The 221689-nt window shown below is 39.7% G+C and overlaps 3 protein-coding genes and 1 long non-coding RNA gene across 10 annotated transcripts; 2 read left to right on the forward strand and 2 right to left on the reverse strand.

Moving 5' to 3' along the window:
• The first annotated feature begins 5975 nt into the window (after positions 1-5975).
• On the forward strand, positions 5976-141017 carry ADAM22 (ADAM metallopeptidase domain 22). 3 transcript variants are annotated; one of them, XM_084508040.1, is made up of 33 exons: positions 5976-6048; positions 6141-6301; positions 24853-24929; positions 68935-69001; positions 83741-83823; positions 87319-87382; positions 87911-87980; positions 92523-92593; positions 94209-94283; positions 95250-95321; positions 96329-96495; positions 98522-98606; positions 99068-99158; positions 101319-101370; positions 103283-103382; positions 106843-106914; positions 107421-107513; positions 109616-109696; positions 109985-110035; positions 110307-110370; positions 112014-112119; positions 113218-113334; positions 114054-114222; positions 115624-115732; positions 116768-116858; positions 118090-118107; positions 120950-121057; positions 124027-124127; positions 124685-124751; positions 127959-128069; positions 130232-130318; positions 139162-139285; positions 140345-141017. In XM_084508040.1, exons 1-33 carry the CDS (start codon positions 5991-5993, stop codon positions 140363-140365), a joined length of 2883 nt encoding a protein of 960 aa, XP_084364166.1. In that variant the 5' UTR covers positions 5976-5990; the 3' UTR covers positions 140366-141017. The 3 variants fall into 3 exon arrangements, with proteins under 3 accessions (XP_084364166.1, XP_084364167.1, XP_084364168.1); XM_084508041.1 differs by lacking the exon at positions 127959-128069 and having other exon boundaries at positions 140345-141016; XM_084508042.1 differs by lacking the exons at positions 5976-6048; positions 6141-6301 and adding an exon at positions 11661-11680 and having other exon boundaries at positions 120950-121144; positions 140345-141016.
• An 8273-nt stretch (positions 141018-149290) lies between these two features.
• On the reverse strand, positions 149291-160592 carry SRI (sorcin). Of its 4 annotated transcripts, none has more exons than XM_084508045.1 (8): positions 160457-160587; positions 156265-156348; positions 153131-153200; positions 152409-152452; positions 151269-151416; positions 151003-151116; positions 150303-150361; positions 149291-149649 (listed from the first exon to the last, which is right to left on the reverse strand). In XM_084508045.1, the coding sequence occupies exons 4-8, from the start codon at positions 152424-152426 to the stop codon at positions 149623-149625; spliced, it is 366 nt and encodes a 121-aa protein (XP_084364171.1). In that variant the 5' UTR covers positions 152427-152452; positions 153131-153200; positions 156265-156348; positions 160457-160587; the 3' UTR covers positions 149291-149622. The 4 variants fall into 4 exon arrangements, with proteins under 4 accessions (XP_084364171.1, XP_084364170.1, XP_084364173.1 ...); XM_084508044.1 differs by lacking the exon at positions 160457-160587 and adding an exon at positions 156872-157011; XM_084508047.1 differs by lacking the exon at positions 153131-153200 and having other exon boundaries at positions 160457-160592.
• A 4151-nt stretch (positions 160593-164743) lies between these two features.
• On the forward strand, positions 164744-169700 carry LOC311432291. Its single transcript, XR_014689952.1, has 3 exons — positions 164744-164786; positions 166661-166688; positions 169498-169700. It is a non-coding gene; the product is annotated as an uncharacterized lncRNA (long non-coding RNA).
• A 12914-nt stretch (positions 169701-182614) lies between these two features.
• STEAP4 (STEAP4 metalloreductase) lies at positions 182615-203868 on the reverse strand. 2 transcript variants are annotated; one of them, XR_014689162.1, is made up of 6 exons: positions 203637-203868; positions 188051-188506; positions 185680-186207; positions 184900-185064; positions 183078-183879; positions 182615-182863 (listed from the first exon to the last, which is right to left on the reverse strand). XR_014689162.1 is itself a non-coding variant. In XM_084508043.1 (5 exons), exons 1-5 carry the CDS (start codon positions 203790-203792, stop codon positions 183610-183612), a joined length of 1575 nt encoding a protein of 524 aa, XP_084364169.1. In that variant the 5' UTR covers positions 203793-203868; the 3' UTR covers positions 182615-183609. The 2 variants fall into 2 exon arrangements, 1 of the variants encoding a protein (XP_084364169.1); XM_084508043.1 differs by having other exon boundaries at positions 182615-183879.
• Positions 203869-221689: the final 17821 nt, after the last annotated feature.

Consider the following 221689-nt stretch of genomic DNA (forward strand, 5'->3'; position numbering starts at 1 on the left):
CATGTATTGTATTCTTTAGCTACTCTGCCATAATTTATTTTTAAACTAAAACTACACATATTGTATATTTCAGGCAGTGGAAAGCAGTAGACGTGTGGCTTAATTTTTCTTTTTTAAAAACAACAGAAGCATCAAAAAGCAGCAGTAAAAACATCCAATAGCTTTCTGATTGTTTCTGATTGTTTTGGGCCCTTGGTTTGACTTTTCTTTCAGAATAGCCAGCCTGCCTGACTAGCCTACTAGAAAGCAGAGGGAAAGACATAAGTGAAAACTGGGGAAACTTTTTTAATACTTTGAATCTTTACCAGAGCTGATCTCTCAGGATTTCCAGATCAGTGCAAGGCATGAATATTGAATTACAGTGGGGGTGATCATGAAGCTTTACAAATGTGAACCTTTGAAGCCTCAAGGTTAGTATGGTCTAAGATATAAACCAGCAGAAATTACTCTCATTAATTTTTGCATAAAAGCTCAAAAACAGGTAATTTACCCATTTAATATTCTCAAACTTACTCTCTGTGTTCTTAGGGTTAGTGTGTTCAGCAGTTGCTTACAGTTGCTTGCCCCCTGGTACACGACATTTGTGATGAGAAGTCTGTAAAGCTTTGCAGTGTGCAGGGAGGGCTGAGGAAAACAACGTAAAAATACTTTCCTTTTAAAAAGCATCTAAATCTAAAGTTTTATGTTTAAAGTAGCTGCTTAGGGCAGTCATTTGACTGTTCATACAACTGCCTGTACAGTTGGGTGAGAACTGCTTCTGGTCTCACAAGCTTACTGGTCAGTTCTGGCTTGATTCATTGTTTCTTCTCATCTAGATTCACAAAAGATTCAAGCACATCAAAGAGATTCAGCATGTTGTGTCTGATTTTCATGCGTTCATCTTTTAAGTATTTTTTCCCCTTAAATTTAAGAAGAATTATATTACAATTTGAAAAAATAATGAAATACTGAAAGCTAGTTACTGGAATGTTTGTCTCAGACTTCCAAGTCTGAAGAGAAATGTATATTTTTCAAAATGTGTGGCAGGGCTTCTGAGAAATGTCAAAACACTACAGGTACACTTAAGTCACTAGAATAAAGGTTCAACGTTAGAAGTATGTTTTATCTGTAAGTACATCTTTGTAATTATTATGCACATAATTACAGTTTGGGTTCTTTCTTAATAGCTATACCAATTTCTAATGTCACTTCATTTTTGGATAGTCTGTCTTGCTATCTGTGAATGTGAGAAGCTGAGGTAGGTAATTTTTATATTCTATTCAAAAACAACTGTTAATATTCTAAATGAGTGTCAAGTTGGCGACTTTAATGTGTCCTTTTCATAGGTGTGGCAAGCACATTTCTGGGGAAGATTTTAGCATAATCTTTGAAACTTTAAAACAATGTATGCATGTGCACAGGGTTACTAAAAGCTTGCACGAACAATACGCTGGTTTGATACATCAGTGTAAGGATGAGTGGTGACTGATCTGTTGTCTGGTACCTACTTTTTGTTTCATTACTGAGAGAGAAATCTTTTCCATTAAAAACTTAAAATGGAAACTGTAGCTACACAATGTAAAATTGGGATGATAAGACCAAATGATATGTAGGTGCTGAAAGCTGCTTTTATAAATCATTAGAAGGAAAGTGCTGTTTTACTTTCCTTACATCTGATTTGGTATCTTTGCAGTGGATGTCCAACTACTGCCTATGACCACTCCACGGTATGTGGTCATTAGCAACAAAAATATTTATTTTCAGGTAAAAAAAGTGATTGAGAGGACAGAGTTCCCAAGGATCCGGACTACGTGTGTTTGTCTGTGTGCATATGAATGCACATAGAGTTGATCACAGGACTATGGGGTGAGAGTACGGGTTGATGACTGCAAAACCACACACCTATGTGGTGTTCTGCAATAACTTCTGAGTTGTACACATTCAGGTAAGCCCCTAGAGGGCTGTGTTCTTAAATGGAGCTCAGTAATGTGCTACAAGGATTCAGGTTCTGTTGGTTTCCATTTTTTATTCTTTCTTTTCAAAATAACTTTTTTTTTTTTTTTTCTTCAGTACTATTCTAACATCTTCCACCAGGAGTGGGGTTCCTGGCTCCCATGACTGTTGGCAAAGCATCTTACTGCTCTTGACCATGACTGGGGAGCAGAACTTGAGCAAGTTGAAGGCCATCTGTCCTAAGCTTAGGCAAAAGTAACTGATTTTCAAGAGCAGCTTGCCAAAACATGTCTATGCTGGCTGGAACAAAGTGGTCAGGAGGATGCTATGTGTGGTTCACACCCAGCACCAGGCTTTTTCAGGTAACTAGAGATTACAAAGTCAGGACTGACAGGCTGTCCTTGTCTAAGTTTGAGGCCAAAGTCCAGCATGGTAGAGACATCTCCCCCATCTTCCTTGTGCCATTCTAAGGCCATGCTGATGAAACTGTTGGCTACAGACCTTGGGAAGGAAGGCCATCATGTAAAAGGGGAGCCACTGTCAACATCCCCTCTTGTTACTGTGTTTCCAAAGGTGGTAGCAGGATCTTCAAGCAGCAGATCTATGCTCAACACCAAACCGCAGAGGGCTTGAAACAAAGTGGCAGCTGGGTGTCTGGAAAGCCAGCCTTCTGCTCCTGAGTGGGGTTGAAGTTAGTATATGTTTAATTAACTGTTGCACAGCACCAGCTTGCTTTCCCTACACCACCTGTATGTCATTTCTTTGTGTTCCTGTCCGTCGCCATCCTGAGCAACCTTTCTGGTGTCCCTGGCTTCCTCTGAACCTTGCACCATCCTTCCCGGGGAAGGGCTGGTTGGGTGCTCCAGATGAGGCTGTGCCATCAGTTAAACTTCAAAAGGGATTCTGTGTGATTTGCTCTATATTTAGCTTGCAATTGCATACGCTTCCTGCTTTGAAGTAATGTCCATGCTCTGAACTAAATAACCACTAGAGCCAAACGGTCTAACGTGCGTTAGTCCAAAACACCCCTGCTGCAAATGCATGATCGTGCACAGTCCCAGTGCACAGATGGGTGTAATTGGACACGTGGCTGCTACACGGCAGCACTGAGAGGTTCAATACCATGTATTCCGAATGCAAGTGAGCTATTCACGTGGAAGCATTTAGGGCAGCGTGCTTATGGTAACAGCTAGCCAGATGCATGGGGACGATCACAAAGTATTCAAAGAATTGTGTTGTATTAGGAAAAAAAGCCTTAGGTGTTTGTTTTTGTATATATGTATAAACTTAATCACAATTGAATATTGACTGCTGAGAACATGTTCCTTAAAATGTGCCCTAGATTTCAGTTATAATCTGAGTGCATCTCATTTACTGTGGAAAGGAGAGAAGTAACACTTAGATGTTAAATTCAATTGTTAAATTATGACACACAATTAATTATGGCTCAAAAATAGTCTTTAGAATATGTACAGTAAATCAAAAGCTGAACATTTACCTATAATTCACTTTTATTTTAAACACTTTTTCTGCTTTCTCCCTGTCTCCCTTTGAAACATTGCTGTGTTTTTCAAGCCTCATTCTTCTGCAGTTGTGCTATAGACAGCCAGATAGAACATGCACGCTGGGTCTGGCAAGTGGTGAAGACACATCTTAATGTAGGGTAGAGCTGTTATTGCTCTTTTAAAAAAGAGTTGGCATGGATTTCTAGTGTAATAAAATTCCATAGAATGTTAACTGGTAAGATGGTGAAAACTGGAAAATGGCTTTCATTTGTGAATAACCATTCCTGTGCTGGAAGAAGAAAAGTGTCTGCACCCCACTCAAAGAGCTGGTAGCTGAGAGGTGGACTGCCTGCCACAGTCCTGGGCAACCTCAAGGAGCTTCCAGAAAGGTAGGAAGAAGTGCAGAATAATGTTCTCTGCCTCGAAGCCAGTGAAAAAAAAAATAAATCAATAAATGAAAATATTATTTCTCATAAGGGTTAGGTATATTAAACCATCAATTTCTAATCACCCATTTCTAATCAGTTGTGTACAAAAAGAGGGGGGGACATCTGCCATGCAGATGAGGATTTCCTTCAACACAATTTAGATCTTTCAATGTAATATGGGAAATCTCCACTAGCCATTTATTTGAGCCTTCTCTTTTGAGTTAATCTTTGGTATTTATCCTGGGAGTGTTTTCTTGGCCAAAATGGTACAGAGACGTAAACAACAGAGGTTTGCAGGGAGAGGGCCATAAATTTTTTCAGATCTGCTTTGGTTAATCATATATGCTTCTAGCATCCATACTTTTAAAATGCATTTACCCTTATATTGGTTGCATTTCTAAAACAATTCTAAAATTTGTTCTTAAAATTAGTGAAAGGTTAGACTGAGATAGGGTTGTCATTACTGAAAAAAAGAGTTTTATTTGTGAAGCTGCTTCCCATCCCCTTAACCTACAGACCAGAAAAAAAACCCGCAGTCACTACCTTGAAGCAACCGTGCCTGGGCTGGTGTTGCCCTGGTAAACTTTCCCTGTGTGCCATCTAGGGATTTACAACTTTATATATATATATTTATATTGTAACATCATATTATAGTAACAAAATTCCTCCCTCTAAAGAACAAGTTTTCATTTTCTTTACCCACCCCACCCTCGGTCCTTTTGATACCCTGCAGCAGAGTTTCGTAAGCTAATTGTGTGCTGTTTGAACAAGTATGTGAGGACTTAATGGATACTTTGAGGTAATATTTTGTTTTTCCTCGACTCTATGACTACAGTGTAAGCACGTCAGCACAAAACTTTATGGCTGGTGGCTGCTCAAAGCTGCTACGTCTTTCCAGACGCAGTGTTGTGCCCTGTTGTATCTCTCTTACAGGCAGGAGGTGACCTCTACAAGCTAGAGGTGTTTTTCTATTGGGGAAACAAGTTGTGAGGCAGTGACTTTACTTCTTCTCAGTAAATGCTTCCTTGAATGAGACAGCCTGTGGCAGGAGGATGGGACCTCCAGCCAAACCAGGCAGGGAGCACTGACCCTCTCCAAGGGAACACTCCTGGGAGTGAGACCAGAGGTGTCAAAGCCTGACCTAGTGCTGCTGTGCAAAACGGATTGAGTATGAGGAAAAGGAACTTATTTTTTATCGCCTCCCAGAGCATAGTGAGCAGTAGCTTTCGCAGCACCAGTTGCTGTGGTTCCAGCTCCATGACAACCCTACAGCTCCCACACAGCCATGCCTTGGGCACCGTGGCCCCGTGCTCTCTGCTGGCCAGCCCTGTGCTGTGCCCACTGCCCTATTTCTGTGCCATTTTGATTGTCAGGCATTGCCAGCCTTTTTCCACTCAGGAAAACGGTGCAAGGAGGGCTACCCTAAGGCAATTCCTACTCAGTTAGCTATGTTAAGGGTAGGGGAGGTGTGTGGTGGTGCCCAGCGGTCTGGTTTCTTCCCAGTAGGTGGGAGCATAGAATTGGGGTGCAGATGGAGTGAGGAGACCCCTTGGGTGTGGGGGAGCTGTCTCTGAGGGGACTCTGTGAGGCTTTGGGCTCTTGAGAGCAGGCTGCATCCTGAAGGAGATCCCCGCGTTGGGGTCCCTCCGACCTCTGTCAGCGTTAGCCCGGCGGGGTGGGCAGAAGGGAAATTTAAGGAGGAAAAATGGAAAATTAAGGAGGAAAAATGGAAATTTAAGGAGGAAAAATAGGTCATAGGGAAGGAAAGGGAGGTTTACGCCGGGAAGGTGTGCTCGAGTGAGGAGGTGAGAAAGGGGCGGGGGGCACCGGCAGCTCCGCGGTCCCTCAGCGGGGCCTCCCCGGGGCCGGGGGCTGCCGGCGTGGATCCCCCCTCCCCTATCGCTCCCCTCCGCAGCGCCTCCATTTCCCAGCGCTTCCCTCAGCGGAGCGGGCTGCGGGGAGCAGCCTCGCCGCTTTCCCTTCCTTTCCCTTCCCTTCCCTCCGCCGGGGGCTCGGCGGGGCGGAGCTCGGCAGCCCCGGTTCCCCCCCCTCCACCCTCCGCGGTCCCCTCCCGGCCCGGTGCAGGCGCGGCAGCCGGCGACACCCGGCGGCGAGGAGCGGCGCCATGCGGGCCGCCGCCTGCCTGCTCTCCCTGGCGCTCTGCGCCCTGCCCGCCGCCCCAGGTGAGCAGGGGGGACCCCGGGGGCGGGCGGGCGGGCAGGAGGGGGGGGTGCCGAGCCCGTAACCCTGACCGCTGCTGCCTCTCCCTGCTCAGCAGGCTCCGGGCCGGCGGCTGCGGGGCGGCGGCGGGGCGAGAACCGCTTCGCCGAGCGCCAGAGCATCAGGCCCCTGCGGCTGCTCGCCGGAGAGGGCGGCGGCGGGGCGCGGAGGCCGGCGCTGAGTACGCGGGTGCGGAGCGGCGCGGTGCGGAGCCAGGTAGGAGCCAGCCGCCGGGATGCTGATCCCAGAGCCCGGAGGGATGAGCGGTCCCCGGGTGTTGTTTTAAGCCGTCCCCTTCCCCTCGGGCCGGAGGAAAGTTGCGGCCCCTTTGCGGCAGCGGAGCGGGGATGCTGCGGGCGGGCAGCGGGCGGGCGGCGAGCAGCAGCCACCTGGGTGCGGGTTGGGGATGGGAAGGGGAGCCCCCGAAACGCCGGAGGTGAACTCAGTGCAGGGATCTGCCTCGCGTGTTGCCACCCAGACGGGGAACGATTTGAGATTTCAGCCTCACACAGGCCAGCCGCTGCGGGTTTTATTGCATTAAATGCGGCGGTTTTAGTCCCGGTCGCCGAGCATCGTGTTTGAGGTGCTCCGTGAACGCTGAGTCTACAGGGAAAAACGTTGAGCGCATTCTGTTATGGATGAAGCCCAGAAAAACCCTGTGCGTTTAAGGTAACTGCTGATATGCAGGATGAGTAGCAGGCCTCTGTTCCCTCCCTGGCTCCTGTCAATTTTAGAAACAAAAATAGCTGAAAAAATGCTCTCAGATTTATTTATTTATTTATTTATTTATCCTTAAAGCATAAGCACAGACAGCTTTTAATTTTTATGTAGTTAAATAACAAAGTCTCATCCTAGCCTATTTATTTGCCTCCCGATGTTACTGCCTGTGTGTAGAGATTTTGCAGACACGATGGCCATATTTGCAGCACAGTAAGGTAGGATTCTCAAAGTTCCAAAATGTCTGCTTTATTTCAAAAGGGAAAATTATCCTCTCAGCGTTTTGGGATGCCTTGAAGACCCTTGGACGTTCACAAATTCAAATGCAGTGTGGCATGTCTGCTAGAGGGGCTACGGTTGGATCAAGTAGCAGGAGCCACGTACTGGTCCCACAGACCAAACTGTTAATTTATGGGTGTCATTTGCTTGGATGTCTCAAACTTTATTCACCAAGCCTTAGGCTCATAAATTTTTTTTCAAGTCATCCATGTTTCATTAAGTCATTAGCCAGCAGTAGCATTACTCCCACCAGAAAACAACTACATTTAGTGGGCTAAAAATGGTTAAATGCATCGGTTTCACACCAGTCTCCAGGCTAAATTGAAGTTAAACATGTGAAGCTCAGTGTCCAGCCACAACTTTTCCTCCGGATCAAGAAGTTTCCCTCTGCTACTTAAAACACTCTTAGCCTCTCCCATGGTGTCTAATGTCTGTGACCCCACTGAAGGATGCAGTAGCTGGCAGGGATGTGAAGGAAGAAAATTATGAAGCGGAAGCTGGCCAGAACAAGTGGAGCAGCACCGGTTTGCTGTGCTTCTCGCACAGGGCACGGTTACATCTTAATTGCAGGATGCTGCATCCCTCGCCCGGAGATCTGAGTCAGCTTGGCAGCAATGGACAGCAGTATGGCTGCACGAGCTTCAACGGAGCTCTTGTAGAAGGTGTTTTTGCAGTAGTGCTGTTAGCTGTTGCAGTTGAGTAATTTAATATCCTGGCTCTTAAAATCTAGCATCCCATAAGGGTGTTTTTACCCTTACCTCTGCCAGAATGCATATCAAAGCTGCAGACTAACTGAGCTAACGTTTGCTTTTGGGTGGCTGGTACAAGTCACACAAAGCAAAAAGATAAAGAGTGCTGGATTTTACTTGCAGGTGAAAAAACACCCTTGCCTGCACAGTGGTGTTAGCAGGCTAAGGTCAGTGACACGGTGAGGGACTCTCAGCCAGTACATTTTCCATGTGCATTAGTTTGTTTTGTGTTTAATTAGGCTTTGACTACCTCCAGACCCCATTCCATCCATTGCTAGTAGTCTTTGGACAGATGCATATCAAAGTTAGACAAACTGGTCTCAAACCAAGAGTTAAAGCAGAAGCTGATGACCTTGTGGCTTAGTTTAAGAAGGATGCATCTTGGAGGAGGTTAAAACATTTGGGCAGGACCTGGGATGGCTGAAGGACAAGCAGCTGTGTCTAGAAAAGCAGATACCTGATGGGATGGTGCAGTCAGAGGACCAGACAGAAACTAGCTGTTGAATTAATGTAAAACAATGTAATTGTGTTATGAATTGGATAAAGATAAAAGGAGAGAGAGATTAGTTAAGCTGGAGAGAGGGAAGTTGCATTAAATCGGATTGGATCCCTTTAATTCTTGGATGAAAGCTTTAGCTTCAGAAAGGGCAGAAGTTGTACAAGAGGGATGCGAGCCTGGGTCTGGGATTGAACAAAGGGAAATTAGGATGGTGGCTCAGGGGAAGGCAGAAGCAAGGGGATGAAAGAAGAGAACCAAGCCGATACTTTATGGATATTTCCAGAGTTTCTGTTTATGGAGAGAGAGATTTGGTAAGTCCCGGTTTTACTGTCTTGGTGTTACTGCAGCATGACCCCCTTCACTAGCTGAATTAACCAGTCACTTATGAAGAGAGAGATCAGCAAACACGAACCAGTGACACTGCATATTCACCACCTTCTTTGGAGTGGGAGGGAAGGGAATACCACAGCCTGCCTGGAGCTGGGGGAAGGGATAGGAGCAGGCAGGAGGGTTTCCACTTGGCAGGGAATCTGAGGGTACCTCCTGTAGCCACTTGACGTTCAAGAGGCAGTGGGAAAGCAGGAGGGGAATACAAGGTTTGTGCAAACTTCTCCCCAGCTTTCTGAACCAGAGGGCAGAAGCAGCAGCAGGTTCCTTGCCCGTGGACAAGCTTTGCTTGATGGGCTTTGGAAGATTTTTCCCTTCCCTTGGCATTTTTTGCAGGTTTGTCTGTGCAGCTAGTTAGAATTACTCCTTTTGTAAGCTAACATCATGCAGATGGCTGTTTCTGGCACATTGTTTAGCAGGACCCTACGCTCTGCTTTACACCTATACTGCATCAGACTGTGATCTGCCTTGCTCCTGAGAGCTAAGCGGGGCAGGGAATGGACCCCACTTATACTGAGGCAGTCTGGAAAATGGTTTGGTAGGTGAACACAGGATCCCCTGCTCTGCCTAAGCCCCCATCAGGAAGGGCTGTGCTGCAGAGTGGCAAAGCTTGCTTTGAGTTATGCAGTGTTTTTGCCAGGACTGATCCTTAGTGCTTTGGTCCTTCATTTGTGCTTGGTCTTTCATAGATCACTATCTTCTTGTTGGATTCAGGCTGCCTTTCTTGAGGGCCTTTTCTGGTCTTAAAGCGTTCTTTTTTTTTTTTTTTTTTTTTCTAAATGGAGGTGGTAACATTTCCCTGAGGAGGTGGTAACATTCCCCAATGAAACTGGTCTCCATATGCCTGTCTGAAGCTGCATACTCTGTTCTTGGTGGAGTAGCTACACACCAGAGGCCTGTGTGGTCCTTCAGAGGGACCTGGATAGGTTGGAGAGTTGGGTGGAGAGGAGCCTCATGAGGTTCAACAAGGGCAAGTGCAAGGTCCTGCACCTGGGGAGGAACAACCCCAGGCATGTGTACAGGTTGGGGGCTGACCTGTTGGAGAGCAGCTCTGCAGAGAAGAGACCTGGAGGTCCTGGTGGACAATAAGTTAACCATGAGCCAGCAAGTAGGGAAGGGAAGTAATGTTGGAAGGGAAGTAATGCTTGGCAGATTTCTAAAAATCTGTTTTTTTTTTTTTTTTTTTTTTTTTTTTTCCCAACATTTGTTGAGGTATTTCTCTAGTGACCTTTTTTGTTTTGTTTGTTTGTTTTGGGTTTTCTGGTCCATTGCCATCACTGTATCTATTGAGTGACTTCTCAACATGCATGCTTTTTTATTCAAGAAAACGGTTTATGTAGTCAACCTAGAAACCCAGAATACAATTGTTTAAGAAACAAAATCAGCATGCTTACAGTCATAGTTGTCCAAGATTGCCAGACCTCAGAGCACAATGCAAGGGAAATGTTGTAGGCTATTATATATTCCTGTCATTGACATTTGAACACATGCTGTATAGTGAGCATTGGAGTATCCACCAGACTTTGGGATCTTGCTTTTAATTCTACCATGGAATAGTGTCACTACAATACATTCCTGTATTTCAATTCCTCTCTTCCCCAAAGGGGGCCTATTAGCAGCTGCACAGCACTTAATCTAAAGAGTAATCAAGGTAAAATATATCTGAGAATGTGGGAATATTGATGTTATCATTAAAGCACTCCAGGATCATAGCAATGAACATGTACTTTTCTGTTGGATAAATAAGCCTATTAGAAAATAAATGTCCTGTATAGCATGGGCATTCAGTGAAGGCTAAGCCTAGATTCTTGTCTTTAAGACAAGGAAAGTTCATATAATAGAAAATATGAGGAACCCTTTAATTGTGTGGCTTGACCAATATTTTGGTAGTGTTAAGAAGCACAGTTTCTTAATTCTTTCTTTTAGCTGGCAGTGTGTAGGCATGTTCTTCATTGAATTGTGGGTGTAAGTAAGCATTCCTCCCCATTGCTTGCATTTGTTCTTCTACCTGTAAGGGAGAGCAAAACAAAACACCAGGTCTGCTGTTACAAACGTGAGTTTGCCCTCTACATCAGCACTCTCTTTAGAGGGCCATTTTCTGTGGATCAAATGTTCCGGTTGTGAAGATGCAATTCATTTTCCAGCTGGAGATTAGACTGCCAGACAGCTACACTGCCTTCAGCCAACAGACGCCTTCTCTCAACCCTAAGGCTGACTTAATAGTCAGCCTTATGGCTCCTGGCTGGAGACTGCAGCCTCCCTGTGACCATGCCACAACGTTGGCTCTGGGAAGGTCTCTGCATGTGCCTTGCAATCGATAGTACACCAGTAAGCTCCTCCTGCACTTAACTGGGTAACTGGTTTTGTCTGATCCTTGTCTCTTGTGGTGCTCCCTACCTGGTGTTTCCATCACGCATGGGATGTGGTACTGGCCCTTGGACTGAGGAGAAGGTTACTTCCAGTGTTTGGAGCAGAGTTTGGGATCAGCCAAGTGGAGAAGATGGCCACTCACTGCCAGCAGAGAAGGTCCCAGTCCTCCTCGCAGCCAGCACTTTGTGGCCGCAATAACGGGTCTGCATGCACAGACTGAGGGACAGCTTTGTTCATCTTGGGGCTTGCACGGCACTCACCTCTTTCTGATATATCTAGGTGTTGATAGGGAAATTTGGAAGATTTTCTATTATTTTCAGTGGGAACAAGGCCCTGACTCAGTGACCTGCTATGGGTATAGATTAACTCACCTTTGTTGGCTATGCAAAACATTCATAGTAGGGCAACTTCTGTTTCTCAGCCTGTTTTTTGCTTGCTTGTTGCCAGTTGTCATGAAGGTACACTGAAATCCTTCGGAGTGAGTAAAAGGCCTGACTTGCAGCCTGGCACGAAGAAGCCACAGGACTGGATTGTGCCTTGGGACAGAGCTGAGCATGGTTTGTGGTCCAGAGTGAGTCAGTAGTTTGCAGCAAGGTATTTATTTGTCTTCCGCTGTCTGCATTTCTGGATTGTTTGAGACCAAATTACACAATTCCATAAATTGATTGGGAAGCATGGCTTACAAATTTCTTAAATAACTTCTTACCACTAATAATCAATTGCAGAGAAGCTCTGCTCTGTCATGCTGAGCTCAGGTGGCTCTGCTTACCCTTTGAATTAAAATCTTTCATCGTTTTTTTAGGTGTTGCCCAGTCTTTGCTACTGGCTTCTCTGACTTGTTGGCCTTTCACTTTACTCTTGGAACATGATATTCCTATTCTTTGCAGGTGCTCCTGAAACTGCTAACTTTATTTGAAACATTCTTGCTTTCTGTTCCAGTGCTGTCAACTTCTGTTGATATTACAATTTCCTGTGTTTGGTAGCTCAAACAATTAGTAATCTGTGGTTAAAAATGAGTTCTGACTGCTGAGGGGTTTCTAAAACAACTCTGGATTTTAGGACTGATGGATGATGACTGTTGGAAAGAGAACTGTCATGAGAAATTGCCCAATTTTAAAAATTATTTTCTGCTCACTTAATCAAATGACTGCTGTCTCTTGAAGAAACTTAGGCACAATTTTCAATCAACCTACCACAAAACCAAAGGGAGAGGAGGATAAACTGGGACAGAGGCTGTAGTGAGCAAAAAGAACATACATTTGGTTTGCTGCCAGATCTGGTTTTCTTCATGCCTCTGCTTCTTCTCCCACTTCCCTTAAGGTTTATAAGGCATTTGGCAAAATGTGTGTAATAAATACTTCATTGTGTCTTCAAAATGTGCAGTTCTGCAATATTTGTGTAAGAATAAGATACTTCACCAACCTAGCAATAATCTGTTTTCATGAATATGTGAATAACAGTTAAAGTACCAATACTCTTAATGCAGGTCCTGCTTTCATGAAGAGGAAAAAAACTGCTGAAAGGCAATTTTTGATATAGATTGTCGCATGCTGCAAGGGCATTGAAAGTGCCCTTTGATTTCTGTTGTAAGAGGGACTTTTAGTTTGACTTTTTGATAAAATGTACATATTTATAGCAGGTGTTTTGGCATTTTATAAGCAAAGAATATTTCACATTTCTAAATCATTCCTCTTTGCAAGCTCATTTCAGTAAAGTCCATACTTGATAATGAGATTTCTTATGACAATGAATGAATATGCCCAAAATGCATTCAGCAAAAAACCTTCTGTTAGCTGCTGTTTCAGTGTTTGTGTTGCAGAAACACTATATCAGGACTCAGATTTTGAGGGGTGATTAAAAAACATAAGTATCTTCGAACAGCCTAATGTGGGGAAAAGGGCAGCAGGGGAAATATTTGTTTTGTGGCATTGCCTTTTGTTTGTACAATAGCAGAGCTGAGAAGAGAGATTCCAAAAGCTTAATCTCATAAAACAGGCTTATATACAGTCACGAAGGATCTTAAACGCTCAGATGTAACAATCCTTATAGAAAGTATTTTTCCCCAAATTTGCTTGTTGCCATGATCAACGTAATAGCTACATGCTTAAGATCAGAGTATGACAGAGCAATCCTTTCCAGCTCAGGTGATCAATATCTGTATTTACCCCTGATCTATGTCAGTGCACCTGAGTGCAGGGTCAGGCTGAATATTCTTTCTCCCACTGTTTCACTGAGGGCACCTGTTCTGGGACCCTTGCAATTAATGATCTCCTATAATGTATTCACGATGCAGAAGAGTGTTGCATCCAAACAGCATCAGGATGAATATTGCTGAGGAGGAACTACATAGGAAGTTAACATTCACTCTAAACTGTTAGGCACAAGAGCATTATGGATATATATATATATATGTGTATATATATATATATATATGTGTATAACACTGTCATGGCAGGTGTCATTTTATATTTTGCTACTTCAGGTCTCCTTTGAAGTCTTCTCAGCAACTATCCAGGCCTTTAAGGGACTCAAGACTAATGACATTTCTTGGGCCTGTTAAAACACTGTTTCAATTACCCTGTCAAACACTGCTTAAAGTTCAGTTGAACTCTATAAAACCTTCACGAGTTTCTAAAGTTCAGCTTTCTAAAGTGTGGGCTCCTTTGGCTAGTGCTGTCTCAGTGCTGGACCCCCTCTGATCAGCCCCACTGAGGTGTGTGATCCTTCCGCTTTCTGCAGCCACCACCTGCCAGGTTTCTCTCTCTGGACGATAGGGATCTTTGGCTCCCATGGATCCAAGCTGCTGCTTCTCTTTGGTAGATTGCCCTCCTCCTTCAGGGGAGGGAGCTCACAGAGTTGTGATCGGATGCTCTGGTGTCCAGCCCATGCCCACGTCTGTTCACTGGGCCTGGATAATGATGGATGTGGAGGCTGAAGGCCAGTGCCAGAAGAGGGCCGAGCCCACCCGTCTTTGACACAAGACTATGGGATCTTCCTGCTCCACTTGTCCCTCTTATTTTTCTACTGATATGTTTTAGGTTTTTGTTCCTTAGACATCCTCTACAAGTATTGTATTTTCTAGTAACAGTACAGTTATTTGTGTTTGTATTAACCAAAACAGTTGTCTTTTGCATCTCCAGAAATAACTATGACCCCCATCCCGGCTCTCTTCTCTACTCCTTTAAATTCTTTTAAACTGCTTTAAGTTTGTGATGATTGTCTGTGGAAAACTTAAAGACAAGGAAGCCTTCTGAGCTTTTTTTTTCTCCCACAAATTTTATTGAGTGAATGTTGAGCAGCAAAGGTTGCTGAAGAGCTACATGTGAGTGTTGAGCATATGGACAACCTGTGGGGTGCAATTCCATGAGTGGGGTTGGCTGGTTGGCTAAGTTCAAGTGGAAAGTTAATGTCACCTGAGACTAAAGACTTGACAAAGGTTATGTAGAAAACAAACAAATTGACAAATGATGTAAAGACATTTAACCATTGAGTCAGTAAGAGTTCAACTTCAAACCTGGATTCAGTTAAAGAAAGGTTAAGAGCACAGCTTTGCTGCTGGGCATTTGCCATTTGACAGTGAAATTTGGTGATTCCTCTGGTAATCTGACCTGCTCTCATTTGTCTGCCGACACATGCGGATGAGACTCGCTGTAAGGGAGACAATAAGGATACACTGATAAAGATAGCTCATTAGTTGGTGTTGTCTTTTCAAATCTTGTACAAAAAATTCCCCCCCCCCCCCCCCTTTTTTTTTTTTTTTTTTTTGGTAATTGAAATAAATGTGCCCAGACCAGAAAACTGTAGCAAGTGACCATGCTTTAGAAAAAGCTTATTTTCAGAGTGTAATATTAAAATAAGGTTTAGAAAAAAGAAAAAAAAAAAAAAGTGTGGGTAAATGCTTTTTAATGGTACCTTGATAATAAAAGTTGGATGTATGTGGGTGTGTAGGTTATAGCCCTGAATTACAGCTCAAAAGTTGCCCAGAAGAACAGCAGTATATAAGAACACATTCTGTTCCAGAAATGTCTCTCTCCTTAGGGTATTTCAGCCCCTCAAAGTCTATGAGAATGAAAAAAATCCATCAGCTATTTCAGAAAATGTATACAGTGAAAATGTTGATTCATTGTGATCTCGTAGGCTGTATCAAGAGGAAAATGAGTTTGAATTGTGCTTTTCTGGCATTTTTCAACTTTAAACAGGACTTTGATACTTGAATGTAGAGGGTGAGTCATATTTAAAAATTATTATCCATGGAGTTGAGCAATATATTGGTATGCCTAGAGTCTGCAAGTTTAATCAAGCTCTTCTTAGCTTACTGTGCTGACAAAATGTTGGTAAACTTTCTGCTGTTGCCAGAGAACTGTTTATGTGAAAAGTTTTTTGGCCATGTTCGTAGGCACAAGGTGTCGAAGAGTGCTTGTTACTCACAGTGGGAAGACCTAATCTATTGGTAATCTTGCTTCTGTTTACAAACTAAATGTAAGACCAATTGAAAATGTTTGGAATATGTGACTGTGTTGCTGAATAATATTTTGGTGTACAAAGAAGCAAAGTTATCTTGCGTTATTTTCATTACTTTTGAGTGCTATATGTGTAATGCAAAGGCAGCATTAATGGAGTGTTTCTGCAACTTTGTCTTTCATCTGGTAATGAAACTCTGTTCCTTCATTTCTGAAGTCTACAAGAGTCGCTAAAAAGGGTGTCTTCTTCTCAACATTTTTGATTCCTTCTAGAACTTGGAAAACTAGAAATTACCTCAAAGCACCATCTGCTTCAGTGAACGAAAAGTCCAAATGCCTTCACTCCTTCAGCCAGTTAGATTCATTGAACTTTCCTTCTTGCCTAAATGGTGTCCTTGAGACAATGCAGCCCTTTCTACAGCTGAATGACAGCTGAATGACACAGTGATTCAGATGGGTTCATCCTCAAGTGTTCCCTTTGGCGCATGCGTTGCATCCCTTGTTTTGTATTCTCTCCCTCTGCAGATTCATTGTGCTTAATTTGTTTACCTCTCAGGCTGCAGCTGTGCATGAGTAGCTGCTCATTTGAGGTCTGTCCACTTGAAACTGCCAGATGTCCATAGGAGAGGGTCTTGTAGGGAAATTTCATGTAAGAAAGATTTTCCTTGTCTGAGTCCTTTCCCTCTGACCTCATACTTCTTCATGTGGAAATAGGTTCACCATCTAGATACACGATCTAGATACACGATGCCTGTAGCATCTCTTTGTTTTGCTTTTCATTTTACCTATGAGTCTCCAAAATCTACAATTGCTGTGGAGAGCAATGAAGACTGCAGAGTCCTCATGTTGCAGGATGAGTCTCTATTTGCTCTCTGTCCGTCTTGGTGTAGAATTGTGATCTTCCATGGTCATCAAAGTTTTGTATGAATTATGGCAGGAAAACATTTTGAACTTTGAGTTTTTGTTCACAACTTTCATTTGTTTCCTACTTGCAATCCAGTACTTTATTAATCATCCTCATAATAACCTATTTTATCATGCTTTTCCTAGCCACTAATCTTTGATGAAGAACCTTAAACACATGAGGTTAATAGTCACTGATTTTCCACTTTTGCCCCAACTTATTTAAGACCTCTGGCACATTAATTAAATGTGACTTTATACAAGAATTTTTGTTGCTTCCCTTTAAGAAAAATAAAACTAAAAGAGTATGCCTTCCCAAATGTTCTTGCAGTTCTTCCTTTCACTGAGATATGAAGGCTTTCACAACAACAGAAGTTATATTAATTAGTCTCATAGGAAATCAAAGGTTATAAGTAAAATTATCTTAAAGTCAAATTAATGTAATCATAAAACATAGTGGATATAAGATCCATCTCCATGTTGTTTTCTGGGGCCTGAAAATAGTGTTAGATTGCCTTTTGGGAAGCAGAATCTTGCTCATTCACTTACTTAAATTTGTCCTTTTAGATCTGTAAGATCAAATGGTACATTGTGCTAGATTTGCTAGCAGTGACAACCCAGTAGTTTTCTTGTCTTCATTGCCTGATTATTCAACCTTGGGTGAGCAAGGAAGAGAAGTTTTCAGGAGAAAAACATTTATTTATTTATTTATTTATTTATTTATTTATTTATTTTTTATTGTGTTGTAAGTCAGTTTGTTGTAACTGTTCAAAGATGCCTATGTTTCTGGAATGCCAGGTGAATGTATAGGATGAGATGCATGAGCAGGTATAGCTGAGTGAGTCCAGCAGAGCTCAGCATTGCATATCTGCAGGACTTCTAAAGGATGCCTTCAGCTGCCCAGGTGTTGGATTTGCAGGAATGGTATCTGCGTGATAAATTGCACAGGCTTGTGTTAAGGACTGCTTCTTTTTGGTGCTGCTCCCCTCATCCATCTCACTAGGGATTTTACTGTAGTATGTGCAGACAGCCTCTGACTGCAAAACTGCAAATAAATAATAAAAGAAATTTATTTTTCTTTTTTACTACTGAGAAGAATAATTACTGGCATTTTAGAAATACAAGTAGTCCTTGCTTCTGACTCTGATCTCATTGAGCTGGGGATGTTCAGCCTGAAAAAGAGAAGGCTCCGGGGTGACCTTGTTCTAGACTGTCAATACTTAAAGAGGGGTTATAAAAGAGATGAAGAGCAACATTTTCGTTGGTCAGATAATGGTAGCACAAGGAGAAGTGGTTTTAAACTAAAATAGGGAAGATTTAGATTAGAGGTTACGAGGAAATTCTCAACAATGAGCATAGTGAGGCAGTGGCACAGGCTGCCCAGAGAAGCTGTGGATGCCCCATCCCTGGAGGTGTTCAAGGCCAGGCTGGATGGGGCTTTGGGCAACCTGGTCTGGTGGGAGGTGTCCCTGCCCATGGCAGGGGGTTGGAACTGGGTGATCTTTAAGGTCCCTGCCAACCCAAACCATTCTATAATATGATATGTTGTTTATGTGGAGAAAAGCTATTTTAGGTCATGTATACATCTTTGCTGGGATCTTCCTCTGGTGAGAGCTGGCAAAACGCCACTGACACGAACTGGAGGATGGCACTGTGCTCTGGCAGTGGGGTTTAACTCTCCCTCTGCCTCTCCCTCATTTGGCACAGAGAACATTTGGCACAGATGGGATCCAGGGTTCAGAAATGAACATGGACCTCCACAAAGCTTTTTATTTTTTATGTTTTATTTCTAGCTTTTCCTCAGAATAAATTACTTATTTATTAATTGTACCCCAAAGAGGCAGCTGTAAAAGGCTTTTCATCAAACCATGATGCTGTTCTGATGCTGTTCTGCAGTTTCTTCATGAAATAACTTCAAAAACTTCAGTCATTTATTTGTTTAGTTTTTATTAAAGAAAACCACATAAATATTTAGATTTATACCATGGATAAAAAGAGTGAGCATACATAAAGAATGACAAATAATGGTGATTAATATAGTAAATGATTGCCTATAAATATTTTGAGAAAGCTGAGGAAAGTAAACCAGAAATGTTGCAGTTCTTTAATATGCTGTGATATGTGAATCCAGTTCAGTGACCCTTTCAATTAAAATTACATATTCACAAATGGTAGCAGAGAGGGTCTAAGATTTATTTTTATTTTTTTTTGTCCAATGTATTTTTAAAAAGTGATTCCTTGGATCTGAAACATTTATTTTTTACTTGACCTAGGCTTATTTTTGATTTTTCCCTGAGTAATTTTTTCCTTCCTCCTGGTGCAAGTAGAAAATTAAGTTTTTGAACAAACTTATTATTTTCTGTGCACCAACAATATACTGTGTAACTCTGGATTTTTTACAACACAACTGAGGCTGAAAAATATTCATTTATACATGTACATGTGTTAATTAGCCCTATATAGCATACATGTAGTTGTAATAACTGTTTTCAAAGCCAATTATCACTTTTTAGGTAAATCTATGTTAAAAGATCACTATATTTTTCACTTAATTTCAATCATATATTTCTTTTGATTTCCCATGGACCTACTCGTGTCCTTACTTGAATTTAAGAAACAGACATTTCACACACACTTAAAGGATTGTTAACAAGCTGAGATTTTTCTTCTCCTATTAGATGGAGGAAGGCAAATTAAATTAACATCTAAGGGAGCTATTATTTTGCAAATACTGTCTGCTATAAAACCTCATTGTTCTTACAAGCTCTGGAGTACAGGTTTTAGCTTTTGCCTTGCTATAGCATTCTATATTACTTTCTCTTGATTCTCTTGATGCTTTTCTTTTGAGTGTACAAATTTGATCAGAATCTTTTAATTACTAACTGCAGTGCTATAGATAGTAGTAAATACAAAATTCCTTACATGAAAGGACAAGCATATAAATTGTTTATCCTCTCTTTCAAATAAAAAGAACACTCTTCTCTTTTGGTGGAAATTATTGTTATCTCTTCCAGCAAAACTTAAAAAAAAAATCTGTGCTTTATGCAGGATACTTCAGAAATAAGAAGGATATAATATCAGGAATTGCACATTTTATCACAATATATTTTTAATTCTTTTTCCTCCTTTTAATGGAGAAAAACATTAGTCATTATGTTACCATGCCAGTTTCAACATCCAAGTAATTATAATGAATGTGAGAACATTTCTAAAATATTTCCTTTCAAAATTCCTGTTAATTTGATTGTTCAAAAAGTGCGTAGCTTGTAAACACTTCACTGATGATTAAAATATTTGCTGTATTTGAAATAAAAGTCTTCCAAACATTTTAGTTTGATAGTTACCTATGGAGCTCTACTGCAGTGAGGATCACCACTGACCCTCAATGAGGTAGAATCACAGAATAATCAAAGTTGGAAAAGACCTCCAAGATCATCTGGTCCAACCATCACCCTACTACCAACGTCACCCACTAAACCATGTCCCTAAGCACCACGTCCAACCTTTCCTTGAACACCCCCAGGGATGGTGACACCACCACCTCCCTGGGCATCCCATCCCAATGCCTGTCTGCTCTATCTGAGCAGAAATGTCTCCTCATTTCCAACCTAAATCTTCCCTGGCACAACTTGAGCCATTCCCCCTAGTCCTATCATTAGTTACCTGTGAGAAGAGGCCTACCCCCAGCTCCCCAAAGCTTCCTTTCAGGTAGTTGTAGAGAGCAATAAGGTCTCCCCTGAGCCTCCTCTTCTCCAGACTAAACAACCCCAGTTCCCTCAGCTGCTCCTCACAAGACTTGTGCTCCAGGCCCTTCACCAGCTTTGTAGCCCTTCTCTGGACACGCTCCAGGGCCTTTTTGTAGTGAGGGGCCCAAAACTGAACAAAGTGCTCCAGGTGAAACTTTGCTTACTTTAGTTGCAGTTTGTGTATGTACGTTTCCTCTGGAGATGCTCATTCTTCAGGGCCAGTTTCTGCAGAAAGCTGATAAACAACAAGGTTACTGGAGGGACTATGTTAGAAATTGTCATTATTTTGTTGTGTTGCTTTGGAGCAATAAACATTCCTACATGGGACTGATTGCCCATCTCTTCTACTACTACAGTGATCCCTAAAGCACAGAGTATGTGATTTAAAATAATTGGAATCACATCCCTCTTGGTTTGGCAGTAAGGCTTGCGTGCCACTTTTATTTTTTTAGTGTTCAAGCTTTTAATATTTGTTGGAGATAATGTATCTTTGTGCTTAGTTATTTGAAATAATCGTTTCCACTCCATTTACTTTTGATTTCTTTTGGACTTTTATGGAAATTCTTAAGCTTTGCGATCTTTGACAGAGCTAGCTCTCACATAGTTGAATTAGATGCATACATGTAAGATGCTTCGTGTTTTCTGTAGGGGACCTTGTGGGGTGTTACACTTTATGTACAACTCAAAATTGCATCTGAAAATACTGCAACTATTTTGAGAGTAGTTATTGATATTTTCCTTCTTCAGTTGCATGACATTAATGCTTTAGGACTTTTTGATTGTTTTGGGTGCACAGACACTGCACTTTTCCATTTTATTGTTGGATTCTTCTTTCCTGGCTCTTGTTCATATTCTGCATTTAGTGCATCTCTCCAAGTCTCCAAGAACTCCCCTTAAATGACTAGGTTGTCAGATGCTGATGTGTCACATCCATGGATGTTGAAAAGCCTTGAATTTTCTGAGGAAGTTCCGTGGTTTGAAAACTGAATGAAATAATTGTCTTGCTTCAGTGGTTTAGAGAAGCCTTTGAAGGTATCTTTCTCATTATTCTGCTCAAATGAGGTGACAGAGACAGCATAAATGTACCCTAATATTCTTTCTTTGGGTTCTTTTATTCACATATTTGTGAACCAAAGATTCCCTTCCAGCTGGCCATTTAACCTATTCACTGAGCAGGTGTATAGATGTACTTAAAAATATTGTAGCATCATGATGTTTTAAAGTCCATTTATATATTTTGTACCTCTTAACCAGATATTCAGAAGAACTGTTATCCTAGAAAATGTACTGGCTATTACTCGTAAGGTGCAGTTTTTTGTTATGCTGAATGCAGTCTGTTAGCTGTCATTGAATGAGGGAAATCCGTCTTCCTCTTCATTTGCTGGCTGCATGTCCCCTCCAGCTTCTTTCCATCATGTCTAGGCACGATATGACTTTATATTTTATTTGGATCAGCTTATTTGTCCTGCAGAAAACTGATCTCCTCCAAGTAACGATTAATTTTTTGACACTGATCGGACTTTCTGGGCAATCACAAGCCAAAAAGGGGGAGCGGAGGGGATCAGGATTTCAGTTGTAGCCCGAAGCATGCAGGATTGGAGCCAGGTTTGAAGGGTTCTTTGAATCTGTAGACTGCAGTTTCTGGAAAGGGCTGAATTTGTTTCGGTATCCAAAATGTGCATCTTTGCATCTCAGTAGGTTTGAGATACACTTGAGTTGTGCTTGATTGCATGTGATTGTAAACTTCATGGTGAGTTTCTTGGGTTTGCACCACTTGTTTTGGGGGTAGCTACATCTGTGTAATGTTTTTCAGCCTAATTTATTAATAGACATTTTATCCCATAAATCCACATTAACGGCTTCTGTCAGGGAATAGCTGTGGTCCAGGGTCACCCCAGAAATACATTAGCCTTGTAATTATTTGTCTTAGAGACATGTTCAGAGGAGGAAACTTCCCAGAACAAATCAATACGATGCAGTATACCTAGCAGTGTAAAAACAAACAAACAAATAGAAAAGCCATCAACCATCAAAAATCCCTATGCTCTTACAGCTATATTCTTATTACTGTGAAATTAGTGTATGCAGATACACTTTTTATGACAAAGGCTACACTTACCACATGTAGATTTAGAAATATTAGTTATGCTTTTTCTATTCTCTCTTCCGTTTTGGTACAAGCATATGGTCATATAGATTTGGTTATACTGCATACGTATATCTAATGATGGCACATGTAGCTATGATGTTAGCAAACAGAAATAATAAAGTTCTGTGGAATGTTCTTTGCATTTAATAAGGTAACGATGAAAAGCGAGCAGCTGTGCTGGCATTATTCCTTTGACCAGAAGGTGGTTGTTGCTGTGCAGATAGGTAAATGAAGGTTACCTAAGGTTGGCAAGCATGCTGCAGTGGAACATGTGAATAACTAAACTGGTATTGGCCCCTGCTGTGTTACACAGTCCTCGGCCTGTCATATCCTGTTTATGAGCAGCAGCCTAAAAATTCAAATCTAGCAAGAGAAGGAGGAATTTGAAAACCATATTCAAAGCAAATTCTGCTGCCTGAGAGTTGGAAGAGAAATGCCAATGCTAACGTGACAGTCTGTTGACAGTTCTTTTTGCTGTGTTTGTGGTTAAGCCAGCTGTGGCAGGCCAGGGGCAGCAAAGTGATGGTCCTAATGGGAAGCCTGTATGTGCTGAGGGTGTCTACCACAGCCCCATAGCTGCCTCATGGGTCATTTGGGACTAGCTTGAATCCCTTACTTCTAATTAAGAGATTGAAAAACCAGTGATGTGAAGAAATTACTCCCCCTTCCTTTTTTTTTTTTTTTTTTTTTTTTTTTTTTTTTTCCCCAATAGAAATTAAACTTAATATTGATTGCAATTCATTGCTGAAATTAGCTACTTGGATAAGGTAAGCTATGTGTTACTATATTCGGTTACTTGGTCAAAGATTGCACATTTATTCAAAAGAGATGCTCTTAAATCACCCAGGAATTACAAGAACTGCTTAGTGAAGTACTGTGTCCTGTGTTACAAAGCAGGTTAGATCAAATAGGGATAGCTGAAATTATATCCGACTGAATTTTATCTACTAAGAGGTCTTCTAAGAACCTTTAAAGTTAATACTGCATCCTTCCAACTCATTATTTAAATACTGTGAGTTTTCATGACATAATTTTTTATGCACATTCAGTGCAGTGGCACAGCCACTTTGATGTTTTTATAGATGGCATGCAACCTAAGCATCCTCTAATAAGAAAAGCCTTCTTGACTTTTTTTCTTTTTAGGAATCAACTGTTTGTAAATACATATTCATGGTTGTTATCCTTTTTTCATTATTAGTGCTCATGTTTCTGTATGTAGCAATCATGAGAAAATTCAACTGCAGGGCAACTCAAATATATAATAATAAAAAAGTCATGATTCCCTCAACTTTCCATGCCTTTGTTGCTGTTCTTTTCAAGGGAAGCTGGTATTCTTAAGTCTTCTGGATTTAATGCCTATTGAAAGCCTGCCAGCAGTTTTAGAGAGAGTGAATTTGATGATTCACATTATCCCATCCTGTCCTGTGTTTCCCAGAGTTTTCAACAAATCATTTGTTACAGTTGTACTGTCCTCTGTTGTACTTATTTGGAGAAGTGTGGTAGGGAGTTGTAAGTGTTTTTTCAGTGTTTCTTTTAGATCTCTCTGTCTACATGCTTCAAATCTTAATGGGCAGGTTTCAATGGAAAGAAAATAAAAAACAAAGTTGAAACTGCTCCAAAATGCCTGAAAGTAGCTTTTCGTATTAATTAGTTAAATAACATCACTGGTCAGTTTCTTGGGAGTTTTCAGGTCTAGAAACAAATATTGCATTTGCATGGGATAGCTGAGTGTTTTCTTCCACAACTACTAGAATAAATATTCTCTTTCTGGATGATGGTGAGTTACAAAGTACTCTTAAGTTTGTTGGCTATAGAGTGAATGAAAGCAATTAATTCAGGGGAAATGTACGGCAAAGAGAAAGGAGTAAAGACAGAGATGTTTCTCTAGCACCCAGTTTTGTTTGGTTTTAATGATTGCTCATGAGGTTGGAATTTTGGCAACATTTTGGGGGAGATGGACTAAAGTTGAGTGAGCCAGAGCTCCATAGAAAACACAGTTATCCAGAGTTTATCCCAATGCTATCACCTCTCTATATGGCTCCAGTAGGAGTCTCTCAGAAATATCAGCTTCTTTCAGATAATGTTGGTAAGGCTTGTGCATGCCCTGGCCTGACTGAACTGGTCACATTTCAGCTATCTCCACAGGTCTGTGCCCAGAGCCAGGCTGGTGAATGAGGAGTACCTTTGCCAGAGGCAGTTTGCCATTTGTGTTTGCTCAGGGTTTTACCCAGGGTGGGAGTTCAAAGAAAAGAGACATTTCTTATGGTGTTGGTAGGGGCGTAATTAAGGCAGAGCCTCCTAGGTCACAGGTTGTGGTGTTGGGAATTCTTGAACGAGCCTCAAAGATTCAGCAAACAGATCTTTTATTCACTCTAATAGACTATGATGTCTATTTCAGTGTGGTTTCATTTGGTTAATGGCATGTTGTCGCTTAGTACATCCAAATAAAGTACTGTATGTATGTTTTGTTGTAGCTGAATTCTAATTCCTGTCTTTTCCATTTTGCAGTCTACACACATTGCTCGAGCCAGCTTCCAGGTTGATGCTTTTGGGTCGTCTTTCATCCTGGATGTAACGCTAAACCAGTAAGTGATGACTCTGTCTTACTCTGTGGTTGTTCAAGACCGGTGCCAGTGAAATGTCACTTTTCTATGGAGGCTTTAGAGGCTGTATTATAGCACAGATGCTATATTTAGGTATTGAGTTCATTTGTAGTAGTGTATTTTAAGTTCTTTTATTGTTTTCTCAAGTTCCATTGTAGACTTTGATGTTCCCATTGTTACTAAGTACTAGCTATTTCAGTGTAGCTAACATTTGAGTTGTACAATTTCATTTGCAATCTTTCAATTTATCATAAAGGCAAATTACTGTACTCATGCAGAGCCTCGATGGATATTAAAACATAAAGTTGCTGAAAACTGGTAGCTGTTAGCATTTTAATAACCAAGTGTAAGGTAGTGGAAATAGAGCAATTGTGCTATAGCTAATCCTCAGAAAAGAGCAGGATGGATGGTGGAGAGTGAAGTTTCTCCAGATGCATTTACAGTCTTTTGGGAACAGAGAGTCATTATAAGGCAGTGGCACACTGTGAACTTCAGACTGCGAGGAAAGACTGAACAATAGTGAGCTTAAAATGAAATCTGGTATTTTGCTCTGGACAACGAGTTTTCAAACAGCTGTTTTAAAATAGGACTTGCTTGACTTTCCTTCTCCAAAGCAAAAAGAGAATAAGTAATATAGTAAATGGAAATGCTTGGTTAAGTAATTTACCTCCTTATAATAGCATGTAATGTTGTGTGGTTCAGTGTAAGAGGCAAACTGCTTAATTGCTACAGGTTTCTCTGTTATAAAGATGAACTGTTCAGGCTGCAATAGAAGTCAATTTCATTTCCTTTTCTTTTCACTTGTAAACACATTTTAAACAGTGGCAACCTCTTTATATGCACTGACACAAGTTAAAATCCACATGTGAATTCCTGCTGGTTGCAGAAGGGAGAGGGAATCTATGCACTGTGAGAAGGGGAGGGAAACATGCTGATTTAGAAGTATGGTTTTTACAACAAATTTTAAAAGATTTCTACAAGAAGAATTTCCTGTTGAGGAGGACCAAGTCCACAACAGTGAAGTGTCTGTTGGAAATAGTAATTTTGTTATAAGCGATGTATATTATATGAGAGCAGGTTGCATAATTTTTTATTTTATTTTTTAGTGGCAGGTTAGTGGTGCATTCACAGTTAGTTTCTGAAAGGTCAGCATTTTCCTTTGGGCTGAATTTCAGGTCATCATAATAAAAGTAAATATATTTACTGGTGGTGCATGAAAAGACCAGTTTGGGATGTGATTTTCATGAACTACAACAGTTCCCTCTAGGTGGAGTTTTTGATTACAGACATGTACATGTGTGCATGCATAAACACACAAACGTGTATTTAAAATTTGATTTTTGAGGGGATTCTATTTTTATGTCGTTCTTTTGTCTTCAATGACATTAGACCAGTATTTCTATCAGAGACTGTCAAAACCTGCCCTTAGTGTTCTTGAGTGCCAGAATCCAACTTAAATATGAACTTTCCCTTTGAAACAAGTCTTTTTATAATGTGAAAACAAAATCATTTTGCAAAATTCAAAATCATTTTGCAAAGTGCAAAATGAATACAAGAAGGCTGTAAGGCAATTAAGATGTTTGGCTTCTATCGTGATATTTAAATCATCATTTAGACTACTTCTAAACTAGAAGATCATCTGCAGATCATCAAATAAAAGGAGAGCCAAGAATACCAGAGCAACATTTAAAATATATTCTTAATTATTATTCCTGTGAACAAATCTGCTTTGTTCTGAAGGCTGTATATATTTTTATTTTCTTGTAATTCTTACTTTCTATATTATATTCTGTATTTTCTAAGGGTTCTGAGAGGAAAACACTTTTTTTTTTTTTTTTTTTTTTTTTTTGAGGAATGTTTTTCAAATTTGGCTCATGATAGCTTTATAATTGAAAAGTAGTTGAGTGCTTGAAAGGAGCTAAGTTCAAGATTTTAGTTTTTTCCTCTGGAAAAAATACTGGCTTAGTGTTTATAACAAAACGTCTGCTAATATCAAAACCATGCTGAAGCTGTGATCTGTGGTAAAATTATCTCTTATGCTTAATATACACTTGAGGAAAGTTAAAGGAGATATGGGGGATGAAGAGGGGGAAAAAGTCATTCAAAATACTTGGGTTGTCAGAAAGGAAAGACTTCCCCTGCTTTTGTCAGTCTCCCTTCTTGTAGTTTGCCTGTTTGTCTTGGTGCATGTGGTGGCTCTATGTCTGAATGTGTTTGAGCATCATCTTTAGCTATGGTGTAAATTGTGGACAGTCACAATGAAGTGTTAATTCTTCCATACGGTTCCCTAGATGTTGGTAGGAAAAAAAATCAAAATTAAAATTACAGTAGTAAACAAAGACCTTTTTAATTAAAAAAAAAAAAAATCAGAAACTGAAGTATACCCCTGCTTCTTACTGCCTGTGTGCAAGTAGATTTTCTTAGTTTGGTGTTTTCTTTGTGTGTGTAATTTTCTCTCTTCTCTTCAATTCCATCATTTATATCTGACAATCAGTTTCTCTGTTTCCTCTGCTGTTTCTCTGTTTCCTCTGCCCATGCTTTGCTATACATCCTCCTGCTATGAATCCTTTGGTATTTCAGATTCTATGGTCTTTGTATATTTTCCATCTATTTTCTTACTCAATTCTCTAAAGATTCACACACTGCTTTCTATTCATTCCCCCCACCCTCAACAGTTGTCCCCTCTGCCATTGTCATAGATACCACATAACTTCCTTGTTTTTCTAGCAGCCTTTTCCTTGGCAACTTTTTGTACATTGACAGTTGAGGCTGGCAGAGATTTTTGTGGTCTCCTACTTTTCTCTCTTCCCCTATTGCGTGATACCCTATGCTTTATCTCTTCACGGCACCAGAGGTAATGATAAAATAGAATTTGTGTGTTGGTTGAAGCAACTTTCCTTTCCTTGTCCCTTCCTCTCTCTGTTCTCATGACACTACTCTTTAACAAAAGGCTGATCTAAAGCTGCAGAGACACAGGAGGAGATCAGAAAGCATCACTTATTGTTGACATTTCAGCCAACAGGAAAACTGAGGCCCAGGATGGGAGTGTGCACCAGTCCTGGATGCAAGTAAGAGGAAGGAAAAACAGTTTTCCAAGTGGCATTACAGTGTGCTAGTCTAATTTAACACAGAAATTTGTATGCTTTCTTCTTGGTCATTTTGGATCTCAACCAGTTTTAAATGTGTATTTGTTCACATGGAACTGAAACATTACCTTGAATAGTAATAAAAACTACTACTACTGCTAAAAATCTGATAATCACAGTGTATTTTCCATTTTTGCAGTGGTGGTATTCCACATATATCATTCTTCTTCCTCCCTCCCCCTGAGTTGTGGTAGTGTCTCTATAATAGGCTTTTTCAAGATAGTGTTTCTTTTTCAACTTCTTTTTTGCCTGTTCAGCTGGCTGAAGTATTTACAAAGGAGCTTTCAGATCGAATCAGCTGTATATTTAAAAGGTTCAATCCCTTAGGCAAAGGTTAGGAAAGCCTTAGTTGCACCACATTTTTATGAATCCATTGCCTCAGTGTCCTTATGCATACAGAATTGTGTATAATGGAGCTGTTTTCTGGGGCCATCTTCGTTAATGCTTTCTTCAGCATTAGCGCATCTTGGAGCTGACCGCTGGCCTGTTCAGGCTGGTGCTGCTTGCAGGCTCCCCTCCTGAACACATCCAGATCTGGCCATCAACCCAGAGCTGTGCATGACCTTCATAGCAATGGAGTGTGCTTAGTTATTTATTTTTTAATTCCTTCCCATTGAAGTTTTTAATGCCATGAAGCATGTGTGGCTCAGCAAATGGCTATTCCCTTTTTCACGCAGAATACTACTTCTTAAATGTAGCCACGTGACCATTTCACACCTTGGGTTGTAATTACGTGATCAAACAGCAGAGCTTGACAGAAAATGTAGTGTGTTTCTGAACACCTCAGTGAAACACTTCCAGTGCTGTGAAACACTTGTGTCTGTTGGAGGAGGCCTGGGCCAGGGCGCATCCAGCTACTGATGGAGCAGCAGAGATCTGGTGGCAGAATAGCTCAAAGCAAGCTGTGATCATAGTGCTGGAGTGGAGCAGAGTACTCTACAAGTTTGTTAATCAGCAAAACTTCAGTATCTGTGTTTGGTGGACAGGCTCTGACACAGGGTGACCACACAGAGTTTGCTTTGTGGTAACCATTTCAGTCAAAACATTAGGTCCTGGTCCCTTACTGCTACAGCAGCATCCTTCATTTGAGGGCTCTTTTGTCACACAACTTTTTGAAAGAGTGAACAAGTCAAAAGTGTGAGGTTCTCGTGTTCATGGTGCTGGGAAAGTGCTCTGAAGGACTATGAGCTTGAATAAGGACTGCTCTGCCCTCCCTACTGACTGTAGTTTTGGTGGAGCACACTTACCACCTGCTTTCTCTTCTTGCAATGAGAATGTAATTCTTCTGATCCATGTGTTAGTGGAAAATAATCTCCAAAGAAATAGTTGACTGGACAAGATGAGTTTGGCACCACTACTCTCTGTAGGAAGTGTATGCACTTTTCTTCTCCCAGCATCCCGGTGGAACACCAATAGTCAAGAGTCATGACAATGACATCCAGAAATGACAGATCTCAAATTCAGGAAGTTTACCAAGGCCTGCAAATACTTCATTTTCCATGTGGAAAACAAATGCCTTTTTCTACTAGCTTATCAAAAGCTAGGCAAAACCAAAGAAGCTCATTCAGAAAATACTGGTAGGTATTTCATATATCCTGGTCCTCAGTTAAATTATTTCTGGTTAATGATACTAGAAGGTTCCTGGCACTTCAGGAATTAATTATTCTGCCTTGCCACTGAATGGTTTTTGCAGCTTCTGCTGAGAAGGATGCAGACTTTCCTCATTGCTTGTGTGGAATTTTTATTAGGAATGTCTCTTAGCTGGGGTTTTGTAAACCTTAGAGAATCAGATCAGAAACTTCATAAAAAAATTCCCAATACTGAAGCAAAATAAAAGGCAGCTTGACAGACAAGTGCCAGCTTTTTTCATGAGACAAACTGCTGAAACTTTCTTTGCCTGTAATTTCTCTTGGCAAATGGTCTCTAACACTAATATCAATGTGTCATGTAAGCTGTAAATGAAAAACATATTCCTAAATTTGCTCTAAATTGTAAACATTTGTATGTGTGGAATTCAAAAGGATTAGCTTCCTGACATGATTTTAAAAATTGCAATTAAACTGTTTCTGACTCTTACCATTTCTGGTAAGCCTTTCTCCCAGGTTCCCCCCATGGGTCTTACACTCCTCTGATCATCTGGTGTTCTTGCAGCAAATGCAGGTGGCTGTTTGCGGTAAGTGATGGCTAGATCAAATGTGAGGAGGAGCAGATCTTCTTTTAAGCTGTTTTGGATCTCCCTGAAGTCCAGCCCAACCTCTATTAGATATTTTAATGAATGCCTTTGCTGCGCACAGTCCCAACTCTTCTTACTGGCAGCTGGAATTTACTGGGATCTAGGGAATTTAAGCTATGCTCACTTCTCTTATTTGTGCCCTATGTGTGCCAGCTCAGGAGACTCACTTTGGTGTTATAACCTTTTGCTAATTGATTCTTACTTAAAATAATGCCTTTTTATTGCCATATGAAAGTGCCCTTACAGTGTAACTGTATTATTTAGTATCAATTTATAGGTAGCACAATGTAGACCAGGTTCAGGTCTTTTGAATGAGGTACTGATTGATGTTCTGAAGTATTCCGAAATTATTTGTTTGACGTGATTCAAGTGCACTGTGATCAGAAACCCAGCTACCAAGCAGGATTGTTCTTTCGCAATCCCATTTTGAAAAGTCATTTATCTTTCCCCCAACCTGTAGTGGAAAAATTAGTATGGTCACAATTGCAAACCCAATGTAAGGAACGCTTTCTCCCTGATCTTGTTGCTTAATTTCAAAGGTTGATTTTGTTCCCTGTGAGACTGTTATTCTGCAACTCCATTTGCAATAGCATGTTTTGCTAATGCATACTCTGTATAAATTGGTTTTCAATGACTTATAATTTTCTTTTTCTTTTTTATCTTTAATGAGAAATGTCAGTTCTACAACAAACATTCTAATTTTGTTTGGGCTAAAAGACAAGGAAAGGTGAGAGAAAATTCAAAATGGTTTCTGAGGCTAGGGAGAGTGACTGGGATTATGCAGTTAGATCTGTGTAGCATCTTAATAAAGGATTGCCATCTTTTTGTTGTTGTTGTAGTTCCAGGCATATTTTGAAGAAGTATGGGAATGAATAGTTTGTCAAAATAGAAGTTGTTTTATGAGTATTAATGGTTGTTATTTATTACCCTCAGAGATAAAGGTTTCAATATCATTTTTAGACTGATAAAGCAGTGAGTTTTTCTCCCACCTTGGTATCTATAGCAAACCAGCCTTCTTTTTATTACAGTAAATAGATTGAGCTCCTAGATCTTTGAGAGAAAGTCATCTTTGAAGTCTGTTAATCATTTCCATACCTCTTCCCTGATCTCCAGTTTTTGCTGAGTTGCTGCTCATCTTTGCTGAGTTGTAGACTGCATTTTGTCAGTGTCACATGTAAAGGTAGCCCACGCTTCCCATTTCTATCTGATTTGTACCTCTTTATTTGTATAGCAAACACACAAATTGTTTTTACTTCTCTGCCAAAGTGGGAGGTCCCATTCAGTTGTTTATTTATGTAGTTGCCCAGATTTTCCAACTAGTTTTTTTCTTTCTTTCTTTTTTTTCCTCCTTTTTCTTTTATTATGATTATAAAAAACTTCATGCTTCCAAACATTGAACTTGTTATTTGGTAAATATGGACTATGTTCTTTGATCTTACTGCATCAATACCTTTACTGTTATTGAATTCGTAATCCCGTATAAGAAATTGCTTCTGATAACTCTTATTTTATTTTTCATATTATACATTCATTTTAAATTATAATTTTTTTTTGTTTTGATTATTCCCATCACTGTCAAAATATATGAATATATATACATACATACATATATATATATATGTATATATTTTTTTTCCCTCAGCCTCTACCCCTAGATGTTTGGAGATACATGTATGACATGTGAGCCCACTGCTAATTTGCTTTTTCAGATTACCACAGTAGAAACTGTGTTTAGAAATTGGCACAAAATGATTTTTCCTTGGGTGGATCCTGAATACTGGTTGCACAGGTGTATCAAGGACTTTGGCAATTACACAAGGTATAGCTGTGAAGAACTTGCAATTTTGTAGCTGTATGATTTTCTCTATTTGAGGAGCAATACAGCTGCTGTTTCCTTTTAGTCAGACTTCAAATGTTAGTTTCTTAGAAGCTAATGCAAAGCCACAGTGCAGCCCTCAGGGAAAGGGAGGAAGAGAGAGAACAGCGTGTGCACATGTAACAACGTGCATATATATAGTGCCTGTGTGTGTATGTTGTGCTGAATGAGATGGATGTCCTCTAGTTCACTGATTTAAATTTATCCTGTCATCATGGTGTTATTTGCCAATAATACTCTGAGATCTCTCTCTGAAATAAATACGGATGTTTCCATTGGCCTCGAGGATGTGTAGATGTCCCCATTTTTTTTTTTTTGTTTTTGTAACAAGTGAATATTAGTCTTGAAAACCTAGCTTTGCTACAGAGAAGAAATTTTTGGTAATGATTTTAGTGGAACAGGGATTCCACTGTCAATGTGATGCACCCATCTTTTAGAACAATTCTCTCTTTATTGGTAAATGCTACTGAAATCAACACAAGTTTGCTACTGCTTTCAGTTTCTTTGAGACTTGGAAAGTTAATGCGATGTCTGTGAAATGCTTGCAAGTGCTTATTTGGCATTCTGGTTAATATGAAAACATAAAAATATAAATTGTTTCATTTATCTGTTGCTTCCAAGTGTGTCACTGTAAGGTAGTCTGAAGCACCTGCAAGAGAATTCCCCTGATGTCTCTGAAATACCAGCTCAATGGCTTGTGACTTCTAAGAAAAATAGTGTTTAAAAACATTTCTACATGTACACAAGATCTGTGCATCCCCTCATATGTACTTTCTTAATTCATTATAAAACACTTCTGAAGAGGTCAGCCTTTTTTTTTTTTTTTTTTTTTCCTCTCAATAGATTTGATAAAGAGTATTTTACCGCATTATTGTAATTGAATATATTAGAAACAATATTTATTGGTTTATATTAGTCTTTAAAACATATGGGATTATCAGCACTGAGTACATTGTCTTTCCATGGTGTGATTTTATTATTATTTTGTCACAGAAATAATTATATAAAATATTAGCATATATTTATGTATTACTGTGCATTTGCAAGTGTGTATGTGTGTAGAAAGAAACTGATTGATTATTCTGGAGAGAGGTTATCATTTTATTGTTATAACGTTTTTCTTTCTTGATACTTCTTAGATTACTAGATAATTTAGGAGCTACATATTTTATACACACATACACAGATCTCTTGTATGTACAGATTAATTGTGCTGTATTTAGCATCTTTAAAGTAAAAAGGCTTAAGCTGGGGAACGAATCAAATTGCATGTTTCAGTGTCTATGAATTTATCTTCTAAGTGTTAAGTATCTCCAAGGGGCAGTAACTTTATCAGTCAAACAACCTCTTGCCATTATGAAATCCTGTAAAAGAAAAATTAATTGTATTTTGTATTTAGCTTTTACGAAGCGACTCAGATCGTCTATGTATTTCTGGATTTACTGCTGAAATACGATCATATCGTCATATGTTAATATTAGTTTGAGCACCAGAGTTTTTGCTTGATTTTTTTTTTTTTTTTTCTTATGGTTTAACAGCTAGTATAAGATTTGTGTGTACGAATGCAAGTCTTCTATTTTCACAGCCACATGAGTTGGTCTCATAAATGCTGTTATCTTTCATGTACTATGTCACTTCAATTCTCAGACCATTGTGGCTATAAAGCTGCTACTGTCCTATGTATTGTTATTTATAAATATTGATCAGAGTAAGACATATGAAGACAATAGTAAATATGAAAATGCATGAATTGCAATGTGAATAGCAAGTATTTTCTGTGCTGTCATTTAGAGCATCTCCTTCATGAGTCAGCAGCCTTTCCTGCTGATACGGTTCCCTTCACATGCCTTGCCTTGTGTTGTCCAGTGCTCTGTCCTGCTTTTTCCTTTCTCCTTGAGAACTGCTTTGGCATCGTGACCTTTTGTGTGTGTGCATTAAAAATAGAAACTAATTCAGTAATAGAAACAGTGAAAGCGCTGTGGACCTTTTAGCTTGGGGCTCAAATAATAGCCTCAACTAAGCAGTGAAATGCATTGAAATCCCCGTTTCTAGACAAGGAATTGAGTGATACACAGAGCCAGGAATAAAGATACGGATAATGAAAATTAGAAATTCTTAGGTTTAGGTGGAGTTGAAGGACCTGAATGATACTGTCAGTGTTGCAAAAGCACAACATTTAATTCTGGGATATTTTTACACAAGGAATAAGAAAATCAGCCCTTTTCTACTCAGGACAGTGGTTCTGCTTATGAAATGTGTTTTTAGTTTAAAGACTGAATCAACTGGCAGTATTAAAATGCTATTTTATTAACATGTGGTACATCTTACCAGGCAAATAACAACGCTGGATTTGTGAACGCAAGCTCTACTGGCTTATCAGAGCAATGGATTCTGGTGCTTTCTGTGTGGTGCCTGTTGCAGAGATAAAATGCTACCTATGACGTCTATGGCCATTTGTTTCTGTGTTTCTGTGGAATTTATATCACTTTTTTTTTTTTTTAATCATGTTCTGCTAGCAAGATTCAAACCCAGTGTGCTTACATGGGCTCACACAGTGGCTGGAAACAGGCTCCTTTTGGCAGACTTTCTGTGTGGTGTTTTGTCTTTAATGTAATTGTTTCATTTGGTTGGGACCTGCCTGGGAGTAAAACCTCATTTACAGAGGAGTGTGCCATCTCATTTAACATGGGAAGTTTGTTTCCTTGAAGAAAACAACAAACTAAACAAATTCTGCACCTTCATGGGCACTGCTCTGGTCCTGGGTGCATTAGCGTGAGCAACATGCCCAGCACAACCACCCCTCCCTCAGGGACACTTCCCTCCTCCTTCAAAACATGCACAAAAGGCAGGTTTTGAATCCTGAAGAACCGATTAGCAAGTGCACACCTGGTAGGGAACTGGTGATGTTGCCTGTGGTGCTCTGTAGGTCAGGTTTGGCTTGGCTATGGCCTGACTTTCCCTCAGCTCAAACGCTTGCACTCTTCTGATACTTTCCGGGCCTTCAGACTGTGCAGTCTGGGATTCTGTGTCACTGCCATGCTTCTGTGATGCCTCCCTTTTATTTTTCAGTTATATGATGATCAACTTTTCCTTTTAAATAACCTGATTTGAACAGAACTCGCTATGTCTCTAAAATTCTTCAGACACGTTCTTGCTTCCTATTTAGTTTTACTTCATTGTCCAAGTTCCATTATGAAATAGTTACAGATGAATCCAGCAATGAAAGATACCTTATTTATATTGCTCATCAAATAGGGCAATAAAATTTAGGTTTTACAGAAATAGAGAGCAATTTGCATTGCACAAATATATTAAGAAGCATTTTAATGAAATGAACCATCAGACAATCCTGATAGAAACACTGAGCCATTTGGCTGTTTTATGGTCCACTATTGAGAAATTATTTTAAAATTCCTTTTCGGTTTCAAGTGTTTTGACCAATGAGTGTGGAATCTGGTTATATTACCATAAAATACAAATAAATTAATGTGCACCAGCAAATAACTCTTTATCAATTGACTGAAGGACTGGACACATGGTAATAGTTCTCTTTCTTAAAAAAAAAATAATGTTAGAAAGTATTTATCATGTGTCCTCATTCTGTTCCATTTACTTTATTTCTTCCATCCCAAAGGAAATAAAATGCTGTCATTTGGTGTGATAAACAGCTAGATGAAGGAAGAGAATCAGTTTGTACTTTTATTAAAGATGACCTACAAAATGATATTTCTTCTAAATTGGGCTTTTGCCCTTTTTTGAGATGCAAAAGGTGAATTGAAAGATTTTTTTTTTCTTCTTTCCATTCTTTGAAGAAATAAAAGTACTTAAAATTCAGATTTTTAATAGCCAAATTTATTTTTATTCAGCGTTGCCAACCTCATGTCAAATATCCTTGTTCTTGCTGGAGGCTATTGGGAGGGGTATAAATATACAGGAACAGTTTGGTATAAGTGGAAAACCTGGAGGTGGGTGTCTCAGGGGCTCTCCTTGGGTTCTTGAGTCAGTTCAGAATTGTGTTGCTTTGCCCTGAATTGCCAGCTTCAGTAGAAGCTGCTTCGGAGAAAGAATATATTATGCTCCACAAGAAACATTTTGTAGGTCTGGGATCTGGCTCACATACACATACATCCATCTGTATGGTACAAGGCAATGGTCATTCTCAGCAGAAGCTAATGTTCTCAGCCACATTGGAAATGTGTATGTTTATATAGTTAGGTTTCTTTTGGCAGAAGAATTTTTTTTTTTTAATTCAAAAAAAAAAAAAAAGATTTGCACAATCTGTAGCAAAGAGCTCATTGTACCTGTTTCACCTCTTAGTATAACTTCATGTGCTTATGTGAAACTTCTTTTTAATAGCACCCTTATCCTTCCTAGGTCATTTTTATAATTCATCCCCTAAAGTAAAAGCCCTTCTGAGGACATACTAAAGACTGGCCTAAATACCAAAAACGTGAGATTTGTTACAGAAGAACAAAATGAAAGTATTCATATCCAAAGGGCATGACAGAGATTAAGCCCCTGGTTGCATGTTATCACATAAACTGTAGTGACAGTTCTGAGACTCCAAACCATTGTAAAGATTACTTAATACATCATTTGAAAATCCTCCTGGTCTTTTTGAAGGCTGTGTATTTTTGGTATCCATTATTCTGCCTAAGCCAGGCAGCCAAAAAAGCACATCTTAAAGTTTGACCCTCTACACAGCAGCTCAGTTACAGCAAAGCTGTGCCTTTTCTCATTGTAAATGTGGCACTCATTGTGGCACCCATTCAGCCTCCCTTTCACAGAGACAGCCTTGGCGGCGGCACTAAAATTATAATTGTCTCTCTGCTTATTATTGCTCCTGTAATGAATCACACTTCCCATTTGGTCTGTCAAATTCAGATAGTCAATGAGGTTATGTTGAGAGAAAAGGGGGAAAAAAAAGGTGGAGTTACTCATGTTTTCAGAGCAAGGAGTAAGGAAATATAGATAAATCCTCACTGCCTAAAGAGATTGATATTTCTAAATATCACTGAGGGAACAAAAAGTTTTTTGATATGTTGCCTCAGGTTTTAGCATCACCTCTGTTTTTTACTTAATTATAAGAAACAAATTTCTCCCACTGACTTTGGAGAGAGGAATCCAGCTGAAGACATCAGATTTTCAGTGTGTTTCTGCCTATGCAAAGTAGCCACACAGATCACAGGGGAAACTTCCTAGAAATGAGCCAAGGAATACATTTGGTTTATTGTACTTCGCTCTGGTAGGTTGCACATCAGTAACTAGAAATTGTGAAACATGAAGCTGAAGAGAAACTGCAAAAATCAAGCTGAATATGGTGTTGGAAAGAAGCTGCTAAATCTAGCTAGAGAGATTAATAGTAATAGATTTCCAGTGTTAATGAAAAACGCTGGCTGGAGTTTTTAATTTATATTTTCACAGCCTTCGCTTTGGTACAAAGTGAGAGGGTTTCTTTTGTCTTTCTCATTTTGTAAGAATTGTTAAATCTTATATTACAATGTATTTGCTGGGTGAGCTTGCTGATCTTTAGCCTGTACTAATCCATAATCATTCCTTGATCTTAATTTCTTTTGGTATAAGAGGATGTATTTATTTTTGGTACTTTGCCATAAAATCCCTGCTAATGGATTTCTGGTGTGCTAGAAATTTTGCAATAGGAACAGATACAATGGTGTTCTGATGGCCTGCAAATATACGATGTGCTGCCACTTAAATTAGGCAGCTACGCTGTACTCATGCTTGGCTCTTCCCTTTGTCTGTCTCCGTAGATAGACTGTGGAAACATAAAGGATGCAGTTCATCACTTCTTACTGAATATGTTTATTTTCTGTGTTTGGCAGCATGACCAAGGTAATTTTGCAGCTGAGAATCACACCATACTGGGAGCTGAACTAATGAATTTCTGCTGTTCTCTTGATGACCAGGTTCTTGCATGTGTTTTTGTGAGTTTTGAGCTGTGAAAATCATTTTAGTTCACTTCAGTCCTGCTCCATCTGAACAGCAGAAATGAAGCACTTTAGGCCCAAACATACAGGTTTGCTGGCTGATGCTATTTTTGCACTTACCATTAAATTTTGGTTTAAATTAGCCAGCTAAGATCTTAACCACATTTGAATGTAGATCTACAGACACCGCGTGCTGGATTTCATGTAGTAAGTTGGAGCTTTTCAGTAATAATTCTTTCATTTATCCCACACGTTCACAGTTGGTTGTTTCACAAGTACAAAAGCTTGAACATGACTTGTGGGTTTATTTGAAGGACAAAAGATGAGCCTTTCTTTATGATTAAGTTTCTCATAAATGATGGGACATTTCAGGTTGAGACTGTGTGTGGTTTATCCCCAAAAGACTGTCAGATAAAGCTATTGGTACCGGCTTTCAAGGACAGACTGCAGAAGAGGGTCTGTGGTAGATGCCTGAAAATAAGCAGTTGATGCTGAGGCAGGGAGAGATGATATCACTTTAATCTTTTCCAGTATTGATGCCAACAAAAATATTGTAAGATAAACTTCTGCTGCTAATCATATATCTTTTGGGTTTGGTGCTGTATTATCTCAGTGATCGGGCACTTAATATGGTCTTTCAACTGGTCTCATCCTCCTGAGGGTCTGAAGGGTCTTTCTGAACACAGTACAAAATAGTGCTGGGACATCATTGTCTTCTGCCCTACGTGTGGAGTATTGCACCACCTCAAGCAATTTTTTCTCCTGCCTAGTGATTGGCAAATTGCTTTGGGTTGTTGTTGGGATGAGAAAAGAACATTTGTGCTTGTAAGGAAGGAAAGGAGAGCACGGCTCATATCCGTGCCTTCCTTCTGGAGAAACCAAGCCACTAAACAGGTAGGATCATAGAATCACAGAATATCCTGAGGTGGAAGGGACCTACAAGGATCATTGAGTCCAACTCTTGCACAAAGTTGGTCCTAATGCACAAGACCACCCCAAAATAAATCTGAGAGCATTGTCCAAATACTTCTTGAACTCTGGCAGGACTGGTGCTGTGACCACTGCCCTGGGGAGCCTCTTCCATTGCTCCCTTCTGTCCCACCCCTTGTCCCTGCAGAAGCATAGTTGGGCCAGAATGGGCTGGATAAGACCTCAGAGAATTGTAAAGTGCACAGCACTAAACTAGTGTCCTGTAGACCTCTGTTTTACTTACAGCTAGTGACTTTGGTATTGTGTACATTGAGAATTGGGATATTGCCTGTAACAGTGGTGCGGAAGAAAGCAGGGAAGAAAGCTTACGTTCTATAGCTTTATTTAGTCATTTGAATTGCTGAATCTTTCTGGGATTTACACTTTAAAATGTAATTTCACTTTAAAATGTAATTTGCATTTTTAGAATGTGTTTCAAAAAATCCTCATTCTCTTGTGTACATATAGTAGCATATAGTATAAAAGAGTCTTATCTTAATAATAAAATTGCCAGTAAGCCAGTGCATAAATATCCCAATACCTGTGCGGGGCTGAATGGTGTGTAATAGCTCAAAGGCTTCAGAAAGAGATTTCACTGAGGCTCCCTTGCTAGATGATCTGTTAACTTTGTAAACGTAACTTTTATTTCTTTGTAAACTTACTCAGTCTCTTATCCTGGATTAAAATGTAGTACCAAGAGTTTGTCATTAACTTTCTGAAAAGATTTATCTCATCTTCCTTTTTCCTTAAAATCTCATGTAACCATTCACTGAAATGAAATCTTAATAGAAAGGATGGACAAGGTAGAAAACTTCACTGCATGTCTTCTTAAGCTGTAATGCAAACTAATTTTGAAGAATACCTATATTGACTTTTTGGACTTTGAACAGAAAACGATCTTCAATCAAAGGAAAAAAAATAGAGCAAACTTTAGGTAGTCTATTGGCATATGTTTATCTCTGAATCATTGTGATATTCTTCTTGTTGGTCCATTCTGTAAAGCTGATGGATTAGACCAATATGGTTTGACTACTAGCTGTTTGTATAATTCAGCTGGAAATAGGTAGAGACTGTCAGAGAATCCAAACAAACGTGTTGTCTGAAAGCTCTTCACAAGTAGCACAACGAATTGTATTAGTAACTTCAGTAACTTCTTTATGCTTTTTTAAAATAAATAAATGTGTACACAAACACACATGCACACTTACCTATATGCATATATACAGGTCTATTTGTGCTCTCCCTCTCTCCTTATAGATCTATCTGCATTTAAGACTTTGAGTAATTCTTGCATGGTTACTGCTTCTAGCAGCAGTGTGCAAAGGCTGTTTACAATGGAATCGTCTAAACATTGTCTGAGCGTACAGACATTAGTATGATATAGGTAATGCATATTTCGGACTTGGCTTCTTATATGGAAGATATACTTGACTATCTACATCCTAGAAGATTTTTTTTTTTTCAAATTTTTTCTTACTTTTTCTGTCTCATTCCTCCCCAGACAAGCAGACTGTGCAAGAGAGGCACTTTGCTGGCACTTGAGGCGATTGAGATCTTAACTACTTTTATTTTATTTCTCTTGCAGATAAATTCTAAAGGGTGGCTTTTTTTTTTTTTTTTTTTTTTTTTTTTTTTTTTTTTTAAGCAAATACTCTGCTTTTATTTTGGTTTCAGTTCTTGCACCTTGATAATCATGCAGATAATTCCCAAGGGCAACTCACATTTCTCACGAAAACAAACATGAGAAAAACAAGGCAATTACTGCTTGGTCCTTGCCAAGCCTGTCATAAGAAAATATTTGGCTTTAACTAATTTGGTTTAAGACAATATGGCTGAGATTGTTTAAAAATAATAATAATAAAAATTCTCTCTGCACCTCTTTCTGTCATGGACAAATTAATTTAAAGCAACAACATACAGAGAACATAACAACACTTTACAGCACCAGCAGTATAATAAAAGTATTTAAGCTGACCATCAAAGAGGAAGAAATGTGAACAGAGCAAAGGAAGTCCACCATGGTGCTACTGAATTGACAGCACGGGACACGTGGGTGGCTGGGAATGAGTGAGTAATGAGTATTCTCCATCCTGTTGGCCCACTTGTCCTTCAATATCTCTGCACACAAGTCTCCTTGTGAATTCAGACAGCTAACAGATGTATTAATACTCTAGTGTTGTGTCAGCTGTGTCACTCCAGCAGAAAAAGGAGAAGATGCTAATGGAATTTCACATCGGCTGTAGCAAACTAAATTATGCTCCCACAGTTGGACAACTGCTGCCTTTCAGTTCTGCTTTATCCAAACCTAATAACTGGTTTTCATTTATGCATTTCATATTTTCCATGTTTAGACTTGTGTATAGCATAAAATAAATGTTATATGTCAAATTTTGCCCTTGGATGAGCATTGGTAGTTCTGGTTGACTTCAGCAGGAGCTGCAGGCAAACATCCTAAAAAAAGAATTTGGCCTCAGATCTAAAATCCATTTTTTGCTGCATCCTGTATTCCAGGAATGTGTATCTCCCTGTTTTCCAAGTGCAGCAGTTACCAGCATTGTTAACCGGTCTCTTTCAGTTGTCCTTGGAAAGCCAAACAGAAGGAGCTAAATATTTCACAGGGCTAAGAGGCCAATGTTTGAGCACCACTGAGACCTCAGCCCTTGCTTTCTCAGCCACCACCTAACTAAAGCATTTATGATTTTGTAAGTGTGCATGGAAAATTAACACCCCCACCATCCATAGAGTGATCTGTTCACTCTATCCATCTGTAGAAACTGTTATATCTGTGCTTACTGGGATAGTGTTAATAGTGTGACAGTGTAAGTGTTTTCTGTAATTTTTAAGCAGCATTTTTATGCATTGTTAATGTATTGGAATTATGTAGCCACATTTTCCATGGGGTTTGTGCATGTCGCTAACAACCTCAGCTGTGGATTACTGTTATTACTTAAGGAAGAGGCAGAATACCAAGATGGGGGAGGCAGCTCTCTGTAACAGAGCAGGCAGAGGAGTGTATCAGAAATGAAGAATCCTTTCCCCTCCTTAGCCCATATGGCCAACAAAATTTTCCAACTCACTGCAAAGGAGCCATAAGACAAAGGAATTTAAATTAGCTAGGCAAAGAGTAGTGCAGAGGGGGGGAATAATCAATATACAGAGAACACCTGGAGAAGCTAAAAGCTGCATTAGGTATTTTCCCAACAGATTTCGATGATAATTTCATGCTGTTGTAAAGCAGGATTGCTGGCTTGCTGGTAAACTGGGTACCCTGCTGTCAGTAAACTGAAACTTGTGAAAGCACAGAAACATTTCTTTCTCAAGTCACATTTCCCCATTTAGCAGGAGAATTCCCAGTACCTAACACAGGACTTTGCCACCCCAGCTGGGTTCTCTCAGCAGTTGGCTGCAGAATTTGCTTTTCAGGCATGATGGTTGTTTAGTATGTACAGCAAAATCAAAAACTTTCCAAAAACCCAGTGTTTGGAGCATTGTCCTGGGATGTGAAACACTGATTTGAGTATTTTTTTCTGCAAATCAGCCTAAACAGGGATGTTTAAAACAGGTCTACTACCTGCCTTGTTTCCTTAGGTGTTCATTAGTGCTTTTAGCTTGTGCTGTGAGTTGATGCTGAGTAGATGCTAAAATGAAGTAGAGAAATGCCTCAGTAATCTGTGGCAGCTCTTCAGGGATGAGGCTGGTGTCAATGTCAGTCTGAAGAACAAGGAGGATTCACTAGTATAGTAACAAAGAAAAATTGTATTAAATTGGAGGGTGTGAGTAGATAGACTTCTATTTATGAATTGCAGTGTTTTTTCTTTCTTTGTTCTTCCTTACAGATACCTCAGATAGGCATTGAAATAATTGTCATTTATTCAGTCTCTAACCTTTTTTTAGTAATTTACAAATAGGTGGCCACATTCCTAATTTCTATAATCATTGGATAATAATGTGAATTATTTTAATATAATACCGGGTTTTGTTTTAATGGTATTTGTGAATGTCACGGTTTGTACTTTCCTTGACCCTCGGTATAATCATCAATGAGATATTAATTTGTCTCATGAAAATTTATCTGAAATTTTTCTATGTTAAGAAATGTTTTAAAACAGAAGATTCTTTTTTTTTTTTTTTTTTTTTTTTTTTTTTTTTTTTTTGTGAGGATCCACTGGAGATGTGTCTCTTTAATGCAAGATTGAATAACCTGTTCAATCACCTTTGTATAAAGGTACTTTTCTCCCTTAATACTGATTTAATATCTTTAAGGTTATCATTTCTGTAAACACATAATATTTTGGTATTTAAAAAAAAAGTTCTTGAAGTTTTATAAAAAATTTAAAAGTTTTTTTTTTTTTTTATGCAAAAAACACATGGAATTTAAATATGAAAAAACAGCATTAAAATAATGGCTAACACTTATTTGCCTTGTTGTCTTAGTGTGTTTTGTGGGAATGCACTGTTTCTATCTTCTCTACACAAGAATGTTTTCTCAAGTCTCAGAGCAAAGCAACATTTAATGCTCCTTTTTAGTGTCTCCACTGCAGAGATCATTATCAACACTACCTTATTCTTCAACTTCAGCAACCCCAAAATCAATTTGCAGGTACCGTGTGGTATCTGCTGCACTAAAGGGTTATAGCACTCTGTAGAGATATTACTTCTGTACCACTCTGCTAAAATGCTGCAGATCATATTTCTGTATTTGAAAAGTGGAGATTTCAAGGTGACCTTCTAGGTATATTTATACACAAATATATATATATTTTTTCTGCTCTCTTGTGTACTTGGACACTGTTAAATTTAGAAGCTCCACTGCTTTTTCACTGCGTACTCTTGCACTAGTTTTGCTGCCTCCCACAACTTGGGGACTGCTTCTATATAAAAGGGGATGACTCTATAACAAGTAGATGATTTATCTAACAAATCACCCATCACTTCAGGGTGATAGTCGCCATGCTTGAAAGCTGGTGTTAGGACTCTCTAGGACTCTCCTCAGAACATAAATGTCAAGTCATTATCTTAGCAGCACCCTCAGCAGTATAATTCTAATCACCCTCTCAAATTGTAATTTGACAGTTATTTGTCATATTTATTTGGTTTTGCTGGTATTTCAGGGTTATCCAGCAGGATGCAAATGAGTCCATATTTTGGGATCCCTAGTGTAAAAGCTGCCCTTTCCTCTTCCATGGTGTTTGCCAACCTTTTCATCCTCCTCCTTCAACTCTTTCTCTCTTGTGTGTTAGAAGCTACTGCTGCCAAAATAAGCATGCCAGGTCCTACCCCAAAATGGGCTGCTCTGGGAGTTGGGAGGGAAAGAAGGCAGAGAGCAGAGCCCTCCACCAACCCAGGTCCTGGCATATGAACTTGCTGGCTTATAAAGCACTCTTTTATTCTGGATTTCAGCTCTGTGCATGTGTTTTGCATCAGGCATGGACATCATTGTTTTTTGCTGGGTGCTCACTTTATCTTGCTTAATGAGACTGAGTGGGTAGCCTTGTACTCAACATATTTTACTTGCGGAAGGGAATTTGCAATCAGATTTTTTTTTTTCTTTGTTGACACTCAGAGCTGCAGTGCTTGTTCACTCAGTCACTCTGTGATTTTTCGGCTCAGAAGGTCTTTTGGCTTAACATGAGTGATGCTTCTGCTACTGGCAGTGGGAACCAAAGCTATAACACCCATGCTTGTTTCTCAGGTTTTCTGTCCCTACCTGTGAGTCTTACGTAACAGAAACAGATGAAAGCACCACAGTAATATGTTTACATAAAATCAATAATATCTGACCCATCTGAATGGTGTGGCCACCCTCTCTCTCCCCATTTAAGTTGTGTCCTGGAAATCCATTTTAACTTCACAAGAGAACCAGGGTTGAACTCATTATGTTCTTCGGTGGTGCTGTGGATAACAGGGTGTAGAAACAGGAGACAAGTTTGGGAATATTTTATGTAACCATACCTTTGAAACCCCTGGCTACATCCTGTAGAGACTGGTCTGAATTCAGGGGAAATTAATCTGCTCAAGCACACACATCCTCTTTGCCTTTCTGCTTCAGGCCAGCAAAGCTGCTGGCACAAAATTATGCAATACCCAGCTTGCTTGTCCCAGCCTGATATTTTGGTGTCACATCTCCACTACCATCAGTTTAAACTTTCAGAAATACATTCCAGACTTGGGCTTCGGTATGTGGTAGGTCTTTGCTGTGGCAATGAACCATGGCTGCTTTTACATGAGTTACAGAAACTAATGTAGAGCTAAGCATTTATTAAGAGCCTTAACAGTCAAATTATCTTTTAGCAGTTCGTTTTAAATAATAGTGCAGCTAAAATGGATGCACTGAAATGGTGGCACATCTACGTGTTTCTGAGTTATGTTCACCCATCTGTGGTCACCATGTGTCCTCACTCCATGTCCTGAGGTCCTTGTCAGGCAGTGGACGTTAATGGTGGTGATTTCTTTCTCAGCAGTCTTGGGTCCATGTAGTGTTATTGTTATCTGCCACCTAATCACTGGACAGCTGGCTGTTAGAGCTAAAAACAAGTTAAAATGAGCTCGAGGCCAGCTGCAGCCTGCCATGTGGGGAGGCCTTGCAGGCTGCTTGGTTGTACAGGGCCTGAGGCCTCTTGCTAGCAATGGTCATGCGCTGCCTACATTGCCCATCAGGTACCAGGTGTTGCTGTATACCTGGCAGAAGGACTACCTATGTCATGTTGAATTTTGAGACAGGTAGACAACTTGCCCTATTTTTTACTGGGTAAACTCCCTCTTCCTTTTTTATTTTTTATTTTTCCCTCCTTTCTTCCGTGGGAGCAAACATTCACAGCCATCACGTAATACAGTGTCTAAATGCAGTACCTAGCTAAACTTATGGAAAAATGCTTAGGACTGAAATCAACATATGTATGCTACAGCTAGTTTCTCTTGCAGTGTGAAAAACTCTTCTGGTTCTGATGTATACACTGTCATTACATGAGGATTGCTTTTTCCTTGTGTCGAAGCTCAGCGGCATCCCTTTCATAAACAAGAGGTTGTTAAGTGCTTCCAGGCCTGTGCTCGCCTGGACTTCAGTTTACACATGAAACGAGTCAGGATCATTGCTGATTTTATATTGGTCTTGGATATTTCTAATTCCTTCCTGATGTTATGGGCAGAAGAGTGTAAGGTGTGCACTTAATAGGTGAAAGCAGATCATGGGGGTTGACCACAGAATCTCCAAACCCCAAAGCTGTAGCTATTTATGTCCCAGGACCTACAGCGGTAGTAATTTGCTGTGTGAGCAGTGCATGCAGACTTGCAATATGCACCCTCAGGAATGAGATACATTCAGATACTTTGATGGTGAAAATGGGTGGGCATATGTCAAAGACAGCTACTAAATTGAAATGAAAACGGGAGAAGTCTGTGATGTCTTGCATGCTGAAACAATCTGTAAGGGAAGCGCTGTGGCTTTCAGCTCAGTGCTTTTCCCATTTTCCCTTGGTGGGTTAGAGCTATTTTTAAACTCAGTATCTTTTAAATAATGCATAAGTTAACAATAGAGACTTATAGTACTGGAAAAAAACACGAATGAGCTTAAAACAACCCAGAAAATCCTAACCAGACTGCTTCCAGGAGGGTCTCTGAGAGGAACAGAGCACATTTGTCTGTTCAGTTTCCAGACATCTTTTGTAAAATTCCATTTTTAGAGCGAATCTCCTGTCTTTGAACTGAGATCTTTCATTTACAAAGCACCTTCCCAATCAAAACAACTGAATAAATACTATGATGAAAGAAGTACCTCACTTTGTGGGTTGTGTGTTTTCACACAGCGCAGCCCAATGTAGCTGTGCAAGTACCTTATATCTGTGGATGTCAGGAGAAGGAGGATCAGGAAAACCCTTCTCCTCTGGGAATGGTATGCATGAATGATTCGGTGGAGCTGTGTGAGTGCAACTTGTCCTGCTCTTCCAAACAGCACCAGATACACATGTGCTCAATCACTATCCTGTGAATGGGGAGCCGAGCAGCCACAGCATCTTACCCCAGGAAAGATGGTGCCTGGGGTAGTTAAGTCCAAGGAGCTTGTGCAGAGAGTTTGCAGTGGCCGTGCTGTGTCTGTGGGGCTGGCACACATCCATGGAGAAAGATGAAGGGAAAGTAGTGGCTGGGAATGTCGTCACCGCCAGACCAATTTATCTGGCCCCAGTTGCTTTGAGAAAAAGTGTTTCAGGGACTGAGCTGCTGGCAGATTAATTGTCCTGGCAGCTCACAGATTTGTAACCTTTGTGGTCATGAGGCCAGTGTAAGCAACAGAAGCCTCTGCTTGTGTGTGAACTGTGCCAGGAGGCAGGAACTGCAGAACTGATTTCAGTTCTTCTTAAGTGTTAACCTCAAAGTATTTCTGAGCCTGAGCTGGAGGACTGCAGCCCAGTCTGCCCAGCAGTGACACAAGCAGGGAGTTTAGAGATGGGGCAAGACACTGAAATTAAGAATGTACCAGGGGCTTCTGGTCTGCAGCATTCTTCATGTCATCTAGATCTACTTTTGCTAATGAGATCTCTAACAGGGAGAACGTCTGTTTTCAGTGATCTTTTTGCCTCTGTTTCCTAAAAGGTGTACTGTAATGATCTTATGGGGAAAGGAGAAAGGAGCAGAGTATTTATGGATCTAGCATCAATCTTGTAATTTTATTCCCTTTCACTCATGTCAAATGCCTTTATAGCATCATGTAGACAGTAATAAATATTCAAGTCAGTGGAAAGATATAACACATTTTTTTTTCAAGTACATTTGGAAATAATTTGCACTTTAGTTGTCTGAAAAATTGCAGTTCTGTGCTGGTTTTCAGACACATTAATACTTTCAGAGATATTTTGGATGAAATGGTTAGCTAATTGGACCTGTTTCATGGTAAGAATTCTCTTTTTGTCTCTCTTTCTTTAAATTTCAAGAATCTGTAATATAAAACATATTTACTGTTGGTTGTCCTTGGAAAAGAAAAGTAATTAACAAACGTCTGTCATTGAGTCATGATGACTTACAGGGTTTAGAGAAATTAAAGGTCTACCAGTATGTTAGTTGTAGTTCAGTAATTGATAGAAGTGAGAAAAATAATCACCAACCTGAAATCAACACAGAGAATGCTTTTAAGAATAATATTTGTAACACCTTCTTGTGTCAACATATTTTTTAAAATGGATTTTTGGGCTGATGATTGACAGCAGTGATTATTTTTGATACGTGGTTAATCTGAAAAATGAAACATAAAGTGAAGTGTGTAGCGCATGCATTTTTACAGGATTATTGCTCATGGTTTGCTGTCAAGGGGATAAAGTTTTAGAAAGAATCTGGGGAGAGAGATTGCAGAACATGGTGTTTGGTTTGCATATTAATGATGGTGAATAAGGGCTGGAGTTAAATATCCATGACTCCAGTACAGTGCACCTTGTAGATGTTGTGAAGATTCCATGTGGAGAAGGGATTGATTTGACTTCATCCTGCAAAATATGTAGTACTTTGTTGTTGTAGGATTCCACGTATGCATCTTCTTCAAGTATTTGTCCACATATGCTACTGCATGTGCATGTGCACTTCAAAAAGTCAGTGTAGATGGGTTGTGCCTTTTAAAATCCCACAGGGTGCACATGTGTCTTGTCTTTCCTTATGTTGCAAGCCTAAGGACATAAAAGATGGTGCATGCTTCCCCCTGTGCCTCTCATTCAGTTTTGGCGGATGACCATGTTTCTGGATGCCCATATGGTCTGCAGCTGTTCCAGAGCCTCTTCTTTCCTTCCTGTTTCCCTGCCCCTTTTCTCCTTGCATTGGAGTCTTTCACAGAGTTGCACCATCCTTTTCTCCATCTTCAAGCTTGTTGCTGCTGATGAAGTGGCACTTGGTGGTCTTCTGAACTCCATCCTATGGCCTGGATACAGAAGGGATGCTCCATGTTGGCTTTCCCAGGTTGCCTGGCTTCAAGTGGCATTAACAGTTGTTTAGATGAACTGTATCTCTGGGTCATGGATTGTTTGTAAGATTTTATTCATTTTCTAACCCAGAAATACGCTTTAGACCAAACACCAAGTTAACCCTGAGGACAAATCCTTCCCCTCAGTCTCTAGTCTGAGTGCAGGACTGTGCACTAAAGCTATAATGGAGTGCATCCCTTCATTCTCAGAGAGGTCTTTGTCTGGTGGTTTTTTTTCCCAAGAAAGAAAACCATCCCCAGGATTGCCAGGAAGTCTTCCCTCACTCTCTTTTTGCTTCCCAATCCTTGCGATGTTGCAAGCTCATGGCAGCAGTGTCCATTTTCAGGAAGCTCCCTTCTCAGGACACGGTCTGAAGTTGATATGGATGAAAACTATGTATTTAAGCAGAGAACACTGAGGATGATTTTACGCCCTGCTTAAGCCTGTGTTCCATCCCTAACTAATCTGCTAGGATAAGTTTCGTGTGGCATCTTGCACTTACAGTTCTGGCTTCTTCAGTGGTGCTGTTTGGTTATGATTAGTGAGCTGGGGGGATTTCTTTCATATGTTCTTTCTGTATATGCATAAACATGGTTTAAAAAGTTTTTTTTTTTTTTTTTTTTTTGACTGTAGGTTAAAATATAGCCTGCTATTGGTATATTTATTTATTTTTTTTAAATGGAAAGCTTTCTAGTCTGTGAAGATCTCAGAGGCTCAAATCTACCTCAGAGTCCTAGCCTAGACCTCTGGTCAGGTCATGGCAGAAATCTTCTGTCTGCAGGACAAATGTTTAAAAGTCTCAGTCATTTCCGCTGAATTTCTGTCTCATTGGTTCTGGAGTTTTGTGAACCGTGCTGTGAACTTCTAAAGTAGGCTTGTCAGTGATAACCTGTGTTCTCATCAAAACTAGAATAAATAATTATGTAAAGATATGATGGTTTTCTACTGGAAAAATAATGTGTATGTTTGCCAAAATCTTATCTAACTTATCAGCTTTTCTGGGGAAAAAATAAAAAAGTGTTTGGGATTTCTTTGGCCATAGTTTCTTTTTTCCTTGCTGGATGAAAAACAGTAACGGAAAGGAAAACAAAAACATGTTTTAAAATACTGAAAAAGCTTTTGAAGTCTTGCCTCAAAAATACCAAACCATAATTTAGAACATTTTAAACAATTTCTCAGATTTTAATTCAGCAGCCTAGTATATCTGTGTGCTCACTATTCTTCGGTTGTATTCTTTTTTTGCAAGCTTTCCTTTTCCTTCCTGAAAAACATATTGCATTCTGTGTTTCATTCGTTATCTGGCATGTTGTTACTACTCAGTCACTGACTTTCCTTCAGTCATAGTGTAGGGTTCTTTGATGCACAGATCTGAAAAACTAGAATTTGAGACAAGAGTGTTATTGTTCTTTTGGAAGTGATATTTTGCAAGTCTGGGATAGTAACTCACGATTTTTTTCCGTGTCCTTTTATAAACCCATATCAATAGTACTGCTAAAATACGCATTTGTATCCTGAGTAAATCGCTGGGGCTCAACTGGCCAAGTAGCAAAGAATAATTGCTTATTTTGACTTGTTTTCCGATGCTTTACAACAAGTTGCTCATTCAGGCAAGATGAATAAGATTCTATTTTAATGTGTTTCTCTTATTTAAGTATCTTTGAAGATTAAAAAAGGGATTGCTTGGGGAAGAAAACCCATTCGGAAAAAAATGTTAATATGTTTTCTCATTTGACTAAGGGGTCTGGTATTTGTGTGTTGTATTACTACTAGTGAACTGAACTTGTAGTGGTAAAAGTGTAAAGCATGTGTGCTATTTATGGTCCATGTACAGCACCACAAAGGCGGTGACAAAGGTGGTAGCAAAGCAGAACTTTCTGTGCTTTTGTTGGAAGGTACTTTTTGTGTTTTAAAATACACAGAGAGAAGAAATGAAAAGGACTGGAAAAGACAAAATTATGATATTTAGAAATGCAGTCTGAACAGAATTACAGCAACATACATTGGGCAAAAGTCTTTAAATACTTAGACTGTGTTAAGATCAGGAAGAGGCAGAGCAGAGACCAGGTAGCCTAGGAAGCTTCCTTTGGCTTCAGGGCATATGTGGTTCAGGGGGGTGGTGGAAGAGGAGGAGAGAGTGTGGTGTCTGTCCCCTGGGACACCTACCATGTTTGCCTAGTGCTCACATCCTTTGAAATTTTAGTCTGTCTATACCTCTCGTCACCTTCTAGAGGTGACAGAGTGATCTCTCTACTTTTTTTTTTTTGAATAAATGTCAACTTCCATTTCATTTTCTGTGAATGGAGGATAAAACACATACATGAATTCAGGCACGCACACCTGTCTATTTCTATAGGCGCGTTCTTGTAATGTGAAATTAAGCTGGCATGCATGGTGTCTCATTTCAGGGGGCTTACTTCTTTTGGGGGCTGAGTGCCCTTGACTCCCACTCACTGAAATGGGAATTAGGCACCTTCACTTTGTGCAAATTCAAATTGTGAGGACCGAAGTGTGAACTTTATGTCTGAACAATACCATAATACCAAGTGTAAGAAAACTTTCTCTAGCAGATTACAGTATCTGGAATATCAGTTCCTGCTTTTCAGTTACCTCATTCTAAATTGAAAACGTTTCCTCTGTTCACCTTGTCCTTAATGTGTGCTTCCTGCTGTTATATATTAATTCTGCAAATGCATTATTTAACTAACGAGCATTTTAGGCTGTGAGCTGTTAAAAAGTGAAATAGTTTATCAACGGATGCTTGAGCTAAGGGAGAACACGTTTAATCTTATTTTTAGTTTAAGTAAGTGTTAATTTTCTACTATCTGGAGATATGGATTAAGACAATGTAGAGAACGTATCATGGCATTTCAGGAGTTTGCTAGTGCTTCCGATGCTAAATTGAGTTCTGTTTAATGTGATTTAAAACCAAGCATTTCAATACAAAATACAAAGCCATACATATGTGGGTAGTTTCTATGTTACTCTTCCTGGCTTCCTCAATGAAAAGCTGCAGGGTGTGTTGTACCAAGATGAAACAAGCTTTGCAAATGCTGGAACTTGCCGTGAGAAATTTGTCTGTAGGCCAGAGACTGTGTATCTCCATGAGGAGAAAGTCAGTTGTGTTTAGAAAAGGGCTATGCTCTGTTATTCTTTGCTCTGTTAAACTTTGCTTCCCTTTAAAATATTTCATATGAAAACGTAAGATAGGTCAGTAGATTTTAATGACAGCAGGCACTTCTTGTAAGGCAGAAATGGTCTTTGCTCTGCTATTATAACCCAAAATACTCAGCTGTTGTGCAAAGTCCAAACTTCTCTTGCAATGATGACACAGATGTTGGAAGAGCTGGTTTCCATCTGTTCTGCAGTGTCACCCACCTGCCATTTGGGTTAAACCATTGATTCCCACAAAGTAAGTTTCTATGAAACTCAGGTATCTCTCTGGGGTTCCCATCCACGTATTTGTTCTCCTGTTTTGAATGTTTTAATGCTTACATATCTTTCTCCTCAAATTTCCAAATGAGATAAAAACAAACAAACAAACAAACAAACAAACAAACAAAAAAACCCACAAATATCTCCAAAAAAAACCAATATCTCCATATTGTGTTGTTTAACAGAAATGGATTGATTTTTAAAAGTTTTATGTATTAATACCCTCTGCTTTACTAACAAATACAATAAATACTCAGCAGCTCAAAATATGTTGTGTATAGGTTCTGGAGAGAAAATGGCAATTTGGGAACAAAGTGGAAAGATAATTTACAGCAGGTTCTTTGCTTTAAAACAAAGCCTGTTACATCAAAGCTATACAAACATTTTCCAGCTAGTTTCTTCTTTGCTTTCTTTGCTCCAATGAATCCATTGCACAGCAGAATGGAAATGATGAAGTTGTTGATGCCAACCCCAGAGTCTGAAGGGCAGTGACGAGTGTACACTTAGTACAGAAACAAGCAAATCAGGGCTGTGAATCTGAGTGTACAGGGCTGTGCAGGTCTTTCACAATAAGTGTTTTAAAAAGAAAAATTGTGTAATCTGTTACATGTCTGATTAAAGCTTCAGTTTGGAAAAGTTATATATATACAAATATATATATATACATGAATATATATATATATATTTTGGTAAAAAGACATTTGTTGAAAAACTAGCACTAAGAGAGAACATGTTTGCAGGGTGTCAGAGGTGTCTCAGACATCTTCTATCTGTTGTTATGCTCTCGTTCTCTGGTTGCTGTGGAGCAAAGTTGTGTGCATCTCCACACAACACTGGTCTGTAAGCAAAACAAATGTAAATGGACAAACACATTTATTCCCATTAAGGCTTTCCTTAAATTTAGGGACTTTACTTTTGAATTACCTTTTCTATAAGGCTATAGATGTTTCTAATTTTGCCAGCCAATGTTTGAGGTTGCATCACCTCCCCCCAAACACTGTTAGCTATGTGCACAACCAATTAGCTTGTAAGGAAATCATCACTGCACATGTCTTTATGATTTAAGAAACAGCTGCATTTATTTTTCTAACTTTCCTTTTAATACTCATCTCCTAATATTAAGGTACAATGCTGCAGAATTCAGTCATATCAGCAGTCTTAAGCAGAAGTACTGAAACTATTCCTGTGGAGAAAAAAGAAAAAGAAATAAATAAACAACAAAAAACAACACACATTGCAGGATTGATTAATTACTATTAATTAATTACTAGTATTAATTACTAGTATGTTTGTAAATATGTCTGTCTGGTTTTGTGAGGGAAAAATAGTCTGTATTAGATATCTATGCATGTAACTCTTGTAATGTAAAAACAACCTCCTTGGAGGTTGTTTTGCTTTACATTTAGCTCAGCATTACATGCTACGAGATTGTGTGGAGCTTTTGGATGCGTTCTCCTGTTCTGCAAGCCACATTAGCCTCCCTGATGCTCGCATGTCAAAAGCATTGCACTGCAGAACCTGAGTCTTGAATTCAGATTTTACTGTAAGTAATTCATGTCGTGTTAGAAGGATTATTTTTGGAAACATAAATAATTTAAAGAACTGAGCAAGACTCTAGAAATACGTTGTAAGGAGGATAATAATGGTATCCTTATACATTTCCATGCTAAAGAGCAAAATACAATCTTGAACGTGTGCTCATTAGTGTGAGACACAGGCACAAACAGTGGTGCCATTATCTAAATTAGTGTTTGCAAAACTAAACATGATGTTGCTTAAAAACTGATGAGCGCTGCTGTGAATGAGAGGCTCTTGAACTCTCAGCTGAGGCCCTGGTGTGTCCTCCCGGGGATGTTCCACCACCTGATTTTAGGATGGTGAACACATCTCACAGAGGGGGATCCCATAGGGACCAGCCTCCCAGCTCCCCATGGCTCAGCAGCATGGAGCAGGGAGGGAGATGATGCAGTGGATTTCCTTGTTTCTTTAAAATGTCCATTTATACCTTTGCTCAGCTGTCAAGGTTCCTCAGGGACACCAGGTTAACTCAGGATGAGGCCAAGTGAGGAGGTGGGGTGCCTCCCTGTTTAAAACAGTGTCAGCAAATTACTGAGACGCCAAGCAAAGATGACAGGAGATTTGAAAGTAGTTTTTCTTGTAGAAATGCTTGGTCAAATTCAAACTCATCATTCACTGAAGCAGAACTTTAATTATAAGCAGCTCCACGCTCAGATGCGGATCACAGCTAGAGCCACCTGCATGTGACTGCAGCCCTGGCTGGTTGAATGCCTTTACAGACGCTGGGCTTGCTCTCAGCCACAGACCCCATTAATCAGCCTGCTGTGCTTTGCATCTCATTTCTGGATGCACAACCGGACCCTTGCGTGGGCAGCCTGTGCCACGTTTGGGCAGAAGGACAGGAGTGCAAGGGAGGTGGTGGCACACAGGAGTGATGCTGAGCTCTCTGTTCCCTGTCCCTTTGCCCAACATCAGTGGGCTTTCTGCAGTCAGAGGCCTTGTGAAGAAGTGCTGTGTAGACAGAGCCATTCAGGGTATTTGCGTCAAAGATTGAGGGAATATGCTGTATTGTGTGCTCTTTAGGGTGGGATTTCTGTCCTTTCAAGGCTTCTTACTGTACTGCTATGTAGCACTTAAAAGTGTCTGCAGCTGCTCTGCACTTTTGGACATTCACATTTTATGAACAAGGATCTGGCTATACAGTCATTTTGTGAAAATTAACTCTAAACAGACTTACCTTTTCATCCTAGTTACATTCAGCTGTTCAGAGTGACATGGACGTAGAGCTCTTAGAGGAAAACAAGGCATGTGGCAGAACAGCCAAATATGTCCCTGCTCACTTGTGCACCTGGTAGAGCTGCTTTCATGGTTGTACCTTGTAACTCTTCCTGTAAGATGTGCTTTGCAATGCTGCTGTAGTGCTTTGCTGCACCACATTCAAAACATAACTGCTTGGTGCCAGATAGTTGACAAATTGCAGGAAATACCATTCGTTGAGTCTACCAGAGCTGAGATGGCAGGTGCTCAGCCTGACCTACAGAAAACACGACAATCCTGGAAAAAAGTCCTAGAAAGGGTAAGTAAATTCTGGATGGGGAAAAGATGGAGGTTGTTAGTCCTTTGAAAAGTGACAACTGGAGTTGGCAGGCTTGTGTATGAAGAAACCTTTTTGTCCAGAAGAGGACACTTGTCTCTACCTCATAAAGCTGTTCTGATTTTATGAATGGATATGTAAGGCATGTCCATCTGCAACTCTGAGAGGCCACAGGAAGAGACAAAACATTCATAAGGATTTGCATCATAACAAAAGGAAGACTTTGAGTCTTTGACACCATTAACCCCCTTCAGGGAAGTCAGTGGCAAGTGTTCTGGAGGTGTAAGGGCAATGGTTCAAATTTAAGACTGCTTGGGAAGAATGCTGCTTGGGCCAAAGACCAATCTGCACTGACCCTGCCAGTTTTTCGATCCTAGGATACATCACTTCTGCTGCTCAGGTGGCAGAGTGAGAAGTTGCAGGTGGTTTATTTTTGAGCATGGCTGAATAAAATATGTCAAATTCAGAAAATGTCTGTTAACACGTTAGCCACATCAGTGAGCATGAAGGAGAAAGCAATTTGGTTTGTGATCTGAGTCAAGAGAGCTAGCATGTAGTCTGCTATTTTCTAATTGTATGAATTTAAAACTAGATTTCTCTAAACAGAATTCTGCAGACAAAGCAATGGATTGCTTCTGATTTAGGACAGGATAGAAATGGAAGATGAGAATAAAGGGGAGGAAAAGGAATGATTGAAATAAGGGATGGAAAAAGATGGAGGAGCAAGAGAAGACAAATAAGTAAATTGGATTTATAATGCATAGTGAATTGCTGACAGATGCCTCCCAGGCATGTAGAATATATAAGCTGTATATGCCTATGTAGTTTATACAGGATCTCAGATATGCATATGTATATAAGAAATGGATGGCAGCAGCAGAGCATCAGTCAAATAATTTCTACCAACCTTATAGGAATGAACCAGCTATAAAACTTAATATTTTTTGTTTATAACTTTTTTTTTTTTTTTTTTTTTTTTTTTTTTTTTTTAACTGATCCTTGCACCTTTTTAGGTGGATGTATGCAAGCTGTTAATGATGCTGGTGATTTCATACTGTGGTGTTTGTTTTTTTTTTTACTACTTACAAACCAGCCATGGTTATGGCACATACCAGTGTCACCAGCCTTAATTTAGGATTTGTTTGTCTTTGAGAAAGAGTATGAAGGTGGAGAATTTGGTAAATAGAGGAGTGAAACTGGTGCTGGGGTAGAAGGGATGTGATATGTATCATTAAAAAAGTGTATAATATGTGAACCCTGCAGGTGTTTTGGTGTAGGATTGTCAGTATGAGTTGAGCTGTAGTCTAATCAATGCACCAGTAGGTGAAAAACAGTCAGTGCTGCATTTTCAGAAACAGATCTTCCTGGTGTGTGCACGTGGGGCTGTGGACCAGTCTCTGCAGTGGAGGCAGCTGGCAGAGTGCTGCTGACTGCTGTTGCTCCATGCAGCTGTTGTAGGGTACGCAATGTGATTAGGAACCAGGTATTTAAAAGCAAGCTTGTGCTGATATGTGGAAAACAGCTTGCATCAAATAAGCACTTTTTTTTTTTTTTTTTTTTTTTTTGTCTGAGTTTCATTAAATGTCTTTGGATAGAAATGTAATTTTAAAATATCATATTACTGAATTCATTTTATCCTAAAGGATCAGTGACAGCGATTAAGCATGAAAGAAATGAAACTGCGTCATGCCATGCCCATCTGTCCTGGTATTGGCGATGGGGATGCTGTGAAAGAAAGAGCACATGGGCTTGTCCACTTTCTGGGTCCTTTCCACCACCCCCTCCCAATATTGGTGGCTGTTTGATGAATGATGCCAGGAGGAGAGTCCTGCATATGCCTTTTAGTATCTGTTTCTGAAACTGTTGTCTGTGACTTTCTCTAACTCCTTTTGGGGATAACTTTGAATGCCATCTGCCAGTGCAACCTCCTGTGGAAGCATGATCACAACCTGTTGTGTGATACAGCACCATCAATGATCTGTTTTAAATTGGTCTACTAATTTCTTCAAGTGTTTCCTTATTCTAGTGATGTGAATTAGGTGACTGACATCTTTGAGTTAATTTTCTCTATGGCTCATATAATATTGTCAACCTTTATCTTATTGCCATCACCCTCAGCTCTCTTCTCCAAATTGAAGTGCCTTTTGAGTTTAGAGAGGATGATTTACTTGTAGGTAACAAACAGGGAGGCAAAGTATCCTGCTGGGTCATCAGCAATGCCAGAGTTGTCTGGCAAGCCAGACAAATCCTACTTGGAGCAGCATTAGGAAATGGATTTTTTCTCTCTCTCTAAAGCTAGCTGTCCTCCTGCATTGTACATGCTAAATGAAGATTGATGACTGTAAGCATGGGGAGCTGTGATAATTCCTTGGACGGTGGTTAAGTGATTGGTGTTGTCTCAGGATCTGGCTCCTGAGGGCTCAATAATTAAGGGACTCCTGTTCCTCCATTCTTCATTCATTTTTAAGATGAGTGATGAATTTTATTCTACAAAGTTTTGTGCCATTTGTCATGTGTGGATGTTCTGGGAGATTTTCCTGTTAATGCAGACTGCTTCTCCAAGAGACTGCTTTTGTTGTCTCTCCTCCTATGCATTTAGATTTGTTTTGCATGGTTTCAGACTGAAATTCCATCTCACCCACAAATGCAGTATGAGACCTTTGACTTCTGATCCAGATAATGTTCTGTGCTGTTAAAATACACCTTCTTTATCAAAAGAGAGAGATTACAGTGCTAGAGCAGGTTCCTATAATTTTAGTTTCTTGCTCTTTAATTTGCCTACCATTGTAGATATTTTTTGTAGATATTTTTCACATCAAGAATATTTTTTCCTTAGCCCCTCTACCAGTAACAGGCTTTTTTTCAATGTCTTTTTAGTTTCAAGCCCATTTCCACCTTCTTGAAGTTCTAGCAGGTTATCCCCATCAGAATAAATTTTAGAAACTAGTTTCCAAATTGAAGGTTTTCCATCTTTTCAATTAAAGCTATTTTCAGGGAAGCCCTCTTCTGAGGGTCATTCAGGTTTGTTTTGTTAACAAAAGAAAAAGTAGGGGTAACCATTTTTTTTCTAATCTCCTTTCTGAAGCATCTCAGGTACTTGCACAGTTGATGCATTTATTAGGTTAACAATAAAAACAAACATCTCCATATTTTTTCAATTCAAATATGTGTGCTAATACTTTCTAATTATATGAAAACACAAACTGCTCAGTGGATATTCTTCTTGGTGATTACTACATAAACATTTCTTGGGGCATGAGTGACATTTCAAATTTTAGGATAAAATGCAAATTCTAATAGCAAGTAACCACAAACTTAATTGGTGATTGTCCTAAGCACGTCTGGAAAAAATGGCAGCACAGCAGGGGAATGTTTTGCTGTCATGAAGGATGCACATTTTTGGATGGATGTGTTTTGTGTTATTGCCAAACTATAAATGCAGCCCTGAGAGATGCTGACTCCTTTGCAGGTCTTCCTTGGCATCATGCAGAAGTGGGAAGCAGCAGCAACGCTTGTGCAAAGGTGCAAAGGGTGATGGGCTGGGGAACAGTGGAGGAGTAGGGGCATAGTGAGGGAGAGAGGACCTACATCCTAGAATCCTAGAATCATTGAGGTTGGAAAAGACCTCCAAGATCATCTGGTCCAACCATCCACCTACTACCAACATCACCCACTAAACCACGTCCCCAAGCACCACGTCCAACCTTTCCTTGAACACCCTCAGGGACGGCGACTCCACCATCTCCCTGGGCAACCCATCCCAATGCCTGACTGCTCTATCTGAGAAGAAATGTCTCCTCATATCCAACCTCAACCTCCCTGGCCCAACTTGAGGCCATTCCCTCTAGTCCTGAGATAGGTACGGTGATGAGAAGTTTGGAAGGAGATGACAGGATGGGCAGGAACTTGAGCAGAGCATAGCTTGTCCCCTTTGTAATCCTATTTTATGGAGCTGAATTGTTTTCTCTCTCTCTCTCTCTGTTTTTTTTTTTTTTTTTTTTTTTTTTTTTTTTTTTTTTTTCTGTAATCAGTTGCTATCTGTCTGTTGCCAAAATAAAATAGTCTGTGAATGAAGTAGGGCAACGTGGCACTTTGCTGGAGAGTCCCAGTTTGTCCATCACTAGGTTGGGAAAAGCAGGTGGTGGTGCTTGGGCCCTTTGGCAGGGATTTCCTGCATGGCCCTGGAGAAGTGTCTTCCAAAGTGGTGCCAGCACCTCCCAGTCTACGGACTGTCTGTCGTTCTTCAGGTGCCACTTGAGCAGGACACCTGGGATCAGCTCCAAAGAACACCAAGAGCAGCTGGGTTGTCCAAAATCCAGTGAGTGTCGGGCAGGACATGTTTGAAATGTGTTATGAAGAAAAAAATACTGTATTTCTACAATAAAAGATTCTGCGATGTTTCAAAGTGGGCACCTAAAGCAAACAGATGCTTTGCAACTTTTTAGTGTAGAGGAAAATGCTAGCACCTGATCTCCCCAGGGCAGTATTTAGAGAATTCAGTATTTGTGTTCTGTAAAGACTTTAAGAGAACGTTATAGAAATGCCCATGAGTACAGGAATAATTCAGGTTTTTGCTCCAAGGCAAAATGACATATACAATAACTAAAATTTGAGGGCAAATCTTGAAGAAAGCAACAAATATTTAGTGACTGCCATTAACTAAATGATGCAGGTGTTCTACGCAAAACATATGTGCTTGTGTTTCACAGCACAGAGTCATGTTGGGGCTACACTGAGGTGGCTGATATGTTTTATAACAGCTGAGCATTTAGTTTTGCAGATCTTCTCCTTTAATATAGTGTTTATGTACAGTACACAAATATGAATGAAGACTTGGGTTGAAATGTGCTTGAAATCACAACAGAAATTACCTGGGAAGTGTAATTTTCCATAGAGTATAAACAAAGAGGCATATTAAACATGAGGATTAAACTTCCCTGGTAGATTTGTGTAAAAATGTGTGAAAATGTGTAGCCTGTGCCTCTTGTGTGCTTGCCTCTTCCCTTTATTATGAATTTACAATCTTCTCAAATACTAAAATTAACTATGATTTTCCTGCCTTTAAAGAAATAAGCATATGAGCAGAATGGCATTGAGGAAACTGTCTTTCCTTTGTAGTAGTGGTATGAACACAGTCTAAAAATATCTACTCGTTTTAGTAGGACTCCTGAAATTTCTGTTGGAAAAGAAAAAAATGCAATTGCCTGAAGATATACTGGTGTAAATTATTCATCAGCAAAAGCAGAGTGAGGGCTTATTGACACTTGCATTGCCATCACGACCGTAAGGAAAACTAGGTAAAGAGCAGAGCAAGTGAACCTTAACCTCAACTCTGGTTGTGAAAAGAGAATTTTAAAGCTAGAAAAATCCTATTTTGTCTTTCTGCCTGACAAGTTTATTGCAAGCAGCTGTCATCTACTCTTTATTCTTGTTTAAGTTTCTAGTTTATCATTATGGGATCTTGAGTAGCAGTGTCTCCCCTGAGAGATATGGAGGGGTGCAGCTTCCTTGCTGAGGCAGTGGGTGAAGTCTCCCTGTGCCCTGACAGAGAAGACTATAATCACCTTTCCTTCATCACCAGCAGGCTGAATTAACTGCTGTATTGAATTTGTGTCCCTTGCAGTGCTTGTGCCACAAAACATGTTCAAATACTTTATTTAGTTAAAAATAACTTCATAACATATTTTAGCAATTAAAATAACTTATTTTATCAATTTCAATCATATGTATCAATAAGTACTAATACTGATGCAAGAAATAGTAACATTAATAATTTCATTGCATTTAAAATCCAATTAAAAATGGAATCTGAAATTAATAGTGAATTCAGAGCTGCTCTTAGTGTGTGTTATTATTCTTACTTTGTTGGGGTATGGACCTATATTCAGTTTTCATTAAAAAATAGTGAAAAGAAATGTAGTGAAATATGATGAGTCAGTAAATGATTAATTTGTCAGTAAATTGATTAATTAATAAGTATGTCTCTTCCTAGCTGTAGAACTTAAAGTATAAACTCTTATACTTTTTCCTGGAAAATATAAGCAGTAGCTGTTCATCGTTATGTGCCACATCTTACAGTAAGAAATTTCTCATAAGATTGCCCATTCAATCATTTAGGAGATCAGACTTTGAATTGCACAGGCTGAAAATGATGGGTCAAAAAGTCCATGGCATAGTAACTGCAGATGGACACCACAAAATACATTCTGGCAGTGAGAGCTGGATGCAACAACAGTTCATGTTGATAAGGCTTGTCCAGGATATGTCCATGCCAGCCTGAGCCTTAGAGCCACCACCGTGGCTTTATGAGTTTTCCTCAGTTTTTGTTGGGTCCCTCTCTCCAGCAATAGGAACCATGTGTGTAATAGAAATTGAGTGAAACTCACCAAGAGTGTCTTCAATCTGCTTAAATCTTTTCCCAGTGAGAAACGAAGCCAACCCAGTAAAACAAACCCACGCAGTTCATGAGCCAGGTACCGGGGCTGTAAAGCTTCCTGTCTGATGCTGGAGGTGGAGGCCCTGTGCGGGGCTGCAGCCTTGCTCTGCACTTTGGTGTCTCCAGGAGGATGCCGGGCAGTTAATGTAGTGTCCTGCAGGCAAATTGGCTGTTAATGGATAAAGGGATTAAGTGCATTTTTAAGTCAAATGGAATTAGAGGTCTTAGAGAGAAGTCCCATAAAGGAAGAATTTGAGCAAATGTTATTATTTGGAAGAAACTTCATCAGAGGTTCATGCTTTGCATCATTGTTATTGAAATGTGAAATTAAGCTCCAGGAAAGGATTGAGATTGGTACAACTCAGCATTTGTGTATAATCCCTTGAGGACATTTATAAGTTTGCAATTTCTTTTTAGAGAAAGTCTTTATTAGTCAGTAAGAGTAGAAACGTTACGAAATTACTTCTTTCTCCCTTACTTGTTAGCAGCAAGAACAGAAAAGCACAGTGGGAATATATACATATATGTATTTTTTAAGAGAAGCTTCAGTTTGTGCTGGCATGAACCGGCACTGCTTTTCTCAATTGTTTTTTTTTTTTTTTCCTTTTTTTTTTTTTTTTCCATTCATCACATAGGCAAAGTGAAATCTAAGAGAAGCTAACTAATGTTGATGTACATTTGGCAAATTTAACAGCTACAATGATTACATTAACTACCCACATGAACAGAAATTCAGGAATTCTTTTGAGGGGAAGTTTTTCCCTGTATGAAAATGTTAGAGCCGTGGCTACTGAAGCAGATACATTCGTGCGGTATGGACACAGCTAATGCCCCCTGAAGTGCAGGGGAAGATCATGAATGAGCAGAGAGAAGGTGTTTGGGTCGTCCTGAGGATAAAGGAGAATTAACATGCACTAGCTAGTCAGATACATAAATCTGCCAGCCAACTGGTTTTCTTGAGTTTATCATGCTGTTTTTTTTTTTCCTCTCTCTTTTGTTGTTGTTGTTGTTGTTGTTGTTGTTGTTGTTGTCTCATTGCTGATAGTGAAATTGTATTAGGACCATAGTGTAATGCCAGGTAATGCACCTAGTCCCTCTTACTCTTACTGACTGGCAGGCAGAAACATCCCTTCTGTTCCCTCTCATCTGCTTTTCCACTTTCTTAGTCCTTGTTTCATAATAATAATCAACCTGCCTTCTAAACAATCAACCTGCTCTTCTAAAAAATTACCTTCCATAGTCATTCCTTACATATCTATGAGTCTTGCTGATAAAAGGAGTTTTTCAGCACTTTTCTGAAAGCAACATACTGGGTAGTTTCCCATCTTTTACAACAATATTTTATATAAATGCTAAACTTCCCCTTAGACAACTGAGTTATAATTTAGACCTTTCTAATTTGCTTGGTAAAGGATGTACACAACTCAGGGAAAATATTTCGTTTGAGTGCTCGTTGCTTTTACTGCAGCCCTCTTGAGTAGGAGGCTCCCTTCTGACAGCTTGTCCTGCAACACGGGTTATCACTAATTGTGCAGTTGATATGGTATCTTTCTCTTATCAATGTCTCCATCATTTCCCTGAACCCATTATTTTCTCCTGAATGTCTCCATTTGTCTGTTTACACTTTCCTACCAGAGTTCGACCCATCTAGACCTTTCTGCTGATTTCAGCTAAAACTCTATCTTACTTTTCAGTAATGCATCTCAGCTCTGATCTCTCATTTGATGTCCTTTTCTGACACCATATGTAATCTGAAATTTCAGGTGTACATAACCGAGAGTTGCGGAGACAGAAATCAGAGTGAACAGACAGAAAAAATGATAAAGAATTCCCCAGATGTCTCATAAGACACAGCAGCAGTATCAGATATCACGAAGGCAGTCAATCCTCTCAATTATAACACTGATGTGCCAACAAAGTTGTATTTTAGTATTGTGATTTTTAACTCCCTTTATTTCTACCTTTCTTAAGTTTGTAATTCTTCCTGTGGTCTCTAAAGAGCTCCCCATCATTTCTGCTCTGCCCTTCCTCCCCCATAAATTTTAGGCACTCCATCTTCATAGTCTCTTAATTATGGAGAGTTAATTTTTGTTCAAAAGCTGGCAATTGCCTTTTTCATCCATTCTGTATTCAAATACAAACCTGTTGCCTTTTCCAAAGTCTTTTATGGCCTCTTTCTTCTTCTTTCAAGCTGAACTGCTTTATATTACCCTGCTTTTTCTATTTCTTTAAATACTCACTTTTTTTCTGTCCTCTATTCTCTTGCCACCACATTTTTTTTTCCCCTCTTTTTTTCGTCTGCCTGGAACAGCCTCTTTCTGCTGGCCAACTTCTATATTTCCAAAGTTCATCTGTTTTTCTGGAATTTTGGTCCTGGCTTTGGCTTCGTAAGCCTTGTATCCAAATGTCATAGTTAATTCAAGTTAATTCAAAGTAGAATTTAAGCACGTGTATATGTGTGGTCATGGATAAGGATACTTTCCTTAATTGGGGCCATTCTCTTTAAGAACATCCCCCAGGCTGCCTCCTCTTGTGTACTGTTATTGTGACAATTTTAGAGAGTTGGAAGAGAATGGAGGAGCTTTCTCTTTTTTTTGTTGTTGTTGTTGTTCTGGCCCTCATGCTGTTGGGTCTGTGTGATTGATGTGGTTGTGACTTAGGATGATGCTCCAAAAATGCTGTTGCTGTAAACAAAACTAGTTACACTGCTTGTGTACATTTTTAAAATATCAGAATTCTAAAAGCAGAATTGCTATTATTCTATTATTAGCATAACTGTTTTTTTTTTCCTTGTAAAAGGCACGGATCACATGTGCTTCTTTCCTGTGAAATGTTTTATTTTTAGATCTTAAAATATGCAGGTTTTGCCATTCCTTTTCAAAGAATTTGTCTCAATGCCTCAGTATATGCATCTGAAAATCTCATTCTGTAGTATTTGTAGTATTTTCTTTTGTAGTGTAGATGTTTTTTTCACAATATTCTATGTCCCTAGCATTTCTAAGATTATTATTATTATTTTTTAACATTCTCACATGCAGATTTTCTTTACAATTGATGCAAAAACTAATACCTAAACTGACAGAGATGGCTTTTAGGATAGATTGGCAGGCAAGTTAACCTATTCTGATTTCATCTCTACCATAGGAAAGTGTTGCATGATTCTCTGTTGAAATGCACATTATTTTATTGCTGAATGCTCAATGTCTTATGTTGCTTAAACAATATTCATTGTATTTTAGTCAAGTGTTTACCTATAGCATTTTTGTTTGTTTTGAGGTAGTGGCTTTCACCGAAATTATACAGTTACACACTTCACTGTTACTGGAGACAAAACATTACCACATATGAGGTGATTTCATGAGAGAAGCATATCTTTTGGCATAAATTTCTAAGATTGTGTATAATTATTAGATTGTGTCTTAGTTTGCAATAGCACAGATTGCACTGTTGGATCTGAGAGTGTTGTGTTTTTTTCATGATACTTTCCATGTAGTGAGTCATAATAACAATAAAATAGCATAGCATGGCATAATTTGTGGCTTTTCCTACTAGTAACATATTCCTGCATGTATCCTGTCTGCCATGTTTTTTAGGGTATGTTTTAAAAATATCTTAAAATTCAGACCTGACATCTGTCTGTAAGCTCTGGGCTTTATTCCCCGGATCTGTGCTGATCGGTGACCTGATGGTATTTCCCCTCCAGCCTGGCTCATTTTGGGAACCAAGGCACTCGTGATGAACCTTGAGAAGAGGGAGGCTGCCAGTGGGTCCCCTGCCAGCCTTTTGTCCCTCCTTTTACTTCTGCCCCAAAGTAGGCTGTGCATGAGGATGAAATGGACCTCTTTAGGTATCAAGGTCTTGGCCTACTTTGAAACTAAAGACTGCTTGAATGGCCTGTGTATGTCCATCCAAGGCATGGTGGCTGGGACATGAGCTTTGACTGCTGGTGACCCTGGAGCTGGACACTGGGGGACCCTACACAGACCTGAGGAGAAATGGGACCCTGCTGGGACACAGGCAGAGCAGCCCAGGCCAGAGGGGCCAGCTGTCCTGGCACAGTAGCCTAAGTCAAATGTTGAGGCAGAAGCTTCTCCAGAGCACTTTTCCAGGACTCAAAGACTCTCCAAGTCAGACACAACTTCTGTGTTTAGCTGCCCTCAGTTGCTTCCATTGACTTGTCCATTTCGACCTTGAACCAGTACAGACTTCATGGCTTCCTGTGGCAAGAGGCTCCACTTTGTAACTAGGGACTGTACTTAAAAAGGTCTCCTTTCACTAGGTTTGAACTTGCTGACCTCTTCTGTTGCCTCCTCATTCTTGCATTGCACAAGGCAGAGAACGATCACTGTTTGTTTTTTCATGCTGAACATGATTTCCAGATCTTCAAGAACATAACACATGATCCTCAAGAACATAAAAATATTGATAGCAATATCTTTAAAAATATATATATATTTAACATTCACTTCTGAGAGTGAATGTAATCCAAACGATTGTAATCAGTAACTCAAGCAACAGCATCTCTATGTTCCTCAATAATGGGTCACTCACCAGCAGCTCTTTAGTTTCAATAGAGGTGTATGGGCCTGGCCAGAATTAATGGGGTCTTGGAGGGCAAATCTGGGGGCAGCCATCTGTGCCAGTTCTGCAGTAGCTAAAGGAGTCACTCACCCTTTCTTCCTCCCCTATTTACAGCTGCTCAGATGCTTTCCCTCCCCTGCATAAGCTCTGGAGCTCATCATACTTCTTCACAAGGGACACGAATTACCTAGCGCAGCAAAAACATGGGGTTGTTGAATCCTCCCAAGTGCTCTTTGATGAATGCCAGTACTGACACCAAGAGTATTTTGATGAGTGTTAGTTCTGACACCAAGCACTTTGATGAGTGCTTGTGCTGACACAAGGTGGGTTCAAGGCTTGCTGATGAGGGGGCCTGGGGACTTCCTACTCTCAAGCAGCAGCCAGCTGTGAACTCACCCAACTGTGACTGATGGACCCCACCTCCATGGACAGTTATCCCATGGATGCTCCCATTCAGAACTTTATTAGCATCCCTCTTTTTGTTGCCTCTGTTGCTTGCACTTGGATACGAAGCCTTTATTTTAACAGCCACTCTCCATTTACTCATTGATAGTCTAAGTCCATTTAAGTTTGTGCCAGCCTTTTCTAGAGCTTAATTAGCTACCTTTACACATCAGTTTATAAATCCTGGAGCATTTGGATCCCCTCACAATCCAAGTTTTTGGTAGACTTCAGCAGCTTTCCATTCCCCAGTTACCTCAGGAGCCTCTATTTGCTTCCAGGTAACTGAGCTTTCTGAACAAAGTTGTCCAGGACCTGCCCACAGTATTTGGAAGAATCAGTAATATTAATCTTACCTCGCTTTGACTGGAAATACGTCTTCTTTCATGTATTCTGGGATGACAGTTGTGTTTTTCAGGAAGACATCCTATTGATCTGGCAAATCATTTTGCCAGAGACAAGTGCAGTCACGTCTCTCTTCCTTTATAAACCAGGCCCTCCAAAACAACGTAATATAAATTCCCTCTAGCCCTTAAGTGCATAAATTTGCTGTTTGTTCAATTGAATTTGATCCTACCTCTAATATCCAGTCCCAAACATCATCCAGCTCTTTCCTGTGGGAGTTTTTTTCAGTCATCTTCTTCTTTCCAACTTGGCGTTATCAGCATGTTTCATTAGAGCTCTCTTGATTTTTGTGCCCAGGTTATTATTGTTCTTTTCCCTCCCTCAGCAGATTGGTTCACCCCAGGTGTATTTTTTGTTTGAAAGAGCAACATGCAAATTTGCCTCTTTTGTAGAGAACGTTTGTGCTCATAGCCTCATGTTCCACAGGGATGTGTCCCTATGGGACTATGGGACTTCCCCTCCCCCTACCCCCTGGTGTCATCCTTTCTTTACCACTTTCTATTTTCCAGTTCAGTCACCTCTTATGTGGGAGAATATCAGGTCATTATGTAAACTTCATCTAGGTAAAATCGTGAAGATTCTGAAAGTTTTCAGTGGAATTCTGATGTAGAAGATTTGTTTGCCTAGAAAATAATTTATGAGGGAGAGGATCTGACTGGTGTAGCATGAAGCGTCTTGGTAAATACCATGTGCATTTTGCTTATATACATTTGCCTCAGGTCTAATTATTTTTTTCACTTTATTACTCCAAAGCCTTGTGTACTTTTGTGGCTGGGTTTGTTGTTTCCCAGCTAATTTTCTTCTGGTGTCATGAAAGCCGCAGGGCTCCCTGAGAGAACGGGCCCAAAGGAGCGGGTGCCGTGCAGGACAGCCTGGCACCAGCCGCCCACCTTAGCACTTACCGCTGAGCTCAGCTGGCTGTGAGCCTGTGCTGCTGTGCATCTGCGGCTGGTGGCTTCATCTACCCATTTTGTGTGATCCTGCCTACACTTTTAGGAGGCTTTTTGGTCATTTTATTGTTGGGCTGTTGTGTCCTTGGGAGTCTGCTGGAGGCAGCTGCCATTTTTCCTCAGATGCAGCCTGCTGTAATAGTGACTGCAAATGGTTTCTCGTCCTTCTCTGTTTTTTTTCTTTATCCCTCCCCCATTTAATTTCCTTACTATTCTCTTTAAGCAGCAAGTAGAAAAGTCTCTTGAATTAAAACCATTGTCGGGTGCTGGTTTTGAACATTCCATAAAGGAAAATACCCTCAATTTCCTCGTCCTGCCTACTGGTATTAAAAATCAATGTATACCATGCACTGTGTTACTCCATTGGAGGTGGTTGTTTCCGTGATTTTTAAGAACATTTTAGGAGGAGTATCCTGCAGTTTTTGCCCTTTTCAAATGTAAATGTTTAATCAGTGCTTGCTGAGAGACTGTGCAAGAACACATTCATGAGGTTTATGGTTCTTTTTTCTTATTCTTGCAGTGATCTGCTGTCTTCTGAGTATCTTGAGAGGCATATCGAGCAAGGTGGAAAGGCAGTGGAAGTTAAAGTAAGAATTTCCTTTTAATGCTTTGCCTTTTTTATTTGCTTTGCCCTTGATGTTAATGTAAACTCACTTATTTTCTTAGGAGAGAAAACTGTTTTTTTTTTTTTTTCAGGCATTTTGTTTGCCTCTTCTGAGGCAAGCACATTTCACGTCTTCTAAGTTCTCAGCTTTTTAAAATAAGCAAAAATTAGTACATTAATGTTTATATCAAAATGTTATCCATGAAAAATGAATACGTGGTATTTCTTTTTGCTAGTAAATATACTTTACTTCTGATACCTCTTGAAGAAAATTCCTCTATTTTGTTAACTAACATTTTCTCACTGTACTAATGAAAAACCTGGGTTTGTTGTTTGTAATGAGTTTCTTCATAATTTTGGGACTAGCAAGATTTATCGTGTAGAATTTTCTAATGGCTGCTCACTGTCTGAAATTGTGGGTTTCTTTCTCTGGGCATTTGTGGATGATGGCTACAAAGTCCTGTTGCTTGCAGTTGTCTTCTACATGCTGTCCCACTGCCTTTGCAAGAATGCTTTTGTTATCTGAATACAACATGGGAGAATTTCCCCGAGGATCTTCTAATTGTTATGACAGCACTATGTAGAAGCAAGATATAAAATTGCTGTAGATTACATAAAATGCATATGAAAGTAATACATACTGAGCATAATTAAAGCTCTTTGAATTTGCCTATCAAGCCAATTTAATTTGAAGTTTACATTTTATTTAGAAAACTTTTTTTTTTTTTTTTCACTGACTCTAAGATCAGGTAAGTACCTGAAACGAATTAGCTAACCTTTATAATGAGAAAGCAGAAGTGAAATCAGACAAAATGTCTAAATCCTTTAGACACTGAATATCTGAATATATATTTCCTTTGGTTTGTCCCTTGCTAATGTTTGTAAGCCTGTAATCTGCTTACTTTTTGTCTCTGATAATAGCCTGAATACATTTTCAGACTGAGGCACACACATACATGTTCCATTAATTTACAAAGAATCATTTTTCAGAAAGTTGTGCTCAGCAATCAAGAAGTCTTGACTCACATTCAGAATATGAGTCAAAGCAGAAATAAAGGTAATAGCTGGTATTTATACGAACAGAACAATCCATTTGTCTGCACTAAAGTATATGTGAAAGTTAGCAAAGTTAAACTTTCCAAGTGCCATCACTGAATTAGGACAAATCTGCTTCTGATGATTCAAGCAAGGCAATATTTGAAATCAGTGGCTCCTCTCATTGAAGTACCATTTAGTTGCATGGAGAAGGGATGCAGGGTCAAGCCTTTCAGGGAAAGGTCATAAAAGTTTTCTGGGCAAAGCACCTCCCAGTCTCCGGGGTCCCAGAGATTGTCTCCCCTTCAATTAGCCACTGGGCAGGGTCACCACCTAACTTCAGCTTTTAACCACCTCCCTTAGTGCTACTAAACCTTATTTTAATACATTTAATTAAATGGGGGGTCGGTTTAATTAAAGGGGATCGTTTCCAATTGGTGTCACATTTCCTCCTACCCGTGCTCTGCCTGTGCCTTCTGTGCTGTGGGCAGGGACATGCAAGGGAGCTTTGCTGTTCCCTCACCCATTGCACCACGAGTTCTTCAGACAGTAGTCCAAGAAGGAGGGCATCATTTTTTAAATGTATATATTTTTAATTTTATTTATTTTTTCTCATTTTGCAACAATTGAACATCCTGGATCAGCGGAGAGAAAAGCAGCTGCTGTGTATCAAAATGTCCAGAAGAACCTGCTGGCCATAATCAGTGCCAAATATTCAGAAAAGTGCAGGTATCAGAAGATTTTCACAAGACTGCAGGCTGCTAAGTACATTTTGATGTCAGACACCAAGTGAGACTAAGCTCAGTACCCAATGGCTGTTAAAAAATGAATCTGTCTGCCTCTGACTAGCCGGTACTTTTTAGAGCACCTGTAAGTGCTCTGTTGGTCCTTTGAACAAAGTCAAAAGTCCCAGCAGTTTCTCTTTGGCATTTGAGAAACTGAGCTCTGGTTTTAGATCAAATGTTTTGAAAATCCTCCTGCAAATACAAGGATTTTTCGTGCTCATGATTTAGCACCCTCAATTTCTCTGGCAACTGTTTACAGTAACCAGTAAAACAAACTTTAAATTGGTGCTTATAATACACACCAGGCAAAACATAAGTAATTATTATGCTAAATCTTAGGGATGGTGCAGATTGCTTAGATACTTACTTAAAAATAGCCAGTGAAAGAGTGAAACATAATTAAGTCACAGAAAGAAAAGGCAGTGTGTTTTTCAGCCTATTCTTTAGCAGGAGAAGAGGTATTTCGGAAGGGAGGCAGGTTTCTATCATTGCTTCAAGGGGCTGCTCTTCAGTCTGGGAAATATGGGAAAAGCCAGGAGCTTTGGATGGCTGGGGGAAAGCAGCCGTACGTACATGCAGCACTTTGGGAATGCTACAAGCATGGAGGTGTCCAGGAAGCAGATGCCTGCCTTGTCTCATACGAGATGTAGCATTGACAACTACTTTTACCACTCCTCCCCCTCTCCAACCCTCCAGTAAAAGTTCCTGTGTGGCAGAATGTGTACAGATCTGCCTTTACTTAGGGTGCTTCAGAGGGGAGAGGAGAGCAGAGAAGGAAAGAAACATTCATAAAATTTAAAATGCCGCTTTGAATGAGCAAAGGGATTTTTATAAGGAGGAGAGTTCTCAGTTTAAGGCACCTTTTTATTTACAAGAGAAAGTTGAATTACATTTGATTGCAGCATAACTCGCTAATAAATTGGGTCACTGTGAGGGTGGAACATGTACATGTTTTTGCAGGGTGCCAGTATTTATCAGCTGCAGAAGAGAGGCTTCTCTGAAAGATGTCCTTGTTGATTTGGCACAGTTTGGCAGCACCTGAGACATTCTTATTAAACTAGTAACAAGATGCAGTGCTTAAGAAAAACAAAAGGAGATAGATCTTTGAATTATTTCAGTGTTTCCCCCCTTTTTATTTTAGATCATTTCTCTAGCTTCTTAGGAAAGCAGCAGTATTGTCCTAAATTCCTTTTGGTAGCAAAGAGAATAATCAATTAATAAGAAAGAGAAAAACCTTTCATGCATTGCCTTATTCCTTTTTGTGTCAGTCCAGATCATCCTATGCTCACAGCACATAAATACTCGGCTTGTGTATGCTTTATGTTGCTGCAGTATATCTCTGTGTCCTTTTATCTCTCTCTGTTTTCGGGTTATCATTCTGTCGCTGATGCTGTCAGTGAGATGAAAGGCAAAAACCAGCTATAGTGCTGAGTAACTCACAGTGCTGGATGGTTCCCCCTGAGAAGGAACAACTAGTATCTCTTCTTCAGTGACATTTTCTAAATAAAAAATGTTTCAATTTTTTTCTTTGGAGATTATAACATCGGACAATTCTATAAAAATTCTTGGAAAATTGCTTCCTGAAACAATTAAGCAATGAAAATAATTCAGATCCCAGTAAGAGCACTTGCATGGGTAGAGTTGTAATAGATAAACACCATGTATTTTTGATGACGTTTCAATACAACCACAAGGAACTGTATGTCATAGGTAATCCTAAAATTCATAAATGTGGTGGTATAAACACAGGCTGTGTGTCCCAGGCACAAAATTATAGCAGGTATGCTCAAAGCATGAAGCAACATTGCCTTTTGCTTCTCCTTCACAGCATGTTCATAATCATGATAGTGTCAAACAACTTAAGTGGAGTGATAGTGCCAGGTACTATTTTTCTCTGTGGTAGTCTTGACAAAGAGGCTTTGGACGAACTTGCCTTGTGACTTAGGATTTCAGCATCCTGTTTGGTTGTGCCCATGGTGCTGGGCACTGCCCAATGTTTGGTTCCTGGCACACAGAAGATTCCTGTTCCTGTAGCTATTTTAATGCCTATGAACAAGAGGGGAAAATTATTGCTCTTGGCTGACTTACTGTGATTAAAGTCTCAGCTTCAGTGTGCCATGATATATATTCGGAAGGCTATTTAAATGCAATTTTAAGGAAAACGATCCAGAAGGGAGCAAAACATTAAAATCTGGAAAGGCCAGAGAAGGCTGGGGACAATTGACATGACTTTTTATTTTAAAATTCAAAACTCTTTCCTTCAAACCTGCTCTGATAGAGGTGTTGAGGTGCAGTCCATTGGCCAAGGGCAACATCTGTGCTGTCACATCTCAACACATGTGTTTTGGGAGACCTTATCCTAAATACCGTTCAGACATTTCACTGTATCACTACAGGCACTGCCTGACCATAAGGTCACAATAACAAACTATTGCAAACAGTGCAGCCAGAATATACTACTAGTCTGTGAGCAGGTAAGTTTTATTATTAACTAGTTTGTTTCCAACTTGATAGTAAAGCTCTTCCACCAGCAGTTTCCAGATTTAGTGGCATCCACTGTCTGAGCTCTGCAGAGGAATCTGGTGATTTTTTGCATATGTATAGTGATAACTTTCCATTTCCTAGCCAGAGAGGAAGGAGTTTCAACTCGACAGAAAAGCCTGTATGCTAAACAGGCTTTCCTGGCAGAGATTCCATAATGTTCCTGAAAACCTGAGTGCCAACCCAGCTGATGTGAGAGGAGGGAATATGGTGAGGCTCTGCCCCAGGAGCCTGCAGCCCGGGGCTAGTGGGGAGCTGTGTGCACACCCCGCACTTGCACAACCTGGTGATGCAGCCCTGGGGGAGAAAAGAATCTAAAAAGGAACAAATTGTAAATAATGCAGGAATTATATATGCCTATTTCTGGCAGGGCTTTTTTGGCTGTGTCCAGAGACCAAGGAAGCTGTTAGTAACAGAAAAGTCACTTGATAGAAGATTTTGAATAAAGGTGCCCACAGCATCATCAGAGCTCCTGTCTCCCTCATTCCCTCTACAGAGCTCTGCTTGCCTCATGGCTAATTATTAATAAATCTAGGCCATAGTCTACTTTTTAGTGATAGCAATAAACAAGCCAAAGAGGAGCTGACAGGGAGTCTAGGAGTCTGACACAGTTTAGTAGGGGGTTCCTGCAAGGTCAATCTCTGTACTGCACTCTTTGAAAATTTTCATTAATGATCTAGGTAAAAAAGGTGTGGGCATGTTAATGAAAATTGCTAGCAGTACAATATTGGGAAGCAATACAATGCACAGAAGGATCAGATGGAGAACTTGGCTGTCTTTGACCAAAGGAGTAAGTAAAAATGGGATGAAATTTGATAGAACAAATGGCAACTTCTTTCACTTAGGGACTAATCATAGGATTTTTTTTTGCTTAAGATCTGTAAATAGCAGAGCACAGAATGACTACATAGTTTACAACTTAAAGGATGCTGCCATGGCAAAGTGAACTGTGATCCCAGAAAGTATTACTTTCCTATTACAGAGTCAAATTATTTCCAGTAGATTTTGGATAGAATTAATGCTATCACGTGTGCCATGATGAAGTGCTGACAAACTTTTAAAATGCCTGTGCATTTTCAGTTGCTCTGGACATACTTTTTTCCAGCAGTATCATGCTGCCATAGTGAATCAAGAGGCATTGAGGAGTATCTTACTTTCCTGTTTTAGCATTATTTGAATTATGGAGACAATTCCTCTGGGTTTCAGTAAAATACAGTATCCCCTGTGGGATACCAGGGCAAGATAATCAGTCATCTTATATAATGCATTTGCCTGACCTAATGGTCCTGCAGGCTGGTGCTTTTAATGTACATTGGCATTAACATTTGTCTTATATCTATACATTTATCTCCTTGCTATTACTAGCTCACTTTTTGCTCGTAATACATCCTGCTACTGTGAAGGAGGAAATTAAAAGTAACAGCTTTCAGTATTAGGAGCCTTTCTCAGGCCATGTTTTTAAATATACTACACTGGAATGAATCTCAGATCATGACTCATGTACAATCTTACAGGTTTAATTATATTGTCTTCCTTCCTTTTATGACATAAAAAAATAAATCCAGTGTTTTAAGCTAGTTCTGAAGGGGAAAAAATGTCAGAATGTCAAAGCCTTCAAGAGCTTAAAATGCACATCCTATTGTAGATGCAGGCCCCAGTGATGAGTCCTGGTTCTGCTGAAGTGAAAACCGGGGGGACTTAGTGACCACAACGAAGCACCTCTTGCATGCCCAGAAAGCCAACAGTATCCTGGGCTGCATCAAAAGCAGCGTTGCCAGCAGGTTGAAGGAGGAGATTCTCCCCCTCTGCTCTGCTCTCATGAGACCCCACCTGGAGTGCTGCGTTCATCTCTGGAGCCCCCAGCACAAGGACATCGATGTAATAAAATGAGTCCAGAGGAGGGCTACAAAGATGATCAAGGGGCTGGAGCAGCTCTCCTGTGAAGACAGGCTGAGGGAGCTGGGGTTGTTTAGCCTGGAGAAGAGAAGGCTCTGGGGAGACCTTACAGTGACCTGCCAGTACCTAAAAGGGGCCTACAAGGAAAGCTGGGGAGGGACTCTTTGTCAGGGAGTGTAGGGATAAGATAAGGGATAATGACTTTAAAATAAAAAGGGCAGGTTTAGATTAGATATTAAGAAGAAATTCTTCACTCAGAGGGTGGTGAGGCCCTGGCACAGGCTGCCCAGAGAAGCTGTGGATGCCGCATCCCTGGAGGTGTTGAAGGCCAGGCTGGATGGGGCTTTGGGCAACCTGGTCTGGTGGGAGGTGTCCCTGCGCATGGCAGGGGGTTGGAACTGGATGATCTTTAACATCCCTTCCAACCGAAGCCATTCCGTGATTCTGTGAGTGCTCTCCACTGCGGTTTTCACACACCTTAGAGGGAAGGGAGCAATCCAGTGCTTGAAATCACAGAAAAGTCCTGCCAGACTTTTTGTACCTCAAGATTTATATTTTTTCTAGTTACATCGTATAGCATACATGGGCAGAGTGGCATGAACCAAGTGTTCTGTAAACTCAATCCATGCAAAGACTGAATTTAGCTAATGGAAATTAACTACTGCAATAGCATTAAATAACATTAAATCCTTTTGTAGATGCTCTTCTGAAAAACAACAACAACAACAAAAAACAACAAACATTTCCTTTTTGGGTTTAACTTAATCCCCTTGAGGGAAAATTAAACGGAGCAAACTGAAGCTGCTGTACTTCTGAAAGAGCACTTCCACGCAATACTTCAGTGTGCTTTAGCTTGATGTTTTTACTTACTTGATGTTGACTTCTGCATATAGTCCTATTTAGACACATCTGTTTTTCCCTATAGATACTGAACTGGCACTGTATTATATACTCAAGATTAATGGTTCTAGGCAGTCTCAAGCTCTGTGAATTCTCACTTAAAGATAAGTTTCTGTCGTTCAGGAATAATGAAGGGCCAGTAAGGAAATCTGATTAATATTTTTCTCCATTTTACTCAGTACTTTACCATGTTCTGACTGGTAGGTATCCATGTAGGTGCATACCAGCATCTCATCTTTTCACCTGCTTTGTTGTGTTTATAGTAACCTTGCACATCACATGCATATAATTTGGCTTCAGACGCAGCATTGGCTATTAAACTATTGTGAAAGATTAGTATTGGTGGATTATAAAGATTTTTTGTATAGTACCTTTGAGCATTTGTTCCCTTTTCCCCATGTATAAGAACACATAAATGGGGTAAAGTGGCTGTCATTAAAAGGATTTACATGCTCAGAGGAACTGGGCACTGCTACAAGAACTGACTTAAAGATAACAGAGTAGGGAAGAAGAGGTAACCAACTCTGTTCTCCTTTAGCTCATCTGCATGCAGCAGGTGTTAATTAAAAGCATTTTTTCTTACGCTGAGACAAGGCAAGTCAAGAGGCTGTTTCGCAAGCAGATGCCAAGGCAGCTCCCTGACCAGATGGCGTTGTGCTGACATGAGCTCTCCATCCACACCCTGCAGCTACATTTGTGGAGCATCTTCTCGCATAGCTACTGGGCAGTAAACATGAGCCTCATTTGGCCTCAGAGCTGGGATGTTGGGCTTATAGCGTGTGCCATCTGCTGAGGGCGCCCACCGTGAATCACCAACAGCAGCTGGAGTGAGCTGCCTGCATGTGGTACCCCATCATGTACACGTGTGCGTATGTTCAAGAGTGCTGCCAGCAGTCTTTAGGCATAGGCATTTTGTGGAGAAGCCTTGGAAGCGGTGATGCTTTATCTCTAATTTCAGAATTCAGATTTCTGATTTTCAAAACCAGAAATAGAGTTATAAGCTGATGTCACTGCTACCTTTTGCTTCTGTGTTGTGTGGATACACCTGGTATCTGTTTTCCTACAAAAGGCGGACACCGCTTACATTTTCAGAGCAGTTGGCTTTCCAGAGTCTACAGTGCACTTAGCTGAATCCAGAGACCTACTCTGAGGAAGAACATGCTGCACAACAACACGGCCATGCCAGCAGGCCCAATCCTTTGCTGCAAAACATGACAATTAAAAGAGATTTTTCTCTCCATGCAGTTACACTGCCCATTGGAACAACACAAGCCAATGGACCATGTTGTCTTTCCTTCGTACAGACAGAAACCTACCCATAATGAGTCATTTTTGGTCATAGAGGTCAGTTATAAAGGTGTGCAATTTCTTCTCCTGTTGATGTTTTCCATGCACTTAGTTATTACCGGGTTAAAACTTGTACAAGCATCAATAATTCGTAAATAGATCTAAGTGATGACTAAGGAAGCAGTTTTAAAACTTGTACCCCACAACGGGTAGCTCTTTAAAAAGCTAATCGTTATCTGGCACTTCAGAGAAGAGCACCAGAGTCGTTAGCTGGCCTTTTGGGAGCTTTCTGCTGCAAAGGCAGAGGGAGCTGTGTTAGTAGGATCTGATCTAGACCAGCAGTCTCCTTTCCTTTGGATTAATGGGTATTAAAATAGGAAAATGCTGGAAGGAGGAAGTTATTAATTTTAGGGTCAGTGTCTGAGTGTAGCATGAGTTTTAATGGCAAGCAACTCTTCTAATTGCAGAAAAAAAATGCATACTTTGAAGATCTGATGTCAGGTGTTATTTGAAAGCAGATGAATGAGCATCCTTAATTTTCCTCCCCTGGGAAGGTCACAGTGTCTCTGCAGTGAATAACAAGTGCTGTCAGTGTATGGTCAGCAAGTACTTTCTTCACTGAAACTGCAGACAAGAGTGAACCTCTGCCATCACTGACTGCAGTGGCGGTTCTTCACTTATTTTCATTTTTTTTGTGAATATGTGTTAATGCTTTTTTCAGTCTCTTTGGTGTTTACTCAACAGCTGGTGCCTCTTTTGGAAGGGACAATCTATCTTAAAGGATAAAAACGGGGGCAGACTTTACTTGCATCGTTAACATCTCTGCCTTTCCATGCTTTCAGTATCTTTGCCACTCTAACTCCTCAAACAGACTGCAGGGAAACTCAGACTGACATGGACATAAAGGCTGCAAGCTGGTTGGCAGTGAGCTGTAGCAGTTCACAAGACAATATAACTCTAATTCAGGATTTTCCTGTAATTATCCAATTTAAGCATGAAGATCAAGATTAAGTCATAAACTGACCACTGTCATAATGATTCATTTGTTTTAATTGATCCTGCTATGGGGTCATTCAATTTATTTATTTATTTATTTATTTTGTAGAATTCTATTCCATTTTTAGCTTCCCAAACTGATGCAGTTCTTATTAAATATCTGTATTTTCCATATTGCTCTTGCAAATCACCAATGGACGACCAAGTCCCAAGGGCACTGGCAGAGAATTTGTTTTGCCTCATGCTAACCACAGCATAGAATCATAGAATCATAGAATATCCTGAGTTGGAAGGGACCCTTAAGGATCATCAAGTCCAACTCTTGACACCGCACAGGTCTACCCAAAAGTTCAGACCATGTGCCTAAGTTCACAGTCCAATCTCTTCTTAAATTCAGACAGGCTCGGTGCAGTGACCACTTCCCTGGGGAGCCTGTTCCACCCTCTCAGTGAAGAACCCCCTCCTGAGGTCAAGCCTAAATTTCCCCTGCCTCAGCTTAACCCCGTTCCCGCGGGTCCTGTCACTAGTGTTAATGGAGAAAAGGTCTCCTGCCTCTTGACAACCCCTTACGAGGAAGTTGTAGACTGTGATGAGGTCTCCCCTCAGCCTCCTCTTCTCCAGGCTGAACAGGCCCAGTGACCTCAGCCGTTCCTCGTACGTCTTCCCCTCAAGGCCTTTCACCATCTTCGTAGCCCTCCTCTGGACACTTTCCAACAGTTTCATGTCCTTTTTATACTGTGGTGCCCAGAACTGCACACAGTACTCGAGGTGAGGCTGCACCAGCGCAGAGTAGAGTGGGACAATCACCTCCCTTGACCTACTAGCGATGCCGTGCTTGATGCACCCCAGGACACGATTGGCCCTCCTGGCTGCCAGGGCACATTGCTGGCTCATATTCAACTTGCTGTCTACCACAACCCCCAGATCCCTCTCTTCTAGGCTGCTCTCCAGCGTCTCATCGCCCAGTCTGTACATGCAGCCAGGGTTTCCCCGTCCCAGGTGCAGGACCCGGCACTTGCTCTTATTGAACTTCATGCGGTTGGTGATCGCCCAGCTCTCCAACCTGTCCAGATCCCTCTGTAAGGCCTTTACGCCCTCATTTGAGTCCACAACTCCTCCAAGTTTGGTGTCATCAGCAAACTTGCTCAAAATACCCTCTATAGCATGTAGAATGGCTGCGTGTCCTGTGGAAGCAAAGCACTTGAACTTCTCTCTGCAGTAACGTAAGATGGCTGTTGGGTACCATGTGAGTGTCCAAGTGTGTAGCTAGGAGGAGTGTCACTGGGATGGCATTGTCTCATGGTTAGAAGATACTTAGCCGAATTTTCTCCCAGACCCTATCTGGCCAGTTTCAATTTTAGAGCAGAAAGGGATCTCTGCATCTCTGGCTGACGTATGTCGGAAGAACGGCATTATTTCCTCTTCATCTGAATGCCGAGCCATTTCCTGGTAGCTGACAAAGGCCGGCATGGAGGCCTGATTTGCTGAGATGGGCAATTATTATCTGCTTTTCAGAGAGCAGAAAAGGGCTGTAATAGCAAGAGGAAGCCAATAGCTCTTTCTTCACAAAAAGGCCTCAGTGCCGTTGACTGAGATTTCTTGGTAATGCTGCTAATTTCAGCTATTGGGAGAAGTCTTAATATTCTGGCACCAGAATATTTTTGGGAAAAAATGAAATTGCTAGACTTTTTACAACTCCTATCACACAGCTACAGACATCAATAGGGAAAAGAAACAACCCTGGTCCTTCAGTGCATGTTTCCAAGGTCAGAGCAAAACTGGATATATGTGATGATTTTGTTTAGTTCGTGGTTTTACATCTTATTGCAATTCTTCCTGTACCACAGCATACTTTTTTTTTTTTTTTTTTTTTTTTTTTTTTTACAACATCTGCTGTAAAGGAGCTTTAGTACATGTCAAAAAACAAGAAGATATCAACCTCAGTACTACAGGGAGGCAAAGACAGGAAACTTCCTGTCTGAAATTACATATTCTCCAAAGAAAATATTACCTATAGATTAACAATCTGCAGTTGTCCCAGTTGTCCTGACTCTCACTGCAGAACCAATCCCAAACGCGTCATTGCTGTAAGTGCTTTTCTCTTCACATTTTGTGAACTGTTGAAATGGAATCTCCCCAGACCACAATATACATTTTGCACCCACCCCATCAAATGCCACGTTATCGGTATGTTTTATCCTCTTGAGATGCTGTTAGCAGTGCTAAACAATCACTTTTCCCAGAGCCACCCAGTGTTAGTGCTACCTGCTTTCACAGTATCACCTCTTACTTCTTTGCTGAGATTATGATAATTAGGTGATGTTCTTACACAACCTTAAAACTTCATTTAAAGTATCCTGATAGCAGGCTTTCTTATAGTGAATATATATATATATTAATTTAAAAAATCATTAAATATTTGAAACTAGCTATTTTGTTTTAAGACCCCTTAAATTTTAATAATCAGTTTGAGGTGACTTATCTTAATAGGAACACGTAAGTTATGTGTAAAAATATCCCCCAGATATTAGTGTATAGAAGTAAATGTTTTGCAGTGGTAAGAATGGGCCCTTGAGACTGAGAAGATTGGTTATATTTCTGTCTCTACCACAATTAGCATGCACTTCAATAGATCAGTGAATCGAACTGATTTGATTAAGTAGAATAGAATTTGAGTTGCATTTTTCCTAGGTAAGTATTTAAAGCTGTTTTCCTTATATTTTTCTTTTCAGGATTTGTAAGCATAAAATTTTGTTGATTGATTTATTACGGAATAAGCTAATTTGGAGGTACTACCATGGAGCATTTACTTGATTCTCAATAAGAATATCAAAACACACTTTTCAGCCACAGACTTGGATTCTTAGTACTAAAAAATGTTCGTCCTGGTTACAAATACATGGTTTTGCAAACTAATGGAGCCCGAGATTCTACTTCTGATACATATTAAATACATTTTCTGAGAAGAAACCAATTTGTCTAATTACTTCAAATTCCTTTCACAGTTATAACTCTGGACAACTCCCTAGTTTTACTCAACATTGTTCCCATATTCATGTGCTTATATGAGTTATATCTTTTACAGGAATGTTACTGCAAAAGTTATTTTTAGAGAGCATTTTATTACTCATAAAGCTTCAGCTCATCCATATGGTTTGATTGTTAATTTTGTTACTAACCTGCTGGAATGTCTCTTTTTGTAGTTTTAATTCATGAGTTCTGGAAAGCCCTAAGCAATACTGTGGCCCTGTAGTGGTGGACATCTTATAGACTGAAAAAAAATGAGAGGTCATACGAGGAGAGCTTTAAATAACTAAGATATAGGAAGTAAGTAGGTGTATCAAAGGAGAATGAAATAGGAGAATAAGCCAAAATAAGACAGTCTGTCTGAATCACATGTAACAGGATGTAGGTGGCTCCTTACACAGTGAAGTAACAGGCCTGCCAAATAGTGTCAGACCCTTCATTTGATCAGGTGGTGCACGTAGTTAGGCACTGGGACAGGTTGCCCAGGGAGGTGGCGGAGTCACTGTCCCTGGGGGTGTTCAAGGAAGGGTTGGACATGGTGCTTAGGGACATGGTTTAGTGGGTGACATTGGTGGTAGGGGAATGGTTGGACCAGATGATCCTGAAGGTATTTTCCAACCTTAATGATTCAAGGGTTCAGTGATTCCCTGTTACGCTGCTGGTGCTGCTCACTGCAGCCATGAGCCTCCGAGGTGTGCTGTGCTGCCTGCCTTGGCATCCAACAGCAGCCCAGCACTCCATATCACCCAAGAACAAATGCTCCAGAGAAGATTTTGAGACGGGATGAATGATTTCCAGTGACCCGCTTGGGAGCAGATCTCCTTCCCTGCTGGTGGCCATGCTCTGAGAAGCAGGCTCCTGCATGTGCTCAGGCAGGACCTCAAAACAGAGGCGCCTGTGCTTAGTAATTGCTTTCAGAAATAGTTTGCATGCCTCATAGAAATTAGAATGGCATTTCTTGATCAAAAACCAAAACTACCAACATATTCTACGTGATTTATTTTTTTTGTTGCCTTTTGCCTGATCCTGATTAATTCTTTTCCATAACTGAAAAATAAAATGCAATAGCATTTAACATCAGAGGTCTAAAATGATTATGCTATACATTGTTCAGTCATGCAAGTGACTGCCAGCTTCTGCAAAAGCGGGAATTGTAATGCTTTTCCTTCCCTGCAGTAAATAGATATAAATGTTCACATGGCTGGGCACATTACGTAGGTAGATTATTCATACCTGTGGGATAGCATTTGCTGGTAGGAAATTGAAAGAGTAAAATGTTATTACGAAAGAAGGAAGGAAGGAAGGAAGGAAGGAAGGAAGGAAGGAAGGAAGGAAGGAAGGAAGGAAGGAAGGAAGGAAGGAAGGAAGGAAGGAAGGAAGGAAGGAAGGAAGGAAGGAAGGAAGGAAGGAAGGAAGGAAGGAAGGAAGGAAGGATCAAACAAACAAACAACATTGCATTGAAAGTCTTTACCTTCTAATTAGTTCTCTACTCAACAGAAGTGCAATAACATGACATAACTAATAGTGAAATTTACTTCTGCAAGGTAAAGTGGCAGTGAGAACTGGAGGGAATTTTTATTTGGCATTCAAATATTGACACTGTGCTATACTGAATGCATTGGGTACACAGACAGTAGAACTTACTTCACTATCAGTGTGACTTATGTGAAAATGGGGATATGTTGAGTCAAGTCTCCTGGATTTGACTCAGAAAGTGTACGTTATCTCTGGAAGAGAAGAGGCAAATATAAACTGAAATTTCCATTAGCTTTGGAGCACTGGGGAACGCTTTTGATTTGTTCACTTCTTAATCAAATATTATTATTTGACAAGCATACCTTTCTCCTTAGAAATAGGAAATTGCCAGGCCCTCAGGGCAGAGCTCATCTTATCCAACACAGCCATGTGCAGAACAGGTGTCAAGTCTAAGCCCCTTGTTTCCAGATCCCAGTGAAGAAAGAGGGGCGCTTCTGAAATTATTTGCTTCTGAAATCTGCCTCAGGATACCAGGGATTTTGCACTGAATATATCCACCTCCATTCAGTGGAGAGAGAGTCCAAATGATGATGTTTGACTAGGTACCAAACTCACAGATGGCTGAAAAGAGATGGGATGAACCCCCTTTGAATGGCACTCAATTCTTGGTACTATGTCATGGGGTTGGCCATGCAATTACTGAAAAACAGTGTCGGACAGGACAGAGTGTGATACTGTGGGATTTCCTGTGGATTTACAGTCTCAATTTATGATTTCAGGGAGGAGAACATTGTTATTATCAGGGAAAAATTCGAGGAAATCCAGTATCATTTGTTGCCTTGTCAACATGCCATGGACTACAGTAAGTCTGCTGTTTTGTTTTTACTGAGCTTTACTTAGACTGTTAAGCAAAATAAATCTGTTTATAGAAAAATAAGTGCTATTTATTTATTAACTGGTTTGCAACAACCATTATGAAGCTTAACAACCTTTAGAAAAAAAGTTTTAACTTGAACTTTGTAAAAGCCTTGTTTGTTTTCAGAACTCACTGCCAAAGTGCACAAGTTTCTCTTCTCATTTTTTTTTTTTTTTTTTTAACTAAGAACATGTTATAGTGACTTTGATCAGATATTGCTTTAAAATAATTTACCATAGGGATGCAAGAGTAAAAGTAGTTGAAAATACCCCAATTTATATGAATAAAAAGCACTACCAATATTGGTATGAACCATCTGAAATTTGTCCATGTTGTTTCCTTGTTAGAATGACATATTTTATTTTTCTTTCCCACTCTCTTTACAAAGGAAAATAACAGTGTAGAGTTTCTCTAGTCCCATCCATTTCCTTCACAGCTTGGGTAATACCTTTGTTAAAGTCAAATCTCTGAAAATCTGGAATAAAGGATGAATTGTGCAAATTTGTCTTAAAATACATAATTTTAGTGATAATGTAGTTAAAGCAACTGTCATCTGAAGGTTACTTGGAACTGTGTGTTGATTGTACACCTTTTGAACCTGTCTACTTTTGGCACTATTGAAAGAAGCTAGTGAGGTTTTCAGAGCAGCCAAGTAACTTCAGTGTGTATTTGCTCGTGGAATTACAGGTCCTCAGCACTTTTAATACTAATATTAGCTTGAAAGGTCATGGAAGCAAGAGAGCCTGAGTTTTGCTTTTTTCCAAGGATGCAGGATTTAGCTGATCAAAATCTTCTTCAGCTTATTTTCCGTCTCCAGCTATTCTGTAGTTTTAGTATCAGACACATATGTATTGTGTTTGACTGGTTTCCTTCTTTTCTTTTTATATATTTTATATATTTAAATTTTATACTTTGTCATTCTTGCACTCATTGTCTGACTTAGAGATGTGTTTCTCTCTTTTACAGTCAAGGTTGAACAGCTCAATAAACCTGACCTCAGGTTTGGTAGTGTCAGTGAGCCTAAAAATAGTAGCATCCTAATGCATCCTGAGGGGGGTTAGCTTCGTGGCTTCCATTAGCAGTGATCCATTAGGTCTTGGTCCCTGCCAACTCCTAGGAGAAAATGCAGTAAAGTAAGGAGAGGATGTGCACGTCCTTTCCTGGCCTCCTTTGGCTGGTTGGTTTTTAAGACTGATCCTCCTGCTTCTTGGTATTCTTAAATTGAATAATATTCAAATCAAGCTCTTCTAACATAGTAATATGATGAAACATATTTTTTTCCTGTATAATTCTGCTCTCCCTTGTGAAGTATCTTTTTTTTTTTTTTTTTCTTAAAGTGCAATGAAGTTATGAAGTTTCAGAAGCTTACTATATATCAGGCTGGTAACTCCAGCATCTGCTATGAGAAAGTATTGTTTTCCTGAGCTGTATTAAGCTCACATTCAGTGACACTGCATCTCCACCTTTACAGCTAGCTCCTCCACAGTCGATTTCAAATGCTAAGTAAGTACTGCAACCTCACACTGGCAATCAGAACTGCAACACAGTTTGGAGTTCTCAGTGGCCAGGGAAAGCTGTCTTTTAAAAAGGTCTGCAGGGCAGAAACTCTGCTTTCCCAAATGTTAGGGAGTGCATAATAAAGAACAGATTCCTTTAATAGAATAACAAGCTTCATATTCACATATTCAAAAGGTTCGTGCTAAGTATGAGATCATGCTAAGTATGAGTAAGATGTAGTAGTACCCCTAGATCTTGGCCAGTAATCTTGGCCATGTCTTTTTTTTTCAGACATCTCTGTAGAGATAATGTTGTATTTGTTCAACTAATCATGAATTGTGAGTTCTTCTCTTGGTAATGTCTATGTTGTGGTCTTCCTTTTATTAGTTAAATTAATAGAGCTACTGACTGATGGAGTGCTTAAAATTATGAATTTCTTCTCAATTACTTTGCTAATGAAAAACATCTCTCTACAACCTTAACTCCAAGCTAGCTGGTATATTTCTTTTTCCTGTGGGATAAGCAGTAACCACAGCTTCCTATGAGTTAACACTAAAAACTTTGAATACAAAACACATTGGTTGCTGGGATATAAATAAGCTATAGTCAGGCACAACGCACAGTTCTGCTTCAAGACCAGGCGCAGAAATACCAGGTTGTTCTTTGATTTTGCTGCCCACTGGTGGTAAATGCCTAAACTGCTGTTGTAACTGCAAGTTAGATTTAGGACTACAAATTTGCTTGTCTGAAGACTTTATGTAATCTAAATTTGGGTTTTTGAAGTGTCCCGTGTTTTGCTACTGCTTTCTCTCTAGCACACCAGTGAATGTCTGATACCTTCAAAGAGCATGGGACTCTTGAAGTCACTTGGAAAAGAGCCGTGAATGCTCTGAGCAGGCAAGTCAGATCTGTAGGTCAGACGTAACTATTATTGTTATTGAGTGACTTGATCTGAGGTCAGTGCTGCACATGAAATCATTTACTGATAGCACTTAGTCTTGCAGACTGTGCTTAAGTAAAATTGCAATGAGAAGAAAGGAATTTTGCCTGATTAGCAGCTGAAAGATGTTCCCAAATCTCATATTTTTCCCAGGAAGAAAACTTCAGCAGGTGCTGGAGTATTAATTTTAAAGAAGTGAAGACAGCATTTGTTTCTGGACACTAAGCACAGACAGTTTGAAAGGGGAAACAGCTTTGAATTGTACATGGACTCCTGACCACTTCTGATGTATTCCATAGACTCAGCAACCCAGGCTACATCTGTGAATGTTAAATGGTTAACCCTCTGAATGATGCTAAGACAGACATACTCATCAATGGATGCAATAGTTTACAAGTGTAATATGCTTGTATTTCTTATCATGAGTATCACATAATATCCATATCGATGTAGTACTGTATATAGCCATTAACTTTTTCTAGAAATATGAACCTAAAGTGACACAATTTAAGATGAGAAAGACCATCTGTCGTAACTGTTATTACTGGAATGCCCTAAACAGCCCTTTATGCCCTTTGTTCTTGGTACTATGCATGATTTTTTTTTTTTTAATATATTTTTATTTGTGGGAAAGCTGTGGGCATTTTCCAAAACCTCTGTATGCATATTTCTGAAGACAGATCCTTTATTGCAGGTAGATCAGTCTTGTTTGGGAATGGCTCTGAACTGGATTTTCAACTGTCTACATTAGCCAAACTTCTGTGGTATTTTTGTGTGTTGTAGGGGAGACTTCTAAAAAAAGTAAAGTCTATTTCACTATGGGAGAGAATATCTTTCTTTTTGAAGCAAAGAAACCAAAAAATGACTCAGAATAATGTTCGGTTCCTGAAACCTTTTTTAACTGCTTCAGAAAAATATGTTTTTTAAATATGTGAAGTTCTTAAACTTCAATGTTATACTAATATTTGTTTATTAAATCAGTTTACATTTCCTGCTCTTGACAGTGGGATGTTCTATGATGGAAATCATACATACCTTATTGAGCCAGATGAAAACTACTCTTCGGATGTAAGTAGAACAAGTAGAACTTGTAGTAGTCCTAATGTGTTGTTTGTGGAATACAGATGAGGTTGCAGGGCAGGCTCTGTGGCCAAAGGACGATCCCCTCATTCCCAACTTATTAACCTGGTGTCTGAGCCCTCATCGTCACAGACAGAGGTAGTCCTCCAAAAATTCGGTAGTGGTAATGTATGCTTATGTGTGTTTATGTCTATGGTCCATAACACTTGGAAGTAGAGCACCAGAGGATGAAGGTCCCATGGAGTCAGCAGGAGTGTCCTGTGTCCTGTGAGTGTCCTGTCCTCTTCTCTGGCACTTCCCACTCTGGGTTCAATACATCACTCTCCTCCTGATTTGACCTTGAATCCAGTTCAGCAGCTCTGGGCAGTACAGTGTAGAGAAATGATGCCTTGCAGCTTGCACTTTTCCTCATGTAGGTGTGTTGGATAGCAAGGACCCTTTTAGAACTGTCTTTTTAAGGCTCATGAGGTGGATTAATTATTGAATTTTAATACATGCAATTGTTTACAATTTCAGGATGACTTCCATTTACACTCTGTTTACAAATCCAAGTTGTTTGAGTTTCCTTTGGATGACCTGCCATCTGGTATGATTTTATTTTATTTTTTAATATTTATGGCTGTTCATGTGTTTTAGTCTAAGGCCAGATTTGTTAATCGTATTTGATATCTTCTTGTATTTGGTATCTTCTGACAGTGCATTGCTTATTTGCATATCTCTTCTTTTTCCCTATTAAATGAAAAAAAAAAAAAAAAAGAAATCTGAAACACTGAAAGCACTGGAAAAGGACCTAAAGTGCTAAACAAAAATGAATCCAATGAACCAAACCTCTCCTCGACCTTCACATTATGATGTGTGTTTCTCATCAAAAGTCATAAAAAGTCTGTGGACCACATTATCTGCTAGGAGTGTAGAGAAGAAATGACTGAGGTAGCCTAAAGATGATGAAAATATACCCCACATTGCCAATGGTTGATAACTTTTCATGGCTTTTTCCTATTTTAAGATGCAGAATCACAGAATCACAGAATCACAGAATTTCTAGGTTGGAAGAGACCTCAAGGTCATCGAGTCCAACCTCCAACCTAACGCTAACAGCCCTCCACTAAACCATATCCCTAAGCTGTACATCTAAGCGTCTTTTGAAGACTTCCAGGGATGGTGACTCCACCACTTCCCTGGGCAGCCTGTTCCAATGCCTCACAACCCTTTCTGTAAAGAAGTTCTTCCTAACATCTAGCCTAAAACTCCCCTGGCTCAACTTAAACCCATTCCCCCTCGTCCTGTCACCAGGCACGTGGGAGAACAGGCCAACCCCCACCTCGCTACAGCCTCCCTTGAGGTACCTAAAAAGAGCGATAAGGTCGCCCCTGAGCCTCCTCTTCTCCAGGCTGAACAAGCCCAGCTCCCTCAGCCGCTCCTCGTAGGACTTGTTCTCCAGGCCCCTCACCAGCTTCGTCGCCCTTCTCTGCACCCGCTCAAGCACCTCGATGTCCTTCTTGTAGCGAGGGGCCCAAAACTGAACACAGTACTCGAGGTGCGGCCTCACCAGAGCTGAGTACAGGGGGACGATCACCTCCCTAGCCCATTTTGAAAAGGAATTAATTGCAAGCAGAATCCACTTGTTTCACCTCCACCAAAGTGTCCTGATTTTCAAAAAAACCTGTCAATATAAGGCTTCAGACTTTTTCATAAAATCCAGATATGCTTGTGCAGTTTTGATTTTACTGTAGATACCAAGTAAATAATTACTGGCTTTGCTGTAAAAAGTCCAGCATGTGGTACAATGTAAGATGTTTCTATTAGATTGAATTAAAATCATAAGATTGCAGAATTAATTAGGTTGAAAAGGTTGAAAAGATTTAACTGTGGAAAGCTAGTAGTATTAATTACACAAATATCTATAATGTGAAGAGGTACAAGTTGCTGATCTGCTATCTCTTTATTCCATACATAGAGAAATAAAATTTAACTTACAGTTTGCTCTTCCACATCCCCATACTTGTTTTTGTAAGACTGTTTGGAGGACAGTTTCTGAGGTCTGTTTTGAACATTTGAGTAGATGTAATAGATGATATCCTCTCTAGGAATCCCAACGCTTTCATTTGTCTTTGGTTGCTCAGCTTAAGACTGTCTTTAAGTCACCCACTTTGCATAGCCACAGCTCCAGAGGATGGGAGCTGTTCCCATCACCTGCTTCTTCACTCCTTTCCCCCATGCCCACATGAGCACCAGAGTTTGTCCCCATACCTGCAGCACACCCTGCCAGATCTTCTTCACTCCTAGCATGTGCTGCCCCACCAGGACCACTGTTTGGCACCACCATGTCTGGAGAGTGAGGACTATTATCTTAACTTGTGTTTTATTGTTGTTTTCTATAAAAATATCTGCTATTAATTGCTAATGGTATAGTTGCATTTGATATTTTTTAAGTACTACAGCAGAACCATTATTGTTAGTAGTAAGCACTGTGCTAGGCTATGTCATCAGTATTTCTCATGTTCCTTAATACTCTCCTAATTTATCAATTTGCTCAGCCTAAGCAGCCATTCCTTGATGTCAGGAGTTTCTTCTTATCTTCAAAACAGTCTGTGAATAAGCTAAGATTTCTACTCAGCACTGCATTAAGAATGGATTGGATGTATCGTGAGCTTCAATATTGATGTTAGAAAGGAAAAATCAAGTAATAGGGATTACTCAATATCAGTAATAGTGAAAGCACAAACTGTTATACCACAGTTTGATAGAAATGTGCTTTTTACATTCTTATGCTCCTTGGGAATTAAAAAAAAAAAAAAAAAAAAAAAAAAAAAAAAAAAGGGAAGAAGAAAAGAGGTATTGCAGAAAAGAATAGATTGTACTGTACTTTGCTGTAGCATGTAAAGGTAATGAGGACTTTAAATAAGGAAAGATCATCTGACAACTTTGCATGCTTAGAGCCTTTGAATTCATAATTTAGTAGACTGTAATTTTTCTCCCAATCTGTGTTGAGATATTTAGTGCCCTGGCATTATCTTAGGCAATGCTCTGTTATTGAAGGTGTTGTTTTTCAAATACTGTTGAACGGATGTCCTTTTCTTCTGGGATTACTTGAATTCTACTTATGTTTTTCTTCAAGGTAATATGTCAAAATTTCTGCTAGGCTTTCTCAGCTATCTGCATTTGCTGTGTGATTTTGCTGGTCATGTTCTTTTGCCTGAGGGTCTTTGGCTGGAAATGTACTCTGCATGAATTCATCCAGCTTCTGAATTATAGCATAGTGTTAATGGGTGTTAATGTGTTAACGTTAATGGCTGCATCTTTCCTCTCAAGAGACGGGTGACTTCCGATGGTAGGGAAAATGATCACATCTGCTGGTTGAGTTGTCTGAGATCCCATACACATATTGTAAATTACTATTGTATTGGTTAAGAAGTTGTATTTTTACCAGTTTCATTAATGATGATATAAAATTGAAAACAAAAGGTTGAGAGTCAGTTGTGTAGCACTAGAACACAGACAGAATTAATCAATATATCTAAAGCACAATTGAATCAGAATTTGTTGAAAAAAAAATAGTTTTGTTTTTTCATCATTCTGAGCTCAAGAGACTCCAGGTATATAAGCAATAAACCCTTGGATATCATTTAATTTATTTTAGGTCTTTTTTGTAAAGAAAGTCTTCAAGTGCACCAGTGTAACCATGAAAACATCATTAAGCAAAGGGCCTATGATTGTCCAGGCCTCTTCATAGAAGGGTATCTGCAGACTTCAAACACCAAAAGAAGACTTTGCCAAGACTATAACAGTCAAGCTTTGCTATCATGATTTTTATTATAAGTAAACAGCCACTCCAGGTTAAGATTAGTACATATCCCTGGTATAGTTTTGTCAGATGAGCAACTCAACTTCACATTTTAAGCCTTTGCTGACAGGGTAGCCCTATGAAGTCCCAATCATTATTGTGTTGAATCCTATTATTTGGACCTCCAATAGAAATTGCAGTTAATTTGCTCTAGGATGAGAGGTGGAGCTGTAAGAAACCTCCTGTACTCACTAATGGAACTGAATTATTTAGGATTTTATAACACAATTAAAAGTTGTGTACAAAGGTATGTGAACTGGAAGTCCCTTGTTTTACACAACTCCTATAGTACTGTCTACTTCTCTGCAGGACTGGGAAGTTACCAGGGAATATTGCAGTTTTCAACCCCAACTAGGCTAAAAGAATGTCCAGTGTTAGATAAAATACAAAGGAGGGAAACTAGGCAAAGGAAGAAGTCAGATTACAAAATAAGCAACTGAAAACACTTAATTTCTGTCTCAGATCTTTGAGAGAGTATGTGAATAGTAAACATATTTATACAAGATAAGGATTTATGTGAGATAAGGATTGCTGTTGTACAGGGAAAAGTGAAGGAGAGACTATCAATCTAAAAGCAAAGATGGAAAAATACTTCTTGGACATTTAAAAGGGTGAGATCAAGTGTCATCTTCCTTCTAGATTATAATGTGTCCCTTGCCATAAGTGGCTAGTAATGGATTTGGCAAAAGGGATTTGCCAAAAGAATAATCTACTTGGTGCTTATGATTAGAGGTTTAACAAATTAAAGACACAGTGGGATTAAAAGGGAAGAACATTGTATTGACAAGGAGCATAGCCAAAATCCTGTAACATTTCTCCCAACTTTAACATGTTTTACTTTGTGAATATAATCTTCTTATAGCATTAATTCTGCCTTCCATGCTCTTCTTATTAATTTAGGTAGCTGTTGTGAGAGCTCTGAATGCCTGCTGAATTCCCCAAAATGTGATTCACTCCATGGAAGGGCTGTGCTAATAATATTACAGCCCCAGTATTGGTGAAATACTGGCACAGAACAGCTGCTGTGCTTTCTGAAGCGCAACACCTCCAGATCATCTGTTTCAGCAGACCCAGATTATCACTAGGAGGGTTTTTAAATAAGAACCCTGTTACTGGGAAGCAGTTGTACCATTGCCTCCTTTCTAGCTGGAACCTTGGAAAAAGGAGTTATCGCATCTGATGTGTGGAGGAATGCCATACTACTGTCATGATGCATCAGGGTCACTAACTGTGGGGATGTATTTTTGTAAACATTCAGTGTATTTGCCTGTGTTTTCTGCTTAGAGTTCTGGCAAATGAATGCTACATCGCAGAAGTTTGTTGTAAAGCCAAGACACAAAAGAAGTAGAAGGCAGGTATGTGCCAATATGCTCATTTATAAGTAATATACCATCGAGTTTGTTTGTGTCTACTGGATTAATTCATCCAGATGGAGTTCTGCTGCTGCTTCTGGACTGGTGTGAGGTCTCTATATCCTGATCCAGATGTAAGAAAAGAGGTATCTAATGTTGACAAGGCATTGCTGGTTTCTCTTCGACATTGCCTACCTGAAGAGTTGAGCACTTCTGCTGTCACCTTTGATGAGGTGCCACCAAAGTGTCAGTTTCAAGAGATTCACTGGGTAGCCTGCTGCATGCATGTGTGGCCAAGCACAGCACCCCCATCCCATTATATTTATAAACCCACAAGGCAGTTTCTCCTCTAGGCTCCATTTAATCTGCAGCTGAATCTCAAAATTAGCATTTCTGTCAATGTTATGAAATTGTTAAACACTGTTAAATTGCAAATGAAAAAAATAATATCTAAAATATTTTCTCCCAATTTGGACACAGAAACTCCAAATTTATGAAACATTTACAAATTGTTTTTATGTTGCAGTGATGACAAGTAGCTACTTTATGTCACTTTGATTTAAAATAAATATTCTGAACTAAGATTTCAATCCCCATTTGTCAAAGGGGAGCAGCCGTTAACTTTGTACCTGTGCTCTGCAAAGACAGCAGCAGTTCCTTGTTTTAGGAATAGAGCTGAAATGATGGGACAGGTCAAAATAGGGCTGGGTCAGGGTTCTGAACAGTGCAGGAAAAGATGAAATACTGACAGAAGTGGGAGGAGAAGGTAACTTTAACATTTCTGACTAACGTAAGCATCTCAGAGGCAGAGAAGTGAAAAAGACATTGGAGAAATTCCAGAAATAATTCATGTGAGTCTTAGTTTACATCAGGTTGTTTACTGCCTTTCTATAAACTAGCCATTACTTGGCATTTTCAACTTATAATGATGTAATAACTCTCCTGGAAAAAAAAATCAGAAAACGAGGACACCATGGAGAAGCACTGCAATAAATGTTTCTAAATGAGAAGTAAGTGTGTAAGACAGAGGTGGGTACTGCATTCACTGTGTGAATCAAGCAGTGTGCGAATAAATAATACACAGATTTTTTTTCATAAGAACCTCAGGAGGGATTCCTTTCTTAGTTAAAAAAAAGTTTATAGATCATACAAACCATTTTTAGAGATGTGGGCCCCACTGGGGTTTGTCTTAAAAAAGACAAAACTTGGAGTTGGTTGGGTTATAAGACTTAATTTCATTGTTTAAAGTTATATAAATGTTCTGGAGGAGGTGCAATATGGGGACTATATATTTGAAAAAAATAATGCAGTCCATTCCTTTTCACCCTCCACAAAATATCCCAATCAGTTGTACAGTAAATACCTTCACTCATTTTTACTACCTGTTAAACCAGGTAATTGACCAAACATGTACACATACAATTGATTATATAATACATAGGGTACATTTAAGAATTTTTTAACATGATGTAACCAGGCACCAGAAGTATCATCAGTATCTGAGAACAGAATTAAGACAATGAAAAAATTATGCATGAGAAGTTTTCTGAAGCTGTTTCTAGTTATCAGTTATGCTTTCTGTGTCATAGACTCTCTTATGGTTATACTCTCTCTGTAGGTCCGTCAGATTCCACGTAAAGTTGATGAAGAAACAAAATACATTGAGTTAATGATTGTAAATGATCATCTAATGGTAAGACTGGCATACCCCAATATCTTACATTTATCGGTAACATAAAATTGTCTTAATTGTCCTATAAAGAATAAGCAATAAAAAACAACATATAGCCAGAAGAAATTCACTATATCCTTAAGCAAAGAGCTTATGGTCTTGTTAGCCATTGGTGAAAATGTGTCTGAATTTTAGCAAGGTAATTTCACCAAGAATTCAGGCAAACCAGGCTTAAGTATCAGAGAAAGCATCATAAATTAAAGCTTTGTGTCAAGAAGGTGACTAATGACAGTGGGATTTAAGCTGATGGCTTTCTTTTGGGCTTTCTTGAGCACATGTCTTAGTTACAGCAGCTCAGTAACCAATAATGTAATTACTGCAGTTGTGCAGCTGCTGTTGGCAGTGGGGAGGTTAATAGTGACTAGATTTTTTGATAAATAAATCAATAAAATATTGTAAATTAAGAAATGATAAGAAGTGATATTGTAAATTAAGAAATGCAGAAGGCAGTCTAAGAGAGGGAGCTGGAAAAAAAAAAAGAAATCTGATAAATTAGAATACAGTTACATGCATTGTTATGGTAACACCTGTAAACAAAACTCATCTATTTAAGTTGTGTTGTTAATTTCTATTTTGGCATTTGGAAATTGCCTTTAAAATTGCAAATAATGAAGCTAATGAAGAGAGTAACAATCGGTTCCTGTTCCTACAGCTTTTTTTTTTTTTCAGTAAAAATCTAATAGTGCTTCCAAACAGGAATTTATAGATCATCATGACAGTTGTCATGAGGCATATCAGTAATGTGCATTTCTGAGCAATTTTCTACGATCACATACTAGCATTACATTCAGCACAGGGGACCAAAACATGCATGGAGGTTCTGCTGTCAGTATGGTTACTTTTTTATATATATGTATATTATTCTTCCAGAAATGGAACATGTTTTTCTAGATCTGTACTTATAACTTATCTGTGTTTGTTTTGCAGTGTAAAAAGCACCGCTTATCAGTTGGCCATACAAACAGCTATGCTAAGTCAGTTGTGAACATGGCAGATTTAGTAAGTATCACTTGACTGAATCTTTTACGCATGAGATGAATCATACGATTCTCCTGCCAATAAATGCAGCAGTTGTCATTTCATGGTATACTTAATAACAACATATGCAACGTTAACAAATTTTCATCTAGAAACACTCAGCCACTTATCAAGACTTTGTCTAGCATAAAGCATTAGAGATATTTTCTGTGGCTGCAAACATTTAAGTATCCTTTAATCAGATTGAAAACCTTGAGTTTGAATTCTAAGAGAACCTTAGATGGGATGATCTTTTACACTGGCTCATTTGTTGACTACCTAAAACCTAAAAAAAATCATCTGAAATTTGGATGCCCTAAAATTTCTCAAAAACAAACAAACAAAAAACAACAAAGAAGCAGCATTTGAGTAAATGAGTTAGAATAGGGACATACAAATGGATTATGTGGATTGTATTTGTGATGCTCAATAGAATGAGCTGCTGGCTTTTACATTTCACTATGGAGAAGCAATACTAGAAAGAGAAAAATTTAGTTCCTGCTCTGGAAAGCATTTGGTGTGGATTGATAACTCCCAGCATTAAACAGCTGCTAGCAAGGGGTTAAATACTCCTGTAGATGTGTATAATAGTGAAAATAGGGGTTTGTAGATCACTGTTTGTTATAAAAGATACTCTTGTGTCACTGGGGTGAGCTGAGCACTGTGAAAGACCCTTTCGTGCCGAGTCTTTGACCTATTTGAAATGTTTCTGTAGCAATTTGTCAAAATCCCACGGGAGCAGGACCTGTAAGGGATCTGTGTGTGGGCTAGGAGGGCTGATTAAAGAAGTAGGCTTAAAACCTACATATTGCTTTGTTTTCGTGTTCCTTTGCTGCTTTTAATGGAGACAAAACCACCTGGGAGAACCTAACCTATGTTAGAACAAGCTGAATATTTAATTATATAAAAATGCAACCTGGTACAACAGAAGGGGTAACCCTCACCTTTACTGTATTTGACATAATATCTTTGTTCTGTTACTGTACTAGATTTATAAAGAACAACTTAACACCAGGATAGTGTTGGTTGCCATGGAAACCTGGGCTACTGATAACAAGTTCACCATATCTGAAAACCCCTTGGTGACCCTACGTGAGTTTATGAAATATAGGAGGGATTTTATCAGAGAGAAAAGTGACGCAGTTCACCTTTTTTCGTACGTAACCTTCTGTGATGTTTTCTTACTTATTTTTATTTTTCTTTCCTTTTTTGGGAGCTGCTTATCCTGAGTGGCTGATGCATCTCCTTTGTGCTGTGTGTGCAATCCGCCATAATTCAGAGAATGACGTTTCTGATGGGGAGGTGGGAAGAAGTTTAAATAATGCACAACCTGCCTGCCAGTGCAGCTAGAGGTTTTGCTCTCCTTTTAGTTTTAATGTACGAAGCTCTAACTGCATGTGTTGTACTTAATTCTGGGTTGCTCTGTGCAATCACCTACTCTGCAAACACGGCTGCCCAGAAGGTGATGCATGGTTCCACCTCGTAGGTTTGCTTCTTCAGCAGTAGAGCACAGACAGCCCTGTTGGACTATTTAAAAGCAGAACATTGGCTTTGAAACCCATGAGGTTTTCTGCTTAAAAAGCACTATGGCCTGCTTTTTTTTTTTTTTTTTTTTTTTTTTTTTTTTCCATTGAATGACCTGCATGCTGCAGGATTACTGAAGTGAGTGTTTCAGATCCTCAAAACAGTTTGTCTTCCAGAGAGACAAGTATTACAAGAACTGGGAGGGTTTTTATTTTCTCTAAATTTCTAAATTGTTTTGGTAGTAAGATCAATATAGCAAAATACATCCACACAAATAATGGAGAGGTTCATGATATTTTTGATCTGCAGGAGACAGGCCAGGTGAATTGCTCTGCTGAGTTCTCATCCCTCTCTGTGGACTGGTTTAGGAGCCTCTATGAATAATTTTAGCCTAAACTCCTCACTTTCACATGACTTCAGTAGGGTGCCAGGATATCCAGCCCCAGTATCCAGCCACTCAGGCTTTTTTACACATGCTTAATTGCTGCTGTCATTGCCTTCCTACGTGAAAAGAACTAGTAAGATCTGCAAGTGCTGCTTGCAGATTTTGGTTTCTGTGTGTCTCAGTTCTGTATCTGTAAAATGGGATTATTATTTTTTTTTTTTCTAATCTTTCATGTATCTTTTCTGGTGATCTTGTAAGGTCTTTGAGGGGAGTGTTCTCATGAATGTTAGTTGATTAGCTAGAACAAAGAGGGCCCTATCTCTCCCTGTGATTGGACTCTGAATTGCAATGCAATACTAATTCCAGAGTTGTTCATAACGCTATCTCCACTGGTGTTTGAGGTATTGCATTCACAGGCTGCTTTGAAATATCCAATTCTAAAGTTGTGTTCCTGAGTAAGACATGGTTGAGTTGGGAGTAGAAGTCTGACAGCACACTGGTAACAAATGAACGTTCCTGTTTAGCACAATGAGCCCATTGCATTCTGTTTCTTGGTGTTTTTCTGTTTTCCTCTGAGAAAACTGATTTGCATCAGCTTGGCTGGATCACTATGCTGAACTGGTATAGAGGATATTTTGTCTCTGGTAACATTTGTCTCTGGCAATCATTCTTGCTGATGTGGTCAGTATCAAAGGCATCATTAAATTTAGGCTCACAGTGCAGTTGTCCCCTGGATGAGGTTGGCTGCAGTTCTGGGGAGTTTCTACCTAGCTCTGCATCAGGGGGCCACTGACACATCTCCCTTTCATTTTTGCCACATCTGCATTGCCCAACTAGACACATGTCTTTTTTACCAGGCCTCCGTACATTGTGGCATGGTGGCATGTCTTGTGCTCTGCCTGTAGCATGTGCCAGGACAGGTTTCAGAAGTCACTTGCTGAAGGAATATGTCAATGAACAAAAGGGTGGTGAGATAGAAAGTAGTCCCCTACCTGCCTTATTTTCTCTTATGTTAGGTAATATGAGAAGGAGGAGGAAAGAAACAGAGAAGACAGTAGAACTTTTCAGGGGTTGATCTGTCATGTGAGGTTTGTGAGTGGTTATCTGTTCTTCCCATTTTGATTTTGGATAGTTAGCAGCATAGTGGTGGCATCTGGCATTTGCAAATGTTGGTTTCTCATTTGGAAATTAGAAAGGTAAATACTGGGATGGGTAGATGCAAAACTCACGGGCTGAGTGGGGTAAACTTCCTTTTCTTTTCTTTTTGTCAAAGGGGAAGTCGATTCCAGAGCAGTCGGAGCGGTGTAGCCCACACTGGTGGAATCTGCTCCTTGCTTAAAGGCGGAGGTGTGAATGAGGTAGGTGTGGGTATTGGTATGAGGAAAAAGTGGTGGAAAATTATCTGCACAGAATTTATCAGTGCAGTTCCTTGAAATATCTTACTGCTGCTTTGCTGCTGTGGAGTTTTAGTACAGCTCTATAAAAGGAATATCTAAATGAAGAATGATATTTGAGTAAAGTTGGATATGGGTTCAAGTACACTTCTCAGCAGATTCTGCAATATTCTGTCATTGACACTGTAATATTCTTGCCATTCACACAATGGCAAGAAACAAGCAGACTTTCTCTTATTTAACTTGTTCATAAGCCAGTGTTTGGTGTTCCTCACTTGTCCATATTCTAGCTGATCTGAAGTAAGAACTACACCATTGTGCATCTTGTTTCACCTTTCATTGCCTTTACATGAGCAAAGCTTCACCTGTGTCTGAGATACTTGTACCTATCTGATTACTCTTCCTACCTTGCTAATTTCTTTCAGTTTGGAAAGACAGACTTAATGGCAGTTACCCTGGCACAAACCTTGGCCCAAAATATTGGCATTTTCTCAGACAGAAGAAAACTAATAAGTGGTAAGTTGGTTTGCTTTTTCACCCCGTCTTAAGAGAAAATCTTGGAGAATCTTAACAGTGTTCTTTTATATGTTAAAAATGTTTCTCACACTGCCCAGAGAAGCTGTGGATGACCCATCCTTGGGGGTGTTCAAGAACAGATTAAATGAGGCCCTGAGCAACCTGATCTAGTGGGTAGCAACCCTGCCCATGGCAGGGAGTTGGAACTGGATGGTCTTTAAGGTCCCTTCCAACCCAAACCATTCTATGAATAGAATATGAATATACTATTCAATATTGGAATACTGTTATTTTTCACATAATAACATGAGGAGACACTGACATACCATTGTTTTTTCCTCATGCTGTGATTTCCTCCTGCCCGTAATTGCTGGTAGCACTGGTATCTTCATTTCATTAAAAATAAATCCTGAAGGATGTCTGTCAACATTCATGTCATGGAGATTGATGTCACATTCCCAAACTGAATGTTTGCCATCCTACAATGCAAAGGTAGAGAGACAGACATTTTTAAACCTATGGATTATGATAAGCCACCTCAATCCTGTTATGCAGGTTGTATTTGACAACATCAACAAAGCTTTTTTCACTATTTGCCTTGAATGAAATCCTCTTCTATATGACCCAAATCTCCTGTATTTACCACTCTTCTGCTACCATTTGTCTACTGTAACCTTAGAATTCAACTTCTTAGCTACCCCTGTTTGACTGCATGGCCTTAATTCAGATCTTCCCCCTCCCTTCAAGCACCTCACATGCTCTGCTTCACGTGATACAAAGACCCCGGTACATGGGCAGCAATGGAAGATTAGAATGATAACACAGTTTTGAAACTATTTCAATGATGAATTGGAATGCTTAGTTATTGGATCATATGTACTTATGTAAAGACAGTACATAATGCAGAGATGCATTTGCACGCAAATATTTTTGCAGTTTGCATATTTTTATTTTCACAGAATCACAGAATCACAGAATTTCTAGGTTGGAAGAGACCTCAAGATCATCGAGTCCAACCTCTGACCTAACGCTAACAGTCCCCACTAAACCATATCCCTAAGCTCTCTCTACATCTAAACGTCTTTTAAAGACTTCCAGGGATGGTGACTCCACCACTTCCCTGGGCAGCCTGTTCCAATGTCTAACAACCCTTTTGGTAAAGAAGTTCTTCCTAACATCCAATCTAAAACTCCCCTGGCGCAACTTAAGCCCATAAAGATACTTGGAAATGTCGGACAGATGTTCTGTGCTACCTACATCTTCAGTACCCATCTTCTAGCTGCATATAATTAACCTGATATTGGGACAGAGGGAAAGTGAAAATAATAGTGGAGGTGGCTCCCCTTTTTTATGGTTGACCACAGGAGAAGGCCAAGCTTTTGGGTAGGGAAGGAGGAGACACAATTGTTGGGCAGAGCCTCATTTCCTTTCTAATTGTACTATTAAAATGGGAGCAGCAAACAGTTGTTCATGTGTTACAGTAGTGCAAATTGCAGGAACAGAAGGATAAAAAAACATATGTGCTGAGCTTATACGTAGAAGCAGGCACAAAGGATAATTTTGAAAGCAGAGGAGAGGGCTGCACTCTGCATGCCTGGGAGCATGTAGGGAAGGAAGGGAAAAAAGCTGCTGGATCCATCTGTACTGTGTCATATTTACAGTCTGTGTTATCCATTTTTGTGTGCATTATTGTTTGTTTTTTTTTTCAAGCTAAAATTTCCTCATTCACATTAGCATAGGTGTAGAAGAGAACTAAAAACTTAGAAGATAGATTAAACTGATTTTTTTTTTTTTTTTTTTTACTCTGAACATTTGGGGATCTAATATCATGGCATGGGAGAAGGCAGGAGAGCTGACTCATGATTTGCAAGGGCCAGAAGCTGACATTGCAATTTAGTCTGACTTCATTTAAGGGAAGGAAAGAAAAACAGAACCTAGTTTCAAAGCTTAGGAATGCACAGAATCATGTATTATTTTTGAAAGAAGGCTTGTCATTGTGCATTGATATACTTAAGTTAAGGCGTGCATAAAGGAGCAATTGATTCTTTTCAATTTGTATTTAAATCTGCAAGTGAGTTGATTACAGTGTGATTTTTGTGATAAGAAACATATTTTGTACTCACAAGACTTAAGATGTAAATTTTACCTTTTTGTTGTCAGGTGAGTGTAAGTGTGAGGACACGTGGTCAGGATGCATAATGGGAGACACCGGGTAAGGCATTCATTAGAGGAAAGTCAAGTCTTACATACAATGACATAAAGCATGAAAATGTTTGCCTTTTGTCTTTCAGTGGACTAGTTTGTGTGAATTAATGTTGCAGGAAGTAAAGTATTACCTGTAAAACATACTTATAATAGACACTTTCAAAGAAATGCATGAATGAGTTAATGAGAGGATATGAGGATCATTAGTTTGTATTGATCACTGGTTTAACTCACTGAATACAGAAGCTCAACAACCAACTCAGATTATTGCAAAGAAGCAGAACCATGTTTCACTTCTTTTCTTCTGTGAATTTGCTGCTGAGTTGTGGAAACAAACAATGACGCATCCGAATCTGTAAAATACCGGGATCAAATTTTTTAATATGTCTCACTTTTAGTGGTTCGGTTGCAGTCTTTCATCTACAGGTTTCACTTTTTATCCTCTAGTTTGTGTAATAACACTAAAAAAGCTTTTGCCATTGGAGGTTTGGTATGCTTATACCCACACATAATATCACTGGGGAGATTTTGATGATGCTTTCCAGTGTGTGTGTGTGTGTGTGTGTGTGTGTGTGTGTGTGTGTTCAGACCTTAATTCTTCATATTACAGACCTGTCTTCATGCATATGAATTAAAGTATAGTCTACTTTTAGATCCAAACAGTACTCCAATTTTTAAAAAAAATTTCAATCTGACTTGCAAATTTTCACAATAGCTTTTTGGACAGAACAATTTTAAACAACAAAAACAAACAAACAAAAAAACTCATTTAATTGAAAACTCTTTGGAAGAATCTGTTGTGCCTTTTTTTACCTTGTTTAACTAAAAACAAGGTAGGTAGGATTGTTCTGATTTTTAGTATGTTAAAAAGTCAATGTGGTAGTCATTCTTCGGTCTTGTAAAAAGTGATTCCTCATCTAACATTCTTTACATTCTTTATCTGAAGTCCAAACCTTTAAAATAATTAGGCACTTGAAAAAACTACGTATTTATATATAGATTATTATTAAAGGAAGTTAAATTCCACATTCTCTTCAGTATTTAGACCTAAGTCCTAAACACTAGAGATTATGTTTTGCAAGCCATCATTCCTGGTAATGTAGGATTATTTTATGTAGTATTTCTGCTAACATTACTTTTTTTTTATCCAGTGATGAGCTGATACAGGAAAGCCCTTGAGACTCCAAAATCTGTTTGAAGCATAAGTCATGACTAAGGGCTAAATACAAAGATCACTTAAGTTACTTTGGAAAGAGCTCTTTCCCTGTGGAAAAGATCCATGCAAAAAGATTCTTTGCATCTGTTAAGGCTCATATTGCTTTGAAGTGCACCTCAGATTGGCAATCTGTGCTCAAATGAATTTCATTCAGTGGGGCACAAGAGAGGGAAGCTGAAATGTTAGCTGATGTTCATTAGAAACACGTCTTAAAATGGTATAACTCTATTATAAAAAAAATCTGTGGTCCAAGAGAGCAATTTCATCTAAGAGAGAAATGAACCATAAGCAATCTTTAAAAGGACGCTGTGTGGGTAAGGCAGTTGTAGTCTCTTGTGGTAAGTACAGGAAGAAATAAATGTCTTTTTGAGATCAGGCCCTTTAGTGGAACTGTCCATGTCTGTGAGAACTACACCTTGAGTAATAGGATTTGTGATGTTTGGCATAAAACTTGGGGAAATCTTTTATACTTCTCACTTTTCATGAGCTCTGTGTTGTTGTTAAAAGATGTTTGCCATTTATGAAAATGATTTAAGATTTTAAACTAATTTCAAGCAAATATCTTCACTCTGATGCTGAACAGTGTATTTTTAGCACCTTTTCTAATGTATAACATTATATTTCTTTACAACTACTTTGAAGAAAGAAAATATACTATAAAAAGCACTATAGAAGATAATGCTGCTACCTTATTTCTTTTCAGGTATTATCTTCCAAGAAAGTTCTCCAAGTGTGATATTGAAGAGTATCATGAATTTTTAAATAATGGAGGTGGATCCTGCCTTTTCAATAAACCAACCAAGGTATTAAATGAAACCAAGAAAAATTAAAGTGATAATATTGGGGAAACAAACAAACAAACAAACACGTTAATTTTGAGGTTTTGTTTTGTCTTTACTTTCCAAACTTCCTGGTAACATCTGAGTGAAATTAGCTGATTTTAGTCTGTACTATTTAGGAAATTATATTTAAATCTGTTTTTAATAAGTAGTTTCATATCCAAGAGAGTTCTCACAGGCTCTGATCCCTCATGCAATTTTGTTCTGGATACGGCAAACACAGCATACTGCTGAATTTATTAGCTGAGACTTCAAGTGCCTTGGTAAATTTTTGCACATCTTTAATTTTAATTAACTTTGGACTGTATGTCATTGGCTGTGAATCTCTGGAAGTTGAAGTAAGATTGGTTTTATTTCACATTTGTCTCAAGATGAAGACACTGCAGCAGGGTGTGCACAGCTGTGCATCCAAGTGGCTTTACAGCTGCCATTGTTTACAAATGGTTCTAGTCATCTCCTTCTTGAAGAAGGCAAAGTTTTTACAGTGGCTTTCAGAAGAAATTTTGAGAACTTGGCCTAATGTTTCTGATGCTGGAAGGGGCAGAGCAGGAGAGAAGCAGGGGACAGATGCAATGAAGCTGCTGGGAGGAAGAAAGAGCTACAAAAGCATCAGGACCTCCTGAATGACTGACATGTCCCCTCCAAATTTGTCTTAAAGGATGAAATCAGAGTTCTTTCTGCATGAGTCTTGGAAATTAAGAGAAGTGGGGAAAATCTCTTGAAAGTATTCTCCTTTTCTTTGCTTCTCATGTCTGAACTTTGTCCAGCTAAAGAGCTATATTCATATGAAATGATAAGCTGAGATATATCAGAGAAATAAATACAAAGCAGGGCTAAAGAAACTCCAGCCAAGATGTAAGCACTTACTACAATGGAGTATTTGCAGCAGGGTTTCAGAATATTCCTGCTCCATTTACTGAAGCATATGTTAAAACATACAGTAATCAGGATGATGATCTTGAGTCTTTTCTACATAAACATCATAAAACATCCTCTGTTTAATGGCTGTCTTTCAAAAACCAAAGGAAAGAGGCTAAGGCAAACAGTCCAATGTGGGAAAATGAGTTGGTAGCCAAGATGGTCACAATATAAAAAAGAAAGTCAGTTCTGGTGTGAGCATGTTCCTCCTGGTGTGGCTGAGGAAAAGCATATCTTCTGCCAGCCACAGATTTTCAATAAATTTTAAGGAGAGGAAGAAAATTCATGACATCTGGATAAGCTGTGTTTGCTTATTTCTCAAAGTTTTGCCTCCTTTTCATTGAAGAACATATTAAAAGTGGAGAGAAAGCACTGTGATACATTAATAAGATGTAAGGTTTTCTCACTCTTTAAAATGTTCCTTCATTTTAGAAGTTTGGTTTTTCTCATTTCATTACAGACAGAGAGAGGGATGTTGATGGTTTTATTTCTTTGCTGAGTGGATATTTTCCATAGTGTAATGCTGTTTTACTAGGGCTTGCTTTTGAGATTATGTTCATTTACACATCTGTAACTCTGAAAAATACAATTACTCTGATCTCAATTTAGATTAGTGGCATTTGAATTTTTTTCTAATGACATAGAAAAATGTGAAAGTCAGATGTGGAAGCCAGGGTGATTTAGACTCTTCTATGTACTGTTGTTTGGTTTGTGTTGAATTTATTAACAAAGGATGTCTGTCTAATTCACAAGGCTGTCAAATATAGTTGTTTTCTAGCAAGGGTGGTGAAACACCAATTTATTTCTGCTTTTCAAGAATTACGAGATAAAACTGATGTGTCAAGGTGCGGTGTTTGACAGTGCTCCACTGTAACATCAGCTGTAACCCCAAAATTACATTAATGACTCCTAAAGCAGATTGAGCATAAGGTTTTTTCAAATGAATAGATGAATTATATAATAACTTTTGGGGTTAAGCTATGTATTTTTTTTTCTTTCATTTCATATTTAGTTGCACCTGCATACTGCAACAAATTGGCCCTATGTTTTAAGTCAGAACCCTCTGTTATGGTCATCTACTTGTCTGCATTGTGCAGCACACCTAGAGATACTGAAGAAGTTAAGCTTTCTGGAAAAATATTTAGGAAACAAGCAGTTTTAGCAACTCCTTAATAACTCTGACAGATAATTGCTTGCTTATATTTAATGTAACATTCTACACATGCTTTGCATGCTGCAGTTGAATTTCCATTTCAGCTGGGGGATCCAATAATACCTTTCAGTCAGTGCAACAAACTGGTTTGTGGCAGAGTATGTGGAGTGATGCTCCATCCTGTGGGCTACTGGTAGAAAGGCAGCAGCCAGAGAGAGCCACTCTACACCATGACTGAACTACTTGTGCAGATGGCTTGTAAGCAGAGAGGTTTGTAGAATGATCCTAGTTTAATTTGGAGAACTGTGATTTCAGGCTGTCTTCATGATGCACTTCTTTACCTTCCCGTTTATGCAATAAAAGTTACTATTATGTTTTCTTATGCCCAAAGGAAAAAATATATTTTCTTTTCAAAGAATTACCTTTGGAAATTTTAGGAAAAGGGAAATGAAACTGGAAAGAACAGAATATAAGTGCCCATTAAAAGAGCATAGCATGGGTGCTGTGTAAAGTACAGTGAATGAATCTAGCCTCTGGGAAAAGAAAGTACTACTACAAGTATACAAATTGGACAGACAGTGTTCTCAGACACATGATCTGATCTACTTTTTTTTGGGTCATCCTTTGGGGACCCAGGAATTGGACTTGATGATCCTCTTGGGTCCCTTCCAACTCAGATATTCTATGATTCCATGAATTAGACATTTTAAGGTACAGTTTAGTGGGGAGACAGAAGGGAAAGAGAATAAGGGAAGAAGACTCACCAGCTACACTTTCTTATCTGCCAGAGACACAAGGTTGTGGGAAACTGCTGCAAGTTCCTGACTGTGGTAAAGGAAAAAGAGAAGGAAATAGCATCTGACTGTAGCAAGAACTGACAAAAAATCCCAGCCTCTTCACTCTTCCTGCATTTCTGAGCCATGTGGTGTGGTCCCAAATGACATTCTTTATGATTATTCTTTCTGAAGGCATAGTGCAGGATTCAAACTGACACAGCCCTCGTCACTTGAATTCCAGAATGACTACAACTTCTGTGACAATAATGAAAATGTGATGTTGTTTTACTGTCACACATTTTCTTTCTGACTGTGGCTTCTGCCTAAACTGAATCTGCTGTGAAAATGTCACTCCATTGCAGAATACTCCATGTAACTGCACAACTGCTGAGTTAGGTGTTGTTTGGTCTGCACATTTCATCTGTTTTGTTTATAATCTGTTTCTCCCTGGGTTTGGTACTGTGTTTCAATCAAGCCATTTGTAGTTCTAGCCATATAAAACACGTTGTATGGAAAAAGTGTGACACTGATTTCCTTAGGAGAGACAAGCCCTTTGATTTCTGATTTTGTCCTGCAGCTTCTGGATCCTCCAGAATGTGGCAATGGCTTTGTGGAAGATGGAGAAGAGTGTGACTGTGGGTCGATATCGGTGAGTGCATTGTGCTTAAAATTAGCTACAAGATTCTCCAGGAGCTACCCGTGACTGCTCTTAATGTTAAGTGGAGGAAGACAGGCAATGCTAAGGTTCTGGAGCAAAGGATTCATAATTTCTCACCTTTTCCAACATGATTAGCACTTTTATATTTTATCACCACATCAATTTTAAAGAATAATAGAAATAGCTACCTATGCAAAATCAGGCCTTAAAAATTATAAAGTGTATTACTTGATGGAAACATGTCTCTGGTCAGTGTTCAAATGTCAGTATTTAATGACTGATGTTGTGAAATTAGGAAAATGATTTATTGTATTGCACAGCAAACAGCTGTGCAGCATCTTCATGCCCCACAGTACATGCTTTCCTCTGCCTCCAGGTGCCTAGAAGCCTGGTTAAAAATCTGTTTGGGTAGCACACTAAGATAAGATGGAATACGAGAGGTGTGGGGCTTATCTGTTTTTCTCCTGTATTCTGCTACAAGTGTCTGTGTTCCTCAGGAGTGTGCCAGTGAAGGAGGAGAGTGCTGCAACACGTGCACCCTGACAGCAGGCTCCCAGTGCAGCAATGGGCTTTGCTGTCGGAAGTGTCGGGTAAGAGCAGCCTCCAGGCAGCAGCACAGCCAGCTGACTGCAGGCACCACAGCATGTGTGGTTTTTATCTCAGACGCTGTATTTCCTTTTCTGAAAGCTTGCCTTTTAAAACTGTCTGAAAACTGTTTTGTTCTGGGGCAGTTCTCTGCCTTTTAGATTTGGCTTTTTGCAGTAGGGACTCTGGTCAAACAGAGGAGAATCTAAACCTTCCAGTTTCAGATCTGAGGAAGTCCTGTGACATTTCATTAGACATCTTTGTTCAAACATGTTTTGTCTTTATGTCACTCCCATAATGCATGATGCATTGCTCTGGATTTGTCCCTGTGAGGCTGAATGGGAAAATCATACCACAAAGAGCCTGAGAAAAGGACATGGTTAAAAAAAAAAAAAGAAAGAAGGAAAGAAATAAAAAAAGATAATCTAGCAGAAGCATTCAGAAATATTCATCTAAAAGACACCTGACTTCAATTTCAGTTAGGTCTGCCTGCGTCTCCTTATGTTTGCACTGACTGAAATCCCACCAAATAAAGGGAATCAAGCCCTGTGTAAACCATAGGATATTCTTCCTGATACATCAATAAACAGTAAAACAGATTTAGCCAGATCTTAGCTGTGAGGGAGCACAGCTTAATATGGCTTCAAATAATTGTTGATGCTCATTTAATAATAATGTTAATTATTATTAATGGTGTTAGCATGGTGATGGTGTACTATGTGTGATATTTTTATCTCATCATTTGAGGGTTTCATTTCCTTGGGAGGAACATTAATAATAACTGCAGGCCACATTCTTGACTGTGCTCATCTGAATGTTAAAAAAAGAAAAAGCACAGATAATGCTGGAACCGATCACAGTTGCCTAAGCGCATTCCTTTTTTTAATGTAACAAAAAAAAATAGCAGATTGCCAGTGTGGGTGAATTTTGTTCAAGTATTTGTCACATGGGCATCATACTAAAGACTCTCAGAAAAAAAATATATATTTTTTTCCTTTGCAAATAAGACAAGGGCTTGTCTGTGTACAGAATGGTGAAGGTGAGCAAATGAGGAGAAGGGCAGATTTTTGTAAAACACATGTCCCTAGGAGATATTAAGCAGGACAGCTCAAAAGCCCTTATACTAGCAGTTCCCATACTTGACATTATCTTCTCCCTGCTGTACCCTGCCTGAAAACAAGAGTGAAAAGGGCTTGCATGCAAACCTTGGTGAGTGCACATCCCAGCATCTTGTAGCGTCTCTGACATTATTGCCTGCATTTTTCCAGACACGTAGGGAGAAGATAAGCTGAAGGTTGAGAAAGTAGCAGGGTCTTGCTCTTCCACTGACATGTACTTGCTCACACCAGCTGCAGAGATAGCAGTTGTCCCAAACAACGCCCCAGTGCATGCAGATGCAGCAAAAAGTTGCACAACTGCAGAATGATCTGGGTAGCACAGGCTCAAGAAACCTTCCAGGGAAAGTAAGGGCTCTGTAGTATGTCCATGACCATAGCAGCTGCCCTTAGTGGGATGTCTTCCTGCTTTTATAGGTCTTGAGGCTTTACAGTGGCAGTCTTTAACCCAATTGTGAACGCATACATGCTCATCGGTACATTTTTCATTGTTAAATATCTGGTGACTTATAAGCTGGTGTCAAGTCACATGGAATTCAATGTATTTACGAATAGTTTGTCCTATAACAGGAATGGGGCTTTGTAATAATCACAAGGATTATACAAATAGCTTTATAGTGTTCTTGATCCCTAGATCTTAAGTGAATTCACAAAGAAGGTCAAGATAACTCTGTTTAACGAGTGAAAGAATCACAAAAAGGTGGAATGGCCTGGTCAGAATAATGCCAAAAGCCACTGCAGTGACAGTGTGATAGGTCCCAGGGTCATGGGCCCCAGGACAACACTCATCCTGCTTGTCCCTGAGCTTGATGCACCAGCAAACAGCCTATGGCCTGAGTGGTGCAACATCCCAACTGAGGAAAGGAAAATCTTCCCAATTCAGTGAGCACCTGAAAATTTCCTATTTTTTATTTTAGTTAAGTCACAAAGAAAGTATTGCATTTAAGGCAATGGAGAAACCAAGACAATGATTTTCTGTCCTTTTTTTCCAGTTTGAACCTAAAGGAGTTTTGTGCCGAGAAGCAGTGAATGACTGTGATATTGCAGAGAACTGCACAGGAAACTCCAGTCAGGTGATTTTTATATCTTATATCATAGAGATGAAAAAAAAAACACACAAACCAAACCTAATCAACCAACCAACTACACAAACAAAAACAACAAAAAAAAAACAACCTGGTAGTCTTTCAGTCACTATGAATGTTTTTGTTTTGTATAGTAAGGTATATAAAAAATGTATTAAATCTGGTGTAAGCCCAGAAGAAAACATGAAAATGAAATAATTTTCCATATGCCATTTGTTGTACACTTCATTTCCAAGCTTGTCTGAATGATCTATTAGTTATTTTCTCTTTCAATAGTGTTCTCCCAATATTCATAAAATGGATGGATATTCATGTGATAACAAGCAGGTAAATACAATTTCAATTTCTTTTACATTCTTACTGCTTTTATGGATTACTTTTTATAGAATACGGCTTGAGATCTTTGTAAGTGACTTGAGACAGTGCTATCAATTTTCCTGAATTTGAGGTGCTGGTCAAATTTTGGAGCTAAACATTTAAATGAATAGAAAGTAGAGTCATGCATTAGCTGCCTCACTAGAAAAGGTGGCAAGTTAAACATCCTTTTTTGAAAAGCAACTTATTTGAAGTTTATTCTGTATCTTTTCTTTCTTTTTAGGGCATTTGTTTTGGGGGAAGATGTAAAACCAGAGACCGTCAGTGTAAATATATCTGGGGTGAAAGTGAGTAAATATTAATATTTCTAAGTTGCTTGTTCATACTGCTTGAAAAATTATCTTAAATAAGAAAAATTATGGGAAGAGGCCTATTCAGAATTATTAAAACCATCCAGGACTGTATGTTATGAAAAATATTGGCTGTGAACCAGAATTATGCTCTATTTTGAATTTTGTCCTTGAGGGTTTTGTTTTGTTTTGTTTTGTTTTGAGTAATCATTTGTTTGTTTCTTGCATGACTGATTGTAGATGTTTTAGTACTGAGTACATCACCTAGTTCACTAGATAGCAAGTCCATTGCTACTTTTTTTTTGGCATAAGCTATTCATTAGACAGACCTACAGCCTATTTTGGAATGTAAGGAAGATCAAAGAAATTGTACTGGATGCTCAATAAAGATAGCTCTCAGTCCAGCACATAGGCTGCATATCCCTGTTCAAAGACAAGGCTTTCTGGAATGATGCTTGTTGGGTGCAGAAAATATTTTTATGGGGCACAATATGTACTTTGCCATCATTCAGCAAAAACTGGAATTTCAAGAGAACTTGCATATGTATGAGAACCATGCTCACCAGTAGGTAAAAGTAAGTGATTCTTTTGGTCTGGATGATAAATTAAATCATCTTATCAAGCACATGATATCTGTAGTTATTTTTCTAGTTTGTAGTTACTTTCTACTGCTTTATGTTTGACTGGCAATGTTCTAGCTATAGGAGAGCTTGAATCATTTTCCAAGACTGGAAAATATGAATTAAGTTGCATTGCAGTACAAAAAGATGTCATTTATGTCTTTAGCTGTGTTGAAAGTGTGCAGGAATTTCTGTATGGTCCTATGAAATACCACTATTGGATACCAGATGTGTTACACAGTTATATAAATAGTGCGCAGACTACAACAGTTTTGGTGACATGTTTACACAGGACCTTTGGTAGATGAAAAGCATGTTGAATGAATTCATTATGTTGGGAAACCATAGGAATGCAGCCAACACTTAAGATAAGTTCCTCATGCAAGTCACAGAAAGATGGAAGTTCAAATTTAGTTTGGAGTCTGACTCAAACAGATCGTTGCCTTTTGAAAGCTTATTCAGATCAGCAGGATTACTTGAATGGTAACACCTGGAGGTCTCGTGTGAGCAATTCACCTGGCACCTCCTGTAAGGATATGAGGTTATGTGGGCTTCACGGTTAATGGGATGCTTCCAGAGCATGCTTGGATCCTGATTAGCTTTGATTAAAAGAGAAACATAACTCCCTCTATGCCCCTGTCCTCTGTCTTTTTCTTCTCTTTTCCAGCTCTCTCTAGTGTTGATTAACTTACTGGTATTATTCTGAAGTAGTATGCTTAACTCCTCATTAACAACCACCTAGGAAGCCTATACTCGTATTTATTGATTTATTTCAGCAGCTTTGGGGCATTTTGGACCAATGAACCTGATCAATCTGAACAAAATCTTAAAACAATCCTGTGTGCCAGCATAAAACTTTTCATTGATATTACTGTGCAGAGTTTCACTGCCCACCTGCAGACCATGATACTGCAGCTGACAGATTGGGAAGTTTTCCCCCTTTTTTGTGCATCCCCATTTCCCAGGACTTCACTTTTCAAAGTCTTCATCATCTTAGAAGAGATTTGTTTCTATTTTTAGAAGTGACAGCTGCTGACAGGTACTGCTACGAGAAGCTGAATATTGAAGGGACTGAGAAAGGAAACTGTGGGAGAGACAAGGACTCTTGGATACAGTGCAATAAACAGTAAGTTGATCCATTTAGGAAACAGCTGGTGGGGGATTTTTATCCCTGCTCCAGTTCTTTAGATGTCACGAAGAGGTTCAAAAAGCCTCAGTACTGACCAGACTTTTCCTGACCTGAGGTCATCTTCTGCAAACCATAGTGCAGGAAAGTCTTGAGGGAGTGGAATGCCAAAATGAGTTGATATCAAACAAGAGAGCACTGTCTGAGCTTTGGGAACACTTGGACCAAAAGTGGTCCTTGTACTCTTGGTGGTTCTAGCATGGCAAAAGGGAGCAGAGAGATTATTCAGTGTGCCTTAGAGGTAGCCTGTTGTTTCACATCCCAGAACATTGTGTGCTTTTTCTGCTGTGCCTTTGCATAGCTGAATTTTGCTCAGTTTTCATTGTATTGTAACCCTCCACATCTTTTCTTTCAAGTTGCTGCCTAAGCTGATATTTCACATCCTGTATTTATGCAGCTGATTATTTCTGCCCACTTTAAACTTTTCTCCAGGCCTCACCAAACTGCATCCTGTTTTTTTCAGTAGTTTATTTTGTCAATGCTGTATAAATTCTAATCCTGCCTACATGTGAACTAATGGCCTTTTCCAGCTCTCTGTACAGATTTGAGAACCTTAATTTTGTTCCATTACAACTCATTGACTAAAACACATCGTAACATGGGAAAGACCTGAGCCTTCTATTTTGACAATGCACCAGGCTCTGCACACAAGTTGTGAAGTCCCTTCAGCGTCTGTCTCTAGTTCCCTTACATATGTCATATGTTTGTCTAAAAACAGCAGGTACCACTTCTCTGTGGGGCAGTTACTGTATCTTTATAGGATATTAAATCAGTTTGATGTGATTTGTTCTTGACAGTTCCCCATTTGCAGAGCGTTTTTGATAATGCATCGTAAAAAGCCTCCTCCCCCAGTATAAGCGCTGAGGAGAATAATTTTTGTGGGAAACAGGACATTATTTATGGGAGTTACTGTCAGTGAGAGAAAAGCAAGGAATAGCAAACATGTTACAAAGCAAGTGAACAAAAGCACATTTTTTGATCATGCATTTTAATTTATTTTTTTTTTTTGGTGAGCGTCTGTTTATTCTCTCAATACAGGGATGTGCTTTGTGGATACCTTCTGTGCTCAAATATATCTAGCGTGCCCAGGCTTGGAGAACTTGATGGTGAAATCACATCGTCTGTCTTGCAGTTCGGAAAAGTCTACAATTGCAGGTAATTGGAAATCCTGAAAATAGAACAATTAATATCCATCTTGCATGGAAAAGCAACTTTCTCATTCCTAAGTAGAGAACAAATGTTTTGATTAAAAAAAAAAAAAAAAAAAAAAAAAAAAAAAAAAGTCCCATTAATCATTATTCCAGCTCAAGCTTTGGTAAACTTCAGGAACTTGACTATGTGTGGGGAGCACAGCTGTTTTGCAGACCCCTCTGTATGGTAGTCAGTTTTGCCTGTAGAGACATAATTCTCTTCTCTGGCCTCTTCATACTACATTCTTTAATGTTTGTAGGGTACTAAATGTACTGAAAATACTTAGACATGTGCTGCATTACCAAAACTAACTGGCAGCTTAATACGTTGCCATATGTTAACTGAATCCCAATTATAGACCTGGTGTGTTCTCATAGCTTCTCACAGCTGTAAGATGAAGCAAAGTCCTACACATATAAAATCAATGTTTTATACAACACAAACTCTTATACAAGAAAAATGGTCTTTGTGTTCACCATTATATTTGTTCGATGTAGATATACTCCATTGTAGTTTGTTTTACGTTAAGGCTGGTGAGATGAATAAGCCAGTGCTTACTCTTCCCTGGTCCTGGGCATTATATAAAGGAGACAGAAATGAAGGTAGCAGCCCAGAGCCCAGTTTCTCAAGCAGTCCTGTCTGGTAACAGCACAAGTCTCTGGGGTGTTCTTCTTGTCTTGAAGTGGTGGCCATGTGAAGCTTGATGAGGAGACGGACCTGGGCTACGTGGAGAACGGGACACCGTGCGGGCCGAACATGGTGTGCCTCGAGCATCGCTGCCTCCCCACTGAGTCCTTCAACTTCAGCACCTGCCCAGGCACCACAGACAACCAAATTTGCTCAGGACATGGTGTATGTTCTCATACCCTTTATTCCTTCTATCCATTCTTGAGGAGTACCCAATGCTGTGTAGTAGACTAGCTAGGCCTCGTGGGAAGCCAGCAGCATGACTCTACTAGTCTTAATACTGAAGAAACTTTTGAAAAGGCAAGGGGGAGGAGGCATAGAAGTAAACTCAATGTCTTGCAGTCCAGGCATCCTAAACAATGAGTCACATGCATTAATTTTATAAAAATCTTACCAACCATTGCTTTTGCCATTGCTTTAGCTAACTTAATAATATTTCCTTGTGCAACATTCTGGAGCATATAAAGATTTTATTGCCCATTTCTGAGGAACCTGGGGCTTTGTTCTTAAAAATCCTGTTTTAAATTCCCTTCTTGAATTAAATTCCCTGGAGAAAAGGAGGCTCAGGGGCGACCTTATTGCTCTCTACAGATACCTTAAAGGAGGCTGTAGTGAGGTGGGGGTTGGCCTGTTCTCCCACGTGCCTGGTGACAGGACGAGGGGGAATGGGCTAAAGTTGCGCCAGGGGAGTTTTAGGTTAGATGTTAGGAAGAACTTCTTTACTGAAAGGGTTGTTGGACACTGGAACAGGCTGCCCAGGGAAGTGGTGGAGTCACCATCCCTGGAAGTCTTTAAAAGATGTTTAGATGTAGAGCTTAGGGATATGGTTTAGTGGGGATTGTTAGCGTTAGGTAGAGGTTGGACTCGATGATCTTGAGGTCTCTTCCAACCTAGAAATTCTGTGATTCTGTGATTCTTATTGTGTCAACAGCCAGGAAAGTTCACAAAGTCATTGGATTTTGTTGTCTGAGGGTTACTTCCCTTCAGAGAAGAAAACAGCGAGCTGGCACCTTGCTAGCAGGGCAGCTCTTCTGCTCAGTGCAGAACCTACGGCTTTATTGTGGCCCTGGCAAGTCCCTTTGTGTCTCACATAGTTTGAAACAGTGTCCAGGTCCCCATAGCTGAGCTGAGGTCAAAGGAGTCCTTCTCTCATAACATCTTTTGTCTTCTGCGCTGCATGAAAACTCCCTTTATTATCTGAAATTAACCACTTCATCATATTAAAAAAAAAAAAAGTTGATGATCAGTCTCCCAAAGGAATTATAAATGGCTCTACTAATTCTATATTACGTTAAGCAACATATTAATGTACTTAATGTATTCCATCATGTGATACACTTCATAATAGGTTACAATATATTACATATATTTATATATAACATATAATGATACATTTAATATATTTATATCTAATATGTAATTTAAAAATTGCTATATATTAAAAATATTTTGCAGAAATTTGCAGGTAGTTAAAGTCAGTGCTGTTTCACTGTACATATACTGTAGTTTAATTATGGGAATAGGTGAATTTTATTATTTTATTCTGAGCTACACTTTTGGCTACAGGTTTGTAGCAATGAAATAAAATGTGTTTGTGACCGATTCTGGGGAGGAGATGACTGCAGTTCTCGCATCAAGGATGATATGTTTTTTGATAAAGATGCCATCAACAAAGGTATGAAGTTAAATTTTTACCAATAATTGGAAAAGCTTGAATTTGAGGAAGGTTCATTAAGCAAAAACTAAATCTTCCACTCTTTCAGCTAGCATGCAACATGATGCACTGTTAGAAGCCTTATTCCCTTCCTTCCTGGCTCAGCAGATGCACTCTGTGTCTGTGAATGAGGTCTCAGGCATGTGAGCAGTGCCACTGATGAGCACTTGGTACATACAGCTCTCAGGACTGGCACCAGTGCATCTCGTTGTACCTTGCTTGCATTTGAGTGGCCTTATTAAGTGTTATTGATAAACTAGGATAAGTAAGAATTTACTAGTTCTCGTATCTAGGTGAAGTTACTAACATGTTTAATTTTTATTTGTGGAGTCATTTTTTATTGCATAGATACTATATAGAATGTTAACACACAAATTTTAGTCTTTTTAGTCTTTAGTCTCTACTTTAGTCTTTTACATTTTCTTGAGTGAAAGTTTTTGTTCCTCTCCAGGCTTGCATACAAGAGGAAGATGTATTGCGAAAAAAAGAAGGTGTAAATTTTTTCTATAGTCATTATAAATCCCTTTTTGGGGCAGTTTTACCATCTTCCAGAATATCAGTTTTGGTCTTTTTTTAGGTTATTCAGCCATAGAAAATTTTTAAATAAAAACAGAAAGTCCTTTTTATTCCAATATAAGCATGCATTTACCAGAGAGGTTATATGGTTGTAAGCTACAGCAGTTTTATATTGATAACTTTATATTGGTATACATGGCACAACTTTCCCAAGTAACACGTGTTCTGTTATGGGAAACAGACACAGAGGTCAAAACTGGGTATGTCAAAACTGGATATACAGATGATCTTTTTATGTCCATTCTATACTTCACAAGTGTATCACTGTTTACAATTAGCCTTCACAATCAGGCAGGCTTACAATCAGCCTGCCTTGGACAAGTTGTCCAAGCAGGTTTTTTGAAAGACAGAACATTTACTGTTTTTTGTATATATTTCTTCTAAAACCCTATATATTTTTCCCCTTTCTTGTGTTTCCAGGTGTTGTTAGCACAAATATAATAATTGGGGCTATTGCTGGTACCATTTTAGTGTTGGCTCTCGTTTTAGGAATAACTGCTTGGGGTTACAAGTAAGTAATTTTTTTTTAATGCAGTTAAAATATGTTTATTTCATCTGATAGCTGGTTACTTTATGAAAGCAACAATTGAAACATATCCTAAAAAATCAAAATGTGATTTTATTTGTACAGTGACCCTTTTATAATATTCAAAAGTGTTGCAAAGGCTAATTTCTCAAATATTTCTTACATGTATATGTGGATTTGCTTTTGGAGGGCTTGATCCAGGTTTGAAATATATTTAGCTATTTCTTTTATTTCTTTTTGTAGGTGTTTAGATTATGATTTTATTGTATCTGACAAAGGAAATGCAAGAGTACAGTCTGATTCAATCACAAATCTTTTGTACTGACAATGTAAATTTAGAAATATTAGCCTTCAATCAGTAAAATATTTAACCATAGGTTTCCTTAAGCAGATATTTGTATTTAGTCAGCTTAATCCTAAATTAATTCAAGCATGTTTTTTGGTGAAAGAGAGAGACCTGTAATTTGAAAAAAAGGTTTAAGTTCTTGCCTGGCACAGAGCTGTAAGTGTTCTGCTCACTGAAGGTCAAAATGGATTATTTTAATCTGATTGCTCTTTTCCAGTTTTTCTCATTTTGTGAATTTCATCTAAACCCAGAAGGTTTTAATTCTTTTGCATATATTTAAAAAAAAAGATTTTAGGTACTTTGTTACCTGTGTAGGGTGAGCATGGCTGTCAAAATCATTCAGTCGGTTTCTTGGGGCATGCTCAGCTGTGGGCAGTGCTCTAGCCAGTACATAGTCCCCAGGGTTTGGCATTGCTCAACTTCTGGCAGTATCCGAAAATCTGGGCTTATATTTTGAGTACAGCTCTGGAAGTTAAGGGCTAGTTTGGGAATCAAATCTAGCCAGAGGGATTAGTTTTTGGAGGTAGAGGGCAAAAGTGAACTTTTCGTTAGCAACATCACAATAAATAGACTTAAACTCATCATGAACTGCACCTCCAACTGAGCACTGATTTCAGCCATCAACGTAAATGTGTTTTCCTCATTTATTCTGCTTTAGTGCTTTATGAATGTTTATTTCAAAACGGTTTTTGTAGAAAAAAATATTGAGAAAAAAAAAGTTAATAAAAAAAGTTAATACACGTAGGTATATATATATACATGTATATATTTTCCTTTTATTTATTTTATTTTTTTTTTTTGGTCTTAACCATGTATACCTGCATACTGATAATTTAATTGTATTTCTTTCTCTTCTCTTTTTATGGAAAGAAACTACAGAAGGCAGAGGTATGTGATAAAAGTAACAGAATGTATCTCTGGAAAACTGAAAATAGCCTTTCTTCTCTCTTGCTCATTTACATGTTATAAAGAAAATATAGTGGTGAAGAATTATCATATTTTAAAGAATACCTGCTTGAATATAAACAAATATATTTATTCTATACACATTGCTTGAAATCCTATTGTCATTGGACTCATTAGAAAAAATAATAATTACTTCCTAGATAGGATGTTTTATTTAGGAAAACAGGAGAATATTTCCAGGAAGAGGCTGAAAATTGGCTATTAGAGATGAAAATATCTTTGGGAGGCTGAGAATTGAATAATTAATATTCACATGATGTTCAGGAGCCTTCTGAGAAAAATTCATTTCTGAAGCTTCTTTGCAGTTAAAAATACAAAGCAATTAAATTGGTGTGTCAATAGAAAGCCCATTCCTCCCAGATGCCCTGCTGGGAGCATTTGTAGCCAAATTATGGTACCATCTTCAGCAGAAGCCTGAGCTTTCACACTTTTGAGCTGGTGGCCAAAACCCAAACAGTTCTTAGTGATTTGGGTTCAGTTCCTGCAAGACCGCCATCATCTACCTGGCAGACTGATGGGAAGGAGGTGTCTCCTTCTTCTCCCAGCCTCTTGCAGATAAGACAACTTCTCAAATTCTCCTGTTTTTTGCCTGCAGCCTCAATCCAAGCTGCCGCTTTGTGTGTTGCTGTTACCTGTGGCGCTTGTTCTCCATTTCCTCTGCCCATGTCGTGCTTTCTCTGCCAGGCTCAAAATACTCATGAAAAGCAGAAAAGCTCTGCCAAGTGCTGGTTAATTTGTCAATGTTGTGCACAGCAAGGTCAGATAGGTGACAAGAACAGTAGCTGGAAGAAGACAAAGCTCTTGAAGTTGAGCATTATGGAGAGTTTGGTGGGTAGGAAATTTCACCTGGCACAGGGAAGGCAGAATTTGGGGTATAGGTGGTGCTCAATGGTGGATGTTGGCTCTACAAAATCAGGCTAACATGTCCATTGAGTCAGTATACTGGGTTCCTCAGTGCTGGCAGAAGACAGAGTAGCCAGAACCTCAAAATACAAAGAGAGACCACCCCATACACAATAGTGTTGGAGTATGAGAGAATCTAATGTTTTTCAAATTCCCTCATCTCCATAAATTAATATATGTGAGGATGTAGTCAGTCTGCAGCTGCATCAATGAGTATGGACAGAGCAGAAACCAGCATCAACTGAGACATTTGAAGATGATGGAGGGCTGGAGATCTTTAGTAACTAAGTCTCCCTCATGCAGAAGATGAAATTCTATAGGCTGACTTCTAAATAGAATAATGTTGGATATATACAAGCAGTACTACATCCACCACAGTGTCCCCTCCACCCCCCCCCCCCCCCCCCCCCCCCCCCCGCTTTTTTTTAAAATTGCTTGTGATTAGTCCTTAAATAAAGATGGAAATAAGCCATGGAGATATTTTTAAACATTACATAAGGAATGACATTTGGTACTACCAACTGACTGAAACATGTAAATTGAAAATCATAAAAAGAGTAAATGAGCAAGGATTCTGTCAACTGGTATAATGTGGCTTAGAAGGCATGACTGTATGGGAGAAGTAATTTCTAACTGAGCAGCAAGAGTCCAGTTTGCTAGAGAAGCCCTGAGGAGCAGAGTTGCACGAATTGAGTTGATTCTGAAAATACCGATGTAGTGGCTGATGACCGGGGACTGAGACTTGAGAACTGAGGAAATAGTGTGGTGGTACTGTGCTACACTGATTTGTGTGTCATGTAATTATACATTTAAAATACTTCAGGAGCATTAGAAATTCAAATACGGAATGGAGACAGCCCAGTCCTGCTCTGCAGTTGGGCATAATCCGAATGTGAATCAATCTTCTGATAAATATGCATGTTAATAGGGGAAAACTGAAGCCAAAAGGCCTTGGACAGTGCAGGGCTGAATGGATAATTAAACAGCTAGCATTATGGTATAGCCAACTTTCAAATGAGCTATTTGTATTAGGGAGAGTTTTTGGCTTGGGGGAACTGTAACTGGGATATTTGTGCTGGAGATTTTCTGCTGGCGATGAATTTACCACATGAACAAAAATGGTATAACTTAATTAGGACTTCCTAGCTTTATGCACCAAAACCATGTTTCTAGTACTAGAAAAGGATGAACTATTCTCAGATATGTGTGGCATTATTTTTATGTGTCTTGGCAGACAGAGTCTAGTGTGGTGACAAGGATTAACAGCTGAGAAGCTCTGACACTGGCACTGGTACTAGTTCCCTTCACAAGAGAACAGTTAATAAATAAACTGGAGGTTTTTCTCCTCCAGAAGTTTAAACAACTCAACAGGTTGTTCTATGTGAATTCAGTAACAATCACGAAAATTGAACAGAAGGCACAGAAGCATTAATCATCCAGAGGAAAAAAGCATTCACTTTTCCTCAACTCCTTTTTGATGCAGGCATGCACTCAGCACAGACTGCAGTGCTCATACTGCACCAAGCAATGCTTTCACAACCTGCATAGTAAGCCACTTGAAAGGGCTGAACTTAGTTATCAAGAACCACCAATTATTCACTTTAAAAACAGTGATCAGAATTTATCAGTGAAATAATCCTTGTTTTCCCCATCAAACCCACATAACCCTCTTTCCTGAGCTAAGAGGGGAGTTTTCTCTTGGGTGGTTGAATTACTTACTAATAGGTTTTTTGTGTGCTCAACAGGTTTCCTCAAGGATCATCATCCTTGCCTCTTTCTTTAAGACTAAAATTTGTTCATGTTTGTGTGCATGCTCCTGCCTGTCATGTTTTCTGACTCTACGCTGTTTGTTATACTTCAGACAAATACCCCAGGGAGATTATGTAAAAAAGCCTGGAGAGGCCGACTCTTTTTATAGCGACATGCCTCCTGGAGTCAGCACAAACTCTGCATCTAGTTCTAAGAAGAGGTCTGCTTTTCTGTCGCATTTTCAGATTTCTACCTGTTCCATCACCCATTATTCCATTAGTCAGAACATTTCATTGTTTTGCAGCAGGTTTGATCCTTTCTTCTTTCTTTGTGGAATGTTACAATTAGCATCCTTTGTTCTTTGATTACTGATTTTTCTCATATGCCCCAAGCTAGTAATTTATACAACCAGGCCACAATAAATATGTTTTCCATTGTAAGCCAAATTTGGTGTAATCCAGTTTTCATCATTTTCCTGCTTGAGAATTGCTTTCAAGTAGTTTGTATGATAACTGCTTGCTCAAAAAAAAACAAAAAACAAACAAAAAAATAAAAACAAAAACAAACAAAAACAAAAACAAAAACTATCATAGTCATGTAATCAAAGACAAGGAACACAATCTTGCTTCAATAATAATTATAAATATAAACTGTTTAATATAAATATTTTTATATCTTTGTCAGTGTCATTAATTCAGTGAGTTGACCTAGAGTTCTGGATAATATTCTTTCTGCCTCACAGTAAAGATGATGGTGCTTGCATTTGATTCCACTTTTTCTTATAAGACTAGTGTCCTAAATGTCACCGAGACGTTTATATCTTAGAAAATAATTCTGCAAAGACTTTCTGTAATTTTGTGCTTGCTATCATGAGTAGCCAAGGAAGGCATTAGATTTTGCCCTTGTTCAGAATTCACTTATTCTGCTGTTGCTCCAGTTACTTAAAAAAAAAAAAAAAATCAACGTTTTAAAATGGAAAAATAATTTAAAAGCACTGAAAGGAGTTTGCAATTGCTGAGGTCTTTAGGTCATGATGATCAAAGTCCTGCTGCAATCAGAGATCCTTTAATTACAAAAATCTTCAGCTACCACTTCAAAACAATTTACAAGAAGCTGTAAGTGTTCAGTGGGGGGGGGGGGGGGGGGATAAACGCTCCTGAACTGTTTGATTACAAAGCTGCAATTCTCAGTTTTTGTCTCATGGAGCAGTCTATAGCTGTGCAGTTGACAAAACCATTCTCTTTATAGTTGTGATTTTGAAGAAAGTAAAGAGAAATATATCGAAGGGATACATTTGTAGTGCCATTGGGTATACCAGCTTCATCTCATATGCAACTTCATCAAATCTGGTCTAATAAAAAAGCTATTAATAAAAACTGTAGTACTATATAATTAATGATCAACGTCCACATTTTAAATTCAGCTTTTTAGATTTGTGGGTGGATAAGTTATTTGTTTTGGGGAGGAAATATTAATCTTAAATAACACAGTGTTTGTGTTGGAGAATCTTTTCTCATTTGGATAAGATTTTGAAAAAAGTCTTCGGAAAGCAAGTTTTCAATAAGTTGGTGTGAGTGGGTTCATATTCCAGTTAAGAAAAAATGTTTGTTTTTAAATGAATGTCATTTAATGTGTTTCTTATTTTGTTCTGTACCTGTGTTTCTTTCCACACTTCATTTCTTTCATGTGTCTCTGTTTATTGCCTGTTCCAAAAAGCAAATGATTTCTAAGGTCTGTCTGTACTAGAGAGTTTTGTTGTTGCCCACCACCAGCTCAGCTATGTTGGGCCACTGTCAAGTCTGGACAAGTAAGTCTGACAAATGCTTCATTAACATTGTGGTGGAACTGTCATAGTCCTCCCATTTGATGCCCAGGGCACTATTTCCAACCTCTCTAGCTGGTTTTGATTTGCTCTTGGTGCAGATATCAATGGCAGCTCTTGGCAGACATTGAAGTGACTGGGTCATTAGCCACCCGGGCTTCTCCTTGCTGGAAAATGCTATGAAGTGTTAATATTCACAGAGGGTGTTCCAGGGTGTTCTGAGATTAAAACATAACATCATGATAATTTTTGTTATTGTGAAATTGCAAACACCAAAGACAGCATATAGCAAGACACTCGTGAACATAAAAATAGGCTGTAGCAAGGAGAAAATGATTACAAAATCTGTCAATCTGTCAGTTCTCAGACCTTTCATACCTCAAAAAACTTTAAATAAAATTCTGGGCTTACTTCAGTGTGGCTGTGATTAACCAGGTCTTCTGGAAACTGGAGAGCATCTGACAGATGCCTGCCCTGCAAGCAGAGCAGAGTTTGAAAACTGCAGGAGTATTCAGATTGTTACAAAATACAGAAACACATCCTTTAAGCAAAACCTCTTTCTAATAAATAAACTGTCTATTCTGACCAGTTTTCAACTTCCTCTTGTTTTGGAAATAATTGTGGATTTCATGGCAAATGGCTGAGCAGCAGCTACAGTCCAACAGGAGGGAGTCTGCTGCAGAATCCCACTCTCTCCTCTTCCCGTTGGACATTGCCACACACATCTCTGGCTGTTAGAGGGAATACAAGAGGAAGAAAAAACCTTAGTTTGCACCAAGCACCTAGATATAAAGGCATTAAAAGTATAAGCTGCAATGCCTAACTGACAGAATACAAAAAAAAAAAAAAAAAAAAGAAATTAGCAAAAATGAGACAGTTACCCCTCTGCTGGAGCTCCCATCTGTGTCTGAGAGGCTGCTCATCACAGAATCCTGAGACTGGTGGCAGTGGGGAGAGGGAAGCAATCCTGGCTTTCCTGCAGCAGCATGAGGATGGGGTGGGCAGCCTGCAGGCAGGATGCAGTAAAAAATCATAAGCACAGCTAGAGGAGCGTCGTCCAACTAAGAACCGGGGCAGGGCTGGAAATACCTACAGAAATCTGGTATGTGCTCATGTTTGTGCTTTCAGCATCATGAGAAAGTGATGCTGAAGCCTGTCTCTTGAACGTGGACACACCAAACTGCTGCAGGGACAGCTGGCAGAGCATAATTCACCAAAAAAAAAGTGGATGCTTTGCTAGTGCAGACAGACCTTAGGCTGTGTCATGGCACTGACTTGGGGAATGGGACTGTCTCTGAACAGCTGAGCTAGCATTTTTGTTAGACAATAGCCATAACAATAACCGCATCTGAGCCCTCCTGTTCCAGGTCAAATGGATTATCTCATTCCTGGAGTGAAAGGATCCCAGACACAAAACATATTTCAGACATTTGTGAAAATGGGAGGCCTAGGAGTAATTCATGGCAAGGTAAGTGCGAACTTTTGTGCTGGTCACAGTGGAAACCAACATCTTTGTCACTGGGCTCTCTGAAATTTAGGTGATCTTAGGAGAGCATCATGAGTCCTTGCCATTGTGCCTGTTGTTAACCCGGAGCTAGGATTTAGCATTGTCCTACACAAGAACCTTTTTTTCACAATGCTTTACATGTAGAAATTAGATCTAATTTCTCCTATTCCTCCAGTGTGAGCCAACATGAAAAAGAGGAAGTCCATTCACTCTTGCCAACTTTTGTGATTTTACCGTGCAGTGTTTAGTGTTTTTCTTGAAGCAGTGATTTTCTCAAGTGAATGCTGAAACTAAATAGTTTTTTGCTCTGCACAGTTGCTGCAAAAGGTAGTGAAAGATCACCTAAGTGTCAAGTTTACCTGGTCTGAGGTAAATCAAAAGGGACTGACCTATGGCTTTTAAGTGGTCATAGCCAGTGGCTTTTGCTGGGGATGCAAGGAGAATGTACAGTTTGGAGTGGAACGCTTGTGTGTTTCACGATGTTTTACCGTCTGTCTTTATCCTGTGATTTCTTTCAGGTAATATAGGAGGAAACAGAAAGAAAGTCAGAGGCAAAAGATTTAGGCCACGGTCTAATTCAACTGAGTAAGTCTGAATTTACAACAGCAGAGCCAAAAAGTAGAGTTTTCATACTTGTATTTTGTAGATTGAGATTAAGAATACTGAAAAGTAGACAGTTGCATTTTTTTTTTTGCCCTGTGGCACATTCTGATTGCTGACTGATAATCTGGTAATGGTTTGGCTAATGTATTTCAACCTCTTTTTATGTATTCTTAAAAAAAAATTAACTATCGATTTTCTTTTTTATGTAGGCTTCCTCAGTCGTTCCCATAGCAATTCCCAATGATGGTGGCAGCCTGCACCATCACTACAGGCTTTTGTCTACAGTAAACTGCCATTGCTGAGTGTATCCTGGTTCAATATTTAGTTTCTGATAACCTGTTTCCTCCCCTTGCCTTCACCTTGGGTTGGGTCATTGCAGAGTTAGCACTGTGTATCTCTGTGTGCCTGCCTGCAGGCTTTAGAAGAGGTATCTGTCTGCTCTCAGAGTACCCTGAAGCTTATAGTTGTAAGCCAGCAAATCCTGAAACAGCCAGTCTTGAGTAAGCCCTGAAATAAACGGCTAATGGCAGTCCTTACCAAGCGATGGATCCCCAGACCTCTACAGCATGGCCTAGAGTTGCTGTCTAGGTGGTTACAGTCACTGAAGAGACCATGTGTGCAGTGCTCCCCATTGGGAAAGAACCTTTCCTATGTGCTTAATCCTGCTGGTTCAGGCTCCTTTCATGAATGAATAGGGAATGGCTGGAAACAAAATCTCTGGGCTTGTCAAATGCTGGCTTGCTCTTACAGCACTTATGCCACATAGGAATGACCCCTTCTTGACCGTGATGGCAATGACAATGCCCTTTCCCTATACCAGTAGTACTAACTTTGCACCTATATGGGCAAGTGGGCTTGATACCAACCCTGCTGGAAACTAATCATTCTAACTCCTCTCTGGACCCTGCTTTCTCCAATTTGGGGATTTAAGTTTGTTCTGAAACTTTTCTTTCACCTGCAGTGAACTGTTTTGAGGCAAGTAGGCTTAGAAAGATACATAGAGAAGACCATCTCCTTCCAGTTACATAAATAATAGTTTGATCTACATAGTAATTAAAACATTATGTGGCCAAAATGCTAATATGGAACCAGAAATATCATTCCTAGATCCCTTGGGGGAGTTTATCTGTCAAGTGCCCCAGTGCTCTTGGTCTTAGTGCTGATAAACTCTTAATGGAACATTATTTATTTGATGGTTTTCTTTCCTCCTTGCATGTGACAGTTTGATAAAAGCAAAAGTAATCTGGCCAAACCATTAAGAGTACAAAAGAGACTGGAAGTTCTTTAGAAACTCGTCCTGTGCTTTTCTTCATTTCCAATTGCATTTCTCAAATAAGATTTATAAAAACAATATAGTTAAATTAATTTTATTGTTATTCTATCCTTCAGCACAGGCACAAATTGGGGCTGGATTTAGTCTGTAAAAAATGAAAACAGATCAGCTTTTTTTTTTTTTTTTTTTTTTTTAATCTCAGAGTGAACATAATTGTTGGGAAGATTATCATTTTCAATAAAAGAAAAAAAAGGCAAAAAAACACCCCACCAACTCTAATGGACATATTTCTTTTATTCGTGCTGCGTGCTGCTTAGCTTTAGCTGTAATACATTTACTACAGGATATTTAGAGTAATAAATCAGTGAGTAAACAGGGAGCGTGAGAGTTAGAATTTTTTTTTCCCTGTAAAATTTTTCTCTTTCAAAGGTACCCCAGCATTTCTACCAAATTCTCTGCTTTCCTCCCTGATACTTATTATGGTCTCTCACCCCAGCAGCAGCCCTGGTGCTGGATGTAGAAGGCTGTGGCTACCCGAGGGCAGTGCAGCAGTGTGTGCTTTCCTGGCAGATACGTGCTGGCTGGAAAATTCCCTTCTCCTGATGGGGGAATATCTTGGGTTGCATGGGACTGCATGGCTTGTCTGAGTCTCCTTGGCAAGCCGGTTACCCTGTGGAGAGAGAGCTCTCACTGCATGAACCACATGTGGTGAGATTCAGTGGGGAATGGAGAGAATGGCCCAGGGCACACAGTGGATCTGCTCAGAGAGATAACATGCTCTGGGAGAAGAAAAAAAGGACAGAGAATGGTTTAACCATGCCCAATGATTTCTAGCAAAACAAAATGCAATGCCAGCTACTTTGAGGATACATTAGAATAAATGGAGGCTTTTCCCAGACAAATTTACTTTCTTAATTTCTCTGGAGAACACAGAATAACCTTAAAATCTGTTCTGAAATGGAGAACCAACCAACCTATGTGACCCTTGTAAGTCCAATGAAGAATATTTGTTGAGACAGAAAAAGAGGGTAGCACTGTTGGTTTCTTGTGGATAACAGAGACAGAAAGATTACCTGCTGAAAGGCGGTGTTCAGTTTTGCCATACCTTGTGCAGAATTTTTTAAATTTTTTAAATTTTTTTAATTTTTTTTACCACGAGTTCCAGAAGTTGCACAGTAATACACTTGCCTATAAAAGAATCTGGTGTATTCATTGGTCTGCAGTAATTGCACATTATGCACAAGTATTTTTTTTTGTGTACAGGCAAGCATCAGATGGAAAATCTTGCCATTAATCATTTAAATGAAATTTCTTAAGCACTGCACAAGTTTTAAGCTGTGCAGCCCTCATGAACAGCACTGACAGGAGGGTTGCATTGGGCAGTTCCTGGAAAATGTACTGGAAAAATGTCCTGGAAACGTACGTGGTTGCACATACCTCTCTGCAACTCCTTGTATTTAACAGATTCATGATATGAGGTGTCAGCTGAGAGTATCACTCTGCAGAGACTGCTAAAGCTCTTTTGGGATATTTTAAATTGTTTCTAGATGTTTCAAAACAAAATTCTTCTTTATTAAAGGCAGATGGTTTGGTTCACACAGAAGGAATGCGAACAGGCCCAGCGTTTCTGCAGCTTTTTCACAAGCAGGGTTTATGCAATGCCCTGATAAAACAAGTTTTCTGTTAAAATCAATTAGAGTTATCCAGGAAAGATAATGAGGGTTTTCTGAATAAGCTGAAGTTTAATTGGGAACTTGTGTTAAAACAGGTCCCAGGGAACATGTGTTTTGCCAAATAGCAGTTCTGATCATTGCTAATTTGCACTGCTTTTCCTATAAGCATTTATCTTCCTCGTTGTTGTAACTGATACGAACATCGTTGGCTTAGACTTTCTATTATATATTGTGTTTTTGCAGCAGGGTAACCCATGCATCTGAGCCTGGGCTTTCTCTCGGCCACCAAACCCCGGCCCAAGGCATAAGCCCAGAGGGCTCTGACCCCCCCCAAACAGGGAGCCAGGATCACAGGTCAGTCTCACCTGCCCCTGCATTCTGGGCTGCCGTTTGATCCCGTGACGAGCCCCTTTCCCTCAGTATCCCATAGTTTTCACTGTGGCGAAACACCGTGACTGCTTGGAGGCACTCCTGCTGACGCAGCGCTAGCTAGCCTTCCTCCTCACCAGCCTGAGGAGGACCAGGACCCTTGAGCCCAGGTCTTTCGCACGGTTGCATGTCGCGCTGCAAGCCAAATCAAGCCGTCGGTTGAGCTGGAGGCTTTTGTGTAGGGACACCTTCGTTGTAAAGGGGAATTTCTCACCCAAAGAAAATGCAGATTCTGGCTGTCGTTAACGAATATGTATGTGGCCATGGAGATCAACATGAGAGCTTTCTGATGGTATCACTTATGGTCTGCAGTGACCCGAGTTCGGTCTTGCTGTACCAGAGGGCCCGGGGCAGTGAGCGGTGCTCTGTAGTGCAGCCAGACCCAGGAAGGCCGGCCACACGGCTGTGCCACAGCTGCATGCTCAGATACCTCCTGACACGTTGTTTTCTCATACAGGAAGCCAGGCCGGGAGTGTTTCATGGTTACCAAAACACCCTTCTAAGTGAAAAAAAAAAAAAGCAAGTCAAAAGTACTGCAGCAATGTCCGAAAACATGTAGTTGCACCTACAATTAACGCTAAAACCTAAAGTTAATTAGTTCCTGGCGATGCTGCCATCAGCCCATGGCTTCACTTGCAGCTCTTCCGTTGCTGCGCTACCACTTTTGGCGTTTTCTTTCTCTAAGTACCTGAGCTGGAAAGCATAAAGCACTCCTGATCCCTGATAAGTAAGCGAGCTGAGGAAGCTACTGAGAAGCGAGCACTTGTGGCTGAGGGCGAGTACTTTCCCAAAGCTGTGGCTGCGCTTGCGCGGGGCGGGGAGAAGTTCCAGAACAAAAAAGGAGGCCTAAGCCGTTAAAAAAGTGCTGCTGCTTTTGTCTTCGACATGGTCTGAAAGATGGGCAGGGTTAACTGACGTGGACCGGCCCCACTTTACTCACCTGAGCAGTCCCTTGCCAGGCCTGTTTCCCAGTGCCAGGTCACTGGAGTCCCCTTCATAAATGAGGGTGGTAAGAACTGGTCCAGAAATACTGAAAATATATTGAAAAAGGAATGTTATTTCCATTTTCCCTTGGTTACAAGCTATTTCCTATTTCAACATGTGTTAGTCTCTGTTATATGAAGGTGGTGATTACAAATAATTGTTAAACTTGCAATTCTTATACTACAAAACCAGATTTGAGTCGGACCAGACAGGTTGCTGCTTCTATGTTGCCCTTTTTTAATTCACATGATGGAGGGGGAGGAATTACCTAGCCTTGGTACTGGGGGCTAAGAGATACCAGTTAGCAAAACATTTTCTCCTCTGGTAACATTACTGTCAACTAATTAAACACCATTTTTATTTCCCAGTTTTCATGTAACTAATATGAGTGTGTAGCACAGACTCCCCCCCCCCCCTTCCCCCCCCCCCCCCCCCCCCCCCGAAAAGTGTGGTTTTGGTATCAAGATTGCTTCTGTAAATTGTGAGATAACCCCACAACCCACCTCTCCTTGAAAGCTTCTTGTGATCCTGCCCTACGAAACAATCATTATAAATTTAGGGGTTTATTTGCACATGAGTGTTAAAATTGCCACTGCAGTGGCAAAAAATTCAAGACTTTTAACACACTGAGGCCTAAATTCATTCCTGTAGAAGGGGCCCAGCCCAGGTTTCTGTGCTCACTTAGCAATTGTCTTGCGATTTACTCTCAATTGGTACAAACCTGTCTCTGCAACAAGCAAACTGTAGGATGGAGCCAAAAAGTTTCCCCTTCAACATTATTTTGAGATCATGAGAGGAGTTCAAACCATGAGCTTAATGCTGGCCCTCTGCATAGGAGTGAATTTTACCTTTCAGGTATTAAATGAATGATATGTCCCAAACATCTTCCATATAAACCAAACATGCGAGTCTTGTTGTAGTTCAGATTTTCTCATGCAGTTGTACACGTTGCCTAGTCCTCACCCAACATCCATACTGATTTATTTGCCATATTCACTTGCATTTTGGGGATGAAGACATCCTTGCTAAGCTTGTGCTGTGTGTTCTCAGATTTTCTATTCTTGTTCTTCTGCTTTCTCTGTTCCTTCCATTGCTTTCCGCAGGTATTTAAACCCATGGTTCAAAAGAGAATATAATGTAGCTAAGTGGGTAGAAGATGTGAATAAAAACACTGAAGGACCATACTTTAGGTATTTTGTAAATTAATTCTATATCTTTTTTAAAAGCTGTTCCAGCATATACAAATATGTTGGGACTCCTACCTTGTATAAATCAATACAAGTTACTGTAGGTGCAAAGGGCCCCTCTTCTTTTGCTGCATTTTGATGTCTGTTTTTGGCTTCATGTGCAATTTACAATTTTTTTACTGAATGTTTTAATGAAGCCATTGAAAAGGGTGTGTGTAGTGCATGCGTTCCCACCATCATCTATAGCTTGTAGTAGCTTTCTCATCATTTTATGCCAAGTAGTGTTTATGGGCATGAGAAATATTTATCACTAATAACGTAGTATTAACTTAAACAAAATGTAATTTACTGAAGCAAGTGGTTTCATAACACATTTACTCTACACACTGTCTTATATAGTGCATACTAAAATTTAAACAAAAAAAGAAAAAAAAAAAGTAGTGGTATTTTATCCTAAGCATACAATTAAATGATTAACATATTGTAATTTAATTTAACATATCATAATTGGATAATTAAAAGTATGAGAATATACTCCGTGCTGTATTTATCAAACCACTAATGAGTCTGTTACAAGTGAGTGTAGGGTTCTACCAAAAAAATCCCTTGTTTTTGAAAGGGAAAAGTGTACATTTGTTACATTCCAGGTTAAAGAGAAGCATGCATGAGGCTGGCCTCCCTGTTGCACATAATTAAGAGTCTGAGAACATTTTAGTCGATTCCCAATAGACACAATCTTGTTGCTGAGAGAGAAGTTTATATCAGCTCAAACAAACAAATACCTAGCATAAGGGAGAATGGGAGACAATTTGTGACAAATAACATAAAACAAAATAAACCAATAAAGCTGTAAATTGACGTATTAAATAGGAAGCTGAAAAAAGATTATAGATACACAAACAAAAAGAATGCAATTTTGAATCTGTAGCCAAAACAGTGAAGGCTGGTAAGAATGAATACATAGAGATTTAACAATAATTTTGACACCTTAGTAGACCTAATAATAGTGCAAAAGGGCAGAAATGTTCACTAAGTATGTCCAGTGTGTATTTGGGGGAAAAAATATGATGGAGTTACATCACAAGATGCTAATGAAACACTTATTCTGATAGTAACACTGGAAGATATTGAATAACAACTTGGGAGTTTAGTCATTTTTAGAACTAAAAACCTGCAGAAGTCTTGTAAGGGCTTAAAATAGGTACCTTTTTTAAAAATATCATTTATGTTTGCTTTCAAGAATTCTTTAATTGCAGAGAAAGTTACAGAGAATCATTCCGAAGAGATAACAGGTCACAAGAGGTAAATTTAAGCCTGCCAGTCCTGAGCAAGTAGGAATAATCCCTGACACAGGAATCCCAGGTTTAAGGGAGGATTTTGTGATTGTGCCCATCAGAATCCATCGGGTGTTGGTAGGGGGTTGTAGTTTAACCACTGGTGTTAGGGCAAGAACCAGGGAGGTTTAAGTACATAGCCCAGAGAAACCTTAGAAAAGCCTTCAGGACCTCAAGCTATTCAGAAGTTTAATGGAGAAGTTAAGTGCTTACCTGATCATAAAACCTATGTATCCGCACATGGAGCAAAAGCTTTAAGGGCAGACCAAGACTGAGAGCAACCAAAATTAACTGGAAGGCGAAATTCAGCAAACTCACACTAGGAATGAGGTGTGTTTTATTAGCAAGGGAAACTGAACCTTTTCCTAAAAATGCCCTCTGGACCTCTGTTGTTCAGGCAAGGCAATCCGTCTCCATGACCTAACCTCACATCTGGCTCTCAGGGTGTTCGAAGCCCTCTGGCTGCAATAAACAAAGGTGTTGATGAGCTATGAAGATAACACTGTTTTAAAACATGTTACTTTAATTGGTTTAGTTAAACAGGTTCAGATTCCTCAATGCATACACTTAATGTGGTTTTCATCTTTTAGCATCAGTATATCTTGATTTAGTGACTGGATTAAGTTGATGGGAGCACACCCCGCTCCTGAGGGTTTTCACTGTTGCGGTGAATGAGTCACATTTCTAATTACATTTGAGATAAACCAAACATTTTTTTGTATGCAGATGAGGATTAAGCTGACCCTTGTGAGTTTTTCGGCTTGGTATCAGCAGAGATGAAACCTAAATTAACATTTTTACTCTACAGAAGATTACTAATGACTGCCTGCAGCAGTAGCTTTAGAAACAGGAGAGAAATCAGGATAAATTTAGAAACCTGTGTGTCCTAATTAACTGAGGTAACCTCAGGGAACTATTCTGCAGGCATATTATGGAAGGCAAAGGATCAAATCTTCTCCTGGGATGAGTAGCCGTGGGCTTATGAGAGGTTACACTGCATGTTTTTCCCCAGAAATCAGGCACAATTTTGGTTAATCTGTCAGTGGAGGAAAAATAGTGTTCCTAAAAGCTGTGTGTCTGTACATCACATGGCTGGGTTTTGAGCTTTGGAGCAATTCACAGAGAAAACCAAATAAATCTTGTTTAATAAGCCAGAAAGTCAGTTCAGAAATAAGTTCAGAAAGTCAGGCTGAAGTCAGACGGTCCAGCTGATACTTTATTTTAGGAATCACAGCCCAAGGCATTAACACCAGCTAAGTAGCTGAGTAGGTGTTTTTTTTTCTTTGCAATTTTTTTTTTTTCTTTTAAAGATGAATGAAAGTAATATTGCTATAATTTTAGGAATCATGTCTTGATGACTGATGCTGTTGCAGGTAGAGTTGAAGTAGAGTCAGGAAAAAAATAAAAGGTCTTCCTGCAATTCCTGGGAAAGTTGCAGATTTTCAGAAAATAGAGATATTAGGTATCACAAAGGCTTACTCCATGAGCTTTAAAAAAATGTCTAAATTTGCCACCTTGACACCTGGTGTCCTAGTTATTAAATTTAAATAGTTTATATTTTTTTTTTTCAGGTCTAGTGGGAATCTCCATATAATTACTTTTTATTAATAATAGTAGTAGTAGCTCTGGCACCAGAAAGCTCCCAGCTGTGAGATTCCTTTCTATAGGAAAAGTGTAAAGAAAAAAACTGTAAAGAAAAATCTCATTTTCCTGCCGCCCAAAGGCTACACTAGATTTTAATTTTACATGCTAGGTCATAGCTGCATAACCCCAGCAGTGAACCCAGGTGGGAAATTTCAGCATTGCAGCAAGGGGTAAGTGCTCTATTAGCATCACCTTCATGCCCTGAGAGCAGTGAGGGCTGTTTGCACAAACAGCAAAGACATATTTTGCCTCCATTTACTTTGCAAAGATTAAATAGCTTTGCCCTAAATGTGCATTTCTTGTGGAGGTTCAGGGAGAGAGGGGTACGTTGCTGAGACCCATCAGCTATTGCTCAGGTAAATTCACTGTTTTAGTGTTGCGATACTACTGTATATTTTTGTTATTGTCAATTACAGTGGTTACCGCACAGCTTGACATTAGGAAATACAGTAAAGGATTCCTAGAAATTCTCTCTGAATCTTAAAGGACTGAGGAACCATGCTAGCATCAGAAAATAAACCATCAGAAACCCCAAATGCAGCCATTTCTATAAATAACTATAACTTTATACATGTCTATATAACTATAGACAAAAGAGACTGGAAGGTGCCCTCTGAAGCACTGAGCTTCTTACATTTGAATTCATGCCAGTATTTATGGTAACTTAAAATCTTTGGGAGTGTTTAAAATAAATTTACAAAGAAAACATTAATTTAGATGGAGACCCAGGATGAATCCCCAGAGGGAAAATGGCCATCCCAAATCAGAAAGGGATGGGCAAGGGGCATGGAGGGCAGGAAACAACAGGCATTTCCCCCATGTTTTTTTCCTGTGCTTTGGCATTCTTGTTTCCTTCTTCCTCATGTTTGTCTCCACTCCTCCTCAGCTGATGTTCAGGCCTGGGCTGACTCTGCTGCTCTGCCATGTCCATTGCCTTCTGCTGTGAGCATGCAGCAGAGGCCAGAGCCAGGACTGACCATCTCCCAGCTCTTTCTGAGGGAGATTTAGGCTGTGTTTAAATGAAAATCAAACAAACAAAACAAATCCCTTTCTGTTTCTCTGTTCCTTTCTCTCAACAATATTTTTAACTTGTTAAATTGGCCTCCGTTGATCTTCCAGTCGCTGCAGTGAGCTGCAGTTACTGGAAAGCTCTGTCAGTGTGAAGCCCTCAGCAGTGATGGCAGCAGGCAGTTCAGAGTCATTGTGGCCTTGGGGCATCCCAGCTCCTTCGTGAGGATGACTTTGTCCCCCTGCAGGATGTGTGGCCGGAGCAGAACCTCCCTGCTCTGCCATCAGGAAGAGACCCTTCCTCTTATGAAGCTCTGCCCCTCCAGGATGGAGTTTTCCTGATTACCACCAAAGCAAAATATTGGCCTTGTTGGCAGCCACTGAAAAAAAAAAAAAAAAAAACACATGACATCAATAGGGTCAGGATTTCACTTCAAGAATTAAGCAAAATAGTTCGTTAAAGTGTGTGAGTGCTCACTTCTGGAGCATTCATTACTGGGCAGTGCTTGGAGTGAGGGGCTCCAGCCCCAGCCTTTGCCTCTTCTGCAGCTCCCCCAGAGCCAAACCTCCCCTTCCTCTGCTTCTCCTCCTGAGGAAACCTGTGCATGTGGCTGTTTCCCAGAAGGAACTGCCTTAAAAAGCTAAAATCCTGAGCCACATCAGTGTTTTTAGAAGACTGAAGCTTCCTAACAGAGGCTGATTTATGCTGATAACATCCTTCTCAGAGATGAACCATGCGAGCAGATGTCAGGTCAGGCTGACATAGCCACATTTGAAGTGCTTTCACTGAGTTGACTTTTAAGTGAATTTCAGTAAGTTATTTCAGTCCACAAAACAGAGGGAAACAAAGTTCTTGAAAAGTGCAGATCTGTCACGGCCACCTTCTATGAGTTTGGCTAAAGTGACACTTGAAGAGGTCACAAGACATCTAGTTGTGTGACCAGGGAACACATTTTGCAATGCCTTGTGTGGGCCAGGATTCTCCCTGTTTAGGAGAAGACAGGACAGAGCAGGCAGACGTCTGTATGCAGGTATTCTCCAGCTGCCTTAGCATCTTCTTCTGGATCCCAGCACGATCTCCCCGCACAATTAGTTTCAGCTGCTAGAACAGAAAGAGACACAAAGTAGCCACTACATCTTGCTTCCTGGTCAGAAATGAAAGTCCTTTTGATGTGTTGAGGTGCATGGCTTCATTTTGGGTTGGTGGTAAAATCTCTGAAACTCTGCTGCAGATCAGACTGCTTTCCCAATATCTTGTATAGGTTCACCTGGAAGCAACATTAGGCATGAAAGCTAATGGATGTGGTAGCAGGAGAACTAAAACACCAGTGAAAGCGAAATGGATCCCACCCTTGCTCCAAACTGCAAAGTTTTACCTACCTGTAACCCTCGCGTTACCTGCAAGTGTCCCTGAATGCTGTTTCTTCCATCCTGTAAATGAGAAAGGACATTTTTTCTCTTTCTCATTTAAAGTACATGTAAATCTGGGATACACAGCACATACACAATTGCAGGGCAGAACCTGGAAAGTGACCAAAAAACCCAAACAACTATGCTTACCACACAAGATGCACCATCAGCTCTGTGAGCATCCACTTGAGCAGTGATATGTTTTCCCAGTCTCAGTAGATGGGACTAAAGACAATAAAAAACAGCACCTGCCTGTGTTGCAGAAATAAGAGGCGAGAGCCTGTGAGGGGAGGGCAAGGTCATTTCTTTAAGTGTGCAACTGCATTCTCAATGTGTTTGAACTGAAAAGTACCTGAGGAGGATGCACGTGCTGCTCCCAAAGCTGCTGTGGCCTTGCACATGCAGGCGAGCAGTGACGTGCACATCAGTTATGTGTGCAAAACACAGGTGAGCCGGCAACACGTGTGGAGGGGAGAGGTAGGAAATGTAGGCAGCTGTGCTGAAGGTCTGGGCTTCAAAATCTTTCAAAAAGGCAGTGTTTTGTCTGCATAGGATTTGAATTAATTTTTTAAAAAGCACTTCTATTAGGAACATTTTTTTTTCTCTTTCCTCCAAATCTAAAAAATAAAAAATAAATACTTCCCTATAGTATAAGATAAAATCCCACTACCACATCAAGAAGGAGGATCTTCTCTCCCTCCACCAGTATACGGGTCTAAAAGTTGCAAGTTTAAGTTTGTCACCAAGGAGGCCTCTGCTGACTGCAAAGGAAAGCTTTAGGTACCACATAGGTGAATCCAGCAGTATGAATTCAACCGGCCAGCCCTGCTCTCTGCTGGTGCTCACTTGTAGACTCTTCTCCCAGTTGCTCTGTGCAGCTCATCTTCAGTGAGCAGCAGCTATTTAACATCTCTGGTTAGTCATAAGTCTATTTCGAGCAATATGTCTGCCCCCAGGCTTCTTCTGTGCAACCTCTTTTTAAGAGACTTCCTTCAAACTCTGATTGTCGTTCTAATTTCCAACTCTTATCTGAAAAATGGAGGCCAGAAGTTGCTGCTTAGCTTTGGGTTACAGTGCAGATGTACCTGGCTGCTAGGGGTCTGCTGTCTCAGAGGACCTGCTGAACAGGGAAAGTGTTCAGGATGCTCCATTCTTGGGAGGATATTGCTCCTTCCAGCATCACCTGCTAAGGTTGATGGCCAGGTAGATTGGCCATGGCTTTCCCTCTCACCACAGCCTTCTCTTGCAGTGCCAAAAATAACCTGTGGGAAGAGCCAGTGGTGTGCAGGAGGCAACCATGGTACCTGCATAAATAAACAGCTTTCTCATAGGGATTACCAAGCCAGATCTAACACCCTTGGTTCTTTGCTTCTAATTGTTATAAATTTACCCTTCAAGATTTTAAATTCTACTGCAGCTGTTGGGCAAAGTTCATGAATAATCAGATTACTAATAATCTGTAAAATCTACTATCCTTGTCTTTCCCCCTTCCTCCTCTCCTTATTATTATTATTATTATTATTATTATTGATTCTATATCCATTAATATTTGTTTAGTGATCCTTATCTGTCCAAATTTGGGCCCAGATAAGAGGACTTGTAGGGGAAGTGAAGAGCAGAGCACTGAGCAGGGCACTGCTGAGAACCTTTCTCTGCTTTTCTTTTAAAAAGTAAATTTTTTTTTTTTCTTTTTTTGCTTGTGCATTTTGGTGCCCAAATCTGTGATGCTGGACATACGAATGCCTTGTTTTACACTGCAGTACCTGTTTAAAATTTTCTTCCTGAAAATGTTCACGTATGTCCAGTTCATCCTAATAGGTAATCAAAGTGCACGTGCTGAAGATGTACTTTTCAATGTTTGGATAACTCACTGACCCCAATTTTTTAAGTGCTGTTGAACTTAGAGGCTACAGCATGAGGAACTAGAGCATCATAAGCCAGGTTGGAGAGCTGTCACCATGTGATTTCCATTGACACCGTGTTGCTCGTGGCTACCATCAGTCATTGTTTGTATGGGAGACATGAGTGTGCTGTTGTGGGGAGCTGCAGACACAAGAAAATGAAGCACTAGTCCAAAGTAAAAGAATAATTATTTAAAAGTAAATGATTTTCACTCAAATAATAGATACACAAAACATTTCCAGACACTAAAGAATCCCTGACCTGTTAGTAATCTTCTCTAGACAGAAGGAGCTGATCCTGCAAATCCCTGAGTGAGAGGTGTGAGGCTGGCTGTCAGGCCTGGGCCCTGTGGCTCGTTGGTATCCATGGTGTTGCTAATGGTGCTCGTCACCAGGCCTACAGCTGCTCAACACACAAGCCCTTGCCGTTTGAAGGGGCTGGAGGACCTGTGTAGAGTCTGAGGCACAACTTCCATCTTCAGGGACACATTAAGCTCAGAAAATAGGTTACAGTGCTCAGGGAAGCTCTGGGTGATGTGCCTGCACCAGAGGGAGGCCTCCTTAGGAGAATGCCCCCAGTCTGCAATGGAGAACAAAAAGACAAAAAGGCCAGGGTACACTTTCTACTTTTTTCCCCCTTTTATTCTGCCCAGAACTAGAGCCTGATAGGAACCTCTCAAGTGGGAAAAGTGCAGAATCTCAAAACAGAAGCATACAAGAGTTTTTCTTGGGTATAAAATTTCAGTCAATAATGTGCTGGTGCCTTATTGACTTGAAAAGAACACCTTTCATGTGATTCAAACATTTACTTGCTCCTGCTTACTCTACTCACCTTGTACAGAAATGCTGATTGCCATTGACTAATCAGTCCATTTTTGTATATTCTCATCAGACTCTTTCTTTGGCTGGAACAATATGCACTGTATGATGCTTGCATGTTGAATAATTTGTTATTAGCACTTTGTATATGCCTTTGTTCCTTCACAACTAACAGTTTGGCCTCCGAGTGCATGCATATGTGTAAATTAATGTGTCGTTATAAGATAATAAATTTATTTGCTATGTTTTTATCAACATAGGAGATGTGTAAGATATATATATATAATAAAGACACTGATAATTGCCATTTTTCCATCCACTGGCAGAAGACACTGTTCAGCTTGTTTTTATACTATTACTGTTTCTATTTAGGCTTGATAATGTCATGTCTATCTCTTAGTCCTGTATTTACTCAATTAAAGATTTGTTTTGTTAATTTAAAAAATGTTAATTACAATACCATATAAATCAGTTTAAGAAATCATTTTTATAATAGAATACAATTCTAATAAGTAGGAAATTTTATTTTTTTCCTCCAGTGTTCCTGAAAGCTATAAATACCTTTATTTATAGTCATGAAATTATTAGACTACTGACCAAACAACTTTATCCCCCCAATATTGAGCTAATAATACTTGGTTCTGAACCACGCTTCAGAGTAATGGCAGTTGCTGTTGCAGTGCTGGGACCTGAAGACATGACATTTATTTTGTGTGTTTCAACACCTCAGGACACTGTCTCCTGCAAAGTCTCCATCTTCATCCACTGGGTCTATTGCTTCCAGCAGAAAATACCCTTACCCAATGCCACCACTTCCCGATGAGGAGAAAAAAGCCAACAGGCAAAGTGCCAGGGTATGTGTCCCTATTATTCTCTGTGCATGTTTGTCGGTGATGTTATTTACTGGTAGTTTTGCAAATGGGAAGTGTAGCAGACTTTTGAGTAACATTAACTTCGTATCCATAGCTCTGGAAGCTACTACAGGCTGAGCCTCTGGCACAGGTCAGAGCAGCCTCAGTGGCTGTGTTTGAAGATTTGGGTTACTCTCCCATCTGAAGCCCAGATCTCACTACTTTTTCAAACTGGAAGCATGCCTGGGCAGCCTTTGGGCTGTGGAGGAGGACGGGCAGCCCCAGAGCAGCCTGGCTCTCCTCTCTTACCCCTTCCAGGGATCTAAAGCATTCAGAGGTGCGCATCTGGGCTGGGGGAAAGCTGCTTACCAGCATTATAGAAAGGCGAATGATCTGCAGTTTAGGAGGATATGAAGGGCTTGCATCAAGCCCTGGGGTTCCCCAGGGTGGGGATAAACCTCTGGAATGAGATTTTCAGCCACTGCTAGAAGGTGATGCTATTCATTGCTTCCTTTGTGTCAACTCAGGCACAGCAGGCATTTGAACAAGCAACCTGCTTTCCCCCTAAAATTTACTTTAGGTGTTATACTTGTGATAGCTTTAGTTCATGTTGCTGAAGTAGGTGCGATTCCCAGCACTGTTTTCCACCCTTTTGTGCAAGAATAAAGAAGCGGAGCACTGCTGGAACCCACAGCAAAGATCAAAGATGTCCTGTGCAGGTTTAGGCAGAAGACAGTGGGAAATAATCTCTACACTAATATTAATTACTGTAACTGAGGTAAAAGCTTGCTAGTAGAAATCTGATGTAACACCGATATATTTCCTTCAAACTGTCTGCTCCTGTGGAGCATTACTCTGCTGACTGCAAGCTGTGCTAAAATGGCCAGGGCTGCCTGCTTCTGGCCTGAACAGTGCACCAGAGGTAGGAGAGACCAACAAGCACAGCCTTGGTGACCCAGGCAATGGAGATGTAGTTCCCCAAACAAATTTGCACTTTTTGGGCAGCAGTCTGCTTTATCTCAGTGTCTAACATGTGTTTGTGTTCCCTTTTCCCCTCTCCAGCTATGGGAGACTTCCATTTAGCTGCACCGTTTTCCTGGGGTGACGTCAAGAACTGTTTACTTCAGATTTTATAGAAACTCAGCATCGCTGAGTCCTTGCACATTCATCTGCTCTTCAGACATGGGGAAAGATCAACACAGATGCCCGTGATCACAATGGGAACCTTCTCTCATTTGGAAGGGAAAAAGTGGTCTTTTTTTTTTTTCTCTTTTCTTTTTTTTTTTTTTTTGGTCAACCAGAATTTTATGGATTTGATGTAAAGAACAACCAAAATTATAACAATTAACAGGGGAGTATTAGACTGGACATATCAAGGCTGTTCCGCATGATGAGAGAAACACTTACCTAGCATCCCAGCTGCAGTCAGGTTGCAAGTCCCACCCAAGAGAGGTTTTTCTCGGGTTTAATGCAGTTCCGAGTCAGACCAGACCAGGCTTGGGAACGCGTGTTCAGGAGAACCCGACCAATGTAAACTTGTACGCTGTGTGCATGAACCTTGTGTTCTTTACTTTCCACATGTAAGGGATAAACAACATACCGTAGTAGCAATTAGCATGCAGGAGTAAGAAATATAGGATTTTTTTTTTGTGTGTGACAGGATTTCAAGCTTTGAAAGGCAACTCTTTGAACCTAAACATCAAACAAACAAACAAGGATTATATCTTTTTTTTTTTTTTTTTTACCTTATGTGTTTATAATCTCAGTATACAGATTGTATATATGTAAACATTTGATAATGTCAAAAATAGCTGTTATACATAAGTGTATTTTGCCAAATGCCTAAAGAAACAGTCATGACTAACATCATCACACTTCAATTTTTCTAATATTATGAGCAGACAACTGTGGAAATACAGAAAGTACAGTACTGTAAAACCATGTCTCTCAGAAACTGGTGTTTGACCAAAATCTATACTATCTTCTAAGTAACCGACAATCTCAATTACATGGTGGAACACAGAAATCAGTACTGTGGCACTTTGTCTTAAGTCATCGTAAGGGGAACCAGCCAACATATGCTGTCCAGTGAGATGACCAGAGTATTCTCACACCGGTGCAATCAAGAATGATCTTCTAGACAACAGAGACAGAGTCTTAAACTAATGTGCAGTACAAACCTCCTGAAAATTTGGGAACACTTCGACGTAGTCAATTCAGGATGTGGTGATGTGGAGTCCTTACGGTGAGACTTGCTGCGTATTTCTGACAGAGCATTTCAGATGCTGTTGTGGATGGCAAAGTGTATCTTATGAGAAGCCTAACAATTTCACTGCACTAGATAATAACAATGCTGGGCAAGTGGCCAGTTTCATTGCTGTCTTTTTATTTGTTTCTGGAATCTCCTTTACCATGTGCTAGGATGCTCTGCTTGCTGCCCCTGAAGTCCCCTTTACAAATTTTTGGGGCCATGAACTGAGTACAAGTGAGTTTAGCCTATAAAACAAACAAACAAACAAACAAACAAACAAAAAAATAACACCTTTACCATGGAGATATTGGTCTCCTGAATAAATGGATGGTGAGATTTCCAGTACCTGAGACTTTTAAAGGGTGTTGTAGAAGGAAATGTGGTCCTCTGACTGGAAATTTTCATTCAATAAGAAAACTGGACCATATCAATTCAATTTATAATTCTCCAGCTCTCCAAAAATGACAAATTCTTAGCTTCAGGTAGTGCCATTACAGAATAACACACATGATTCTGTGTGGTGCAGTTGAATACCTAGCCCAATGACTGAATGATCAATTAGATATCATTGTGATGGGAACATCTGCGGTGTTTCTGAATCTTCTACCTCTTTCATGTATTTCCTTTAAAAAGTGAACCCAACACTTTCAGCCTTTTAATATATTTTTTTAACTTTTAAGTAAGTCAATAAAGTCACGTATATGTAAGATTAAATTAAGAAATGTCAGCAGCTATAAAGTATGTAAGATTTTTAGAAACACTATATTTTATGATTAGGCTGTGTGTTGGATTATAACAAAATATTGACCTTGGAGTTCAAATGATTTCCTTCACAGTAGACAGGTTCTGGTAAGTATTTTGGAGAAAGTCAAATAAGAGTGAGTACAAGTACAATACAGAACAGCTGGAAGGAGCCAGTCACTTGTAATTGCTTTAGGAAATGAGATTCTGCACTTTTGTGAAGAGTAAATAGTTGGCAGCACAGAAGAATATTTTTTGCAAAGATTTACTTTGAGTGTAGGTAACTGGATTAAAGGTAGTTGGTAGTGTATAGCTCATGAAATTAGGGCCTGAGCCATAATCCCTTGAAATCAATAGAAGTCTTTTATTGATTTTGCTGGACTTTGAGTGGGACCCTCAAGTTCACCCTAATTAGGAAATTATGCTAGCCTCACAGCTCTTGTGTTACTCTGTTACCTGGAAGCTGTTTTCCCCTTCCACGTTAGAATCTTGTCTCTAGTATCTGGACTCTTCGTCATGTGCCTTTTATGATATTTTGTTCGGTTACAAACTAGCATGTAATTTTGAATAATCCTGTTAGATTTCTGTGCGTATTTCATGTTTACCACCCTTTACTCTTCCCTTTCCATTTTGCCTTATCAAGAAGCAGCAAGATTTGGCAAACAGAACTGGATGTACCATATTGGCTGTTTGTGTAATGTTCATAGCTTATTGTTTTGAAAACAAATGGCTCTCCTGACTGTATTTTCAATGTACTATGTACTTACAGCTTCTCACGTTTTGGTATAACTCATTCATAGCATATGATGATACAGTTGTGTCTGTAGCGTAACTTTAACAGTCACCTTCACATTTGGGGCTATGTCGTGACTGGAAGTCTAGTTATGAGCTCTAAGTTTAAGTTAAATAAACATTGACTTTCTCTTTGATGGTCTACAGTGAGAACATCGCAAACCTTTCATTTTTGCAAAATTCTTCAGCAGAGAATTTTGCATCAAGTTTGTAGCTTGGAGATCTTGTCATGGCACAAAACCTGAACTGTTTTCAGGTTCAGCTCAGGAAACTGGGCTGTGAGAGCCTCTAAAGCCATTGGAGGTCAAAGAAGAAGTTGCTTGCTTGCATTTCTGTGGTTTAAAATGCAGTGTGTCGAAAGCTGCCAGATTTGTAACCTTGAAGACTGCGTATATTTTTATCCATAGTAGTTGGTTACACTGGCAATAGCAATATAAATTGCCGCATAATACCTCATCCAGTCTACAATAGAGCACTCGTATTGTCAATAAGATAACTCAGTCATTTTGACTCATTCAGACAAACTTTTATTTTTCTTTTAGTTAAATTAACTAGTTTTTTGCCAGCTATGCTGTAGAAACCTGTTGAAGCGGGTGGTGGTGGTGTGTAATGTCTAATACATTACAAGTATTTGTCCATAAGAACATACAACCAGCAGGATGAGCTATACTTAGCGTTACATATTTTAACATGTGGGAGAAGATCTTTGTATAATTTAAAACAAAATATCACTAACTGATGGAGACTGAAAGTTATAGACCGTGTCCAAATAATAAGGCTACACAGTGATGCTGCAATTTAATAACTAAAAAGCTAGTTATGGATTTGTTAAGAATTTGATTAATCCATGCTATTGCCTTTTGATGAACATACTCAGGCATTATACCCGAAATAGTTAGGACTGATAATTTACATATAATTTTGTGTGACATGTATCTTTGAAGACAGCCACTTCCAAATGGTTTATGAGTTTTGTTCTTGATTTATGATGTTGACCCTGCTAAGCTGATGTACTCACTAGATAATTTTGATTATGCTAATGAACAACTGGACCTTTGGGCTATAACCTGAAGTAAAAAGAGAAAGAAATTATGTCAGTAGCTAGTGTGCTTAAGTCCTCTTACCTGAATCACTGTTGCTGGTTTTAAATGAATTGAGGGGTCAACATCAATGTGACAACTGTTTTCAAAACCAGGGCTATGAGTAGGTACATAGACAGGCATGCACGTACTACAAATTCAGACCAAATTTATATTTGTTTCATTAGTATCATGGACACTCGCAACATGATAAAGACTCTTGGCATGTGAGAAGAGAATACATCAGGACACAACGTGACACAGTAATGAGAGTCCCTAATTCTGTGGGATAATAGGTTAGCTCTTAGCACTTGCTCTGTCATCAGATCCCATGCAGAACTGTTGTAGCCAAACTTACCAAATTCCAGTGTAAAACTGAGCAAGCTGCTGTTCCCTTCTTTTCCATCCCCCTTTTTCTCCTACTGAAAAGCAAGCCCATGAATGATAATTACACCCCCTAGCAGCCTCATGTTGATTGACTAAGATCAAAAAGATCAAAAAGATCAAAAAGTTGCCATGTGAGTTGCCTTTCCACACAAGATAAGGTCTTTCCAGTGCTATTATATCTTTTGCTCTTGCTACAGTATAGGTGAAAGATCCTCATGCCTCATTTGCAATTTGCACTGGTAAAACCATTTGGTGGCTGTCATCTGGTGTCTTTCTCATCCTCTAGCATTTTGGAAGTATAAATCTATTCTATCACTGTGAACCTAAAATTCATGCTACATGCTAATTTTCTTCCTCCAACTCTCAAAAGTATCCACTTCTTCCTCTAAGTCATCTGAACATCCATATCATTAGTAGACTGTGTAACTTTATCAACCACAATGTAAAGTTGATTTACCTCATTTTTAAGAGCTTGAGCATTCTGTTCTCTGATGCCAGTCTGACCCCACTATTTGCCTGGCTTCCAAACCATACAGCATTAAACAGCAATAGGGGATTTGATTTCAATCAAATTTCCCGAAGACAAATATAAATAAATGGCACGTTTGTACAGCTTGTCATCCCGTGACTGCATGGTGGGGTGAAGTTCCTATATGTAAATAGCTATCATGGAGCTATAATAGAGCAAGAAAAAGAGGAAGACAGTGAAGCTGATTGTGTAGATACAGTTGCAGTATAGATAGGACTTCTAAGTGTGACTTCACCTGAAACAGGAAATGAAGTGTCTACCATTGACACTAAAAACTCCTTCGACCCAAATATTTTCCAAGTTGGCTTATGAAAAATATTTCGGTACCTCAGGTATGGATGCTGATGTAAAAGCTTTGGAAACAGTAGCTCCTACAGCCAGCAGGTGGTGTGTTGTCATTCCAGAGCAGTTTCCTGCAACCGATTAGGAATGCACTACAATAATCAACACAAATATGTTATCTCAGACAAGTAACCAAAACGAGCAGTGAAAGTAACTTCAGAACACAGAAACGTGTTCAGTTGCTCACACTTAAGAAACTCTGTCCCTCACTTTCAAATTGACTCACCTGGCTGGGGCTGGCATTTTTAGTTCTCTAAAATCCAGCCTATAACCATTTAAAAATACTTTAGCTAAGCCAGCTCTAAATTGTTTGAAAACTTTGGTTACATAGATGGGCCATAACTGCAATATAACTCAGCATGAGATGAGGAAGATTGGTGAAAAGAAGTGCAGAGCAATTAAAAAGAAACTTTCTCTAAAGGGAGAAGCAGAGGCGTCACACTATTTTTAATTACAGGAGCATACAGTGTCCAAGCAACAAGTTTTTTTTTCTTTTTTTTTTTTTTCTTTTTTTATGTTTACATATCCTCTAATAAAAAAAAAAAAAAAAAAGTTTTGGTTAAAAAAAAATCTTAACTTGAGGCCTTAAGACCTTATATATTCTAACTTTAGCATGGAGAGTCTATTTTTACAACCAAATTAGGAATTCTGTATATAGGCCTGACTGACCATGTAAGTATAGTGGTGCTAGCAGCTAATCATGCAATATTGTAAGGCTCTGTATAACAGTAAATGCTGATTTATTTTGAATATTGGTACAAGGACTCCTGCTCACTGCCTGTGTAGAGTATCTAAATATTTTATGCTTGGAAATACAGTCCAGAACATATTCAAACTGTGAATATATAACCTGATTTTTCTTTTCTTAAGAGTAAAGATGTATTACAATAGGTAGTGTTTTATATAGAATACAGTACTTATTTTTATTGTTGCATAAAAGCAAATTATTTTTTTCAGAATAGCAAAGCATTACAGAATTTTTAATCTGCTGGAGAAAACACTATTTACAGTATGATGTTCTTTCAGCAAAGCTTTGGGGGTGGTATATATGGATTGGCTCTGCCAGCTTCATTTTGTGCTAATGTTTCTCTTGGGCATTGCTGTAAGAAAAAGCTATTTTTTCACTCACACTAGCCCTTACTGGTAAAACATTCAGAGGCAAGGAGAATTGTGTTTCACCACTGGGGCTGGGCTAATGTTTGCAAAACCAACCAATCTACGTCATATTGTAGTCTTCGCTAATTAAAATCCTTAAAAAATTGTACATGATGTAATAGAAACATGATTTTGACAAACACCAAAATGAAGCGTTGCAATTTACAGCTTTTGAGCTTTGAGTGTGATATTTTTGTCATCAACATTACAGGCATTGGGCTGTTGAAGTGAATGAATCTGGCTTTCATGTAGCTAAAAAAAAATGTTGCTTTTTATAAAATAAGATCATTGTAATTTGGTTCCAAATTCCTGCTCACTTTTAATAACAGCATCACAGTATCCACTTCTCTGAGAGTATTTAATACAAATGCCTGTGGTTTTCAATGTTACTAACATATTGTAACACCAGTAAAGTGACTTTCAATGAAAAGGACTGTGGTGTTTCTTCTTCTTCTTATACTTAAGTTCTTACATTTAGCACATCTATACCCTGTGTTAAAGTTCTCTCCAAGTAAAAAAAAAAAACAAAACAAAACCTGAATGCGTGAGGAAAAAAAGGCTATTGGCTAATAATAAAATGGAGATGCTGTTTTTCAAACTACAGTTTTGATACTGATCCTGTGAGCCTCCTGATCTTTGCCTTAATGTCCCACTGTTCTCAACACAAATCTAAGATTACTGTTCCTTAGGTACGCATGTGTGAAAGCAACCTAGAAAAAACTATTTACATTTTAAATCACTCCCAATTGCTTTCATTAGGATCAATAACAGTCACCCCATTTAGTATCATAAAAGTATCCTTCCCACGATGCCATCTGGGAAAGAGAAGAACCTTAATTCTGAGTTATAGATGTGTCTCTCTAAAGCAGGTAACTTAAATCTTCAGACTGCTTACTGAAACTACATTAATGGGAAAGTAACTTTTACGTAGTTGCTTTTTTTTTTTTAGTTAGATGACAGCAAATACTGAGGTCACTTCTTAGTAACCTTATTGATTATTTTAGTCTGAATCTAAAAGTGAAAGATCTTATTCTGTCAGTCTGTGTGGGCACACTGGGTTTTTGAAATGCTCATGAGGAATAAAGGCAATGTTTTCTTTGGTTAACCGGAATTTCTTCCTGGTTCTGGAGCTCTTCATTTTACAGGTTTCTGTTTTGTGTTTATATCATGATCCATGAAGATGACCCTGTTTGTTCACATTGTTCTTGCACCATTTTGCAGTCCAGTAGCCTATGAACTATCAGTTCAACCTGGGAATAAATAAAGTGAGGAAGAATACTTGGAGTCGTTACTGGTCCTCTTCCCTCATTGCTCTAGAGAGGTGTCGTATTAGCACCACCACCCTCCATCAAAACCACACACAAAATACCACCCTCCCCTTCCCTGAAAAACAACAAATAAAACCACAAAACCACATCTCAACTTGGTACTTTTCAAAAGCAAATAACCCGTCTGTTTATGCAATAGCTGTTTTAACAAACTGCACCATTTTTGTATGGTGCGGTTCAGCTAAATGCATTTTTCAAGCCAAGCTTTTATGTGTAGGTGCATTTTGATCCCACATATTATTTAATCATTCATTCTCATATTTTATGGCGTAACTTCGTACGTATAGTGAATTTTCTGGGTATCCCAGACTAATTAATAAATAACATTTATCTACAAGAAATATGTTGTATTCATTATTGGCTGTTTTCTTTCATGAGTAGTTTCAGGCCTGTGGTAGGGGTGACCCCAGCCAGCAGCTAAGCACGTGCCAGCTTCTAGCTCACTGCCTGCCTGCCCCAGCCCTAACAGAATGGGGGAGAGAATTGTAAAAGGAAAAACAAATCCTTGCAGGTCAGTTTAATAAATGAATGGGAAAAAAGGAGGGAGCAGTCACTCACCAATTCACCAGTTCCCTCCATCAGATCAAGACCCAGCAACTCTCCAAGCAACAGGTACTTCAGAGAGACTTATCATAGTTTATTGCCAAAGATGATGTTACATGGCATGGAATATCCCTCAGTCTGGGGCAGCGCTCCTGGTTGTGCCCCTTCCCAGCCTTTTGCTAACCCCCAGCCTACTTACTGGGGTGATGGAGTGAGAAAGAGAAGAGCCTGAAGCTGTGCAACTGCTAAACCACTGGTGTGCTGTCACCATTGTTCAGTCACAAATCTAGAACCTGTCACCCTGTGGGCTGTTATAACGAAAACAAACTCCATCATAGGCAGGTGGGAAGGGTTTTGACCCTTGTACATTAGTTGGCATATAAAGGCAGGAAGGGTAGGTGTTAGGGTTTAATGAGGAGATAAAAAAACATTAACTGATGTCACTGAAGTCTGATAGCTTAAAGTTTAAAGGTCAGTTAATGTATAAACTGACACAGTACAGTTCTTATATGTTTAAAAACATTGTATATAGGGACATAAACAGACCAAGAAGTTACTAGAACAAAAGCTCCATATATAAGAGCACAATGCTGAAAGAGTTCTCTGGTATGTTTTATCTCATCCCTGCCTATAAGACATTTTAACAGGCAGTCATACGCTCAATGTGTGGTGTCACAGACTTCATCTTGAAAATACCTAGCTGTCAAAACAAGCAACTTCAATTTTACTGACGTTCTTACAGAGAAGAGCAAAATTCCAAATGCTAATGCTTTCAGTTTGTACATCTGTCCTACACTACCAAAGACAAAAGAATGTGTCTTATCTTCTGCCATCTGCATGGTATTAAGACAAAAAAAATTGTAAGTTTCACTCCAGGAACTTTTTTTTTTTATTGAATTATAGGGAAGAAGTAAACACATTACAGAAAAACTTAGTATTTCCGTAATTGTGGTTATTATACATAGTGACTTACAACTTTAAGAAAAAAATCTTTAATAATTACAGGGTGAAAGTTAAAGACGACAGTACATGATTACTTGATATTCATTATCAAAACTAAAAAAGTGTGTAAAGCAATACATTCATAAAATATTAAAATTTCCAATATTGAGATACACAATCATGGGAACATTTGGCAAAGCAAAACATGAACTGGAATGGTAATTGTGATCATCCACAACTTCCTTTTTGATTTAGATGCTCATAACACACTGTATGAACTGAAAAGAAGAATAAACATTTATTAGAAATAGAATACAAGTTTTCTTTTTTCTCCTGCTTTTTTTCTGTAAACAAATTCAGTCCTTGACCAACAAAGCTTTGAAATAACTATTTGCTAGTTTTCATACGTAAATTAAACCAAAAAAAATCTCCTGAACAACAACAGCACAGGACTACTTCAATCTACTGTTCTCATCATCTTGCATAGATACAGTCAGGAAGGAAAGACCCACAAGCCTGACTGAGTATGATTTCTGTGTCCATTCCACCACTCTCCCCAACCTTTCCTGGGAAAAATGCCTACCAAACCTTAAAACAAAATTAAAAGTCAAAGGAAGTGACGTTAGCAAATGACAGACTTAGGTCTTCTTGAACCATACTAGTAAGGAATCTGTATTAAATGCATAATGAAATTGTAGGAATCTACACAAACGTGTACAAACTCGGTGATAGAATACTCAATTCCAACTCTTTTACCTAGCTGAACTCTGAAAGAAGAACTGAATAAAACAACCCCCCCAAACCATTGCAGTCTCTTTCCATTAAATAGGCCAGTCAGGCACAAACTGAAATTATTGCTGTTCATCTTCAGTTTTAGGTTTTTGCTTAGTTTTACCCCGTAAGTTTAACTGATTCATTGAAGTTCACTTACATCATCATACTGGAAATTCACAAAACCCTGCTGAGACACATCCCTTCTTCTAAAACATTCTGAAAAAAATATTAAAAGACAAATCAAGAAACTGTCTATTTTTACAAATGCATTCTACTTAGATTTCATTTTGGTCAAATACCTAATTGAAAATGCTTGTTTGTAATAACAGAAGACTAGCCCATAGCTTATACTACTCCTCATATTACAATCAACAATTTTATGTAAGTTTCTCACCTTCCTGAATTTTATTCTAAAGCAAAACACAAGGTTCAAGGTTCCAAGATGGAACAAACTGGGAAATGACAGCGGAGCAAAACAAAGGCAAGTAAAAATATAAAAATCCCCAGGCCACATAAATGAGAACTCACAAAGAACACAACAACTCATTCTAAGACTTAACTGATCTTCATATTTACCATATACAATGCTTTGCATTCCACTAGTGAATGCAGTTTCCCAATTTTGATAACATAACTTTCCTAATCTCTGGAATAAAGCTTATACTAGTCCATTTTTCAATGCGGATCAAAATAATCAATTTATAATTGTTATAGTTCTGCCTGTAAATTCCATTGAAAGAAACCTATTTTGCATTACATAAAAGTTAAAGCTGAACTTGAGATACCTGAGTAATCAGATTTTATAAAATAAAGACATATTTCAGAGATGAAAGTAACAAGGCTATAATCCAACACACCAGTAAGAGCTCTGAGCTTCACACAGCAGGCAATGTAATCGTCAAATGTAATCTTTCCACGAGTGCTGTATCGCTTTGTGATTGCGGTCACTGCCTGAGGGCTCAATCTAAATCCTATTTGAAAACAGAAAGGCTGTATTGAAGACAGGTAGGTTAACACAATCCAACATTTTTATTGGAAATACCATGTGTCAGTTATTACAGGATAATTGGTACCGGGGAATGTTGGAAATCAGCATCAGATGCAAGGAAGTTTCACGACTTACCCATATTTGTCAAAGCTTTCTCCAGTTCTTCACGATCCACTGTACCACTTCTATCACTGTCAAAACTCATGAAGTGTTGCTTCCAGCCATTGACCACAGCCCACAGTTCTTTAAACTCATTAAATCCCAGTGTGCCAGACAAATCCCTCTGATTCCAAAGCTAAGAAAAAGTTTCCTTGACTTCCAAAATTAAAAAAGTCCTCTGTTAAATGGAAATTAGTATTTTTATCATCTGTAGTTAAAAGCTCTTTCTTTGACAGTTAATATTAACAGTATTTTGACTACTCCTTCTGACAGCAAACTAGAGCATCTCACAGCACTGACAGAGTAATACCACTGACCAAAACCAAATGTCATCCATCCACACTTCTCATTGAAGCCTGATAAAACTATTTGCTCTTTCTGAATGTAACTGAATTAACATATTCCCCTTTTATCTGCTGCAGTCCAACTGTTAATGGTAAAATACATATCTGAAATAAAATTAGATGCCAAATAAGAAAATAGTAAGTTAGAATAATATCAGATCTCTGGTATCTATAGCAGTTTGTTCCAGGTGACCTATCAGTCCTTCCAGTTTAATTTCAGCTTTTTTTTTTTCTTTTTAAACAGCAAAAAACACTTGAACATGAGAGCCTAACTTTCAAACTCCAAAGATTCCATCCATCCTTGCACAGTGTACCTACGTTTTCCACAGGTTGTATGGCTGAATGCCATTAGATACTTGAATTTGACAATTGAAGGAACAGGATTTAGGGGGCCTTAGAATACATTTAGGCTGCGTAGTACAGATGCCTAATTCATTAGGACATCTATGATGCTGTCTAATTTCAAAAGCACAATGAGCTATTTGAACAAACCTCCATTCTGGGCTGTCAGATCTGACTTTTCATACATGCAGTGGGGAAATAGTCCCCTAGACTTAGAGACCCCCCCCCCCCCTTGTTATAAATAGACCAGTCACTGACAGACAGATTTGTTACAATTATTTCATCTTGTAAAATGAATAAGAACGGAATTTTGTTGTCCCCGATCATAATATGTATTGGGTACAGGCTGGAGGGAAAATACAAAGCACTTTCACCCTCTTATCTTTGCTTACATAATGCAAAAATGTTTATATTTCATAATAAAGGATACATCCAGCATTGATATCATGAGCCTGCAAGTCTCAACGTTGAAAGCTGTTTAAATTAGAAAAATGAAAATGTTATATTACAAGAATGGTTTTCAGTTTTGTTCATCTAAATGCAACATTTTCAGTTGCTTATTTTTATATATGTCTAAAAATATTATGATTTCTTCCACTGTACACAGCCATGCTATGTTTTGATCCAAGCAAGAGCTTTTAATCACTACTTGTTAGAAACACTGACAGCAGACAATGTGGAGACACTTCAAATTCTATATAAAATTAATTTGCTCTTATATCAATCCATAAAGGTTTTGGGTTTCAATCAAAGTGGTCATTTATATTTTAGCACAGAAACCACTTTAGCAAGGTACTTTGCTCTGCTTTATGAACCAAGCACTATGCACCCTGGCAGAGGTGTTCTGCCACAGAATGTTTTAGTCGATAACCAAGTTCACCTTCCAAACCAAACACCTTTTAAGAATTGTCTTTCCATTACAAAACACTTCTGCAACTCCCAGCTCAGCGGCAGGAACGAAGGCAGTTGAGAAGGGAAACCCTATCCACAAAGAAATACAGAGAATTTACATTTCAAAGTAGTCTGTATGGAAAGAAAACCATGCAAACAGAAGAAACTGCAGAAAGCACAACTAAAAGCATTTTCTAGTAGATGGAATAAGAATTAGTGCACTCAAGCGCTTTTGTTTGTTTGTTCAAATTGTTAACTTACGTTTATACGCTCCTGCAATCCCTGACTGGGTGAGACATCTCTGTAGCTCATCAGCATCTATTTGTCCATCCTTTCGATAACAGAAGATGTATCAGCTATTGCTTTCATTCCCTCTCCCAGTTTAGTTCCTCCCAGTACCTGCTCCCTTTTCAGTAGCATTAATTTACCCTTTCAAGAAACAACTGATTACCCCCCTCTTTATGCTATATGACAAACTGCCTTTGATAACTTCTCTCTAATGAGGTTTCTTTAGTTGATATTTTTGCAACACACACTAGCATTCAAATCTGGTGATCTCAAAAAATGAACAGGATCAGCAGATTTCCTCTAAAATTAATGGCTACTTCTTTCAGTTTAAATTAGAGATTTATTATGATCTCATGGTTACATAGGAAACCTAGAACCCATTACAAATCTTTAAAGAAAAAAATTGCTTGGTAATAATAAGCAAAACAAACAAAAGAAAGCAAAGGATTTGGAAAGAAAAAAAGACACTGAAAAGATACCTATCTGTGCAATCTAAAAAGAGACTCCCTTCCAAAGCATCCTTCTCAAGCCAAATAAAACAGCAACTAAGTCATGGAAAGCAATGAGCTGTCCAAAGTGGAAGTGCAACACCAGGCCACATTCCTCACACACCCAGCATGAAGATTTGTTGACAGAGAGTTTAGAGTATAATGTGATCTCATTTAAGGATGCCATACTACACCTGCAGACAGCAAAAACAACACGACTTTAGGGTAAAGCATTAAAATGGGGAATAAAGAGTTGCTTTGCATGCAAAGCAAATTTATTTGCCTCAGCATTTTCCTAAGATTTTTAAAGCCACTGCACAGAGATATGCTACTAATCAGCCTGGTTAAAATGACACGGGCAGCTAACTTTCAGAAATGAAGTAACATTTATAGTATATTAACCACTACTTTCTCCTAAGTGACATTTTACAAGGTCTGGAAAAAGAGCAACAACATTTTGATTCTAACATCAATAGGAGTGAAAAAACAGAATTGCTTCTGATCTACTCTATCATCAACCACACAGGTATAATAAAAAATTACACTAACAAGAAAATTCAAATATAAATTCAATTAGGCATGCATTGTAAGAAACAAGCATCTTTAAAGACCTTGTGGATTTGGTATCAAAAGGCAGGATCTGTATAACTTCATAACAGAAAGCAGGACAGAAAAGCATGACTTTTATTTTTATCACGATTAACAGTACTGTGAAGGTCCTTGGCCTTCTATTTATTTTTCTCAGGTAGAACTTAAGGAAACTATAAAAGGCACAGAGGCTTTGCAAACAGATTAAAAAGAAAATTATTAGTTCCTACAAAGATAGAGTCAATTCATTTAATAAATCTGATTTTTTTCAATAAACAAAGGCAATTAATTCCTCAAACAAAATTTCTGTTGTAAACTATTTCAAAGGAAGCTCAGAGATATTATATATTATTTAGACATAAAAACTGCACAGCAGCGAACCAAGATGAAAAACTTTACTAATTCTAAAGTAAGTTCTTACAGAAAACTGTGAGATGTGGCTTTTTGCAGACTTGCATGGCTATAAAAACAACTGATAAGTCATCTGTTTGATTTCACTGTCTCCTTGCAGGATTTTTTACCAGACAACCACTGGTCCCTGAAATAGACTCTGCTGATATCAAGGCTAACATTTCAAAAGCTGCCCAGTTTACTCAAATAAGGAACAACTCTGACATATAAAAGGTATTTAGAGTACTAACTTAAATACTTTAAGTACTAACTTGATCACACCCATTAGCTCACTGGGTCACCAGCTTTTGGTGACCATGCTGCACATGAGTAGTCTGGCAGTGGTCTGTGCTTTGCTGAGGTCCAGCTCTCGTCACCTATTCTCCACAGCACTGCATCCTGTTTGCTGTTATCACCCTTTTTCTTTTTAAAACAGGAGCTTACTCATTTTTCCAGCACCAGTTACAGGCTCTACCTAGCACATTATCTGGTGGCACCGGATACAGAAGCATCTGAGCTGGCAGCAAACTGTAAGCACACATTCAGCAGGATTTAGATTGGGCTACGCCTTACTGGACAGGCCCATCACATTACACACCATTTATTCCAGCATTCACCTTTATTACAAAAAACATGCAGTTTATGTATGCATGAGCAATGTTACAGAAGTAACACGCAGACTGTAAGATGCATTATTAATTCAAATGAGTAACAGAGAACAAAAAGCAGTAAGCCAAATTACAGTCTTAACCTGGGAATTTAAACATCACTAGTCTGCTGGATTTAAACTTCCAGGTTATGGTTACGTGCACCTGTGGATATCAGATCCAGGAGCAGAGTTTCAGATTTCCACACACCCTATGTTCACAATAAATAGCTTTGTTATTTGTACTGCCAACAAAGACAGAACTTCTAGCTCAATAAGTTTAACTCACTTGCTCCTAACCTTTGCAACCCATTTCAGGAATTACGTATTTCTAGTAACATCCACAATTACACCAAAATAACTTATGCCATGAAATTTAAAAAAATAAAAAAAATGCAGTGCAGACTGACAAGGGAAAAAAAAAAAAGAGGCCTAAAATAAAAGTTGTGAATGCCTTTTCCTCTTAAAGAGTCATCACTCTCTTATGAACAAACCCTGATATTGGCACAGATAAAGACTGCTATTCCATTTGTGAATCCATTAAGCCACTTTATCATGCATCTTCTTGTTAGCATTTCCCACTCTTATTACAAAGATCTCCACAGCTGATGTTCCCCATCACTCCTGGCCTCCTTCTCCAGAAACAGCATTTCCCAACCAATGGCTAAACCACAATTCAGTTCCAACGTTTCCTGTAATATACAATTACTGAATAGGCTTATACAGGAACTATAGTCTGTACGTGCATGCAGCCATACAGTACATACTATAGTTGTATATAGCTAGGCAGTAACTATTCAGTTTGAATAATATTAACTAGCTCTTCAACCATGCTGACGCATTCTAGCAGCCAGGTAAGTGAGACCAATCAGCTTTTTCTTTTGAAAACCTGAAACTACAGAGCTCTCCCTACTGCTAATGTCATGTAGAAGTTAGAGAAGTATTTTCTCTCTATAGAAAAGTATTTCCAACAAATGAATAACATTTAGGCTTACCTGCCCTGCTACGGCAGCAAAATAACCATACAAAGGATCCTGGGCTTGTCCAGGGAACGCTGGTCCTCCTGGGGCTCCACCATACTTTACAAATCAAGAAGAAAAATGATTAGTTTTAAATTAATGCTTCAGTGTAAGAAATTGTACTGCCTGTACTTAAGGCTTAACATGTGTTTTTATATACATAGCACGTTAAAAAGTCTAGACAATGAAAAAAACGCAGTTCCTTTAGAAAAGAGAGCACACAATCTGGGGATTGGTAAACTCATGTAGTACAATTTAAGCACGTCAGGGTTAAACCTTGCACAGGGACAAGCCGCTCATCTGGAGGCAGTATCACATATCCCATCAAGCTTAAATTTTAAAGCCTAATACTAGTAAAAACGCGATCCTGAAGATTAAGACTAGCAATGCACCTCTGACTTTTATTTCCTGCTTCAAAAAAAAAAAAAAAGTTGCGCAAGACAGACCTCAGGGGAAAGCACTGGGGAGAAAACACGCATTAACATTCAGCTTGGAGACTGTTCTTTAACATAAGTGGTTCTTAACCGAAACGCCGTGAGGTGACTTCATTTTGTTGGCGGTCCCAGCCCCCCGCCCCGCTCACCCCGCCGTGGTAGAAGCCGCCGCCGGGTGCCGGCTGCCCGGGGTACGCCATCTTCTGCTCGCCCCTGCCCCGCCCAGCCTGGCCGCGCCCCACAGCAACCACAGGGCCGGCCCGGGGGGAGGAAGGAAACCACGTAGGGCCGCGGGCTCCGGGAAGAGCCGCCTACAGGAGGCTCGAAGCTCTGCCAGCCCTGCGAGGCAGCCGCCTGCCTCCTGGCAGCGGGGCAGCGCAAGGGGGTGCTGTTGGGAGCTGAGGGAGACCCCCAACACGCCCCTCCGTTCCCGGTGGTACATCCGCAGTCGGGTGGGCGGGCATGGCACTGCCTCAGGGCTTCCCTTTCCCTCCCCTCCACCTGGTGGGCACCCCGGTGGGTGACTCATTTGGTTCAGGGCGAAAATAGTCATCCCTATCGTGCCATTATCTGCAAAGTCATTTGGAGAGCACTGGAGGAGTTCACCAGAGAATCACCCATGCTGATGGCAGGTTGCTTTTAAGTCACCTGTCTGTGATTTTTGACATGGCCATAAAGGCCACAAGCTCCATGGTTTTTATCTTTTGTGCATATACATCATGCATGTCACAGAACGCATCGTTATGTCAAACACTTCTTTTTGATGATGCTGTAGATTTCTCTTCAAAGTCAAGATCTAAACCTGGTCCCAAATAAAAGAATCATGGAATGATCTAGGTTGGAAGAGACCTCCAAGATCACCTAGTCCAACCTCTGACCTAACACTAACAAGTCCTCCACTAAACCATATTGCTGAGCTCTACATCTAAGCGTCTTTTAAAGACATCCAGGGATGGTGACTCCACCACTTCCAGCCCATTCCAATGCCTAACATTCCTTCCAGTAAAAAAGTTCTTCCTAATATCTGACCTAAACTGACCCTGGCACAACTTTAGCCCATTCCCCCTTGTCCTGTCGCCAGGCACATGGGAGAACAGACCAACCCCCATCTCGCTACAGCCTCCTTTAAGGTACCTGTAGAGAGCGATAAGGTCACCCCTGAGCCTCCTTTTCACCAGGCTGAACAAGCCCAGCTCCGTCAGCCGCTCCTAATAGGCCTTGTTCTCCAAGCCCCTCACCAGCTTTGTCGCCCTTCTCTGGACTCGCTCAAGCACCTCGATGTCCTTCTTGTAGCCAGGGGCCCAAAACTGAACACAGTACTCGAGGTGCGGCCTCACCAGAGCTGAGTACATGGGGACGATCACTTCCCCAGCCCTGCAGGCCACACTGCTTCTGATACAAGCCAGGATGCCATTGGCCTTCTTGGCCACCTGAGCACACTGCTGGCTCATATTCAGCCGACTATCAACCAATACTCCCAGGTCCTTCTCTGCCTGGCAGCTTTCCAACCATTCCTCTCCCAGCCTGTAGCTCTGCTTGGGGTTATTGCGCCCCAGGTGCACGACCCAGCACTTGGCCTTGCTGAACTTCATGCAGTTGACCTCAGCCCATCGGTGCAGCCTATCCAGATCCTCCTGCAGAGCTTTCCTACCCTCAAGCAGATCAACACATGCACCTAACTTGGTGTCCTCTGCAAACTTACTGAGGGTGCACTCAATGCCCTCATCCAGATCATCAATGAAGATATTAAAGAGGACAGGCCTCAGCACCGAGCCCTGGGGGACGCCACTAGTGACCGGCCTCCAACTGGATTTGACTCCATTTACCGTGACTCTTTGGGCCCGGCTAGCCAGCCACTTTCTAACCCAACGAAGCGTGCGCCAGTCCAAGCCAAGAGCAGCCAGTTTCTTGAGGAGAATGCTGTGGGAGACGGTGTCAAAAGCCTTGCTGAAGTCAAGGTAGACCACATCCACAGCCTTTCCCTCATCTACCTTTCATAAACCCATGCTGACTGGGCCTGATCACCTGCTTGCCCTGCAAGTGCCACGTGATGACTCTCAAGACAATCTGCTCCATGAGCTTCCCTGGCACTGAGGTCAAACTGACAGGCCTATAGTTCCCCGGGTCTGCCCTCCGGCCCTTCTTGTAGATGGGCGTCACGTTTACTAGCCGCCAGTCAACTGGGACCTCCCCCGATAGCCAGGACTGCTGATAAATGATGGAAAGCGGCTTGGCCAGCTCCTCTGCCAGTTCTCTCAGTACCCTTGGGTGGATCCCATCCGGCCCCATCGACTTGCACACATCCAAGTGCCGTAGCAGGTCACCAACCAGTTCTTCGTGGATAGTGAGGGCCACATCCTGCTCCCCATCCCCTTCCACCAGCTCAGGGTACTGAGTATCCAGAGAACAATTGGTATTGCCACTAAAGACTGAGGCAAAGAAGGCATTGAGCACCTCTGCCTTTTCCTCATCTTTTGTAACAAGGTTTCCCCCCGCATCCAGTAAAGGATGGAGATTCTCCTTAGTCCTCCGTTTTGCGATGAATTATTTGTAAAAAGATTTTTTGTTGTCTTTAACAGCAGTAGCCAGATTGAGCTCCAGATGAGCTTTGGCCTTCCTAATTTTGTCCCTGCACAGCCTCGCTACATCCTTATAGTCCTCCCTAGTGGCCTGCCCACTTTTCCAAAGATTATAAACCCTCTTTTTTTCTCCTAAGCTCAAGCCACAATTCTCTGTTCAGCCAGGCTGGTCTTCTTCCCCGCCAGCTCGTCTGGGCACGTGGGGACAGACCGTTCCTGCGCCATTAAGACTTCCCTCTTGAAGAGCGCCCAGCCTTCCTGGACCCCTCTGCCCTTCAGAACTGCCTCCCAAGGGACTCCACCAACTAGTGTCCTGAGCAGCTCAAAGTCAGCCCTCCGAAAGTCCAATACAGCGGTTTTACTGGTCCCCTTCCTGGCCTCGCCAAGAATAGTGAACTCCACCATTTCATGGTCACTCTGCCCAAGACAGCTTCCAACCACCACATCTCCCACCAGTCCTTCTCTGTTTGTGAAGAGAAGGTCTAGCGGGGCACCACCCCTGGTAGGCTCACTAACCAGCTGCGTCAGGAAGCTATCTTCCACGCTCTCCAGAAACCTCCTAGACTGCTTTCTCAGGCCTGTGTTGTGCTCCCAGGATATGTCAGGGAAGTTGAAGTCCCCCACGAGAACAAGCGCCGACGATTTCGCAACTTCTGTCAGCTGCCTGTAGACCTCCTCATCCGTCTCCTCATCCTGGTTCGGCGGTCTATAACAGACCCCGACCAGGACACTAGCCTTGTTGGCCTTCCTGCCGATCCTAACCCAAAGGGACTCGACCTTGTCATTCCCAGCCTTGAGTTCCACAACATTGAAAGATTCTCTAATATAGAGAGCCACACCACCACCCCTTCTGTGCTGCCTGTCCCTTCTGAACAGCTTATAGCCAGTCATTGCAGCACTCCAGTCATGAAAGTGGTCCCGCCACATCTCCGTGATGGCAACCAAGTTGTAGCCTGCCTGCTGCACGATGGCTTCCAGCTCCTCCTGTTTGTTACCCATGCTGCGTGCATTGGTGTAGATGCACTTCATCTGGGCCACTGCCTTATCCCCTGGCCTTGCCATTGTTCCCCCTGGCACAGCTCCAACAAGCCCTGAGCAAACAAACAGCACCGCCATTCCACGCCTCCAGTCTTTGTTGCACAGAAAGTCACTTACCTCTGATTGCTCAGACTCTGTTTCATAGCATGGCAGGAAGATCCATTCTCTTCCAGTTGCTGGACCTCTTCAGGAAGCTGTCCCCAGATGAGACCCAGGCCTGAAGGGAAGATGACAGACTTTCTTCATACTGCTTTTGACCTGCATATTGTGAAAACAGTATTTCTTTTATGAACAACAGCACATTCTCACGATTTCCACTTAGTCAAAGTAGCGATCTTTCCACCAGTATCCATCCCAACCTGATTCTACTTACCCACAAGGCAAAATCTGCATTCACATTAAGGCACCTTTTTCACACAGCCTGTTTTTCAATCTTCCAAATACTTAAGAACCTTCTTCAACGTCAGGCTGACCTGTGTGCACCTGGGCTTCTGAGGCCTTTTTTTTTTTTCCCCTCCAGTGCTTGGAAGGGAGCTTAGAATCCACCTAAGTAATGTCACAGAAAACAGACAAGGTGAAGGAAGTACTCAAACTCCTCAACAGTAACAACCACAGAGCCCAGGAACACTTACCTGCTGTCTTCTGAACTCGTGTCACTTCCAAAGTGCTTCGCAGTGAAATAGTGCCACCAGGGTTTTTCTGAAGAAGGCACCACCAAAGTAAGTAGCTCATAGAGTCTCTATTTCACAGAGAGGGCAGAAAACATGAAGGAAAAGCAGCCTAGTAGGAAAAGCAGCCTAGTAGGGAACACTGAGCCCAATTCACCACAAGAGAAAAGAAAAACACCCTAGGCTACCCAAGCCTCAGTCTCTCCTAGGGAGGCAATTCCCCCACAAGTCCTCAGGCTTCCTATATAGCAAAGGTCAAATGACCCACACCTGGCAGGTTTCACTTAACAAGGGTGGAGCCAAGAGACCTTGTGGAATAAGCTCATCTACCTGGCTTCAAAGTTTTAAGCTCTATTGCTCCTTATCACTAGTAGAAATAACCTGACAAGGGGCTTAGTGGTTACAGTTGACCTAATGAATTAACTACAAAAGGTGCACAAGGGTCATATTTCTCTTAGTCATTCTGTGAGCAAAATTAGTACGGAGCCTGTTAAAAAAAAAAAAAAAAAAAAAAACAAATAAATAAAAGAAATGAATAAAAAAGAAAATGACCTTAAAGGCAAACTTGCCATCATAGATTTTCATCTGTCTAGTCATGACAGATGGAGAATTTAGCAATCAGAATTCCTTTTCTTGATATTAATGTTATTTACATTTTCTTCTCTGAGATCCCTTCCTTATGCAGGACTTTTCTAAATCTAGCCCCATGACCTCTGACTACACTATTTATAGAATCATAGAATATCCTGAGCTGGAAGGGACCCATAAGGATCATCAAGTCCAACTCCTGGCACCGCACAGGTCTACCCAAAAGTTTAGACCACGTGACTAAGTGCACAGTCCAATCGCTTCTTAAATTCAGACAGGCTTGGTGCAGTGACTAGTTCCCTGGGGAGCCTGTTCCAGTGTGTGACCACCCTCCTCTCGGTTAAGAACCTCTTGCTGACATCAAGCCTAAACTTTCCCTGCCTCAGCTTAACACCGTTCCCGTGGGTCCTATCACTGGTGATTACGGAGAATAGGTCAGCACCTGCCTCTGCACTCCCCTGCGCGAGGAAGTTGTACGCTGCAATGAGGTCCCCCCTCAGGCTCCCCTTCCCCAGGCTGAAGGGGCCCAGTGACCTCAGCCGCTCCTCATACAGCTTCCCCTCTAGGCCCTTCACCATCTTCGTCGCCCTCCTCTTGACACTCTCCAGCAGTTTAATGTCCTTCTTGTACTGTGGTGCCCAGAACTTCATGCAGTACTCGAAGTGAGGCCGCACCAGCGCAGAGTAGAGCGGGACAATCACTTCCCTCGATTGACCAGCAATGCCGTGCTTGATGCACCCCAGGATATGGTTGGCCCTCCTGGCTGCCAGGGCACACTGCTGGCTCATGTTCAGCTTGCTGTCAACCACCGCTCCCAGATCCCTCTCTGTGGGGCTGCTCTCCAGCATCTCGTCACCCAGTCAGTACGTATAGCCACGTACGGTTGCCCTGTCCCAGGTGCAGGACCCGGCACTTGCTCTTGTTAATCTTCATGCGGTTGGTGATCGCCCAGCTCTCCAATCTGCCCACATCTCTCTGCAAGGCCTTTCCACCCTCATCTGAGTCTACAACTCCTCCAAGTTTGGTGCCATCAGCAAATTTGCTCAAAACACCTTCTAGTCCTACATCTAAATCGTTTATAAAAACATTGAAGAGGACCGGCCCTAAAATGGAGCCTTGAGGGACCTCACTAGTGACCATGCGCCAGCCTGATGTGGCCCCATTTACCACAAGCCCTTGAGCCCTGCCTGTCAGCCAATTGCTCACCCACCGTATGATGTGTTTGTTAAGTTGTATGCTGGACATTTTGTCCAGTAGGATCCCACGGGAAACCGTGTCAAAAGCTTTGCTCAAGTCCAAAAAGATCACGTCAGCTGGTTTCCCTTGATCAACTAGATGGTTGATCTTATCATAAAAGGAATTCAGATTTGTTAGGCAGGACCTACCCCTCATGAACCCATGTTGGCTGGGACCAATGACTGCATTGTCCCCCAGGTGCGCTTCAAGAACTTCAAGGATTATCTTCTCCAGAATTTTACCAGGTGCTGATGTGAGACTGACAGGCCTGTAGTTGCCACAGTCTATTTTCTTGCCCTTCTTGAAAATTGGTACGACATTTGCCAGCTTCCAGTCCACTGGGACCTCTCCAGATTCACAAGATCATTGAAAAATAATTTAGAGAGGTCCCGCGATGGCGTCAGCCAGCTCCTTAAGCACCCTGGGATGAATCCCACCCGGTCCCACGGACTTGTATAGATCCAGGTGGAGCAGCAAATCCCGCACACGTTTAGGGTCGGTTGGGAGTTGATCATTCCCACCATCGTGGTCCTCCAGCTCAGGGCACCTGGGGTGTATTTACTTCGGCTGCGTAGAAGCTATCACGCATAAATGCCAGGCTCCGGATCCTCACTCACTATTCAGGTCAAGGACTGGGCTGCAAGTTTTGGCTTTAATTTGGTTACGTGCGTACATTGCTGTTTCCAGGCAGGTCATGGGAAGAAGGTTGGCTGGCTTGCGGCAGCTTACGTGCACGTGGCTTTTAGGCTGCAGCCAAAGCGTTCCTCTAGATCTGGAAGTTTGAAGATGGTTGGAAAAGCCATCTGAGTGGTTAGAAAACTGCCTGGCAGAGAAGCACCTGGGAGTACTGGTGGCTAGTCGACTGAATATGAGCCAGCAGTGTGCTCAGGTGGCCAAGAAGGCCAACAGCATCCTGGCTCGTACAAGAAACGGCGTGGCCAGCAGGACTAAGGAAGCCATTGTGCCCCTGTACTTGGCTCTGGTGAGGCCGCACCCAAGTACTATGTTCAGTTCTGGGCCCCTGGCTACAAGAAGGATATTGAGGGGCTCCAGTGAGTCCAGGGAAGGGCAACAAAGCTGGTGAGGGATCTGGAGAACAAGTCTTATGAGGAGCAGCTGAGGGAGCTGGGATTGTTCGGTCTGGAGAAGAGGAGGCTCAGGGGTGACCTTATCGCACTCTACAGATACCTTAAAGGAGGCTGTAGCGAGGTGGGGGTTGGTCTATTTTCCCACGTGCCTGGTGACAGGACGAGGGGGAATGGGCTAAAGTTGCACCAGGGGAGGTGTAGGCTGGATGTTAGGAAGAACTTCTTTACTGAAAGGGTCATTAGGCATTGGAAGGGGCTGCCCAGGGGAGTGGTCGAGTCACCATCCCTGGGTGTCCTTAAAAGATATTTAGATGTAGAGCTCAGTGATACGGTTTAGCGGAGGACTTGTTAGTGTTAGGTCAGAGGTTGGACTCGGTGATCTTGGAGGTCTCTTCCAACCTCGGTAATTCTGTGTTTCTGTTGCAGTCTCCCAGCTCAGAGCCAACCACCTATTAGTCTGGTGCAACGGATTTGTGTTTTCCAATTGAACCTTAAACATTGAAACCTAGGCTGATGAGCCTATTCCACAAGGTCTCATGACTCCACACATGTGAAATGAAATCTGCCAGGTGGGGATCATTTGACCTTTGCTATATAGGAAACATGAGGAGTTATGGGAAGAATTGCCACTCCAGGAGAGTTTGAGGTTCAGGTTACTTAGGGTGCTTTTCTACTGTCCTGGTGAAATGGACTCCATGTTCCCAAGTAGGGTGCTTTTTCTTCATGTTATCTACCATATCTGTGAAATTGTTTTGGAGACTCTATGAGCTACTAACATCGGTGGTGACTACACAGAACAGGAAAACCCTGGTGGTGCTACTTCCCTGTGAAGTTGTTTGGCAGTGAGACAAATTCAGAAGCCGGCAGGTAAGTGTTCCTGGGTTAAAAAATTGATTCGGGTAGGGGAGATTGAGAATCTGGTCCCCGGTCCCCAGTCCTGGTCCGTTGTGGCATCCTAAGCAAGCTGCTCCAATTCCTTTCCAGGGACAGAGGTGAGACTTACTGACCTGTAGTTCCCAGATCCTTTTTCCTGCCCTTCTTGAAGATCCGAACAGCACTGGCTTTCCTCCTGTCTTCAGGCACCTCACCTGTTCTCCAGGACCTTTCCAAGATGATAGGGAAAGTTCAGCGATCACATCTGCTAGCTCCTTTAGCACACACGGATCTAGTAGATTTGTAGTAGACCCCTGCTACGGTGTCTCCCATACCAACCCACCCCTTAATTCTTACTTGCAAGCTCTCTACCTGTACATCACCCTCCCCCAGCTGGAGCTGGCTACACTCTAATTGCTCTCTCACATAAAGGGCAACCCCACCCCCTCACTTCCCCAGCCTGTCTCTCTTAAAGAGGACGTGGCCCTCCATGACTGCGTTCCACTCCTGTGAGCTGTCCCACCACGTCTTAGTGATTGCAACGAGATCGTGGCCCCGCGACCGAACACAGATCTTGAGCTCATCCTGTTTATTTCCCATGCTCCATGCACTGGTGTGCAGGCACTTTAGGGAAGCAGCAGGTACAGTTACCCGGGGGGATGCAAGAAGAAGGTACTGGACGGGGGATTGGGAACGCTGCCTTCTCTGAGGAGCCCTCAGACACTCCTATGGGAGAGCTCAGAAGTTTTTCCTTGTCTTCAACATTGGTGGTAGTGACAACTTTCTCTGTCACCTTTAGCTCCTCTCCCTTCCCCCATTAAACCTAGTTTAAAGCCCTGGTAATCAGCCCAGAGAGCTTGCTCCCCAACACGCTTGCGCCCTACTTGCTCAGTTGGTGTCTGTCTGTAGCCCACATACCTGGCCTCTCAAAGGATGGCCCAAGATCAAAATACCCAAATCCCTGGTCCAGACACAACCCCCTCAGCCAGTCATTTACCTCTCCTGTTCTGCTCTTTCTATCTGTATCCCAGTCACCCAGCGGGAGGACAGAGGAGAACGCTACTTGCACCCCTGATCCCTGCAACAACCTCCCAAGGGATGCAGAGTCCTTTTTATTATTCATTTTTCTAATAGCAGTTTCCTGGGATCCAACCTGAATGACTATGAGAGGATAGTAGTCCTCTGGTTTAATTAGTTGTGGCTTCCTAACGTCTCTGACACGTGCCCCAGGAAGACAGCACACCTCTCTGGCTAGGTTATTTGAGCGGCAGATAGGAGCCTCAGTGCCCCTCAGCAAGGGGTCCCCAATCACCAGGACTCTCCGCTCTTTTTTTTTGTGGCACAGAGACCCCTCCTATCTGTCACCCTCAGAGAAGTCCCCAGTCCCCCAACCATTTCTTTAGCTTTGAAGGTGCTGAAATGGTCCCTGGATTAAAAAGAACTAGTTCCCTGCCTGTCACTAAGTATTGTTTCTTAGGGCTACAAGCTGAGTTTCTTTTCTGTTACGTGAACAGCTGGAGAGACTCGGCCTCCCTTCTTCGTTGAGTTTGGTGCTGCCTAGCCTTAACATTTTCAGTACTCAGTGGCGTCCACCAGGCTCTTGTATTTTGAGAGGGATTGCACTCCCCTTTCACCATATGGGAATCCCAGTTTTCTGTCTCAAGGATGAATGGTGGAAGGCACTTTGAAATCATTGCAGGTTGTCCTTGTCAATTGCCATGTAAATTAAGGCCATGCAAGTACCTTCTACTGTTTCCTCTTCCCTTTCATTTGTTGCCTGGTTGCTACCTAATATTACATATTTGGTGAAATGCCTTAAAACAACATTACTTTTTAATTAACAACTTTTTTTTTTCTTTTCTCTCTAGGTCTGCCAGTAGCTGACAAAATAGAAAGGTGTGCTTTTCTCTTTCATTCTTGTATAGAGTTAGAGGCAATGCCAATCTAATCCATTAGTGAGGCTCTGCAATGGTGCAAGTCTATCCTACTACTTCAAATTCGTGCAACCTGAGTTTATGCTAATTAGCTTTCCGGGATTGAACCAATTTAAAGCTTCTGGACCATGACAATTCTTGGAAAACATTCCCACAGGTTTATTTTCTTCATTTACATTTGTTTGCTATCTCCATCTCATTCAAAGCAGTCAGGACTGGTTTGCTTCTCTCTTCTCTGGAAAAGCTCTCTGCACTAGGAACAATTGTTAGAATCAGAATCAGTAAGAGTATGACGAAAAGTGTTGCACTCTAAGTTGGAAACTGGAGAGGAAAATGTTCATGTATACGTAAGAGTTGTACGCAGACAGCTGATTACACCTCTTCTTACACCTTGACAGATGCTTACACCTTTTAAGGGAAAACTTTAAACCTGAGAAGCAACAGGAGGTTTTCTAGGTTTCTCTTTTGGATAGTGTACTCGTCTGTATTTTGTCTCTATACGAACTGTTCAGATGACTCATTTGAGCACCTTGGGATCCTTCTTGTTGTGAGGGGCCCAAAACAAGGAAATACATAGGCTGTACAACTTTCCCTTGGGCTAGTAGATCTAAATCCTTTTGGAGCAAGGGAGAGGGAGGAACTGCCCTGTTCTGCAGGACTTAGAAAGGGCTGCATCCCACCTGGTCTGCATCTGCTCAGGTTTTGGTGATCAGCTATGGGAGATTTGGCCAACACCAAGGAAAGCTTTGATGCAGCAGCCTCCTCCTGCCTGGAGGAACCCACTGCTACCACTTCTGTCATATTTCTGCTGACCCCTTTTTGCTGCTGCAGCACAGGCAGTGACACCTGAAGTGACCATGGCTTGGTCTGAGCTGGGGTGTTTGTTTCCAAAGTATGAGAATGTCCTCATATTGAGAGGTATTTAATTAAGATGAGAAGTTATTTGCTGGAGTCTGTATGACTGAAACAAATCTACTCATTAAGGCTTTGCAGGGTAAATGATTTACTGTCAGAAATCTAAAAGCACAGCGTTTTATTTTCTGTTAGTATAATTTAATTTTGGTTAAATTTGAGTAGGAACTTACTAATTTAATCCCTTTAAGTTATAGTAAACTTCTCATTAAGAGTCAATCACCCTTCTCAGCTTTCAGTAAACATGTCCTTCAGATGATATCTGTATAGCATATTTTTTATTATTTCAGCACCAGTTAACACTCCTACTGTTAAGAGATGCCACTAACATGAAACCAAGTGCTGGGGTGTTCTGTGAAATTCAGCATTCAATAGAGTTGCCATCTGAAAGAGGAAAATCATTATTTAATACCTTCATCACACGGGGTAGCATACATGTATATGAAGTCTACAGCTGAGAAGAAAAGCAGTTTATCTGCCTAGCTTTTCAGCTTAAGAAATACTTGTCCCACACAAGTATTTGTGAACGCATCTGTTGATATTACACTGTGCAGCAGTCAGTTTTATTTACCAGAATTAAGTTTTGTGTGGTATAGGTTATGAGAGACACTGTGTTGAACTTTGTTATGGTATATATAGTAATATTTGGGTGAGAGGCCTTTGTAATTAAGATAGTGATTAAAAAAATGAAAGTTTGGAAAGATTGAAAATAAGTGGTGAATAATATAAGTGATAAGATTTGAATAGGTATATACTGATAAGCAAAATGTCAAATTATTTGTATGTGTGGCCAATAGATTAACGATAATAGGAAGGATTTTTACCTGCATTAGTGGAAAAAAAAAACAGATAAGATGCAGGCCTGGTGGTAGATGAAGGTGCTAAAACTGCAATAGCTGTGTAGGTAAGTCTATTTCATAAGGGGTTTGTTTTGTGTATTCAGCATGATTATTTAGACATCTTCCATTTACAGTGCTTCTTCCGAGACTATTGGCAATGAGCACTGCTCTTTCTAGCTAATACTTGTGTGATTGTCTAAATTCAGCCACAACTAAGAAAAAGAATTTGGAGACAGAATACACTGCTTTGTTCTAGCTATGTGGTTTGTTGGGTAGGTGTTTTGTTTGCACTGGTGCATTTACCTTTTATTCAGTTTTTATCAAGGTAAAAGGAAGGCAATGTGAGGAAATTAACCAGTACATATCTGCCTGCTGAAGGGCTCCTGACCTGTGGTAGCTGTTTAAGTTACAAGGAATTAGATCATTAGGAATACACCAGTAAGAAATTTGTTTATGACTACTGATTTTGCAGATCTCAGAGAATATGTAAGCTCTCTAGTGGGAATAGTGACAGGACGAGGGGGAATGGGCTAAAGTTGCGCCAGGGGAGTTTTAGGTTAGATGTTGGGAAGAACTTCTTTACTGAAAGGGTTGTTAGACATTGGAACAGGCTGCCCAGGGAAGTGGTGGAGTCACCATCCCTGGAAGTCTTCAAAAGACGTTTAGATATAGAGCTTAGGGATATGGTTTAGTGGGGACTGTTAGCGTTAGGTCAGAGGTTGGACTCGATGATCTTGAGGCCTCTTCCAACCTAGAAATTCTGTGATTCTGTAATACTGAAGACAAGAAACACAGAATGCTAGTACTGTTGCCCTTCTGAAATAACTAATTATATTTTCCCAGAAAATGCCTAAGTAAAATAATTTTTCTAGAAAATGAAAACTTGATGTATAACTTCAATTCCACAGCTTTTTCTGGATTCTTCGTGATGAGATTTTAAGGAGTCATTCAAAACTGAGCTACAGTAATAGTGTTAGTACCTTAAAACCTGACCGCTGTATTTACTATGCTTCCTCACAGGGAATGGAAGGCAAGCATAAATCTACCACTGGTCATGTACCTGCTCACCTGTCTTCCTTTCTGCTGCCCAACATTTGAGCTAAGTTTGTGCTCAAGTCTGATGTGATGTGGGAATTCAGCCACCCTGAACTGGAAGTCTTAAGCTTAAGCAAGGACAGTGTTGCAACTGTCCTTGCCATCTGGTCCAGTAGCTGTAAACTCAGGTGCGGTGTGCTAAGGCTTCAGGCTTTTCTGGCAAACCAGGTATGGAATTTGTCCTTTCCAGAACTGCAATAAAAGAAGCTATGGAGGAGAAAGGGTAAAGTTCAAATTTTCTGAAATGTTTACTTAGTGCTTCAGAAGCATTACAAACTTGAGAATAAGTTTATATTAGTTAAGAAGGAACAACAAATATACAATTACCCTTTTAATTGCTATAACATGATGAGAGGCATACATTCAGACAGTGGAAAGGTAAATATAGGACAAACTAGAGGCCTTAAGATAATGCCTTGTTCAGTGCCTCCAATGAATAGTGCTCCATTGTTTGTCTTTTTTTTTTCTGACACCAGCTTTTTTCCTGTTTACTGTACAGTATTTATACTCAGTTCTGCAGCTAGTTATTTTGTACAAGGAATTTCTGTTGCACTCATCAGTATGATAGCCAAGTATTATGCTGGTATCATCAAATAATGTACTGGCAAGGGTGGGGGTGGGGAAAGTATTTTAGAAGAGAGTTACGGAGATGAAAAGTTTCTATAAATGTTGATTGTCCATTTTAAGCTACTTAAATTCTCCAAGCTCATATGACCTCAAACCTTAGTTTTTCCTCCCAGCTCCATTCCCTTTGGCTCAGTGACAAACTTCCTTACTACCTACTCCTTCCCTTCTTTGGTTCCTCTGCATTCAGCATAGTGGGTCTTTTTCAACACTCACTGGGCATCAAGCAAGCGTATCACTGAAGGCCTACAGCAAGATAATCTTAATTGTGGATGGTGCAGTACAATAACAAACCTAGCACATTCATTTCTTTATAAATATGACAGTTTATGCATTCCCAAGGCAAGAGATCTTTACTGAATTAAAGCTAAAATGTACTTTTGCAGTAGCAACATTATTTCTATTTTACAGCTCGCAGTTGGATGATTCCCAAGATGGTCTTTAGCTAAAGTTGTAATTAAGGCATTAAGATATCTGAGAATAGCAGTGATACATGCCTGTGACTTGGAAAAGACATTTAAACTTCTGCTTTCTTTGCATATCACTTAGGAATAGAACTGTGTATGAAGGATTGCAGCACAACAAAGGTCATAAATAAGACACTTGATTCACTCTTATACAACACTTGCTACAGTCATAAGTATCATCATATAAGTTCTGATATATATCTGAATATATATTGGCATCATAAGATTGGCATCAGCTTGTGAAGCTCCTAGGTCCAGGTGGAAAGCAAGCCCTAAGAACCACTTTTCTTGTGAAGCAGTGTCACAGGTATCCAGCTACAAGAGGGATTTTCTGGTACCACTCCTTATTTTCTGAATGATTTCTTTAAACAAAAGACAACAAAATAAAACCCACTGTGGTTATCTGATGAAAAATGAACAAATAACCCAGGAGGCAAAGCCTGAAATGTATAATCTGTGGGCTAAGGAAAAGAGTCTCCCGTGTTTCTTCTCTTTGTTAAAGTTTCCATTCTGGTTGCACAGTGGCTTCATTTTAATACATGAGCTGAAGCACATTGTTTTGTGGAATTCCCTGTAGCTAGGAATTTAGAGCACAGGCTTGCTCTGAGGAAGCCTAAAACTAATTTCTGCCACTTTATGGGTGTAAACCCTAAGCATTAGGGTTTAGCTATGCATTAGTTATGCAAATAATTGGTGCAGTGCTGTTCTCCCTGCCGTGTTTCGCACTGAGCTCAGTTCTGCTAAGTGTTCTCATCTGAGGCTTTAGCATTTACGCTCGAGTTCCAAAACGGTGTTAGGTGGGAAACAAACTCATATCGGTTAGTCAGCCATGGAGCAGTACTTCTGGACTCAAACCCAGCATGTAGAACATAGAAATGGAATTTCAGGTGTCTAAATGACATGGTTGTCACCTGTAAGGTCCCTGATGTCCACTTGGGCTCCCATTCTTACCTCTCAAGTTCCTTGGCAATCTGGGCAAATGTGTTTGTTCTCTCTGAACAGAGTTGACACCACTGCATTGTTACCAGAATTCACCTTCATTTGCTGATCTTTAATTTCCATAATTTGTGAGACTGGCTGAATTATTGGGGAAATGTCTTGGGCTGATTTGCTTCAGCACTAATGTGTCACTCACACAGTAAGAGTGGCATGCAAATAACAGACTTTGGGAAAGTAAAGATTATTATTTTAAATGAATTTATTTATTTAAGGTCAGGGCACCAATGCAGTGCCCCACTACCACAAGTGATGTGTCAGACTGGGGGAAATTACAATTTTCAGCATGACTGGAGTGAAAGAGCTGTGCCACACCCTGTGGAAAAAAGTCCCATTCCTGCTCATGAAGTCTCCTCTTGGTGCATGTGCTGGTGACTATTTCTTTTACTATGTGGGAGTTGTGTCGAAAATTCCTCAAATATTGCAATACACACCCCCATGGTGTGTGTTGCAATACTTGACGGCCAGCATATGACGGCCAGCATATTTGCAGTTCCTGTCACAAAACTTTTATCATATGTTGAGTACACTTGTAAACCATAGATGTTCTTCCTCCTTCTGTGGCTTCTGTAAATATTTTTTCTCAAACATATACCTCCATATTTTCCTTGTTCCTCATATTAGCTTTTCTGTTCTCTCTTTTTCTTTTCTTTTTCTTTTCTTTTTTTTTTTTTTTTTTTTTAACAGCCCATTTAAAGAATTTGTTCATTTAAGGACTCAGCCTATTGCTGTCGCAGAGAGTGCCCACGAGGTGTCACACTGGTACTGCCAATATGGGCACATCAGCCCATGCTTTATGGCTCTTTAACCTAGACCGGTTTTTACCATGCACAAATACATATATATGATCAGCCAAAAGCAGGAACAGAACCCACCTTGACCGATCTCAGATACTTCTGCTTGGGTCTCAGTTCTGTCTGTTAAACAAGCCCAGAGCCACTCTTTGTGCCCAACTCCCTTTGTAAACAGTGGTTTAGGAGTTTATATGTAGGCATGTATACCAGGAAAACAAACAAACAAGAACCTTAGCATAGGTTCATTTGGACAGCTGATCTGAAGTTTTTGGCTAATATATAAACATTTGGGTATGATAGTTTTAGATAACTAGAATAGTTAATCCCTGTAATTTCTAAAATTAGCTGTAGTCTTTGAGATAACATTTTTCATAAAGACAAAATTTATGTTGTCCACAGAAGAGGGGAAAGTCTGGCACAAAGTATTTCATTTTGCCATGTTTTATATAAACTAGATTGCAGGCAACTTTTCCCTCCATTGGGAGTAAGAAAATGTGATTTGGGAAAATTCCTTCTATCCACCTACAGAGAGTGAATCCTATCTACAAATGAGGTCAAGTTTAATCAAATAGTCAATAATCATTAGCCAGTTGTATATGCTATAACACGTATTATATCAAAGCATGCTGGTATTTGAGTCATCAGGCCTGAGGGCATGGTATCATGGCTATAAGGACAGCTGATAGCATACAGATTATTCTTATTCTGCATTTGTCACGTATCTTGCACACTTTTCTTTGTTGTCATATTGATAATTCTCTCTTGTCCATTTCTTCTGCAGCTGAACCCTTTTATACGTTGTTAATATGTATTTTATAGATTACTGTTTCTTTTCCTTTTATCTACTAGAAGCACATGAATAAAATGATTAGAATTTTCAGGGAAATAAAATCAGAGTCCTAGATCTTAATAAAAAAAATCCACATATGTTGTTTCAAGGTATGCATAGGACTTATGAGAAAGCAAAGGGGTAGAGAGACCAGCTGAGCTGTCAGTTGCTGTACTCTGTACTTCAGAAAATTGAGGCCCATTTAATTAAAGAAGCTGCAAGAATTCTTTTTTTTTTTTTTCCTGTTCTGAGAACTGCATATATTGCCATTAACAACAATGCATTTTTATATAATCTACCTGCTCCAGGAATCTTTACAGATGCTAATCACTTGATTTTTTGCATTTGTCTTGTGGATGCTTAATGTGTTACAGCCAGGAATGAAATGGCCTTGACCCATACAAGAGCACTCTTTTCCAAGCATGCGGCAAAGCTTTCTGATTTCCTTTGAAATTTCTTTTAAGTAAAAGATCAATCAGTTGGTGGCAGCAGACACTTAAAAAAAAAAAAAAAAAAAAAAAAGAAAAAAAAGTGTCTTTGAAGTTTGGAGCTGCTCTCAGATGTAGGAAGCCAGGCTGGGCAATGTCCACAGATAGGCTCCCATAGCTGGCTAAAGCCCTGGTGAAGCCAGCAAAGCTGTGGATAATCACACTTGTCCCCAAACTCCTCTGAATTGGGGTATTTAACTAACTCTTTAAGGATGTTCCTCTCCCCTTCCCTTTCTGCTTTTGCCCACTGATTTTATTATTATTATTATTTTTTTTTAATCGCCTCAATTCAGCGTGTCTGAGGATTTAGCTTAAACTTAACACCTCTAAATTGCCTTGTCAGCCTTTCACATGAGTACTTGGCTCCATCAAAATGAGTGTTTTCATCATGATCTAGAGTGGAGGCTGATGGAACAATAAAAGAGTGAGTAAAAATCCATGATAAAATAAAAACACACAAATATTAAGGGCAGAGCTCATGGATTTAAGGGGTCCCAATTTCTTCCTGGCAGTGGGCACCATGAGTTACCTCAAATAGTCCTGTTTTGCGTAGGAACTTGTGACGGTGCAAAGACTGAAGCAGTGACCAGTCTTTTGAAGCTCTCTGCTGAAAACCTGCTTGGGAGAGCAGGTGTAAGCTGTTTAACTTTAAACTTTAAAAATTGTCTTCGATGTAGAATCAAATAAAGTACGAGCACTTTGTACTGAAAGAGGGAGTTAATTTTCTCTTGATGCAGAAATGAGAGCTCAGGTTGTCAACAGTGGTTTGATGCCTCTGATTTTGTCTTGCTTTGAAAATTTCTTACCTCTTTAGGTCCTTGTAAACAGAGAGATCAAGATTCGCTACCCCCCCCCCCCCCCCGGCTCTGTCTACTTATTTAATATGTCAAATCTTTGTGTAGAACTTGCATAGATCAACTAATTACAGCATGAATATTCAGCAGAAGTAATCTCATTTAAGCATTTATCACTTCCAGGTTTGGGATTTAAGGCACATTCACAGTGTATTAGCATGACACCCAGCTCTTGCACTGTGATCCCTTTAGCATACTTCTTCTGCCATAGGTCAGAGACTGAATTCAATTAGTTTATTTTCTCATGATGTATTTATTAGAAAATAAACTTTTCTACATCAGAAGCTGTTTTTACTATATGTTATACTGAATTTACTTTTACTGTTTTTCCTGGGTCATTTCTGACAGAAGCAGTGTTTGGACTGATCACTGAAACTTTTTTTTCCAAATAGCTAATGGGAAAATCCCTGACTCTATTTACACATACTCTGTGCTTTTGCCAGAGTGACCTACTTAAGAGACTATTTTATTTAATTTTTATTTTTTATTTTATTTTTTCTTGCAACTGTGTGGGGAAAGAAGGAGATGAAGAAACAGCATGATCAGTTTTTCATTTATCAGTTTTCAGAACCCCTCAGAAGAATGAGCAAAAGATGTGCAAGTGGCAGTGCTTACATGCTCATTCTGACGTTGTAAAAAAGAAACAAGCATTAAGAGATGCAGTGTAACCTTTTGCATTGCACAGGCAATCACATTTTGTCTGATGTTGGTGCCCCTGTTCAAATCTCAGTGACTTGGGCTTGTCTAAAAGATCCACTTTTGTTCAAATGGTTGCAAGAGACAGTGAATCCACCCATGCTAAAGAATGAATACTCAACTGATAACATAAAGATAATTATCCTCACTATTTTTTTCTTCAAGGCACAACCAGGAGGTTTTTAATCTAAATTCATAAGGTTTTAACTCCAAGCATTTTTGTTGTATCTTTCTCACACTGGGATAATATTTGATACTGATGCTTTGTCTCTCTAATGGTCCTATTAGTTTTCTTAACCTGAGCGTTTAAAACTTATTAGTCTTCATGGTCCTTTGTTTGGAAAGTTGTAATGGAGCCATATATTTCCTTATGTGTGTTCATTGAAAATAAGTGCAACAGCATCAAATGTCAAATGCCTACACCTGAGAGGAATTAAACAAGTTTCTTTACTCTCAGCCTCTGGGTAGAGTGCTTTAAATTGAGTTGCAGCTTTAAACAAAGTCAAAGCTGCCTAAGTATGCTTGTGGTTTTATCTGAAGCTTATGTGATGCTCCCTATATGCTTCTCTCACCCCTGCTGCTCTTTTAAACAATCCCAGAATTGCATATGTTTGCATAGATAGTAGTTTTTGTGGCAGTTTCGTAAGAGACAAGCTGTCTTTTCCCACTTCTCCAGATATTGGATTATGAAATTTCAGCATTACAATAATGACCTGGGTGTGACAGATTGCATTCACCCTTAACATTTTTTTGGGCTGAATGAATTCAATTCCTGTAGTCTGTACGTGTAAAGAATGTTTCCGCATTCTTACTCTTGTTTTGGTGTAATGGAGTCTTCTCCAGAGACCTCAGTGTCCTTTTCACGATGTGAAACAGTCCACAGCTGGTGCTATCCACAGGTAGTGAGTAACTTCCCTTCTCTGCACCTCTGAAAATCACAAGATCTTGTTAGATCTTAAACCTGTCCTCTTGTACTGCCAGTCCCCAGTGAACCATTTGAGCATGGTTCATAGCCCTTCCTAACAGCCCCTCTGGGAGCTGTTTTCAGGCAGTGCTTTCCAGGATACATCTCCTGGTGTCTGAAGCACTGGTATGCCTTTGGTGTTCCTGTGCAATGACCCAGTAGGACTGGGTTCGATGGCACCAGGCCTAAAACGCATGGTTCATCAACTCTCTTCTGTGTGTATCCATCCTCATAGCTTATAAGGATTTCCTCAGCAATGGTTTTGTGTTTGATGTGGCTTGCTGTAAAAAAACCAAAAACAGGTGGACCTGCAACTAATTCCTGAGAAGCTCCCTAGAAACCACCCTATCTGGAGTTCTCCATCTGCATTTACCAGCACAGGTGGCAAAAACTGCAGTCCTGCAGGTAATTTGCTAACTGTTTTCACGATGTTATCAATCATTTTTTATCACTTTTTGTGTGTTTGTGTGTGAAACTATGTTCAAGTTTAGAGTATTTGCATTGATTGTTAACAATTTTAGTTTTTTCTTTGTTTTTTTTTTTTTTTTTTTTTACTCTTAACATTAAAAAATATTAGTAGGTAATACCTTGAAACTTTCATTGCTCTTATCAAGATACTTTAGTATGTGATTGTATTTCCATGTTTTCAGTAGGACCAGATATGATTTATATTTCTCCATAATTATATATAAAATCATACTTTTTCTTCTTACACCTGAGTTTCTTCTCAGGATTAAAAGATATGTTCTACTCATACACATAACCACTATCCCGGACACTTCAGATAAGGCATGAAAATCATAAATCATGATGCCTGAATTCTCCCACTAAAAACAAAACCAGTCTATGTCTGTAAACACATAATATATATTGGTATGAGGGTAAGCGGCTGTCAAAATTATTTGCCAAAAGTTGTGGTGAGTTTTTTGACGTTTAAATCAAGTTCAGCAGTTGCTCAGAATACCTTTAGTTCAGGAGTTTTCATCTGGTTTTAATGGATTACCTGCCAGCAATAACAAATGGAAACTAGGATAAAACTGCCTGTTGTCAGGAAGCTTAAATTTTACAGCAATCTGCTTTACTGTTGGAAAATTTGTAGGGGTCTGTGAACCGAAAAATATGAGTACTCCTGATAATACAGAGGAATTAATTCAGGTAGTGTTTATAGCCCATGTTCTGCAGGAAGAGAGAATAGCTGATCACGAGGTTGCCTTCTGGCTCTCTAATCTGCAAAGCTCCTCGTAATTAGAGAACTACCCTCTGCTTTAGGAAACCTGTGTCCAATTCCTCTCCTTGCCTCTGACTTCCCATGTGATTTTGTGTTTGTCACTGACACAGGGATCATTGAAGAAACTTGGGATACATCTGTGATGACAGTAGGGTGTGAATTTAACAATCTTCTACTTTGTGAAAGACAGGGAAGTCTTGAGTTTGCCAGGTAACATGGGTGTTTGTCTGGTTGTTTGAAGAAGACATGCTAGAAGGCATTCAGTGATCCTTACGTGTTTGGTACTGTCCTAATAGGGTAGACCTGCATAAGTCCCTTGAATTCTCTCAGGTTTTTGTGGCTGGACAGAACGTATTTGCCCTGGCATGATTGGGTACCTTCAATTATTGTATTTATTCATCTCAACAAAGCTAAACAGGCTTGAGAGTAAAACAAGACCGAAGTTTCTGCAGTGGGACTTAAACGTTTGACCTTTAGACCAATCCAATTAAGGATGGGATTTGGTTTCCAGTCTCTGCTTATGGGATTGGAAAACAAAAGCTAGAGGCAAAACAAACAAACTGTAATCCTATATGCATTTAACATAATTCCCTCTAATTACCTCTGCACCCATCCTCTATGATTGCCTCAGACAGCTCTGAGGGATAAGGGTGCCGGGTCTGTCCTGTCCTGAGGCTCCTGCAGCTCTGGTTCATTGCTAGCCAAGTGGGGAGGGGGACACTGCCCTGTCCTGTCCTCCCTTCCAGCATCTACCTCTCCAGCCACCTTCTCCCATTCTGCTCTCCCTGGTCAGCTCTCATGTACCTTTATAGAGTAATGTCAGCCCTCCTTCAGTTCAAATTTTGATGCAGAGTTAATGGTTTGCTCTTTCTGCAGTGAGATCGTGCGTTTGTTTGATTTTTCCTTCAGTTTTTTAACTATAAGATGAAGTCAGTGACATCTCACATTGAAATAGAATAGTCCCTTAGGCAGTCTCTGTCCCGTATCTGGCCAGTTGGACTTTGGCATCTGTCCTGGTGCTTTTGCCCTGGAGAAACAGTTTTTCCAACTTTATGCACTACTAAGCAAAGCAAATGCTGTGCCTGATGTGCAGGTGGGTTCGCTGCTGCTGCTCAGAGTGGTGAGGAGTGGCAACTACCTTGGGAAAGGTTGGTGGACAGAATGAGAGAATAGGCTGATTTGTACCACTTTGGACTGGGGAAAGAAGGCAATGGTGGGATCCCAAAACCACTGAAATAGTTGGTACCATGCAAGCAAAAAGTATGATATTTTTCTCCCTCCCTCTTCCATATTCTAATTGTTTATTTCTTTCCATATATATTTCTCCAGAATTATTCTTTGAAAATCCCTACCTTCCTCTATGGCCGCACTCGGTCATAGATCATTTATCCCAAACATGCTTGTTCTGGGACGTTCTGTTTTGGTTTAACATTATTCAACCACTTGTGTTAAGTTTCTCTTAAAATTTTCTCAGATGAAATCTGAGCAAGTATGAAGAGAAGCAAGAACAACAAAGGGGCTGTGTTTGAATGAATCCCGAATTATGTGCCAATGTGGATATGGAAACCAAAACAGAGATAGGACTAGAGGATATGTGTGAAGATATATGGACAAAAAATACCAATTCTGTTTTGCAATGTTTGGAGAAATTAGCTAAGTTTCATTCAATTCTCTGAACTCTGTGAAAGTTCTCTCAGGGCTCTGCAGTGCATGTTTTTCTAACACTGATGTTCCTTATAAGAAATCAATACATGTATGTCAAGGATCTGGTCGTGTCAGGGCTAATATTTATGTCAGTTCTGGATCCCCAGATTTAGGAACGTGAAATTAAGGCAATATGCAACAATACGAGATATGCTATTTTTTCTTATCACAATGCTATCTAAAAAATCTTGAGAAATGCCAGCTTTCTCCAGGGAGCCAAACATTCAGGTTAACATCAGGGAGATGCAATTGGAGATTTGCAACAGAAGCCTGCATAATGCAGAGGAAAGGAAGAGTCTCTATACAAAGGAAAGCTTCCTCTGTAGGAAAGAAAATCTTCCACAGTCTATGGAACAGATGCCATATTTAGGCTATTACTAAATAGAAAACACCAAAGATTTATTAAATATGTTAATCATAGTTCAGAAGAACAGCAAAGTGTAGGTTACATAGTTCCTGTTAGCATTCATACCATTCACCAGTATATTATTTGGAGTAGTGGATCAAAAAGGCTCACTGGTATTTGAGACATGCTTTTGAGACAAGCTCTTCTAAAATCTCCTGTCTGATAGCAGGTAACAAAAAGTCCCCCAAACCTGACATGCATGGAAAAAAAAAAAGGGGCTTTCTAGACTGGATCACGAACAGTCAAATCTTGGAGTGAGAGTAACTTAGATAAGGCAGCAAAGGCTGACAGAAGGGTGCAGAGCAAATAAAAACTGCAGACCTCAGGTCTCATGGTGCAGTGTGGTGGAACTAAAGAGAATTGCTCGGGTCCTTGTGGTTCAAGATCCAGCAATATCAGTGGTGTCAGCTGCATCCCCTGGGGCCAGTGTGTGTCTGACATCCCATTACTGTCTTCAGACTTAAGTAAACCTAATTAATTAAAATACTTTATTTTCACTACTAAGTGCATTTTGGGGGTTGAAATGGATATTGAAGCAAAAAGTTGAAGTTACATTGGTGACATTATGCTGTATGTAGAAGTCTAAAAGTCACATTACACCTAAGCACTCTGCATCAAAACAAATTTTTCTTGCACAATGAAATCGAAGTTCAGATATCACAACCACATCCATGTGGCTATTTGTTTAAAAAGCTGCAGTTTATATTTTCTAAATGTTGACTCTCATTTAGAAGTAGAGTTGAGAGTCAATGGTTTATTCCTGCAGGAATTCCTATGTCCATATGCACTTTAAGGCTCTTCTTTGCTTCTGGGAACCATACAGAAAACACCCTTTCCAAATCTTATTTCACAGCCTTCTGATGTCCTTTCTAACCAGGCTTTGTCAGTATGTAAAAACAAACAAATAAATAAAATATGGAGATCTCAGCCAAAAAAAAAAAAAAAACGTATACAGGATGCTAACATTTCTCTTGCATTTGCTATTGTTTTCAAAATATTGTCATTGAATTATGTTAGTTTAACTATTATGTAAAAAGTGCTAAAGAGATGTTTCTCTCTGATGTTCAAGGAATAAGTATGTACATTTGTGAAATAAACATCCTCTAGATGCTCAAGAATAAGAGGACAAGAAATCCCTCACTTAGACTGGGAAAACATGTGCTGCTGGAGATCTGACCTATTATTATCTACTGAAGTCAACAAAAAGCCCACTGCTGCCTTCAAATGAGAGGGCTTTGGATCAGCTCCTGAGAGCTGCCTCATGCGCCCAGGCAAACAAACAGCATTGTCTGCTAGGTTTGTACACAGCAGATATTGGCATTTTATTCTTGGAGTAAACAGCAGATTGCAAATTGTACCTCACGGCTTGGTGTTTCTGTAAACCTGGATCTATGTTTTAGCTTCCCAAATCAACTTGCTATCAGTCCTTGAAGAAGTCCTTTTGTCTTTCCTGCGTGAGCTGCAGCTCTGTGCCCACCTGAGACTGACTTAGCAGGGAGTGAACATACGGGTGGTGTTCAGGCCAGCCATGGTTACCTTGCCCTGATCGTCAGTGAGGGTAAAGCAGACCTGACTTGGGCTCTCCTCTTAACACAAGACACTCAGAAATACAAAGGACCACGCTCTCTGATGGAAAAGGAGGCAAAGCCTTGGCAGCATTTGTATTTCATGAACCATGGCTTTCAAATGGGTGTTACTCACCATGGCTGTTGCAATTTAAACTCCAGCCCACAGGTTCAGCTGTGTGAGAGAGAAACGGGCATTTTTTAGGTCTGTATCTGCATAGGCAGAAACACTGATTGTAAATCCTCTAACAAGTAATCATAAAAGCAAACTGTGTGTCTTGGAACTGTTACTGTTCTTCATAACACAAATCTGGAGTAATTTTGTAACAGAGAGCAGAATATGGCTCCATGATGGCAAGTCTACGTATTCATTCAGGCTACTACTTATTTTCTCTTCCCTCGACCCCTTCTCTTCTACCTACACACAAATACACTCTCTTTCTCTTTTTCTGTCTTTTAAAATTTTTCTCTCTCTGCTTCTGTCTCCCGATTTTCAGGGAGCTGTAAACAGGTGCTACAGGCATCTCCACAACCTCATCAGGCCCTTAGAAATCATACACGATCTCTTCTGCAGTAAGCAGTTCCCTAAGATTAACGTGGAAAATCTTTGAAGGGTGCTCGAAATGGAGTACTTCTCCATCATTTGACAGGTCTAGGAAAGTTTCTGTAATGATTCAGACATACATGAACATACATGTATCATCTTTTGTCATGCAGAGTATGAAGCATGCACAAGCGTTTCTTCATAAGAGCACTTGGTGCCAGAATTATTTACCAGAAACCTGGCTCATCAGCTACTGATACAAGAGATTCCTTTACCATTGTTTCAGGGACTAAGGACATGTTCTTTCTGGGCCAGAGGATGAGCTGAATAAGGGTGTAGGTCCAGGATTAAGAAAGGTTTCATTGTTGAGAAATTGTTTGAGAAGTATCATTCATATATATATATTTATTTTTTTTTTCCTAATTTTCTTGATAGTGCTTGTTTGAAAGTATAGTTAGCTATACTGACATGCTAGCCAATATACCACTTAGCATGCTCATACCTTCGTATTTGTGAGTACTTATCCTCTGAATGGATTGGGATGGGAAAAACAGAGAGAGAAAGGATAGTAAGCAATTCTTGCCCTATAGAAACAAGCTTTTCCTTACTCTCCAATGTGAAGAAGGCTGTCAGATTTTCTGTTTCCAATTTACCAATCAGGTCACCATCCTAGATGTATCCTGTTTTTCCACAATATCCTCAGTCCACTTTGATGCCTAAGCAAATATCTATTTATGTGAACATCCAAGGAGCAAGCAAAGATGGTGGAAGGTGAGCCCTGGCAGCTGTCTGAAATTTCCTGCCTTCCAACACCACTGTGCAAATATACATACCAGCAGCTGAATCATAGCAAAAGAGGTTCCAGAAATAAAAACAGAATACATAACTGTAAACAATTTCCTTTATTATGGTTAAAATGTAAGTATTTTTATCAAATATCTATAATATTGCATCCAGAATTTATTTTTAGAAAAATTGACAACCTTATCATCATGAGATATAATCATGACGTGTAATACAAAACCCCTGATAAAATATGATTTTGCTTCAGTTCCTTTCCTTATAACTCACTGCTTACACAAAAAATCACTGTACTTGCAGAAAGGCTTAGGCTTGTGAGCACATCTCACATCTTCCCGGCATTTTGGTCTCTCCTCCATCCCTTTCCCACCTGAGTTTCTGCAGTACAGCAACGATTCAGTAATCCTTGGCAGATACACTTTGAACACTAGAATTCCTGTACACGAACCAAGCAAATCTTACTCAACTATCTCTAAGGCATGAATATAGATCTCTTTCAGGTCAGACATAAAAGGAGGATAAACTAATGCTGGGAAGATGACAGCCCTTCCTCATCCAGCATCTGTCCTGTGTCTGTTCTACAGGCTGTTGGCTTCTGGAGGTGGAAACAGGGTGGGTGCTCATGTGCATAGGTGTGCGTGCCTGTGTCTGTGTAAGAGCATGGAGATGTTCTTCCCAGGGGCAGAACAGCAAAGAGGAGCAGACACCAGCTGACACAGGAGGTTGCTCTGGTTCTGGCCAGCCCCAGAGGAGATTTGGAGTGACAGAGGGACACTAAGCACCAGTTACTTCTCTCATACTCATTAAGAATGGAAGGTGAATAGGAAAAGGGGAATACACTGAGCAAAAGAAAGGGCCTATGCATGAAAGAATGCCTGGAGTGCAGGACCTCAATGACCTCTTGTTTGATTTGGATTTTAAGCTTGCCACTAGGATGAGTTTATTTTACTTAGGGCCTGCCTAAGCTTCCCACTTTTTCTCTCACTCTCCAGACAAAGGAGAATCAGAACTTCATTTTGATATGCCATCATAATCTTTTGTTTGTTTGTTTCTTCTTAACAATACAGCTTAGGCTAATTATACAGCAGACTTGTTGATAATGTAGTTTGACTGTTCTGAGTACTGGGGATTCCTCTCCCAGCCCTGCCGAATTTGTGTGAGTTGTCTGTCTAGACAGGGAAATATAAGCACAAATTTGAGAATGAGTACAATAAACGGAATGATGAGGGAGAGCATATAGGCGTTTGGAAGATACCATCTGTATGATGATGGACTCAGGAACCGGTTTCCACCATAAACCAGTGTGTGTGCAGTGCATAAAATCAATGTCAGATATCCCAGTTTGGACTAGGGAAGAACAAAGAAAAGAAAGAAGAAGAGGTTAAATTAGTAAATTAAACCAGAACAAATACAATTTACAGTACACAGCAAGCTACATGGAATACTCCAAGTTTAGTATTCACTGACGACTACTGATAGCTTTATCTATCATAAAAGCTCTTAATTATGTTTTAATAAAGAATCATTCAAATGGATCTTAGTGAAACATTCTTTTTTTCCCCATTAACAACCCTGATAATTTTTGCTAGTTCACACGCACTGCCTAGTGGTTGTCATATTTGTTAAAATGCAGAGAAAAGGCTGAAATTCAGTTGAGAGATTCAAGCCTTTTATATGCTCTAGTGCTAATCTACCCAGAACTATACTGTGCAAGTTTTTGGCCTGAATAAAACATTCACTGATTGTAATTTCCACTTTTCTACCTTCCCCTGCCAGACTGGCTCCTGCAGAGGCACTGCAGCCTGCACCAAGATTCCTCCTGATGAGGAGCCAAAATGGTGGTGTTACCAAGGGCAGCAAATTTTAGAACCTGCAGAAGCTGCAGATTTTCTTCAGATGTTTCCCATTGAGAGAGTCAGAGTGATAAAGTCATTGTCCAGATTCGTGTTGAGTTATCTTGTGAATTAACAAAATTAGACCAATAAATGGCTAAAATATTTTATGATTTGGTGTAATTTAGCAGTTGATAATTCCACAATGCCAGCTTTCCATCTGTCATTTAGGAGCTCAAGTCTTCCCGATTTTCTATTGTTAGTGTAATAATCCTGTCTGTTCCATAAGCAGCCTGAGAGAAGCTGTGTTTTCTTTCACAGGTGAGATGTATAGCAATGTAGATTTTTTTATTTTTATTTTTATTTTTTTTTTTAATCATGCAGTGGTAAATAATACACACATCACATTTGGAGATACTAGTGGAGGAAAGCCCTAAGTCTATAGTAAACCTTTCTCTAGTCATAGTTTATACGGAAACAGGGAGTGTTCCATCTGAGAGAAAAGTAGTATTTTTAAGAAAAGTCTTGCTCTTACCTGGACAAATCGAAATTCTCGCCAGTTGACACTGTTGCTTACTGAAGGCAAGGAAGTTATTCCCAGAAGAACAAAAAAAAAGAATCCTAAAATCCCCAAAGCCAAATAAGAGTCACTAAGCCATCCATTAGTGTTGTTAAATGGATCTGTTTTATTGTTCAGTGCCTGAAAAAAGGAAGACCATATATACATTAGTGATACTGTTTTTAGGATCAATATGCAGAAAAAAAATATGTTTTAACTATGTGATAAATGTGATACATTAACTATCCGAAAATGATTGGAGATTTACTTTGAATGGCTACTCAAAAGGAAAAGAGGCATTATGACAGTTTTATCTCTGTAATTGTGGTACTTGTATTATCTGCTATAGATGTACCGTTGAGAACAAGTTTGTGAATATTTGTTGTTAAATAAGGTCAGAAAGTCAAAATATGTGCTATTCTTAAAGTTATACGGAGAAATATGGAAATATGTTTCTTTAAATTACTCTTAATTTAATTAATTAAATTACTCTTAATTAATTTACTCTTCATTTGTTCCTGATTATTTTACAAGTATTTAAACTACTTAGGCTAGACTGAGGCCAGAAATTCCCTCAACTCAATATAATATCAACAACCTTTGGATTTATCAGTGGTTAAAAGGAACACAGAAACTAGGAAAATAACCCCAATGTAAAGAATATTAGACTGTTCACATGTACTTGTGAAGCTCAACATGCTGGGTAGTACTTGTAAAAGAGCTGGAGGAAAAGACATAACAAGGAACAAAACTTACCTTGGAGATAATTCCATCCTCAGTTCTCCAACGTACATAGTAGCGAATTGGGATGATGAGAGTGTAAAAAACGTGCAGAAAAGCAAATGCCAAGGCTACTAGTCCAAGTTGTTTCCTACATAGCATCCATTTGTCCAGCCAGTCTGGGAAACGGCTGTATTTGGTACCTCTGTACAACTGAATGATTGCAGCAAGTACACCAGGAAGATAAACCAAGGCAAGAAGGATGAGTGCCACCACAGGGCAGATCCGATTTGGAATGGAAATTGCAATAAAAAATGAATAATCTTTGTTTTCATAAACATAGGAGTAAATTACATCACGAATCAAACAGTAGAAGAAGAAAAATGCAGTTAGGCCAAGGGACAAAAAGATGGGAAACTTCCACATTGGAAACAGCTGCAGAGGGTAATTTTCAATTTCCCGAGCAGCCAAGAGTGATCCCTGATCTAATGTTGTGAGACCCAGTGCACGAACAATATCCATCACCATTTGTTTGGCTTCCATGTCATCTCCACAGACAAACACCTGCAGCCAAAAACAAACAGAAGTTTTATTTTGCCAGAATTTTGTAACATTTTCTACTGCTGTCCTGATTGGATATGGATAGTGAGCATAAGCTTCCTAGGCTACTCACTGGCTTCAATGCCTGTCTTATTTTATATAAGTAAAAAATGTCCTATAGGTAATTTCTTGACGAAGAGGCCCAAGAACTAAGAGCAAGTATCTTTCCTTTGGGGAAGGACATCATTTCAAGAGGCAAAATTTTGTATGTGGAAAGAACAGAGTATCACACAGTACAAATCTTTGCCTAGAGCACTTGAATTTCACCACTCTTCTGAAGACATGCAGTTTGTAAGCACAAGATTTTGTAGTAGTAAATAGGAGCAACACTGCCCTTACAATGGTCCATAAGGACTCCAGGGAACTGGGTACAGGGATCTTTCAAATATAGTTGCTCTGTCATGAAAGTAAATAATACTTCTTCTCATGTCTACTAAAAGAGGGAAGAAACTGTTCTATGAGTGTACAAAATAATACTCAGAATCATAGAATAACAGAATAATTTGGGTTGGAAGGGACCTTAATGATCACCCAGTTCCAACCCCTGTCATGGGCAGGGACACCTCTCACCAGACCAGGTTGCTCAAAGCCCCATCGAGACTGGCCTTGAACACCTCCAGGGATGGGGCATCCACAGCTTCTCTGGGCAGCCTGTGCCAGTGCCTCACCACCCCCTGAGTGAATAATTTCCTCCTATCTAATCTAAATTTACCTTTTTTTACTTTAAAGCCGTTACTCCTTGTCCTATCATTACACCCCTTGACAAACAGTCCCTCCCCAGCTTTCCTGAAGGCCTCCTTTAGGTACTGGAAGGCTGCTATAAGGTCTCCCTCGAGCCTTCTCTTCTCCAGGCCTCTAATCATCTTTGTGGCCCTCCTCTCGACTCGTTTTAAGAGGTCCTTGTCCTTCTTGTGCTGGGGACCCCAGAGCTGAATGCATTACTATGGGTGGGGTCTCACAAGAAGACTTGTTTTGAAACTGAGAAAAAGGGGGTAATTTCTGCTCTCATTTTTCTTACTATGATGAAGGCTTTTACAGTTTAGATTTGGATGTCCTTAGTATTTAGTGTAGGCAAAACCATTTCTGTCAGCAAAAAAGAAAGCTAGCAATGGTTTGAGTAGTTGCATCATGCAAAGGTACTGTCCCTCGGAGTGGCAAAGAACAAGGCAATAATAAATGATTTATTTTTTTTTTTTTTTCTGGAAGGTTGCTATGTTGCTTCCTATGATCAGATTGCCTGTGATTAAGGAAAGAGTTCACATGGTTTGTATGTGCTATTGTTGTGTGAGACTTCCGTGGTGATGGAGTCTGACTTAAAAAACTTTATTAATTTCTTCACCTTCCAGCTTATTTCTCCCATTGCTCATAATCATTCTATTGCCCCATCATACCCCTCACATCCCTTTTATTTTCTCCCTTAATTTTATTCTTGCATTAGTATGTTCCTCCAATCTCATTTCTGTTCAACTTCACATTCCAGGTAAACAACGATGCAGCCCTCATTTCCTTCTGATTTGCTGTCTCTCTGTCTTTATGGCTCAGCTTTCTTTCTTTCCTTGCTCCTGTAATGTCTCCTAACACCTTCCTGCTTTCTGAGGTGAGCTATCAATATTCCTTGTCGTGTCATATTAGTGTCCCAAAGTAAATTTCAGCACACATTTAATTTGAGATGGGCAATTACAGTGAACATTCCATCCCAGCCTTGTCTGATTCACATGTCCCATGTGTGTGTTTTGTCTAACTGTTAAAAGCCTGTATGATATATCATAGCTCTATGAAATAGGAAGCTCCTGTGGTTCAGTCTTACCTGCCGGCTTGCATCCAGTGTGCCTGACTGCAAAGCCCAGGCAGACACAGTGTTAAAGGCTTTCACAACCTTAGCGCCAGGTACCAGCTGAGCGAGGTACTCTGCATTGGATTCAGGATACTGGTTTATTTTTAAGTTGTTGCTTACGTCCACCAGCACTTTCCCACGGAGTGTTTCTGCTAATGGTGTAAGGAAGTCGTAGTGTTGCCTCTGGATCGCTATGATGATGATGGCAGCTTTCTGTGCTGCCTCGGTGTGGCTCAGCACCTCTGCTTCTTTGGGAATCAGGTTGGATGTCTGTGGGCTTCGGCTTCCAAACACAATGGGGTAGCCAGACTGAATCATTTTTTGCCCCAGAGCTCTTCCAAAATCTCCAGTTCCAAATATGCACACTGTCTCTCTTTTGTTGGATGTGTTAGGAGCCAAAGCCATTATGTTGGAAGAATTTTTATTCATCTATTAAAAAAAATTAAAAAAATAGGAACAAGCTAAGCAAAACATCAATCTCTTGAAAATGAAAGTTTAACATTTGTTCTGGTTGTACATAATAAATATCTGAGAGTTTCTTGTTTATTAATATGCTTACTGCACACTCATTTGGATGCACACACTTCTGTACAGTTTTTTAAAAACAAGTTCTGGATATTCAGCTCTCCATCTCTTACAGCACCCTCCTTTCCATCCATCTTACAGATTCTAACATTCCGATGAACCTTTGCAGCTTTCCTCTCTCAAAAGGAAAAGAGGAGGAAAGGGTATCAGAGCACTGCAAGCAAGAGTTGCACACATCTCAAGACCATTTCTGCTTACTTATGCTATAGAAAAACATTACAGAGAAGTGTGGTTCTAACCAGATTGGAACCTGGAAGGTCTTTTCGTAAAATACTTGAAGAAATGATCTACAAGCTATCTACAAAACCTATCTGTTGTCTGCAATATTTCCTTAATATGACTAGTCAGTGCCAGTTTGTTTTATTATTGTTCTTCAATTTCCTGAAGAATGTCCTGTGAAGCATTTGGACAGTGGAATTGGAGTATTTCATGTTGAACATTTATTTTTGATATTTATACAGTACTCATAATAAAATTCTCTTTGAGGTTTTTATCTACCCTCCTTTATCATAGTACCTGGAAGCTTCAAAGTCTTTAATGTATTATCCATGCCATAGCAGTATATACGCTCTGTACTTTACAGAGGGAGACCCATGATACAAATGCAGAATAAAAGGGACTGATCCAAAGGTCTTGCAGTGGATCCATATGCTGTTGTCCTCGATTTTCAAAAGGTGACCCAAGGACAGAAAATCTGAAGCTCTAAGGAAGATCTCCAACAGGAAATCTTGAGAGATCCTGCTCTCCAAACAGCTGCTAATTCAGTCTTTACAGTAGCCATGTCATTTGCAGGAGCCCTGATTCAAGTCTTTCACAGCATCTCCGGTAAGTGTCTTAATTAAAGCTGTGGGAGTAATTTTCCAATTTGCAGAACGGAATTGCATGAAATGGTTAGTTTGACCCAAAATGATTACTTTACTACCACTGTTTATTAACCCTTTGCTCACATTCTGCTGTGAACAGCTGGTCAGAATGAAACTGCCATTTAAAAATATGGAGAAGATACTCTTTGGTTTCTTATATATATATATATATATATATGTTTTCTAGCCAGAGAAGTTTTTGCTTTTCAAAAATATTGCATGAATTTAAACAGTTTCACCCCAAACTTGCACTTGCTGGGTGAAGAAAAAAACATAAACCACATGAACTTCCCCCTTCCCTGCTGTGACCTACAGCTGAGGGCTGTGGGTGGGAGAAGCACACGCCTTTTGGGCCTGCGCAGTGGGATATGTGCTCCAGTAGCAAGATAGAGAAAATCTGAGAACCATATCTGAAGACCTGGGCTTATATTAGCTTTCTAGCCCCCAGCTGGCATCCGTGCCTGCTCAGCACTGTTCTGGCACTAAGCTGTAGAAGCCCTGGGATTGAGAGAGCTGCACAGGGAGTTTTGCTCTGGTCAGTAGGGGCAGGCATCAGTTCAGGCAGGAGAATCTGCATGCTCGTGGCTTCTGAGGCTCCTGCAGGTCCTATGGAAGGTTTTCCAGTACAGCAAGGCGCTAGCTCCAACTCTCCTGGAGATACAAGTCCACCTACCTGGCTGCTCTCTGTATACTTCATCAAGCAACACACCCAGCATGAAAATAGGTCCTCAAAGGGACCCACATGAATGCACCTTGCACATGTGTATGCTCTGACTCATGCACACAAATGAAAAGTTCTTTGACACATTTAAAAATAGTCCTCTGAGGGCTTTATTACTGTCATGAGGCTCTAACAGGAGAAAAGTTGTACAATTGCTTTTTGTGGATAATCTGTATTTCAAAAAAGAAGAAAAAGAGTTGTATATGTAATATTAATAAATATTCCAGCCGAGGACCTAATGAGACTCAACTTTCCTATTTCAAAATTTCCTTTTAATAAAGTAGGCTTCTATCTAAAATGAAAAATAAAACTTTGTAAAACATGGTTGTCCAGCTGAAAGCTTCTTTGCTCTCAAGAAGTCATTGTTATTGCTAAATGAACTATGCAGTCCATTTTCCTATCCAAAGACTGAAAAAATAAACAAAACTAAAATGGATATTTTGGGTAATATATTTTGAATAGTAATCAGCAGAAATAAATATATTTTTATACTAATAACTATATTGTTATAAGTGTTATAAATATATTGTTATAAGTGTTTCTGTTGTATAGTAATATGAACATCTCATTTGCTAGTGAACACTGAACTCATCTTTCCAGGAAAAAGAAAGAGATTAAAAGAAAAATTAATATAAGGAACATTTTTTTTTTTTCGTTTTCTCTTTTGAAATGCAGTTTCTTGGAGCACTATCTACAATATGAAGGGACTTGTACAAGGCAGTGAATATTAATCTATAAAAAGCTGAAGAGAGCTAAAGCTGCCTTTAATGCTGGTGGCCTAATTTGCTTAATACCATTTTTAACAAGAGAGACAGTTTGCTTGAATAAAGTAAGCAGAGTTTTCTTCTTTTCTTATTAAGAACTACTTATTATGGGGATGTCTATAGTTGTTATGATAGTACACATTATATACCAGAAATAAATGGTCATGAATGATACGCTTAACAAATAAAGTATATTGTAAAGTAGATATTAATTAGTGCATCAGCTACATCTGAAAATGACATGTAAGACAAGGGAATACTGCTTTTAAATTGCAGGCTGTCTAGATTGTGCATTCTTTTAACAAATAAGGGAATTGAATCAATTTTCTCCATTATTATTATTATTATTTTTTAACCTTCTTGAACATGCGTTTGTGCCAGCTGGCTGTTGTTGAACTGAAAGGGCTATGAGCTTTGCAGTGGACTTCTGGAGGTTAATCTAGGCACTAGGTTACGAGTACATAGTACGCAGATAAATTTTGGTTTTGCTGTGTTTATTTGAACAAAATGCAGCCTCTGATGACAACTTGGTAGGTAAAGCTAAAACAAGGAAAATGGCCTCACAGAGTCCATGACAGTGGTAGCTACAATGAAAGAAGATATTAATTTGCTATAGAAAAAGGTGTTTTATTGTCCTACATCAGTGTGAAAGATGTGTTGAAGAAGTACATTGTAAAGGACACAATGCTAGTCTGGTGTCTGAGAGCTCAGCCAGAAGGCTGATCCCGGGGTCTCATTAAGGAGCTGATGGCAGCAGGGTCTGCTCTGTGCCCATGTGCTGGGCACTCTCAAAGTGCCAGGGGAAAACAGAAATACAGGCAAAGAAACAAATAATAGTCATTCTCTGTTCTTTCATATATGTACCCATATATTACCTCAGAAAAAGCCACAGAGCTTTGTATCCATATATAATATTTTTGCTTTTGTACATCCTCATAACATTAGCCAGCTAATGATGCTTTTTGTTATTTCAAAGATAATCCAAGTAAGCTTCTTATTGATAACTGTGCCCTTGCTCTTCTCCATTGCTGTATTTCTATACAGGGAATTATCCTATTTTTAAGGAAAATGGTGGTGATATCTGAACTGATTGCCACTTGGTCAGTGATGACAGAAGGAGGCACTGAAAGAACAAAAGGGCTAACCATGCAATACTGTCATTAAATATCTGCTGCATAAACACTAGAGGAACTGGATGAAGGTACGATGTTTAGTTCGGCAATTATATATGAATACTTCATTTATGTAGGAATTTGAATGGAGATAGGCATGTTGCTCTGTGAATGAGAAAATAGACGGAATTCCTATCAGAAGCACTCATTAACACAGATGAAAAACAATGCCCAAAGTGGAAAAGCAGAGATGGGACTGAGGCAGACTGGGATGGAGAATGGAAAGATCAGACAGATGTAACATGAAATGGCAGACAGGAGATCAGTGGAATGATTCAAGAGGTAGAGAGACAAGATGAAAGAAGCAGGAAAGAGAAATTTTACTATTTACATTTAAAAAGAAGCAAAACAAATATCTCTGGGAGTGATTTCAAGAGATTATCTAGCCCATCTCCCTCCCTAAGACAGCATGAACTATGTTTAAACCAAGTCTGACAGATGCTTGTCTAACCTGTTTGTAAAATGTTCCCATGTGGCTCTGGCAGCTTTGTTGCTTTTTGCTGTCTCACTGGCCGTACTACTCAGCAGATTTTCTTGTGTGCAATCTATATTGCCTCCTCCACAGTCGACAGAGGTGTCAATTTATCCCTCTCCTCTTTGCAGCAGCCAATGTTGGACACAAAAGCTGTTACCATTTCCCCCCATTCTTCTCGAGATAAAACAACCCTAGATCCTTCCCTGTACCTCATGCTTCTGAGAGTGGTGATCTTTCTCCTGCCTTTCGTCTGATCTTCCTGGGCTAAACTGCTCCGACTGGTAATTAAAAGCATGGTGCTGAAACTGAATGCAGTACTCTTGCTGGGATCTCACCAGTTGGAAAGGATTGCTTTGCTTGCCTCACAGACAACACATTGTCCCACTGTCACATTTGTCTTATTCACAAGACGTAGCTGATTCACAGTCAACTGGCGATGGCTATGTGTGCTTCAGCGAGTAGTGTGTGGCAGCAGGAAGCGAGATACGAAACAGCTGGTGCTGAGCACCTGATGTTCTCTCTGTCCATGTGTCAGAAACTTCCACCTTGGACTAGCTTTGGTCCAGCACCGCAGCCTGAGTACCCATCAGCAGCTGCAGCACATTGGGGTGCACCTAAAGCATATCTTCTGGTTCAGTTTTTGTGGAGAGGAATCACATTTCCTACCCTCCAGGAACAATCTGTGGTGTAAAATAAAGCTTGATAATTAATGATTTGCTTCAACAGTGCACTTCTGATCAGACCTGAAATACTAATGTAACACATCCTGTATCATCCAACCCTTTAATGCAGGGCTGCTCCCAAGCCATTGCTCATCCTCGATTTGTATAGTGTTTTATTTTTATTTTCTGACTCAGTGCTGTACTGTGCACTTGGCCCTGTTAGAGAGCACCATATTTTTTTTCAGACTGTAGCTTCAATTCGTCAGGATCATTTTGATTTCTAAGCCTATCATCTCATGTGCTTGCAGGCCTTTTCAGCTTTGTCAGATTGTCAGCTTTAATAAGCATACTGTCTATTCCAACATCTGTGCTATTTAATGAAATTCCAGAACAGGACATTATCCAGGAGAGACCCCCGGTATAACTGCAGCAAATGTAGCCTTCCATTTTGAAGATTATTAACTGAAAGACTGGAAATGCTGCTTTTGCTAGTTCTGCAGAACCTTACCTTATATTAGTTTATTCCATAATAAAAGCGTCAATCACATCAAACTGTATAGCCTTTGTGATTCACAAGACCTGTTATCCTGTTCTAAAAGGTGGGTGGGTGGGTTTCAAGTGATTTCTTCTCGATTAATCCATGTGCCTAAAACCCATTTCTTTCTTGTCTTCTATTTGCTTTCTCTATTTGTTTGAGAATTGTACTTAAATGGATTGGGCCATAATTCTGTATCTCCTCTTTCTTCTTACTTCTCAGGATAGTTGTTATTCTTGCCTTTCCAGTCTTTCAAAACTTTACCTCTTCCATGCAGGTCTTAAGGATAGTTATTAATGGCTGTGGAAATGCTTCAGTTATTCCATGGACAATTTAAGGTGAATTCCATCAGCCTCACTGATTGCAAACCATTTACCTCACCTAAACCTGGTCTATTTTTTAAAAATTTTTTCTCCCCCCCACTTCATCTCTTGAATTCCCATCTCTTTACTGCTGGTGTAGAGCAAAAGAGGTCTTTGCAGAGTTGCCTTTCCTGGAGTCATTAGTTAATAGCTTGTTCTCAGCTGGATTAATCCTTTCCTTGATTTTCCTTTGACAGCTTATGTTTTTACAGTGTTCTAATACCTAGTACCTTTCTAATTACTTCTCATTTTGTGCTGTGGTTTTTCAAATCTTATCAGCATATCAGTACTGCTCTATGTTTGTACATAGATTTTGATTTCTGTATGCTTTTTTTTTTTTTTTTGGTGTTTTAAGTTTCTGAAGAGCTCACAGCTTCAGCTATGCGGCTGTCTTCCTGTAATCCCTCTGCATTGCAAATATTTGTCTCAGCTTTTAATGCAGTATCTTTAGGCAGGTGTCAAGTGTTCAGACCTCATTTTCCCTCTCAGATTCTACTTCTCATGGAACATCACCTGCCCACCTTCTGAATTAGTATTATCTACTTATTATTCTGTTAGGTGAACAAGTCCGTTTTTGAGCAATTGATCTTGTCTAGTGGACCACTGTAGCTCTCAGCTGTGACAGAACCTCTTTATTTCCCCCTCTACAATTTTCCAAAATCTTTTACTAGGCCTATATTCTTTTATCTTTTGATTCAGGGCAAAAGTTTAGATAATCAAGTGGGATATAAAGACTATGAGGAGATTAATGACCAAAGTATTGCCGGGAGTTTGATCCATAGCTGTACAAAAGAAAGGTTAATAAGTAGAGTAAGAAGAAAGTTAATGACCAGCACAGCTGTGATGGAGGAAGGTTATGGTGTTGTCCACCAGAGGATCTAATCTAATCTCAACATGTACAACACCGATCCTTTTTTTTTTTTTTTTTATGCTTGCTTTTCTTTCTAAGCTCATTGTAAAAAACATAGCTCTGAAGGTGGTCATGAAGATTATATATGAAACAATTATTATGGGAGTGTAACTTTAAAAAGTGAAGAATCAAAGGTTTTCTTTCTATGTAAATTAAATATTTTGACTGCCATTTCCTTGTAAATAACAGCAGGGACTCTGTTACACTACACAAATAATTTACAGTAGCAGTCTTGAGAATGGCCTCTCTGGAGCAGCTTGCCTGTTGTTCTAGTACAAAATGTTGGAGGCAAATAGAGGTCTTGATGTAACACATCTATCTAATTATATAATATGCTGGGGGTAGATTCATCTCTCGTCTCTCCAGAAACAAGATTTTTTTTTTGCTTTTTTTTTTTTTTTTTTTTTTTCTTTCCTTCCTTCCTATAGCTATTGGGAAACACTTTGGAGTTTATTAGAAGCTTTCACAGCTTCTTTACAGAACAGCTGAACTCCAACAGTATTCTGCTGCAAAACCAAGTTAATTCTTCCCTTGGGTTTCCTAACCTTTGGTGTTTAACAGTTCTTATCCAGTGGTGAAACCAGGACATCTGGGATAAACAGCTTGGATTCACACATTGCCCCTCCTGTAGAACTTGTTTTAAGCTGCTGGCCTGACTTCTTATATCTTGTCTTGACTTCACTGTTCTTTTAACTGTGAGGATTTGTCTGTTTCTGTTTTTTTTTTTTTTTTTTTTTTTTTTTTTTTTCCCATATGTCTCATTTTATTAGCACAAAGATCAGTTGAATTTCTCACACAGCATCCATGTATTTAAGTCCTCAGGCGTTTGCTAAAGGTCTTTTTCAGCCAAATCTCTCTATTTCCCTGATCATGAGGAACTTGAAAACATTGAGTTCACTGCATGGTTTCAAGAACTTAGATATTTTGAACCACATAGGTGAGGCTGAGTGTGTTGAAACTCCCTTCACCAAGAGATTCAGAGATTGTCTTCCCTGAAACACTTTGAAACCAGATTTGCATCAGCAGTATGGAGAGCACACCATCAGATTTGACGTGATTACACATCTTAATCTTGATGTGCAACTGTGAGTTGATCTTGAGTTGGCTAATTGCATTTATGACAAAACGGGTTAAAATAAGCCTTTTGTAGTAGTCCTGTGCCCTGCAGACCTGCCCTGCGGACCTCCTTGAGCAGACTAAATAGGTTCAATCGGGTTTGCTTCCCTGATGCCTCCATGATCCTGATCCTTTCCTAGCACTGATAAACATACATTCTTCTCAAACAATGGCAGGCTGCATTAGTGCTAACCATGGCACATTCACAGCATTCTAAGCACGCATTCATGCTGGTGGTGATGAAGAAAAATGCCTACAACAAAGAGTATCAAATGTACTGGAACTGGCCATTTTTTGTATCAATTTTTTTTGCATTGTTTCCTTCAAATTCTTGTGTACCTGTAGATGGACGCAGTGAACTTCAACCAGATAAGTAAATGAGCACTTATTTCTCTTTGGAATTATGCTTTTTTGCTGGGTAGTTTTTAGGTCCTTTCTTTCCAATGCTGCCAAGTTCTCCACAGTTAAACAATTTCTCCCAGAAATGGAGTTAATTCTCATTATTGTCTTAGCTGTTTATTGCATGTACTAACAAGTAGGAGTAATTCCCATTTGTCTTTTTTCTGGTAAATGAGAATCCTGCTTTGTCTTAAAAGCCTGATACCTGAGTCATCTATGATCAAAAGTGCCCTAATACACTAAAATTAAATAGATCGACCTATTAAATATGGCAGGGAAAAAAAAGAGAATGATTAATACTTCTTTCTTGCATAAGAAAGAAGTAGTATCACACCTTTGGATGTCTCTTTCTGTAGTATTTCACGCATATATAATATTCAGTAATTCTGGTGTAACATGGAAAACAAATGAAATATGATTTAAAAACTCTCCTTGGAAAGACATGTACACTACTCTGAGGCAATTTCATTTACTTAAAATTTCATGTTACTACTCCCACAGAGACGGAATGCACTCTATAACAAATATTGCTTCTTATAAGCTGACAGTTGTAGAACCAAATCTGCCCTAAATTATAAACTGCATTTTCTGCTGTTTGATAACACCTGAAACTGAAAGACATGTGGCTAAAGTACTCTCTTGTGATTAATCCAGTACTTAAATACATAAAGAAAATAGCAGAATAGCTCCTAACAAACATATCACAGTAAATTATTCATTAATTTTCTTTCAAGCAAATGAATATCTGCTGTTCTTCGCAGCAGAAAGTCCTGAGATCCAAGTTTTGACAAAGCTGATAAAAAATAATTGTTTGAGACAATAAATCCTCCTACAGAGGACATTGCATTTCCCACATCTTCACTTTTTATCAGGAGAACACTAAAGCTGCCTGGAGGCTCTTCAACCAGATGAAGTATAGGCCTAAATAGATGTGCTTAATGTTGTCTAAATCATAGCAATGTACTGAGAGAGCTGGAAATTTCACCACCTCCAACTGCTCCCATAAACACATAAGACCCGGCTATAACCTTATTAATTTCCTCAGCCTTTTTAGGGCCATTGTACTGTTTTGAGGGGTATAGGTATTAAGCTTTAATCCAACTGCAAAGAGAAAGAAAAGATTTCATAAAACACCAGAAGGTGAGAGAGGGCAAGGAGAGGCAAACCTGCCTGCAGTGCAGGGCAGGGGGACGGGATTTATCCCAGCTGTAATGCCCAGGAGATGTCCTGAGACCTCAAAAGACGTATTTTCAGACCCACCACACATGATAAGCACCTTCTGAATCCCTGCTGTGTCCTCGGAAGCTGTCTTCCCTCACAGTGAAGCTATTCTTCTGAGCATCTTTTGTCTGCTATTTAGAGACATTAACAAATAGCTCTGTCTCACAGAGAAGTAACACTAGAAATAATGAAGCCCGGCTTCCTAGGGATTTGTGTTTCTTGGCTGATTACAAGCACTGATTGAAGCTGTTTCCAATTGCAGGAGATCACTCCTGTAACATTTCTTCTCATGTGGATTTTCAGTCTTCCAGTGAATACAGTCAAAGCGTAGTCTTTCATTTTTCAGGACTCTTCTGTGGGGTCTTCCGCTGCCTTTTTCACAACTCATAAGGAAATCCTCTCTTCTCCTGGTATATTTGTTTGAAATCATCAGTAAAAAAGAATTTGAGGGACACATATAAACATATATACACTCATACCCCTCAGCATGATCAGAGAAATCAGAGAAATCTGACTTCCTACAGAAATCAGGCTAAAATAACAAACTTCCTAATAGACTCACACACTGCCTTTTCAGCTGTGATCCTATGTTACTGTGGTCTGTCAAAAGGCACAGAGGACTAAACAGGTGTAGGTTCTTTGGAAAGCTTTTACTAGCAGTCCATCAGCAGGATACATCAAGCAACTAACTACACTAAAAATGCAAGAGTTCAAACCGTACACTTGTGAGCTCTAGAAGTACATGATAAACCCAAAAATCTTCCCAGTTACGCTAATGGAATTGTTGATTTTCATTTAACTTGCTTTTGGATTGGATTGGCATAACCAGGAAGAAAACAAAGCCCAATTGCAGTCCAATTGTTCCACAATACCTGTGATAAAATCAGGCAAGGTGGCTGCTGAAGCACAGAGGCCTCTGTGGTGATGGTCTTGGCTGTCTTAGAAGTTAGAAAATTAATTGCTGAGAATCCTAAACTTAAAAATATGCCTTGAAAATAAGTAAATAAAAGAAAACAACAGGAATGGTATTTGTCAAAAATTTGCACTGCCATTGATGGCAGTGTCCTCTACCGAGAAATGAAAAGATCTATTTTTTTTTTCTTTTTTTCTTTTTTTCTTTTTTTTTTCTTTTTTTCTTTTTTAACAAAGTTCTGTTTGAGTTCATCTCAGGTTTTGCACATGGCTGAGCTGCTAATTCCCTGTCCTGGCAAGTGGGGAAGAATTTGCAAAGATGTGGGTCATTGCCTCTGCTCCTCACCCAGGCATTGAAACCTTTCTGCCAGAGTACTGCACGTCAGCTACTGATCTGGGAATGCAGCACTGACACCTAATTGCTTGCAGTACAGCACGGGACAGAGTTATCCTGTGCCACGGTCTGCTGCACAGGGTCACAGCAAACCTTACCTGGGATCTCAGCCTGTTAAGCAGGCTTCTGTCTTCAGAAAGGTCACCTCGGTTTCTGTTATCTGTGTGATCCTGGGTCTCACTAGGAGTCTCTGAGTATCTCTTTTTCCTATCCCTATGAAATATGTGGGGTCAAGGCAGAAGTTATGCTTTTGGTTCTGTACACCAAGACCATGTAATGCGCAGTTCAGTAGCACCTGGCCCTATCTGTGCAATTGCAGTGAAGGCAAAGGTTGCTATTTGGGACACAATATGGAGCACAGGCAAATGAAAAGTTTATGCATTCTTATTAAACTTAGTTGAAGAGGAAAGAAGAGGTAACAACGAGGTCACTTAGATACCACAAAGTCCTTCACTTTGCAAACAGAAAATGAAGAAAAGCAAAGGCCAGGGCAGAGGAAATAACTTATTTTTAGGCTGATAGGGAATTTGGCTCAAAACCCTTCAATCTTAATTTTACAATGACTTATTAAAACAAGTAATTCCTTAAGTAAACACTTTTCCAACTGTGTATTAGAGTGAGAATATTACTACGTAGCAACTGTTAAGAATTCATTTCTGTTAAAGAGCTTCTATGACTGGACTTGGTAGTGCTGCACGTTGGTGACCCAGAGCTTTGAATTCAATTTCCTGTACAGCTATCTATGAAAAAAAAATCTTCTAGATCTACATTGCGGAAGTATTGACCTTCTGCTCTCCTTGTACAGATCTTCCAAAAATTGTTGCATGTGAAAGAATTTAGATCCACTGGGTGTTATGATTTTTTTCCCTTAAATACATGTATGCAGTCACTTCTGAGATCAACAAAAATACACCGATCCTAACACTGCCAAAAGTCACTGAGCATAATTTGGGTTAAAAGTGAGCTGAATGTGTGCCAGGAGGTACAAAACAAAGTGTCACGCTGCTTTTGTAATTGCCTAATTGGACAAAATAATTCCCTCCCACAGGGTGACCCTCTCTTGCAGCTCCTGCAAGGAATTGCAATACAAAATGAAGAACAGGGTTTTCTAAATTAACCCATTGTCGTTATTGTATTACCATTTTATGCTGTTACGGTTATTGCATAATTACCCACTTGTTGTGAGTACTCATGTCCTCTTTTACATATTTCTTGCTTTCACACCCGTTGTAGCATGGGACCACCCCAGAGACATCCTTCATCAAACACTCCTCGTGCTCTAATGATCCCAGAAAGTGTTTTGCTCTTTGGCAATCAACCTCTCAACTAAATTTCTTAGCACTTTAGGCTTGTTTATCTACAGGCCTACAGAAGCCTGCTCACATAGTTGGTATGGCTAATGGATTGGTGACAGGCAGCAGTGGAACACTTTGATCCCAGTCCTCAGGTGCTGTAGCTTGTCAGAGGTGGATGGCTGAGCCGTTTTCACCATTGATCAAGCAGTTTGTAGCAGATTATTATAATTAAGCACCTTTGAAGTGCCAAGTTATATGAAGCTCTGGCACAGTTCAGGTTGTAGAATTCAAATGAGATTTATTAGTATTAGATTTATTAATATTCTAATTTTTATAGGATATCATGTCACTTATGGAAATGGCTTCTCTCCACATTTAGATTTGTCCTAGTGAGGCTGTTCCACCTGGGGAAGACACATTGAGGTAAATCACCCAGACTTGAGAACAGTCCTCACTCCTGCTTTAATCTTAGTATCACGTATACGAATGCAAGTAATGGGCCCCGCATCTCCCGGAGGAGTTTTCTACCTTGCTGAGCCAGGAGGATCCCCGCCAGCAGTGCTGGGGCTGCCTCCAGCCCACCACCAGTGCTTTCCTCAGGGCCAGAAGAGCATCATATCAATGGTTTAGCCAAGTAAAAAGACAGCTTGATGACACCTTTGCAATTCTGTCTGCAGGGCTATGCCTAGTAGTCACTGTGAGTTTAGGAGACAGCTTCATCAGCCCTGTAATTAACACGTCTGATGGCAGCTGTTCCCATTCCCACATTTCCCTGCAGCACCGATACAACCATCGCTCACCCCGGCTGCCGCCCACGGCCTGGCCGCAGCACAGTGCCCAGGCCACAACAGTTAGGAGAGCTGTAGTTGGCTGCCTGGAAAAATATCCCACAGGGAAATGAGCAAAAACAAAAATGAAAAGGAAGAAGAGGAAAACCGGAGACCTAAATGATGTTACATGAACCGATCTGCCAAGCTTGTTTCCAACCAGGCCAAGACCTGTTGCTGGAAGCTGACAGGCCTCAACGGGAAGAGTCCCAGAAAGGGAGAAGAGACAAAGTGCTGGGAATCTGAATTTGTGTATTCCTATTCTGAACCATTTCTCACCACCCAGTGTACAACATCAAGTAAGTGAACTTACTGTTTTGTTGGCTGTGCTCTAACTAAGGAGAATACATGTTGGGGAAATTTTGAAAAACAAGAGAGTAGGTGGGTCTAAAAAGTGAACTAAAATGAGAAAAAACACCTCTTTTTTATTTTTGAGCATGCATGAACAAAAAAGTAAACATATGATCTGCAATAAGTATGTGTAAAGATGACATTCAAATATCTCTCCCCACCTTCCTCCCAAAACAGCTTTCAAAAACTAATAATATACATAAAAAAATAATATACATAAAAAGTTAATATAAAAGAGTTAATGTACATAAAAAAAAAACAAATAGAAAAAGGATGTCAAAATGCCAACATCTATGAAGTATACTGCGGAACATACAAAATATAAAATGTTGCAAGCTTTCTCTGCTAGCCTTGTAAGTGAGAACAGAATGGGAGAAATTGGCTCAAAGCTTGAAGTTACCAAATAAACAGGTTTTAATAACAGCAGTCTGGGAAGTAGTGAGAGAGGCTTTAAAATATGCAGATTTGAATTACCCTTCCTGAAAGCCTCAGCTGCTATCTGCATTTTTGAGGCCCAAAAGGTATGGATCTGAGGCCCAACAGGCATGAATGAGCCCCTCATATCCATGCCAGGCATGTTGCCAATGTTTTCATTGAACTAGCTGTGGTGTGGCCCTGCGAGCTGAATTTCTTAGTGGAGAGATTATTTCACTTCACCCAAGAGCATCTGAGAGCATCTCCAGGCTGCCCCACAATGTAAAACAAGGTGTGGTATGGAGGGCAGGAGAGTCACTTCTGAAGTGAGGTCCTGCTCTGAAATAAAACACTAATGTAGGCAACACACTTTGTTAATAATTTTGTAACACAAAATGGACTGCTTATCCAGTTATGCTTTCTGCCTTTAACTAAGGGAAATAATTTTAAAATGCCACCTGTCTAAAACTGTACAAACATGAAAAATTCTTAACGTGATTGTGTAAGCAAATTCCAATATGGATGAGTAAAGTACAGGGATGTTTGATTTTTCAATGACTGGAATATTTTGGTATTTAGTTACAGTACTACCTCTGCTGTTACAACCTCTTGCTAGTCAAAATCATTGCTATTAACAAATCTAGGAACTTCAGGAAGCCACATCTAAAAAATAATTTACATCTTCCACTAATTTCATTATTTTATAAAGTCTCCTTAACAATCTGAAAAAAAAAATAAAAATTGGCCTATCCCATGAGTGACAGTTGATGCTTGCAGATTTAGAGGGGATATTAAATTTTCTTATATCAAAGCTGACTAACAGTTCTGACAGCTGCAAATGTTCTTTGAATTAATAACATGGTGCTGGCATAAGACAATGTTTAAGAAAAATCCATTTCTTTCTGCAACACTGAAGCCCTTTGCTTATAAAATATTAAACAGGATTAAAATTAGTATGCTGCTTGAGCAGGAAGAGAAAACATGAAATCCAGATGTGAATCCAGAAGTGAAAAGAACCCTTAGCTCCAACTGTTATTATGGGTATTTTATGATCTGGGGTAAATCAAATCTGCTTGGAGTACCTCCAGATGTTACTAAAATTCAAACCAGAATTTTAGCTCTTTAGGTTTAGGAAAGAAAATCCTCTGTTCAGATTCGTCATTTAAAACCCACTGACCAAAGCTTATTTACAGAAGCTTTCTCTACTTCCTTAACTTTAGCAAACACCTGTGAAAGATTCAATAAACTTGTCAGATATGTAATCTCTCTGAATACCAATTGACTAATGCAAAATTCTGGTTGCCCTAACTTTACAGATACAAATGCTTCCATATGTCTCAGTGCTTCCTTACATCATCTCTTAGTGGAGTTGTGTAATGTCAACACAAAGCCCTGTTTTTTTTTTTTTTTGTTTGTTTGTTTTTTTTGTCTAGCAGGGAGATGCTGAGGTAAAATTTTATCAGTACACTGATAGTTGAGTTTAAGCCCGCCTAAACTTCTTAGTACCAGTCCAGACATCCTGCTTCCTGATCCCACCTGCAGAAGTGAGAGAAATTTGTAGACCATCTCTGTAAAACTCACCTGTGCACTCAACCTTCTCCTCTCCCCCCTAGGCAAACCAGTGCCTTCCAGCTGGTGAGATGCTGTTGGTGCTGGAGCAAGAGCTGGCCTGAGGAGCTGCAGAGAGGTCCTATTGCCCAGAGCAGAGTGCAGAAACCCTGACAGCCTCACTGGCATTTTATCTAGTGGAAGCCAGGGTGAGCATATGGGGGTGGGAGAGAGCAGGGGATGGATGTTGCAAGCCCTGTCTATGCGGCATGAAAGAACTTCCCGTCAAAGTCGCAGGGAAAGTCCCAGCCTGTGTATTTACAGCTGAGGTGAAGCCGTGGTTGCTTTTTTTTTTTTTTTTTTTTTTTTTTTCATGCAGGCACTGACTTGTCCCTTGGCTATCAGCCAGCACAAAGGTTTGGCTGCGTTTCCCTGCTCTTGGAGGACTACCCTGAGAACTGCAGAAGGCAGGAATGCTGTAGAAGCACAACAGCAATTATTTGCCTGGAAGGAGAGCTGCTGTTTTGCGTGAGAGCTCTCCTGGGCCATTACAGCTTAGGGTAGGGAGAGTAAGAATGTCACATAAGGATGAAAGGAATTTGGCATGAGGAAGGCTGAAAGTACCCGATCCCTGAGATTCTCTAGATATTTTTGGCAGCTACAATGATCCCGTGGAGTCAGAGCCTGTGATGGACACCTACTGAGAAATGTGTCTTTAAGGCATAAGCCTCTGGTAGGATGCAAAGGTCTAGATGTCACATATCTGTTTGGAATGGGATGTGATTCTGTGATAATTCAAAACAGATGCCTTAAGCATCAAGAGATCAGCAGGACAGGACCATAGTGCAAATAGTAGAAAGGGGCTCGGAGAATCACACTAGCACTGAAATTTCTTATATAAATGAGAAATTTGGAAAATGAATTGAATGGAATTTAAATAACATTGCCTTCAACATCTGCAAGCAATGCTTGCCAGTAAAGAGAAAGAAAGTTAAAATAACTAAATAAATATTTCTTACAGCAGCTTGATTTTGGAAGACTTAACAGGAAACTAACTAGGAAAACATAAGAAGTCATAGAGAACATAAAACATAGAAGTAACCAAAAAGAAACAAGGACAAGAATAAGTTAAAATCAGAAGAATCCATGACTACACTAAAGATGTAGAAACTATATTTGAGAGTTTGATTTCTAGAGAAGAGAACAGATCATGTTTCAGCTCTTGTCATCAGGCAATCAGGTCATGTTTGAGAATTAGTTGTGCTATGTGAACAAGAGCACAAGTCCATGTGATGCCTAAACCACTGGAAAAGATTCAGGATCTGAAAAAGATATCACTTTGGAAGAGCTTGCAAGAGTCAGCAAGGTGTGCACAGCATGGGCAAAGTGGCTCAGAATTTCCTCTAGGAACAAAAGTCACTGAGATGGTATCAGGTTAATCAGAATAGTATTCATTTTCAGCACACGTCAACTAACATGTTGCCAAAAAAGTGCACTTTTTCTTTTAATGCACTTAAAAGAAATCTTAAGGGAACACAAAAGAAGACAGTTGACTCAGAGAACTTAAAATCACAAGGCCAACCCCTTGGAAGATATATATGAAATAAGTATATAATAGATGGAAAAAGAGAAGAGACAGTCAAGGTGATCTAAGCTTTTAAAGTCTACTTAACAATATGAGTATAGAAAGCTGAGAAAGAATTTGAAGCCATTTCCTTATGGATCAAGATCTCATGAATATTAAATAATGTACGAAAGAGTTGAATTGTCCAACAGTTCTCACACCTGCACAAGTCCTTCACATTGTAAGACCAAGCTTAAAGAAGGAGCAGGATATGCTCATTGCTCTGGGATGGCTGGAGGAACTGTTAGGGTTGTTCTTGTAGTTATAGAAAAGACATATGAAACCTCTTGTTTGTCCATGGATAGACCTGAAAGAACAAAACAAGACTGTTACAGTGCCAAGCAGAGATATGGTCGGTGACAAATACCTTTCTGTCTTTAGTACATCACTGGGCTCCTGGCAGGTGTTCATATTTGGAAAAAGAAAAGAGCAGGTGTTTCTGAACTTCCATAAAACCTTTGTGAGCTGCACTGTTTTCTCAGATGTTTATTTAGGCTGCATTTAGCACCTGAGAAAAAAAAAAGTGATAAATTTTTCACGCCATTCAGGTTAGTGAGATTTATACAGATGACATTTAGATCTGATGAAAAACACTGGCTCAGAGCAGCCATGGAACAAAACTGTGCTTCTGGGCTGAAGCTGGACAAACAGGACTGTAAATGCCATGTAACACAAAAAATAATATAAAAGAAGAAAAGTTAGAACAAAAAAAAAAAAAAAAACAAGTCAATCATCAGAAAATATGCAGCAATTTGTCTGCTCCAGAAATATTTGGATGCTGAATTTTGTAGATGAACACACACCTAATGCAGATTTTCTGACTGCCATCAGGCAAAGATTTCCAATTATATGGGATGGAATTACTGAAAAAAAAAAAAAAAAAAGGAGAGAGAAATAGACGGAATTATTTAGACATTTCAGACTTTACAGGAAATAATCCATGGAGGATTTTGGGGCATATATTGAAGTAGTCATTTAAACACCGTGAATAAAACAAATAGTCACAGTAGTTTATGAGTTAACAAAACTTAGGTATGAATACACTCAGGAAAAAGAAAAAAAAGATTATTTAATCTTAGGCATGGAAACAAACAAAATCATACATTTTAATTTGCTGAAGGCCAGTGATATTTAAAACTGATTATATATTATAAGCAATTACCAAATAGAGCCTGCCCAATGCTTGTTTTAGTTCTTTTTTTTTTTTTCTTTTTTTTCTTTTTTCAGATATGAAGTGTGACTCACAGCTTCAATATAACCTTGAAATTTCAAGCAGGGTTTCCAGAGCATTTGACAATGGAAATAAATCCAGAGAGAGATTTGTACATGCCACTCTTATTGTAACAATAGTTACTGGGGATAATATGCTTCATAAAACAATGTGTATCATTAATGCAAGATTAAATTTAGCCTGAAAGCATGAGGGAGGTGAACTTGAATGTACTACTGAGAAAGATCTTCCAGAGCATACATGTGGATAATTTCAGGATTCAAATGTATAAAGAAAAGGCCAGGGACATCATGTACATGGATCAAGTACATTGAGTTCAGCAATTGTGTTTAGAAATAGCATAAGGTGTATCTTATATAGTGTGGCTGTGATGAAGACCATATCTAGTGAAAGAGTTTACAGAAAACAGAAAAACAGCAAAATAACTGAATCCTGAGAGGATGTGTTTATTTGCATTTACTACGCGTTTGTATTCCAAACCATTATTCTCCTTTTCCTGAGATAGCCTTACTATCTTTTACTATTTGTCTCTGACAAGCATACTACACAGAAACATAGTGTGTGTCAAATTTATTTTTGTTGACATAGCATACCTGACGATAAGCAAAAGTTCAGCAAACACAAGCTTAAGGGAATTATGCTTTTAGAGAGGTCTTGTTCAGTTCCTCAGTCCAATAAAGCAATGAAAAAAGGCATCAAAATACCAAGAAAATTTACTGCAGAGTCCAAGTCCACCTCAGAAGTGGATGCACCACGTCTCAGTGGCAGGAAGGCACTCAGTGGCAGGAAGGCACAGGCTGGGCTGGCACTTATTTTGCAGAGAACTGGAAACAAGGATTTGCATATTGAGATCAACCTCAGGTGCGAAGACACAGAAATACAGAGACAAGCAAATTGCACCCATATAGACATCAGCTGGAGCCCTGGGAGCTGCTGGTGCTTCCTGGGCTGCGCAATGCTGAGGCAGGAGAAATGGCCTCAGATTGGAATGAGCCCCAGGCCAGGGTGTCAGAGCATTTATGGGGAGAGTCAGGGCTGCTCTGGCCTGTCCTTCAGGGAAGGGTGCTGCTAATCAACTTGTTAGTCCTGTCCCTGCTGAAGTTCTGCCTCAGCTCCCTGCCACCACCCTGGCTTGGCTCAGGAGGGGAGTGCTGGGCTGATTCTGTCTGGACTGCATGGGTTTCTGCTGGGGCCAGATCCTCCTGGACCTGGAGGAGGTACAGACAGGGCTTGGTCCAAACCTCTCTCCTCCAGGCCCTGCCAGGACCCTCCTCAGAGCAGGCAGTCTGGCATACAGAGTGCTGATGTGTGCTTTCCTCTGCCACTGCCAAGGGCTTTGGTATAATCGCAGCCCTATACCATTCCCTACAGAAATCTACCTTCGGGAGGTTTGTCTGGGCTGAAGGTCTTCTGCCAGGACCTCCTCTGCATCTGAGAACTCTTGGGAATAACTAGAACCTCTGCCCCCACCTGGAGGCGGGACCTCCTTGCTACCCAACTTCCACCTCCATGTGCAGGTAGCAGGTCCCTCTCAGCACGAGTGACACCTGGTCTGCCTCCAAACCATGCTGTGCTCAGCATACCTGTGCTCCTCTTGGACTCTGTTTCCTTATTCTTGTGTCCTGCCTGGACACCAGCTGGTGGGACATCTTTGTCCTGTGAGGAAACCCACCTTGTCCCTGTGATGGAACAGAGGACAGGCACACGTCCATGTTGCAATTTGGGCTACTTTGTGGGTGGCCTGTGGGTGGCCTGTGCGTGGCAAGCAGGAGACCTGGGTGCACAGGAGCATGAATGTGCCAGGATGCTTTCCCTTTCCTGGCTCTCCCATTGCCTTTCTGGCTCCACTTTTCCCTTCACCCCTTCATTTTTGCCTCTTTCACCCAAAGTCCCTGTAAATCACAGGACCTCCTTGCTGATGTGCTCCAGGCTGTGGCCACACTGTGCATCCATGCCACCAGCAAGAAGGAGCACAAGAGAAGGAAATCTGTGACTGTGGGGCTTGTCTTCACTCTTCTGTGGCCAAGTAGGGCACCCTGCTTAGGACAACAGCCCCCAGCAGCCTGCTGGGAGTGGTGTGCTTTGCTCTGTGTCTCCTTCTGGGGTCCATGTAATGTATTTTTGAGTGCTCAACCCTCTCTTTTCTTCCATTCCTTTCTTTTCTCTCCCCTCTTCTATATATGTATTTGTTGTCTCCTATCATCAGTTGCCTGTGCTCCTTTTTCAAGGAAAAAAAAATTAAAAAGAGCAGTGGTGTTACAAAGCTGCATGTTTGTAGGTTGTTTCCCCAGGCTCAGAGACATTGTGGAAGAAATAACAACCTTCTAAAAAAAAATCCAAAATAAACCAAAAAAGCAGAAGGGAAAGAGAAGAAAAGAGGCACAGAGCCTGTTATTTTGTGCTGCAAACTCTCCATCAGACAGTAAACACACACTGAGTGGGGAGTCCCAGGACATATGACCCAGGAATGCTGCCCCTGGGACAACCAGTCCCAGTGTCCTAGGGGAGGCAGCGTGCCTGCAGGACACTCCAGGGCACCTCAAAGGCTGATGAAAATTTACTGATAAATGAGATCTCTAGGCTGGTGATAAATATTTGTAAGTCTCTGTTATATCACTGTTTGAAATATACTTTTTTTAACGTTTTCCTTGGCAGGGTAGGTATAGTCTTGGGATTGTGCCTTAAAGTTTTAGCATCTGAAACAAAAGTTCTGGCTATAGCATTGTAAAGCCTTTCTTTGTTATATGCAGCCTTCACAGATCGGAGGACATAATAAAACAGATCTGTTGCTAGGTGCTTATTCTGAGGTCCAAAATTGCAAAAGTATTCAGACATCTGCCTCCCCTGGAAGTCTATGTAACTTTCAGGATTTATATCTTAGAAATCACAAAACACCATCAAGCACTAGTTAGCCCAAATCTCAGTGATGCTGGAATAGGACGGATTTCTACCTGAAAATAAAGCATGCAATAGCATGATTTAAAAATGAACTTTGTCCTGTATTCTTTGCCCCATATAATGACATTTCTGCACATAGTTTCTTGGAAGTGTAAAATTGGGACAGTAGTGTTTAGGAGTAGCTGGTTTCAGATCAGCTTTCCCATAATCAGTAAAAATATGTTTCTTGTACCCTTCAAAAATCACAGATGCAGGTCTCACTGTTAAATTGGTGAGGTTTCCACCCAATGGCGTCATCAGTGTCTAGAAATAATTTGGAGCAACTTCATGCTCCTTTACCTCTAATCTGTTCTATGAAAATTGATTGGAAAAAATACATTTAGGAGTCAAATTAAATCATGTTTCCCTTTCAAAAAAGCCAACAAACTCTCTTTTACTTTGCTTAACACTCTTTACTGTGATGGTTAGTTTTCTTCACGTGCTTAGGCTGAAGCTGTCAACTGCAAATATTTGCTATCAATTTCTACAGAGCGGGAATATCCAGGGTGCTTCTAAACATAAGCTCTAGTACATTTGACAGCTCTAGTTTTCTTTCTTGCTGAGACATTAATCTGTAAGACTGTGAGAGAAGCACTGGGAATGCAAGCGGGTGAGCAGCACAGGTCTCTTGAAGTTGCAGACCAAGATTAACAGCATTTCATAAGCTGCTCAACAAGTGAAAACACAAGCTAAAATATACAAACAGAGAGATGAGCTGTGATGTAATCAGATGTTCAAAGCTAGGGAATAGGTGAGTTTTTGGAGAAGACAGCCATTTTGCATTTCCTTCCTTCCATAAAAATCACTAACATCATTCAGCCTGTCTACATAACCAACACATGCTTCATTTTGATCATCTTCTGGAGAAGGTGTTTTAGAAGTGAGGAGAATGGGAAGTGGAATCATTTTTCATGTTGTCAGAAGTGAGATTGACACATGGGAGGGCTGGAAGTTGGTAATGAGTGAAGCTTTTTCCATTTGCTGTTTCCTGCTTGGCCAAAGCTTTCTTGGATTCCTGCCTATAAAGTTAATATCTGCAAAAGAACTACATTCACATACATATGTGCGAGATGTCTCACGCATATTTATGCAATTTCCCAAGAGACATACAGCTAAAATATCATGTCTTTGTATTCTAAATAAAAGAAGTTTTGGTCAGGTGGTGTTTGTAATTTCACAGAGTGAATTCAATTTCTGAAATTATAATACCATTTGGTATCAGCCTTCCTTGCTGTTTCAGCAGATAAAGCTACCTTGTATCCAGAAATAGCTTTTGTGCATGCCTTTCTGAATGCTACTCTGGGTTCCCGTTGCCTTCAAGCTTGTTGCTTTGTTTCTAATTAGTCTTTCCCTAAATTACAACAAACACATGACACTATTGTTCACTTGATTTCTGGGAATACAGTCTGATGATGGCAGTGCCTACCAGGAGGCCAAAACATTCTCAGATGTCTTTGATATGGTAATTGTCTGATGTGGAGCAATATGCAGGATTTTAACTTCCTAGCATTTCACAGATAAACTATACTGAGATTTTGTCTGGGATAGAAAGCAAAATACCTGCAATTGAATTATTCTGAGAATATCATTCAGGTATGGTCAAAGCAAGAGCATCTTGGAAAGAATATCGTAATGTTTCAGTCAGTGGTCCAACGCAAAGCTTAGAGCCCGAGAGTCTGACAATTTCTGGAGCTGTAAGGGTGTATTTTGAAATGGGTTGTGGGGAGGTATGAAAGTTGCACAAATGTGATGGTGTCATATTGGAAATAATTCATTTATATAGAGTGTCCCCAAAAGCTAGAGACAACACACTTTGAACTTCACAGCAGTGGGTGCCATGTTTAGGGATTTGTATTCATGTTCAATAGAATTTCAAACTGGGACTAGAAAAAGAAAGACCAATATAAGAAAGATGTATCTGCAGACCATAATGCCTCTGAGTTGAAATCTGCTTAGGCTACTTTGAATAGATCCTCATGGTCTAAAAGCCATATGTGTCCCCTAAGTCATTCCATTGCATCTAGTGTTTCTCTTAAAAGTTTAGTATGAACATCCATGAGTCAGGGATGATGATTTATTTTTTAACTCCAGTTTCGAAAAAAAACACCAGCATTTCATCTCATTTCCCATATTTGGGATGAAACCATATTCTGAAATTTGAAATTGCTAGCAAGAGAGGAAACAAGGTTTTTAAAATCTGCCTGTAATCATGCCAGACTATTTTTTCTTATTTATTTAGTGTCTTTGCAGCTATAGTCTAGCTAATGAAAAAATGAGCTGCAAGGAAAATTAACCCTAATAATAGGAGAATAAAAAATGTAAAGAGATCAACCAGTCAATCTGCTGGGCTCAGAAAGAATTAAAAAGCCCCAAATGCATTTTGATCACCTCCCTCCAGCAGCTAGGTAATCACACCACTCGCATAGCCAGAGTTTTTGTAAAGTTCATTTGCTGACAAAATCACCCCCACTCCCTAAATACTCAAACATACAACAAGGTCACAGAAGCTGAACAAATTATCACATATCAGCTGAACTGTACTCTCTTTTCAGGTCCATGCTCCTTACTTATTCTGATGAATACTACCACATTAGTTTAAATCCTTTCCTATGAACTCTGCAGTGCCTAAATTCCCCATCAAGCTTGCTCTGACTGCATGTGACTGCACAGTATTTGTGCCCTGCTTTAATCCTTCCTGACAACTTGTAAAGATAGATTTTCCAGACATAAACCTAATACATATGTCTCAGTATCATCCAACACAAGAAGAGCTTGAAAAGCTCTTTTTTTTTTTTTTTTTTTTTTTTTTTTTTTGTAGGCTAGTTAGACATACAGAATATATTTTTGTTTCCCTCCTTTTCTGTTTTCCTTTTGCAAACAGGAGCTTTATCATCATGTGAGGAATAACCAGCAGACACATGCAAAAATAAAAGTTAACATTTCACCTAGGAGGAATTCCTCTGATATATTTGAAGACATGCTAGCTTAAGAAGGGTAGAACTTCATGTCCAGTGATACATTTATGACATTACTATTAATCAGGCATAAAGGATTTGTACTGCATTGTGACAGAGAGCAATAACAAGTGGACATGAAGGTGAATTGGTTATTAAGCAAGTAAATGACTTCTGTTGCCAGCCTGGCACTGACTGACAGGACTTGAATGTCTGTAGTGTTGTCAGATTTCCCAGACTCCTCAGTAGTTTTATTCAAGGGATTTTTGTATCTGGCCATCATTGTTATGCTTGGCCACCAGGCAGAAGACAGAAGAATAAGTCAATTGAATGATGCAAGGCTCTAGTTTCACTGGGTAAGACCATTGTTTGGACAACTCATCTCATTTGGTGAGCAGGACCTGAGCAGTGTGGCTCAAGTTAAATGAAAGTAAGGTCATTAATCAGCTCTTTAAAGAAACCAGGTTGCACTTGCCAAGGTTATATGGTGAAGAAAGTTGCATACAGAGCAAATTTAGCCTGTGCTAACGGTGTCAGTTGGATAGTAGGTTCAAAGATGAGATTGATCCAAGGGTGAGTATCCCATCATCCCACCAACTCTTTCCTCTCTCATAGCCCGGAGTACCTTGGCTGCCTGCAAGCTCAGCTGTCTTCATGTATATTGAGAACATGAAGAACATTTTTTTTTTTTTTGAGAGAGAGAATAATAACACTGGAAAGGATGAGTCTGAGCTCCTCAGAAATGACTGTGAGCTGTTTTTGTTATACCATACTTACAAAAGGTCTTGCTTTTCTTTGCAGAAGAACAAATATTCTGTCCTCACAGTCTTTTCCCTTAACACGTTCATTTTACTGACCTCACAGCTCTGACCGTGCTCTGCTCCTATTTCTTCTAGCTTCTTTTATTTGTCCTTTCAGCTTTTTAAAAGTACTCTTGCTACTAACTGTGGGCTTTTCTCTCTCAGATGGTATCCCAGACACATTAAGATTATTTTCCTGCAGGTAATGTTTACTGATAACCCAATGAAGGGGGAATTGAAGGTCTCCCAGAAAAAGTAAAGCTGCAGACTTTTAGGTTTCACAAGTAGTATTTCACAGGCAGTTGTGCTCGGGAAATATGCTGACAGCAACCTTAAGAGAATGTGTAAGAGAAGGATACTTTTCTTCCCAGTTCTACTGAGCCTTCTGTCCTCCAGCCCCCCAGCCCACTTCTTCGATATTTAGAAAAATCAAAAGGTAAAAAGGTAGAAAGTTCAGGCAGAATGTGTGAGATGATAGTAATGGGATTGGATACACTGGCATGTATTATGGTACAGCTGTTGTCATCTTGACCATTCTCTCTCATCCTGTTATTTTTGTGAGAAGTTATTTAAATATGTGTGCATATACCCCAGAGGAGTACTCTGTGTTTTGCTTTCTATTTTTTAAGAATGTCAGGAAGTTACAATAAATATCTCCATGAAATTTGCTTAATAAGAATTTTCAGAAGCATTTGTCATATTTCTGCTAGCAAAGTCAACTGAAAGACTAATTTTAGCAATGTGAAAAGCTGCTTCTATTGTGACAAAAATTATGGCCTAAGGGACAGAGCCACCCCCTCTAGAAATTAATACTTACAAAACCACATTTCTGTCAACAGTCTGATGGTGATGCCATGAGAAGCTACTAATGGGAAAACAGAGCTGTCAGAATAAAAAGTGTTCATCTTCTCTAAACCAAGGAGCCTTTATTTATTTTTCCAAGCAATAGGCACAACTGAACTGTTTCTCTGAAATCTCTGTCTCCCGTAGATAATATGCTTGGTTTAGTACTAACTCATACTTCAACCTCTGTCTCATGTACTTGGTATTTTTTTTTTCATCATGCAGACCACATTCTCCTAGGAAAAACAACTTTCTTAATGTGTTGTTTTTTTTTTTTTTTTTTTTGTTTTGTTTTGTTTTGTTTTGTTTTGTTGTTGTTGCATCCACAATTACAGCCAAGCTTCTTGATCAGGGTACCAAACAAAACACAACATGCAATTTACATGGGCTAAAAAAACACATATATATCAATCCAAAAAGTAATTAAAGTATTAGCAACCTAGTCAAAGTGTTATTATTTTTTTTGGGTTCCATTTTGATTAAATCAAAAATCAAAAGTCCCAATTATTATAGCTTACTCCCACCCATGATACCACTGAAAGTGGTACACACCATATTTCTCATCTCTACTACTTTCTCCAGTATTATGCTCACCCTTCTGTTGTTCTTCAAGAAGCAGGAGAAAGAGTTATGGTGAGTTGTTAGTGTACTGAGTCCTTCACTGGGAGAAGTATGATCTTTCTGAGGGTTTCTTCCTCCCTACTGCAGGATCTGCTTGGGGCTATTTTTATACATTTCCTAGCACGCTGCTCTTTTTTCATTGGTCCACAATTCCACTTTATATCTAAATATACTATATATAGTACATTTTGCACATTTGTTCTTTGTTCCCTTTATCTTCAAAGCCAGTTTTACTGGCCTCTCTGTAAAAGGCTTAATGACCAATAATTGATCATTACTGATTTGTTTATAGCCTATGAGCCTCTGTTTCCATTCTGTCTCCACACTTTCAAAACCTCTGCTATCATCCATTACTTGTACTATATTAGTTTTAGTCTAGGCTCATAGCTACCTCTACACAAAATAGCTACTACTCCTCTACTATTATGTACTGAAATCTCAACAGTACTGTAGCAGTAGGCATATTAATACACAACCCTACAAAGCTAAAAAAAAATAAAGGAATTAGGTAATATTCACCTGGCAGGTAAATAATTGCTGTTATAACTCATCTGGCTGAAACAAAGCTCCAGGCAGGCCAAGACAATCCAAACACAGCCAGCCTGACATGCCCTAGCTCTACGGCTTTGCAGACATAATGCAAAGGTTGTGACCTCATACTAGCAAAGGTAATGCCACACTTACGGGGCTGTAGGGCTCTGCCCAGTGGAATTTCATGCCTCATCTACGACTTTGAGGCAGCAAAGAAGTCTTAGCCAAGGATTTCGTCAACCTTAGGAAAGACTCAAGGGGAGAAGAGGGGTTCCTGTGTTCTGGGTTGGCATGTACGGTCTGAAAACTTGTTCTTTCATTGTATGCTACATGCAGTTGACCAAGCCATGTTCTGACAAGAGGGCAAAGTAAAATCTCCTAGATAGAAAGTAAATGTTAAAAAGAACTTACAGAATTCTTCACTTTCCTACTGAGTCCTGTAGCTTATCTATTCAGAGGAACCTCACTGACGCATAAAAAGAATGAAAACAGATCTCATAATAATGAGGGCACATTTGGGTTTTCTAACAACCTGCTTTATGGGAAAGTATTCCTTCCAGACTTGAGCTTTGTGTTCCAGTTTGGCCTCCGGCTGGTCCAGGCCTGCCCTGCAAGGGAGAAGGTCAGGATTCAAATGGAGAAGAGGGAACATGCTGGGGTAGACCACAAACCATCCTCTTCCATCACCATTGACTTTTTATTTGCTCCTGTCTAGATGAGTTGTTTGAAACAACTGCAAAAGAAAGCAAGGATAAATTCAGTGCCATTTCCTTAAATCATTTCAAAAACTTAAAGCTCATTCCCAGGGTTTGTGTTCAGGAGGTGTCCCTCAGTCTTGTCTTAAATGCAACTACTTTTTCAGGTGTCTGCGGGAGAGAGGGAGTAGATGACAGAGGCCTGGACACAGGATATATTTGTGCATACCCCATTTGTCTGAGGATATTCTAAGTTGGGGAGCAGGCTACCAAACTTTCCTAATGGCTATGAAACCCCCACTTTTTGGTACAGTGAAGTGAGAGCTAAGAGCATTGGCAGAGAATCCTCAGACAGATTTCTTCCCTTTGGTTGTATATCGTGGCCTTTTCTGCAGCACCCGTGTGCTCTGAATGGGTGACAACAGCACTACACAATAAAACTCTGGTGTAATAAATGACATGAACAATAAAACATCTGCCAGTAAGGAAAGTAACTGTCCCAGATAAATGTTGCAGGCATAGTGGAAACTCCTGCTGGTTTATTATAGCCAGTTTATAGGATTTATTTCTGTTTCCTCTGACACTAGGAAAAATGAAATTCTCAAAACATCTTTAAAACAGAAGAAAACCATTAAATATTAAATTACTTCTACAGTGATGGTTAATGTAAGCTTCTCACATCAAGAAGAGAAATTGGATTTAATCAGTTTCTTAAATTCCATTTCAAATCATTAGAGCTGCATATACTGAATATGCTTACTGAACTGAATATGATTTTTACTAAACAGAAGATATCCACTAAAGAAGACGTGTATTAAAAATGTAATTCCCATGTAGCTTTATATGAGAACCAGAATATAAAAACTTATATACATATATATATTATTTTGTTTATAGGATCTGGGATTATAAAATTATCAAGGAAAATGCACTGAAGTAATTAGGATGATACATAGGCTTCTTCAAAAAAGATGAAGGGCTTGGTACTCTCATCCTTTGCATGCCATGTAGTCACTTACCTATTATAACTTTCTGATAAACAAAACAAAACAAACAAACAAACAAAAAAAGTTACTGTTTTGGTCTTGTAGAATGTAATTTCTAACATTTATTGACAAATCTGTGTTTCTTTGAAATTAAATCCATATTGGTTGTTTGTAAAATCTGATTTGTTATTTCAGTTTAGCCATATACTCACACATACACTTAATTGATACCCAATTATCTCTTTTGATATAGAACTGTATTAAGCAGACTTGTTTCACAAATGCCATTAGGAAATAATGTTGATTTTTTTTTCCTAAAATAATATTTCCTACTTGTTTTAGCAATAATTGATAATATTAAGAGTAAAAAAGATAAATAACCTAAGCAGATTTTATATAGTTGCAGTAGCAAAAGTTCAAAAAAATGTTGGTTTTAGAACATGTAATATTCACAAAAGTTGTTAATATTTATTGTCACAAAATATATTAATTTGAAGTGTGCTCAGAAATAAGACAGAGAAGAAATGTAACTTTTGAGTAACACTGAGTGAATTGGAGATAAAAAAAGCATTGTATTCTATATTATTGACTATTGTATTCTATATTATTGACTAATTAATTTTGCAGTGATCAGCTATAATAAACTCATAGACGTATATGTAAATAATTACAAGTGCATACACTATGTGATGAATGGTATGTTGGTCTATGTTGGTCATTTTATTGTAACTGTGGCACCTGAAGCCTATTTTATGATACATATTTAGACTGTTGTTACTAAAAAGAGGGGATACTAAAGTACCTTAAGTACTAAAACTGTGGGTGTGTGAGACAGCAGAGCCACTAAAGAAAAACAATAGTGTCTTCAAAGGAAAGAAAATGGCAAACATAAATGCAAATTTATACATAAAGGAGGCAATGTGGACAGTCATGGAACTGCTATGTGATCCTGCAAAAAATGTGTTATAAGCTGCATCTTGAGGTTTACGTAGGTGTAACCTTGTGTTAAATTTATTGTAGGAAAGACAAAACCTCTCAGATGAGACTTTTTTTTGTTTTGTTTTGTTTTTAAAGATAGGAAGAATGCACCATAGTGGAATTTTCTTTCATAAAACAAAGGTTTTATGCTGCTAATATATCATTTCATGTTTTTGATAACTGCTATCAAACACTTCCTGGAAAACTCTTTGAAAGGGAATCCACAGTGCTGGATCACTTTGGAAAACAGTAGAAAGCACTTTGGAAATCACGCAAACAAACTGAGAAAGCAGTTGAAAGATCACCTTGGTCTTAGCCTTTCACAGAAGAGCAATGTGAAAGCCTGCTGAGGTCTGAGGATGCAACACACTGTTGTAAGAGTATATTCTTTTCCTGGGAACTTCACAATGGCTGGGGAAGAGTTTTTGGAACTCAGTTCCTTTCTGAACTTGTTTAGAAACTTCAGAAAAATAAGTTAATTCCAAGGACAATTCAGAAACCCTTCTGAAACCATGGGAATCTTTACAGATCTCCCCTGCTGGATTTTTTTGCTGCTGACTGACCATATGGGCAGAAGAAAATCTCAAAAGTTGTGTTTGAAGTGATGTCAACCAAGATAGACTACCTCAGAGCAATAGGAATATGTAAAATACAACATCTACATTGTTTCTGAAGCCTTGTGCCAGTGTTTTCAAGATGTGACAAATACTTGACCAAACAGTTAAACCTGCTATCAATAAATATTTTCAATACCTGTTTCATAGTTGAAACAATGTGCTGATATGAGCCACATTTTCTTGGCATCATCAATGCAATTTCTTATAGGAAGTGTTTAAGCACTGGAATTTTGGCATGGCTTAGCAAAATGCTTTCAGTCTGGCCTTATGTTGCTCTGAGAGCCTAATGGTACTCACTAACATGGCAACTAGGAAGACTTCATTTCCTTCTTGGAAAGATGTCTTGTGAGAGGTTGGATACAGAATCAAACACAATATACATTTCAGGATAAAGCAAAGCTACAAATGATTAAAAAACAATAATGTATTTTTCATGCCAAATATAGAACTAAACTTTTTGGCTCCCAGTACACATTTCTCTGATGACTTAGTGGTGGTGTCATTAATATTTAAAAGCTTTGGTATAAGTTGGTATAGTTAAAATGACATGAATTAGTAACCTGTCAGTGCAAATTGCTTTTTCTGTTCATTTGTGTCTTGTAATATTCTAAAAATTACTGGGTAGGAATTGACTTTAATTTTAATTATATGGATATGAGATAATGTATTGGTGGAATACTTATCTTTTAATTTTGGCCAAGGATGCAGATTGCCTAGAGGCATCCATGAAAGTTCCCATCGGCTTCAGCCATTTAAATTTGGGAACACAAATATATGTATCCCCTCACCACACTGGTTGGAATTCTTTTCCTGTGAGTTACTCAATACTTCCTGAGATTTCTATGTGCTCATGATGTAAGCAGGGCTGCAAGATCTAGCCATAGGTAATTGCATTATTCGAGCTTTAAAATGGCAGGTTAATATTACTCAGGAGGCAGTTTCACACAAACAGATAAAATCCTACAAGATTTTGCTGGGTCTCTGTTAGCAATCCAAATAAGGATAAAGGATATTTTCTTAAGTCATACAGCTGTGTGAACAATTGAAATCGATTGGAGCTGTTGTTGAGCTCTCTTGGATCCCTAGTCACACAGATATTTTTGGAAACGATTACACAGCTAAAGTAGCAAAGAAAGTATTAAGAAGGATTATGCTGATATTCTAGTTTCACTGTCTAGGGGTGAAACCACATCTCTTATCTATTCAACAGCAATAAAAACTGTTTTTTTGGAAAAAAAAAAAAAAAGAAGAAAGTGTGATCAATACAGAAAAGATTTCATTGTATAACACATGTAGGTGTAACCCAGAGATTTGGCATGAAAAAAAAACAACACACCCTCAATAGGAAGGCTCATAACTAATTCATTAGAAAAAAAAAAGAAAAAAAAAAAGACTATATTTCTTTTGGGAGGTTGGCCAATTTTGTTCACTCAGTTTTAAAATGTAGATTGTTTTCTATTTGTTCCTGCTATTTCTCCTCAGCTCCTTGCTTGAAGGCTGCTGCCTGTTCTCCTGTTGCCAACAGCCTGCTGCATTTTGTGCTGTGATGCAGTCTTCTGCTTACCCCTGGGTTTGGCAGCACTGCTTGTGTTGATAGTAACTAGGTTTGGCATTGCTTCTACAAGGAGTGCAAAGATTTGACAACACCCTATGTCGGAAGATAAAGTCCACATCAAATAAGACTAGGTCAACTTTCAGTAATCTGTTTAAAATGCCACTCTGGCAGCTTAAGAGACTCTTATTACTTACAGCTTAATTGAGCTAATATGAAAGTGTTTGACTTCTGTTTATGGCACCGTGATAACTGGGTATAACTCCAGCTGGCCATTCTGGTTATCATCACTGATGTCACTAATTAAGGCTGTTTGCAGAGAGCTCCCAGCTGCGCCAAAGAGCAGCCTGCAGCCACTGGGGCTGCCTGGGGAGCCCGGGGCCAGCAAGTCACCCCGCTGTCACCTTTGCTGGCACTGTGGCTGAGTGCGGGGACATGGGGTGGTGGCAGGGTGTGCACACAGGCACGGCAGCACAGAGGCTGCACCTGCCAGTGTGGGGTGCTGCTGGTTTCAACCAAGGTCTGCGTGTAGAGTTGCACGTCCACACCATCAGCCTTTCTCCACATGGGAGCACCAAGCAGGGGAGCCACAGCCTCGAGGACGAAGGTAGCACCACTGTGCTATTGCAACCTGGTTTAGCAATGCATAGTATAACTGTAACACTGAAGAAGGTCTTCTGTATGTGTCCTGCTGTATGCTATTGCAGTCGTCAGTGCCATACCAAATGCCTTTGTAAACTTTTCAGTCTTCATCTTTGCCTGGCTTTGGATTTCTGTCTGCTCTTCTCCATTTAGGAATTTTTTTTCATGACCTCATTGTCTCATGGTTTGGAAATTGTGCTCTACTTTTCTGGTCTAGAATACTAGATACCAATAGTTGTTAATATGTAAGATTTAAAACTAGCAGTTGCTGTATGTTAGAAGAAGCATCAAAAGAGAAGAGAATAATAAGGACCTGTGTGTACCTGTTTTCTTTTGAGAAGAATAATGCTGATACTTCTGCTGTGATTGATAGCAATACATAAAACATAAATATCTGTGGTTCCAAAAGCTGTTGCTAGCCATGACAACCTTGCCTGGACTGATGAATGTTCAATTTCTGTAGAGATAATATAATAACGTATTAGAAACATCCTTTAAAATAATAATGACTTACTCCATTTGAATGATCTGAAAGCCTTAAAGAGGGAACAAATGTGTACTGAAAACACTACAATGCTTCTGTGCTCAACAGTCATAAATATATTTTAAAAATCTCATCTAGGTGGTTGGCTGACAATTCAATTATTCAACTTGGTGCTGGAGAACATCATAACAAAATTTGTCTCTGTAGTGACACGATAGTAAATCTGAAGTAAAAGATGTCTTTGGAATGAACAAAGAATCTACTTGTTAATTTTATTTATGTGATATCAAATAATAAAAACACAGCCAATTCACCTACTCCTGTGATGCTTCTCATTCAGCAGTCTAGAGTGCAAAAAAGTAGGAATTTCATGTTCATTTTCCTGCCTCTTTTCAGAATGTGCCACAAGTCTTTGCAGAATATTTGTACTGGATAAATGGTGGGCAATCAGCCCTTAAAAAAACAGGAGCCCCCAGGAGGACATGCACAAAGACAGATAGGTTTCTGTGGTATCACATGTTGCTGAGCTGATGTCTGCCAAGCCCAGGCCAGCCCAGGAGCTGCGTGGCTGTTGTGCTGTGGATGTGGTCA

This window comes from Aythya ferina (assembly GCF_964211825.1).
Source record: "Aythya ferina genome assembly, chromosome: 2".
In the NCBI taxonomy this organism is placed as follows: domain Eukaryota; kingdom Metazoa; phylum Chordata; class Aves; order Anseriformes; family Anatidae; genus Aythya; species Aythya ferina.

Excerpts from the sequence above, each read along its gene's own strand:
- STEAP4 (XM_084508043.1), bottom strand. The coding sequence starts at position 203,792 with ATGCCAGTGAGGCTGTCAGGGTTTCTGCACTCTGCTCTGGGCAATAGG. Across the intron at positions 188,507-203,636 it reads GGAGAAGGTTGAGTGCACAG|ATGAATAAAAATTCTTCCAA; the intron begins GTGAGTTTTACA and ends TTTTTTTAATAG. Across the intron at positions 183,880-184,899 it reads GAGAATTTCGATTTGTCCAG|TCCAAACTGGGATATCTGAC; the intron begins GTAAGAGCAAGA and ends GTTCTTCCCTAG.
- SRI (XM_084508044.1), bottom strand. The coding sequence starts at position 156,922 with ATGGCGTACCCCGGGCAGCCGGCACCCGGCGGCGGCTTCTACCACGGC. Across the intron at positions 156,349-156,871 it reads GCGGCTTCTACCACGGCGGG|TATGGTGGAGCCCCAGGAGG; the intron begins GTGAGCGGGGCG and ends TGATTTGTAAAG. Across the intron at positions 149,650-150,302 it reads TGAATTTCCAGTATGATGAT|TTCATACAGTGTGTTATGAG; the intron begins GTAAGTGAACTT and ends TCTTCTTTTCAG.
- ADAM22 (XM_084508040.1), top strand. The coding sequence starts at position 5,991 with ATGCGGGCCGCCGCCTGCCTGCTCTCCCTGGCGCTCTGCGCCCTGCCC. Across the intron at positions 98,607-99,067 it reads AAGGCGGAGGTGTGAATGAG|TTTGGAAAGACAGACTTAAT; the intron begins GTAGGTGTGGGT and ends AATTTCTTTCAG. Across the intron at positions 106,915-107,420 it reads GTGACTGTGGGTCGATATCG|GAGTGTGCCAGTGAAGGAGG; the intron begins GTGAGTGCATTG and ends TGTGTTCCTCAG.